Source organism: Trachypithecus francoisi, unplaced genomic scaffold (genome assembly GCF_009764315.1).
Source record: "Trachypithecus francoisi isolate TF-2019V2 unplaced genomic scaffold, Tfra_2.0 Lachesis_group10, whole genome shotgun sequence".
Lineage (NCBI taxonomy): Eukaryota > Metazoa > Chordata > Mammalia > Primates > Cercopithecidae > Trachypithecus > Trachypithecus francoisi.
In genome coordinates this window covers 42,394,357-42,682,714 of record NW_022681455.1, presented here as the reverse complement: position 1 = coordinate 42,682,714, position 288,358 = coordinate 42,394,357, and the positions used below count along the sequence as shown (strand labels likewise).

Sequence of the window (288,358 nt, the reverse complement as noted above, 5' to 3'; positions counted from 1 at the left end):
GCATATAGCAAATCCTTGCCCTTCTCGTACTGTGTCACTCTGTGGGGTTGGTGCTTGCCATACTTCTTACAGAAAGTTCACTGAGTTTTAGGAACATTCATAATGTTTGCAGGAGCATTATTGGCATGGAAAACTGAATGTTGATAAAAACAAATACATTGGGCCCTCAAGGTGGCTCATGCCTGTAATCCCAACACTATGGGAGGCCGAGGATCGCTTGAACCCAGGAGTTCAAGACTAGTCTGGGCAAAATAGTGAGACCCAGTTTTTAAGAAAATAAATAATAATAATAATAAACAAAAAGAAAGTTTATATAATTCACTACATGCACAAATTAAAGCATCTGATTATATCAATAAATGCTAAAAAAATTGAAAAATTTAACACCTGTTAAGATTTTTAAAAGACTTGCAGTAGCTTGCTATAGAAGAGAAATTTCCTATCTTAGTTAAAGGGACTACCAAAAACCTATGACTATCACCATACTTTGTGGTGAATTTAGAGGTAATCCTATTACCTCAGGAATGGGACAAGGATGCTTGCTTTCATGCTGCTGTACAACACCAAACTGGATGCTCTAGTCAATGCAATAAAACAAGAAAAATAAATAAGAAACCTATAAATGATATTTTCATCTACAAATAACAGAAAAAACAATTTGAAATAGTTTATACAATAAATACATTTTATTATCTCACATAATAAATTCTGGCCCTCTTCTTCCTTCTCTGGCCCTGTGAAGATATGCCTTGCTTCCCTTTTACCTTTCACCATGATTTGACTTTTGGTCTACCTGAACAGTAATGTGCACTTCCTGTAAGTGGTAGAGCCCACCTACATTAGGCTGATGATTTATTGTTGAAGTCAAAAAAACCAGTGAGGGAAGATGGCGGATAGGAGACAGGGCTGATGTGCAGCTCCCATTTGTTTGGATAGAACAGTGTGTGGAGACTCATGTCATGGGACTTTTGCTCCAGGAACCACCACAGGACTGTACTAGGAAAAATGAAAGAAATCACAGATCCTTTGAAAGCATTAGTAGGCTGCTGCAAATTCCATGAGACAAGCCAAAAGCTCTGGTGCTCTCTGGCTGGAGGTCAACCAGCTCAGGACCTTACAGCAATTCATGACAGAACAACCCTGCTGAAGTGGGGGACTTCAGTACTCCACTGACAGCAAAGACAGGTAACCAAGACAGGAAGTCAACAAAGGACCAATGGACTTAAATTATACCTTAGAACAAGTGAGCTTAAGAGATATTTACAGAACATTCTACCCAACAACTGCAGAATATATGTTCTTTTCATCAGCACATGGAACATTCTCCATGGTAGACAATATGATAGGCCACAAAACAAGTCTCAATAAATTTAAGAAGATTTAAATTATATCAAGTACCCTCTCAGAACACAGTAGAATAAATTTGGAAATTAACTCCAAAAGGAACCCTCAAAACTATACAAATACATGGAAACTAAATAATCTGCTCCTGAATGATCTTTGGGTCAATAATGAAATCAAGATGGAAATTTTAAAATTCTTTGAACTGAAAGATAATAGTGACACAACTTTATCAAAACCTCTGGGACACAGCAAAAGTGGTGCTAAGAGGCAAGTTCATAGCACTAAATGCTTACATCAAAAAGTCTGAAAGAGCACAAATAGACAATCTAAGGTCAGACCTCAAGGAACTAGAGAAACAATAACAAACCAAACCCAAACTCAGCAGAATAATATAAATAACAAAGATCAGAGCAGAACCAAATGAAATTGAAACAAAAAAATACAAAAGATAAACAAAAACCTGGTTCTTTGAAAAGATCAAAAAATTGATAGGGCATTAGTGAGATTAACCAAGAAAAGGAGACAAGATCCAAATAAGCTCAGTTAGGAACAAAACAAGAGATATTACAACCAATACCACAGAAATAAAAAAGATCATTCAAGGCTGCTATGAACACCTTTATGCACACAAACTGGAAAATTTAGTGAAGATGGATAAATTTCTGTAAATATACAACCCTCCTGGATTAAATCAGGAAGAAATAGAAACAGAAATAGAACAGACCAATAACAAGTAGCGAAACTGAAACAGTAATTTAAAAATTTCCAACAACAACAACAACAACAACAACAACAAAAGGCCAGGTCCTGATGGATTCACAGCTGAATTCTATCAGGCATTCAAGGAAGAATTGGTACCAATCTTACTGAAACTATTCCAAAAGACATAGAAACAGGGAATCCTCCCTAAATCATTCTATGAAACCAGTGTCACCTTAATACCAAAAGTGGGAAAGGACATAATAAAAGAAGAAAACCACAGACTAATATCCCTAATGAACATAGATGCAAACATCCTAAAAAAAATACTAGTTAACCAAATCCAACAGCATATCAAAAAGATAACACACCATGATCGAGTGGGTTTCATACTAGGGATGCAGGGATGATTTAACATATGCAAGTTAATAAATGTGGTGCATCACATAAACAGAATTAAAAGCAAAAGCCATATGATCATCTCAAGAGATGCAGAAAAGCATCTGACAAAATCCAGCATGCCTTTATCATTAAAACCCTCAGCAGCCGGGCGCGGTGGCTCAAGCCTGTAATCCCAGCACTTTGGGAGGCCGAGATGGGCGGATCACGAGGTCAGGAGATCGAGACCATCCTGGCTAACACGGTGAAACCCCATCTCTACTAAAAATACAAAAACGAGCCGGGCGAGGTGGCGGGCGCCTGTAGTTCCAGCTACTCAGGAGGCTGAGGCAGGAGAATGGCGTAAACCCGGGAGGCGGAGCTTGCAGTGAGCTGAGATCCGGCCACTGCACTCCAGTCCGGGCGACAGAGCGAGACTCCGCCTCAAAAAAAAAAAAAACAAACAAAAACCCTCAGCAAATTTGGCATACAAGGAACATACCTTAAAGTAATAAAAGCTGTCTGTGACAAACCCACAGCCAATATTATACTGAATGGGGAAAAGTTGAAAGCATTCCCCCTGAGAATTGGAATGAGACAAGGATGCCCACTTTCACCACTTCTATTTAACAAAGTACTAGAAGTCCTAGCCAGAGCAATCAGACAAGAGAAAGAAATAAAGGGCATCCAAATCAGTAAAGGGGAAGTCAAACTATCACTGTTTGCTGATGATATGACTGTATACCTAGAAAACCCTAAAGATTCATCCAAATATATATATATATAAATATAAATATATATCTATTTCTGAGCCATAGAAAGGAATGAAATAATGGCATTCACAGCAACCTGTGTAGTTGGAGACCATCATTCTAAGTGAAGTAACTTGGGAATGAAAAACCAAACATCACATGTTCTCACTTATAAGTGGGGGCTAAGCTATGAGGAACACAAAGGCATGAGACTGATATAATAGACTTTGGGGATTCGGGGGGAAGGGTGGGAGGGGGATGAGGGGTAAAAAATTACATATGGGGTACCGTATACACTGCTCAGGTGATGGGTGCACCAAAATCTCAATAATTACTACTGCAGAACTTTTCCATGCAACCAAACACCACCTGTTCCCTCAAAACTACTGAAATAAAATAAAATAAAAACACAAAGAAATCCTTAGGTAGGAATTGTCCAGAGTTGGTTAAGTCATAGGTTTACTGACATAATTAAAGACCCAAGGCTGGGCGCGGTGGCTCATGCCTGTAATCCGAGCGCTTTGAGAGGCCGAGGTGGGTGAATCACGAGGTCAGGAGTTTGAGACCAGCCTGGCCAACATGGTGAAACTCCATCTCTACTAAAAATACAAAAATAGGCTAGGTGTGATGGCGTGCTAGTCCCAGGGCTGAGGAGGCTGAGGCAGGAGAACCGCTTGAACCCGGGAGGTGGAGGTTGCAGTGAGCCGAGATCACTGTTGCCTGGGTGACAGAGACACTCAGTCTCAAAAAAAAAAAAAAACAAAACAAAAAAGACCCAGGTCCTTTCTATTTTTACCTGTACTATTACAGGAATGTTAGGTTTGTGGCTCTCCAGCTTGCCCCTCCCAAGGAAACAAGATGGCTCCCAAAGTTCCAGACATCCTATATAAGCATGTCAAGCGGAAGTGATGTCAACTTCTGTTTGTCTCTTTTCTTTTTTTTTTTTTTGAGACGACGGAGTCTCGCTCTGTCGCCCAGGCTTGGGGTGCAGTGGCCGGATCTCAGCTCACTGCAAGCTCCGCCTCCTGGGTTTACGCCATTCTCTCGCCTCAGCCTCCCGAGTAGCTAGGACTACAGGCGCCCGCCATCTCGCCCGGCTAATTTTTTGTATTTTTTTAGTAGAGACGGGGTTTCACCGTGTTAGCCAGGATGGTCTCGATCTCCTGACCTCGTGATCCGCCCGTCTCGGCCTCCCAAAGTGCTGGGATTACAGGCTTGAGCCACCGCGCCCGGCCCTGTTTGTCTCTTTTCAAGAGTGAGGAAATATTTCCCAGAAGTCCCTGGGATACTTTGTCACATCTCATTAGTCAGAACTAGGTCACACACGCATTCTAGAAGTATGGAATGGAGTTCCCAGTCCACCCAGGATGGACATTTTGTGGAGGAAAGAAAAAAAATCTAGGCGGTTAGACCTCTGATCTTTTCGTGTGTTTGTTACTGCAACATAACCTAGCCTATCCTAATTTAACAAAACCTAAAGTAAGGCCATAGCCGGGTGTGGTGGCACACGACTGTAATTCCAGCTACTGGGGAGGCTGAGGGAGGAGAATCGCTTGAACCTGGGAGGTAGTAGAGGTTGCAGTGGGCCAAAATCACACCACTGCACTCCAGCCTGAGCAACAAGAGCAAAGCTCCATCTCAAAAATAAATAAAATAAATAAATAAATAAAATTAGGCCAGCTGCAGTGTGACTCACTCCTGTAATCCCAGCACATTGGGAGTCTGAGGCCTGAGGATCACTTGAGCCCAGGAATTGGAGACCAGCCTGGGCAAAATAGCCGAGATCCTATCTCTTAACAAAACTTTTTTTTAATTAGCACATCTGTAGTCCCAGCTACTTGGGGGGCTGAGGTGGGAGGATCCATTGAGCCAGGGAGGGAGGTTGAGGCCGCGGTGAGCTATGGTCCTGCCATTGCACTCCAGTCTGGGTGACAGAGTGAGAGTCTGTCAGAAAAAAAAAAGAAAGAAGAAGAAGGAAAGAATATATCTTATTTTACCCTCTTGCTTACATAAAAGGTAGAAGATTATGTTACTATTCTGTACCTTCCTTTCGTTTCTTAAAATAGATCCTTTAGCTCTTCATATCAGTACAAAAAGGCTTCCTAATTCTCTCTCTTTCTCTGTCTTCATCCCACTCAGTGGCCAAGGCATCTTAATTTTTTTTGCTTTGTTTTACAGCTGTATTGTGTTCCATTATATGAATATAGCATAGTTTATTTAACCATTTCCTTATAGATGGTCACTTTGGTTGTTTCCAATCTTTTTCTATCAATGATGCAGTGATGAATTACCCTGTGCATACATCATTTTGTCAGTGTGCAGGGGAATATATAAAATATCCAGAAGTGAATATGCCAGGTCAAAGGGTAAATGCATTGAAGATTACAGAAATATTAAATTGCCTTGTATTATGGTTATACCATCTTTCAGTCCCACTGGCAATGTATGAGATTACCTTATTCCCCATATATTATTCCCCATTATTATTCCCCGTATATTCTGTTAACTATTCTAAAGCTGTTCAACTTTTGGATTTTTTTCTGATCTAATCACTTTCCCAGTTTAGCTTTAATTTGCATTTTTTATTATGAGTGAAGTTCACTTTCTTTTTATATGCATACAAGCCATTTGTATATCTTTTTCTGTGAACTTTTTGTTCACATACTTTGCTCATTTTTCTTTAAAAAATTATGAATCTTAATTATTCTTTTCATATTGATTTACTGTAATTATATATTTAGATAATTAGCCCTTTGTCTATGGTGTAAATTGCAAATATATTTGCCCATTTTGTCTTTGTCTTTCAGCATTGCTTATGGCATATCTTCCCATGCACTTATATGATTTTTGATTTAGAGATGGGGGACTCACTTTTTCATCCAGGCTGGAGTGCATTGGTGCTACCATACCTGTGGTCTCCAACTCCTGGGCTCAAGGGATCCTTCCACCTCAGTCTGGGATGACAGGCGTGCACCACCCCTCCCAGCTAATTTTTTATTTTTTGTGGAGACAGAGTCTCTATAGGCTGGTCTTGAACTCCTGGCCTCAAGCAACCCTCTCTCATCAGCCTCCCAAAGTGTTGGGATTATAGGTATCAGTTACCATACTGGCCAAAATTTTTTTTATATAGTAGAAATTTTATATAGTAGAAATTACTTTTTTGCATGCATCTTTTGTATTTTGAAGCACAGCTCATAAAGAAATTCATGTTTTCTTACAGCTTCATGGCTTTTTAAAAAAATTAAGATAAAAAATTGATTTGCCTTTATTCTGATATATGATGAGAGGTGTAGATTCAATTTTATTTTTTACAGGTGGCTATCCAGTTGTCAGACGCCATTTATTTGAAACTCATTCTTGCCACTTTGTTTTGAGTTGCCTCCTTTTTGCACATCAAATTTCTGTAATGTATTTTTGGAGATGGAGTCTCACTCTGTCACCTAGGCTGGAGCGCAGTGGCATGAGCTTGGCTCACTGAAAACTCCGCCTCTCAGGTTCAAGCAATTCTCCTGCCTCAGCCTCCCAAGTAGCTGGGACTACAGGTGCACGCCACCACACCTAGCTAATTTTTGTATTTTTAGCAGAGACGGGGTTTCGCCATGTTGACCAGGTTGGTCTTGAACTCCTGACCTTGTGATCCGCCCCCTCCTCGGCCTCCCAAAGTGCTGACATTACAGGGGTGAGCCACCGCACCTGGCCTCCTCTTTTAGCCCATCTAGTCATGCAGTGTTATCATATTAATACTTTTTAAATTGGTGGAAACTTATAGCATGTTTCAATATCTGATTGAGATAGTTCCACCACATTGTTCTTCATTTTCAGGGATTTTCTTCTTACTCTTGCTTTTTTTGTTGTTGTTTTGCATGAATTTAGAAACAACTTATCTATTTCCAGGAAAAATAAAATCATTGGTAACTTTATTAAGATAAAGTTAGCCCCAATGAGGTGGTACATGCCTGTAATCCTAGCACTTTGGGAGACTGAGACAGGAGGATCACTTAAGCCCAGGAGTTCAAAAGACCAACAACATGGTAAGACCCGTCTCAATAAAAAATACAAAAAATTAGCCAGGCATGGTGGCCCAAGCCTGTAGTCCCAACTACTTGGGAGGCTGAGGTGGGAGGATCACCTAAACCTGGGGAGTTCAAGGCTGCAGTGAGCTAAGATTACCCCACTGCACTTCAGCCTGGGCAATAGAATGAGACCCTGTCTAAAGCGGGGGAAAAAAAGATGAAGTTAAATTTATAAACTGATTCAAAGAGAAGAGACTTTGTGATGTTGAATTTTTTTAATTAAAAAAAAAAAAAAAGAAAGATCCACCTACCCATAGTAGTATTTTGGAATTTTCCTCATAAAGATGTTGTATATTTCTTGTTAAGCTTATTCTTAAATAGTTTACCTCTTTCTTCTCATTTTTGCTGTTGGAGACATAAGCTTCTTTTCCACTTGTTATTTATTTATTTTTTAAGAGAAGGGGGTTCTCACTATGTTACCTAGGCTGGTCTTGAACTCCTGGGCTCAAGTGATCTTCCCACCTCAGCCTTTTGAGTAGCTGGGATTACGGGCATATACCACTATGCTTAGACACTTTACTATTTAATTGGTGTTCATTTATGTAAGAGAGTTATTTGTTGCTATGTATTAATGTTATACCCTGTAATTTAATACAGGGGTCCAAACCCAGGGCCACTGACCTGTTAGGAACCAGGCTGGGTCTGTTAGGAACCAGGCTGCATAGCAGGAGGTGAACCGACAGTGATTGAAGCTGAGCTCTGCTTCCTGTCAAATCAGTGGAGGCATTAAATTCTCAAAGGAGCGCAAGCCCTACTGTGAACTGCACAGGTGAGGGATCTAGGTTGCGTGCTCCTTATGAAAATCTAACACCTGATGATCTGTCACTGTCTCCCACCACCCCCAGATAGGACCGTCTAGTTGAAGGAAAACAAGCTCAGGGCTCCCACTGATTCTACATTATGGTGAATACGTAATAATAATAGAAACAAAGTGCCCAATAGATGTAATGTGCTTGGATCATCCTGAAACCATCTCCCTCAACCCCAGTCCATGGAAAAACTGTCTTCCATGAAACAAGTCCCTGTTGCCAAAAAGGCTGGGGATTGCTGATTTACTGAGTTCCCTTGTTACTTATAGTATTTTTTCAGTCAGTTCTCCTAAATAGAAATCAGATCTTTTGAAATTAGTGACAGTTTTACCATCTTTTTTACAATTCTTATACTTTCTCTTGTATAGTTGCATCTGTTAATATCTTCAGAACAATGTTAAATATTAATGTTGATAGTGGGCATCTTTGTCTTATTTCTCACTTTGTGTGAATGCTTCCAGTGTTGTCCATTAAGACTGGTTCTGATCTCTGGACTAATAAATAGGTGTTAGGGAAAGTATCATTTTTTTATTTTTCAGGGGTGTTTTTAAAATCAAGAAGGAGTGTTTACTTTTTCCCAAATTCGTATTAGTATCCGTTGAGATCATATATATTTTTTCTCCTCAGATATATTAATATAGATAGACTCCTAATATTAAACCAATGTTTTATTCATGTAATAAATGACCCTTGGTTAGTATTTTAACTGTGCTACAGATTTTGCTTGTCACAACTTTATTTGGTGTTTTTGCATTGACATTTATAAGTGAGATTGGTCTGTAGTTTTCTTTCTTTGTAAAATCTTTGTCAGGTTTTGGAATCAATGTTATATTTACTCTAGAATAGTTTAAAAACGAAGTATCAAATCGAGGTCTTTCAGAAATCATGAGTTGGGTGAATTTAAGTCACAAACAATGTGAAGGGTGGCTTGCGGTTCTACATTCTTAGAGGATATTTTATTTCCCCTCCTACCCACCATGAAGGTTGAAGTGGCAAGTTTTCTTACGGTATGTTTCTGCAGGCTGGATTGTTCAAACTTGTTTCTTGGTATTTTAGCTTTGTTCATGGTTCTCCTACCCATCTTCCACATCTTGGAAGGACTTCTGTGCTCTAGACTTCATGAGAGTGTAAAAATGGAAACTTATGATCATAAAATATGACTATAAAAGCACCTGCCATTCCAACTGGCTTTCTCCTTTCACTCACCTGATTTCCATAACTTTTTGGGACTTTCTTACCAACTGGCTTAAAAAAGATCATTTTTAAAATTGAAAACAAATCTAATTTTTACTTGTTTTGCATAAGAAGGCTGTACAGGGCAACTGGTCTACTATACTGCTAGGAACAAATATCAGGACTTCTCATATCAAATATAAAAATATTTTATAATGCTAAAATGATTAAATCTGTGGCTTTGGCATAGAGACAATTTAATGGGGTAAAATGGAGACTATAGAAATAGATCTGTCTATATATGAGAACCAGTATAATATTAGCATACAATATTAGCATAATCTCAAGTTCAATAGTATTGGAAGAATTACTATTTACTAATAAATATAGTTGGTATTAATTAATTAAATATTTAGTATTATACATTTACTAATAAACACTATGCCATTAGGCAAAACAAAGCTACATCTGTGTCATATATCATCCTCAAAATTAAATTAAATTCCAGATGGATTAAAGGGATAAACTTAAAAAAAAAAACCCAGAACTACAAAATAATTCAATGAAAATACAGACAAAATATTTATAACCACTGAGAAGGACAGAGCCACTAAAGCAAGGACACACACACACACACGCACACACACGCACGCACATAATCGTATAGGAAAATTTAAGCAAATATTTATAACCCTTGGGGTAGGAAAGATTCTCTAAAGACACACACCTCAACATACAAAAAGCTTTACAAGAAAGATACATTTGATGACTTAAAAGCCTTATTCTTGTAAAACACACCAAAACTAAAATGAAAGAAAAAGCAAGAGGCTAGAAGAAAAGATTTACATCATATTTGTAGTAATGAAACATTAATTTCACAAATATGTAAGACAATCAATGAGAAAAAACTCCATATCAAAATTTTCAAAGGCTATAAAGAGGCAAAACAAAAAGCCAATAAAGATATTAAATGATACTCACCTTTTACAGTTAATCAGAGACATGCAAATCTTAACAACAATGATACACTATTTCTTAATGGTGATGTAGACAAGAATTTTACGTTGATTGTATCAAATGCAGGCAAACGTGTAGAAAGTTGATATCCCATGTTTAATTGTTGGAAATTTAAATTGATATAACCTTTTAAAAAGATAATTTAGTGATATCAAAATTTTTAAAAATGCATAGCTTTTATGTAAGAATGCGACTTGCATAATATATATCAGAAGAATGTATATGCTCACATGATAGAGATCTGTAATAATAGTAAAAATTTAGGAAAACCTTCCCATCAGTCGAGAAACAGCTAAATTATCCATGGGTTATACATGTACACAGAGACATGTACAATACTGTTCATTGCATCACTGTTTGTAATGACAAATAGTAAAAGGCAACCTAAATAACCATGATGGAGGAATGAATAGATAAAATATGATCTAGTCATTTGACTGATTACTACACAGAAATTAAAAGGAATAAACTAGACATAATTATCAACATAGATGAATCTCAAACATAATTTGCATGAAGTTGTAGATACATATGGTATGACACCATTTTTGTAAAATTTTTAAGCTCACAAAATAATGCTGTATGTTATGTAAGAAAAATGTGGCATGTGGGTTGAAAAGATACAAATTAAACATATGGGAGGAGTGGGGGTAATGGAACAAAAACCCAAACTGGCTATAACTGAGGAGTATGAATAATTAAATCATATCAATCCATTCATATAACTGAGGTCTAACACAACTAGAAAAACAAAAACAAACAAATGGACAAAACTGTGATGTAACCATATCAAGTACTTAGGAAAGAGTTAAAAGATGTGGAAAGAACTCCAAGATATATTGTTAAGTGAAAAAGCAAGTCAAAGAACCATATGTACAATGTGTAACATTTATGTAAAACAAAACCACAAAATAAAACTATATATTTACACACACCATACAACTAAATGCATAGAAAAAGTGTTAGAAAAGATAATGACGTAACAAATATAAATAGTGATATAGAAAATTTTCTTACATTGTTTATAAACATTTATAAATAGTGTGGAATAAAAATAAAGGCAGATAGAAATTCCAGGAAAGGCTGGTGTGGTGGCTCACGCCTGTAATCCCAGCACTTTGGAAGGCCTAGGAGGGCGGATCGTGAGGTCAGGAGTTCGAGACCAGCCTGACTAATATGATGAAACGCCTTCTCTACTAAAAATACAAAAATTAGCCGGTCGTGGTGGCATGTGCCTGTAATCCCGGCTACTCAAGAGGCTGAGGCAGGAGAATCGCCTGGACCCGGGAGGTAGAGGTTGCAGTGAGCCGAGACCACGCTACTGCACTCCAGCCTGGGTGACAGAGACAGACACTCCATCTCAAAAACAAACAAAAAGAAATCCCAGGAAAACAGAAAGAAGTAAGAAATGAAATGTAACCCTTATGATCATTGCTTCTGCAATAAACAATATTTATATAGTGTTATGAACTGAATGTTTGTGTCTACCCCAACCCCTTGCCAAATTCACCTGTTGAGTCCTAACTCCCAATGTAATGGCCTTAGGAGGTGGAGTCTTTGGGAGGTAATTAGGTTTGGATGACGTCATGAGAGCAGAGCACCCATGATGGCTTATAAGAAGAGAAAGAGACACCAGAGATTTCTTTCTCTGCCATGTGAGGATACAGCAAGAAGACAGCCATCTGTAAGCCAGGAAGATGACTCTCAGTGAGAACCAAATCTGCTGGCACCTCAATCTTGGACTTCTCAAATTCCTGTTGTTTAAGTCACCTCATCTATAGTATTTTGTTATAGGAGCCTGAGGTGACCAAGACACATAGTCACAACAATATCTGTACATTATTTTTTAGTTGTTTATAACCAACCTATAGACAAAGCATAGAAAATGTAGTTAATAGACAAAGCTTAGAAAATGTAGTTATATTATAAAAATTATCAACCTTGATAATGTGAATGACAGAAGGTGCAAATGACAAAAGGTGTAGAATTGCTGAGTGGACTGGTTGGGGAGCTATTATCTTCATTTTATAAAAAGCATTAAAAGATAGTTGATGAAACAAAGAAATAAAGGTATTAGGATGTTATTTATAGTATAAAGGCAACCAACAGAGAAGCTAAAAGGGGCAGTACAGGAAGTATTGAAAAATGAGCTGAAAACATCTATTGTATGACAGATTAAATAGATAATGCCTAAAATTATAAGGAAATGTATTAGCTCTCATCACTAAATTTCCAGAGGTAGGGCAGGTTTAAGAGTGATCCAATCCAGTGTCTTTTTTTTTTTTTTTTTGAGACGGAGTCTCACTCTGTCGCCCAGGCTGGAGTGCAGTGGTGCGATCTCGGCTCACTGCAAGCTCTGCCCTCCGGGTTCATGTCATTCTCCTGCCTCAGCCTCCCAAGTAGCTGGGACTACAGGTGCCCGCCACCACACCCGGCTAATTTTTTTGTATTTTTAGTAGAGATGGGGTTTCACCGTGTTAGCCAGGATGGTCTCGATCTCCTGACCTCGTGATCTGCCCGCCTCAGCCTCCCAAAGTGCTGGGATTACAGACGTGAGCCACTGCATCCGGCCTCCAATCCAGTGTCTTGAGCTCTATTTCACTAAACTTCTCTTGGCCCTGGATTTATTTATGAGTTGGCTTCATTCTCAGGTCGACATCAAGATGGCTTAAATTCTAGGTTTTTCTGTATTTCCAAATCCTGGAAAAACTGATTTCCAGTCCAGAAGGAAAATAAAATTTCCTCTTTCCCTCTCCCACTTACGATCCTTCTTATATTTTTATATCCTGACTGAAAATTAACCTATTCCCAGGATCATTGCTGGTGGGAACATCTATTCTTCATAGGAAGGAAAAACCTGGACCACTTTTATGTAGGCAGGCCATCACAATGGGCTCAGGAAGTAGCTATAAGTTCCTCTGGGAGTGGTCCACCCTGCCTGTTGCTCCCAACCTCCAGTAAGTGTTATTGTTATTAAAGTTACACCTCAGTTTCAATGCTGCTGGGAGAAAACAGGAAAGAACTGGGGGCCTAGGCATGGGGCAAAGAGTTGGAAAAGTGTCTTAAACTTGAGCAGAGGTGGTCAGCAATAGCCATCAGCAGAAGGGAGTTATGTCTAGGAGAATGGTGAGCAATGAGGAGTTTCTCAAACACTTTCCCTGAAGGTGAAGCAGAGCGTTATGCGGTCATTTACAGTAAGTAATGTGCTAGGGGCTTGAGCCATAATTATTTGGGTATAACTATTTGGGTATAAAAAGGAAGAATGACCTAATTTTACATATGGGTTTTACATAGATTGGATCTCAACCCAATAGCTCATCAATCTTTTGTTCCTTTTGGGAATATTTTCCTAGGAAATATGTTCCTTTATTATGTTAAAAAAAAGTCACTTCCCTCTATATGTGAGTTTCCAGGAGAGAATCCATGACCTGATGAGTGGAGAGAAGACATCCTATCTAAGACATACACACCTTCTTTCTCACTTACCATTGATCTGATTTTTTAAAACTCTCTCATTTGTATGTCCTGTATGTAGGTGGGTCTATTTATGTTCAATAAAAAATTATAGCAAGTTAAGGCCGGTCACAGTGGCTTGAGCCCATAATCCTATCATTTTGGGAGGCCGAGGCCTGTGAATCCTTTGAGTCCAGAAGTTCAAGAACAGCCTGGACAAGATGGCGAGACCTTGCCTCTACACAAAATACAAAAACTAGTTGGGCATGGTGGCACATGTCTATAGTCTCAGCTACTGGGGCAGCCAAGGTGGGAGGATTACTTAAGGCAGTAAGATCGAGGCTACAGTGATCTATGGTTGTACCACTGCACTGTCCATAAAAGATGCCGTGTGTTGGTGATGCCCTTCTAGGGGAAATATCTCTTTTTTTTTGAGAACGAGTCTTGCTCTTGTCTCCCAGACTGGAGTGCAATGGTGTGATCTTGGCTCACTGCAACCTCCGCCTCCCAGGTTTAAGAGATTCTCCTGCCCCAGCCTCCCGAATAGCTGGGATTACAGGCGCCCGCCACCATGCCGGGCTAATTTTTTTGTATTTTTAGTAGAGATGGGGTTTCACCATGTTGGTCAGGCTTGTCTCACACTCCTGACCTCAGGTGATCCACCCGCCTCAGCCTCCCAAAGTGCTGGGATTAAAGGCATGAGCCACCGCACCCAGCCAGAGAACTGTCTTAATAGGGTAGCTGTGGGGCTAGAGATGGAGGTATTTTGACTAAATATGCAAGAGAACTTGAAAATATTGGACAAGACTATCTGGGAAAGCAATAGATTTCCCAATTCCTAGACATCTTTATGAATGGAATGGACTGAAACTTGTCCTTAATAGGTTAGCTGTTCATCTATCTGAGAAAAAGAGCACACAATCACCTGTCCTTTCAAGGTCCTTTTCTAGTTCCGGATTATTGCACTTTTATTTTTTTATTTTATTTATTTATTTTTTTGAGACGGAGTTTCGCTCTTGTCGCCCAGGCTGGAGTGCAGTGGTGCGATCTCGGCTCACTGCAACCTCTGCCTCCTGGGTTCAGGCGATTCTCCTGCCTCAGTCTCCTGAGTAGGTGGGAGTAGCGCCCACCACCACGCCTAGCTAATTTTTTGTATTTTTAGTAGAGATGGGGTTTTGTCACATTGGGCAGACTGATCTGGAATTCCTGGCCTCAGGTGATCTGCCCACCTGGGCCTCCCAAAATGCTGGGATTACAGGCATGAGCCACTGCACCTGGCCTGCACTTTTAAAATTTAAGAGCACGGGTACAGTTTAAGCTTCCCAGGGTAGCTTACAATGGGCACATAAGTATGTAATATTGAGCATGGAGATGGTAAATGGAGAGAAAACATTAAATTTAAACTTGTTTTTCCTTAAGATGACAAAGTTTATGATTTGCTGCATATTCTACACAGCTTTGGAACAGAAGTGTTCTTCCATTTATTCTTATAGAATTGTCATATTCAGGAGAAAGGCAAAGGAAATAATATGCTTTTTAAAATAAGGTTTCATTCAAGGCTGGCAGCCATCAATGTTCTAGGAAATAATAATAGGGCAATAGTCGTTTATTCTGTCTGTAAAGTGCTTTTCCATGGGAGGAACTTGAAGAATATGTACCAATGATGATTTCATCAATCCCAGCCACATTTGTGTGGGAGAAACAGCACACATATGTGACAATGTTACAGACAGTCAAAGGGCTGCTACACAAAGTTAAGTGATTTGCCAAAGGTCAATTTACAGATCCCTGGGAACAGTCTGAGGAATATTTTCCTTCTCAATATTCTTACATAATATGTTAATCACTGACAATGGTTTGATAAGTTTCTTTTTCAAGAGTATGAGAACAATGTTTTTCTCTGGAATAATCTTTTTCTTTAAAATATAATTTATTTTACTTTCTCAGATTATGAAAGTAGTACATGTTCATTGTGGAAAATTTGGAAATCATAACACAATAAGAAGGTGGGAAAAAGTCACTACAACTCCACACTCTCAAAAAACAGTATCAAGGTCGGGTGCAGTGGCTCACACCTGTAATCTCAGCACTTTGGGAGGCCAAGGTGGATCACTGAGGTCAGGAGTTCAAGACCAGCCTGACCAACATGGTGAAACCCCGTCTCTACTAAAAATGCAAAAATTAGCTGGGCATGGTGGTGTGTGCCTGTAATCCCAGCTACTCAGGAGGCTGAGGCAGGAGAATCGCTTGAACCTGGGAGGCAGAGGTTGCAGTGAGCAGAGATTGCGCTACTGAACTCCAGCCTGGGTGACAGAGTGAGACTCCGTCTTAAAAAACAAACAAACCAACAACAACAACAACAAAAACCAGTATCAGTACACGGGTTCTTAATTTGGGGTCCATAGTCTCATGGTGGTCACGAGGTTCATGAAGCCCTGAATATTGGTACAAACCTGTAAAGATATGTGCATTTTTCTAAGGAAAAAATTTATAGCTGTACCAATTAAGGTTCTTGGTTGTAAAACACAGAGACCAATGCTGGCTAACTTAGACAAAAAACGTCTTTTGAAAAGCCATCAGAAGTGGCAGGAAAGCTGAAAAACCAGGCTAGAAAAGGCAGCAGATGATTGGTGGACCGGCAGTCCTAGGGAGAGTCTGGTGGGGAGGACGCCCCTGCCGTCACAGGACACTTAGTGCTGCCATCACTGAACTCTCAACCCAACGCTGCCACCACGGACAATCTCTAATTGTCCTTTCCCAAAGATTCAGATCCCTGAGCAGTAGGGTCTGACTGGCAGGGCATTGGACTGGGACTGCTCCTAGCTCTCTGGAGTTGGAGAGGTAGACATAGGATTCCTCACCTCCTTAGGTCTAGAAGGCAGGATCCAGCCCCCAGCAAAATTCACCTAGTGAAGGATTCCCCTAAAATAGGAAGAGTGGCTGGATGCTAGACAACCAAAAGGAAACAAAAAGCAAAAGTCACCTTAAGTGTTCTCATTAGATTCTCAAAGGGACCTGTAGCCAGAGAGCTAAAGTTAAGAACTACTGATAAAATTGATGCTATACTTCATGGTAACTGTAGTTAATAATAATGGATGTATCCCTAAAAATTGCTAAGAGAGTAGTAGATTTTATATGTTCTCACCACAAAACAAGTATGTGAGGTGAGAGATATGTTAATTAGCTGGATTTAATAATTTCAAAATGTACATATTTATCAAAATATCACAGTGCACGCTGTAAATATATATGATTTTTATTTGTCAGTTATGCCTTAATAAAGCTGGGAGAAAAATTATGCTATATTTGCTTTTAGACTTTTAGTATACATTTTGATATACATAACATGCACATTAAGATAAATATACATATTTTAAAATCAAAATATTGTAGTGAATAGAATATTTCATATTAAATAAATAATAAAATAAAAATACGGCCAGGCACAGTGGCTCACGCCTGTAATCCCAGCACTTTGGGAGGCTGAGGCAGGCGGATCACAAGATCAAGAGGTCGAGACCATCCTGGCCAACATGGTGAAACCCTGTCTCTACTAAAAATACAAAAATTAGCTGGGCATGGTGGCTGGTGTCTGTGATCCCAGCTACTCGGAGGCTGAGGCAGGAGAATCACTTGAACCCAGGAGACAGAGGTTGCAGTGAGCCAAGATCGAGTCACTGCACTCCAGTCTAGTGACAGAGTGAGACTGTGTGTCAAAAAATAAAAAATAAATAAAAATATTACATAGGTTTATATCATGGTTTTTTCCACATAATGTTATGACATAACTATTTTGCTATATTAGAACTCTTTCGCCCAGGCACGGTGGCTCAGTCCTGTAATCCCAGCACTTTAGGAGGCCCAGGCGGATGGATCATCTGAGGTCAGGAGTTCAAGACCAGCCTGGACAACGTGGAGAAACCCTGTCTCTACTAAAAATACAAAAAATTAGCTGGGTGTGGTGGCAGGCACCTGTAATCCCAGCTACTGGGGAGGCTGAGGCAGGAGAATCACTTGAACCCAGGAGGCAGAATCGTGTCGCTGCACTCCAACCTGGGGAACAAGAGCAAGACTCTGTCTCAAAAAAAAAAAAAAAAAGAAACTCTTCCATAAGTATAATTTAAAATAAATACATAAAGATTCAATTTTGTCAGTGTGCCATAGGGAACATAGGGAATGAATTGTTCTGAAAGTCTGCAATCCTTTATCTGAAACTTTTGGGAACCTGGTGTGTTTTGAAACTCAGAATTTTGGGGCCTTGAGCGGTGGCTCACACTTGTAATCCCAACACTTTGGGAGGCCTAGGTGGGAGAATTGGTTGAGCCTAGGAATCAGAGACCAGTCCTGGCAACATAGTGAGACCCGCATCTCTAGAAAATATCAGATGGTTAGCCTGGCGTGGTGGCACACACCTATAGTCCCAGCTACTCAAAAGGCTGAGGTGGGAGGATCACCTGAGCCTGGAAGGTTGGGGCTACAGTGAGCCATGTTTGTGCCACTGCACTCCAGCCTTGGCAACAGAGTGAGATTCTGACACACACACGCATAAACACACACACACACTCCCCACACACAGAGAATGTTTGGATATTAGAGAAATAATATTGTAATCTTACCATATATTACTCAATGCCCTCTTTGAGGTGTGGAGCAATACATTATAATCCAATGTGATTATTCTGTAAAGAAAACATGTAGATATTCATGGTAAATGGTATAAATACCTGAACTGAACTGAATAGTCGTATATCAGGTCAGTTTGTGCTGCCAATTGTGTTTGTACCAAACTTAAGAAAAAATTCATTTGGTGTTCAGTGTTTTGGATTTCTGGACTTACGGATGAATGATTGTGGACATGTAATAGAATTTGATACTTGTTAAGGAAGAGTGGTAGAAACAGATGGGCTGGACTGTCTGTTAGCAACCATTCTAGGGACTGTACATCAGCTTTTCCAGGGGTTGGAAATGTGGGAAGACCTAGAATGCTAGCCATCCTAACACCAACCTGAGGATGAAGACAGTATGCAAATAAGTTCAGGCCAATTGAAGTATAGGGAAACAGAGTTAGAGGTACTAGATCAGTCTTAAACTTGACTACCTCTGGAATTTTAGAGATGAGCGCCAATATATTTCCTTATAATTTAAACTAAATTGAGTTAGAGTCATTTTTATTGGGGAAAAAAGGCATCCTAACTGATAGGTTAGCTGGAAGCTTGGGAATGACATTTCTCCAAATTTCTTACCAGTAGATCCCAGGAAAGATTCTGCCAATGAGAAGCATTTATAGAAGATCTAAGGCAGAGGAGAGTCAGAAACCATTTTTCCTCCAGCGGTGAGGAGCAGATATGTGGCATTTGGCAGACAGGACGTTCAGCAGCACCCTCTGAGAATTACCCCTGTGGACACTGCAGGCATCAGTGGTGATTCCCTTCAGTTCCTCATTTAGATGACAGGAGAAAGTTTGAAATTCTTTGAAGTCAACCATGGCATGGTTATGAGAGCTCGTGGCACTTTTTCTAGACTTACAAAAGTTGAAAAATATGAACTTTTGAAATTGGAACATCAGATCAATGGACATAATTTTAAAGAGAGCAATTCTATTGTTGATCAGGATGAGAACTGTTTTAGGTCAGAAGGAAAATATTTTCAAGCTTTAACAAATAACTGTTTAGAATTTATCATGTACTGTATCTGACACTGCTGGAGACACCATGATTTAACAAGCTGATCTGCCCTTAAGAAGATGGACCATAGAAGAAGTGGGTTTGACTATATGAAACAACAATGGCTTAAACATAAAAGGCTTACTCATTTACAGAAAAGAAGTCTAGAGGAGATAGTCCAGGAATGTAAGAGTGGCTCTACAAAGTCAATGGATACTGGGCTCCTTCCATCTTTCTCTTCCATTGTCCTTAGTCAGTGGCTTCCATCCTGAAGTGTACCTGACGGTCTAAGACAGCTTTCTTAGCTCTTTTCTTCATCCCTCTTCACTTCAGGCAGCAGGAGTGTGAAAGCAGGAGAGGACAAAAAGTCCGGCCTTCCTGAAGAATCTGCTCCCCTTAAACAATCTTCCTGTAAGTTCTAATGTTTTTTAGAACTTATACTTTTTTTTTTTTTTTTGAGATGGAGTCTTGCTCTGCCGCCCAGGCTGGAGTGCAGTGGCATGATCTTGGCTCACTGCATCCTCCGCCTCCCGGGTTCCAGCAATTTTTCTGCCTCAGCCTCCCAAGTAGCTGGGATTACAGGTGGGCACCACCACACCCGGCTAATTTTTGTATTTTTAGTAGAGATGAGGTTTCACCGTGTTGGACAGGCTGGTCTTGAGCTCCTGACCTCAAGTGATCCACTCACCTCAGCCTCCCAAAGTGCTGGAATTACAGGCATGAGCCACAGCCACTGTGCCCCACCAATAACTTACATCTTATTGATCAGAATTTAGTGACATTACTGTACTTGGCAAGGGAGGTTAGAAAATGCAATTTTTATATGGCTGTTTGCCACCCTGAATAATTGGGATTCTGTTACTAAAAAGCAGGGAAGAATGGATTTTTGGATGGTAACTTACAATTTCTGCCTAAAGAAGTTAGAATTTACCTGGAGAAATAAGAACCTGTAGGCTTGAAAAGACAATTAATAATATATTCAAAAGGGCCAGGCAATGAGCGGCAGAAAAGTTTGGTAGAGGAAGAGAAGGTATCCAGGCCTCCCAAGAAAACTTCTTAGGAGAACCAGGATTTGATCTCCCTTTTGAGGATGTGTAGAATTCATAGCTACAAAAGACTAGGAGGCCATCTCAGCAGGAGGAGCTGACCTGAGCAGAAGCCCAGGGGCTGGGCAGTGCAGATCTGCTCTAGGCAGGATCATCAGCGATCACTTGGACCAGACATTGGGCTGGGACATAATAGAGTCTTAGGATAGATGGGAAAGAGTATTGACTGATTTTTAGAAATCACCCAAAGCAAAAGTTCCAAGACTTCTTTTCTAGGATAAAATGTGAGCACTGGATTTGTTTCCCTGTTCCTGGAATTGACACTCTTGTATTCTCTGTACAACTCATACCAGTAGAAATGATGAAAATATTTACTCCAACGAATTCCCCTAATTTTGGATTGTCCAAAATAGTACAAAGAGTGTAACCAGTGAATATATGACAACAGTAATAAAAATAAATGCATGAGAAGCCCACGACCACAGTCCAAGGCTATTATTCATTAAATGAGAGGAGAAAAAGTCTACAAATAAAGCGTTCTGGGTCCTTTTCCTAAATATTAATGGTTTATTTCACGATTCTTTTCCAATCTAAACAGACCTTAAGCTGCCCCTTCTTAATATGCTCCCATAAAGGACTATAAACCAGAGAGGAGCTTGGTTTAAACAAAGTAATCAGAAAGTAAGCAATCTTCTCTTTCTCTCTGGCTCGCAGCTTGTTTTGTCTGTTAGGAAACTTTTCTCTTTAGTGTGCAGATCTCAAGGTCAAACAGAGGTCACCCTTCTGCTTTTTGAAGTATGGGTGCTTTCACATTATTTGCTCATTTTTATTGCTGAGAATAACCATCCATTTGCCCAAATAACTGGGGCCTCCCCAACACAAAGACTTCAGGGTGGACACTGGCAGGGGATTTAATCTCATTCAATACAAATCAAACAAGTTCAAATCTCATTAAATGGTGGACAAATGCAGCAAGAATACAAACATTTCCAATTTAGAAAAGGAAGATAGAAATATGACATAGAAGTATTCTAATCGTTTAGTAGAATAAATCGTACCAACATGATACTAAAACTGTCAACTTGGTGGAAAAAAGGATAAAACTCCATTAATAATACAACAGCAATGCTTACTTTTTCACATGAGGAAAATTCCATTAAAACAAACAGCCTGGGGCTTTCAAATTGCTTTTGTTCGAGATCAGTGGAATATTGTTATAAAGACCATATTGCTAGTGATGACATTTTGGATCTGAAGATGAAACGTAGCTGATTTTTTAGGGTGAACCAGCAGAGATGGGGTAGTTGCACAAAGGACTATATGTGAATAACCTCCTTTATGCAAATTTTAAAATGTAGACCCAGCAAGATTCTGTGACTCATGTCTGTAATCTTAGCATTTTGGGAGGCTGAGGTGGGAGGATCGCTTAAGCCCAGGAGGTCGAGGCTGCAGTGAGTTGTGATTGTGTCACTGTATTCCAGCCTGGGTGACACAGTGAGATCCCATCTTAAGAGAAAAAAAAAAAAAAGAAGACGACGTAGATCCTTCACGTGGGTTCACAGCTTGGTTAGAATAGGGCAGGCTGGAATTCAATCCCACTTGTCCCTGCGGCCAGGAGATAAATTGTGCAGCCTTTGCAGAGGCCTTGGTTGCACACGATTGTCCTTTTAAGGCCTGTTTATAAATTAGCTTCCTGGGCCAGGTGCAGTGGCTTACGCCTATAATCCCAGCACTTTGGGAGGCCAAGGCAGGCGGATCATGAGGTCAGGAGATTGAGACTAGCCTGGCCAACATCACGAAACCCCGTCTCTACTAAAAATAGAAAAAATTAGCCGGGCATGGTGGCTCATGCTTGTAATCTCAGCTACTTGGGAGGCTGAGACAGGAGAATCACTTGAACCTGGGAGGCGGAGGTTGCAATTGCCACTGCACTCCAGCCTGGGCGACAGAGAGAGACTCCGCCTCAGAAAAGAAATAAAAAATAAAAATAAAATAAATTGGCTTTCTGGAATTTGTTTCTTGAGCCATTATAGTATAGGCCTCACTGTATGAAGCCTTTTAAATTGCACATAAAATTTCCCATTTCAGGATTTGGACTAATGCTTTCCCCCCTGGTTTTTGAAGTACTTCAGATTCATCCTACAAGGGTTTGAGCTCTCAACCCCTCCCCACCTACCCAGCTATTACATAATTATGGTGCATCTGGCAAGATACTGTACAAAGTCTGCCACAGGCCTTGTCTATATGCTCAGAATTCTCAACTGACATGTGCTCTCCAAAGGGGCTGTCTTAGCTTGGGTTCCCTTAAAAGCAGACCTAAAGAAAAGGGTTTTGATATAAGTAGTTTATTTCAGAGGTGGTCCCAGGAAGCACAGTGAGAAGTTGGGGAATTGCTGCAAGAAAACAGGAAATGTCGATAAAGGATGCATCAATGAGCAGGCTACTGCTGCAGACAACTGAGGCCCGATCCCACTGGGGACTCTGAAAGACAGTGCAAAACACAGCTCAGAATTTTCCAGCCAGGGTTGTGCGTGGTGGCTCATGCCTGTAATCCCAGCACTTCGGGAGGCTGGAGCGGGCAGACCACTTGAGGTCAGGACTTCAAGACCAACATGGCCAACATGGTGAAATCTCGTTTCTGCCAAAAAATACAAAAATTAGCTGGGCATGGTGGCATGTGCTTGTAGTCCCAACTACTTGGGAGGCTGAGGCAGGAGAATTGCTTGAATCCAGGAGGTAGAGGTTGCAGTGAGCTGAGATTGTACCACTGTACTCCAGCCTGGGCTACAGGGTGAGACCTTGTCTCTAAAAAGAATTGTCCAGCCAGGACAAGGAAGCTGAGATATTTATTCCCCAACTCCCACCCTTGTTGATTGATTATTGCTCCTGGGAGTAAGGATTGGCATAGTATTGAGCTAGAGAAGCTCAGAGGCGGAAGAAGCAGGTACTTGGGATGTGAAACCATTGGTGTGCACAAGAACTTCCACCAAAGCTGGTTGTTTCCCAGGTGAGCTGAGGGGCTATGGATGGCACACTGACAACGGCTCCCTCCCAAGTCGCCCCTTGCATATCACATCCTAATGTGGCTCCTGGTGGTCTCTGCCCTCTTTACCTCCCTAGATGTGTTGGGGCAGAAAAAGCTTGAGAGCCATTTGTGTACTGAGTGGCTCTTCAGACCTCACTCATGCTCTTAGGATATGTTCTTTCTCCCCATTTTCTTCCTACATCAGTGCCTTTTACTCTTTCACATATCATTGAATACACAGAAAAGGATCCTATTTGCACAGTATATCAATTTTCTCAGGGTTTGCTTTTGAGCAAACCAAAATGAAGAGGCTGCTCCTAGATGGAGACGCCAATAAGAATAAAGAGGCCCCAGCAGCCTTGAGAACAAAGGGAATTTCTATCCTAGCATTCAACCAGTTGCCATACTCCTGTGTTGAGTTGGGAAGTTCTGGGCTTAGATCTTCTTGGTCACCAAGTCCTGCTGATATGCCTTTTTACCAGTGGTTCTAACTTTTCTGTAGTTGGGAACCCCTTTGAGAATCCAATGAGAACCATGGATTTGCTCCCTAGAATCATGTGCAAATACACACACACATAGATACATGATTTTCCTACAGTTTCAGGGGATCATATAACCCCAGAAGCTCCTCTGGGATGTCCTGACACTCAAGCAATGGTTTGGTGTGTCCATTTCTCTTCATTTCTGCAGCCCAAATGCCTCACTTGGGTTTGCCTGGTGTCCTGAATCTGTCTTTGACATGACACAATGAACTGATGAAGAGCCAGACAGTTAGGGATCAGTCATCCCAACTGTGCTACACATTAGCTGCTTGCCTTCGGGCAAGTCTCTCAGCTTCTTGGTTTGTTGGTTTCCTCATCTGTACAATGAAGAGAGCAACAGTACTCACCATGTTATGAGGGTCAAAGTGTTAGTAAATGTAAAACTCATGACTGTATTAGTCTATTTTGTGCTGCTATAGCAAAATATCTGAGACTGGGTAATTTATGAACACTCAGAAATTATTTTCTGACAATTCTGGAAGCTGAGAAGTCAAAGATTAAGGCACTTGCAGATTCATGGTCTGGTGAGACTCTAGTCTCTGCTTCTAAAATGTTGCCTTGAATGCTGCAGCCTCTGGAGGGGAGGAATGCTCTGTTTTCACATGGACAAAGGCAGAAGGCAAGAGAGCTGAACATAGGCGAAGCCTCTCCTTACTCAATCTCATTCACAAGGAGCCCTCATGGCCTAATTACCTCTTAAATGCCTCACCTCGCAGTACTATTACATTGGCAACCTCTACACTTTGGAGGGGACACATTCAAACCGTAGCAAACAGTACCTGACACATATCAAGTGTCATGTACATATGAGCTATTGTTGTTGTTATTTAGTTGGAGGCCATTGCTTTGGAAAGTAGGGTGACATAATGGAAAGAGTCTAGATTTAATGTCAATCAACAATGGGTACAAATCTTTCCTCTCTCAATTACCAATTGTGTGATTTGGAGAAAAATAAGTTTTAAAAAAAAATTCTTTTGGCCTATATTTCTTTATCAAGGTCACTGGCTGTTTATAAATATTTTGTACTGCACCTTTTTCTACGCCAAAATGAAATTCATGGGGAATATGATCATTCTACACATGAAATTTAAAAATTAAGCATAGTATAATAAATATAAAAAAGAAATGACAGAAGAACAGTTTATCATTAAAATGCTCAGGCCTCACTGTAATAGAGATCATAATGCAATTGTCAGATGCTTGCATCTATAAGTAGAATTACTGTAAAGGGTATAATTCAATAGTAGATTGGTATCAGTGTGTGGCTTATATTGGTGATTTAAATATCATGATCAGTATCGTTGGGTGGTAGATTTTTTTTTTTTTTTTTTTTTGAAATCTGTCAAAGAGTTAACCACTCTTGGTAAAATTCTTAAAAAAAAAAAAAAAAAAAAAAGGCTAGAAATGTCCCTCAATTTAAATAGCAGTTTACATTCCTGAAAAAATCAGTGCAAACCTGTGACAAAACACTTTGTGATTATAGAGAAAACAGAGTTAGATTTTAGGTTTGATCATTATAAACAGGCTTTTCACTCACATAAATATCCAGCAGGATTTTTGAAAATTGTGTGCAATGGACAAGAGAAATTCTTTGTTCAGTAGGACTGTCCCATACATTGAAAGAAGTGTAGCACCCCATTCCCAGCCCACTCATGCCAGTAATGCCAACCCCCCAAATCATTGTGATCATCAAAAACTCACCCAAAATGTCCTAAGCACACTCAAGTAGGGATGTACATTTCTTGTTAATAACCACTGGGTTAACTAGTCTTGAATCAAAAAAGCCCAAAAACCCAGGACCAGAAAAAGCCTTCCTCAGTCAAGATTTTACTACAGCCTCCATTTTATTACAGCCTCGTCATGGGACTCCAGTTACATGGGAAGGAAACAGGGCTGATGAGACAATTGGGCTGGGCTGGCGCTGGAAAAAACCCCAAGGAAGGCAAATAGTACCTCCGTCTTCCCCTCACTCCATCTGCTCCCTTTGCGGGGCTATTTCCAATTTCTCCTTTCTCACAGGCTTTCTCCCTATCCAAATTCTCTTTCAGAAATGGAGATGAGGCCGGGCGCGGTGGCTCACGCCTGTAATCCCAGCACTTTGGGAGGCCGAGGCGGGCGGATCACAAGGTCAGGAGATCGAGACCACGGTGAAACCCCGTCTCTACTAAAAATACAAAAAAAAAAAAAAGTTAGCTGGGCGCCCTGGCGGGCGCCTGTAGTCCCAGCTACTCCGGAGGCTGAGGCAGGAGAATGGCGGGAACCCGGGAGGCGGAGCTTGCAGTGAGCCGAGATAGCGCCACTGCACTCCAGCCTGGTGGACAGAGCGAGACTCCGTCTCAAAAAAAAAAAAAAAAAGAAAAGAAAAATGGAGATGATACAGGGATTTATGTCTTGGTGCAAATATGTTAATTTTACATCTTTCAAAGCCAAATGGCCTATGAGAATGTAAAAAGATGCACAACGTCACTATAAATTAAGGTATTGAAAAATTTATAACAATGATGAGATACTATTTTGTACTCACCAAACTGGCAAAAAAAATTTTTAAAAATCTAACAATATCAAATCTCAGGAAAAGGTGTAAATATTGACGCAATCACTTTGGGGAGCGATTTGATTTCCTCTGTTAAGACTGGAAATGCTTGGCCGGGCGCGGTGGTTCAAGCCTGTAATCCCAGCACTTTGGGAGGCCGAGACGGGCGGATCACAAGGTCAGGAGATCGAGACCATCCTGGTTAACACGGTGAAACCCCGTCTCTACTAAAAATACAAAAACTAGCCGGGCGAGATGGCGGGCGCCTGTAGTCCCAGCTACTCGGGAGGCTGAGGCAGGAGAATGGCGTAAACCCGGGAGGCGGAGCTTGCAGTGAGCTGAGATCCGGCCACTGCACTCCAGTCCCGGCGACAGAGCGAGACTCCGCCTCAAAAAAAAAAAAAAAAAAAAAAAAGACTGGAAATGCTCATATCCCACAACCCTGGAAATCTACTCCTAGGTATATTAGAGAAACACTATTTGGTTGCATCAGAAGATTTGTGTGTTTGTGCCAGCACTGCTTTTAAAAGTGAAAAAAACTCAATTGGAAATATTTAAATGTCATCAATAGAAGAACAGATTCACATATAATCATATATTCATACACACGAATATTATACAGCAGTTATAATGATGAATCACAGCTTTGTGTCTGCACAATGATAAGTCTTAAAAACAAAACAGAAAAGTGAATTGCAGGGTATATAGAACATGATACCATTTAAATAGTTTAAAATCCTGTAAAACAATACCATATATTGTTTATAGATACATGAATAAAAGCATAAAACATGTGAAGAATAATTAACACCAACTTCATGATCTGGATTTTCTTTCTTTCTTTCTTTCTTTCTTTCTTTCTTTCTTTCTCTCTCTCTCTCTCTTTCTTTTCTTTCTCTCTCTCTTTCTTTCTTTCTTTTGATGGAGTCTCGTACTGTCACCTGGGCTGGAGTGCAATGGCACAGTCTTGGCTCACTGCAACCTCTGACTCCTAGGTTCAAGAGATTCTCCTGCCTCAGCCTCCCGAGTAGCTGGGATTACAGGCACCTGCCACCACGTCTGGCTAATTTTTTGTATTTTTAGTAGAGACGGGGTTTCACTATGTTGGTCAGGCTGGTCTTGAACTCCTGACCTCGTGATCTGCCCGCCTTGGCCTCCCAAAGTGCTGGGATTACAGGCATGAGCCACTGCGCCCGGCCTTTTTATTATTTAACAGATTCTTTTTTACCTTCTGGGCACCAGATGCTGAAACAGAGAGTTCAACACGGAACAGGATACAAGCCCAGACTTTAGACAGTGCTTCGCAAACTTTACTGTGTATTAGTGTCACTTGAAGGCTTGTTAAAACACAGAATGCTGGGCCCACTCCCGGAGTTTCTGATTCAGTAGATCCAGGATGGGGCTTGAGAATTTGCATTTCTAACAAGTTCCTAGTTGATGCTGATGCTGTTGCTGGTTGGGGGAACCATACATTTTTATTTTTTATTTTTATTTTGAAAGGGAGCCTCGCTCTATTGCCCAGGCTGTAGGGCAGTGGCACAATCTCGGCTCACTGCAACCTCCGCCTCCTGGGTTCAAGCAATTCTCCTGCCTCAGCCCGCTGAGTAGCTGGGATTACAGGCGCACAACACCACGCCCAGCTAGTTTTTGTATTTTGTGTAGAGACTGGGTTTCACCGTGTTGATCAGGCCGGTCTTGAACTCCTGACCTCAGGTAAACCTCCCACCTCGACCTCCCAGAGTGTTGGGATTACAGACGTGAGCCACGGAGCCCAGCCCATGGAACCACACTTCTTAAGTCAATTGACATTCCTGTGGAAGGACAGATTTCATTCATGCTATAAGGATCCCAAAAACTGATGAGGGGAAGTATTTTCTGACCAGAATGCTTGACCAGGTCTCTAAAGGCACCCTTATTTTGTTGCTTGCCCTAGGCCAAGATAAACATCAAGAAGTGTAACTCTTGCTTTTCTTTCTTGTGGTTGTGTATGTTTCAATTCATTCCATTAACATCTTAGCTCTCTTGGGCCAAATATCCTTACTGATTGGTATATATTGTATATAAAATGTTAACAGTAGTTATTCTTGGATGATGGAATTACGGATAATTAAAACTTTTTCTAGGCTTGGCACAGTGGTTCAGATCTGTAACCCCAGCATTCTGGGAGGCTGAGGCAGGCGAATTGCTTTAGCTAAGGGGTTCAAGACCAGCTGAGAAACAGAGTGAAACCCCATTTCTACAAAAAAAAAAAAAAAAAAAAAAAAAAAAAAATTAGCCAGATATGGAGGCATGCCCTTCTAGTTCTAGCTACTTGGGAGGCTGAGGCAGGAGAATCACCTGAGCTGGGAGGTCGAGGCTGCTGTGAGCCATGATCACACCACTGTACTCCAGCCTGGGTGACAGAGCCAGACCCTGCCAAAAAATAAATAAATAAAAATAAATAAAAAAGTTATTTTTGCTTGTCTGTATTATCTAACAGTTCCATAACAGAACAAATGTTAATTATATAAGGACAAATTATACTTGAAAGTAAAATACATATATATCAAGCTGTGCTACGCTCTGTGATGAGGACAGAGATGCTAAGGAGTAGAATACTAATATGAGTAAGTTCTTGTCTTTAGAAACTTTATGATCTAATTCAGAAGATAGAACATGCATTCGAAAAGTATTTATCGAATACTTTCTGGGTGTGGTGGTTCATGCCTGTAATCCCACCACTTCGGGAGGCCAAAGCAGGCAGACCACTTGAGGCCAGGAGTTCGAGACCAGCCTGGCCAACATGGCAAAACCTCATCTCAACTAAAATACAAAAATTAGCTGGGTGTGGTGGCACATGCCTGTAATGCCAGCTACTCAGGAGGCTGAGGCAGAGAATCGTTTGAACCTGGGAGGCAGAGGCTGCATACTGGACTCCAGCCTGGGAGCAAGCAATCCAGAGCAAGATTCCATCTCAAAAAAAAAAAAAAAGTATTTAGTGATAAAATAAGACAAGGTGTTCAGGAAACAATGTTCATTGAAATGTACAGTTGGCAGGTACTTCCAAATGAAAAAATGGGCTGAGTGGCCCTAGAAGGGGCATGTGAACCCAACCTTAGATGACAAACCAGCTTGGCATCTTCTAGAGCCTAGGCAGAGAGTGAGGGAGGATGTCAGGGCTTCTGTAAATTCCCACAGTGCCTCCACTACACACAGCAGGTGTTGAGTGAACACTGTTGACCGAGCAAAGTGAAGAAGTGAACAGTTATCTTATTCAGATAGAAACTTTACTTGGGCACAAGTACACACTCAGCATAATAGTGGCTCATACCCCTCTTAGACTGTGGCCAAAATCTACAAAAACTGAAACGAAAATTAATTCCATTGTGCATTTATGACAAGTCAAGTATGGAAAGAAAGTCTGTAATCTTCTCCTTTTGTGTGATTCCTACATTGACGACGACATCCCAAAAGTGTTTCTATGAGTTTGCAAAGAAAGACCCCTTTGAACTGGACACACCTTTAGCTGTGGTCTCCACTTTCGCCCTTAAGATGGGAAAGTTATGTGTGAGTTATAGGTCTTCTAGTCTCTCTGTTCAAAACCATACTTACCCTAAAGGAGTATCTCTTCCTTTCTTTTATGTTTGGGTTGTTAATAATATTTTTCTGTGTTTAAAAATAAAAAAAAAAAAAGCTCACGCCTGTTTTCCCCGCATTTTGGGAGGCCGAGGAGGGCGGATCACCAGGTCAGGAGATCGAGACCATCCTGGCTAACACAGTGAAACCCCATCTCTATTAAAAGTACAAAAAATTAGCTGGGCTTGGTGGCAGGCACCTGTAGTCCCAGCTACTTGGGAGGCTGAGGCAGGAGAATGGCATGAACCTGGGAGGCAGAGCTTGCAGTGAGCCGAGATGGACTCCAGCCTGGGCAACAGAGCAAGACTTAGTCTCAAAAAAAAAAAAAAAAAAAAAAAAATGCTCAGAGACTTCTACTTCTGGATAAGATGGAATAACAGCAACTGGATTTACCCTTCTGCCTTAAAATGCTAACAAAATAGATAAAAACATATGAAAAAATAGGGGCCGAGGTAGGAGGGAGGTACAGAGGGGACTGGATAGAGGAATTACAGAGGCGCATGAGAAAACTTTTGAGGGTGATGGAGGAAACTTTTGGGGATGATAGATATATCTTGGTGGTGGTGGTAATTTGCAGGTATATACTTATTTCAAAACTCATCAATATGAGCAGTTTATTATACCACAACAAAATGATTTAAAAAGTACTAGAGGGAAAAAATAATACCTCGGAAGCTAATAGCACAGATACCATTTAAAAAATATTCCATGCTATTCATGGAATTTTTTTTTTTCCTTTTAGCAGATTTTTAAAATCACTCTTAAGCAGGGGTGAATATACAGTGGAAAATACTCCCTGCTATTTAATGGGATAATTTCCCGTCCTTGCATCAGATGTGTTACTACTGTTAAGCACAAGTAGATATTCTGTGACACTAATGAAGTTTAAGCTTCTGGACCCTTGCAGAGTTCTTTCCAAAGTCCTGTGCCTAATTTATTTCTAGTTACATTTCCTTTTTTTTTTTTTTTTTTAAGAAGCCCAAATTTGTGTAAGATTCAAGCGCCACAAAACCTGGATCCAATCCTTGTGTTAAGTGAGCTAAAGAAGTGTTATGTGAGCAAATTGTTCCCATTGCTCATGGGTGTTCATTTCCTGCCTCCTTCAACAGCAATTCAGAATTGAGCAGGCAATGTAGTGGAGGAGAGTTTTGCCTTAGGTGCTCTCTGTGGCCAAGCCTTGTGGAATTTCAGTTCCAACCACCTTCAGAGAAGGGGCATTAAAAAGGTCATGGAAGTGGGATTTGTTTTTACTACATTTGGGTTGCATTTCATACTGTTTCTGGGTAAGATACCATTGTTCTTGTAAAATGTATCCTTGTTCTTCCTCTCTTCCGACTCAGATCCCACCAGCAGCTCCATTGCCTTCTCAGATCTACCCAGCGCAGAGTAAAATTTTCCTCCCCAAAACTCAGAGCACTTAAGTTGTGTACCATTCTTGAGGCTATTAGGAGTTTAGACTCCAATGCCTTTAAGTATGTGACCTTGGGTAAGTGACAACCTTTCTGAGCCTAGAGTTCTCCAACACAAATTCATTTTCCACACTGATCATGTGTGAATTTTATAAAGTGTTTTCTGATGGCAATAATAATCCCAACTGATGTCACAGAGTTAATGTGAAGCTTAAATAAGACAATATAGGTAAAAATCTTTTGTAAACTATAAAAGGCTGTAAAATACTGGCAGAGGTGACATTTCAAATATTTAATGACCAGTAGACACTGGCCTTGACCAATCCAAATAGTCTTCAACCACAGTACTGTTGCAGGGTCCAGGAGGCTCCCTACTCAGCCAGGCATTAACTCTTTAGTTCCTGGATTAAGGGAAGTTTGGGATTCTCCGAAGAAAAAGCTGAGATAGTGGGGGCCTAGTGGAGAGAGACCCAAGGGGCTAGGGCCACAGCTATCAAAAAATGTTTTCGTAACTGAGTAAGTAGTATGGCTCTAACTTGCATTACCACTATGTTATAGTATTGCTTAGAAAAATAAAAATTACTTGCTAAAAAGCAACAGAATTCAATATCAACCTTTACTTACATATGCAGTGCACACACTTTCAAAAGTATGCATACATAGTGCATACTTTTTCAAAAAGTATATCCAATTATCAACAATTTTCTTTCATTTTCCACTGGTTTGTAATGATATTAAACCTGAAAAACCTACTAACAAATTCTATTTTTTTTTAAGTGAAGACAAGTTTATTAAGAAAGTTAAGGAATAAAGAATGGCTACTCCATAGGATAAGCACAACTTGGGCTGCTAGACTAAGGATATTTACAGTAATTTCTTGATTATATGCTAAACAAGGGGTGAATTATTCATGAATTTTCCAGGACAGGGGTGCGCACTTCCCAGAACTGAAAGTTCCTCCCTTTTTGAGACCTTATAGGGTAAGTTTCTGATGTTGCCATGGCATTTGTAAACTGTCATGGTGCTGGTAGGAGTGTCTCTTAGCATGCTAATGCATTATAATTAGTGTACAGTGAACAGTGAGAACGACCAGAGGTCACTTTCGTTGCCATCTTGGTTTTGCTGGGTTTGGGCTAGCTTCTTTACTGCAAACTGTTTTATCAGCAAGGTCTTTATGACCTGTATCTTGTGCTGACCTCCTATCTCATCCTGTGACTTAGAATGCCTAACCTTCTGGGAATGCAGCCCAGTAGGTCTCAGCCCTATTTTACCCAGCCTCTACACAAGATGGAGTCACTCTGGTTTAAACACTTCTGACAATTCTCCCCCCCGCCCCACCGCCCACCTTTTACAAGGGAACCTTTCATCCTAAGGGTTGTAGAAGGACAAAGATCTATCTTCTGTAACTTCTTCAGGCTGAATTGGGGTGATGATATTCCTGCCTAACTATTACGGTCTCTTGTACTCAGGATAGAGAGCAGCTCAGTCAGAAAGCATTGATATGGTGAAGGCCCTTCGTAACACTTGAGTTCTGACAAAAGGTGTTATCTAGAAGATTAATAAGTATTCAATTTAAGAATACATTCAGTAAGCTTATGCTGCATTCCTACACAAAGAGTACAATACCAATATATTCCATAACAGTAAAGCAAAAAAAGCAAAATTATCCCAAATAAACTGAATAACAAGGCCTTCCATGAACAGGGCGACTGTTGGAACCAAGCTGATATGGGGTTGCTAGCTGATTCCAATATGTGTCCAGAATTAAAATATTGATCTAGAATAAATCCTAATTTTTGAGGCCTCCTATTTTTTACTCTTAGAGATGTCTAGAATACAATCCCAAATTACTTAGCATTCAAAGAACTAGGAAAATCTCAACTAACAAGTCAAAAAGCAATCAACAGACACCAACCTGAAAAAAATACAAATGTTGTAATTATGAGACAGACTTTTAAACAGCTATTATAGCCACACTCAAAGAAGTACAAATGAACACTCTTGAAACAAATGGAAAGATAGAAAATCTCATCAAAGAAATAGAAGATATAAAGAAGTGAGCAGTAACTTTTTTTTTTTTTTTTGAGATGGAGTCTCATTCTGTCACCGAGGCTGGAGTGCAGTGGCATGATCTCAGCTCACTGTAACCTCTGCCTCCCAGGTTCAAAAGATTCTCCTGCCTCAGCCTCCTGAGTAACTGGGACTACAGGCACACACCACCATGCCCAGCTAATTTTTTGTTGTATATATTTATAAGTAGGGACAGGGTTTCACCATATTGGCCAGGTTGGTCTCAAACTCCTGACCTTGTGATCCACCCACCTCAGCCTCACAAACTGCTGGGATTGCAGGCATGAGCCACTGTGCCTGGCCTAATTTATTAAATGAAAAATATAATAACTAAAGTAAAAAATGCACTGGAAGAGTTCAGCACCAAAGAGTTCAGAGATGACTGAAGAAAGAGTTCAGGACCTTGAAGATGGGTCAATAGAAATTACTCAGTCTTAATGGGGAGAAAAAAATTGTTTTAATGAGAAGAGCCTAAGGGATCCATGGGACCACACCTAAATGTCTAACATACATAACAGAAGATATTCAAATAGTCCAAGAGAAATTAGGAAAGGGGAAATAGAGAAACAAATACCAGGAAACAAATAGTAAAAATGGTAAATGCAAGTTCAAATATGCCAAAAATTACATTAAATGCCAATGGTCTAAACAAACAAATTAAAAAATAGGGATTGTCCAAAATTTTTTAAAAATAAAGACCCAAAGATATGCTGTGTACAAGAAACCAATTTTAAATATAATATCATATGTAACTTAAAAGTAAAAGAATGTAAAAAGATATACAATGCCAACAAAAGTTGGAATGCCCCCGTTAACATTAAGAAAAGTAGGCTGGGCTCAGTGGCTCAAGCCTGTAATCCCAGCACTTTGGGAGGCCGAGATGGGAGAATCACCAGGTCAGGAGATCGAGACCATCCTGGCTAACACGGTGAAACCCCGTCTCTACTAAAAAATACAAAAAAAAAAAAAACTAGCCGGGCGAGGTGGCGGGCGCCTGTAGTCCCAGCTACTCGGGAGGCTGAGGCAGGAGAATGGCGGGAACCCGGGAGGCGGAGCTTGCAGTGAGCTGAGATCCAGCCACTGCACTCCAGCCTGGGCGACAGAGCGAGACTCCGAGTCAAAAAAATAAAATAAAATAAAATAAAATAAAGTAAACATTAAGAAAAGTAAACTTTAAGGCAAGAAAAATGAACAGGAATAAAAAGAGACATTATGTAATAGAAAATAAGTCAATTTCTCAAGAAGCCATAATAATCCTAAATGTATATGCACTAAACCACTGAGCTTTAAGATACGTGAAGCAAAATCTGATAGGCAAATCCACGATTATAGTTGGAGATTGCAATACTCTTCTCTCATTAATAAATGAAACTAGACAGAAAATCAGCAAGAATATAGAAAAGATGAACAACATCACCAAACAACTGAATCTAATGTACATTTATAAAATACTCCACAAAATACACTCCAGAATACACTCCTATGTGTATTTTGAATACACATAGAACCTTCACCAAGACAGACTATATCCTGGACCATAGAACAAAGTTTAAAAGAATTGAAATTATATAAAGTATGTTCACCACTCATAATGGAGTTGAAGTAGAAATCAATAACAGAAAGATAACTGATAGATCACCACACCCTTGGAAATTAAACAACACATATCTCAATAACCTGTGGGTCAAAGAAAAAGTCCCAAGGGATATTAGAAAATATTTTTGACTCAGCAAAAGTGAAAACACTCACATAGAAATTTGTGGGATGAGGTTAAAGCAGTGCTGCTATGGTTCGAATGTATGTGTCTCTCCAGAATTCATACGTTGGAGCCTAAACCCCAAGGTGACAGTATTGAGAGTTGGGGCCTTTGGAAGTTGATTAAGCCAAGAGGATGGGACTAGTGTCCTTATAAAAGGTATTGAAGAAGTGAGTTCATCCCCTTTTTGCCCTTGTTGCTTTCCTCCACGAGGACACCGCAAGAAGGTGCCATCTTGGGAGCAGAGAGCAAGCCCTTACCAAACACCAAAGCTGCTGGTGCCCTGATCTTGGACTTCCCAGCCTCTAGAACTGTGAGAATACACATCTATTATTTATATATTATCTAGTCTGAGGTATTTTGTTATAGCAGCAGGCATGGACTAAGGAATTGGTACTATAACAAGTACCTGAAAATATGGAAGTGAGGTGGCTTTACAACTGGGTAATGGGTAGAGGCTTGAAGAACTTGGAGGTTCATGCTAGGAAAGGCCTGGATTGCCATGAACAGAGCATTAAGGGCAATTTGAACCATAGGGAGAACCTAAATTTTAGACATTATCTAAGTGGTTGTAAACAGAATATTGGTAAATGGCAAATGGCAATTCCACTGAGGTCTCAGACAGAAATAAGTTATTGAGAACTGGAGGAAAGGCCATCCTTGATACAAAATGACAAAAAACTTGGCTGAATTATGTCCATGTCCTAGTGCTTTGTGGAAGGCAGAACTTACAAGTGATGACCTAGGATATTTGGCAGAAGAAATCCCTAAGCAAAATGTTGAAGGGGTGGCATGGCTTCTTTTGTCTGCTTACAGCAAAATATGAGGATAGAGGAACAAATTAAAGATAAAATTTATAATGAGAAGAGAAGCAGAACTTAAAGAGTTGGAAAATTCTCAGCCTGGCCAGCTGAACAATAAGAAAGCATGCTCCAGAGAGAACACCAAGAGTATGGCCAAATGACCTTTGATAAGGGGATTAGTATGGGTAGAAGGAAGCCAGATGCTATTCTCAAGATAATGGAAGAATGAGCCAGGTATGGTGGCTCATGCCTATAATCCCAGCACTTTGGGAGGACAAGGCAGGTAGATAGCTTGAGTTCAGGAGTTCAAGACCAACCTGGACAACATGGTGAGACCTTGTCTCTACAATAAATATAAAAATCAGCCATGTGTGGCGGTGGCATGCACCTGTAGCTTCAACTACTCAGGAGCCTGAGGTGGGAGGATCACTTGAGCTCAGGAGGTTGAGTCTACAGTGAGCCATGATCATGCCACTGCACTCCAGCCTGGGTGACAGAGCAAGACCCTGTCTCAAAAACAAACAAACAAACAAACAAAACAATAATGGAAGAAGGACTCTGAAAGCATTTTGGAGTCCATCAGGGCTGCCACTCCCATCACAGGCCCGGAGTGTCAGGACCTGGAGAGCAGAATGGCTTCAAAGGAGAGGATCAGGGCACTCTCGGGAGCTTAGACTTGCTGCCCAAGGCCACTTTACATTTCTGCTCCAAGCATTCCAATGCAGTGTTCTTTAGTCACTACAGCTATGGCTCAAGCTATGGACAAAGACAGTCCAGGAAAACTATAGAACAATATCCCTTGTGAACAGTACACAAAAATTTTCATGAAAAATTAGGAAATTGAATCCAGCAATATATAAAAAGTATAATATTTGGCCAGGTGCAGTGGCTCACACCTGTAATTCCAGCACTGTAGGAGGGTGAGGTGGGCAGATCACAAGATCAGGAGTTCGAGACCAGCCTGAACAACATGGTGAAACCCTGTCTCTACTAAAAATACAAAAATTAGCCAGGCATGATGGTGTGTGCCTGTAATTCCAGCTACTCAGGAGGCTGAGGCAGGAGAATCGCTTGAACCCAGGAGGCAGAGGTTTCAGTGAGCCGAGACTGCACCACTGCACTCTAGCCTGGGCGACAGAGTGAGACTCCATCTCAAAAAAAGAAAAGAAAAGAAAAAAAAAAAAACATTTCATGACCACGTGGGGTTTATCCTAGATCCTAGGAATGCAAGGCTGGTTCCATATTCAAAAATCAATTATTATAATTCACCATATTAAAAAACCAGAGAGTAAAAATGACAAGAGCATATCAAACAATGCAAAAAGAAAGCATTTCAAAAAACCCAGCATCCCTTAATGGTAAAAACCCTCAGTGATCTAGAAATAAAAAAGAATTTTCTTTATTTGATAATTTACAAAATACCAAAGTGAACATCATACTTTATGGTAAAAGACTGAATAATTTCCCCTAGGATAGAAAACAAGGCAGGGATGTCCACTTTTACCTCTCCTATTCGACAGGGTACTGGAAGTCCTAGCCAGTACAGTAAGGCAGAGAAAAAAGTAAAAGGCATACAGATTAGAAAGAAAAATACTGTTCCTATTTGCAAGTGATATGATTTTCTATGTAGAAAATCCCAAGGAATATTCAAAGAAACTCCTACCCTAATTAATGAATTTATTACAGTCCCAGTATATAAAATCAACTCAAAAAACATCTATCATGCTTCTATATACTTTATTTTAAAATTTGGAAACCAATATTTTAAAAAATACTAATTAAAATTTTGAAATGAGAAATACTTAGGTATAAATCTAACAAAACTTGTGCAGGATATCTATATGCTGACAACTATGAACATTGATGAAAGAAACCAAAGAAGACATAATAAATGGAGAGACATACTGTGGGTTGGAAGATTTAATTTAGTTAAAATGTCAAGTTCTTCTCACATTAATCTATAGATTTAATGCAATTCCAATAAAAATTCCAATAGGACTTTTGCGAGTATATGCAAGCTGATTCTAAAATTTATTTGGAAAGGCAAAGGGTTCAAAAGAGCCAAAACAATTTTTAAAAAGAAGAATAAAGCAGGAAGAATCGGTCTACCCGATTTTAAGACTTGCTGTAAAGTAACAGTAATCTGGATAGTGTGCTATTGGCAGAGAATAGATGCACAGGCCAATTAATAAGGATAAAATGTCCAGAAATGAAGTCACAAATGTAGATTGCTGAAAAAGGTACAAAGGCAATTAAATGGAAAAGTGACAATCTTTTTAACATGTGGTATTGGAACAACTGAACATCTGTATACAAAAATATTCCACAAAAAAATTAAAAACAGGCTGGGAACAGTGACTTGCACTCATAATCCCAGCACTTAGGGAGGCTGAGGTGGGAGGATTGCTCAAGCCATGCGTTTGAGACCAGCCTGGGCAACATAGAGAGAGCTCATCTCTACTTAAAAAAAAAAAAAAAGGAATTAGCCAGGAGTGGTAGTGCATGTCTGTAGTCCCAGCTACTTGGGAGGCTGAGATGGGAGGATTACTTGAACCTGGGAGGTCAAGGCTTCAGTGAGCCAAGATTGTGCCAGTGCACTCCAGCCTGGGTGACAGAATAAGACCCTGTCTCAAAAACAAACAAATGAACACATAACAACAACAACAACAACAAAATTAAAAACAAAAAAATTTCATCTCAATCTCAACCTTATATAAAAATTAACTCAAAAAATGCATCATAGATGTAAAAATAAAATGTAAAACTATATAGCTTTTAGAAGAAAACAGTAGAAATGTGCATGATTTGGGATTAGGGAGTGTTCTTAAAGCTAACATCAAAAGTACAATCCACAAAATTGGAAAGTAATAAATTGGATTTTATTAAAATTAAAAGCTTTGGCTTTGTGAAAGATACTGTTAAGAGAATGAAACTGTAGACTAACGGAAAATATTTGCCAACTGCATATGCAAAGGAGTTGTATCTAGAAAAACACCTCAAAACTCAATAGCAGGAAAACAACCAAATTAAAAATCAGGAAAACATCTTGTTAGTTTAATTCCTCTCCTCTCCTCTCCTCTCCTCTCCTACCCCCTCCTTCTCTCTTTCTTTTTCTTTTCTCCCTCCTTCCTTCCTTCCTTCCTTCCTTCCTTCCTTCTTCCTTCCTTCCTTCCTTCCTTTCTCTCTCTCTCTCTCTTTTTCTTTCTTCTTTCTCCCTTTCTCTCTTTCTGTTTGTCTTTCATTTTTGGGGGGGGGGGCAGAGTCTCACTCTGTCGCCCAGGCTGGAGTACAGTGGCACGATCTCGGCTCACTGCAACCTCCGCCTCCCGGGTTCAAGAGATTCTCCTGCCTCAACCTCCAGGTAGCTGGGATTACAGCCGCCCACCACCATGCCTGACTAACTTTTGTATTTTTTTAGTAGAGATGGGGTTTCACCATGTTGGCCAGGCTGGTCTTGAACTCCTGACCTCAAGTGATCCGCTGCGCAGGGCCTAGTTGAATTCTTTTTGTTTTTTTTTTTTTTTTGAGATGGAGTGTCACTCTGTCACTCAGGCTGGAGTGCAGTGGTGCGATCTCGGCTCCCTGCAACCTCCACTTCCCAGGTTCACACCATTCTCCTGCCTCAGCCTCCCGAGTAGCTGGGACTACAGGCACCTGCCACCAAGCCCAGCTAATTTTTTTGTATTTTTAGTAGAGACGTGTTAGCCAGGATGGTCTCGATCTCCCGACCTCGTGATCTGCCTGCCTTGGCCTCCCAAAGTGCTGGGATGACAGGCGTGAGTCATCGCGCCCAGCCTAGTTTAATTCTTATAATCCTTAAAGCAAGGATTTTACATCTTGATATTAAACATCATGATAGAAAACCAATGACCAATGACTTTGTTTCCAGTGCCTTTGTAAAAAAATAGTACTTTAAAGATAATTTATGTCAGTGTACATGGGATATACAAGTAATTGAGATTTTAAATTTTACTCTGTTTAATATTATGGGAAACTTATAAGCTAGATATTTTATTCACTTTGGTTTAATGCAAGTGATTAGCTCTTCCAGAAAGTTTTCTGTGACTTTTTTTTTTTTTTTTGAGACCAAGTGTGGAGTTCGAGACTAGCCTGGCCAATATGTTGATACCCTGTCTCTGCTAAAAATACGAAAATTAGCCAGACATGATGGTGGTGGGTGCCTGTATTCCCAGCTACTTGGGAGGCTGAGGCAGGAGAATCACTTGAACCCGGGAGGCAGAGGTTGCAGTGAGCCAAGATCGTGCCATTGCACTCCAGCCTGGGGAATAACAACAACAACAACTACTATATATATATATATCCTGAATAGGTAAATCTAGAGACAGAGCAGATCAGTGGTTGCCAGGGGCTGAGAAGAAGAAATAAGGATTAACTGCTTTATGTGTAAAGGTTTCCTTTTAGGATGATGCAAATATTTTGGAACTAGACAGAGGTGACGGCTACATAGGGTTGTGAACGTACAAAATGCCACTTAATCATACACTTTAAAACGGCTAAGTTTGTGTTCTGTATGCTTTACCTCAATCTGAAAAAAAAGGTTGTGTCTCTGGAATCTTGTTTACGTTTGTAGAAAAATCTTTATTTTTCAGGCAAATTATAAAGAGTCAATCTAGCTGTGCCCATTTCTGAGTTAGGAACTATGAGTGGGATCCAAATGAATCAGTGCTATGCTGTTTTTTGAAAGTGAACTCGATAGCCTAATAATGTGCTGAGGAATTGAGTAGTCAGAATGGTTACAAGTTAGCATAATGTATTCCCATTACACCACCTTTTCAATGCTCTTCATACGTAAAAGGTACCAATACGTATATAATTAAACCAAAATCCTCTTTGTTGGAATATATTCTATTCAGCTGCTATTGCCCAAGTGGCTCTTGCAAATCTTGGGATGCTGTGCCTGTGAAAGCATTTTTTTATTGTGATGGTGGCCTCGGGGTGAGAGAAGTGAGGATCAAGGGGAGTGGGGTATTTGCAAAATGTGGCTCTGGGGCCTGGAATGTTTACAAAAATTTTGAAATCCCTGCCTTCTCTTTTCATTAGTGATGACTCCTTCGAACACCCAAGCCTCTTTTCTTGAAATTCTTAGATAATCTTGTTTTTCCTTTAAAAATGTGTAAAATCCCATGCATGATACACGCCAAACTACTGTCCTTTAAAAATCATTACAATGTACAGTTCTTCACTGAAATTTGTTTGTGATATTTGTATTTTATTTACTCTTTTTTTTCTTTTCTAATAGTAAATTTTTTTTATTATACTTTAAGTTCTAGGGTACATGTGCATAACGTTTATATCATGTATAACTCCCCAATGCAATCCCTCCCTCCTCCCCCCTCCCCATGATAGGCCCCTCTTTATTTACTCTTTATTTACTCTTAACCATGATCCTGAAATTTTTAGGTACAAGCTCTGGGCTGGATCTTCTCTGATTGCTCTTTACAGACCTACTTGCTACCTTTCTCTACTGTACCCTGTGCCCTGGAAGGCTGACCTCCATCGATTGCATCAATGGGCTCCCATACCCTCTGGCTTCCTGTTAGGTTCAGCCATGGGAGGCACAAATGGGAGATCAGAAGGTAGGAAGATAAATAATTTGGGATATGTTATTTACCCACCTCCCTCTCTGCAAGCTATGAATTGGCTGCGGTTGTGTTCTTCTACTGAAGATCACAGCTCCTTTTAGGTGGGCCTCTCTTATAGCTATACCTGTGGCCACAACTTCAGCAATCGTTCTCACTCCATTGCAGATATTTTTTTCTTGCCGTTTCTGAACTAGGAGTGGTAAAGGCTCCATATTTGTTTTGGTCCTTTGGTGCTATACTACCTCTTGCTGGTTTCCCTTAATACTGCACACACGTAATGTGTGGGGCCGGTGCAATGCAGGGTCCTTTACTGAAAAATTACAAAGGTCGGGCAGAGTCGTTCATGCTTGTAATCCCAGCACTTCAGGAGCCCGACACAGGAGGACTGCTTGAGGCCAGGAGCTCAAGACCAGCCAGGGCAACATAGCCGACTCTTCCATTTCCATATACATGTTTAAAATTCCAAAGAATTTCAAGATAGGGATTGCAAAGCATTAAACTAGTGTGTGGCCCCTCTAAGTTTGAGGTCCAGTTGCACAGGTTGCACACCCATGGAGCTTGGCTCTGCCTGCACTGTATTGTAAATACTACTTACCTTAAATGATCTGCAGTTATCTATTGAGAATACCACCTGTTTCCTGCCAGAATTCTTTCTGATACAAGTTCTCATGTGTTCTCTCTCCCACTTAAAAAGAATTGTGGCTCCATTAGGGAATCTGGAAAACTAGCGGTAATCTATACTCACTGTGCAATTTAAAACTTTAGTAGATTTGCATCTGCAGTAGGAAATTAACTAATTCTCTTTTTTCCTCACCCTCACAGCTAACAAAGCCACTCATTTGGGACTAGCTTGAAGCTGGGAACTATTGTGGGCCACCATAGCCCTTGCATGCCACCTGCTATTGCCATAGCTGAAATGTGTGACTCCCAAGCACGCCTCCTGGGCAGGTGCAGGAAGTTTTAGAGTTACCCAAATCAGTTGATCACTTTTAGTTTTTGTATTGGATACAGAATTTACTAAATAGCTTAATTTTTTAAAAATATGGCTTAAACTGAGAACCTTCTCATATCCTGGAACCTATTTTTCTCTCTGGCTAGAAACTTACCCTAGATAGCAATCTCTTAGTATTACTAAACAAGTATCAGTTAGGCCTCTGGTCTTGAGTAAGGCCAGCTCTCTCAATACCATCCTTAACAGAATTGAGGGTTGAAGTAATTACAATAAATTACGCTGCCTTGTTGGTTTCAAATGGGAGTTCCATAAACCCTCCTGTACCTCCATTTTCAGTTTTTGTTTTCATTGTTTTGGTTGTTGCAGATTCAAGGATGGCAAAGAAACAAGGGTTTGAGAAACACCCTACAACCCTATTGTTCCATTGCTTTCACTTGCCACTGAAAGTGAACGACTCACCTGCCTCTGGATCACTGGGACTGCTTCAACAACTGCATGAATTATATCCATCACTCATCCCTTTTAAAGCACACACTTGATTTGTGTTATCCCCTTTGGTCCTGTTGCCTCTCTGAGCCTTCATTCTGCAGCAGTGGGTAGAAACGCAACAGAGGTGGTATTTTCCCCTCCATGCTCTTGTCTATTTTTCCATGCCTGCAGTTTGTCCAGTTTTTAAGAAGCTCTCCCAAAGCTCCACCTTTAATATAAAGGGAAATATTTTATAGAAGGGTTCACTTATGCCGGGCGCGGTGGCTCACACCTGTAATCCCAGCACTTTGGGGGGCTGAGGCGGGCGGATCACGAAGTCAGGAGATCGAGACCATCCTGGCTAACACGGTGAAACCCCGTCTCTGCTAAAAATACAAAAAATTAGCCAGGCGTGGTGGCGGGCGCCTGTAGTCCCAGCTACTAAGGAGGCTGAGACAGGAGAATGGCGTGAACCCGGGAGGCGGAGCTTGCAGTGAGCTAAGATCGCACCACTGCACTCCAGCCTGGGAGATGAGCAAGACTCCATCTCAAAAAAAAAAAGAAGGGTTCACTTATTTGAAGAGTTACCAAATATATTGTCTTATCTTTTCCCCAAAATGCACACTTTCTCTTAAAGAGGACAAACTTTCATTTCAAAATGGGGTCATACGTAAAAATCATTCCAGCTGCTTAAATCCAGAGCATGGAAAAATTACTCCAAAAACAATACACAAATGCTCACTGGGCCTAAACGTTTCGTTTGATTATGAACTGGATACATTTCCATTCAGCTCTGATTTGTTCCTGAGATAGGCAAATAACAAGTGTAGCCTCAGAAATGATCCTTCTCTTGGGAAAGCCTGCAGCATTGTGGACAGTCTAGACAACTGGAAGGAGCCAGAGAGGTCTAGCATCCAAACTGCAAACGAGGGAAGTCAGTCACAGTTCTGGACTGGGTGGCAGAACTGTAAGCAGAGTTGAGAATTTCACCCAGTGCATCTGATTCCAAGTCCATGCATTCTTGAGGCGTCTCTGCAGCGATGTACATTTCCAGGGAAAACCAGCCCCTAACTTTAATTTGCCTGTTCCTGTCACCCAGTCCTTCCATTTGCCTTCCTGTATGCTGTCCTCTGTGGGATTAAATGAGTCCTTAACAATTACCTGTCTACTTTGCTCTTTTCAGGGCTCAGGTCTGACTTACATGCTACCCTGAATGGCTCATGGTGACAAAAAATGCCATTTCTGGATGCCTATTATGTACTAGCACTGCGTTTTGTTAATTTAAAAAATGTTAGGCTGGATGCAGTAACTCACGCCTATAATCCCAGCACTTTGAGAGGCTGAGGTGGGAGGATCACTTGAGCCCAGGACTTTAAGACCAGTGTGGGCAAAATCACAAAACCCATCTCTACAAAAAAGAAAAATTTAGCCAGGCATGGTGGTGCACACCTGTAGTCCCAGCTACTTGGAAGGCAGATGTGCAAGGATCACCTGAGCCTGGGAGGTCGAGGCCGCAGTGAGCTGTGATCGTGCCACTGCACCGCAGCCTGGGTGAAAGAGCAAGAGCATACCTATATTTCAAAAATATATGTATGTAATTATTTATAACAATAATAATTCAACAAGCCTCATAATTTTTAATTTTAATGCTTAAAAGGGTTATATTTATTTTACTTTTAAATTTATTTCATTATTTTTCAACCTGATCATCTCAGACAATAAATTTATTTCAAATGTATTCGAAACATGTCAAATATTCAACAGCAGTAGGGAAACTAGTATGAAAAGTTCCATATGGGAAATAGAATAATGAATAACTTCAACAATTTTCTGCATTTCACTAACCTTGTTTTATTTATTTAGTGTTTTGGTGAAGAGGGGATGGAGTATTGGAAAGCAAATCCTAGATATATTTTCACTCAAAATGCCTCATTATGTACCTGTAATAGATAAGAACTTAAAAAAACTGCAATGCCATTATGTCTGAAAAAATGATTAATTTCTTAATATCTGATAGTAAGTCCACGTTTTGTCTCAAAAATGTCTTTAAAAAATCGAATTTATTTATTCAAATCAAATCCACACAAGATCTAAATATTGTATTTACTTGTTACTAACATTTTAGAATGTTATTTATTTTAGAAGTCATTTATTTACATGCATTTAACCTTCGTATTAAACCAATGCAGAAGGTATGGTCCCAGCTCAGAGAGGTTAAGAACCCTTACCAAGGTCTCATTGCTGGCAGGCACCAGACACATAATTTGAATTAAATCTGCTTAACTCCAAAGCCTCCATGCCACTCCTTCTGATGCGGGCTACCAGAACTTTTCCTGTGTTGCAGAGAGGTAAAAAGGCCACTATTTAAGAGACAGGGTCCGGGTGTGGCGGCTCATGGGTGTAATCCCAGCACTTTTTGAGGCCGAGGCAGGCAGATCGCTTGAGTCCAGGAGTTTGAAACCAGTCTGGGCAAGATGGTGGAACTTCATTTCTACAAAAAAATACAAAAATTAGCTGGGGGTAGTGGTGCACACTTGTAGTCCCAGCTACTGGGGAGGCTGAGGTGGGAGGATCACTTGAGCCTGAGAGGTTGAGGCCGCAGTGAGCTGACTGCTAACCCTGATTGCCTCCATAGATTGTGCCACTGCACGCCATCTTGGGTGACAAGAGTGAGACCCTGCTTAAAAAAAAAAAAAAGGAAAGAAAAAATAAAAAGGGATAGGGTTTGGGTTCAGGTTGGCCTGGATGCAAATTGGTGCAAATTACACAGTCTCTCTGAACTTTCATTTCTGTCTGCATCTGTAAATAAGGATAATGATGAAGATTCGGGGCAGATTAAATAAGAATATGCATGTCTAGTATTTAGCACAGTGCGTGGCACATGGAAAGTACTCGATAAATGTTAGCAATTAATGTAGAGGAAGAGAAAGAACCACAAAGTATTTAATCATTTGCTTTTGTTAGTAGCTCAAGGAAATGGTGGCTCATTATTGTTAATAGAGCCTGCTCAGGATTGAGGCTGAAGAGGGGAAGGGTGGGAGTGGGGATAGGATAGGGGAGTGGCTCTACCTGGATTGGAGAAATGAGTCCTAGAAATAAAGATTTAAATTGGTGTCCCAGGAGTTCTCACGAGGCCTCAGCTGGAAAACAGTTAAACGTGTCCTCTGACCACTAACCCAGGTTGCCTCCAGAGAAGGAAAACCAAGTGGGTGGCAGACAGGGTGGGAGGGAGACTTCTTGCTGTTTATTTGAATTTGGAACCATGTGAATGCATTCAACCTATTCCAAAAGAATAAGTTACATTAAAAAATGATATTTTGCTATGGGGATAAGTGCTGAGAATGGTAAGACTAGGATCTAACGATAATAATAATAAGAATAGTAATTCCATTATACTTTGTGCAGCCCTAGGAGGGCTTCAGTCATGCAGGACAGGTTTTGAACTAAGATTGGGACTTTTTCAGCCTGACTCTGATTTCAAAGATCCAAGCTAATATTTTAATTTCAGTCACCATCCTTCTGACCCTGATTTTAGAAACAGTACAGACCCAGTGCTCACGGACTTGGTTTATTCAACCTGTGGATTGCCTTCAAGAATACGCATTGTTGGGAGTCAAGTCTATTGGTAAAATTAGGGATGCATTGTCTGTGCATCTGCTGGTGCTTTCCCAGTCCTTTAGGTGCTCTATCTATCTATCTATCTATCTATAATTTTATTTTTTGAGACAGAGTCTTGCTCTGTTACCCAGGCTGGAGTGCAGTGGGGCAATCTGATCACTGCAGCCTCAACCCCGTCATCCTCCTGTCTTAGCCTCCTCAGTAGCTGGGACTACAGGAATGCACCACCATGCCTGGCTAATTTTTTATTTTTTAATAATAAACGTGGAGAGGGTTTCTCCACGATGCTCAGGCTGGTCTCAAACTCCTCAACTCAAGCGATCTGCCTGCCTCATCCGCCCAAAGTGCTGGGATTACAGGTGTGAGCCACCCCGCCTGGCCCCATAGATTTTTTTTTTTTTTTTTTTTTTATGCTTCAATCAGCTAAGACTCTGGGACTCTGGGGATCTGTTTTTCCAGAGTCCTTTGGAAGGTGGGGGGAGGGTACACAACCCTATTCACAAATATTAGTAACTTGCTTTAAACTCTGTTCTAAGGCCTTACATAAAATAACTCATTTAAACCTCACAATAACACTATACTGTAGATATGAATACTGTCATTCCCATTTTACAGGCAAAGAAACTGAACCAAAATAATTTGCCTAAGGTCAGAGCCTGCAGAGCTAACCATCTGGCATTACCATCCCTCTGCTGGCAATGAACAGAGCGGGCCAAGAGTGTAGGGTGTAAGGGGTCGTTTGAAGGTGACAAAAATGTCCTTGGCTGTGTAGCCGCAAATTCCAAATCCCTCCTTCTCTGCAGCTTCTGGTTTAGGAGCTGGAAAGACAGGCTGTGAATTTCCACATTGACCTGGGGCAACTAACTTACTCTCCCGAATAGGTTCCTTATCTGCTTCGGGGAGGAGTTTTAGATTAAAAGGGTGTGTGCGTGTGTGTGTGTGTGTGTGTGTGTGCTGGGTGGGAGGTGGAGGGGCCGAGTTTTCTGGGCGGTGCGATTTTCCCAGGTCTCGTTTTGAGGTTTTGTCCTAGCCAGCTCCCGCTCAGGTCCCTGGGCGGTGATGGTGGTCAAGCTTAGCTTGGCTGTTCCTTCTCCGCTTGGAAAAAGACCACCACTGGGGCCATCTCCGGCCACAGCGCTGCAGCCAGGAGACCTATCGTAGGTCTTTTCGCCTGAGGTAGTTAGAGACCTGGGTGTACCCTCAGGAAGGCATCTTGAAGTTACTGACAGTTGAGTCAAATCTTGAGGGTCCAGAAGGAGTTAGTAAGAAGAGGTGGAAGGGGAAAGGTTAGACGCCCCTTCCTCTACCCCTCGAACAAAGAAAGCTCGACGGGGCTTAACAACATCCGAGGAAGAGCTGGGCGGATGGAGAGGTCTGTAGAGGCGAAATTACAACTTGGCTTTATTCTAAGGGCAATGGAGGAGGGTTTTGAAGGCTTTAAAAGAATGTCAATAGGAGTTTTAGGAAGACCCCCTCTAGTCGCTTGGGAGGAATGGGTCGAAGGGGGACAGGAAGCTATCGCAGAAAGCAGCCCACTTGGAAGATGACCGAGGACTGAGGAAAGAGGGCGGGGGACGTCGAGCATCTGAAGCGTTTCCCAGTCGCCGCCAACACTGTGTGCTGTCCCTCGGCTTTGCTTATGTGGAAGGGCTCCATAAAGGGCTGGGCACGCGCCAAACGCTCATTAAGCGAAATAACCCAGGTCCCCTCCTCTTTCAGGGACTCTCTGGTCCGCGTGCCCCAGAATTGGTAGGGTAGGCGGGAGGACTTTCCACTGTGAAGATGGAGAACGGTTACCCCTCAAAAAACACAAAAACCTCGGGTGCTTTTGGCAGCAGTCTCCTCCGCCCATGACCTCATGCTTTAAGCTCCCATATAGCCTCCCTCCGCCCAATCCACACCCAGCGCCCGGGTGGGGGTGGAGTGGGGGACACTGGCGAAAGTCTGGGTAGCGGGAGGTCATTCTTCATGCGCGAGATTTTGGGGGAAGGGGCGCAACGATTTCCCCCATGGAAAAAAATGGATGGTGTAACTTTCTGTAGTGCAAAAAATACTGTCTTGCCCTCGAGACAGATGTCTCGAACCCGGCTCGAGATGGTCTGTTTAGCTGAACTACCTTTGGTTCACGTTTCCTCTGACCAGGAAAGAAGCTTGGAAATGCAGGGATATCAGGCCAGGTTCCCTGGCACCTGGGCCGACCACTGCCACGCCTTCGCGGGACCTGGGGGCAGTCCTGATGTTGCCCTCCGCCCCCGCCCGCACCGCCGAGGTTTGAACCTTTGGCTCGCCTTTCAGCCCGCGCCCTGCCCCCTGCTCGCAGCTGCTCCCGGTTTGGGTGCAGCGGTTTCCCCCGCAGAGGAGGAGGAGACAGAGCGACGGAGCGACTCCGGGCTCGGGTTTCCGCACCAATGCCGAGCAGCCCCGGGCGGCCCCCGGCGGCCTTCCCTCCTCCCCGGCACCACGTTCCACAGTCATGGCGCGCGAGGAGGGGCGAACGCGCGCGGCGGCGGCGGCACCCGCGCCCCCTCTCCTCCCCTCCCCTCCGCCGCCCGGCCCCTCTCCTAGGCAACCTCCCTCCCCGGCCTGCTGCGCCCGCCGCGGCGATGGAGACCCCTCCCCAGAGAGCTGCTCTTCCAGCGCGGTCTACTGCACCCCTTCCCCGCCCCCATCGGGGCGGAGGGATGGAGACGCGCGCTTCGCGAACCTCCAGCCCCTTCTCTGGAGCCCCAGCCCTCTCCCAGCCCCACCGAAGCCAAGGTGCGGTGGGGGTAGGCGCGGACCGTCTCCTCGCAGCCCGCCTCGACCTCGGCATCTTTGCAGACCCTTAGAAAAATAAACAAACCCCCTCCCAAACCCCAGTCGTTAGCTTGCAAAGCGCGTTACAATAACCGGGACGGCTACGCAGGAAGCAATCCTGCACTGGTCTGGGTTTAAGGCGGCAGCTTCCCGGCCACGCTGCCTTCTCCCCGGCCTCGATTTTCCGGCCACGCCGGAAAGTCCGCTGCACCTCGGGGCTGACAGGTCCCGCTCGCGCAGGGCCGCAACCGGGCCCGTGTCCCCCGTCCCATCCTCGTCCAGAGACTAGCCAGCCTACAAAAGGTGCAACCTCACGCACACGCAAAGCGCACAAATAAACTCAGCAGCGCACCGCCGCGAAGGCTGCGAACAATGCGCCGGGCGGCCCGCGTCCGCCGGAGCGCTGCGCCCAGGGGGAAAGGGGACGCGGGCGGGGGCCGCGGCGGAGGACCAGCCGGCCGCGGCGCTGGACACCTTACTTCCTGCTTCCCCGCCCGCGGCCAGACCCAGCTCTGCGGAGGGATATCTCTCCCCTCCTCGGTCCCTCTCCCTCCCTTCCCCCGCCCTCCCCCCTTTTTGCTCCTGCTCCCCCCCCCACCCCGCCTTTCTCCTTTTGCAAGAAAATAATTTGACAGTCGATTTGCTGACAGAGGAGGAATTTGCATCCTGGATTTAAAAAAAAAAAAAAAAGGCCGAGAGGAGCTTGGGAACGGTTGCTAGGGGTGGGTAATGGGTGAAGAAAGGGGGGTACTGGGGAGCGGATAAGGAGGGTTAAGGGAGGGGGCGAGGATGGGGAGCAATGCAAAGGTAAGGCCAGGTTACAGCGGCTCGGCCCCGAGTGGGCTGCGGCCGGGGGAGGGGCGAGAGATACATATGTATTTCTGTCTCCCCAGCACACCCCCTTCCCTCTAAGCGATGGCTGAGAGGCGGTGCATGCAGATGGGGAGTAAGTTTCCTGAAGGGGAGGGTGGATGCACGCGCGCAGCCCGGCGCTGCAAATTTCCACCGGGGAGGGAGAACGGCTGGATGCGGAGAGTTTGGAGTTGCTTGCGGCGGAGGGCAGGAAGGGGAACAGGGCTGGGAAAGGGGGCTGGCGGGCGCTATATCTGGGAGTAAGTTTCCAGCATCAGGAGAGCCTGCACGCTTGCTCACTAGTAAGTTTCTGGCCGGGGAGGGCGCAAGGGGAGGAGGAGAGGGAGGGGTGCATGTATATAGAAGGGAGGAGGGGGGAGCAGATTTCCTGCGGGGAGGCTGAATGCATATGGAGAGTAGATTTCCTGAAGGGAGGGTGGAGGCGTAGACGGACCGAGTAAGTTTCTTGCTGGGGTGGTGGAGGAGGTGGTGGGTTGGTGCTTTGGAAACCCAAAGCTTCCTACCCCGGGTGGGGGAGCACACTCTTGCGGCGGGGCGAGGGGCCAGGTTCCCTGCTGGGGAGAGGGGCTTGCATCTGGGGAGTATGTTTCCTGGCGGAGCGATATTTGTTTACAGGCTGAAGGCAGTACTGTAAGTGAGTAGCGCTGAGAGAAGGCGGCTGACATAAATTAATATTGAAATTACTCCATCAGCTCTGCTCGCCCCCCATCTCACCCCCCAAGCGGAGACTGGTCTTCTCGTCGGATTGCCCATGCACTTGTTGCAGAAACAGCCAAGGTAGGCAAGAAGCTTATTAAGTTTCATTTTTTAAAAAATTAGTTTGGGGATGCTCCTCGAGAAGACGGGGGTGGGGCGGAGTGGGGAGGGAAGAGTGGGGAGACAGAGAAGGAGAAGTCTCCCCCCCTTTACTTTCACTATGCAAGCAGGGCCTTCTCCCTTCTTTCCTCTCCCCTCTCTGGGCTGCACAGCATCCCAGCAAAGGGGGAGGGATGAGATGGGCGCTATAACTGGCAACCCTGGCTTAAAGGTAGTGATGGTGGGCTTGCATTTGAGGTTGTGATGTTATAAAGGCTTCATTCTCCAGCTCAGAAACCGCAGGACTCTGCCTTTTGGGGTTTTTGACATGATGCATATGTGTATGTATACGCGCCTGCGGGCTCTGTGGGGGCTGGGTACTCCCCAGAAGTTAGTGTGGCCACCCAGATGGGAGCAGTGTGTAAGGGGTTCCTTCACTCCCCAACTTCAGTTTGGGAGACTGGGAAGTTACTGCCGGTGGTCTTAAGAAACAGATATTAAAAACCAAACCAAGCCACTCATTCACCGACGGAGGCCGAGAGCACCTGGCAGGCAGCCTCTGGCCAGCACTGGACTGGAGCATGTGCGCCTGCCATCCTTAGCTTACAAGAAAAGGCTTTCTGGTTTCTCCGTATGACTTCCACCGGCCTGTTAGAGCCAGCTTTGTGGAAACTCTTCCCCAGACTAGAGGCAGCTTTGGCAACTGCCCGTGCTGAAGGGGGTGTCTTCAAGTCAGCGTGGCCTGGGCTGTCTTGTGAAGTGCGTGGAAGTCGTGCTTAGGAATGACTGCCCGGGAGTGGCTAAAGAGTTCATTAAAAAATGTCTCCCGAAAACCCGTCCAGGTGCACTTTTCAGCAGGTCACGGAGGAGAGCTTTAAGAAGGGGAGTTTTAAGTTGTCCCAGTTAGCACCCACCTTCTGCATCACTGACCCTTTTAAGAAAGGAGTTTGGCTATAGGAAGTGTGGTGTTGATGCTCACTGACTGGAGAGAATAACAGCAGGAGTTCTCAGCGCTTAACTAGTTAACCATCAGCCTTTGCCTCTCCTTGCCTCTGTTTTCTTGGTCCTCAGCCTACTGGTGTCTGCAGAAGAGTTGTAGGTCTTGGCTGTCAGCTACCTTGATGATGCTGGGAGTTTTAACTTTGCTAGGATAATTTTAGCATCTGAGGTCCAACCCAGAGACGTTTAGTAGGGTTAGGGAGTAGCCACTAGGCAGTGGGGTTAACTAAGGTTGGTTAAGCTTTCTGCAATTCTGTAGACAGGCTCTGTTCTAGCAGGGTCGAGAAAAATGGGTTTTAAAAAACTCACTACACATTGCTGATGGAGAGTGCTTTTTTTCTTTCCTAACTGTAGTCAGATTTCCAGATTGAGGATTGATACTTGGCAGTTTGAGAGTTGAGTTAGTTGGGAATTAAATATTATTGCTGCTTATCAAATGTTCCTAACTAGGCATTAAACAAATTAGCTATTATTTTTACCTGATGAAAATCTGAGTCTGGTTGTTGTATTTGCTGGGAGGGTAAACAAAATCTTTATGTATGTTCATTCCAGGGTGGAATTATTTACATGCCTAGCCTCAGAGCCAAGAGCAGTCATTCAGGTTTTTTTCCTTATATTTATGAGATTTATTTTATTGTCTTGCTTTGGCCATTAGTCAAGTCACAGTAGGTTTTTTTTTTTTTCTCTTCTACAGAGAATGTTCTTGTGGTAATAAAGGTTTGAAGGCCCATGAATCATAATTCATTCTTTTTAAAATATTGTGGTGATTGTCAGGATCTGATTTATAGGAATTGATACCCAGAGTGACACACCTCTCTGGGCTCCGCCCTTTTAGGCATGTCCGTTTTCGCCAAAGGATTGTTTAGAAGCCAGCTTGACATCCCAAAAAGAGCGTTTCCCTTCTGCTGTATGAGAAGATTAATTTTGCAGGTTCCATAGTAAACATGGGTCTTTTCACAGCTTGGTAAGCAGGCTTCCACATAGCAGGCATGTGTTATTATCACATAGCATTTATGTGAGCTTGCTGTGAAAACAGTTGTTCTATGAACTGTGTGGAAAGTACTCAGTTTTGCCTCCTTTAACCGGCTTGGGCCTGTGGTTTTTGTTGAGTTAGGAACTTAAAGTATAAAAGAGGAGACAGACTATAGTGTTTTTTACTGCTTATATAATAAAATGTGTGGTCACAAAAAAATAAAGCTTGTTTATAATTTTCTTTTTCTCCTCCTTTAATGGGTGGGTTGGTCATAATAACCGAAAGCGGGTTTTTTTTGTTTGTTTTTTGTTTTTTGGCAAATGTAAGGATTCTCCTTGAAGTTGATTAGCCAGGAAGTGTTAAAATTGTCTTGTGTTCAATAGTTGGCTCAAGTTTACAGTATTTGTAAAGTGACAAAGAACTTAAACGTGGTTTGATGCTCAAGACTGGGGAAACATCACTGGAAAGAAAGGTGGGGAAAGTACCAATTTCTAGCCATTTCTGGGCTTTGGATTTTTTATCTTAAAAGTGCGTGGTTTGATCCGTGAGTTCCCTTCTGGCTCTGAAATTCTGTGTCTTGTAAGCGAGGTCTCCAGAGGTCTTGACAGTCTCTTCCTGAGCCAACGGCCAATTGCTTCATGGACTTGGGTGAGCTGACTAACTTCTGTTTTTGTCTTTTCATGGAGAAAGTGGATTTGATCCTTGGTATTCCAGAAAGGACTCTTGAGTGGCCTGGTAATCTTGACCATCAAACACAAGGAAATACTTATGAATAAAGTATTTTTGACAATGCCAGTCAAAAAAAAAAACAATGCCAGTGTCTTGTACAAAAAAAATCCCAATTCTGTGCACTAACAGAGAGTAGAGCATGTATATATCCTTGGCACCAAAAATAATTTCTGTTCATCTTAGAAGTTTCTTCTCCAGCCAGCTGGTTAACTTGTCTAAGGTCAAGTCTAAGGTTAACTGAGTTCTTACTCCTAGGCAGCAGGAGGAGGTAGCTTTGGGGATAAGCGGGAGACCAGAAAGCCCAGTGTGCCTTTGGCTGCTTTCTGTGGGTAATTGGGATTTGGCTGAATATTTGTGATAAGGTTCATAATAATGATATAATATCATTTTTTATCACCAGGATTCTCTGTATTTCACTGTGGGCATTTTTGGGAGAAGCTCTTGATGTTTTTATTGATTTTGGACATTGACATGGAAAGTAAGGATTTAGGGCTGGGAGTGGTGGCTCATGCCTGTAATCCCAGCACTTTGGGAGGCCGAGGCAGGCGGATCACCTAGCCAACGTGGTGAAACCCTGTCTGTACAAAAGTGCAAAAATTAGCCGGGCATGATGGTGGGTGTCTGTAATCCCAGCCACTTGGGAGACTGAGGCATGAGAAGCGCTTGAACGTGGGAGGCAGAGGTTGCAGTGAGCCGAGATCACGCCATTGCACTCCAGCCTGGGTGACAGAGTGAGACTCTGTCTCAAAAAAACAGAAACAAAAACAAACAACAAAAAAAGAAAAGTAAGGATCTAGGCAAGTGGCTCATACCCAGGTGGTATAAGTGGGTGCTCGTGGTCCTACTCTAAAGGCAGTTGAATTCAGCTTATTTTATTTCTGACCTCATAAAACTGTGTGGCTGAGGGAGGAGGGAGGATTAAAATCATCTGGGATCTTGTGGATTAACGATATTTCTGAATTTGCATGTTGGAGGGAAACCAATAAAATAAAGGAGAACTAACATATAGTTGATTTCTTTTGTGGAGAGAGGAGGACAAGAACAACTGGATTCTAGTTACTGGCGTGCGTTGCCACAAGGGTGCTGTGGGCATTTTTAAGGAATAGTATAGTCTCAGTAACATGAGTTTGACCCCAGGGCTCTCTTAATAAATCTTTTCTTCTGGGCTAAAGAAAGCACACAACAAAAAGCCTCTGTGGTATTTTCTAAGAATTTTAAGTTCTCAGAGTAGCTGCTTGTAGTAATTTGGTTTACTGAAGAAACAGATGATTCTTGGTTTTTCGTTATGGAAGACAATGAGTTGGCATGGGGTAGCGTATGCTGAGCTGTTGGGGTGTTGGTTTAGCAACATAAACATTTCTTTTTAAATGTTTGATAGAGCAGGAAGGGGACAAAGAACCCATGTGCCTAAATAACAGTGATAACTCTGGGCTCAAAGAACGAGGGTTTTATTCATTCGTTTGTTTGTTTGTTTGTTTGAGACAGCGTCTCACTCTTTCACTCAGGCTGGAGTGCAGTGCCTCAATCTCAGCTCACTGCAACCTCTGCCTCTCGGGTCCAAGTGAACCTCCTGCCTCAGCCTCCCAGGTAGCTGGGATTATAGGCGTGCACCACTATGCCCAGCTATTTTTTATTTTATTTTAGTAGAGACAGGGTTTCACCATGTTGGCCAGGCTGTCTTGAACTCCTAGCCTCAAGTGATCCACCCACCTTGGCCTCCCAAAGTGCTGGGATGACAGGCGTGAGGCACCACACGTGGCCATGGAACAAGGTTTTTTTTAATGCCATAAGCAGCCCTGGTTTCTTTCATACATGCGGCAGCTTCTTATTGAGGACTTACTATTTACCAGGCACTGTGTTAAAGCTCCAGAAGTATACTGATAATTAAAAGAGACATAATCATCTCCTTCTACCCATACCCCTACCCTTACCACCTCACTTACAGTCCAGAGGCAGCCATATAAAGAAATACAGCTTGCCAATTGTGATCAGTGCTCTGATGAAACCACTGGTCCAGTGACTTGGATGGATTTCATTAGAGTAGCCTGGAAAGGCCTCTCTGAGGTTTGGGGGTGGGGGGAGACAGCACATGAAGCAGAGGAGAGCCTGTGCAGAAGGACTTTGGTTTTGAGGAGAACTCAAAGAGGAACAGGTGGTCAAGGATGAAGGAGAGAGGGTGGCATGAGATGATTGTGCGGGACTCTCTGGGCTTTGAAAAGGTTTACATTTCATTTGAAGTGTAGTGGGAAGCCACTGAAAGTTTGGAGTGGGGTTGGGCACGGTGGCTCACACCTGTAATCCTAGCACTTTGGGAGGCCGAGGGGGCCAGATAGCCTGAGGTCAGGAGTTCCAGACCAGCCTGGCCAACATGGTGAAACCCTGTCTTTACTAAAAATACAAAAATTAGACTGTGTGGTGGCGGGCGCCTGTGATCCCAGCTACTTGGGAGGCTGAGGCAGGAGAATCACTTGAGCCCAGGAGGCAGAGGTTGCAGTGAGTGGAGATCACGCCACTGCACTCCAGCCTGGGTGACAGAATGAGACTTCATCTCAAAAACAACAACAACAAAAAACCAAACAAACAAAAGAAAGTTTACAGTGGGAAGCAACAGCCCCTAACTCATGTTAAAGAAGATTGCATTGGTGGAGAAGAAAGCAGAGAAAGGCAGAGCACAGTAAAGAGGCAGGTGGAGCACAGTAAAGAGGCAGGTTGAGGAGGAGGTGAAGGAGGTGCATAGAGAGGAGTGGGTGGGTGTGAGATGCTCATTAGGAGTAGAATGGGCAGGGCTGCTGTGGGGTGGGGAGAAGTATCAAGAACTCCGAGGTTTCTGACTTGTGCAGCTGAGTAGATGGTGCTGCTGTTCACTGATACGAAGAAAGATTGGGAGAAGGAGGTGGGCAGAATCAAGATGTTTTTGTTGGGGCACCACTAAGTTTGAGGTGCCTAATAGACTCAAAGTGGAGATGTTAAGTAGGGTAATCTGATCTACTACCTAGCCCGAGATAAAAATGTGGGAGCCATCAGCATGGAGAGAGCATTTAAATGCAGGAGAGTGGACAGAATGCACTAAGGAGCCCGTAGAGAGAGAAGGACAGGCATTGTGAAGGGGGTGTGTGCTGTGTGTGCGTGTGTGTGTGTGTGTGTGTGTGTAGTGTTTCATGAGGCTGACAAGGCCAGAAAAATCACCATTGGATTGGTTTCATGGTTTTTTTTTTTTTTTGAGATGGAGTCTTACTCTGTTGCCCAGGCTGGAGTGCAATGGTGCAATCTCAGCTCACTGCAACCTCTGCCTCCCAGGTTTAAGCGATTCTCTTGCCTCAGCCTCCTGAGTAGCTGGGACTACAGGCATGCGTCACCACGCCTGGCTGGTTTTTATATTTTTAGTAGAGATGGTGTTTCACCATGTTGGCCAGGCTAGTCTCAAACTCCTGACCTCAGGTGATCCACCCGCCTTGGCCTCCCCAAGTGCTGGATTACAAGCGTGAGCCACTGCACCAGGCCCTGTATTTGGCACAATGGAATCTGTCTGTGACTTGTGAAGAACAGTTTCAGTGGAGTGAAGGATTGGCTAGGACCACGATTGGAGAGGGTTGGGAGGGGATCATGAGTGAGGAGCTGCGGACAGCATGTGTAGTCAACTCTTTGGCAAAATTTGATGAAAGGCGAGGAGCAGAGAAATGGAGTGGGAGCTGGAAGGATGTGCACAAGGGAAAGAGGTTTTTTGGAAGGGTTGGTAATTTGTGTGCTGATGGGAAAGATCAGTGGAGAGGGAGTGATTGATCAAGAGAAACGAGTTGGGTCAGTTGAGCAAAAAGCCCGTGAGAAGGTCTGAGGGGAAGATCTGGCCTTTGTAAGGGGGTGGGGGATACTTCAGGGACTTGCTCCATCATGACAGGGGAGAAAAACTGATAAGGGGGCAGATGCTAAGGAGTGGGCAGGCAGGGGACTGTGTGGACGGCCGAGATGTTCTGCCTCCCCAGGCTGAGGCTGCCCTGTCCCTGGGAAGGAGTTTGGGCTTAGGACTTAACACCAGCCAGAGACTCAAGGGTTAAGACTGCATCAGAAATGGTACTGCATTTTTCTGAACATTTGACTGCGTTACTGAGCAGCACAGAGGAAAGAGTGAATTCTTTAGCTTGGAGAAAAGAGTCTTCAGTTAAAATAATTAGGGCCTCGCATTAAATGTATTTGAAAACTATGATTAGAAAAAAGACTTCTGTGATTTTCAGCCCTGTTCAGAATTGGTGGGTACTGTCATAGGTTTTGAGCAAGAAGCTCAAAAGAAAAAAAAAAAGGCAAAGGCTGCCTCTTATTTAGGTTGTCTTTTACAAAAAATATCCCATGGACTGCCAACCTCGGTGGCTCTCAGCTGTGGGGTCTGCAAGGGAGGTGGGTGAAAGAGTAGAGAGTCAGATCTGGATTGAGATCCAGCTCTACACCAAGGCTCTGAATGAGTCGACCTCTGAGCCTCTCTGTATCTGTAAAAAGAGGACTGGTACCATCTTCACCTTTCCTCTTCAAGTTGTGAGGGGGAATCAGATCATGTATGGAAAGTGCGATGTCAACGGTAAGAGGCATAGAACACAGGCAGCAGCAAGGCGGCTTGATCTTCAGCCAGGTCTCCTTTTCAGATAGAAAATCTGACAGCTAGCGAAACATTTCCCTTGTCCACTCCCACTGTTGTTCCCTACATGTAACTGCCTTCTATTAGGGGTTTTCAAGTTCTCTGTGATCCCTTTAGCGAAACTGCTCTTCTTGTTGGAAGGCTGGCCTCAGAAATGCTGGCTGTGCAGTGCCAGTCTATATAGGTTCAAATTCTGATTCCATATTCAGAATCTGGGACCTGCTTACCCAAAGGGCCAAATAAAATTGGTTTGCTCTGCAAAGAATCATGTGAACTGGGTGCAGGGGAACCTTGAACCTACTCCCAAGAAACCCGACTGAGGTTTTGCAGTCTTGGCCGTCTTCATTTGCATTCAGTGTTTGTTTTGCAAATAAGGATTGTGCTATAAAGCTGAATCTACCTAAAAGCAGTCATTAGCCCTTAGTCTTACTGTGTATGCTGGAAAGTCAATCCTCATTTTAAAAAGATATACAGTGCTTTTCACTAATCGGGCTTCTGGCCTCTGCCTAAGAAGGTGAAGTTTTATTTATTTATTTAAAAATTATCTTTATTATGAAAAAACTTTAAACATACACAAAAGCAGAAGGACTAGTATAATGAACTCCCTTCTACTCATCACCTAGATTTAGCAATTATTGAGATTTTGCTACACCCGTGGATAATGGGGCTTCTTCCTGTATTTGTATAATAAATATGTGTTGTGTATTTTGAAAAGCAGTAGAACTGATACCAATTTAGTTTCATAGAGAGAAGGAAGAAATCAACGAAAAATCAGAGAGAGAGGAAATGGAGGCCATCACTGAAATAACTCGCATTGTATAGTTCCAAAGCCTCTTTGACATGTCTTATTCGTGTCCTGCAACAACCAGAGAAGGTAGATATCTTCATTTTGCAGCTGAGGAAACTGAGGCTCGAGAAGTAAAATTGAAAAGTAAAAATAAATGATCAACTAAGAGTCACCTGTTCAGCCAGCATCCCAAGCCCTGATTTAATGCCACAATTTGAATGGTGTCCAAATTTTGTGCACTCTGAAACAGATAATGCTATACAGTGTTAAGTAGAAGAATGTGGTACAGAATATATGTAAAAGATTGTGGAAACCAGGAAGATCATCTGGGTGTTTTGGGCTTACAACTCCAATGAGCTTTTGGAAATACTCAGATGATTTAAGCATGTTTTTGGCATGACATTTTTGAAAACTTAAATTGTCTGCCTCCATTATTCTGGAGCACAAAGCTTTAAGGCTGCCTTATAATGAGGGCCAAGACTTGACTTTAACACATGGGGCAGCTATTTGCCATCAGTCTCCTACTGTCAGCTCTGTCCCTTCTGTGGGGCCCCTCACCAGAGGGATCTGGGTGGTCTAGTGGTCATTTCTAGATGGTGTGGCCTCTAGCCCCTGGGCTCTGACTTTGGAGATAACAGGGCCCTGGACAGCTTGCTCCCTCAGAAAGAATCCTTCCTGAGGGCCCCAGGGGTCTTTGTCATTATGGAGGCTGCTCCTAGGGTCTCTCTTGGTCTTTGGGAAACTGCCCCCAATCTAACTCCTTTGAAAGTTTTTTTTCTTAAAGGAAAAGAGAAAAAGCTGGAGTTGATGCCCAAAGAGTTTTAATAGGAGTGTCGTTTGAGTTCCCTCTGTTGTCATTACAATAGGAGATACCAAGCTCCCTTAAATTCAACTGAAGGACACAGTAATGAGGCTGATTCTGAAGTATTGGGGCTTGAGTTCGCTTTTCTTTGTTAATTGGGTGAATACATGCGAGTTGAGGGGTTTTCAGGGGGAGCCACAGTAGGTAAGGACATTTAGGGGCTCTTTCCTTTTGAAGAGTCTGAGCTTCTTTAGAAGGCAGTATGGAATTCAAACCTCGCAAACTCTCATTCCTTAAGTCTTTCTTGATGGCTCTGTGTGCCTGGGCCTGGCCAGGGCAGTGGGTGGGCCAGAAGGGGCCATTCCTGGGCTCCTGCTGCCCTTGGTTTATAAGGCTGCTGCTGTCATGCTTACGGTGGGACGTGTCTTTCACCTCTCCGGACTGGGAGCTTGGGGAAGGCAGAACTGGGTCATCACTCATTTCTGTACCCCCCAGCCTCTAGCACAGCGCCTGATACTAGTTAGCGCTGTAAAAACGCTTACTTAAGAATCAGCTGGGTTTTGGTTTTGTGTGTGTGTGTGTGTGTGTGTGTGTGTTTTAAACCTCTGGTTTTCTCCCCATTGCTTCTTGATGGAAGGAGAAATCCAGGCTTCTCTGCTACCAGGCCCAGTCCTTGCAGCCACTGAAGAAGACCAGACCTGAGAAATATTTTCTTCCTCCTTGCCTTGCCTTGGCCTTGCAGCCTTTAGCTGCGGTGGTTTAACTGAGCTCTCGAATGCAAATGCTGTCCCATCCCCCATTCCTTTTAATAAGTGACATTTTGTTAAATCAGTTATTCAAGGCCTTATCTATATTTCTGTCTGTGCTGGCTTAGTCAAAATAGGAAAGAGACTGAATATTAGATTTCTTCACCCACCCCCTCCTCCTTCCCCTTTGAGCAACTCTACGTAAGATATCTGATAGAGGCGGGGTGATGTGTCCTTGAAGAAGTAAATGCTGCGTGCAGAAAAAAATGTAGAGGGCTTTGACTTGTAGCAAATGCTGTTTTTCAGCAGCTGTGATTTTTCCATTTTTCTTTTTCTTTCTGTTTTGATTAGTGGAACTCATTGTGCTCCAGGGTTGGGATTGCGTTGGGGGAGGGTGCAGAGGGAACAGCATTTACTGGGAGAGCTCGGGTTGGGGAGGGGAAAGGAGAGAAGGGATTTATTGAAAATATATGTCTACTTCTGCTATGATAAAGCGGCAGGCATGTAAAAATGCAACCGGGAAATCATTATTGTGGTAATGTAGGCAGAGCTCGGCTTTCTCATTAACAGAGCTTAGCCCACGTGGAGGAGGGGGCAGCCAGGCTACTTTGAGAGTTGGGGTATTCAATAATAGCAGAAACTCAGGGGATTGTCTCCATCCCCCCTTCTCACCCCCTCCAGCTGCCTTCTCCTTTCTTTCTCCAATCAGTTCGTAACCTTTTAAAAGCTGCTTGTTGGATTTTGTGGTCTTCGTCCTCACCCCTGCCACCCCAAAATGCTGTAAGAACTGTTTAATTTTTAAAGTCAGAGGGAATTAAAATACGTTTTCTCTTGGGAATTCGAGGAGAATTTTGGCAACATATTGTGAGTCAGAGATTGGATGTCTTTTGCCGCCCAGAGCACACCAAAAAGAGCCTATTTAGGGGCTCAGGAATTTGCATAGGCCGCGGGGTATCAGAATTAGGGCTCCAGATCACTTTAGTAGTAGTAACTGCTATATATAGAAAGCTTACTATGTGCCTGGCCTTGTGTGGATATTTTAGTCATTTCATTCTCCTACAATTGCAAGAAGCAGATGTGATACCCACTTTACACTTGAGGAAACTGAGGCTCGGGGGGGTTTCAGCAACTTGTTTAAGGACAGGTGCTGTGTGGCGGAGCTGGTATCCAAAGTCAGGACTCGCTCCAAAGACTGGCTCCTGATCCTTAGACTATGCTGCCTTTAGAAATTGCCTAGTCACTGTATGCTTGCTATGTACAGACCTCTAGACTCTAAGAACCTCAGCAAAATATCTAGAGCTGCCAATGAGGCCTGCCGTTGACAGCTACGGGTAGAGGGCCCAGGATCTTTAAGAGAATCTTTCCTGAGTTCCTGGAGTGAGCTGTTATTCTAAGGAAGGTCAAGGGTCTCATAGCCTTGTTAGAAGAGATGAGTGCCCTGCCCCCATCCCCTGCCAGGCCACGGTGGGTGGCTTTGCTGACAACTTGTTCATCAAGCATTTATTGAGTGCCTGCCGTATATCAGGATTGTCCCAATGGCTGGAGATGCCAGGACAAATAAGAGGAGCTCAGAGTCTAGTGAAGGACGGTCATGTTAACATGGAAATATGACACACAGTGATGCCTACCAGAAAAAGGCAGAATTTCTGAAGAAGTTCACAGGATATACTGTCTGGAGCAGCTAGGCTTATCCCTCTGTCTTTGTTTGGGCTACTATAACAAAAATATAATAGACTGAATGGCTCAAACAACAAACTTTTATTTCTAACAGTTCAGAAGGCCAGGAGGTCTAAGAATAAGGCAGGGGCAGATTTGGTCTTAGATGGTCATCTTCTCACCGGGTCCTCACATGGCGGAATGGGCCAGGGCGCCCTCAGAGTCCCTTTGTTTGTTTGTTTTGGAGTCTTGTTTGTTTATTTATTTATGAGATGGAGTATTGCTCTGTCGCCCAGGCTGGAGTGCAGTGGTGTGATCTCAGCTCACTGCAACCTCTGCCTCCCAGGCTCAAGTGATTCTCCTGCCTCAGCCTCCCGAGTAGCTGGGACTACAGGCCCCCTCCCCACCCAATCCACGCCCAGCTAATTTTTGTATTTTTAGTAGAGACGGGGTTTTGTCATGTTGGCCAGGCTGGTTTCAAACTCCTGACCTCAGGTGATCCGCCCCACGTCTCTGCCTCCCAAAGTGCTAGGATTACAGGCGTGAGCCACCACGCCCAGCCAACTTCCAGCTTCTTAAGGGTATACCATGTCTTATTTATTGTGTCCTCAGCACCCATCCTGGGGCCTGGCATGTACTGTCTCACAGACAGTTGCCAGATGATGAGACTGGAGAGGTGAGCAGGGATTGGGCAGGGAGAACCCGATGTCATGTTAGGGAGTGTAGTCCTGACCCTGCAGGCAGTAGGGGAGTCACTGAAGGTTTTGGAGTTAGGAAGTATGTGTTGGGGAACGGGGTCCAGTCTGGCGGGGTTGAGTCTGCAGGCCAGGAGACCACTTAGGAAAGTGTTGGAAACACAGAGGCAAGTGGCAGTGATGTTGAAGGAGAAGCATTGCCATCTTTCTACGGCACGGCCTGCCATTTCTCTCTCCATCTTGCCTGCTCTTTTTCAGTTTCTAAGAGGCACTTTCACTTCTGTGTCTGTCCCCTTATCTTCCTTGAGGCCCCTGGCCATGTACTCTCTGACACTCCCTTTCCACTCTCCACTCTGTTGGTGGGCTGCTCTCCTTCCCCTCTCCTCCCATCCTGTGCTTACCTGTGTGATTCCCTTCAGGGCAGGCCGTATGCTGTGTCCTCCCCATATCTAAACCCTCTGATCTAATCTGCACAGAAGCACAGAACACAGAGCCTGGGGTCTCAGCCTTCTGTCCTCCTCAATTCATATCTGCTCCTTCTATGAGGGCACTTTTAGGGGCTTAAATTTAAAAGCTTGGAAAGAGTTTTAAAAAGGCAAGTAGCTGAGATGAATCTAGTCTTAACCAGGATGGCAGAATTTGGAAAAGCATACGGGGTTATTTTCTTTCTTTCTTTCTCTTTCTCTCTTTCTTTCTTTTCTTTCTGACACAGTCTTGCTCTCTTGCCCAGGCTGGAGTACAGTGGTGTAATCTCAGCTCACTACAACCTCCACGTCCCAGATTCAAGAAGTTCTCCTGCCTCAGCCTCCCAAGAAGCTGGTACTACAGGTGTATACCACCGCGCCTGGCTAATTTTTGTATTTTTAGTAGAGGCGGGGTTTTGCCATATTGCCCAGGCTGGTCTCGAACTCCTGACCTCAGGTGGTCCGCCTGCCTCGGCCTCCCAAAGTGCTGGGATTACAGGTGTGAGCCACCGCACCTGGCCAGGGGATTGTTTTCTTTAGGAAGGTGAGGCAATGTGCTCTGGCCATGGCGACCTCACCTTGTGTATGTTGGGGGACAGGATACATTTTAAAAAGTAACAGCTGCAGCTGCTCACCTGCTCACAGTGACTCACTCTTGTAATCCCAGCACTTTGGGAGGCCGAGGTGGGCAGATCCCTTGAGGTCAGGAGTTTGAGACCAGCCTGGCCAACATGATGAAACCCCGTCTCTACTAAAAATACAAAAATTATCCAGGTGTGGTGGTCGGCACCTGTAATCCCAACTGCTCGGGAGACTGGGGCAGGAGGATCGCTTGAATCTGGGAGGTGAAGGTTGCAGTGAGCCGAGATCATGCCATTACACTTGAACCTGGGTGACAGAGTAAGACTCCGTCTCAAAAATAAATAAACAAACAAACAAATAAATAAATAAATAACAGCTGCCTAGTGCAGATGCACACCATCATTTTAGGTCTGTTACCCCATTTAACCCTCAGAGCAACTGCATGAGGAAGGCATTCTCCTTATTATACAGGTAGGGAAACGGAGGCACAAAGAGATGCAGAAGCTCTTTCAAGGTTGTATGGCTAGTAAATTGCAGGGCAGGGATTCAGACTCAGGAACTCAGACCTGGGTGACTGTAAAACCAGATTCTTTTCCCACTTGCTTATCCTACCTCCCATTTCGCCTTACCAGACAGCATGGCCTGAGTTTCCTTCAAAAATATGACTATGATAATATGGTGGAAGGAACGCCAACCCTCTGGGGCTATTCGTGGATAGCAGTCTAACTCTTGGAGCCTCATTTTCCTTGTCCTCTCAGTACCTTTGTTTTACTGACTGAAAAGGTTTATTTTGAGAGTAAAATGAGATTTAAAAAAATGCAAAAGTGCTTTGAGAACTGTGAAGCCATATTCTTTACTCTTCTGCATAATCATTTTCTGAGGGGGTGAAACTGTGAGGGTGGGATCTCAATGCCGTCCCTGGGCTTTGGGCACGATGGGTGTGTGGTTCACACACGTTAGCTTCCAGAAGTGTTTGGGGCTGAATGTGCTCTCAGGTCTGCCCCAAACTGTTCCACATGATTTGGGGGAACCGTTGGTGGCTGGGCTGCAAGTGGGAGAACCTCCAGCCAGAGCTGGAGTGCCCTTGTGTGTCCTTAGGAGGATCACTTCACCTTCCTGAACTGTTTCCTGAGGTGGTCACATCTACTTGGTTATTAGGAAGATTAACTAGCAGAATGTGTGTAAAAATCCACACCTGCTAAGCAAGATGGTGACGACATATTTGTGGAACGGAAGTCATGGGCTCTGTAGTCTCTGGATCAGGCTCATCAGCCTTCCCCGGTCAGAATGTTCTGCCTCACATTTACACCATAGTCTCCTGCTTCTAAGGCCTGGAGCAGACATAATTGAAAGCTTTGTTAGCGTTAAGACTTTTTCACTGAAATTGTATAAATGGTAAGTGAAAGTAGTTCATATATATATATATATATATTTTTTTTTTTTTTGTAGAGGGAGATTGCAAATAATTCATAGTGATTATAGAGAATTTGGAAAATACTGATACAGATAAGGAATAAAATAAAAATGGGCTTTAATTCCTCCCTGTTAGCATTTTAATATATTTCCTTCCAGTATTTTTTCTAGGCAGTAAAGTCTAGTGATTAAGAATTTAAGCACTGGGCCGGGCGCTGTGGCTCATGCCTGTAATCCCAGCACTTCGGGAGGCCGAGGCGGGCGGATCACGAGGTCAGGAGATCGAGACCATCCTGGCTAACAAGGTGAAACCCCGTCTCTACTAAAAATACAAGAAAAAGTTAGCTGGGCGTGGTGGCGGGCGCCCGTAGTCCCAGCTACACGGGAGGCTGAGGCAGGAGAATGGCGTGAACCTGGGGGAGGACGGAGCTTGCAGTGAGCCGAGATCGCACCACTGCACTCCAGTCTGGGCGACAGAGCGAGACTCTGTCTCAAAAAAAAAAAAAAAAAAAAAGACAATTTAAGCACTGCAGTCAGACTGCCTGGGGCTGTGCCTAGCAGATAGTAAGTTCTTAATAAATATTAGCTATGATACTATGTTTTCAAAATCATATTAGGGTTCTTTTGAATGTGATTTAATACTTACTCATTAAATATTTCTTGGAAACTTAAAAAAAATTGCTTATTATCCTTTCATATGGACTCTATGTTCAACAGATACTTATGGAGCACCTACTGTGTACAGGGCACTGGGTCCCATAACTTATTTTATTTATTTATTTATTTATTTATTTATGAGACAGAGTCTCACACTGTTGCCTGGGCTGGAGTGCAGTGGTGCAATCTCAGCTCACTGCAACCTCCGCCTCCCAGGTTCAAACAATTCTCCTGCCTCAGCCTCCTGAGTAGTTGGGATTACAAGTGCCCCCCCACCGCCCCACGCCCAGCTAACTTTTGTAATTTTTTTTTTAGTAGAGATGGGGTTTCACCAGGTTGGCCAGGATGATCTCGATCTCTTGACCTCATGATCTGCCCGCCTCAGCCTTCCAAAGTGCTGGGATTACAGATGTGAGCCACCATGCCTGGCCTCCATAACTTATTTAGCTAATCCCTATTATTAGGATTTACCTTCTTTATCATTTTTTAACTATTATAAATAATGCTTTGATAAATATCCTTGTACATAAATCTTTGAGTACATCTTAGATTCTTTTTGGGGGGTAAATTCCTAGAAAGGAATATTACTCTGTCGCCCAGGCTGGAGTGCAGTGGTGTGATCACAGCTTACTATAGCTTTGACCTCCTGGGCTCAAGCAATCCTCCCACCTCAGCCTCCTGAGTAGCTGGTACTACAGGAATGTGCCACCATGCCTGGCTAAGTTTTTGTATTTTTTGAGGAGATGCACCCGGCTCTGCATACATGCCAGCCATGTCTCCTCAATTCAGGCCACTTACAACACTTAGGCTCTTTTTACCTCCCTTATGCCTTTTGAAGTCTTGTGTGTCTTACTTCTCTCTCTGTTAAACCCCAGAAGACATTATTTTCTTATTTGTTTGGTTGGTTTTCTTTCTTTCTTTTTTTTTTTTTTTTTGAGACAGAGTTTCACTCTTTTTGCCTAGGCTGGAGTGCAATGGCACAATCTCGGCTCACTGCAACCTCCACCTCCTGGGTTCAAGTGATTCTCCTGCCTCAGCCTCCTGAAGTAGCTGGGATTACAGGCACCCGCCACCATGCCCAGCTAACTTTTTTGTAGTTTTAGTTGAGACGGGGTTTCACCATGTTGTCCAGGCTGGTCTTGAACTCCTGACCTCAGGTGATCTGCCCACCTTGGCCTCCCAAAGTGCTGGGATTACAAGTGTGAGCTACCATGCTCAGCCCATTGTTTTATATAGACAATAATAATTTAGATTAATCCACATACGTACTCTTTTTGCTGTTCTTCATTTCTTTCCATATAAGCATGCTTCTCTTTCAGCTTAATTTCCTTCTACCTGAATAACTCCTATTAGATGTGTGTGTGTGTGTGTGTGTGTGTGTGTAATATGTGTGTGTGTGTGTGGTGGAGGGTGTCCAGTTCTCTCAGTTTTTGTTTGTCTGAAAATGCCTTTTATTCACCTTCATATATGGGAGATTTTTTCCCCCTGTATATAGACTTTGGGCTTATTTTATTTTCTTTCAGTCCTTTGGAAATGTCATTCCATTGTCTTCTGGCTTCCTTCATTTCTGTTAAAAAGTCATCTGTCAGTTTTATTGTAGTTCTTCTGAAAGTAACATATCTTTTTTTCCTCTTTGGCTTTGTTTTTTAGCAATTTTACTATGACGTGCATAGGTGTGATTCTCTTCGTATGGGTCCCCTGTGGAGTTTGGACTGCTTCTGTAAATCATGGCTCTGTGTTTTTGGTCAGCTTTAGAAAATTCTTGGAGCATTCTCTTCCAATATTGCTTTTGCCCTTTAATCCTGTCCTCCCCTTCTCAGACGCCTACACATATGTTAGACCCTTTCATGGTATCCTACTTGTCTCTGGAACTTTTTTTGTATTTTCTGTGCCTTTATATATTTTTTTCTGCTGACTCATCTTCCACAACATCAGCCATTTCTTCTACTATTCCTTTTTGTTGTCAAGCCCATCTATTCAGTTCTCTCTTTTTTGAAAAACAGAGACAGGGTCTTGCTCACTCTCTTGCCTAAGCTGGAGTACAGTGGCACAAACTTGGCTTACTGCACTCCCAAACTCGTGGGCCAAAGTGATCCTCCTGCCTCAGCCTCCCGTAGCTGGGACTATAGGTGCACTCCACCATGCTTGGCTAATTAAAAAAAATTTTTTTTTTTGTAGAGATGGGGTCTTGCTTTGTTACCCAGGCTGGTGTTGAACTCCTGACCTCAAGTGATCCTCCTGCTTTGGCCTCCCAAAGTGCTGGGATTATGAATGTGAGCCACCATGTCTGGCCCTTGTAATTTTAAAGTTCTGGCCAGCAACTTCAATATTTGGATACCTTCTGAGGTTTGTTTTTATTGACTGTATTTTTTTTCTTAGTTTGGTCCTATTTCCTGACATGCTTGGTGATTGTTGTTTGAGTGCTGGGCATTTTACCGTGGAAAATGTAGAGACTCAGTTAAGGCTGGTGTATTTGTTATTTGCCCTTACTTGTACAATGGTACAAGGAGGCCTTGGTAGGCCCTGATTTCAGAGTTTTGTCTGCCTGCCACTGTAAAACTACCAACATCTCTGCTTAATGCATTAGTGTTTTAATAGCTTTTTTTTTTTTTTTTTTCTGTTTGGATTCCTAGTTTTAGCTCTGTACACAGAAGACTTAGGTGTGTGTCAGTGCCTTGAGGAGAAATCGCTTACAGAACATTGTACTCATTTCTTTGGGGTTCACTTTTTTATCTGGTATCTTGGTCTCTTAAATCTTGGATATTTTCATAGCCCTGAACTCCAGTTTTTGTCTTTTCAGCCCAGGAAGAAAGCTGCAGAAAGCTTTCATTTACTGCTTTCTGTTCTACCTCTGTGTTCCTTGCACCAAATTAGCAAGTGTCCTGAGGGAAAACAGTAGCTACTAATACATAGCTCACCTCGCTGCATTTCCCTTTCCTCTAGGAGCCTGGTCCCTCAAGTTCTAACTGCCTTGTATTTCCACATCTTCAAAACGCTATTGTTATAATTATCTTGTATTTTATCTATCTTACGTAGCCATTCTGTACCAGAGGACTAGTTTAATATTCACTGCCCCATCATACCTGAAAGTGAAGTCTAATTTTGTATCCTTTATTATTTAACTTTAGAAGTATTTTCCATGTCTTTAAAAATTTTTCTTTAGGTGACTGTTTTTTTTTTTTTTTTTTTTTGAGACAGAGTCTCACTCTGTCTCCCAGACTGGAGTGCAGTGGTATGATCTCTGCTCACTGCAACCTCCACTTCCTGGGTTCAAGTGATTCTCCTGCTTCAGCCTCCTGAGTAGCTGGGACTACAGGCCCCCCCCACCATGCCTGGCTAATTTTTTTATTTTTAGTAGGGACAGGGTTTCACCATATTGGCCAGGCTGGTCTCGAACTCCTGACCTCAAGTGATCCACCCACCTTGGCCTCCCAAAGTGCTGGGATTACAGGTATGAGCCACTGTTCCTGGCCCATCATGTGATTTTTAATATTTGTACATAACTCCGTGTTATGGCTTTTATGATCTACTCACATTTTCTTCAATTGTCAGATACTTAGGTCATTTCCCACAGTTTGCTTTTATGAATAATACCACCACAAATGTCTTTGTATATTTTTGCCAAAGCATTTTATTCATATTTTAAAAGTGTGGAGTAGAAATGATCAGAGTTGAAAATACCAATCAGTAGTGATTGTTTTTATGCATATAGCATGTACAAAAATAAAACTATAGACCTTTTCTCTCTTGGATGGTTCAGAAAGAAGCTTTCCTTTTTAAAAACTATTTTTATTTCTTGAGAAATATTCATATAATGCTCACCACGTGCCAGACATTCTTTTCCATGCTGTATAATACTGACTTTAATTCTCCCAGGAGCCCTAGGACACAGGTATTATTACGGGTCCTCTTTTTCAAGAAGAGGAATCTGAAGCATGAGGGAATAGGTCGCTTGCCCACGGTACAGTTGTCAGTGGCAGAGCTGAGCCATGCATTCTGACCTTAGAGCCTGTACTGTTAACTGCTATAGTATACTACCATGAGCTCATCGTTCTAATTTATTATTACTTTCTTTCTAACCATTTTAGCTTATTTCAGGGCTTCCTCAGTCTTCTCTTAGTTGGGCTTTTTTTATTTCTCGGGTGGGGGGATGGGCATGAAGGTGGGGACAGTTTGGGACAGAAGGTTCCGTTGACAGAAGGCGCATTTGGGACCTGGTCTCAGACATGGCGGCTCACTTCATAGCTTGAGCAGGTAAGGTTGCCTAGTGGCTTATATTGTATCTGTTGTGGGGTGGGGGGCAGAGTGGGGGGTCCCTGGTGTGTATTTCGTGACAAGGGAATTTCTGCTGCCACCTCTGGCTTGACCGGCTAGTGTTGGCTGGGCCACTGCCTTTGCAGTTTAGACATGAAGAATAATTTAATCTGTCTCTTCCCTCCCTTCCTCGAGTTCTACTTAGCGTAAGGATAAAGAGGTGTAAATAGAGGGCCCACTAATTGGAGTATCAGGGCAGCCACAGGGCAGTAGGGAATGAAAGGATTAAGCGCTGGTGCTTTGGACCTAATAAACTGCAGGGAGTGAATGAAGAGTAAGAAACCTCAGACCCTATAATTTCAGTTCCTTTTTCTTTCTGCCTCTCTGTTTGGAGGCTTCTGTACTTTTCCACATATATCTCCGTGTTCCTCTCTGTATTTGTCATTCTATTTTCCACTCTTGTCTTTCTACCTACCCACCTTCCCTTTTTTTCTCCATCTCTCGCTTTCCTCCTTTCTATTAATTGCTAGTTATATATATGTTAAGTAGCCTGTATTTTAAAATGTCTTCTACTTATTGAAACTTTTTTCCATTTTTAGTCTAAAAACAAGCTTTTTAGCTTTTGCCCTCTCAAGAAAAAATTTGCTGAATGAGATTACTCTTCCCTTGTCTTTAGTTATTAATTAACATTTTCTTTTTTTTGGGCGGGGTGAGCGAGTGGAGTCTTGCTCTGTCACCAGGCTGGAGTGCAGTGGTGCAATCTCAGCTCAAAGCAACCTCCGCCTCCCAGGTTCAAGCCATTCTCCTGCCTCAGTCTCCCAAGTTTCTGGGATTCCGGCACCTGCCACAACACCCGGATAATTTTTTTTTTTTTTTTTTTTTTGAGATGGAGTCTTACTCTGTTGCCAGGCTGGAGTGCAGTGGTACAATCTTGGCTCACTGCAACCTTCACCTCCTGGGTTCAACCAATTCCCCTGCTTAGCCTACCAAGTAGCTGGAACTATAGGCATACACCACCACGCCTGGCTAATTTTTTGTATTTTAGTAGAGACGGGGTTTCACCATATTGGCCAGGATGGTCTCGATCTTCTGACCTCGTGATCCACCCACCTTGGCCTCCCAAAGTGCTGGGATTACAGGCATGAGCCACCACACCCAGCCAACACCCAGCTAATTTTTGTATTTTTAGTAGAAAGGGGGTTTCACCATGTTCTCCAGGCTAGTCTCAAACTCCTGACTTCAAGTGATCCGCCCGTCTTGGCCTCCCAAGATGCTGGGATTACAGGCATGAGCCATAGTGCCTGGCTTATTAATTAACAATTTCTATTTCTTCTCTGGGTCAGCAGCTCTTAATAGAAAAAAGATTCAACTCCTTGCTTTTTGGAATGAGGGAAGATGGTCTAATATTGATTTAGGGGAGCAGTAGGTGTGGGACTTGCCAGTTTTCTTAAGGTTGTTTGAGTTTATAACTCATCACGAGAAGTCAGAGAGGGCTTTGAGCCATATTTATTAAATGATATCAAGGGAGATTACCAGGAAGAATGATGGGATGGGGTGGCAGAGAATGACAAGGAAACCTGTCTCTCTCCTGCTTACAACTCATCAGCGGCCCCCGTCAGGCGGTACAAGCCAGAGTCCATACAGTGGTCCGGAGTCCCCCTGAGGCCCTGTCTTTCTACGGCTCTCCTCCTCCTTCCTCCTCTCTAGCTCCACACCTGGTATGCGCTTGCCTCAGGGCCTTTGCACAGCCGTCCTTTCTGCTGGGGTTGCTCTTCCAGAACCTAGATACCCATCTGCAATGCTCCCTCCCTGCCCTCTTTCAAGTCTTTGCGCAGAAGTCTGTCTCTTTCTCAACAGGGCTTTCCTCACCTCTCCAGTTAGCACTGCCCTGCGCCTTCACCCGAAGGCCCCATCCCCTTTACCTGCTCTGTTGTTCCTTTTCTCCCAAAATACTTCAGCCTGTTCGCATCCTCTGTAGTTTGCTTGTTCGTTTTCTTTGTTGCCTGTCCTCCCTCTCCTAGAATGGGTTTGTTCACTGCTGCATCCAAAGCCCTCGGAAGAGTGCCCAGCACACAATAGGCGCTCCGTAAATGTATGTCCAGTGCTATGTCCTTGGGGGCTGGGGAGGGCGCCTAGCTCAACAGACTTTTATCACATCTCAGGATCTGGATAATCTCTTTGCCTGTAGGAATTTTTTTTAATTAAGATTTTTATCATTGTCATCCCCTTCCCCCTTCCAGTTCATTTAAGACTGTTATGAAACAAAACTCATTATGCTTCAAAATCTGACAGAGCTAAGGCCCTGGGGAAAGTGAGAGGAGGCGGTAGCAGGGGGTGCTTCCTTCCATTTCCCCCCTCCGTGGTTTTCTGCTGTGGTTGGTTCACTTAGGACGGCCTGGAGCCTACTGGGTTGAGGTGAGTAGGGCTTCCCAGACCTTGCAGGGTCCATCCACAGGAAAGTCTGTTGTCAGCCAGAGAAGAGAATGCTACCTTCCCAGGGTAGGGGTTTCTCCAGACACCAGTGCTCAGGATGGAAGAAAAAAGGAAGCAGACTGGAGAGGAGAGGAGAGAGAAGTGAGGTGTGTTTTGCATGCCTCAGCTGGAGGAATAATGTCACTAGAGAAATTAGGACTGTGGTCTTCCTTGGGTGTGACTTAGTTTTCACTTAAAATAATGAGTGGCTTTCATTCATCTGTTCAATAACATTCACCCAGTGCCTGCTGGGCACAGAGGGGTTGAAGGGCCTGTGGGCCTGGGACCTGAGTCAAGTCTCCAACCACAGCTCAGCCTGCTGTGAGAAGGACAGTGCCAGGGGACCTTGGGTGTGACCCAGGGCTCAGAGCCAATGTATTGGACTTCTCTATCTGTGGGTTCCTGGGAAGTGGGAAGGCCTGCTGGGAATAATTAATGTGTGGAAAGGAGGGAGAGGAAGGCAGGGCTCCATGAGGAAGTGGCTTAGACTCCTCCCAGCATTCTTTTCTAAACATTTCCCTAAATGAATCCATCCTCAGGCTTTTCGGAGTCTGGGCGGACCTGTCTTCTGACTTCTACAGGCCAAGGGTTGGTTCTAGGCCTCAAGGCTTCAACTGTTAATCTCCTTTGGAGTTTTGGTTTTTCCATATGAACAAAGGAAGGGAGCTTAGTGATAGTCTTGGATCACTATAGGGATAGGCCAGTATCACAGAATTATTGACAGACTGTCAGTGTGCTGTGATGTAAGATTTGTGAGTCTGATAAAAGCTGCCTGAAGAGAGCCCCAGCTCTGGAAACCTGGGGTTTCACCCTTTAGCACCCCCTCCACCCCAATCTTGATGTCTCATCTGCTAATAAAGTAGCAACGCCCACTGATTTGAGTTTCACCTCTTTTCATTTCCTTTCTCCTGTCTTCGGGTACTCGGGCCATAATGAGCTTCAAAAAGCCAACAGCTGAATGATCAGCCTCTGAATAATCAAGTCTGCAGAACTAAAAATATTCAGTTACATTATAATGCAGATGGTACTGATAAATTAAGGGGAAAATCATTGAGCCTACAATTGTTTTCCGATGCATTGTCCCTACCAGAAGTTACATAGAAAATAAATGCAATGATTTCACCTTAGTCAGCCTGGGCCTGTACCTTAGTTGCTTAGAATATAAGGCTCAGGAGGCCAAAATCCTACTTTGAGCCCCACTTGGGGATTATTACAGCATTTTGATTGGTTACCCAGACTTGACTCCTATTTCTGGGCCTAGATGTCATGCCAAGGTCTTATCAGCTGTTTCCCATTGTAAGCAGTGGCTGCATGATACTTACCCTAGCTCTAGGGTGTACATGACTTGGTGTAATCTATCTCTGCCATGGAATAAACTGTTCAAGGCATACATACCTCCTAATGACGGTGTCAAGAGCCTGATTTTTTTTTTTTTTTAATATTAAAAAGAATGTGGCTGGGCGCGGTGGCTCAAGCCTGTAATCCCAGCACTTTGGGAGGCCGAGACGGGCGGATCACGAGGTCAGGAGATCGAGACCATCCTGGCTAACACGGTGAAACCCCCGTCTCTACTAAAAAAAAAAATACAAAAAACTAGCTGGGCGAGGTGGCGGGCTCCTGTAGTCTCAGCTACTCGGGAGGCTGAGGCAGGAGAATGGCGTAAACCCGGGAGGCAGAGCTTGCAGTGAGCCGAGATCCAGTCACTGCACTTCAGCCTGGGAGACAGAACAAGACTCCGTCTCAAAAAAAAAAAATGTGCTGGGTGTGGTGGCTCATGCCTATAATCCCAACATTTTGGGAGGCTGAAGCGGGAGGATCATTTGAGCCTAGGAGTTCAAGACCAGTCTGGGCAACATAGGGAGACCTTGTCTCTACAAAAAATACAAAGATTAGCTGAGTGTGGTGGCACACGCCTGTAGTCCCAGCTACTCAGGAGGCTGAGGTGGAAGGATCGCTTGAGCCTGGCAGGTGGAGGCTGTGGTGAACTGAAATGGTGCTATCGCACTCCAGCCTGGGTGACAGAATGAGATTTTGTCTCAAAAAAAAAAGAAAAGAAAAGAAAAAAAGTAAGGCAGAGCAAGGTGGCTCACACCTGTAATCCCAGTGCTTTTGAAGATGGAGGCAGGAGGATCACTTGAGCCCAGGAGTTCAAAACCAGCCTGGACAACATAGTGAGACCCTGTCTCTACAAAAAAGTTAGCTGGGCATGGTGGTGCACGTCTATAGTCGTAGCTACTTGGGAGGCTGAAGTGGGAGAATTTCTTGAGCCTAGCTGTTTGAGGCTGCAGTGAGCTATGATTGCATCGCTGCATTTCAGCTGGGTGGTAGGGTGAGACCTTGTCTCTATCAAAATTTAACAAACAATAAACAAAAGAACGTATTTCTCATTCGCTACACATATATGTGCCCTAGGTGAATAAACCTTAGTTTTTTTTTTTTTAAAAAAATGTATTTATTTATTTTTTATAGAGATGGGTTCTTGCTCTGTGGGTCAGGCTGGTCTCGAACTTCTGGCCTCAAGTGATCCTCCCATCTCAACCTCCCAAAGTGCTAGGATTATAGGCGTGAGTCACTGTGCCCAGCCCTTAGTTCTTATATATTACCTTGGTTTCGGTTAATTGAAGTCAATAAACCTAATAATAATTTCATATAAGGTTTTAAATTTAATACATTCATAAGTTAGTTTATTAATTCAATAAGTATTATTCCACTATATGCAGAATTCCAGGCTAAGCATTAGATCAAAGATTGGCAAACTTTCTATATAGGGCTAGAGAGTAGATATTTTTACTTTGTGGGCGGTATCTCTGTCCTAACTACTCAACTTTGCTGCTGTAGCACAAAAGTAGTCATAGATCACTCGTAAATGAATGAGCGTGTCTGTGTTCCGATCATACTTTATTCACAAAACCAGGTGTTTGGCCAGGTTTAGCAGCAGGCCATAGTTGCTGATCCCGCATCTGACGGCTTCATCCTCTGCATTAGAGAGACAGCTATGGACAAAATAGATGTGATCATGACCCACATGGAGTTTTCATTCTTTTTTTTTTGAGGCAGAGTCTCGCTCTGTCGCCCGGACTGGAGTGCAGTGGACAGATCTCAGCTCACTGCAAGCTCCGCCTCCCGGGTTTACGCCATTCTCCTGCCTCAGCCTCCCGAGTAGCTGGGACTACAGGCGCCCGCCACCTCGCCCAGCTAGTTTTTGTATTTTTAGTAGAGACGGGGTTTCACCGTGTTAGCCAGGATGGTCTCGATCTCCTGACCTCGTGATCCGCCCGTCTCGGCCTCCCAAAGTGCTGGGATTACAGGCTTGAGCCACTGCGCCCGGCCGAGTTTTCATTCTTGTTGGGAATAATTCTTTGTAGCATTGCTTTGAAACCACACCTGTTATAAATAGTTGACAAGTAGCTCCTGGGGAACATTGGAACTCTAGGTAACTTTACTGAAGAAAGATTGTCGTGAACACCCATTTCTATTTATATTATCCAGTGGTGTCTGGGTGGGGGTACTGTGTTTACTCACATCTGGCACGTAGGTACTATTTTTGAGTTGCTTTCTTTTCACTTCACAGAATTTCATGTATATTTACATGTGTTGGTCTGGATTATATAATTTTAGTGGCTACATACTATTTTTTGCTGAGTTAAGACATGTCGTGTGCCTGGTGTGTAGTAGGCATTTGCTAAATGTTTCCTTCCAGTTTGCAGTAAAAGCCTTTCAGAGTTGGAAAGGGATTGGTTTCTGCAGAACTGAAGGGGAAACCTTTGACTTGGGAGAACCCTAGGAGAGACAGGCCTGGACGATGTCCCCTTGCCAACTTGCTGGGTGACACCTAGCATCTTGCAGCCAGGGAACTGTCAGGTAAGTATGTCAGTGCAAATATTAGGGACAGACTGGAGGGTGAGCTCGTACTCCAGAACACTGCTCCCCATGTGCAGGGAAAGTCTTTGTGGGATGTGGAGCAAAACTTGGAGCCTGGGGAGGTTTGTGGGGGCAGGTGGGGAGGAAAAGCAGTCCCATGCAGAGAAGATAAAAAGCCCAGGGGGCCGGCGGGGCGCTGACTCACACCTGTAATCCCAGCACTTTGGGAGGTGGAGGTGGGTGGATCACGAGGTCAGGAGTTCAAGACCAGCCTGGCCAACATAGTGAAACCCCGTCCCTACTAAAAATACAATACATTATCTGGGTGTGGTGGCTGGTACCTGTAATCCCAGCTACTTGGGAGGCTGAAGCAGGAGAATTGCTTGAACCTGGGAGGTGGAGGTTGCAGTGAGCTGAGATCGCACCATTGCACTCCAGCCCTGACAACAGTGCATGACTACATCTCAAAAAAAAAAAAAAACACAAACAAAAACAAAAAGCCCGGGGGTCAAGTCGGTTTGTGTATGTGAAAGGGGCATGGACTCTGGGGCCAGACTGCACTTGATTTGACTCTGACTCTGGGTTTGCCCTTTATGTGCTCTGTGACTGGGCACTTTCTTCGCCTCTCTGACTTCCATTTTCTTTGCTGTAAAATGTGGGTGGGGGGGTGTCATATTCATTCCATAGAGATGTGAGGATCAGATGAATAATCCAGTAAGTGACAGCACGCTGTGTAAATGGTAGCTCTTATTAGTCAGTGTGAAGTATGTGACCCATGCTTAGCTTGCAATTCACAAAAGCAGTTGTTTTTTTACTATTACTGTTTTTGAGGAGGCATGGCTAATCACCCTGGTTCCAGAGTGGACTTTGCCCCCATCCTCTCTGGGCCCTTCCCTCTCTTCAGTTCGGGTTGGGAGGTACCTCGTCACTTTTACCTCCATGATAACTCAGCTGGGGAGGTCAGACCCTGAGTCATGAACCCGGGCTTTTAATAAAATCAGGTCAGAGCCTGAAGACTCTGAACTGAATAGCCTCATGTACTGGGTTACCCATGCATTCATTAATTCAACAGATACACAGAGGCTCTACTTTGTGCCACTTGTGCAGTATGCAGTGGTGAAGAAAACAGTGATGGGCTTTCATCAGTTAATCCCACAAATGTTTAATTATGGACAACGATATAAGCTATGAAAGAAAAGTATAGGGAGTTAGGTTGGGAGAATATCTCTTTTTATGATGAGACACTTAATTTCATTAGTAATCAGGGAATACAAATCACAGTGAGATTCCATTTCATCCCTGTTTGATGGGCAGACGTGAAGAAGCTGTGCAGCAGCAAGCCTTGAAAAGGAGTTAGGACATTATGGTCATTTAGGAGCTGCTCGTAGGAGTGTAACTTGATGCAGCTGCTTTGGAAAACAGTTTGGTAGTACAGATTGAGGATCCCTTATCCAAAATTCTTGGGACCGATTTTGGATTTTTTTTGGATTTTGGAATATTTGAGATACTATAATGCACTTATTATATATAAACAAATGCATAAAATGATTTTATGCATGAAACAGAGCTTTGATCGCATTTTGATGCAACATGTCATGAGATTGAGGTCAAGTGTGGAATTTTCCACTTGTGGTGTCATGTTGGCATTCAAGAAATTTAGGATTTTGGAACATTTCAAGTTTTCAGGTTTTCAGCTTAGGGATGTTCAACCTGTATCTTGTAATGTTGTACATTCACATGCAGCATGTCCTGGCATTTTCACTCCTAGGTATATAATCATCGTGAGAAACTTGCTTATGTGGGCAGCATGTAGACATAACGTATACTAAGAATATTCCTAGTAGCACTGTTCATGATGGCAAAACACTGGAAACCCAAATGCCCATCAGCTGGAGAATGGGTACATACATTATTGTCATGTGATAGATTGTTATACAGCAGCAAAATGAATGAACAACATCTATATGTAATGGTTTGAATGAATTTTAGTAATATAATTTTGAATTTAGAAAAACAAGACTTTGAATATTCCATACAGCATGATATCTTTTTATTACATTTTAAGGTCAATAAAAACATAAAACTATATTGTCTAGGGATACAGATTATCTAAGAAAGCCATAAATGTTGGGGGGCAGGTTGTCAAAGGTTCCTCTTGTGAGAACCACTCCCTTAAATGTGTTTGTGACAAACTCCTCAAGTACAGTGATACAAATGGGATCAAGGAGGAGTCAGCTTGGGTTTTGAAGGCAGAGTAGACATTTTTGTCATTGCTTTGGAAACTTTTTTTTAAAATAACCCAAATTACAAAATGTTAGCAATTGGAGTATGATATTAGGTGCATGTGTGTGCATTTTATTTTATTTTTTCTTACTACCACGAATGTATTTTTTGATCACTACAAATACAGATAGGATATGGGAAACTGTGGCTGCATCTGATATCTATGGTTTCCTGCCCATGCAAGGTGGTGCTGGGAGATCTCAGCTCTGAAAGGCTGCGTTTGCAGCCAGGTGTGCGATTCCTTGTCTCGGGGCCGCTTTCACCGTAAGGGGGACATAGATGTGGCTGGGTGGTGGGGCTTTCTCGGTTTGGTTCCAGGGTTAGCAGGCAGAGCTAGTTTAGAAATGAGTAAGAAGGGGGCACCTTCTGGTTGTAGGTTTTGGCTCAAATATGCGTACTAAAATTCTTCTTCACTTTCGCTTTTCTTATTTGATGAGCCCCAAAGGCATCCTAATTTGTGGAAGGACAAAGAAGGAACACATTTGTATGAGAGAATCAGCTTTCCAAGTTGAGTTACGGATGGGCTGGAAGAAACCAAGATGAGTTCCTCTGGAGATGGATAAAGCATCCTGCATGAAGTTTCAAAAAGTTGCCCATGGCCGAGCACTGTGGCTCATGCCTGTAATCCCAGCACTTTGGGAGGCAGAGGCAGGCGGATCACCTGAGGTCGGGAGTTCGAGACCAGCCTGACTAACATGGAGAAACCCTGTCTCTACTAAAAATACAAAATTAGCCAGGCATGGTGGCACACGCCTGTAATTCCAGCTACCCGGGAGGCTGAGGCAGGAGAATTGCTTGTACCTGGGAGGCGGAGGTTGTGGTGAGCCGAGACCATGCCATTGCACTCCAGCCTGGTCAACAAGAGCGAAACTCATTCTCAAAAAAAAAAAAAAAAAAAAAGATGCTCACGCCAGGCTGAGGCTGTGGAGAGGCCATGGAAGAAGCAGGGCAGCTGCTAGAAGATCACGGCCATCCTGGATGGCAGTGATGGAAGGGGCACAGAGTGCAGGGAAAGGAAGGAGTTGGGCAGAAAGGGATGGAGCGAAGGTGGATTGGGCAGCCCCATCTCATGAAATGACTGCTTGAGAGAATGAAGAATGTTTCATATGTGAAAGTCTGAGGTGGAAGATGGAGCAGAGTAGATCTGTGTGGTTCCAGAAGGTGGAAGGTATGGCAGGAGATTTTTTTTTTTTTGAGACAGGGTTTGGCTCTGTTGCCCAGGCGAGATCTTGACTCACTGCAACCTTCATCTCCTGGGCACCAGTGATTCTCCCACCTCAGCCTTCTGAATAGGTGGAGCTACAGACATATGCCACCATACTTGGCTAACTTTTGTATTTTTTTGTAGAGACAGGGTTTCGTCATGTTGGCCAGGCTGTTCTTGAACTCCTGAGCTCAAGCAATCTGCCTGTCTCGGCCTCCCAAAGTGCCACGGTGCCCAGCTAGGAGGAGAGATTTGGTCTTAGTATAAGGCAGTGTTTTTCTTTTCTTTTCTTTCTTTTTTTTTCTTTTCTTTTCATTTGTTTTCTTTTCTCCTTTTTTTTTTTTTTTTTTTTAAATGAGATGAAGTCTCTGTCGCCCAGGCTGGAGTGCAGCGGCACGATCTCGGCTCACTGCAACCTCCATCTCCTGGATTCAAGCAATTCTCCTGCCTCAGCCTCCCACATAGCTGGGACTACAGGTGCACGCCACCACGCCTGGCTAATTTTTTTTGTATTTTCAGTAGAGACAGGGTTTCACCATGTTGGTCAGGTTGGTCTCGAACTCTTGACCTCAAGTGATCTGCCTGCCTCAGCTTCCCAAAGTGCTGGGATTACAGGTGTGAGCCACCGCACTCAGCCAGTGTTTTTCAAACTGCGATTTGCAATCTGTTTGTCAGTTGTGCAATCAAGTTAGTGATCAAGACTAGCAGTTTTAATTAATTAATTAATTTTGAGACAGCATTGCTCTGTCGCCCAGGCTGGAGTGTAACTGCACCATCTCAGTTTACTGCAACCTCTGCCTCTGGGGTTCAAGTAATTCTTCTGCCTCAGCCTCCCGAGTAGGTGGGATTACAGGCCTGCGCCACCATGCCCGGCTAACTTTTTGTATTTTAGTAGAGACGGGGTCTTGCCATTTTGCCTAGGTTGGTCTTGAACTCCTGAGTTCAGGCAATCCGCCTGCCTAGGCCTCCCAAAGGAGGCCTAACAAAAGTGTTAGGATTACAGATGTGAGCCACTGTGCCCAGCCAAGACCAGCAGTTGTTTTTTTTTTTTTTTTTTGAGGCGGAGTCTCGCTCTGTCACCCAGGCTGGAGTGCGGTGGCGCGGTCTCGGCTCACTGCAAGCTCCACCTCCCGGGTTCCCGCCATTCTCCTACCTCAGCCTCCGGAGTAGCTGGGACTACAGGCGCTCGCCACCACGCCCGGCTAATTTTTTGTGTTTTTAGTAGAGACGGGGTTTCACCGTGAAGACCAGCAGTTTGTAAAAAGGAAGTGAATAGAAAGGAGAGGAAAGTAGGAAAAAAAAGTCTGAGTGGACCAAATGAACATGGGTCAGCATTTGTTTCTTGAAAATATTTGTCTAGTTTGATATATTTATGTGTATATAGAGATATTTTATGTGCTGGGTCATGATATAAAGTGTAATTAATTGGTGAGAGTAAGAATGGAAAAAGTTTGAAAGCCATTGTTCCAAGCTACCATTTAATAATAATACCTGCTGTTTATTGATCACTTAGACTACTGTGGAAGGCACTTTGCCAAGTGCACGCTAGACATTTTCTCATTGAAATCTCACAGCGACCCAATGAAGCAGGCATTATTGTTACCATTACAGAGATGAGGAAATTCAAGTTCAAAGAGGCTGAATGACTTTCCCAGGGTCATGGAGCATGTACGAGGCTGAACCTGGAATTGAACCTGAGCCCAGCTTTCTCAAAAGCCTGCGCTTGTTCACTACCTTCTGCTGTAGGAAGAACCGTGGATGGAGCTGTCCTCCAAGATGGCCTGGGCTGTCTGGAAAAGAGCTGAAAAAGCAGAAAGTGTTCAGGTAGAGGCTGGGTGGCCCCCTGTCAGGGACAGTGGAAACAGAATTCTTGCCTACCTTCTTCTACCTCAGTGGGAGATTGGATTGGATCATAGTAATCCCCCCATGACTTATATGACAGCGTCCAAGACTCATCCTGTACAGTCACTCTAAAGTCAATCCCAACTCCTGGGTTTCTTTGATTCTTGATTGAAATATGATTTAATTAAATATATTTAGATTTGTTTATAGGTAAGATTTTCTTTTAATAAGTTTCCTGATTTTTCTGTAACCAATGACATTTATTTTATGATTTTAAGTTATTAAAAATAAAATGTTTTCTGATTCTCTCTAATGAGCATGAACTAACTATAATTTCTATAATTTAAAAAAGTCATTGAAAAGAAAATACCGCAATGCAACAAAAAACCTCTAATTAAGAATTCTTCTTGACAAGTTTTTGAGAGGCTGCTGGCAGCATTGTGTTCCTCCTCTTGTGTGGGCTGGGGAAGCTCTGGGTGGACCATGGGAGGCGATTGGTGGACGGGTTCTTTGTGGACTGGAGCTTCTTATCAGGTGCCTAGACCAGCCCATCCTCCCTGCACAGACCAGGATGAAGCAGGGGCCATAGTTTAGGGAGCCTCTTTTCTGTTTTACCTGCAAAGTGAAGTGCCTATTGATTCTGCTTAAAGCTGGAAAGGATCGGGCGGGGCGCGGTGGCTTACTCCTGTAATCCCAGCACTTTGCGAGGCCGCGGCGGGCGGATCACGAGGTCGGGAGATCGAGACCATCCTGGCTAACACGGTGAAACCCCGTCTCTACTAAAAAATACAAAAAACTAGCCAGGCGAGGTGGCGGGCGCCTGTAGTCCCAGCTGCTCGGGAGGCTGAGGCAGGAGAATGGCGTAAACCCGGCAGGCGGAGCTTGCAGTGAGTGGAGATCGCGCCACTGCACTCTAGCCTGGGTGACACAGCGAGACTCTGACTCAAAAAAAAAAAAAAAAAAAAAAAGCTGGAAAGGATCTGAGAAAGTATCTCCACTAACCCCTTCATTTAGGGAAAAGGAAACGAAGCCCTGGGAAGGGAGGTGACTTTGCTTTGCTGTCCTCCCGTCTCATGGATAGCAGAACAGGAGCAACTCCTAGGTGGGTTAAATCACGTTGCTTCCGCAAGAGAAAGAGGGTGCTGGAGGTTGGTTGAAGTTGCAGGGAGAATAAAGAGCAACTAAAAGACAAATCTTCTAATGCTAATTTCATTGAGGAATTCCAAAATGGAGGAGAGGGGAGTGGGGGTGTGATTTAGTGGAAAGAACCTCTGCTTGGCAGTTGGGAGACCTGAACTGTGGTTTCAGCATTAATACCCAGCGTGTAATCTCAGGTGAGTTACCCACCTGTGGCCATTGTAGGATAGGTTAATTCTTGTTCCTCACATTCTGCCCAGTCAACACCACGGCAGGAGTGCTTACCCTGAGCAGGGCACATCCTCAGTCTTGTTTCCTTCCAGAGCCAATGACCCCACCATGGAGCTGTCACTAGTTATGTGTTGTAGAACTGTGGGCCCAATATAGGACATTCTCCACATCAGTGGGTACCAGCCACTGGGGACCTTAAGGTTTGGTTGCTGCATAAGCTTGGGGTGCTGTATCTCCTCTTGTAGCAGCCTCTCAAGTTCAGGGATTATGTCTTGTGAATCCCCCCAGTGTATAGTAAGGTGCTGAGGTTCTGCACACTTTAGAACCCTGATTTGTTGGCACGTGTGGGGGGATGGGTAGGGGGTTTCATTTTGTGGGTCACATGGAGGTGAGGTTCAGGTCTGCCTTCGGACATGCAGGCCACAGGCATGCGCTTGAAACACAGGCTACCTGATTTCAGAATCGAGCCATGATGGGGAGCACTGTGGTTTGTGAGGGGGGTTGATCTGAATGGGTCACTGTGCATAAGCAGGTGACCTGAGTGAGGAGAGGGGAAGATGGGGGCAGGAAGAAGGGGAAGGGGGGAGGGGGGAGGGGGGAGGGGGGAGGGGGGAGGGGGCGGGGCCTGGGAAGTAGAAGCTTCTTCCAGGTTTTGAATTATCTAAGGAGATGGAGACAGGAAAGAAGTCTCTGGGATTGTGGCAGGTCATATCAGTTTCCAGAATCTCCTCAAGTAGTTCATTTAAAAAGCTGCTATTTTTCTCTGGCATGGCCCATCCTGGATATGGGATTCTCACTGGTTAAGTGCATTTTCCCTTGACCTGGGTTGTACCGTAAACGTTAGCTTGACTGATGGCCTCAGCTGGGAGAAGTGAATGCATTGTTGTTCAGGTTTGTTTTACACTCTGTTATCAAGGCTAATAATATGATGCTTTAAGGCTTTACGACTTGATTAGTGGCATCAGTACTTGAAAGAGCTGGCTTAGGGCGCTGTGAGAGGTTACATGAAGGTAATTAGACAGCAGTTGTGAAATGCAGGGGGTGGTTTCCATTTACTAATGGCTTTAAGGCAGCCCTGCCTGTTACTGAACCCCCAGCGTGAATCTTTTGAATAGAAAATGAGTTGATTAGTTTGGGTGCTCTGCCACAGGCCACAGGCAGCCCCCAGTTCTCTCTCTGCCTGTGGTTTAATGCCCTTAATCAGCTGCTTTGAGCCCACTAGAGCCTTAGTATAATCTGGTACTCAAAGCATGGCCCCTGCACCAGCAGCATCACCTGCGAGCTGCCTAGAACTAAACGCAGGGCCAGGTGCGGTGGCTCACACCTGTAACCCCAGCACTTTGGGAGGCTGAGGTGGGTGGATCACCTGATGTCAGGAGTTCGAGACTAGCCTTGCCAACATGGTGAAACCCCATGTCTACTGAAAATACAAAAAATTAGCCGGGCATGGTGGCGTGTGCCTGTAATCCCAGCTACTCAGGAGGCTGAGGCAGGAGAATCGCTTGAACCCGGAAGGCAGAGGTTGCAGTGAGCTGAGATCGTGCCACTGCACTCCAACTGGGGCTACAAGAGCGAAACTCCATCAAAAAAAAAAAAAAAAAAAAGGAAAGAAAGGAAAGGAAAGAGAGAGAGAAAGAAAAGAAAGAAAGAGAGAAAGAGAAAGAAATGCAGAACCTCTGGTCCCATCCACAGTTGTGGAATCAGAATCTGCAGTTTTAACAAGACCTTCAGGTGATTGGGTGCACGTCAAGTTTGAGAAGTGCTAGGCTAGCACAGATGCCATCCCTGAGGTTAGAGATTTGTGGCAATGTGGTTTTTATTGTGTAGTGCAATAAATGATTTAAGCCCTAGTGCTGTGGTATGATTCCAGTCTGCTCTCTGTCATTAGAGCCTGGAATTGTGTGTGTGTGTTCATTGTCACTTGTGGCATCAGCGTAGGGTTGTGGTTTATTCACCCCCTGCAGCTCACCGAGTTCTTGGCACAGCTAGCCATTTCTTTGAATGCAAGTCTGGCATCATAGACTGTTGGGGGGTGTGACGAAAACACCACTTTCTTCCTGTTACTCCCTGGAGCCCACAAGGGCTCTGGTTGTCTGCTGCGTCATGTCCAAACCTCTTGCTGGGGCTCCAAGGCCCATGTGTTCCAGGTTAATCTGGCCCCTGCTCTGGCCAGGCAGATGCTGGTCTTCAGCCTTTCCCTCTGTCTCTTGCTGGATGTGGGTTTCCTGGTCAGCCAGTCGTTCCTCATCTTTACACCCCGGGATCACTCTCTACTGCACTGTTTAGTGCCTGGTCGTTCTGGGCTGCTTCCTGGAGGACTTATTGTTAATTGTGGACAGGTCCCCACCCTTCATTCAGGTAACACGCTCTTAGAGGGCAGGACCGGTGTATAGCAGGTACTCCAGCCTCTGCCGGGTGCCTGGTGGACAGGCATACACATGGATCCCTTCATACTGTGCATAGGAGGCAGAGGATTTGGAGTGAGTGGAGTGGGGTGGGCTGCTGGCTTCAGCCATGGGGTAGGGGCTGGTGAAAGCTCAGAAAAAGAAGCCCACACAAAATTGGAAGGACCTCTACTGAGAGGGGAATGGGCCATTTGACTACATGAGAGAAATTAAGGCGAGTTTCAGCAGTCCTTCCCTGATGGCACTGGAGGTGGGGTGGACAGGGGTAGCCCCCATGTTGCTTTGGAGTGTATTTCTGGTTTGTTGCAAACCTGTCTGTCCTCTTTTTTTGTGAATCTGTTGGTGAAAAAAGATGAGGCCTTAAAAAGGGCAGAGAGGAGGGGTGCAGCAGCTAGGAACTAGGCTGGTTGGGCGTTGTCCTGGTAAGGTTTGGGGTGGAGGCTATATTTACTTCTTATAGTGATGCTGGTAGGATCTTTTTCTATGTTTAGAAATAGTTTATATAACATGAAAGTATGTGTTCTTAAAAAAACACACACAAAAAACCCAGACACTAGAATAGAATAAAATTTAAGCAGACCAATTACCATAGAAGAAATGGAGAAAGTTATCAAAGAGCTATTTCTTAAAATAGTCCCAGAACCAGATGGTTTCACAGGTGAATGTTTTCAAATATTGAAGGTACAGGTGATTCTATTGCAATTTACATCATCCTAGAGCAGAGAAAGAGCGCTTAAATTCTTTTTATGAAGCTAGTGTAACAAAATGTGACAAAAAAACAGGTGTGCACACAGAGCCACAAAGTGGTCTCCGTTTTGAATACTGAAGATGCGACATTCTAATAACATAATTAGAACCCAGCAGCCCATTGAAAGAACTCCATGGTCACGGGAGTTCCAGAACAGGAAGATAAGGATAGGTTAACTTTAGGATTTCTGTTAATAAAAATTCATTGTATTAAAGGATCTAAGGAGAAAATAAGATGCTGAAAAGGTTTATGAAAAATTAGACATCTGTTTCTAATAAAAACTTCTATAGGAATAATTGGATACCTCCTCAACATGGGAAAATACATTTTTGTCAAGCAAGTAGCCAAAATTTTGCTTAGTATTAAAATGGTGAATGCTAGATGCATTCCCATTAAAATCTCGATTAAGCACCATAATTACATAACCTTGTTCTGGTGGGGATAAGCTGGTATAATTAGATAAGAGGTATAAAACCTAGAAGGAAAAGGCAAAACTAAAAGACAAACAAGAGAATTCAGTAAGGTAGTTTGGTGCATGATTAATGCACAAAAATGAGTAGTACTCCCCCATAAATATCCAGCTAGAAAATATGATGGAAGAAAAAAAAATCCCACTTGTATAAGCAACAAAAGAGATAAAATATCTAGTTATAAGCTTAATAAAATTATATTAATATATAACCTCAGCACTACCAAGGGGCATAAAAGACTTAAAGAGAAAGATAATGTAATCTTGGCTAGAAAGAGTCAGTGTTATAAAAATGTCACTTTTCCTATACATGTAAAGTGTGATCACAATAAAATTACCACTAGGATTATTTTCGGTGTAGAAAAGCTGGTTCTAAGTTCATATGGAAAAATTAGCATGCATGAAAAATATGAAAAAGAAAAAGAAAGTTCTAGCTCTGATACATAGTAAGCATTTTAAAAAACTACAGTAACTAAGATCACTTGGTACTAATTGGCTGAACAAGTGATGGGACAGAATAGCGAACCCGAAATAAATAAGGGCGTGTGTATGCGTGTGTGTATTTTGTGATAAAGGCAGTATTTCAAATGTATGGAGAAATATAGGATCTTCACAACCAGATAGCTATCTGGGAGATAAGAAAGAGCAGGATCCCTAATTTGTTCTTTAGACCAGAATAAGCCTATCAAACATAGGTCAAATGGTTAAAGAATGAAAGTATAAAAGCCATAGAAGAATTTTTCTGTTATCTTGGGAGTAGAGAGACCTTCCTAAGTTTGACACAAATTCCAGAAGCTATAACATAAAAGATTGATACATTTGACAACATCAAAATGAGAACCACTTCATGAGAGTAACACCATAAACAAAGTCAAAAGATACATGATAATCTGAGAAAAATAATTTGGAAAAAATATGATAAAAGGAGTTAATTTTCTTCATATACAAAGAGCCTTTAAAAATAAATAAAAAGTGTTATTAATTGAAAAATGGGCAAAAGGACATGGATAGAAATTCACAGAAAAGAAGTGTAAGTGGCTCTTAAATATATGAAAAGACCCATAACCCTCTTATAATAAAAAGTACAAATTAGAGCCACAATAAGAAGGCATTTGTAATCTATCAGATTGGAAGAGATCAAAATATTTAATCATACACTGATTTGGTGACAGTGTAAAGAAATATTACTTTCATACATTGCTGGTGAGAGTAAATGGATATAATTGCTTTGGAAGGCAATTTTGTGATATTTATCTAAATTATAAATGCCCATCTCTTAGAACCCAGCAGTTCCATTAATAGGTATCTGTCCTAGAGAAACACTCACATGTACAACGTTCATTGGACATTATAGTAATCATGGAAAATTGAAGACAACAATGTAAATATCCATCAGTGGGAGATGAGCTAAATAAAACCTGGGTTGTTCAGATCTTTAGTGGGTCAGTAAAATACCTTAGTGGGTTTTGACACTGTGAAACAAAAGAATAGAAGATAATGGAGTGCATTGCACATAATGTGGCTGAATATTTGGTGAACTTTTGTTTCAGTTTTGTGTATTCACAAATGCGAACTGGATTACAATGTAAAGTGTATTTCTTACTGTGTGATTCAGTCAAAAAAGTTGGAAAACACTGCAAGAGTAGTTAAAAGGAATACATTCAGTTAGTAACTAGTTGTAAGACTAGATCTCAGAAACGTAATTTTGAGTGAAAAAAGCAGGTTGCAGAGTGATAGGTACAGGGTGACACTATTTTTGAAAAAGAAAACACACAAAACGATACCGTATTTTTGACAGTATATTTTTAATGGAATCACTTATTCATACAAAAGAGGCCTGAAAGCTGTGAACCAGGCGTGTAACAGAGGTTTCCTCTGGGGACAGAGTGGTGTTCAGAGAGGCCTATGCTTTATGGCACATTTTTTAAAAGTGTGAATGTTTTGCCTGTATAAGTGGCTAAAAAATGTTTACACATTATTGAAAGACCCTCCAAGGATGCTTTAAGTCCAGGTGCTTTCCCCTTGGTTGTTTTTCACTTACTCTAATTTGTCTTCTGTTGCTGCTCAGTTTGTGTCTTTCCTTTTGCTTTCATTTGGGTGTCTTGTAAATTTGTAAGTACCACCCTGTTGATTTTGTCTTTCAAAGTTATTATCTGAAGATTGCACATAAAATTCTTTGTATCCGTGGCTTTTATTGGGTCTTTGTGTTTCTTTTTTAACTTTTCCAGTTTATTCCTTTGAAATAAATTGGGCCCATGGTTTATTAATTTCATGAAAAACTTTTTTCCCACAGTGCCCACTTTTGGCTTTCCTTCTCTTCCCTGACATTTGCTCACATTCTTGTTACTTGTATTTTCACTTGTAATTTTTCTTTTATCTTTCATTTTTTTCTTATGTAAATTTTGGCCAACGCAAGTGCAGCAGTATTTCTTAAACTTCAAGGTGCACATGAATCTCCTTGAGTCTAGAACTCTTGTTAAAACGCAGATTTTGGGCCAGCCGTGGTGGCCCACGCCTGTAATCCCAATACTTTGGGAGGCCGAGGCGGGCAGATCACGATATCAAGAGATCAAGACCATCGTGGACAACATGGTGAAACCCTGTCTCTACTAAAAATACAAAAACTAGCTGGGCGTGGTGGCACGCACCTGTAGTCCCAGCTACTCGGGAGGCTGAGGCAGAAGAATCACTTGAATCCGGGAGGCGGAGGTTGCAGTGAGCTGAGATTGCGCCGCTGCACTCCAGCCTGGGTGACAGAGGGAGACTCTGTCTCAAAAAAAAAAAAAAAAATGCAGATTCTGATCCAGCAAGTGTGAGTGAGGCCCCACATGCATTTCTAACCAGCTCCAGGTGGGGCCTACCTTTGGGGAGTGGGAAAGTAGCGGAAATGACACCTGTTCCTCCATTGATATTAGGGCACTAAGTACCCAAGTATCCAGTAACGAATGAGTCCACCAAACTGTTGTAAAGATGATCTTCTAACTGTTGCAATGAAATTCATCCTGTTTTCTATTGAAGTAGTGAGGATGAGATGCCCAGACCCACCCAATCACTTTTTTGGCTTCATTAGTGGCCATATCCTTTCTAGATGGTCCGAGAGGGTAGAAGAGGGTTTGTGGCTACACAATTTCTTTGGGCACATTTGGTCAGTTGAGCTGACTGCTATGGCGAAGCATTGCTGTCCTAGCCTCCACTGATTTAGCTGAGTTGTTTTTTCATTTTTTTTTTTTATTTTTGACACAGGGCCCCACCCTGTCGCCCAGATTGGAGTACAGTGGCACAGCCATAGGTCACTGACTCAGACTCCTCACAACTTCAAACTTCTGGGTTCAAGTGATCCTCCCACCTCAGCCTCCCTGGTAGCTGGGACGACAGACACATAGCTGTCATGTCCGGCTACTTTTTTTTTTTTTTTTTTTTGAGACGGAGTCTCGCTCTGTCGCCCGGGCTGGAGTGCAGTGGCTGGATCTCAGCTCACTGCAAGCTCCGCCTCCCTAGGTTCACGCCATTCTCCTGCCTCAGCCTCCCAAGTAGCTGGGACTACAGGCGCCCGCCATCTCGCCTGGCTAGTTTTTTTGTATTTTTTTTAGTAGAGACGGGGTTTCACCTTGTTAGTCAGGATGGTCTCGATCTCCTGATCTAGTGATCCGCCCGTCTCGGCCTCCCAAAGTGCTGGGATTCCGGCTACTTTTTTGTAATTAATTAATTAATTTTTTTTCTTTTTGGAGAGACAGGCATCTCACCATGTTTCCCAGGCTGATCTTGAACTCCTGGCCTCAAGTGATCCTCCTGCCTCCGCTTCCCAAAATGCTGGGATTGCAGACATGAGCCATCATGCCCCATCACTGAGCTGGCTTTGTAGGTCCATTTAGATCAGTTAGTTATTCTTACTATTTTTGGTGGCTGATAGACTTCTTTGGGAATATGATGGAAGCCATGGACTTCCTCTTCAGAAACATTCCCCACTTCTGTATTCATGCACACCAAACTCCTAGTTTTTATTTTGTCTGTGTGAGCTGCAAGCCTCCTAAAGCCTAGCTAGCTCTGACCATACATAGGACCCCTGATGTAAATGGTGCTGTTAAGACTGTACTTTCAGGAATCATTTCTATAGTTCACTACTAAAGAAATTTCTCTGAACATGTAGAGCACCAGAAAATATTTTAAAAGATTTTTTTAGGCGGGGCGCGGTGGCTCATGCCTGTAATCCCAGCACTTTGGGAGGCCGAAGTGGGCAGATCACCTGAGGTTGGGAGTTCAAGACCAGCCTGACTAACATGGAGAAACCCTATCTCTACTAAAAATACCAAAATTAGCTAGGCGTGGTGGTGCATGCCTGTAATCCCAGCTACTTGGGAGGCTGAGGCAGGAGAATCGTTTGAACCTGGGAGGTGGAGGTTGTGGTGAGCCAAGATCGCACCGTTGCACTCCAGCCTGGGCAACAAGAGCAAAACTTTGTCTCAAAAAAGAAAAAAAAGATTTTTTAAAAAATTCAAATAAATAATGTTGTTAAGACAAAGAATCCCCAAATGAGAAACAGAATCCATAGTGTCTGCAGAAGTCATCTGGTCCAGCCCTGTTTATTTACAGATATGGAAACCAAAGGCCAAGATTTTCAGACATTTATTCAAAGTCAGATTCTTCATGTTCCACAGCCTCCCTCCCATTCTGAGTGCAGCTGATGTTGTAGTGGGAAGCCTGTGTGACTACACGTTGGTTCTCTGTGGGGTCTGTTGGGCTGAGTGGTGTACACCCATCCAGACCTTGCCTGCCTCATCTTTGGTAAGGGCAGCTCCATGGGTTACTTCCTTCAGCCAAGCCCTGCCCTCAGCTCTTATAGTCATGTCTGGTCTGAGGAAATGGAGACTCAGATCCCTTCTGGTTAGGATTCTGGGCTCAGACACTATTCTGGCTTTGACACCGCAGGGCCTCCTGCCTCGTTACTGTGTCCCGTTTCCTTCTCTGAGTCTCAGTTCTTCTAAGAGGCTTCTGTGTTAGTTCCTGTTCTGCTAATGTGCCTGATATCCAGGTCCCAAATTGGAACCGAGACCCTGTCCTGTCCATTTGTTAGTGATAACCAGGTGTGGTGGGGAGACATGGGTTTGAATTCCAGCTCATCTCCTTACTGGCTGTGTAACTCTGGGTAAATTGCTTAACCCTCCCGGGCCTCAGTTTCTTTATGTATAAGACAGGAGTCTCATAGATATATACCTGACAGGGTGGTCATAGAACTGGTTTTTGATAACTAGTGTTAACACAGTGTTTATTGATAACTAGTAGCCAGCATCACTAGTCCTAGGGGTTGGAGTCTTGCCCAGTCCAGCCGGATGGATGGAACCTTAGTAACCTTCAGTAGACGTCCTGATGCCTGAGTTGCAAAGGCAACTGGAGCTTTGCCCCATCATAGAGCTTTGCCCACTTGTTGGGACTATTCATAATTTTATTCTAGGCTGTCCCCTTCTCCACAGCCCCTGTGAGCCCAGCCAGCTGGAGATTGCCAGCATCTCTCCAGACAGGAGGCCTGCCCACTGGACCACAACTTCTCTGTGTGTGCTTGGAACTGAGTGGACTTGTCCATTCCCTGCTCATCCCAAGAAGGAAATTACAGATCAATTTCATGTAAACACACAGCTGCAGAAGTCATCAGTGGAATAAATAAATAGGTGAATGACCTAACTAGGAAATGTCTATTGCACATCTACCATCCAGTAGCCACAGTAGTTAGCCCTGGTGATATACCATGTCTCTGTCTTCAGGGCACTGAGTCTTGAGGGGAATCAGACACGTGGCCATTGATTGATTGCATTATAGTCCCTGTGATAAATGAATGTGGTGATGGAGGGAGGGGGGACTGTGGAGCCTCCAACTCTACTTCAGAAAGGCAAGGGTAAAAAAATAAAGGTGAGGTGTGGGAAGGCTTCACACAGGAGGTGATGTTTGATTTGGATTTTGGAGGTTGATATCTCAGTATTCTTTATTAATTTTTCCAGATGAATTTTATGATCACTGAATGGGCTCTTTTAAAAAAGGAGTCTTGAGATTGGGTGCAGTGGCTCACGCCCATAATCCCAGCACTTTGGAAACCTGACAGGGGAGGATTGCTTGAGCCCAGGAGTTCTAGACCAGCCTGGGCAACATAGTGAGACCCCATCTCTACAGAAAGTTAAAACAAAAAAATTAGCCAGGCACTGTGGTGCATACCTGTGATCCCAGCTACTTGGGAGGGATTGCATGGTGGGAGGATTGCTTGAGCCCTGGAGGCTGAGACTCTGTGAGCCCTGATCGTGCCACAGCACTCCAGCTTGGGTGAGAGAGTGAGACCCTGTCTCAAAAAATGAGTCTTGAAAAATTACCAAGCAAGGCTCATCTCAGGAAGGTAAGTCTGATTCAACACAGAGAGACCAATATTAATAGAAAGAAATCATAAAAATCAGAATACCTATTATTTAGCACAGTGCCTAACATATAATCAGTCAACAAATATTTGATGGATGAATGAATTTGGTCTCAGTGGATGTAGAAAAATACTGGAAATAATTACATATGCATTATAAAGCATCAGAAGAGTAAAAAATAGGTGTGTTGGGGGATTTATCCCTATGCAGGATAAAGAGCCTGCTTGTGTATAACCATGTAGCAATCCTTACACAGGCGCTGCAGATACAGAGTGGGGAAATACTAGAAGTGTGCCCTAAAAAACAGGAACTAAACCAAAATGCCCCTTATCTCTACTCTTATTTAACATAGTTTAACAGATGCTTGTCATAACAATATAGGAACAAAGAGAAACTAGAGGGATTGGTATAGGGAAGGAAGAGATAAAAATACCGCTGTTTGCAAATGACACAATTTCTATTCAAAGAAAATTACAAAATCCTACATGGCTGCTTCTGATCAGAAATTAAAGCATTAAAGGGTCAGCATTCCAAAGTTTATGCCTAGATTTCATGCCCTTTTGGCAGTTAAAATTCCAGTGAAATACTTCATAATGCAGAAACATGATAACTATAATAATAGTCAGGAAAAATTGGTGGACATGCATAGCAAAGGATGTTTTGAATATCTTTTAGGAGCAGGATTTCTCTAAGCAAACAAGGCAGGCAAGCAGTAGTTATTAAAATAGTACAATAGTAGGATAAAGCAGGAAAATGGAAGATCAGTACAATAAACAGATCTAAATGAATGGAAGACATTTATTTATTTATTTTGAGACTGGGTCTCACTGCACCCAGGCTGGAGTGCAGTGGCGTGATCATGGCTCACTGTGGCCTCAACTTCCTGGGCTCAGGCAATCTTCCCACCTCAGCCTCTTGAGTAGCTGGGACTACAGGCGTGCACCACCATGCCCAGCTAATTTTTTGTATTTTTTTTGTAGAGACAGGGTTTTGTCATTTTGTTTTGTCATATTGTCTGGGATGGTCTTGAACTCCTGGGCTCAAGTGATCTTCTTGCTTCAGCCTCCCGAATTGTTGGGATTACAGGCATGAACCACCACGCCTGGCCTGGAAGACATTTATATATGACAAATTTGGAGAGGCAAACAATAGTGAAAGAAATAATTTTACAGTAAATGGCCCTTGGGAAAAACTAGATAACAATGTGGAGAAAATGAACTCAGATTTATATCTCACATCATATGTTATATATTTTAGATGTATTAAAAAGTTAGTTTTACAGACTCTTAAAACTCAGAGGAAGCAGATGGTATTTTTATCCTCGAGATCAAATGTGTTTGAAAATTCCACAAAAATGATCATTAATGGAATGAGATGTGTTCAACTATAATGGAATAAAATCTATAAGATAAAAATAATAAAATCATGTTAAAGGATGTCAGGGTGCGGTGGCTCATGCCTGTAATCCCAGAACTTTGGGAGGCCAAGGTGGGTGGATCACCTGAAATCAGGAGTTGGAGATCAGCCTGGCCAACATGGCAAAACCCCATCTCTACTAAAAATACAAAGTTAGTCAGGCGTGGTGGCACGCATCTATAAATCCCAGCTACTTGGGAGGCTGAGGCAGGAAAATCGCTTGAACCTGGGGAGCAGAGGTTGCAGTGAGCCAAGATCGCACCACTGCACTCCAGCCTGGGCAACAGAGTGAGACTCTCTCTCTCCAAAAAAAAAAAAAAAAAATATATATATATATATATATATGGCAAAGTTAATGGAAGAGGGAAACAGTTGTAATAAACCAATGGATAAGACATGTTATCAAGTTAAGCACAGAACTGATGAAGATCTTTAAGCAAATACTTAGACTATATTAGTGAAAAACCCAGGCATAGGAACACATCATTTTGTATGAAGCCTGGATCATAAACAGAGAGATACAAAGGTGTTTCACTTTCTTTTATTTTTATTTATTTGTTTATTTATTTTTGAGACAGTGTCTTGCTCTGTCACCCAGGCTGGAGTGCAGTGGTGTAATCATGGCTTACTGCAGCCTCGACCTCCTGGGCTCAAGCAATCCTCTGGCTTCAGCCTCCCAAGTAGCTGGAACTTACCATGGTGCCTGGATAATTTTTGACTTTTGCAGAGATAGGGGTCTTGATGTGTTGCCCAGGCTGGTCTTGAACTCCTGGACGCAAGTGATCCTCCTGCCTTGGCCTCCCAAGGTGCTGGAATTACAGGCATGAGAGACCACACCCAGCCAAAGTGTTTAGCTATCTCAACACAAAAGAAATGTAGGTGAAGCCGGCTCTGAGGTGGTACTTCATTTGCTTATCATGTTAGCCAGAAATAGATGACATTTATAAAACCCACTCTTGAGGCCTGTGAGAAGGAAAACAGAGTACCACTAACGTTGCTGCATGTGGAGCTGGTTTTCTGGAGAGCATTGTGACGCTGGACAAATGGGCCACAGGAGCCGTGGTCCTGTTCCTACCTTTTTACCAACGTTTTTACTTTAGGAATAAGTCCCATAGAAATAATCCCAAGAGGAAGGAAAGCCACTTATCTAAAGATGGCAAAAAAAAAAAAAACCCGGAAATAATCCAAATGCAGGTAATTAGGGAATAGTTAGGCAAATGCTGTGAAAACAATACAGTGGAGAACTTAAACACTTGATATGAGATAGACAGAGCAAGGTTAAGTGGGAGAAGAATATGGAATTGCTCACCTGTGCTGATGATGACCTGGTAAATATCTGTGCACACACGTCCATAAGAATCTGGACAGGTGTAGGGCTTATTTGATGTACTTTTGATTAGATTTTTTTCTCGTCAAATTCTTAGTATGTCATGGAATGCTGGTTTTTAAAAGAAGAAAGGAGGGGGGAGCCTCTGGTAGTAAAAAGAGGAAATGTGTTGCGGTGGAGAGACAGCACTGGGAAGTCATCCACATGGAGCTGGATTTGAGTCACTATGTTGCCATGTGGTTTTGGACAAGTCACATCTCTCTTCTCAAGCTCCCAGTCTCCACCCTGAGAGGAGGTAATGGTGACACCCACAAATTAGATCACAGGAGTTTTTGGCTTCTGAGCAAGCACTCTCTTTGTTGAGCTGGTTTTACGGAGTCCTGGAGCCCCTTGTCCACTCTCCCTTGTTTTGTCCCATCTCTGCAGAATGTCTGTAGTTTGGGGGCAGATCCAGGGCTAACGTGACAACAGAGATGGGCAGGCAGACAAACACAGCCCCAAACAGGGCAGCCAACAGAGTCATTGCGAATAACAGTGAAAAGAGAATGCAACCCCCAGCAAATGAATATGTGCTCTTTCCATTTTAGATCTGGAGATGTGGCCTAAGAGGAGAAGACAGAGACTTAAAGAGAACATTTTGTTGAGCAGACTTAGATTTACCATGCAGTTGAAACTTTTTGTAAGCCTGGTTTGTGGAAAAAGCAGAAAGGAAAGGAGGCCAGCCACTTATCTGGTGTGTTTAGGACACTTTGGGGCATAACTAATGAATTATAGTATTGAGCTCCTTTACTTGGGAGCAAGATGACCTTGAGTTTCTTAGTCCAAGCCCCAGTTTCCTCATGTTGAAATGGGAGTAACCTCTGTGTCTCCCTGGTTGGTTGTGAGAATGACCTAAGATGTCATGCTTAAATGTTCTTTGTGCTTTTCATTTACTATTTCTCAAGGTTTCCCCTGGATGCATGCCAAAACAGACACAATACAGGATCCCATAGGGGATGTGGATTATTGTCCCTGCCTTTGGGGAGCTTGTACATCCAGAGGGAGTGGTTACACAAATCCCTGCAGAGGCCGAGGAGTGGGGTGTATGGGAGGTAAGTGTCATGAGAAGGCAGCAAGGCCAGGGGTGCTGTTTTTAAGACAAGGGACATTGGGGCCACTCAGGGCAAGGGGCTAGTGACTGGGCAAGATGCAGTATGGGGGATGCCTGAGAGAGGCGGCATTTGTTGAGGAAGGTTCCAGAAGACATTAGGTAGATTTGAACAGTCGTCTAGGATATATTGGACATACCCAGGTCTGTTACCTCATTGGTGCCTGATTGCAACCTGTGAGCTGAGGGAACTGGAGTGTGCTGGGACTTGGGTGTGAGCTCCTTTCTGGACTGACTTGGGTCCAGGACAGAGGCCTCTGCCTGCTCTGCCTGTGATCCTTCCTCTGTACCAATGCCTTTTCAACAAGAGGAGTCATGGGCACTGGCCAGAGTTCATCTTCTGTGGAGTGAGGAGAAGGGCAGAAGAGAAGAGGGTGAAGGGCAAGATTCTGAGATGAAGAGGGAAGAGGCAGGTCAGGAACCAGGAAGGGGGCCTGCCTGATTTTCGGGAAGCAGTTGATAGGATGTGGGACCTGGAGTTAGTCATCTGGGGCCAGGTCCCAGCTTTACAGCTGCCAGCCTCCATAACTGTGACCAAGTCAGCCAACTTTTCTGAGCCTCAGTTTCTCCCTCTGTAAAATGAGGATGACTAACTTACCTCCTAGGGATATGGGGAGGACTAACTGAGTTGTATCTGGAAACTGCTTGGAGCTTTCCAAGTCTTCTATACACACTAGCTGTTGCTCTTGTTATTTTTGTGATCACAAGGGATTCATGCCCCTTGGAAATGACGGTGCTTCTGTGTCATGGGCTTTGTTGCATGCTGGGTCCGTAACACTTTCCCTGTACCCCACAGGGGCAGGGCACTGCTTCCCCCTCTGCCTGCTTCTCTCTGTCTTGATCTTATTCTGTCCCTTCCTTTTTTTTTTTTTTTTTTTTTGAGACAAGGTCTGGCTGTATCGCCCAGGCTGGAATGCAATGGTGTGATCTCAGCTCACTGCAACTTCCGCCTCCCAGGCTCAAGCAGTCCTCCCACCTCTACCTCCCTAGTAGCTGGGACTACAGGTGTGCACCACCACGCCTGGCTAATTTTTGTATTTGTTTGAGAGACAGGGTTTCATCATGTTGCCCAGGCTGGTCTTGAACTCCTGACCTCAGGTGATCTGCCCACCTCGGCCACCCAAAGTGCTGGAATTACAGGTGTGAGCCACCACGCAGGACCCGTCTATTTTCAATTTGAAACCGCTTACCTTTACTACACACCTTCTGTGTGCCAGGCATTTTGCTCTGTAATTTAACATACATCATCCCATTTAAATCCTCCCAATAACTCTTGTGGGTGGGGCTAATCATTCTTGTTTTTCAGATAAGGAAATGGAGGCCTGGAGAGTCCTACAGGAGGAGATTCAAGTTCTGTCTCCATCCCTGAGCACACATCAGTATAACCCTGTGTGCTGGGGCCTCACATCTTAAGGCTGTGTGAACCAAATTCCCCCCCTTCCTTGTAAGTGACCTCACTGGAACACAGCTGGGATGGTTCTTAATTGCTGCCTTTTCCCTTCCCAATTGTAAGACTTTGAGTCAGAGTACTTAACCCTTAATGCCTCACTTTTCTGTCTATAAAGTGGCAGTGATAACAGCACCTAGTTTGGTAGGGTTACCACGAAGATTAAATAATATCCAACGTTTTGGAGCACAGCTGTTAAGTGGTGGTTGCTGTTACATTGGTCTGCAACTTGGAGCACTATCCAGCCCCCTGAGAAACTGACCTATCTGCTGACTGTGGCCTGGGGGGTGGGTATATTAGCTTTGACTAAATATATAAAACTTTTAGTGACCCTCCAATCTTCCTGTCCCACCCTTGGGCAAGAGGAATTCTCTTAGTCCTGCAAATGAGAACTGTTCTCCACTTTGGATAAATACAAAGAAAACCCAAAGCGAGAGTTTCCTAGTAAGAGAAAGCAGCAGCCCTAAGGTATTAGCTCCTTAGGGCCTTAGATTCTGCACTTGTGCTTAGCTCTGATAGGAAGCAGGAATCAAAGCACACAGAGCAGTTAGAGGGTAGGATCAAGAGGTAGGAGGAGTGTATCCTGCCGGGGTGAGAGGATAAGGAAATGAGGTTGGGTGGGGCTGCTGACAGGGTTAAGGCCTGTGAATCACCAGAGGCCCTCAGGCTGGGTGCACTGGGGCTGGAGGTAGCTTTTCTGAAAGCTGTGCTTCTTGGAGTCAGCATTGGCTTCGCAATCAAGATGACTGGATTGGGGTGGGGGTAGGGGAGAAAAGGGGGAGTCTTAGAGGAATGAAAATGCATCATGTGGCCACAGCAAGAATCCAGAGAGGAAATGATGAGAATTGTACTATGGAATGGAAAAGGGGGACTAGAATGGAGAGAGAATTTTGTAGTTCCCTGGATGTGGAGGTGTGCAGGGGAGTCTACGCTGACCCCCAGCTTTTAGCATGTTACTGGATGCTTGGTGGTACCACTGACAAAGATGAGGAGGAACCCAAGAGATGTAAGGTGAAAGATGTTGAGCTGAGATTACCTTTTGACATGTTGAGCTTGAGAAACCCATGAGAACTACAGCTTAGAGGCATCTGCTCAGAAGAATGTCCTGGCTGGAGTCGGGCACCATCTGCAGACAGATTCTAGTCCTTGCGTCTAGTACTCAAAACTCCCAAGCACAACATGTTCCCTCTTGCAGGTGGGGTGGGGTCGCACAGAGTGGTGAGTGGCTGGAGAGGCACTCACGGAGTGTCCCATACATGCCTGGTGCTAAGTTGGGAGCTAGGTTCGCTGCAAGCGGGCTCTGTGGCAGGGCCTGGGAGGTCTCATGGAATTTCAAATCTGTCAGTGCGGATGAGCCCAGCAAGAAGAATGTGGGCAGGGAAGGCATGGACAGTGGACAATGGAGCCCTGGAGGACACTAACTGTTCTCCAACTGGAGGCCATAGATTTGAAGGATATAAGCTCCAGTTACAAAATGCGCCCTGGGATGTATCTCATTCTGCTGCTTATAATCTGCCCCACACCTGCAGGGTGGAGTGCAGACTCCTTCACACAGTGTGCATAGCCTGCCTGGAGCTTGTCTTGTCTTAGGTTTCTAGGGCTGCTGAAACAAAGTACTACAGACTGGATGACTCAAAGCAACAGAAATGTCTGCTGTTGCGGTTCTGGAAGTTTGAAATCAAGGTGTTGGCAAGGTCGGTTCCATCCAGGGGCTCTGAGGGAGAAACTGCTCCGTGCCTCTCTCCTGGCTCCTGGTGGCTGCTGGCGATTCTGGGTGTTTCTTGGCTTGTGGCAACATCACTGCAATCCCTGTCTCCATTGTCACATGGCATTCTCCATGAGTGAGTGTGTGTGCGTGCGTGTATCGCTATTTTCTCTTTTTATAAATAAGGGCACCAGTCATTGGATTAGGTGAGCTTAAGATGAGTATAACCTCATCTTAACTAATTATGTCTGCAAAGACCCTATTTCCAAATAAAATCACATTCTAAGGTTTCAGGTGGCCATGAATTTTTGGGAGACAGCCTAGCACCAGCCTCATTTTTACCTGCTTTTCTGGACCTTGTTTCCCTGCCACTTTCATGGCCTCTTTTGGGGAAGATATCCGGAATCCTACCCCAGCTGAGGTTTGCTGTCTCTGTCTCGTGAGCCTCTCCCTCTCTGCGAGCACCCCAGTACTTTCTTGTTTTCACCCCAATATTTTCTTCATTGTCCCTGTCCTAACTAGGCTCCAGCTTCCTCAGAACAGGGACTGGACTTTGCTCCTCTCTCTTTGTCAGTAACTTGGTGGCCGAGAGCCTCAGCTTCAGGGTGCCACAGAAGTGGGTGTGAGTCCAGGCTCTCCACTTAATTAATGTGTGACCCTGGGTGACTTCCCTGACCTCTCCTAGCCTCAGTTTTCCCATCTGTAAGATGGATCTATTCAATGAGAAAAGGTACGTAAAGCAGCTAGTCCGGACTTAGAATCTCTATGAGGCAGCATTCTAGCTTGTTTTGCACACCTTTGTGTATCTGGCACTTAGCGTAGTGTCTGATATAGTAGGTACTCCATTAATATTTGTTGAATCAGTGACCACATGGGGAGACTTAGCTTGATAAGAAATGACTTTATAAGAATTCAGAAGGGTAGACATTTGGTAATAACCAAATAAACAACAATAACAAAAGAAATGACTTATAAGAAGTGAGGTCTGTGTTTATGGATGTGACCCTTCCTTAGAAAACCCCCTTCCCCCTGCCTTTAGTCCCGAAGAGCTGGGTAATTACAGTTTGAATTGCAGCTAGATGCTGACGAGTAGCGGTGAACAGGGGTCTCAGTTTGAGTCAGACTCACAGCCCTGCACCCAGTGTTTCTCTTTCATGTGGATGGAACAAACTTCAGCTTATTACATTAGCAGTACGTATGGTGGCTGCAGTAGATGAGTCACCATTTACTGTAAAGCTTTCAGATGCCCGGCAGATGCATGCCAGTTGGGACTGACAGGGCCCTCTCTGCAATACAGGCAACCCAGCCTCAGGGGTCTAAAAAGACATAGAAAATCCTTTTTGTGGTTCCAAGTAGTATCGAGGTCTTGGGTGAGGGTCCATAGCCATCTTAACTTCTTCATTCCTAAATTTACTACTGGAAGTTCATTTAGGTCTCCAAACAGTGGAAGGCACATTTTGGAGCCAACTAAACAAGTCTGTGCAAATTGGTGTTTACTTGCTTCTAGACTGGAGGTTTATGTTGTGTCTGTTTTGTTTTTATGTAAAATATTAATTTTTAATAAAAGGACCCACCCTATTTCTTCATTATCGGCCACTGAGAGGAATGCTTCAAAGCCGGAGACCTTTTTCCTTAAGTAGAAATGTAGTTGGCTCCTCTCTGCCTGCAGGTGATTGTTTTCTTTTCAAGAAATGAATCTGTGAAATTCCATTTGGTCTCCAGTGGTACACAGGGCTTGGGGCATTTCAGTCTTTGGGGATGAACTCAGTTGTGAAGAACTGAAAAGACAAGACTCTCAGGCACAGCACGTTCCCTCTTGCAGGTGGGGCGGGGTCGGGCAGGGGGTAGAGAGTGGAGTGCCCCGTACACGCTGGCACCAAGCTGGGAGCTAGGTTCTCCACAAGCGGGCTCTGTGGCAGGGCCTGAGGGTCTCACGGAGTTTCAGATCTGGTGGGGTGGATAAAATCTTTTTGTGCATGTCTGTATGCTTATCTGTGCCTTGGAGCGCTGGTTAAGTTATGTGGCCTCTCAGCCTCAGTTAGCTCATCTGTAAAATGGGGAGAATCACAATTTTCCTCAACTGGGTGGTTTTAAGGATTTGGTGAGATATTTAAAGTACCTAGTGTAGGCCTACAGCATAGTAGGGCTGAAAAGGTGGTAGTTGTAATGATGAGAAGTGTTGTGAGTCTTTTATTCTGAGAGCACGGATGGTGGAGGGAGCCTTTGGTGAAAAGAAGGTTGTTGAGATATTCCTTCTGGGTAACTGGTAGTTGACAGCCTGTTTTTTTTATGGTAACTAATTCAGTATCTCAGATTGGCCTCTGTACTCATTTGGCTGGTTGCTGCCTCTCCACAGAGGTATTTGCTGCTGGCCCCCATGGAATATCTGCCCTTCCCACCCTCTGTGGCCTGTGCCCTCCTCTTGGGCTTCTCGAATGATTGGCCCCAGATGCTTTGACAGGGTGGTGCTTTTCTGGTGCATTGGGAGGATGGCCAGGGGCCCCTGCAGTTTACTTCACACCCCTCCACCTTTCTCTGGCCAGTGAAGCAGAGGAGGTGGTGAATTCTGTCCTTTCCAAGGCCCCAGTTGGGACTCGGGTCTCCTAGACAATCTTGTGTCTTCCTTGGGAGCAAGACCTGTCAAGAATATCTATCTTAGATTCTGAAGTGTCTGGGATACAGCCAGTGTTTATGGAAGTGGTGGTGACAGACTATTTGACATTGGGACTTTGGGGACATTCAGGATAATGGTTGCCATGGAAGGACACCCTTTAAGCCTGCCTTCTTCTTTATTGCTGGTGTCTTCTCCATGAATCCTCGTCTCTTCCTATCCCCAGCTTTGTGGGGAGGCGATTGTCCTAGAGTAGAGCCCCCTTGCTTCCGGAACCCACAGTCTCACAAGGGTGCTGCTGTTCCTCCAGCTAGTGTTTACTGCCCTTCTAAGGGCACAGGCCCTGGTGGTGGTGGGTGACTGGGGGGTGGGGAGAAGGTTGTGTTTTGTTTGCAGCTTCATCCCCAGGCATACCCCCAATAAGCAAGCCAGTGTCAAGCAATTGTGAATGAATGAAGTGCCAAAGGAAAGCCCCTCACAATGAGACAGGGTGAAACTGCAGCCCCTACCCCACCCCACAGGATAGTTATATTTGTTATTCGCTAGCTGCCTTACTCCTCCTTCTTGGCATGTGCTTGCGTGCTGGGCTGCACAGCTGTCATTTGGGTTGTATCACATGGAGCTGTATGAGACCCCTGTGCTTGGTTCTCCATTGTGTAGTAGTGGTGCTTCGTTTAGGGTGTAGCTGGCTGAGGTTAGGGTTATGGTCTGTGACTGGGACCAGGAGTATTTTTCTCCACCCAAAAGATGTAGGTCCTGTGACTCCTGTTTGGAGATGACTGGATCCAGTGAAAGCAGGCTTTCCTCAGGGGTGCGTTCCATTGAGTAACAATCAGGATTCTCACACAATTCTGATTCCAAAGAGTATGTTCTTCCCACAGCCTCACACTGACTCCTGGAATACCAGAATGCTCTACTACAATAATTCTATCTATTTGAGGTCCTGTGGGACCCTCTTGGAGGACAGAAAGAGTATGGATTAGTGGTGGGCCACAAAAGTGACTGTCTGCATTCATTACCACACCACAGAGGATCTGACCATGGAGGGTGGATGGGAATCAGAAACTAGGGTAGAGAAGCTGGCCTCTGTTCCCAGAGCATTCAGTTACCACCAGACATGTTAAGAATGCCACAGTTCTAGTCTCAATGACCCACTGGAGTTCTTCTCTCCTCCCTGCTTCCCCTCCGTCCCCATGGTCAAGTTCTGGTTACTTCAGATCAGCATTAGGCCTGGAACAGACAACAGCAATGCATGTGACTTTTCTAAAGCGTTAAAACTGGAAGAACTTGCATGCTCCAGTGTTTTAGATACAAAGCTACGCTAGGATTGCATTGACCAGGGACCCCAGCGCTGCGGCCACTCCACGGCCTGGGTTCTTTCCTGGTTGTGTGCTGGCATTCAGATATTGGCTTCCATTCAGGAGTGCGTCTTCCTTTCATGCAAGCAGATACCTGAAGAAACTCAGGTCCCTCGCTTGGTAGTCAGGAAAGATTAGACCTCACTTTCAGGGGAACTCTGGGGTGGAATTTAGTGTGGTGGGGCCTATACTTTCTCTTTGATCATTTTAGGTTTAATATGTTTTTGTCTGTAAAGGGAATGATAGCTCTAGCTCATTACTGTAATTTGAATACGGTATTGATTTAATGAGAAACTTACGAGAGGGCCCTACTTCCGATTTTTGTTTTATTTTTTTAAAAATTCTGTACATTCTGTTTCATTTCTCTTCCTCTAGAGTTTTCTTTTTAAAAGTCACCAAACAACAAAACCATTTAGAAAATAAAACTGGACCCTGGGTACCATGTAGCATTTTCTCTCCATGCTGCCTGCCTTCCTTCCATCTGGTTAAGTCTCTACCTCTGTTTTCCAGGCAGCAGGAAGTGAGATGAACAAACTGAGGCCCATAGAGGGGATGGGAATTTATTGAAGTACCCACTGGATCAGGGCTTGGATCAGGCCTACACAGCGTAGGTTCCAGGCCAGTATTTCTGCTACTCCCCAGAGTATTGGTGTTACATGTGGGATGGTCTCCCTAGCAGTGCATGACCTTCTTGTAGTTTCATTGGCTTACTTAAAATGAGCTCTCACTACAGAATTGCTTTGACCATGCATTTTATATGGTATCAGGACAATCTTGAATGGATTCCTTCCCCATACATTCGTCCATCCATCCACCCATCCATCTATCTATCCATTTATTCATCCATTCATCCAAAATCTTTCTTGATCTGCCAAGCACAAGGCAATGTGCCAGGCCCAGAAGGTTTGGGGGATGAGAGAGACAAGATCCCATTTCTGAAGAGTCTTTTCTTTGGAGTTGGAGGGGCAGAACCGTAATATAACTGTAATACCAAGGAGAACAAAGTAAGCACTGTAATAAGCATACAGGCAAAATGGAGCAGTGGAAGCGGGGGTTAATTTTTGTTGAGAGATGCAAATATGGCATTGGATCTGAGTTTTGAAGGATGAATGGAATTTTGGCACTGGGCAAATTATGGAAAGGTGCTTAGGAAAATAGGGACCAAGGGCATGTGATGGCCACACTCTGGATTCCTTATTACCATACTGCACAAACACAGAGGTGATTCTTTCCTGGGTTTAAATGGTACTTGCCCTATAATGGTTTTGCAAAATGTTCAGACCTGCTTCACTTTGGAGGTAGAGTTGGAGATAGAAGGAAGACATTAGGAGAGGGCTGGTATTTATTGAATATTTTGTGTACATTTATCCAGTCCGCATACATCATCTAATCAAGGGCACACAGCTAGCAAGTGCTGGAGCTGGGCTTTGAACTCAGGACTCTGAATTCAGGGCCCCTGCCCTTCCCATCCTGCTAGCCTTATCACCTCCCTGGGGATCACTGACACTAAACAGTCATTCCTGAATAATAATATAGGACTCAGGTTGCAAAGTGGAGTTGGCTTCTGACCAGCGGGAATGTTTGTTAAAATATTTTGCTATCTTAACTCACATCACTCAGACTTTCTGCGATGAGTGGAAGGAATATTCTGTTTTGGCCATGCTTTCTGGAGGACCCTCCACAGTGCCACTCCTCTGTAATATTGGTCTTTGGCTGGTTTATCAGACGATTGCTGTATATGTTATTTCTCTAAGAGCAGGTATCTTCTGACCTATGACCTGCCCAAACTAGCAAGTCATATGCTTTTTTTGTGTGGGTTGTTAATGCATTTCTGATGGAGACAAGCTTCTGAGCTGGCACAATTGGCTGGGTGTCCTTCTATTTAATGGAGTGGAGTTTTTATTGGTAAACAGATGCTGTCCATGAAACCTGAAAGGACAAACAACGAGGATGAATGAGGTGAAGAGTGGTGGCTGAATAGGAGGTGGCATTTCCTGGGGCAAAGGCATTGGGCATTTTGGATCTGTTTTCTCAGAAGATGTCTTGGGACATAGGGGATTTTGTCAGGCAGGTGAAAGCCATTCAGGGAGTAGGGTGAGTGTTTGAATCTTAATCAATAATTTAATATTAAATAATATCTTAGCATTAATCAATAATATCATATTGTCATTCTACAGTACATCCTGACAGTGCCTGTGTGCTGTCATTTGAACCCTCTATCCAGGGGTTTGTATAGAGAATACTTTCTGGGGGAAGTGCCTGAGGCTGCTGGTTTTGTCTCACAAATGAGATGTAATCCTCACGAGGTCCCAACCCAGTTACACATCAAATTTCTTGTCACCATACTCGGATGATGCCCTCTGTCTCCTTCCTCTCCTTTCTTTCTCCCCGTTCTCTGTTACAGTGTAATTTTAGTTTGTAAGTTTCTTCCAGGGCTGCAGATCAGTTAATCTTAGAATCCACTGCTCTGAGAGCATCTTGCCTTTTATCTCTGTTCTCTATATTGGGGTCTGTGATTCTGCTGCTAAAAAAAGTTTGAAAACCAAATGCCTGGATCATTTCTGCAGTGTTCCTTGTCTGCAAGGGTGGCCCAAGGGGATTTGTGGGTGAGGGCCGCAGCGCCTGCTGCAGTGTGTGTGCATGGGTGTGTACAGGGGCCTAGATATGGTAGGGGACTGATGTGTCTGTCTTGTTGTTCTTACTCTGCTTCTGAAATCTGGGTCCTTTTAGTTCTTGGGGTACTTGTAATTCTCCTCCTACCATCCCAGGCTGCTGAAGAAAACAGTTTGTGGGTTTCATTGTGGAAATGAATGAATAAATCCCAAGTTATATATGTTCTCTCTTATAATACACCCTGTACAGACAAGAAATCTCAAAGAGGTTGAGTAACTTGCCTGAGGTCACACAGCTACTAAGTGAGAGGGTCTGTGTTTGAATCCAGATCCTGATTTCAGAGTTCATGATCTTCACTACTATCTGCATCAGCCATACTTTTACAGTAAAATACTTTTATTTTAAAATAAAGTACTGTATTTACTTTTACAATAAAAATATTTATTATTCTCTATCATTTCCCCCTCTTGGGAAGATGGGCTGGGTAAATTTAGCACTGTGTAAATTAGTGTAATATGCATATGTCACTTTTATTTGCCTTCAAAGTACTACCTTTGGAGGATGGGGCATTCTGGACTTTGAGTTGGCCATGGTGGGAGGAGGGGTGGGGCCCAGATTTGGGGCTGTTGTTTCAGTCAGTCAGAGCAAGGGGAGAGGTCTGGGAGGTTGTTTCTCAGCTCCTGAAGCAGGATAGTAAAGTCACACATCTGAGAGCTTCCGGGCGCAGAAGCCGTCAGTTTCCCTCCACTTTCCTCTACATCTTTTTCTGACCCTTTCTGATTTTCTACTGGATTCTGATGGAGTCCTTAGAGGGTGGCTCAGAAGATGAGGAACTGGGAACAGACCTGTTTGGGACATTCCAGGTGTGAAGTGGGGCAGGACCTGGGGAAGACCAAAATTGTGTGTGTGCGCACACATACACGTGTGCATGGCCATTGATCAGATGGCAGTTGCTCATCCACTGATTGCAGGAATTGGAATCACATGTTGGTTGAACAGCGTGGTCAATCCACAGGTCTTGTGAGCATGAGGTAGTTTGATGGCGTCTGTAGTATGGAGATGTGAGCTATGCATTTGTTAAGGCTGTGCTTCTCCTTGAGTTGTGAATGGTAATTGTATTCCCCTTTTCCAGGGTGTCCCATTCCTCTGCTTGAGGGGTGATTATGGACCTGCTGGAAGGGCTTAGACACGTTCATGAAACACTGGAAGAGAACCTTGGAAAGAAATCCATGGACTGGGTTGCTGGAAGAAAAATCCAGCTAGCTTGTGGGCTCCGTAAGCCTCAGTTTCATCTAGAAAACTGGGGAGAGTGTTCATTAGCTAGTAGCTTCTCTCTTTGGTCTCTTCTCTGACCCGATCACACTTACAAAGCCAGATATGGCATCAGGGACTCCGAGTTTGTTGAGTCCCAGTGGGCAAAATCTCTCTGATCTTGCCTGAATGGGACCAAAGGGTGGCCACAGAGCCTTCATTGCCAAAGTCTTCCTGCGGGCTCAATCCTCTGTCCCCCTCCTGTTGCCAGACATTTCCTGAGAACTGAATACTGCAAGAGCCAGAGCTTAAGAATGACAGCAGCCCCAGGTCACACCACCGAATTTAGCCCTGCTCTACCCACATCTTGGGTTGCTGTTCATTCTCTGGGTGTTGGGAGGTGGGTGGGGCGCCTGGGCTTTAGCCATAGAGCTGTACATTTAGATGGGCCTTAGCGCTCCTTTTAGTTAGTCCACCCTGACTTCGTAGAGGGGAAGTTGGCTGTCACAAGGTCACACAGCCCCGTGTGGGCTGAGCCTGGTCACGGAACCAACTCTTTGCAAAGGGCTCTTCCGAGGCACAGCCCGGACTCCCCAGAAGGATGCCGGCCCTGTCTACCCCACCTGTCCTGTTTTCCTGGGAACAAGTGCCGGTGTTACAGATGAGAATTTTATGACTTCATTTCAGAGAATGCGGCTGGGTACAGTTTGCCTGGTGGGTGCCTAAATTTAAACGAAGTGGGTTGTGGTGGGCGGTAGTGAAGAAGATTGGCTTGGTGCTTTCATTAAAGCACAATGTGTTGAGGGGAGGTTGGGTTTTTATTTTTACTTCACTGAATGAGGGTTGAGCACAGAGCTAAGGTTACCCCCCCTTTCCTTTTCTTTCCTTTAAAACTATTAAATATCTGTATTTTTATATTCTCAAATCAGGACTGGTGGTGCACTTTCAGCCTGAGTGTAAATGAAAAGTTGAATTGAAATGTTTTTTGCATTGGTATTGCTATATTATTAGTATTTTGCATTTCCTAATGGCCAAGTGCAGTTGTTGGGCAAGCCTCTTAAGCATCTATAGACCAATTCTGGTTAGACTTGGTTTTTATACCCGATCCTGGGCACTCGCTGGCTGAATGAGCCTGGATATTGTTTCTGAACTTCAGTCTTCTCCCTGGAAAGTGTTGGAAGCAATGACAAGGTATTAGAATGAATGTGTACATCTACAGTCCCGTGTGTGAAGCCCCGGCATACTGCACAGCACATGGAAGGTGCTCATAAATTACTGGCTGTGCCTGGCTTCTCTGCTGTGCCTTCCAAGCCTTGCCCCCAACCGAGGTGGGCGTTGATCAGGGGAGGGTGTAAACAGGATAGCCTCTTGACAGAGGGGGCACGGAGATGGTATGGAGGGATGTGCTGTTGTTAGTGTAATGTGGGGGGAGAGTTGCAGTTTGGGGGTGACCTGGCTTGTCTCTTTGGGGTATACGGGGAAAGTATCAGAGGCCTGAACACCTGGACCTTCACCCTAGAGGGGTGTCTTCCTGGGCGTCACCTCACTGACTCTTTGTAGTTAGTCTTCTCAGGCTTTGAAAATCCAGATTTAAAAATCTAGTCTGTTTACTGTTTTATGGTCATAAAACCAACCTGTTATAGAAATAAGTTGGAACATATAGAAAATCATAGAGAAGAAAATAAAAACATCCATCCTTCTGGAAGAAACCAGTGTGAGGATTTGGAAGTTTACATCCCAGTCTTTTTTTTTTTTTCCTGCATATATACATTGGAGAGTTTGCCTGCTTGTTCATTTTTACAGAACTGGAATCATACTGCACATATTGTTATGTAATGTGCTTTAAAAACTCTATTGTAAGGATTTCCTAGTTGTACACTGCTCTTTTAAAACCTGACTTTCTGTGGTGGCACAGCATTCTATTATGCGGAAGTTCTATAACTTATTTAACCAGCCCCCCTATATTTAGTCATCTAAATTGCCTTCCATTTCTTTTGCTCGTTCACCTAACGCTGCAGTGGATTTGGGAATGCAGATTTTAATAGCTAGGTCACTGTTTCAGGAAAGAAATTCTCTGGTGAAGCACACTGAACTAAATGGTTGCATTAGTTTCAGGTTTTGCCAGGCCTTGCACACTCCCGTGACCTTTGCACTCTGCAGTGAATTCACCATCTGGGTAAGTGCTATACCTCTCCGGAATCTCCGTTCTTCCCTTTACTTAATTCTCATCATCCTTCAACCACTTCTCTGAGAAGCCCCCCTTCTCAGGGGCAGAGGGGATGACGAGAGGCCTTGGCTGCCCCAGAAGATACTGGTTCAAGTCCTGACAATGTCACTTGCAGAATGACAGTGAAAAATTTGTGGTACTTTTTTGAAACCCAGTTTATTTATCTGCAAGATGAGGGCAGGAATGCCTTTCTGGCCAGGTGGTGAGGATGAACTACAGTGATGACGTCTGATGTGCTTTGTAACCTGAAGTACTACAAAGATGCTGGTTGTTAGCACTGACCACTTGGCCCACAGCCCTTGGCCTCTTTGAGAGATGATTGACAATAGGACCTAGACCAGCAGTGTGTGTGGAAGCTGGCTCACACCAGCTTATGGGAGTTGACTGTGCACTTCTCTTCCCAACTCCATGTCCAGTGGCCCTCGCGTCGACATCTTGAAACGCCATAGTGGGAGTATTTATACCATGGAAATTGACAACCGCTTTGTGTGTGTATGTGGGTGTGTGGCTGTGTGTGAGAGAGAGAGAGCGCTGCTTGTTAAACATTCACCTTACCAGCATTTCTCAGGACTTGTCTCCAGTGTACTTATTTGACATTTGACGTGTGTTGTCTTAAGTTTGAATTTATAGTTCTCCTTTCATATGTTAATGTCTCATTTCCCCCAGCTGGACTGTAAGCTCTTGAGGGCAGGAATTAGGTATTTGAAGACTTCAATTGCTGGGATGATGGCTATCAGAGACCTATAAAGCAGCCTTTGCGCAAATGAGCTTATCACTTTCAGGGACATGAAAAGATTTTCTGCTAAGACTGATGCTCTGAGGGACCCATGGTATCTATGCAGTCCCATGGCTCAGGCCTCTCTTAATGATCCTTTCTAGGTAGGTCTTACACACACAGAATTTCAGTTAGCCTAAAAACTGCCCAGGGTATAATAAAGAGGCTTTATTTCTCGATGTTTCCATCAGTGACTATAATAATAATGGCTAACAAGTAATAGCTAACGTTTATCGATGGTTTGCTGTGTGCCAGGTACGTCCTAAATGCTCTTATGATCATTTTCTTGTTTAATGCTCACTCCAGTCACATAAAGAATACGTGATTATTACCTGTGTTTTGTAAATAAGGAAACTTAAAGATGTTAAGTGACTTGGTCGTGATTGAGGCACATCCAGGATTGACTCCTCATTCATTCACTCATTCATTTCTTCATTCATTTAGCAGGCATCACACCCCTGTCATGTGCCAGGCACTGCCTTGGCTGCCAGGATAGACAAAGCCAGCCCCTGCCCTCATGGAGCATTCCTTCCAAAGAGCAAGACAGATAATAAGTAAACGTGTACACATTTGCTACAATGTCAGGTGTCGAAGAGGTCTGCGAAGAAAATCAGTCATGGGAAGAAGATAGAGGCTGATGGGGTGACGCTGGACTTTGGCTGTTTGGATTCCAACTCTGGATGTCTTTCTCTCAGTCCTTGAGACACAGCCCAACCTGACCCTGGCCAAGCACCTTGCCCATACAGGCCTTCATCACATTTTAAGTTTTATTTTATTTTGGGAGCAAAGCTTTACTCTATGGGGAGGATTCCAGAAGACACTTTGAGAGCTCATGGTAAACTCAAAGTAGGTACAAATGTACATAGAACCCTCCAACCCACTGTTCCATGTTCTGAGGGCCCACTGATGTCCTAGGCAAGTAGAGTAGGCGGGAAGGCTGAGGGTGAAGGTAGGGGCAGAAGAATGAGCTCTGTGGTGGCCAGCAGATGGGAGAGTATAGGCTCTTAGGATCCGAGACCCATAGGACCAGCGGCTTTTTAGAGATCATGTTCAAAGGGTACACGTGGATGCAGGAAGGCATGGGAGAGGGTGGGGTGGGGTGCAGGAAGACTCCCTGAGGTCATCTGCTGAGACTGTGTTCATCAGAGGCTGGAGCCCAGCTTTTCATTCCCTGCCCTGTGCCTTGTACAACATCACCCTATCTCCCAGAATTATTCCCGCCGACTGGAAAATAATGGCAGATGGGTGCAGCAATGTAGCTTAGGGACCTGTTGAAGGACAGTCCTTAACCTTAGGCATTTAAGAGCCAGAGTAGATTACGAGAACAGGCTACTCTAACCCCCAAAATATCTTTTAGAAGATGGGACCTCCTGGTATCAAACAGACAAAAAGTATTTTAAGGTTGCCCTCTCTGCCCCCCATGCATTGCAGTCCAGTGTAGCTGAGCCAACATTTATTGAGCACCTGCCCCATGTAATTTGAGAAGATCTTGAAAAGCCCTGTCCTGGGAGAGGGGAGAACTGGGATCCAGTACCTGGTCTCCCGTGAGTAAATTAGCTTTGTGATAGCAGCTCTTGGTCCTGGTGTCCTCTGTAACAGGAAGTGGCTGGCCAAATGGTGTCCAGGTCCCCCTTTTGTTCTGACCTCTGTTCTAAGCTGGAGATAAGACAGGGTCCCACTCACAAAGCATTTCAGTCTTTCAGTTCCTTTTCCCAGTGGATCCGTCCCTGGAGTGTGGGGCTTAGGCAGGTGTTTGGAGAGGCCCGAGTAACCTGCAGAGCCAGCTCATGTCTGCTCCAGGGTATTTCTTGGTCTGTGGGTGTCAAATGTTTTTTCCCCTTGCTCCCAGCTGTAAGCCACTTGGTACTAACTAGTGGTTAAGTGACCATTGCCCACACAGTGCGCTCCCCACAAAGTAAAGCTTGCCCACAACTGTTTTCCTAGCACCCCCACGTTGACGGGAGCAGTGAAATTTTGGCTGTACTTTCCTGAGGGCCGGGCGGTGGTGATTTGTGTCTTTCGTACAGTCCTGTGTGTCTCAGAACAGTACAGAGCCTCCTCATCCTGGTCTCTCCGACGGCCTCCCACTGAAACCTTACAGTGATACCAGTGTGAACCCATAGGCTTCAAAAATAAAAAGTTACAAGGTGAGGAAGCAACAGGAAGTGGGGAAGCGAGTAGAACAAAGCTTGTGATATGTACTCAGAACGCTGTTGACCTTTTTTTTCTCTCTCTCTTTTTAAAATCACATAGCTCTCTCAAATGGTTGGGGTAGAAGTTCTTGTTTGTTTTAAATGGTTGTGCCTCTTACGAGGCCTGTGGAGAGAGTGAGTAGTGAGTGTGAAACAAGTGTAGGGAAGATGTAACTCCCCCTCCACACACACAGAACTTGGCAAAGGGTATGCAAATTCGTGTCAGAGGCTGTTGATCCTTTCACTCTACTTTGCTTAATTAAAGGCTGGGAAAGTTATTTAAATTGTCCCTCTTGTATACCTTCCTTTGTATGACTAGATTAGCTGCTGGACTTGAAGACGTGGGGAAAGTAGAATTCTCCCCCGACACTTTTTCTTTCTTTGCCTCTACCTCAGTTTTTCATTTCCACCTGATGACTTGAAAAAGGAGAGAGAGGTGATTCAATAATTAGTTTCAAAGATTGTAAAGAGCCCACGTATATTAACTTTAACAAAACCCCGTCAAACTTAAAATGCCTCTTGTCGGGGAAGGCACATTTCACACATACAAGGGACAAGTCACTGGCTGGCCAGACGGAGAGAGAGATTATTCTTTTAGACAACTAGCTTTTCATTTGAAGAGCAAACGTGGTCCTGAGAAGTGAAGCTTCTGATAGGCACTCCCTCTTGGTAGGACTCTTTGTAGGACTAGATTAGCTCTTGGACTTGAAGATGTGGGAAAGTAGAATTCTCCCCTGACACTTTTTCTTTCTCTGCCTCTACCTCCGTTTTTCATTTCCAGCTGATGACTTGAAAAAGGAGATCACTTAGCTCACTTAGCTCAGGTTGAGTTAGTTCTGTAGGGGCTTTGAGTGGGTTTGAGTTCACAATGATAGCTGTGCTAATGATAAGAGCTGTGTGTTTGTGTGGGCTTCACCTGGACTGCCTCGTTTTACCTTCCTATCTAGCATTTGGGAGGGAAGGCATTATAGGTACTTAATCAATGATGGCTGGATAATATTAATAATGAAAGAATGAAAACAGGAATGGTGAGCCCATGCTTGCTGGGCACATTCTTTGGGGTTCAGAGTCTCTGTGCTATGTCACTGGTCTGGTCTTATTTAACGCCAAGGGATGCCAATGGAGAGATGGGCAATGGAGACCTCCAGCAGTGACCTGAAGTGATGGAGCAGTGTTCTGCCCCTTAGTTCACTCGTATCACAGCCTACGTCTCCCTCGTTGCCTTCACTGGCATCAGTTTCTGAGAGGGCTGGGCTTGGGGTGTGGTCTGTAGCCTGGCAATAGAATGTCTCTCTAGGGCCAGCTTTCCCTTGTCCAGGACACATCCTGACCCGGAATCCTCCAGCTTTGCTGATGGATAGGCAGACTGGCCACTGACACACAGAGGTGCACCTCGCTTCCTGCCTGTGCCACAGCCTTGCAGATTTCAGTGTCAACTGTATTCTACTGGAAGTGCACCAGGGAGTGGGCTATTTTAAAGAAAAGCTAATGGTTTGTCTTGATTTTTTCTTTTTTAAGTACCTCCTCTCCCCATTTCTATCTTATGTCTATGGTATTTTGGCTTTGTCATTCTCAGATTGTGTTTAAGGCCTGCTCTGGGTGTCTAGGTTCCAGTCTTGGTGGAAGGATTCAGTAACAGAAGCTGTTTTCACCTGCAGGACCCTCTAGACACACAGTGAGTGCCTCCAGACTGATCCGCACTGGGGCCCATGACTTGGATACCTGCCTGCCTCCCTGTGGTTTCATTTCTGATTTTTTGGTTTTTTTTTTTCTCTAATCTTGTTTGGTGGAGGCATGGAAGCCATAAGCTGGACTGTCTGCTAATTCAGTGAAGTTGTACACAATGAATGGAACATGTAGGACATGAGACTGAAACCATTTTTAAAAACCAAGTGGATTGCCTCCAGTGGCTCTTTGACACTCCTGGGCTAGTTCTGGGAGTTCTAATCAACTTACTAACGGCATCCCCACCTTCTGAAAAACCCAAGCTTTACGTGTCTCTTACTCTGGCAGTGCCACCAAGCTGCTTAAAGGTGTGCTAGGTGATGGTAACTGGCATTTTTCAGGTGGATGAAACTTGGGGATATGCTTTCAGGCATATCTTGTGGCAGTCTGATTTTCAGCTTTTTATGGAAACTGTACCAACTTGACTGTGGTTGGTGGCCACTGTGCGGACTTGATGCCAGGCCAGCCAGCACTGAGTTGAGACTGTGTAGGTGTGCTGAGCTCCTATTTTTCCTGCTCTTCTGGTTTTGAAGGTTGGACATCTCTACCTGCATGATAGATGATTAAAAACAGATGAAAAATAATTCGAACCCAGCCTCACTTCAGTATTTCCCATCCTGTTCCAGTCCTGCCCGAATAAAGTTGCCTTAAAAAAAAAAAAAAACCCACAATGAAATCAAAACTGCATCTTTTAACAACATTTATTTGAGCTCAGCCCAGGTTCTCTTATCTCCAAATTGGTTTTGATGCCCTGATAGCCAGGCAGCTCCCTGGCTAGAATCTTTCGTGTTAAATGTAGTGTCTCGGGCTGGGTGCAGTGGCTTACGCCTGTAATCCCAGCACTTTGGGAGGTGGAGGTGGGAAGATCGTCAGTCTGGGCAACAGAGTGAGACCCTGTCTTTACTAAAAATGTAAAAATTAGCCACGCGTGGTGGCATGTACCTGTGATCCCAGCTACTTGGGAGGCTAGATGGGAGGATGGTTTGAGACTGGGAGGCAGAAGTTGCAGTGAGCTGAGATTGCGCCACTGCACTCTCGCCTATACCACAGAGCCAGACCCTGTCTCAAAAAATAAATACATAAATAAATAAAGGTAGCATCTTGGTTTACTGATGTAAAAATTCTTGTGGGAAATGTGGCCCCGAATGTGAACATATGAAATTGGCTTTTCCCCCCCAATTAAAAAGTGATTCACTATCTTTGTTTGATTATTGAAGTACTATAATGAATTCAGTGTTCAGCACTGGGGAGGCGTTGCCTCCCACACTCACCCATGAACAGAGCGAGTGCATTTGAACATAAAATTAATAGAGTTTGTGGCTTAGAAAACCACCTTGTCATTAACCACCAGTGCATGCCAGCCTGAAAGATGTTCTTGTGCCAGAGTAAACCACAAGGTTGTGGAAAAACGTAAAGGAAATGGGGGGTAACTTAGTAGTAAAAGGTAAAGGCTGGTAGGTAGGGGATATGTTGGAGGGGCTGCAGAATAGACAAGGAAGGAAAGCTAAGTCTGGCTGGAGCTTCTTGGCCCTTAGGCAGGCTTGGACTTCACTAGCGAGAGGTTTGCAGCATGTGAGCTAAATATTGATGTTCTAGTTTCTGCATTTCCTTAGATTTGTATTTTGAAACTTCTCAGAAAAGGCAGTGAAAAGGAAATAGATTACGTTTGTTGGGGCAGAGTGGGTTTACCCTCAGTGGCCCACCTTTGTTAAATTAGACTTAATTCTTAGATCCTGTGTATAAAACAACAAGAGAATTTTTTTTAAAGCCCCAAAATAAATAAAAATTTAGACTTAATTCATCTAGGACAGTAGTTCTGAAGTCGGGGTGGTTTTGCCTTCAGGGGACATTTGGCAATGTCTGGAGACATTTTTGGGTGTCATAATTGGTGATGGTGGTGATGATGGTAGGGAGTGCTGGCAAGTGATAGGTAAAGGCCAGGGATGCTGCTAAACATCCTACATGTGCAGGAACCCTCTCCCCAACAAAGAATGATCAGCCTGAATGTCAATAGTTGTGAAGTCTTGACCTAAGAGCTTACTTGCTGCCCATCTCATCCTCAGAGAGAGCAGTGTCTCAGCACTGGGCTGTGAGAGGAACATCCTTCTGCTGAAATGCAACCCCCGGCCCTGGAGAGCTTCCCACTCCGAAGATCTGGACGGCTCCCAGGAGTTGGCTTCTTGATCCATCTGTGATAATTTTGCAGCTTAGAGGTGTTTCCACCTTTTCCTTCTAACATTTCTCCATCATGTCTTGTTGCTATACAGACCTGTCCCCAGCATTAATTCTCTAATCCAGTGCTTTTTGTCCATGCTCCACGCCAAGTGCTACAATTTGTTTTTTTCTTGCTTTTCTATCTGTTCCACCCATTGGAGAAGTCTTTGGTCGTCTTTAGGGAATCTGCTTTTTTCTTTCTTTCTTTTCTTTTCTGTGTTTTGTTTTGTTTTGTTTTTTTGAAACAGGGTCTTGCTGTGTCACCCAGGCTGGAGTGCAGTGGCGTGATCTCAGCTCACTGCAACCTTTGGCTCTTGGGTTCAAGTGATTCTCCTGCCTCAGTCCCCTAGTAGCTAGGACTACAGGCAACTGCCATCAAGCACTTTACTAGTCTTTAGTAAAAATACAGTCACTGTATGTCAGAACCTGAGATATTTGAACTGGTAACATGGCAAAACCCTGTCTCTACTAAAAATACAGTGCCAGACACAGGGTTTCGCCACGTCGACCTCAAACTCCTGACCTCAGGTGATTTGCTCACCTCGGCCTCCCAAAATGCTGGGATTATAGGCCTGAGCCACCACACCTGGTCAGAATCTGCTTTTTTTCTATCCCAAAACAGAAGTTAATGAATCTCTGAATTGTTATTCTGCTTAGGACATGCTCTGTGTGCCATTTCCCCCCATATAGAGAATTAAAACTGTGAACTATTTAATAAACTATAGGCTTACCGCCAGTATGTGTAAAACACATACCTCTTTCAGGTCACTTTTTGACAAGTTTCAGGTAAGAATGATAGCATATTAAATTATTAGGCAGTTTTATATCTGTGCAGAGAAGATTTATCCTTTGATGAATAAATATTGCTGTAGCCCAATTTAGAACTTGACAAATGCTGATTTACAGCTTACAATATAAGGGTTATTTTATGATGAAGTGGCAGTGGTGGTGGGGTAGGTTTAAAAGTGATGTCAGTGGCACCTTTGAGTAATAGGCCATTAAAACACTGCCACAGGCAGAGCTGCAGGGAGGATTCTCAGGTGACTTCTAGGGGTGCCTGCCGCTCCTGATAGGTTTCGGGGTTCAGGTCACTTTGTGATGTATGGTCTCAGCTGATAGTACTTGGCGGCATTATTGAAAGCGTGAGTGCCCCTGCGTCCCTGGCAGTTGTTATTCAGTGTACCTTTTAAAGGGTTCTGCCTGCCTGTCCACGTAACTTCAGGGTGGTGGTGGCCCCAGTGTCAGTACATTTTTCAGATAATGGGAAGGTCATTTTGAGGAAGAACATTTTCAAAACCCTGTTAAGAAGAGAATCTGGTGAGCTCCTTGTGTGTGTTCTTGTTGTGTTGATCATCCTACTTTTGAATCAGAAAACCAGGACCAGGTCGGGTGCAGTGGCTCACACCTGTAACCTCAGCACTTTGGTAGGCCGAGGCAGGCAGATCACTTGAGGTCAGGAGTTTGAGACCGGCCTGGACAACATGGCAAAACCCTGTCTCTACTAAAAATACAAAAATTAGCCAGGTGTGGTGGCACACCCTGTAATCCCAGCTACTCAGGAGGCTAAGGCAGGAGAATCGCTTGAATCTGGGAGGCGGAGGTTGCAGTGAGCCAAGATCACACCACTGCACTCCTGCCTGGGCAACATGGACATGGTGAAACCCCGTCTTTACCAAAAATAGAAAAAACTAGCTAAGCATGGTACCAAATGTCTGTAGTCCCAGCTACTCAAGAAGCTGAAGTGGGAGAATTGCTTGAACCCAGGAGGTCTAGGCTGCAGTGAGCCAAGACTGCACCACTACACTCCAGCCTTGTTGACAGAGTGAGACCCTGTCTCAAAAAACAACAACAAAAACAAACAAACAAACAAAAAACTGAGACATTTGAACTGATGAGTATGGATACTTATAGAGGATTTAAAATTGTAGCTGACCGTAATACGTGTTGCATCCATGCACACATGGTGATGGTAGAACTACATCAGTTACTTAGAAACTTCTTCTTTGTGCTTGCTTCCTGTTGATTGATTTAATAGTTGAGGTGTGTGTATGATATAAAATTTGCAAATTATGAAGAGTCTAAAGTGGGTTAAATAATTCTTTCTGCTTCCAGCTACCCATTTCTCCTCTCTATAGGTAACCGCTTTTATTAGCTTTTGAGGTATCTTTTCAAAGATAATCTATGCATATAAATGTGTATATGGATACATACTATTTTTCAACAACTGTTGGCATACTGTTCATGTTATTCTGTGGCTTGCTTGTCTTACCTAGCAATATACATTGAAAATTGTTCCATGTTATGACATAGAGGATATAGAAGATGCCCTCATTCTTTGTTTTTTCTTTTTCTTTTTGAGACAGAGTCTCTGTCTCTGTCACCCAGGCTGGAGTGCAGTGGCGCAGTCTTGGCTCACTGCAAGCTCTGCCTCTGGGGTTCACGCCATTCTCCTGCTTCAGCCTCCCGAGTAGCTGGGACTACAGGTGCCTGCCACCATGCCCGGCTAATATTTTGTATTTTTAGTAGAGATGGAGTTTCACCATGTTAGCCAGGATGGTCTCAATCTCCTGACCTCATGATCCGCCTGCCTCAGCCTCCCAAAGTGCTGGGATTACAGGCGTGAGCCACCGCGCCCGGCTGCCCTCATTCTTTTAATTTTTTTTTCCTTTCTTCTTTTTTATAGCTGCATAACATTCCCTTTTACAGAAGAATCACAAGTTATTAAAGCAGCTCTCCAAACTGTGGATATTGTAGTTATTTCCAATCTTTTGTCATAAATCCTACTGCAGTGAGTATCCTTGTATATGCTTTATTTTGCATATATAGGAGTATGTCTATAGGATCAATTCCTAGAAATTGAATTGCTGGTAAAAGCATCTCTGCATTTGTGATATTGATAGACATACTAAGTATCCTTTCAAGGAGGTTGTAGCAATTTACACTGAAACCGTAACTGATGAGTTACCAGTAAGTTATCAGACTTTTTTTATCTTTGCCAATCTGATGGATGAAAATTGGTATCTCAGTTTTAATTTGCATTTCTTTTATGAGTATAGTTGAGCATCTCACAAGTTTAAGATTCATTTGTATTTTCTTTTGATTCATAGTCTGCCCATGTTTCTGTTGAGTTGTTGGTCTTTCCAAGTCTTTCAGATTTGGTATCTCTTTGACCCATTTCTGCATTTGGTGTAGCCCACTCTGGGGACTGAGGCAGGCTGTGCATTCGAATGAGGCTTTGGTGAGTGGGATGGATCAACTGTCTGGTGATGAAAAGGAGTCCATTTTCTTGGGTGTGGCCATTGCTGCATTGGAGGCTGCTGGCGGCTCCAAGCTTGGTGGTTTCTGGTCCTCACCCCTGCAGTGCTTGTCAGAGCGGGGAGCTGTCTGACTCACATGGAGAGCAAATGCCTCCTGGTGGGTTGAACACGTAAGGAAGGGTTGGTGAGAAGATGGACACAAATGAGACTAGGAAAGCCAGGGCTGGGAGGACGAAGGGGGTGTTGAGGGGTATCCAGAGCACGGAGTATTGGCATTTAGGCAGATTCATAGGAAAGAGGCATGATAGTGACACTGGAGATTTTCAAATACACAGTGTCCAAGAAGTCAGGAGAAATAGGATACATTTGGATTTAAACAGTATGTGAGTTACATTTTCAAAACTATGCTGGATATGTTGTTTTGTTTTGTTTTGTTTTCAAGACAAGGTCTCATTGGTCAACCAGGCTGGAGTGCAGTGGAGTGCAGTGACAGAATCTCAGCTCACTGTAGCCTTGACCTCCTAAGCTAAAGCGATCCTCCTACTTCAGCCTCCCTAGTAGCTGGGACTACAGGCGTGTACCACCACACTCAGCTAATTTTTTATTTTTTGGAGAGCCAGGGTCTTGCTATCAATATGTTTTTTTCTCCCCAACCTCCAGACAACTTTTCAGATGTTTAGCTAAACACAAAGCAGTGGTTCTCAACTGGGAGTGATTTTGCTCCATACCCACTCCACCCCCCAAGCCCCAAGAGGCATTTGGCAATGTCTGGAGACATTTCAGTTGTTGTGTTTTGAGAGAGATGGAGAGGAAGGAGAATGCTACTGGCATCTAGTGGGTGGTAGCCAAGGATGCTACTAAACATCCTGCAGTGCAGAGGACAGCTCCCCATTTTACCCCAAATCCCATGTTCAAAACATGAACGCCCTGATGTAAAGCAAATGGGGTCTGGTTGTTAATACAAAAAAAAAAAAAGCATCACAAATCCACTGTTTCCTTCTGTTTTCAGACATTTTGGACCCTCTTTTATGGCACAGTGGGACTCACTGATTTACATTCAGAAAAACCTCACCTGAAAAGGTGTGGAGGCATAGGAAAAATATGGAGAATTTTAGCTGAAAGTGCAACCAGCACACTGTTTTTAAAATAAGTCAGTACCCTGTGTCCTAACTTTTCAGACTGTGAGAGCTGAGACCTGTCAGTGACCACTGGCTCCACCCTACTGCCTTCTGCTTGGCAGCTCTTTTTTTTTTTTTTTTTTTTTGTCATGTCTTTGAGAAGGGTTTTGCTAAGAGGATCACTCTTTCTCTTAAGGATACTCTGGACACAGGAGATAAGATTTTTTAGCCTGAGGCTGAAAGGGTCTGAAAGCGTCATTGATGCATCAGGTGGCATTTTCAGTGTGTCCGTGCTCCCCACATGGTGAGACCCTGCTGTGCTGAGTCTCCTGTGCCCTCAGGATGCCCGTCTCTGGGTGGCCTTCCATGTTCAACCCTGGAGACTCAGAGGAACTGTAGAAATACCCAAGGGTTTGGGCACCACACTCGGGAACCACACTGCAGGGTTGAAATCTTCACTCCTCACTCCTCACCTGTTCATTATTTTGGGCAGGCCTCCGTTGCCTTGTCTGTAAAATGGGAATAGTATTAGTACTGTAATGAGGATTAACTGAGTGCTTAGAATGGCACCAGTAAGTGTTAGCTATTATAATTGTGATGATGATGATTATTGGTTTCAGCCACTGGCAGTTCCAGCCTTCTTGCCCCTCCTCTTCAGTCTTCTGGAAACCCTTTGCCAAGATCAGCCAGCACACTAGATTCCAGGGGAATTTCCGATGGCATCCCTGAGCCCTGCTGTGCTTGAATACTTCTCCCCAAGTCCGGGGTGGGCTCTGCTTCTCCCAGGATGAAGCTTGTGCTGAGCCAGTTCCCCTCCCTCCTCGTCCACCCTTCCCTCCTCCATTGAGGGAGGAGTGGCCCTGCCTCTCTGAGATGGGCTTCTTATCTCGAAACCTAAGAGGATGGTTGTAGAACCCAGCTGCAATCAGGGCTGGGCTGGCGGGCTCCTTGCTCTTGGTCCTCAAGGTGCATTTCAGCTCAGTCTCACCACAGTCACCAGAAAGGGCTATTTATAAAACGAGGACAGCCTTTGGTCGGACCCTATAAACAGTCTTGCTAGGAAGTCATTAGGTGAAGCTGATTTTTCATTTCTTTTCATTCAGCTTGGAGCTTCATATTCAGATAGGTTAATGGCTAGGGATCACAGGGTCTTATGCCTGGGTGGGTGGTCCAATCCCTGTATTTGGTGGTTTCTTAAAACAAGGCGCTGGTTCAACCAGCGCCTTGTTTTAAGAAACCACCAAATACCGAGACACCTTATGGGATGCAGCGAGGTGACAGAGGGAAAGAGGCAGATAAACCCTGTCTCCGGGGAGCTTGTAGTCCAATGGGGGCAGCACAGCCCCTGCCAACAGGGACTCCCAATCTGTTAGGGAGACACAGCCTCTGTCCTCAGGGAGCCCCCGTCTGAGGGGGAAGGCATAGGAGGAGGTGCAGGATGAATTCAGACTGATGGTGAAACAGTTCATGTTCTCCAGGAGCCCCAGGTCTGATGGGGGAGAGACAAACCCTGCTCATCCAGCCTGATGGAGGATACTTGAGTCTTGCTTTCTGACTCAATTTGATGATGTGTGATACAAAGAGAATCCTCATGGAAATGGATGTGTCCATTCTTAAACCCCTAACTTTCTTTCTCCCAGGACAGAAGTGGAGGAGGCAGGAGAGAGTGTGGCAGCCTGGGTAGAAGAGATGTAGTGGTGCCTGCTGATGTGGCCCCTCTGTGGGCCCAACCCTCCTCTGGAGCCTGTGCAGAGGCTGTGCTATCTTTAGTGGTTGCCCTTTGTAATCTTTAGAGGACATTGCTGACGTGGCTGTTTCCTGGGTTGGACCTTTTTCCCTAGAGAGCCATGCCCTTTGGGGACTGAGAAATTGCTATACAGTGGGGCGGGCGGTGGGGAATTGTTGCTATACAGTGGGGCGGGCAGTGGGGAATTGTTGGGGGCTTCTCGAACTTGGCTGCTGTTCCCTACTTTCTCTCAAGTCAGAGGGTGAGACTTTTAGACTCTTTGGGCAATCTGTCTTAGGGTCAGAAAATAAGACTTTTGAAGAAGAGATACAAAGTATCATTTAGCCTGACTTTCTCATGTCACAGAGGAGAATATGGAGGCCCAGAGAAGGGAAGGGTTTTTATCAGCATTACACATTGCTTAGAGGCTATGTCCTGGGCTTCAGCCTGGCTCCTGAGTCTATTGCTGTCATTGGCGTGCCTCACACAGGCTGCCTGGAAATAGCAGTGGTCGGGGAAGTCCTGTTGAGGCTTGGTCAGGTCAGTTATTCCCTGGCTCAGAGTCCTGCATGCTCCATCTCCCCCAGAGAAAAGGCCAAGGGCCTAACTGGCCTCAGGGCTAGTCTGCCCTGGCTCTCACCGCCCCTGCCCACCCCTCACATTTCTAACCTGCCCGCTTCTCCTCGCTCTTACCACACTGAACTCCTGGTTGTTCCTGAGATTCCCACCTCAAGGCCTTTGCACTTGCTGATCCTCTGCCTGGAATATCTCCCCCCAGGTATCTGCATGGCTGACTCTGCTCTTTCTCCAGAGACCCCTGCCCTGACCATCCTAGATAAAACACCCTCCTTCCTCACCATTCTCTATCCCTCTTCTCCTGTATTCCTTTTCTCTAGAGCCTTTATCACCATCTGGTGTGGCATATAGATATTTATTTAACTCTTTCTTTCTTTCCTCCCTGTGGAATGTAAACACCAAAACTTGTTCTGTTTTGTTCACTACTCTGTCCCCGGCACCTAGAATATGCCTGGCGCAGGCTGGGCATGGTGGCTCACACCTGTAATCCCATGCCATCCCAGCACTTTGGGAGGCCAAGGCAGGTGGATTGCTTAGGCTCAGGATTTCAAGACCAGCCTGGGCAACATGGCAAAACTCTGTCTCTACCAAAAATATAAAAATTTTCCAGGTGTGGTGGTGCACGTCTGTGGTCCCAGCTACTTGGGAGGCTGAGGTAGGAGGATCGCTGATGCCTGGAAAGTCAAGGCTGCAGTGAGCTGTGATTGCGCCACTGCACTCCAGCCTGGGTGACAGAGCGAAACCCTGTCAAATAAATAAATAAATAAATAAATAAAACATGCCTGACACATAATAAGTGTCCAGTATCTATCTGCTAAAAGAAGGAAGGGAGCAAAGGTTGGGGGGAGGGAGGAAAGATAAACACAAATGGAAATGAAAGGCCTCCAGGCACTTGGTGTTAAGGATGGTTTGATTTGGTTAGTCTCGTCTGTAGGAAAAGGACACAATGGGCTGGGGTGGTGGAGACTCCACTGCTTTCCAGTGGCCATCTGGATCCATCTCTTTGGCATAGTAGGCTGGCAGCATTTTCTGTCGACCCTGATCTCCATTCATCGTGCATGGTCCTTGTACCTACCATGCCTAGACTCCCTTTTCTGGCAAGGAAAAGGCATGTAGTAGAAGATGAGCTGAGGATCCAGGGAAAGACTAGGGGGTCAGTACACACAAAATATATTTTTAAAAAATGTTTTTTGAGATAGGCCCTTACTCTGTCACCCAGGCTGGAGTGCAGTGGTGCCATCACGGCTTACTGCAGACTCTACCTGCTGGGCTCAGTTGATCTCCCACCTCAGCCTCCCGAGTAGCTGGGACTGCAAGTGCATGCCACCATGCTTGCCTTTTTTTTTTTTTATTTTTAGTAGAGACAGTGTCTTACTATGTTGTCCAGGCTAGTCTCGAACTCCTGGACTCAAGCGATCTGCCTGCCTTGGCCTCTCAAAGTGCTGGGATTAGAGGTATGAGCCACGGGCCCAGCCTACAATATATAAATTTTGATTGTGTTCATAAAATTGGGAGGTTGGGAGGGGAAGCTGAAAGCTCCCAGGTTTAGGTCCTGCCCCTTTTTTGTGGGTGGCCTTGGACAGTTACTTCCCCTCTCTCAGCCCCAGCTTCCTCATGTATAAATGAGAATTGGACTAGGCATCGACTCTCCTAGGAATCCATGCAGATGGGCTTTGGGGGTCTTTGTCTCAGAAGGGCCAGTGATCTAGGTTGTTCCCGAGGTCCCTTCTAGTACTGACATCCGTGTAGACCTCTGCATTTGAAACTCTGCCCTCTTTGGATTGAATATCAGCTTTTTGATGAAACCAGAACTTTCTTGATAAGCTGAAAATAAAGGTGACAGTTAAAAAAATAAATGTTTAAAAAGTTTTCTCAGTGCCGATTACTTTAGTAAATGTGGGTTTTTTTTTCTTTTCTTTTTTTTCTTCTTGGTCTTAACCTATAAGCAATCACAAGATCAAACAAGTTTCAGTTTGAGTTCCCTCTGCTTGACAGTCTGAGCCTGTATCGCCTTGACTTATCAAGTTTGCTTTCAGCTAGTCTGGCTGTTTTGGGGAGGCCTTATCAGCCAAGTGTTCAGCCCTCAGAGTAGGAAGATGTGGTCTTGGGCTTTCTTTGGAAGCTGGTACCCCTCACCCACTTATCTCCACCTCCCCTCAACCCTTCACCTGCCCCTCAACCTGGCCAATGAGCTGCTATAACACAGTAGTAACAGTCCTACTAACTTTGGAAAGATCATCAAATTCTTCCCCCTTCCCAAACCCTTCCCCCTTACCCAGAACTAGATACGTAATTTACTGGGCCCAGTGCAAATGAAAATGTGAGGCCTCTTGATTAAAAATCATTAAGACTTTCAAGATGGTGACAACAGCACATTCAGCAAGCGTTGGGTCCTGTGAGACTGCACAGGCCACACATCCCTAAAGCCAGTGCTGCCCTTGCCACTTCCATCTTAGGTTACCAGGACCAACCATGGAAATGTATATAACACAATTTGAGAGGTACTGAACATTCCCTCAGAAGGAATTTGAGTTATTTCTGTCATGGCCTGTGTGATTCAGGGCTGCTATCCTGAGCCACTGTTTGTTTGGAAAATCCGTACAACTAGGTAGGGAGGGTTTGGATGGTGCCCATGAGTCCTGGTAGAAGGGGCAGAGAAGGATGATTTGTAAATGTTCATACTGCCCAAGCAGCCCCATGGGTGCTGAGAGCATCATTTGTTCTGTCCTTTAAAAAGATTTTCATGGATAAATAAAATGTGGTATATCCATACAATGGAATATTATTCATCCATAAAAGTGGTTGGAGTACAATACATGCTACAACATGCATGAACCTTGAAGACGTTATGCTGAGCGAAAGAAGCCAGACACAAAAGACCACCTATTATATGATTCCATTTGTATGAAATGTCCAGAATGGGCAAATCCACAGAGATAAAAAAGCAGCTGTCAGGAGAAGAGAGGAAAAGAGAGTGACTGCGAATGGGTATGGGGTTTCTTTGGGATGATAAGAATGTCCTGAAATTAAGTAGTCATAGTAATAGTTGTACCACCTTGTGACTATGCTAAAAATCAGTGAATTGTACACCTTAAAAGAGAGTTAAGCTTTTGGTATGCTAATTAAATTTTGATATTTAGTCCTGGCACAGTGGCTCATGCCTGTAATCCCAGCACTTTGGGAGGCTGAGACAGGTGGATCACCTGAGGTCAGGAGTTTGAGACCAGCCTGACTGATGTGACCCCGTCTCTACTAAAAATATGAAAATTAGCTGGTTGTGGTGGCTCACACCTGTAATCCCAGCTACTTGAGAGGCCGAGGAAGGAGAATCACTTGAACCTGGGAGGCAGATGTTGCAGTAAGCTCAGATCGTGCCACTGCACTCCAGCCTAGATGACAAGAGCAAAACTCCGTCTCAAAAAAAAAAAAAATTGTTTTTATTTTTAAAAAAGTACCTAGAGGAGGCCAGGTGCGGTGGCTCATGCCTGTAATCCCAGCACTTTGGGAGGCTGAGGTGGGCAGATCATGAGGTCAAGAGATCGAGACCATCCAGGCCAAAATGGTAAAACCTTGTCTCTACTAAAAATACAAAAATTAGCTGGGCATGATGGTGCATGCCTGTAATCCCAGCTACTCGGGAGACTGAGGAACGAGAATCACTTGAACCCGAGAGGCCGAGGTTGCAGTGAGCTGAGATCATGCCACTGTACTGCAGCCTGGTGACAGAACAAGACTCCGTCTCAAAAAAAAAAAAAAAATTAGCTAGACGAAAAGTCATGAACATTTAACCCTCTCCCCTCTGCCCTTCTGGGTGTTGATTCAGCACAGGAGCGGCCTTCTGCCTTCCATGTGTATCTCCCTCTTACTCCTGTCTCTCCCCTACCCCAGCCACAGATCATCTCTCAGACATCCCTCACGCAAAGCCTGTTTTCCAGGAAGATCCTCTGGAAGCTTTCATGCTAAGCGGATATGTGGCTGCTAAGACTTAGCTTCTCCAAGACATTTGCATATTAACTTGTAAAAGGAGAAACCTTTTAGGTGAGAGGAATGAACATTTAATTTTAGAATTCCAAGTAAGAGCAAGCATGTGTGAAAGGTTTTTATTTTGTTTGGGGTAGGAGTGCTCAGTGCCCTGGAACTGGGGGTGGCCAGGCCCCCTTCACACTGATTGGGCTGACCCCAAGCCCTGGGGAGCTTGGTGGTGAGCAGCAGGCTGAGAAATGTCCTCTTCAGGACAAGCAGTTTCCCCCAGACCCAGCCACACCGCCTTCACATTTTCCAAAGGGGGGACATTGTGACTTTTGAGGGGAGACAGCTTCTAATCAGGTTTCATTTCTTCCCTGTTTAGTGTGCTTGGTTTTTGAATCAAGGGGACCCTATTTGAGACAAGATAAGAACCCCTTGCTTGGTTCTTATCTGCTCTGGACCCTGTGGAGTTCACTTCTGCTTGCCCTTGCCCAGGGGTTCTCCAGGCTCCCACTTCCCTCTTTACACCTCCCATACCTTCCCCCTCCTTCCCAATAGTGATAGTGATCACAGCCCCCCATAGTAATCACAGCCACAGTCTTTAAGACTAGTTTAGTTCAGGCTTCTTCACCTGTCTTTGAGAATCCTCTTTAGTCAGTGTGTAACCTTCCTCCTTCGTGTTCTTTGTGGTCCCTGGACGCTGAGACTTTTGTCTTAATCACCTTTGGAACTTTGGTGCCTGGCATGGTGCTTGGACACAGTAGGCACTTAATAAACACTTTTGGACTGCACAAAACCCAGGCTGTGTTTGGCCCTGTGAGGGCTTGGGGAGCAGCGAAATCAGCAAGAGAGGTGGCGAGGCAGCTGTCAGCCTCGGGCATTTCTTGCTAAGAGAGGAGGAAATAGCGTTTACGTGGATAAAGAAGAGGCCCCTCAGAGCTTCATGTGTGTGGGATGATGAGCAAAGGGTGGCTCCAGAGCTGCCCCACAGAGCAGTGGCTTTCATGGAGTATCCTGTTCTGCAGGATCTCTTGGGTTTTGGGCTTGCATCTTCAGCCAGAAGGCATCTTCATGAACAGGTGTTTATGAAGTGCCTACCATATGCCAGGCACCCATCTAGAGCCTGTGACTTTGTTGGCACCCCATTGTGTGATGGACTTGGAGGAGCACAGAGGGCCCTGCCTGGGCTGGGACAGTTGCTTTCCCCTGAGCTTCCTGGGTTTCTTCCAGCTTCCGAGGGGTGTTAAGTTCCCATATGATTGCTTTTGGGCAAAACACATTGGTACTTATGTCTTTTTTTTTTTTCTTTTTCTTTTTTGACAGAATCTTGCTCTGTTGCCCAGGCTGGGGTTGTGCAATCTTGGCTCACTGCAACCTCCACCTTCCAGGTTCAAGCAATTCTCATGCTTCAGCCTCCTGAATAGCTGGGACCACAGGTGCGCACCACCACACCTGGCTAATTTTTTGTATTTTTTTAGTAGAGACAGGGTTTTACCACGTTGCCCAGAGTGGCCTCAAACTCCTTAGCTCAGGCAGTCCCCCCATGTCAGTCTCTCAAAGTGCTGGGATTGCAGGTGTGAGCCACCACAGCTGGCCAGGTGCTTATGTCTTAAACACTGCCATTCACATTTCTACCTCTGAGGAGATGCAGGGGGTGAGGGTAGGACCAGGCTGTCCTCTCAGCCCCATCTATCTGGTAGGTGGTTGTAGGTCTTGCTCTGTCAGTCAGAGCTCTGGCAGGAAATGACTGGTGCACACAGAGGGTTTAACTGGGAGGACTATTTACAGATGTGTGGGCATGGTGAGGGAAACCATCCAAGGCTGGTGAGGCTCCCCAGAGCTGACAACAGTGGGAAGCTGTTACATTCCCTAGGCCAGAAGGAAGGAGCCCCAGGGATGGGTAGAAAGGGCCTCGACAACAGCTGTGATGGTGGTGAGACACAACCACTGCCAAACTGTGGTAAAGAGGAGGAAGGGGGAATAAATGCTCTCACTTTAACTAAATCCAGCTGGAAGCCCAGGGAGCCCAGCTGATGTAGCCAGTGGTCCAGGAAGGGCAGAGAACAGAGTATATGGGGGCAAGCTGCACACACCCGCCCCGGCTGCCTGGGCATTCTAAGGCTTGGCAGCCTCTTCCCCTTCTTCTTCTTCTTCTTTTTTTTTTTTAAAGACAGAGTCTTGCTCCGTTGCCAGGCTGGAGTGCTGTGGCGCCATCTCGGCTCACTGCAGCCTCCGACTCCCGGGTTCAAGCAATTCTTCTGCCTCAGTCTCCTGAGTAGCTGGGACTACAGGCACGTGCTACCACACCCAGCTAATTTTTGTATTTTTAGTAGAGACAGGGTTTCACCATGTTGGCCAGGATGGTCTCGATCTCCTGACCTCGTAATCTGCCTGCCTCAGCCTCCCAAAGTGCTGGGATTACAGGTGTGAGCCACCGCATCCAGCTTTTTTTTTTTTTTTTTTTTTTTTTTTGGGACAGAGTTTTGCTCTAACTGTTGCCCAGGCTGGAATGCAATGGTGCGATCTCGGCTCACTGCAACCTCTGCCTCCCAGGTTCAAGCGATTCTCCTGACTCGGCCTCCCGAGTAGCTGGGATTATAGGCAGGTGCCACCATGCCCCACTAATTTTGTTTTGTTTTGTGTTTTGAGATGGAGTCTCACTCTGTCGCCCAGGCTGGAGTGCACTGGCGCAATCTTGGCTCACTGCAAGCTCTGCCTCTGGGGTTCACGCCATTCTCCTGCCTCAGCCTCCCGAGTAGCTGGGACTACAGGTGCCCGCCACCACGCCTGGCTAATTTGTTATATATATATATATATATATATATATATATTTTTTGAGGCGGAGTCTCACTCTGTTGCCCGGACTAGAGTGCAGTGGCCAGATCTCAGCTCACTTCAAGCTCCGCCTCCCGGGTTTACGCCATTCTCCTGCCTCAGCCTCCCGAGTAGCTGGGACTACAGGCGCCCGCCACCTCGCCTGGCTAGTTTTTGTATTTTTAGTAGAGACGGGGTTTCACCGTGTTAGCCAGGATGGTCTCGATCTCCTGACCTCGTGATCCGCTCGTCTCGGCATCCCAAAGTGCTGGGATTACAGGCTTGAGCCACCGCGCCCGGCCAATTTGTTATATTTTTAATAGAGATGGGGTTTCACCGTGTTAGCCAGGATGGTCTCGATCTCCTGACCTCATGATCCGCCCGCCTCGGCCTCCCAAAGTGTTGAGATTACAGGTGTGAGCCACTGTGCCCGGCCTAATTTTGTATTTTTAGTAGAGACGGGATTTCTCCATGTTGGTCAGGCTGATCTTGAACTCCCTACCTCAGGTGATCCTCCCGCCTGGGCCTCCCAAAGTGCTAGGATTACAGGCGTGAGCCACCGCGCCCGGCCTCTTCCCCTTCTTAGGTGACTCAGGATGTGCCCAGTCCACCAGTGCTCCCTTTTTCACAACACTGTGGCTATTAGAAAGAAGAAAGTGCCCCAGCCACACCAGCAGGATGACCACTGGTATTTTGACTATAGCAAGAATAACAAATTATGTTTATTGACGGCATTTTATGTGCATCCTCTCATTAAATCTTTACAACAACTGTAGCATGGGTACCCTGATTATCATTGTCTTCATCCTGTTACTAAGGAAGAATGCGGGGCTGAGAGAGGTTAGCAAGCTGCCCGGTCACTCAGCTAGCCAGAGGCAGAGTTGAGCTCAGACCAACTCCGACTGACTCCCGAACACACACTCTTACCCTTTGCCTGCCTCACAGTCTCATTCCTCTGTAGTGGGGCCCCACCTACCCTGTGGTCAGTGCCATGTGTGTGCTGGCCCACTGCTTGGGATGGTCTTCCTACTTCCTCTCCAGTTGACCCCATTGAACCCATTTCTTGAGACCCAACTCAGATCTCACTTCCTCCCTGAGACCTTCTCAGCCCTCTCCATCTCTCTATTAGGTATCAGTGGCAGGTGATTCTCAGCCATCCCTTGGAATGTTACCCGGCTGTTTTGAGTGTGCACGTCTCCAAAGTCTCCAATGAGAATCCAGCTTTCTTAGGTGCAAATCCTAGGTCCTGAGTTTTCTTTCACTCAAAAGGTTTAGTTGAAGAGACTTTTAAGTTAGTTAGGGGGAAGGGAACTAACTGGGAGGATATGGCACCCGGGGACTGTACTGTAAGTGGTCACAGGGGAATGGTCCTGTAGGGGGGAGCCATTGCCCCTCTGAGGCCTGAAGGAACTCCATTGGAGAGAACTGTCACCCCAGCCCAGTGAGAGCCATAGCTATTGGACAGAAGCCTCATGTAGGAGCTGATGGATTTGAGAACTGGCTTTCTACTCGGTTAGTAAGAACTCAATGAAAGCCAACGGGGAGGGCTTTCTTTAAGGCAAGTGAAGAAGCAGAAGCTAGAGCTGACTCTAGTAGGAGCTTACAGTCTAGTTGAGGGGTTTTTGTTTTTATTTTTGTTTTTGTTTTTTGGCACCGAGTCTTGCTCTATCACCCAGGCTGGAGTGCAGTGGCATGATCTTGGCTCACTGCAACCTCTGGCTCCCGGGTTCAAGTGATTCTTATGCCTCAGCCTCCTGAGTAGCTAGGATTACAGGCACCCACCACCATGCCTGGCTAATTTTTGTATTTTTAGTAGAGAGAGGGTTTCACTGTGTTGGCAAGGCTGGTCTGGACCTCCTGACCTCAAGTGATCAACCCTCCTCGGCCTCCCAAAATGCTGAGATTACAGGCATGAGCCACCGTGCCAGGCCTTAGTTGAGATTTTGAGGGAGGGAAGACAGGCACATACCACCTACTTAAACAGAACAGCTCTTCTACAGGGCAAGATTTCCCCCTGAACAGATGAGGTTGCCATATGCAGGCACAATAGAGGGGAACATTTAAGGAGAGAATTGCCAACGGCTTCCTTCTTATAGGATAGAGGCTGAATGCTAGTCCAGCTCTGTAGGGTTCCCCAGAAGGCCTCACACAGGTCACAGATGCATCTGGTTGAGCACGCCAATCCGTGTTTTGGCACTCTTGAAGTCTCACAGTTCTTTAAAAAGCTTCCTTGAGAGCCCCAGAAGTTTGGATACATTGCAAATGTCCTTCGCCTTTGGAGCTGATGCTAAGGAGGGAGTTGAGCATCAGGTCTCCTGGCCTTGGGAACCGCTGCACTGGGAGGACCTCAGTCTTCCTCCTGTGTGGAGCTGCTTAGTCTCATTTCTTTTTTCTGTATTCCTATTTTGCCACCCACTCCTGTTGGCCTAGATCCTCCTAGACACTGGAAGGGTAGATCAAGTGAGGAAGCATTTGGAAGGAGACACAACAGATGAAAGGTTGAGAACTCTTTGTTTAGGCCCTTCTTTGCTGGCCCTTGTGAATTTTGATAAGTTCCCTTGGAGTTTTCTCTCCGCTAGGCCTGGGACATGCTCAGAGACACTCCAGTTATCCTGAATGCCTTTTACTTCCCTAGACACATCACCTACCCTCTGACCTCCACGCCTTTGAACTCTCAGTTCTGTTCTTGCTACCTAGAGCACTCCGCCACCCCTCTTCTCTGCCTTGTAAAACATTAGGGAGCCATGGGGACTGTGGAGAATCCCACGGCTTGCACTCCATCTAAAGAGTTTCTGGGCTCCTGATTTACAGGTTGTGGGCCTGAGGGTTACTTGGATTGTCTGTGGCTGCTCCCCTTTGCAGAGACTCAGAAAGGCTTGGGGAGCATAGCCTGGGAAAAACATAGAGGAAAACAGAGAAAACTAGGGCTCAGAGGAGACACTCAGGAGAGGATAATGGATCCTCCTCAGGGACCAGGGAGAGCTGGTGGGGGTTGACCTGAGGAGGCCAGAGAGGCTCTGGAAGGGGCTTTACACCTATGCGAGGACATCTCTTCTACATCTGTTCTTGGGGGCTGGCAGGGCCAAGGGGTGGCTTGGGGTCAATGGCAGTGGTAGACTCAGGACCCAGGCTGGGCACAGAAGCCCGGAGGGCCTGGCTGGGAAAGACCCTTCATTTTACAGAAAAAAGATAATTCTCTATGCCAGTCTGTGACCTGCTCTGGTGCCTTTGCTTTTTAATACTATGTAGGTTTCAGACATCAGATAATGCCTTGGTTCATGGTTTTGGTTTTGTTTTAAGAGATGGGATCTTGCTATGTTGCCCAGGCTGGACTCAAACTCAGCTGATTCTCTTGCCTCAGCCTCCCAAGTAGCTGAGACTATAGGCGTGCATCACCATGCCCAGCTCTGGTTCAGATTTTAAACTATTATTTTTTCTTTATTTTGAAAATAAAACATAATAAAGATAACAAAGAGGAAAAGGAAGTGAAAGTAATGTCACTCATAATCCCACCACTCAGATATCATTTACATTTAGAACCTGGGCGTGTATACTTCCCAGACAGTTTTCTGTGTTTTTATAAATACAGAAGCAAATAAAAATGCATTTTGTAACCTGCTGTGTGTATGTGTGATTTGTGTCCATTGAAAAGAATACATCCTTGTCCCAAATTTGAATGGTAGGGTATAAAGAGACCCCCCACCTTCCCCTGCCTCCATCGTTTACCCCCTAATTCTACTCCTCAGAGGCAGCCTCTTCGAGTAGTTGCTGGTACATCATTGATAAGGGAGACATTTAGAAGGGATAATGTGTGTGGAATAGCAAAACTGTTAGTATGGCTTGTACAGATGTTGTCATGTGGAGGTTAAGAGGAGGTGAAGGGTAGGTTTAGAGGGGCTGGGAAGTAGTTTGTGATTAGAGAAGAGACTTTGAGAAACGAGTTAGAGAAGGAGGAGATGGAGAAGTTTTTAGGACTGGGTTTTGATTGATTTGTCATAAGGAGCAGGGTGAGTGAAGGTGAATGCAGCAGTGGGTGGGGCCAAATATTGTGAAATTTTACCTCCTGGGTGGAGACTGGACTAGAGGGGGCAGCAGATATGCAAATGGGCAAGAGACACATCAGGAAGTGGTGATAGTATGATAACTGGTAGATATTTGTAAAATACCTTTGCTTGACAAAACAAAAGTTGGCAGCCCTAGTTAGTCCCCCCCACTTTTTTTTGTTTGTTTGTTTTAAAAAAAAGTTTTAGCAAATCTGTGAATACCAAAAACCTGAGCAAAAGTGTAGAACTGGACTGGGTGAGGGGTGCAGATTTTAGATTCAGTTCTAGTGTTGGGTCTGACTGACTGTGCAGTTTTGGACTCCTTGGTTTGTTTGTTTGTTTGTTTATATTTTTGAATCGGAGTCTCGCTTTGTTGCCCAGGCTGGAGGGCGGTGGCTTGATCTTGGCTCATTGCAACCTCTGCCTCCCAGGTTCAAGCGATTCTCCTGCCTCAGCTTCCTGAGTAGCTGGGTGGTACCTGCCACCATGCTGGCTAACTTTTGTATTTTTAGTAGAGATGGGGTTTACCATTTGGCCAGGCTGGTCTGGAACTCTTGACCTCAAGTGATCCACCTGCCTTGGCCTCCCAAAGTGCTAGGATTATAGATGAGAGCCACAGTGCCTGGCCTCCTCAGTTCTTTTAGATCCCAGCCTTCTTATCTGCAGATAAGTGGTTCTCAACCCTGTAGGCACATTAAAATCACTGGGAAGCTTATAAAAGAAAACAGTTGATGTCAGAGCCCCACTTCAGACCGAATGTGTCAGAATCTGGGGGAGCCTGGGAATTTTTCAGAAATGCAGCTAACATTGGGGAACCCCTGGATTTGGGTCATCTTAATGGCTCATTTTAGCCCTGAAATGTTACGATTCTCTGTATTGTATCATATAATTTCATTCCTTTCAGATACTGTGCACAAATGTCATAAGCTTCTTACATACCAAGAAGTCATTTTTTAATGAAAAACTCCCCATAATTCTCATTAGGCCTGTGATATAATGCCTATGTCCTGCAATCAATAAATCAGACTCATAAACATAGTAAAACATCAAATAATTACTTTTTTGACCCAGAAGTTCAAAGCGTAGACTTTAATCTTTAATTTCTCATTCCCTCATTTTGCAAAAACTACTGCCTGGAGTCCTGGGGCCATCTTTATTTGTAAAGGAGACGCTGAAACATTGAGACATTACTGGAAGTGTCTTTGCTAGAAGAATTGTGTATACCGTAAGTTCCAAATTAGGAGGTCCAGTTTGGGGAAGCTGTATCGGATCTAAATTCTACATGGAGTGGGAGGTGTTTAGAGTCTTGGTGCTTGCCGTTTTATCTTTACCATTGAAGTTCTTGGTTTTGTCTCTTCCTAAATGAGTCATTTTTTTAAAAAAGGAACCTAACTGGGGGGGGGGGCGAGGAAACCACTGCGGGAGGTGCTGAATGTGGGGGCGCTGAGGAGCCAACCATCAGGAGACTGAGTTTACAGCTGGGCCCTCCACTCAGGAGGGGTGGAGGGACCCGTTCTTGCTGAGGGTGACTCAGAGACAAGTGGGACATAACCTGGTTGGGGAGGCGCAATAGGGAGGTATTGATGTTGTTTATTAATCTACCGAGTATTTACTGGAGCACAGCCACCAAATATACTGCCTGGACGAAGGGCCGATTCCACAGGTGCTTGGGAGATTATGAACAAAGGGGAAGGAGCTTCCTAGTTTGTCCTCTACTTGAGATGAGACACAGATTGTGTCCACATTTGCCTGCACTTTCAGATAAATGAACTGAAGTTATCGAGCCCCATCCTGGTGTGAACAATGCAAGTAAAAATGTTAGGGCCAGGCAGGATGTCACGGGGAAGGAGATGGCAGCTGAAGACCCCCTTGTGGAATGCTGAAGGGCCGGATGATACAGACGCTGGCCAGGCAGCCAGATGGAGATCAGATTGAGGACGGGAGCTCTGCGGGACCTCTGTGTGTCACTTCCCCTTTCTGTGCTAAGATCTCCCAGCTGAAAAAATGGTCCCCCCGCTACACACCTCAGTCACCACGCCCTGCCAGCTGTTGGGAGTGTTTGATGTCCTAGATGCCTGAGTGGGTAGGGGTGGGAGAGAGAGCAGGAGCGGGTGAGCAGAGCCTGGCTTTGGAAACCAGAGCGGCTCCGCACATTTTGGCCCAAATCCCTCCCGTGCTTGGGGTGAGGAGAAGCCCAGGGTAAGGGTGTCTCCCTAGAGCCAGGAAGATCTTGGTGCGGTGGGAGTGTCGGCTCCGCACGTTCCTCCTCCACACAGGGCTCCCAGCAGGGCCGGATTTCATCTTTTCTCAGTGGCGTGCAGCCTCTTGCCACTGTGCATGCGTGTTTTCTAAGTTTGTCACAAACTTCCTGTTTAGGTACGATAAGAGGCTCGGAGCTTTTTGTGTTTTGAAATCCGGGCATTCACCGAGGTCCGGCGCTTCTCTCTTACCAGCAGTGGGGTGACCTGTTTGTTCCTTTGCGGACTTCTGCCGTCCTTCTTTGAAAACCTTCTTACTGGGAAATGCTCTGTGGCCTCTGCTTGTTTCTGTTAGTAAGAGTAGAGAGAGCTGTGAGCTCTGAAGGCTGGAAATGGGGAGGGGAGCACCACTGAGTAAGCCCCTTATGTAAGGCCATGCACTGTGCTAGATATTATACTTCCATACACTTATTTATTTATTTATTTATTTAGTTTGTTTGTTTGAGACGGAGTCTCGCTCTGTCACCCAGGCTGCAGTGCAGTGGTGCGATCTCGGCTCACTGCAAGCTCCGCCTCCCAGGTTCACACCATTCTCCTGCCTTGGCCTCCCGAGGAGCTGGGGCTACAGGCGCCCGCCACCACGCCCAGCTAATTTTCTGTATTTTTACTAGAGACAGGGTTTCACCATTCACAGGATGGTCTCAATCTCCTGACCTCGTGATCTGCCCACCTCGACCTCCCAAAGTGCTGGGATTACAGGCATGAGCCACTGCGCCCAGCCTACACTTACTTTATTTAGGCATCACAGTCACTCATACAGAGCCAGACTCCAAGAGGTGAAGGCTGACCTGGCTGATGAGGTCAGGATTTGATCCCAGGCCTGACTCCAGTGCTCCTGTGACTTCAGCTAAGTCCTGAGGAGTACACTGCCCCTTTGGTTGCCCCTGGTTTGGGTAGATCCTGATTTCTTATGGGGCATCTTGATGACAGCATCCCCTTGAAACCTATGGTTTTCTCTCAGCCCCTTGTTACCCAGATCTGCCCATCTGTCTGCCTGGGGTGATTGGATGGCCTTTGAGTGCTTTGCTGATTTTCACCTTTCCCAGGCATCTTCCTCTTGTGGCTCTGGGAATCCCAGAATTGTTAGATGGTGGTCCACAGCCAGTGATTGAAGTGGATCAGTCCAGCTTCTCATTTCCCAGAAATAGAATATTCTTTTTCCTGCTTCTGGGCACCCAGCCCTGACTGTTCTGCCAGTCACCATGAGCTTCTCCATACAGCTGGATTTCTCACATTTCAAGCTCTCCCTTGAAGAAGGAAGAAGAGGGTATATCTATCTATGTCTACAAAAGCATGTGAAAGGGTGGCAAAGGAAGGACACCAAGACCTTGAATATGCAGGTGCAGGAAGAGGAGGGAAGAGCCAAATCCAGCCGTCCTCCTCCCCGTTAGAGTGGATGTTAGGAGGTGCTCCTAACTCCGGTGCCTCCTGCGCAGGAAGAATAGGTATGCCTCCCAGCTTCAAGAAGGCCTGTGTCCCTTCACTTGGCCATCCCGGTTCCCTTGTATTTTCTGAAAAACTTCTGGAATCATATTGCCTGAGCATCAGGATTGTTCGGTAGATCAAATAACTGAGACACTATGTTGAGCAGCGGGCAGTTGCAAGCATTTTCATTAGACGATTCATTGCCCTGAAGAGGCTTGCAGTCCACATGAGCACAGGAAACTCTTGCCCAGAGAAGCTAGATGCAGTGAGCTCAGAAGAGCCAGGAGAGCTTGGTAAGCTGGGTTGGTGCCACCCAGCAGACTGCAGGAGAGGGCTGGAGCTGGGTGGCCAGACGGCAGAGCTGCAGGGGAGGAATGTGCTGGGTGTTGGGACCTTGACGGGGTGCATGGACTGGGCAGGGGATTACAGAGGGGGTGAGCAGAGGTATGCATGGGAAGCAAGAACGAAGAAGGAGATGTGCACCGTTTATGTAGGATCCCAAGGGGTGGCTGTGGAGCTTGGAATGATCCTGTATTGAGGAGCCTCCAAAGCCAAAGCATGGGGCCGGGATTGGTAAATGCAGTGCTGTAAGAAGATCCGTCTCAATTTGTGAACTGTAAATGGGCAGTCCTGGGAGGTAACTTAGGAGACATTTGTCATGTCAAGTGTTAGGAATGAAATGTTGAGGACTTGGACTAGGGTGGTGGTAGTGTATGTAGAAAAGACGAGAGGGAAGTGGAAAGTTTCCAATCTCAGCTCTGCCACTTGCTACCTGTGTGACCTTGAGCAAATTACTTCATCTCTTTCAACGTGTTTTGTCGTCTATAAATAGTAGCTAAAAACACTTCACAGGACTCTTGTTTGAGGATTTTAACTTGTAACATATCCAGCACTTAGTAGGTACTCAAGGAATAATGAATCTTCTCATGCAGGAAGAGGCATCATTTTGTGACTGGGAGGATTTAAGGGAGTGGAGTATGAGGTTCTGGGTCTGGGAGCCCGGGAGAATGATGAACCCTTCATGGAAAGAGATGGACCTGCTTGGGGCTTTGAATTTAGCTTTAGGAACTTCTCCTCCTAAACCCTGGCTACTGAGGGCTGTCACAGAAAACCTCACATCCATGAAGATTGTGCCTCTATGAAACCACGGCCTCTGGTTAGAGCAGGGCCCTCCTGGATGCTGGCCAGCAGCTGGCTGTCTCAGTCAGGGTGTGGACTAGGGTGAAAGAGTGAGCCACCTAGGGCACAAACGTCAGGAGGTGCTGGGTTTCAGGGCCACGCCTGCACTTGATATCCACAGTAGGACATGCATCCCAGCCTCCTCTCCTATCTGCCCTTCTCCACTCAGGAGACAACCTGGCTTCTCTGTTCGCTGAAAATATTACTCCACGGCTAGCTCACTCAGGTTCCCGCCTGCCCTCCTGTGTGCTGACCTGCATCTGGGCTCATTCCCACCTGGTTTCCTTGCACTCAGAGAAAGAGACATCCTTCCTTCTGGCCAGAGAGAACCCTCTCCCTGTACAGGGGTCCCCCTGCTTCCTGCAGCCCCTGGGACCTCACGCCTCAGTCTTGCAACCCAACTTCCTCAGACCTTCACACCCCTCAGCCTCACCTTCTCTTTTCTCCACCCCTCACAGATGGATGTATGGAAATAAGCTGCCCTCGCTAACACAGCCCACGCAGGCTGGCCTCCACTGGTGGGGGCTTGTACCTGGTCCAGGGCAGGGAGCTGGTGGGTTTGCTGCAGAGGCCTCCCGCCTTCTGCAGGGGCTGCTCTCTCTAAGGTCACCCGCAGCCTCCATGTTGCCACACACAACGGACACTTCAGTCCTTATCTGTCTGGGCTCTTTGCTGCTTTGGACACTGTGGACAGCTTCCTTCTTCTTGCAACTTTCTTTTCTCTTGGCTTATTTGATTCCATCATACAAAGTCTTTCAACAGCTATTTCTTGAGCACCTACTATGTGCCAGGCTCTGGGCACACCATAATACGATGTCCCTGCTCTCAGGGAGTTTACAATTTAAGGGAAATGGGGAAAGGGGGTTGAAAAAAATAAATAAATGTCAGGTGGTGATAAGGGTTGCAAAGAGAAATACAACAGGGAAGGAGGCTAGGAAGGGGCCGGGGTTGGAGGTGGGCCTCACTGCAAAGGACGTGAGAGCAGAGACCTGTAGGAAGTGACAAATGCCTGAGGGATGAGTGCTCCAAGGATGGGGAAGAGCAAATGCAGAGGGTTGAGGCAGGAGCCTTCCTGAATGTTTGAGGAAGCCATTGTGGCTGGAGGAAATGGAGGAAGGGCAGAGTAGGAGGAGAAGAGGTCAGGTGTCTCAGTCCATCAGGGAAGAGGCCCAGCCAAGTCATTTGGACTGTGGCCATTTCAAGGACTTTGGCTTTTACTTTGATACAGATGAAATACTATAGGAGTGTTCTGAGCAGAAGAGTGATTTTTAAATGATCACTTAGGCTGCTCTGGGGAGCATGCTGTATTTGTTAGCTTGAGCTGCCATAACCAAGTACCACATACTGGGTGGCTTAAACCACAAATTTATTGTCTCACAGCTCTAGAGGCTGCGAGTCCAAGATCAAGGTGTTGGCTGGAGACTCCAGGGAAGGGTCTGTTTCGGGCCCTTCTCCAACTCTGGGTAGCTTCTTGGCTTGTGGCAGAAAACCTCCAATCTTCCAAATGTCCCCTTTTTATAAGGACACCAGAGTCATTTTGGATTAGGAACCCCCATTCTACTTCAGTAGGACCTCATCTTAACTTTTATATCATCAATGACCCTGTTTCCTAATATGACATCTTTAATGACCCTGTTTCCTAATATGCCACATTCTGAGATCCTAGGGATCAGAATTTCAACATAGGAATCTTGGAGAGACACTGTTCAACCTCCAAGACGTGGTTATAGAAAGGTAAGGGGAGGAGTGGGACAACTAATTAGGGGGTTATCACAGTAACCTAATGAGAGATGCTGCTCACTTGGACCAAAGTGGTACCAGTGGAGGTGTTGAGAAATGGTGAGGGTCTGGATATTACTTTACATTAAAGCTGGTGTCCTTTGCTGATGGATTAGACGTGGGGTGTGAGGGAAAGAGGAAAGCCATGATGACTTGGGTTTAGAGCCTGAATAACCAGAGTGAAGTTGGACGTCTTGGTCTCCTAAGTTCTCTTCTACCCCGGGGACCTTCCTCAGCAGCCTTTGCTGGGTCCTCCTCCTGGGTGGGCCCATCAGCTGCTGGGTTCTTCAGGGTTTTATCCCAGGTCAGTCCTCTTCCTGATCAATACCTACTGTGCCCGTGCTGAAGCCAGATGTCCTGACTGTGCCCTTTGGGTCACTCCTGCAGGCCCTGGCTGTGGAGGATGCTGAAGGAAGAAGACGCAGAAGCAGGACTACCCTGAAAGATTCAGCCTCTTCATCCTCAAACAGGTAGCTTCTCGGGTATTGTTGGTGTTGGAACATTTTACAGCAAAGCAGTTGTAAGACCATTTCTTGGACCCGCATGTTGTGGAGAACGCCCCAGGAAGCGGAGGAGGGCTGCTCTGGGCCTGGACATCCATTGATTTCTAGAAAATTTTCTTTGGGAAGTGGTCAGGGATTGTGGATTCACATAATGGTTTTTGGCGGCTTCTGGAATGGGGTGGAGGGCGTCTTGTCTCTCTTGATTTCGCAGAATTGTAAATAGTTGAGGATCCAATGAACGTCCACGGATGGTAGTTCTAGAACTGTTTAGAAGGACTTAAAAATGTCTGGGATGCATCTCTGGAGAGTGGTGGTGTAGAAGGCTGCTGTGGGAAGCTCCACAGAGAATGTCAGAGGCAGATTCCTGGACTCAGGAGCCTTAGCTGGCCCTGGGGCATTCCTCGTGTTTTTATCAGCTCTGGCCTCAAGATCCCTTCCATTCTCAGTTTGTCCCTCCATAAAATGGGCATACAGCTATGATTCCTCTGCCGGGCATCCCACAAGCTGTTTCAAGGGTCAGTAGTTTGTGCATAAATAGAATGTTAAGCTTTTATTTCAGGTGTAAACCCTGATCCAGCAGGAGATGGCTCCGTCCTCCACACATTCTTGGTGACAGTGGGGAAGGGGGTGGTGGTGTCTGATTTGATTATTTCAGTGTGTGTGGTTTTGTTTTCTTGGCATGTGCCAAACTTTCCATTCCTCCTATGTGAGGCTCAGAGTTGATTGCTTCGGTTTCTTTTTTATTGTTCCTAATTCTGATTTAATTTTAAAGCCATTGTGTCTTGGGGTTCCAGTCGGAAACATGTGGCTCGCGCAAATGGGGTAATTGAAGAGCCTCTACTGAAGGGACTGTTTATAAGGATGCAGGCAGAGTTAAGAGAAGCCAACAAGGGATGCTGAAGCACAGTGTCAGGGAGCTGTTACTGTGCCTAGGCCTGGAAGGAAGAGGGAGGCATTGGCTGTCAGGATGGGAAACAGGAGCTGGAGAGGTGTCCCTGGTAGAGGAATGCAATCAGCCTATAGCAGCATGGCCAGGAAAGAGCCAAGAGAATAAATACCCTCATTGAACCCCTGAGATCTCCCGTCTCCTGATGCCAGTGCCTCCCATTAGGTAGCCTCAGTCAGAGCCAGAAGGCAAGGGAACTGGGTGGGTGCTGTCCACGGAGGGCAGAGCCTCTGTGGGGCAGAGCTGTGTGGAGGGTGATGGAGGGTGGATCTGCGGAGCAAATGGGAGCAGTCTCACAGAGTCAAGAGTTGAAGGTCACTTGGATTATAAGGATATTTCTACTTTTGACCAAAAGAGGCTCTTGTGTATGTTTGAGTGAAACTTTGCATCGTGAGGTCAGCACAATGAACTGATTAATCAGCTCATGTACCTGCCATGTGCAGGGATAGGGTGGACTGCAGGGTGGGTGTGAACCAGCAGCTCAGCAGTATCCTAAACCATCCAAGTTGTTTTTTTTTGTTTTTGTTTTTGTTTTTGTTTTTTTTAATCTCTCTGCTCCTTCCTCCGTGGGTCAGTTCATCCTCAGGCTGGCTTCTGCACCAGACTGGCTTCTGCACCGGGCTGTGGGGAGACTGGGGGTGTGTAGAGTTCTGGACACTGTCAGGGGAGGAGGGAAATAGATCTTGGGAGCCACAGCTGACATCCATCATACTGTACCACCGGTAAAAGTAGAATAATAACCTTACTAACTTGGACCAGTCATTGAGGATAATAGTGAGAGGACACTCAACCTTAACTAGTAAAAGTTTGAATCTTCCAGTGTTTTAATGTGTATAGTGTCAGGCAGAACCTTACCAAACACATCCTGTTAGAAGCAGGTAGCATCTGTTCTTCAGTGTGTCTTAAAATGTAGGACCTTCTAGCAGGCTAAATATACCTTCTGAAATCCCGTTTAATTTCTCATTTGCTTATTCAACCTTTTAATAGCCAGAGTAAACACTGAACTCAAATTCTGGGTTGGTGAAGATTAAATTACAGTAATGAGGTTCTTCATTTATAACCTCATCTATAAAATGGAAATAAGAATAGCACCTACTTTATAGGTTTGCTGTAAGGATTAACTGAGGCGATCCGAGTCAAGTGCTTAGCCCAATAAATGCTACCTTTATTAGTGTCATATATTGCCAAATATTGTCACCTTTATGTTTTTATGCACATGTTTAATCTAGAAAATTAACTCTCTTCACAACAAATATTATTATCTGCTGCTGATTAGTTCTGTTAGAGAGGAGGTAAATAAAGGTATTAAAATATTTAGTGTTTGTGGATTCTTTTTTTTACTGAAGTGTTTTTTTTGTTTGTTTGTTTTTTTTTCTGTTAGAATTCATTTTGGGGGAAGCCTAAATAGAGAGAAGTTTAAGAAGCATACAATTAAAAATAGATATAACCTCTAGAATATAGAGATTTTAAAATTTTATGGCAATATGTTCTTATATTCTTAGTTGAAAAATCTCTTAAATAGTTGATGGCCTGTCATGACCTATCCCAGCTGAAATTTTTTTTTTTTTTTTTTTTTTCGAGACGGAATCTTGCTGTGTTGCCAGACTGAAGTGCTGAGGCACGATCTTGGCTCACTGCAATCTCCGCCTTCCAGATTCAAGCGATTCTCCTGCCTCAGCCTCCCGAGTAGCTGGGACTACAGGCACGCGCCATCACACCCGGCTAATTTTTGTATTTTTAGTAGAGACGGGCTTTCACCATGTTGGCCAGGATGGTCTCAATCTCCTGACCTCACAATTCACTCACCTTGGCGTCCCAAAGTGCTGGCATTACAGGTGTGAGCCACCGAGCCTGGCGATTTTTTTCCTTATTCTCAGTTTGGAGGCTCTGGAGGGATGAGTGACTCCCCTTGCCTTTGGTTTCCTGAACCAACTGTCCTGGGAGGATGGATGGATTTTCAGATCACTGGGATTGAGTGAGATGCCGCAGTACTGAGAAGCTAGTCTTGGGCATACACTTTAGTAGAATTTCAGCTGACGATATGGTGAATCATTCCTGAAAGCCTCTGGTGCCACAGGGCTGACCTCTCAGAATCCCAGGAGGGTCAAGCATCTTGATTTGGGTTTCCCAGATTAATGGTGGGGAGAGCACAGGTTGGCAAAGGGCCTCCAAAAGCTTTACCACCTGTTCCAGAACCAGGAGGAGGAGGCTTTGACGATAGAGGGCTGAGCATGTAGGGTGCAGCAGGAGAACAGTGTTCCAGAATGACCAGGAGCTTTGAAGACTACATTCTTCATCCCCACTTCCCTGAGTGTTGACTAAAGTTAGACTTCCGTTTTCTGTAGGTTGTTAGTTGCACTTGGGGCTTGCCACCATTTTGATACCTAGATGAGCACTGATTGACTCCAAATTCCTTGGCTCAGAGAGTGCTATAAACTAGTGGTTCTCAAATGAAGATTGCCTGGACCAAGAAAGCACTAGGAGAGAGAGAGAGAAAAAAAAAAAAAAAGGCTTTAGGGCATTGGCCTAGGGCTCCCAGTCTTTTTTATTTTGCCAAGTTAGGACATTTTAAAAACTCTTAACACTCATCACCAAGCTTTTATGATAAAACCATCTTAATGCCAAAGTAATAGGAAAAGATAATATAAGAACAAAACAAAAATCTTTAAATTGAAAACACTGAGCTTTAGGAATAATTTACTACATTGTTCTTATTTTTCTGACATCACCGGTGAAAAGTACACCAAGGGAGGGTGGGCACTGCCCTGCATTTGCCCTCCAGGTGTTGGGCGCTCACCTGGTGATGTGGAGTTAGCTCCTGAATGCGCAACTGTAGGGAAATACACCCTACTTTTTGAAGCCTCACTTGGAGCCTAAGGTTCTCTAGAGTCATACCTTGATTGGATTTATAAGTTAAAGTTGGGAGAAAATCCATTTTAATACAAGTTTTGATAAATCCAATTTATAAAATAAAGAAGGAACCGTTTACCCTCCAGTCATTAACTTAGAATTGTTAGTTTAATTTTCCACCAGCAGGAAGAAAATCTTGCAATACTTAAGTAGTTCAAATTATAAAGTGTGTCAACAGTTTTTCCTTTTCCACCATTTAACCCTAAAATTGATAAATGTCTTCAATTTGATCTGGCTTTCAATTGTATGGTATGCCTCTGTAGGTGGGAAAGGGTGTGTGCGCCAACCCCCCCAACCCCCCACAAATATGCAGAAAGCTTGGTTTGATCCCTGGAGCTCCAGAAAGGAAGGGGTGCTTGTGAAAAATGTTGCTGGTAAGTGCTAGTATTAATACTTGTAGCAGTCGCTTGCTGGTGTTAGTACTTGTAGCAAAAGTTGCATCTCAGAAGTGCCAAAATAGTGTGACTTTTTAAGACGCCTTTTGGAGTCATTAAAAATCCCCAAACATACACGCAACCACCCCTGCCATCCAGAAGCTTAACTAAACATTACTCATTCTGCTTTCATTACACGTCTGCCTGGCTTTGCCACAAACACACTTTGCCTTCCAGCCAGGATTAAGCTTCTGTGTTAGGCCATGACTGGTGTGAAGGCAACTCCTCTATCCTTGTTGACCGGGACAGAAAGACTGCTTGCTCGCCCGTGTGAAATTATGAATGGAATCGTGAAATCCTGGAGCCAAAGCAAGTTTGTTGCCTTCCTGCAGGACTATCCTAACACTCATCACCTTGACTGGCAAAAGGTGTCCTAATTCTAACATTTCATGGGTCTCCTGTAAACAAGGACGTGATCTCAGATGTGTCTTTCTCAATAAAAGGAAGACCATTCTGTGGCACTCTAACACCTACAGTTATTGCCTGTTAACCGCATTCCTGGGCAAAGCGTTACCGTTTGAGTCCTTCTAGTATCCTCATCTTTGCTCATATGCTTTTATGGCACAGTTCTTGCACGTTCTGGCAAACACTGGATCTTTTTTTTTTTTTTGAGACAGAGTCTTACTTTGTCACCCAGGCTGGAGTGCAGTGGCACAGTCCTGGCTCACTCCAACGTCTTCCTCCTGGGATCAAGCAATTCTCCTGCCTCAGCCTCCTGAGTAGCTGGGATTACAGGCACACACCACCAAGCCTGGCTAATTTTTGTATTTTTAGTAGAAACGGGGTTTCACTATGTTGGTCAGGCTGGTCTCGAGCTCCTGACCTCGTGATCCACCTGCCTTGGCCTCCCAAAGTGCTGGGATTACAGGCGTGAGCCACCGCACTCGGCTGACATTGGATCTTAATTTGTTCAGACCCCTTACCACTGGTTTCTCTTAAGGCATATCTTACTCCATGGCAGATGACATTGTACTTTTTGACAGCTATTACCACAACATTTTTGTCTTAGCTCAGGCTGCCATAACAAAATACCATAAAGTGCGTTGCTTAAACAATAGAAATTTATGGGCCGGGCGCAGTGGCTCACACCTGTAATCCCAGCACTTTGGGAGGCTGAGGTGAGTGGATCATGAGGTCAGGAGTTTGAGACCAGCCTGGCCAACATGGCAAAACGATGTCTCTAAAAATACAGAAAAATTAGCCGGGTGTGGTGGCGGGCACCTGTAATCCCATCTACTCGGGGGGCTGAGGCAGGAGAATCATTGAACCTGGCAGACAAAGGTTGCAGTGAGCCAAGCTTGTGCCACTGCACTCCAGCCTGGGTGACAAAAGAGCAAGACTCCATCTCAAAAAAAAAAAAGGAAAAAAAAAAGAAATTTATTTTTCATAGCTCTAAAGGCTGGGAAGCCCAAGATCAAGGTGCTCAGCAAGGTAAGGTTTATTCTGAAGCCTCTTCTCTTGGCTTGTGAGTGAGAGCCATCTTGCTGTGTACTCACCTGATCTCTTCCTTGTGCACCCAGAGACAGGAATCTCCTCTTTCTCTTCTTATAAAATCACCCATCCCATCGTGAGAGCTTCACTCTCATCACCTTACCTAAACCTAATTATCTTTCAAAGACCTCATCTCCGAATGGCATCCCATTGGGGTTTAGGGCTTCAACATAGGAGTTTGGGGGAAGAAAAATATTCAGTCCAAAACAACTCTGAGCATTTCTTTGTGGTGCCTGTGAAGTGCTTGTAGGGTCACTGGTCCAGGGGCCCTGCAGTACAGAAAGCCTCAGAGTGACAAGTGTTCATTGCGGTGGAAGAGGGGAAGCATCCTAGGCTGGAGATGACACAATAAAATGGGAAGTTGGAAGACCTTTACCACAGAACTGGAGGTGACCTGGGGCTAGACAGAGGTTCTCCTCGTCTCTCCAGGTCTTAGCTTTTCTAGTGGTCAGAAATGTCAGTGGTCCGAATGCCAGGTCCGAATGTCAGTGGTCAAGTTGTGGTTGCCAAACTTGGTCAGCCTCAATGAAATTTGAATGGTTCAACACATCCAATATACCATGATCACCTTCTATAACCTTCATGTGCCTCTTAAAAGGAGGCCCTTGGAACCAAAGCCTGGGAAAATGTGTTTTTTTCTCAACACTTTATCATCTTGGGCATTTACTCCCTTTTCATGGGGGAAAGAACGGCCATAAATTATAATAGAGCTGTTCCATTTGAAATCAGTATCTTACATGTCATTCTAAATGTATACTAACGTGGTAATGTCCACATGGACACACACACGCTCATACACCCCTGTGCCAGGTGGAATATTTTAAGATATAAAAAGGCCTTTGAAAATCCTTTTAAACTCTCAAGGAACAGATAATTCCTATGTTATATAAACTGTTCTGGGATTGAGAAAAAAGATGGAAAACTTCCAGATCCTTCTTTCAAGCAAGCGTGGCCCTGATATCGAAACAGGCAAGTTCCCAAAGGGAGGATCTATACCAGTCTCACTTAGGAATGTAAAAGTTTTAGACAAAATTCTAGTGAGTAGATTTCAACAATAGAGAATATGAATGTTCTACCATAACCAAATAGATTATATTCCTGGAATGCAGAAATGGCTTCATATACATGTATTTCCCCATGGTTCACATAAGTTGTTTAAATAAAAATATGTAATAACCTCATTAATTCCAAAAGTGTATTCAATCAGTTTTTAAGTTTTTACATACCACTTTAAGAGTGATATGTAAAGTGACCAATCTTTAACATTATAAGAAAGATCAGGTTCATGCAGCCCACTGCCACTGTACTTACTGGTGAAACACTAAAGGCATCACCTCTTCAAGTTTTAGTCAATGCAGAGAGTCATAAAATAGTAACTTGGAGAATAAATATTATAGAGAAACATGATAACGTTATTATTAACTACAGATTGCCTAGTTGTAGATGAAGAAGACTTAAAAGAGTTTAACTAAAACCCTATTTCTAGATGATGAACTTGAAATTAAGGATTTGGATTCTTCTGAAATTAGTTCATGAGTCTAATACCATTCCTCTGAAAGTCCCATCAGGATGTTTTAAATTTCACAAGATGTTTCTATGTCTGCTTGGAAAAATAAATAGATAAGAATATCGGGGGAATTCTGAAAGTGGTTTTGGGGGAAGGGAGTCAGATCTATTGGATATTAAAATATATAGCACTACCAGGTATTAAGATGCAATATAAAGCCTTTGTAATTAAAATACTATGGTGCTGTCATAAAAGGAGGAAGTAGATTAGTGAACTAGGATAGTTCAGAAATAGACCCTTGCATAAATAATTTAATAAATCATAAAGCAGTCATCACAAATCAGTGGGGAAGGGAAAATTATTCAATAAATAATTCTGATGCCTCATTAGCAATTTGGGAAAAATCATTTTGGCTTCACCAAAATGAATTACAGATGGATTAAACGATTAAAGTACAAAATGTAGAGGCATAGGAAATCTGTAGCATTGAATATTGCTTAGAAACAAAGGAAAGCATTCAAAAAGGAAAAGAATAGTCAATCAAACTACAGGAAAATGAAGCGTTTATGTTAAAGAAAAAAACAGGGAAACAACAGACGGAGGAAAGACTGGCAATAATATGACAGCATTAATCTTTATACTGTGAAGTGCTCAAATTAAAAAGAAAAGTACTAAACCTTGTTAGAACACTCGAATAGATAACTAAATACAACACTAAACAAATATGTAGAAAATGTACACATTCAGTAGTAATAAGAAATATGCCCTCTCGTGGCTCTGCAGGCTGCATCTGGACCCTTCCCCCAAGCACTGACACAAGCACCCTCCAAGGCAGCTGGATCCAAACCCCAATCCCATCCATGCCTCACAAAGGGCCACATTCCAGCTCTTACACCAAGACCCCTGAAGATCTTCATCCAAGCTGTTGATAGGTACATACATTCTAGCTACTTTTGTGCACATTTGAAATTTTTCACAATAAAACATAAAAAAAATTAAAGTAATACATGCCCATTGTTGAAAGCTTATAAAATATAGCAAATATGTAATTCCACAACTACCATCACCATTTTGATTAAAATCCTCCCATAATCTTTTCTTATGCATTTATAACGTGTTTATATATATATGTATATACATACACATTTTTTTAAACAATAAAGAAATCATACTACTTGAATTGCTTTATATCCTGCTTTTTTACCTTATGAGCGTTTTTATGCTTTGTTCATTCAGATATTCAGCATAATTTTAATGGCTATACATTGTTTCAATACATGAATACGCATATACACATGTATCATAATGTATTTAACCAGCTCCTTACAGATAGAGTTTGTTTGTTTGTTTGTTTTTTGAGGTGGAGTTTCGCTCTTGTTGCCCAGGCTGGAGTGCAATGGCGTGACCTTGGCTCACTGCAACCTCCACCTCCCGAGTTCAAGCCATTCTCCTGCCTCAACCTCTTAAGTAGCTGGGATTACAGGCGCCCGCCACCACGCCTGGCTAAGTTTTTGTATTTTTGCTAGAGACAGGTTTCACCATGTTGGCCAGGCTGGTCTCAAACTCCTGACCTTAGATGATCCACCCTCCTTGGCCTTAGTGCTGGGATTACAGGAGTGAGCCACCACACCCAGCCCTGAGTTGTTTTTTTTTTTTTTTTCATCTTCCTATTCAAACAACTCTGATGCATAGTTTGCATATTGTTTAATTATTTCTTTCAACAAATATCTAGAAAGTCAAACGGGTTGTGGTTGTTTTTTGTGTTTTTTGAAAGGGAGTCGAGTCTCACTCTGTCGCCCAGGCTGAGGTGCAGTGGTGTGATCACAGCTCACTGCAGCCTCGAACTCCTGGGCTCAAGCCCAGCCTCCTGATTAGCTAGGACTACAAAGTGATGAGTTTACAGGTGTGAATCACTGCACCCGGCCTGGGAAAGCTAAGGCATTTTTTTCCTGTTGTCATGCCAAATTACTCATTGAAATTATGATACAATTTTCAACTCCTTTTTTCAGTGTATATGATTACCCATTTCATGATAATCTTAGCAGTGTTGGATCCTGTGTTCACAATATTTTAAATGTATAAATCTGATAGATAAAGACTATTTCATTTTCATTTGCATGTATTTGATTATTAGTGAGTGTGAAAATCTTTTTATATGTGTATGTCATTTACATTTCATATTTTGTAACTAAGTGGTTATGTCTTTTCCCCCAGTTATTATATTTAACTCTCACTTAACTGGCTCACAAGGGCTCTTTACATATTAAAGGATTCTAACCTTGGTTCATTTTTGGACAATTCATTTGTCCAGAATTGTTTAAGTAGATCTTGCTAAAAGGTCGTACGTCTAGATTTTTTTCCCTTTGAGCTCTTGTAATTTTCTGCATTTTTTTTTGTTGTTTTTTTTTGTTTTTTGTTTTTTTTGGAGACGGAGTCTCACTCTGGCTCCCAGGCTGGAGAGCAGTGGCGTGATCTCAGCTCACTGCAAGCTCCGTCTCCCGGGTTCCCGCCATTTTCCTGCCTTAGTTTCCCGAGCAGCTGGGACTCCGGCCCCCGCCACCGCGCCCGGCTAATTTTTTTGTATTTTTTTAGTAGAGATGGGGTTTCACCGTGTTAGCCAGGATGATATCGATCTCCTAACCTCGTGATCCGCCCGCCTTGGCCTCCCAAATGGCTGGAATTACAGGCGTGAGCCACCGCGCCTGGCCATAATTTTCTACATTTTAATGTTTGTAACCACATTCACTATTTTAAGATTTCACCATATAACACTGCTACCTAAAGTCTGCTTTTTTATTTCGGTAACTTTTTGGTTATCAAATGAGACATATTTGTGGTCAAATCAAATAAATTTTTAAAATATACCTATAATTTGACTAACATACAGTGCATCAGATAAAATTTGGTAGATTTCCTTTTAGTAGTTTTTGTGTGTGTGCATATTAAGGTAACACTAGCTGAAGAAACCATTAAAGCACCAAGTTATGAGACTGGATGCAGTGGCTCACGCCTGTAATCCGAGCACTTTGGGAGGTCGAGGCTAGAGGATGGCTTGAGCCCAAGAGTTCAAGACCAGCCTGGGCGACAGGGCAAAACCCTATCTCCATAAAAAATTAGCCAGGCACGGTTGTGTGCCTGTGGTCCCAGCTACCCAGGAGGCTGAGGTGGGAGGATCACCTGAGCCTGGGAGGTTGAGGCTGCAGGGAGCCATGATCATGCCACTGTATTCCAGCCTGGGTGACAGAGTTGGGACCCTGTCTCAAAAACACCACCACCACCACCCACACCAAATTATGGCTTAACACAATAGAATTTATTTCTCACTCAGTCCAACATGGGTGTTTCGGATTGGTGGTCACTCCACCGGTGGAGCCCTCCCCTGAGCGATTCAGCAGCCCAGGCCCCTTCCATTGGTTGCTTTTCCATTCCCTAGGGTCTTGGAGTCCCCTGTGTCCGTTTGGCAAATGGAGGAAGAGAGCACGGAGAAGGCACATCACTTTCCACCTCCCTCAGCCTAGAAGTGCTCAAATCACTTTCCATTCCATTGGTGGGAGTAGTTACATGGCACCACCTAGATACAGGGGGTGCTGGGGCACGTAGCCCCTGGCTGAGCAGCTGCTTCTCGCCGAAAATCCCACACTCTGGAAAGAGAAGCATAAATATTTGTTGGACATTTAGCTGAATCTGCCACAAGATACTATATTTATAATGCACATGATATATATAATGTATATGCTGTATGTTTTTTCTTCACAAAATAGGACTATCCTATTAATAGCTTTGAGTTTTAGCATAATTTTGTGAGCATTTCCCTGTGTCTTTAAATCTTTTTCAAAAACATGAGTTTTAAAGCCGACATAGCATTCCTTGTATTGATGTATCATTTATTTAACTATTTTTCTATTATGGTACCATTGGATTTTTCTAGATTTTTATTAGTATGAATATTGCTGCTATAAATGTCTCTGCACATAAATCTTGGAGTATTCCTCTGATTATTTCATCAGGGAATATTCTTGGGAGTGAACTCAGTATTAAGGCTAGTGATCCATATCACCAGATGGCCCTTCAGAAATGTGGACTAATTTACAGTCATCAGTAGCATCTGAGGATTTCTATTTCAGAGCATCCTTGACTATCGTGAACAGTATAGTTGTTTCAGTTTTTGCCAATTTGATCGTTGAAAATAGTATCGCGTTCTTTCAGTTTGCAAACTTTGCTTACTAATGGATTTGAACATTTTTCATGAGGCCATCAGTAATCTGCGTGTGTGTGTGTGTGTGTGTGTGTGTGTGTGTGAGAGAGAGAGAGAGAGAGAGAGAGAGAGAGAAAATTGCCTCTTTGGGTCTTTTTTCATTTTTATTTTGCAGTGTTCCATCTTTTGAGAAATCATTTACAGGGGATTTTTATGCAGTGTGTATATTCACTTGTCACATGTTGCAAGTGTTCTTATCTAGCTTCTTATTTTCATGTTTTTGCTTCATAACCTCATTTTCTTAGGTTAAACTCTGCAGTCGGAACCCCGATGTGTGGTATTATACCCATTGAGTCTTGCCCAGTTAACAGTACTCCTGAGATTAAGAACATTTTAAAAAGCAAACCAGACTCTTTTTCCTGACCTGTCATAGGGTTTGAATGTCCTTAATGTGAATGTTTGTTATCTGAGAGTGAGGAGTTTTAAACTCTTCATCAAGAAAATGGACTTGACAGGAAGGATTTGGGGCACTGGTCTAAGTTATCCATGGAGATAGTGAGATCAGCTTCTCCATGTTCCTTCCCTTCCCTGGGAACTTCAGAGAGGCAGAGAGGCAGGCTGAGAGGTGGCATCTGATGACTCCATGCTTTAACCAAGTGAATAACAGTGGGGACTCAGGGTCCATCTGGCCATTTTTTGTGTTAGAGCTTATAAGGAACACATGTGTTAGAGCATCAGGGACACAAACTGTAGCGCAGGGAAGTTAAATGTAGTTTTAGCTCTGTCGCTAACTAACAGACTATGTGACCCAGAGCAAGTCGCTTGTCCACTCTGGACCTCGTTTACTCATCTGCAAAACATGAGGGTTTGTTCTAGGTGGATGTGTTGGGTTAGTGAATTCCAGAGCTGTGTGGTGGGCTTCTCAGTGAGGCCTTTCTTGCATTCACTGGCTACACTGACCTGTGTCAGGTGATTGGTCAAGGAGCAGGGAGAAGTCTAGTCCCTTTGGTATCCCAAATGATTTATGAAGGAAATCAATCTAGTATGTATCTGTTCCAGATAGAATGTGATCTAAATATGATAGTCCACTAATAAGATTAGATGAATCTAATACGATTTTCCTCTAAAACACAAATACTGTACCACTTTTAATTGTAGTGGCCAAATTAAATTACTCATCCCAAATTAGATTTTCAGCAAACTTAATTTGAACATGAGCTCAGTACTGCAGGCCCTGAGTAATTTTTTAAGATATAAAATAAGTCAGTGGGATACTGGTATTGTTCCTCTGGGCTCTTCGGTGGTTACCATGAAAGGGAATAGGTAAACATCTGGAGAAAACAGGCAGAAGTAGAGCTGAGATAGACACTAATTCTTTGGCTTACCATTGAAGGGTTTTACCCCCGTCCATCACTGTGACCCTCCCTGGTCTTAGAAGACAGGAAGCAAATAAAGGCAGACCCAGTAATCACTTTGGTTTTATTGTTTATGATTGTCTTTCTTCTTTTTGTTCCTTGAATGATCTTTTTCACCTCTTCACCCACTTCAGGACACCAGGTAGGAAACGGTTCACTGGGTAGCTTATGGAGCCACAGGTTTAGTGAGGAGTTAGAAGGGTTTATAACATTACTTTAACCATATTTTCGTTCATTCCCTATCAGTTAGTTGACTACCTGAAAACCAACCCAGACTGGTTCAAGCAAAAGAAGAAAATGTATTGGCCTATGTGGTTGAACAATCTAGGGGTAGATTCCAGCATCAGGTGAGGCTTTACCCAGGGCTCAGCTGAGATGCCCCAAAACCAGTTTTTCCAGTGGAAAAAAAAAACAAGACAGCTTCCTTGATGGGCTACCCAAAGGTCTGGAATTGAGTTTAGTTGCCCCTGACTGGGTTCCCTTGGCTCCTGTGTTCCCCTAAAACAGATACTGTCTGAGAGGATTGGACAAATTGAGAGATTCAGAAGACTCTTGGGAAAGTAGACAGGGTAGTTAGTGAAGCTGGGGAAGTAGGTCCCTCCAAACCCTCATGGTGCATTATACAGAGCCTTCTGCAGTTCCAAGCACTTAGGCTTACACTGTCTCTTTTCAACTCTAAATGACCCTGAGAGATAGATAGGACATGTTCATGGATACGGAAGTAAAGATGGGATCAACTTACCCAAGACCTTGCAGTGGTGGAACTGGGACCAGACTCACTATCTCGTGAGTCTTCCGTTTCTTTTCACTGTATCCTGCCTTCCTTCTTTTTTTTTTTTTTTTTTTTTTTGAGGCGGAGTCTCACTCTGTCGCCCGGACTGGAGTGCAGTGGCCAGATCTCAGCTCACTGCAAGCTCCGCCTCCTGGGTTTCCGCCATTCTCCTGCCTCAGCCTCCCAAGTAGCTGGGACTACAGGCGCCCGCCACCTCGCCCGGCTAGTTTTTGTATTTTTAGTAGAGACGGGGTTTCACCGTATTAGCCAGGATGGTCTCGATCTCCTGACCTCGTGATCCGCCCGTCTCGGCCTCCCAAAGTGCTGGGATTACAGGCTTGAGCCACCGCGCCCGGCCCCTGCCTTCCTTCTAACTTATCTTTCCCACTGCCCCCTCCCTTCTATTCCTTTAGCACCATCGCAGTGTTCTTCATTAAATAGATAGTCAGTCAATGGTTGTTAACTTGTTATTGAGTGACCAGTGTACCATTAGACCAAAGGTGGCCTTTTTGCTCATACTTAGTGAATATCATTATAGCAAAAACCAATGTAGTCGATTCCCAGTTATTAATCTGTAGATTGTCCCCGGTAATTCAGTTTCTCTTTCTCTGAATTATGGAATGTTCTTCTAACAGAAGGATGAAATTTGTTTAGCTTGAGGGTAGACCTGTAAAGAGGAGCCAGGGAGGCCGGGCGTGGTGGCCCACGCCTGTCATCGCAGCACTTTGGGAGGCAGAGGCAGGTGTATCACCTGAGGTCAAGAGTTCGGGACCAGCCTGGCCAACATGGTGAAACCCTGTCTCTACTAAAAATAAAAAATTAGCTTGGCATGGTGGTGCATGGCTGTAATCCCAGCTACTCGGGAGGCTGAGGCAGAAGAATCGCTTGAACCCGAGAGATAAAGGTTGCAGTGAGCCGAGATCGCCACTGCGCTCCAGCCTGGGCGACAGAGTGAGACTCCATCTCAAAAAAAAAAAAAGAAAAGAAAAAAAAAACACCAGGGAAATGTGGGTGTGTGTTGATACAGACACGCACACTGACTTGCATTACAGGGTTAAGTATGTTTCAATTCCCCACCTTCATAGTGTGGACAGCTGAAGTCAGATTTGATGCCCATCTTTCTATTCCAGTGTAACTCACATTTGTGAAGGTCACTGTTGGCAAGTTTCCTATTTACTTAAGCCAAAGACATGTGGATAGGTGTGCCATTTAGAAACACTTTCAGTAAGGCCGGGCGCGGTGGCTCAAGCCTGTAATCCCAGCACTTTGGGAGGCCGAGGTCAGGAGATCGAGACCATCCCGGCTAACACGGTGAAACCCCGTCTCTACTAAAAAAATACAAAAAACTAGCCAGGCGAGGTGGCGGGTGACTGTAGTCCCAGCTACTCGGGAGGCTGAGGCAGGAGCATGGCATGAACCCGGGAGGCAGAGCTTGCAGTGAGCTGAGATCTGGCCACTGCACTCCAGCCTGGGCGATAGAGCAAGACTCCGTCTCAAAAAAAAAAAAAAAAAAAAAGACTTTCAGTAATAACTATACATTCATCTTTGATTTTTGAGAAGAATCACAGATACCTGCTATGTTCTTCCTGCCCGGAAAATGCTCCCTGTGTGGCATTACTTCTCAGGTTTTATTTCTGCTCCCTCTGGGAAACTCTACGGACTTTGTCCAGCTCTGTTGCTCCTTGTGCTGAAATTCCGTGTTCCACAGTTAGCTCTTCCCCATACCTGGTGGTTCGCAGATTGGTTTATTTGTGAGGGTTTTATCTCCTTGATCATTTGGCTCACTCTTTGAGGTCAGGGCTTGGTCTTACCACTTTTCTTTTGTTTTTAGTCCTCCACAGCACATACTGCCAATGTGAAGGAGAAGCGGTGATCCGTTGGTATTTGCCTCGGTGGCTGGGGCGGTTGCTGTCCTGAGGTCTCCCGCATGACCAGCATTTATACATGATTTTGCAGTTGTTCCGTTACTTGTCTACATTCTCCCAGTACAGTTCTTGGCACATCTTAAGGGGAAAGTAAATATGTGTTGAATAATTGAACAATTCTCACCTCTACACCATCCCTGCCTGCACATCCACTCCCTCTCCCTGACTGAACCATCAGTTCTCAGAAGGCACAGACTGTGTCTTACTGTGCTTTGTGTTCTGCATCTTGCCTAACAAACTTTCTGCCACATAGTAAATGCTCAGTAAATCCTTGTTGAATGAACAGATTATGTGGGTGGAGTAATCTCTTAGAACCTGCCTTTGGGAGAGGTGGGTGGGAACTGAAGCTCTAAGAGGGAAGAGGGAGATGGAGAATGAATGGGGATAGCTTCAAGACTGAGTGCGCCAACCTCTCCAGCTTCTTCTGATTTCCAAGTTTGTTACAGATAAGTTGCTTATTTCTCCAAGAGGGATACATGGGGTCCTCTCCCAACTGGTCGGCTGATAAGCTCGTGTCTGTGAAACAGTGGAATAAAGGATAGTGGCTGTGATTCTAGGTTTTATTTTAAGAACAATAAAGAATTTTATTCTACCTCAGCCCATTTGGAAACCTTTATGGTTGAGATGCGAGGATACAAGCCAGAAGGACCAGCAGGAAGGACACAGTAGTCACCTCCCTGGGTTGACCATTGGCCCCAGGGGTGCTAACGAGCAGTGACGGTTCCACAAAGGATGGGACCAAGAGCACCCAGTTATCAGGCAACTTCTTAGCATCCCTGAGGATGGTATGGCTGGGTTGACCAACTCGTCCTGGTTTGCTTGGGGCTGTCCTGGTTTTAGTACTGGAAGTCCTGAGTTGTAGGATGGCTGGTCTCTTCAGATGCCACTTGCTCTCTTCCCTGCCCCCTGCAAAGCTGTCTTTTGACATTCCTTTTCCCTTTGCAGTATCCTTGACTTGGCCTCTTTCCTCCTCTTTCTGCCTTCTCCACTGCTTCTACCCGAGCCTTGCTTGCATTTCTAATAGAGGCTTTTCTAGAGCAGTGCTCTGGATCACTGTGGATTGACCAGAGTTCTTGGAGCTGGACATAGATGCACATGCTTCTCTCTTCATCTCTGGCTCTGGTTGGCTCCTGAAATCAACTGAGATGTGAAAGCTTCTGTCACAGAGAGTTAGAATTCATCTGCCTTCCGGGGGAGTCGGCCCTCTGTGCAGGAGGCTGTTTGTGCACACGTGGTGCTCAGTAAGTGTGCAGCCGATTAACTGGTCAAAGCAGCACCCCCTGCCTGGAAGGCAGGGGCAGGGGAATCGGCAGTGACTGGGGTGGCTCTGCCCACAGTCCTGAGGTGACAGGCGCTGAGATCCACCTCCTGTCTCCAGCCTCAGCACCCTGGTCTGCTGCTGGCTCAGCCTGAGCATGAGCCCGCCCTCTTCCTCGCAGCCTTCTTGCCCACACGTACCTCATTTTTCTTAGAACTCCCATTACACATATAGTAAGCGCCGTGCCGTTAAGGGAGTGCAATTGTTTTCTTCCTCGTTTCTTGTGTGTTAGTCCTTCTCTGAAGGCTGACTTTATCTTTTGTTTCCTTTTCTTCCGCCTGATAGCACCTGCTGGGCCCAGAGTTGGCCCTCACTGGATGCATATTATTGGTTAATGGTACCTCAGTGATTTATGGGTGACAGGGGATGTGTAAGTCACTGGGTTGGTTTCCTATGGGCACCTGTATACAGAATATGCTGTCAGAATGGAGAAGGAGGGCAGGAATCAAGACGGTGCTCCAAGCCAGGCCCAGGATCTTGGATGGAATTCAGTTATCCTGACTTCCGGTTTAATACTGGCATGGGAGAATGAGGCTTTAATGCAAAGTGGATTTTTAGTTGCAAAAGACTGCACTTTATATATTAGTTTAGCTTTACATTTTCTGAAACATTCTAATATAATTTAAAAACAATCACAGAGGATTAAATAATTCTGAGACTACTCTGGAGAGGCAGTGAAATAGTTTTTGGGTTTTAGAGTTTTCCTTTCTTGGAGGAGTTCTGAAGGAGGTGCTGCTGAGTCCTAGGCCCTCGTTCTGCTATTTCTCTCAGTATTGCTGGTCTGTGAGTGAAGAAGCTGCACCAGCCCGCTGTCAGGAAGGTGAGTAAGCTGTCACTGGGCCTCACCTCTTGCTTGGGTCCTCTGTAACCAACGTATGCTTCTCCCGTGTGTGTGTGTGTGTGTGCGCGCGCACATGCATAAATGTGTTTGCTTTCCAGTGTAATTGCTTTACAAACTTATAGGAATAATACATGGTCTTCGTAAAACATTTAGAAAGAAGTTAAAATTGTCTTTGCTCCTACCTTTTAGAAAGAACCACAATGAACGTTTTCATATGTAGCTTTCTAGACTTTTTTTTCTGTCCACTCACACATGCTCAGACACACAGTAATGCTTTTACACAGATGAGATCATCATATATAGAATTTAGAGGCAGGCCTGCCTTCTTTTGCCTAACAATATATTATGGACATTTTCTCCATGACGATATAGGTTCACTTGCTCGTTCATTCAGCAGATACCACATGCCTACCACATGTCCAGCACTGTCCTGGGTGCTGAAGATATAGCAATGAACAAAATAGAGAAGATTCCCTGCCCTCATGGAACCTATAATCTAGTTGGGCTAGACATGCGGTAACACATAAGTACAATATGTAGAAGGTTAGAAGGTAATAAGTGCTGTGTGGAAAAAATGAGACAAAGAAGGTGGGTAGGGTGCACTTTGCAGTTTTCATCCAGGAGGTCAGGTGAAGTGGCAGCCTTTGAGCAAGCATCTGGTGGGGGGCTGTGACATTTAGCGAGCAGCCAAGGTGGCTGCTTGGGTTGATCTGCAGTTGGGACTGGAGGAGATATCCTATCAGAGCCTTAGTAGCACTGGGCAGGAACCACCCAGATGCCTTGTGGTAGAAAAGATGGCCCAGGCTTGAGCACTCAAGCATTTTCTTGTGTTAGTCATTAACAATAATGATGACCACCATTTATATACCATTATACAGTTTCCAAAGCAGCTTTTTACCTATCCTCCTGGCCCTGTTGCTTACTAGCTACATGGTTTTGGGTAAATAACTCATCTTCTCTGGGCCTCAGTTTCCTCATTTACAAAATAATAGGATTTTTGTACAGCTGAAATGAGTTAATGAAAGTGATATGCATAGAGCAGTGCTGGTCAGAGCTCAGAAAGTTCAGCTGTTATTATGACTGCCTTTCCGGTACTGCTGGCACCTGACCTGCGAAGAGGACATTCTGCTCAGTTTAGAGATGAGGAAGCTGAGGCTTGGGGAGTTTAACAGCGCTAGTTAACAAGTTTGAAACAATAGTGGAGGCGTGGAGCAGGGTCTCCAGTCTGGCCTTGAGGTTCCAGGCAGCTCGGTCTTTGGGAGCACCTGCCTTTCTCTAGGTGAATGCAGCTCCTTCTCCCTCAGGTGGGATGCCCAGGAAGAGTTGGCCTCCAATTCTATGCAGTGCCTTCTTGCCTGCTCTGTCGGCCTGGGTCCAAGGGACGGTTGGGGCAGGAATAAGGAAGGATATGGCTGGAGCTTCCACAGGCAAGAACTGAGGCTCAGCAGCTCTGCTGGCATCCCCACACAGTCAGTTATGCCTCAGTCCGTCTTCCTCCCCCTACCCTCTTAGCACTGTAGGCGCCAGCTTATAAAGATTCTGCTTACAGGCTCAGAGAAGAACAAGACAATTCATGACTTTTCTAGTTTTACATTTCTGACTTTGAGAAATACCCATGTCCTCATGTCTGTAGTAGATTGTTGGAAAAACAGCACCACCACAAACACACACAACCAAACCCCGTACCCATTATCACTTGCCTCCTTCCAGAAGTTCTCTTGTCTGCAGCCTCACAGCTCACTCAGGCTTGTGCACATAGGCTTTGTCCTTAGGATAACACACTTCAAAGGACCTGTGCCCTGAAGGGGGTTGGGAGGACTAGTGTCTAGCGTCAGTTCTCTTGCGAGGTCAGCAGGCACCCCCTACAACCTCATAGAGCAGTACAACACCAGGTATACCTTTTGTGTAGTTCCCTGAAATGAATCGCAGAGTGCATGTCACCGTGGAAACCATCTTATAAATGGTGGCTACATTGAGTTAAAATAGCACTATTAGTTTTATGCGGCAGGCACATTATGAGTTCAGAAGGCTTTTGTGGGCTGACCTGGGAGTCTAACCCTTATTTTAAATATGGTTTCTTGTGGCTACATGCTGTCAGCATTTTAAAGAAATTACTTTTAAGCAAATCTTTAGAGCAAGTTGTTTGTAACTGGGAAATTGGCACTCTGTAATTTATATTATGTTTTCTTACCATCTTGTGGGTTTCTCATATCCCAGGACTCTCCAGATGGAGTGTAAGCTCCTGGAAGGCCCAGTGACAGATGGATGGAGTTGTGGCTCAACAGTAACAGGCTCAGAAATGGCGTCAGGGTGTTGATATGAGTCAATGTGGAGTGGGGCAGCCAGATACTATAGCAGAGTAGAGAATCCACCAGGAACAAGGTGACTGGTGTGGGAGCCATGTCTGAGTACCTGGCCCCAAGAGAGGCCTTGGATGGGTCATTAGATTAGGATGGCATGCCAACTTTAAATCAAATCATGTGAGTAACAGTTGGAGAAATTGGGCCTAGAAAAGAGAAGACTTGGGAACAATTTAATAACTGTGCTTCGTCACATGAGGGGCCACCATGTGGTTTCCAAAAAAGAGACTGACGAGAGACATGTTAGTAACTTCACGGAAAGGGTTTTATAGCTAAGACTGTTGAAGACAGGAGGAACTGCTTTATGAGATAGTGAGTCCCCTATTATTAGAAGTATACGAGGAGAGCTGGCTAGCCACTTGTGGAGAACACTGTAGAAGGGATTTAAGCACTGTGTGGATGATTAGACTAGACTTTGACAGCCTTTTCTAGCCTAGAGCATCTGTGATTCTCAGGCATGGGTAGAAAATAGATTTGATTTCCCAGGCCTCCTGTTCAGGGTGATTAATAGTGGCTGCCTGGAACAGAGGTGAGAAGGATGCAGGATTCTTGGGTCTACTAGCAATGTCTGCCATGAGTAGGGGCTGGAGTTGCAGGGTACCCATTATTTGCCATCTCCTTTACAGTAGAGATTGTCCAATGGTGACCTTTGACCTCAGGTCAAGCCAAAGTATAGGTGACCAACCACCCTAGTTTGCCTAGGGCTGAGGGAGTTCCTGGGACATGGTCTTTCAACTTTAAAACCACGACAATCCCAGGAAAGCTAGGATGAACTGAACGCCCTGAGCGGAAGGGACAGTCATCAGCAACTGTATGTGTTGGGCTTCCATTTCTGCTCAGGACAGTGGGAATCTTTACCTCCTCAGAGCACTGGCATGGGCCTCTGCCCTCAGGGGGAGCCCAGTAGACACATGCAGAATAAATGAGTTGGATGCAGTTCCTGGAAAATGGTTGCAGTATTCTTGCAATTAATTAATTTGTTTAATTAATTAAAATGATTTCACTAATTATATGTACAGGAGATTGCACATTTCATTAAGCCGAGCAGATGGCTCTACTAATAATTACCAAAGCCTGGGATTGCGGGAGGGGAATATCTATGTATTACTTGATATTGAACATTCATTATGCCATCCTTCCCACAAAGAAAGTTGAAACTCCTACCCCATCACATCCAACACGAACTGATGAAGAAATGTTTATGTTCTTGTAGTAGTGTCAATGGATTATGGTAACTTGCCCTTTTTGACTGCTGATCGTTTTTTTTCATGAAACAACTGACAAGTAAAGGCCGTAAGCTCCATGGCTTTGGAAGAGGGAGCCATGCTAGGGGTAGACCTGGGGCCTTGGCATTATTCAGACCTTTGCTAACCCATTGAATTGTGATAGCAGGCCAAGTCTCCCAGAAAAAGAACAGGCACCCCATCTCTGAGGGAAACATACCTTGCTGGGTTGCACTGTGCAAAACCTTGTTCTGTGCCTACTCCATCCTGTTCCCGGGTCTTAGACTCCAAGGCAGACCCATGGACAGACCCACGGCAGAATGAAAATCCTGAGCAGACATACACACAGACCACCCAGTGCCTGTACTTAGGTGTGATTCAGCTGTCACAGCGTTGAATGTGATTCTTGAGTATTTTCACTATGGTGATAAGAATGATGCTTATTGATAATCGGCCAGTACTGAGCATCTTGTTTGGACCAGAAACTTCCTACAGTTATTTGTAATCCTTGAAACACCCCTGCGTGGCAGGTATTAATCTACAGATGAGATGACCAAGGCTTGGAGGAGTTAAGTAATATGATTAACATCATGCAGAATGGGGTTCAATCCTAGAGCTTTCTGTCTGTCAGTCCTCTTGTTTCTTCCACTCCTTGCTCTGCTGGTAAATGATTTGAGGTCATGAAAATCCTGCATCCAAATCCGGAAGGATGTAGGGGGAACCCAGACTGTATTCTCCACTGTACATGGGGGACTATTTTGGAACCCAAGCAGAACTGATGGGCCCTTGACCCCTTAGAACTGGCAGGCGCCTTGGAGTAACTAGTTCTAAACAATTACGCAGCACCCATAGGCATGAAGATTACCCCTTAAAATCCAATCAGCTTGGGGTGTTATGGAGGAGGGAGGTACTGATCAGAGAAAGTTCTAGAGAGAAATTGATCATTTCAGGAGAATCCTCTGAGAATGTTAATTTACTGCGATCTGAGAAGAGTTTTCTTTTTTGCCACCGGGTGTGGTGGCACACGTCTGTAGTCCCAGCTACTCAGGAGGCTGAGGTGGGAGGATCACTTGAGACTAGGAATTCAAAGTTGCAATGAGCCATGATTGCACCACTGCACTCCAGCCTGGTGGACAGAGCAACACTCTGTCTCAAAATAAATAAATAAAATAAAATGAGGAGTTTTATTTTTGCCCATATTTATCACTCGGGAAAGGTGACCTTTCTGAAGCTTCTTATGTGGTGTGTGAAGAAGAAACAAAGCTAATACAGGGGGAAAATGCTACTTGTAAAAGAATAAATAGATTAATATATAGGCTGATAAGTAGACGTTGAACATGGCAGCAATATTCATGTTTTGACAAATTGCCCATTGCCAGCAGAAAGAACCCTCAACTGTCTGTGGAGGGGCCTGGTGAACCCTCATCCCTCTCTCTGCCTGCCCTCCCTCCAAGGTAGGCTTGGGGGTACTTACGCATCCCTTAAAGCTGTCACTCCACACTCCTTATGAGCTAGAGCAGGAATGGGGTGGTGTGTCTGAGTCACAAAAAAAAATGTGAATCATTCTTGAAATGAGGGAGCCCTGAAAATATGAGTAATTTCTGTAGCATGTACAGGTAAAAAATGGCTGTTTGGTTGTGACTGGCAACTGCTATGCAATTTCTGATTTTGACTTGATAGCTGTTGTTTTGAGGATAGGACCAGACTTGGCCCTCGGTTGGGTGCAGAGTGGAAGGACATGGTGCCATTTGGACACAGTTCTTGCCTTTGAGCACTTCATACCCTAAAAGAGGTCAAGACATGTTGATGGTTGCAGAAAACATGTTGGTTTGAATATATATTAAGTAGTAAACTGAAAGATAGAAATCTTAAACTTACTCAGCATTAAAATAGATTTTTCTTAATCATATATCTGATTAAATTCTGGCGGCTCCAGGGCTCAGCCACAGGTAGTGTCCAGATTCTCTCAGTCTGCCTGGGGAAGAGCACTGGGCTAATTCATACATTGTGTTTCTGTTTACACATCTGTTCTCAGGAGGAGCTGCTTGTTCGGGGCCTGTTGTCTTTGTTGATCTGTCAGTCTGCATGGGTTTGGCTGAGCCTTGATACCTGCTATGAAATTCAAGGTTTGTTAAATAGAAACATAAACACACTTGTGAAATATTCTTATGATGTGCTTTTATTAGCTCATAAAAGTAATCCAAGAAGTAAAGAAACAACATAATAGAATTCGCTTATTGTTTTTTGCAACTTTGGGTACAATTTGTAGCTATCGAGTTTCCTGGGCTCAGAAGAAGTTGCTGCCTGAGGACTGATTGGACGTTAAGACTTGATGTTTCGGCCGGGCGCGGTGGCTCAAGCCTGTAATCCCAGCACTTTGGGAGGCCGAGATGGGCGGATCACGAGGTCAGGAGATCGAGACCATCCTGGCTAACACGGTGAAACCCCGTCTCTACTAAAAATACAAAAACTAGCCGGGCGAGGTGGCGGCGCCTGTAGTCCCAGCTACTCGGGAGGCTGAGGCAGGAGAATGGCGGGAACCCGGGAGGCGGAGCTTGCAGTGAGCTGAGATCCGGCCACTGCACTCCAGCCCGGGCGACAGAGCGAGACTCCGCCTCAAAAAAAAAAAAAATAAAATAAAGACTTGATGTTTCAAAAGTGGGTTGGTTGTCCGACCCACTTATATTGTGAGTTGGGGATGGAGGAGATGAATAGGAAAAGATGAAGGAAAAAAGGAGCAGAGGGTGGGACAAAAACTGATGGAAACAGTAAATAGGCAAAGAGGTGAAGCAGATGGAAGGAGAGACATGGAGGACAGGAAAGACCATAGGCATGCTTTTGGCTGTAAGTAGCAGAAAAACAAAGGAATGGTGATGTGAGAAATGCATTTTCCCATAAACCAGAAGTTTGGATAGAGGCAATGGTTATGTGGTATTGACCTGCAGTTCAGCAGTGACCTCAAGGATAGATAAGAGTTTTCAGTCTTTCCGCTTTGCCCTTCTTCGTGTTTTGGCTTTTCGGCTGAGTGCTGCTTCTTTCGTCAGTCCTGGCAGTAGTATGTGTTCACCCCTAGTTGCAAGAAAGGCTGGGAAAAAGATGATTTAGCTTTTCCAGCCTCTGTAGTGGAGGTGGGCAGGAGAGGTTAGGGATTACTGGTGGGTTAGTCGGCCAACTGTCTGGCACAGACCAGTTGTGAAAAAAATATGAAGATAAACAAATATACGTTGAATCACCACCACAAAAAGCTCATGCTCCTGGGAAGTTCCTGAGTGTGGGCTGTGCAGAGAGTCGCATGTGGGAACCCTGGTGTTACGGTGCGGAAGGGCCTCTGGTAAGTCCCATTCTAGCCACGTGGTTGATTACTACCAAGATCTGGATGTGGGATGGGAGGCTGGGTGCAGGGAGAGCCGTCATAAATCCTGAAGGACTCCTAGGAATGGTGTGTGTGGAAGGGAGGTGGCAGAGGGAGCACCACGTGGGTCTACCTTTGATCTGGTTTCCAGCTCATAATTCTCAGATATAACACTGCTGCTTTCCAGAGGTGAACAGGAGAGTGCTTGTTAATTTCTTTAAAAATTCCATTCTAATGAGCATATGCATTTAATTTAGTACTCACCTTCTGGTAGTAGTTCTTAGAGCCTGACACTTCTTTAGCACCATTTTGAATTTCATGCCTCTGTGCGCATGCGTGTGTGTGCAGGCGTGCATCCCCTACCCACGTTCTGTGACCCAGGTCTCCTTCTCTTCTCTGTGCCTTAGAATCCCAGTCTTGTTCAGAACACTGCTTGGCCATTTCCCTACCCCCAAGTCTCTTCCTTCCCTCTCTCCTGTGCCTGAGCCATATGGTGACCCTCCTTTCCCCACGGTGCCCAGCAGAGGCCAGCTCTGACATGTGGCCAGTGCTGCTTTTGGTCATTTGGTGTTGTTTTGGGTCCTGCCACTTCCTCACAGCAGTGATCCAGGTGTCTTTGATCAGAAAAATGTAAGCCGGCTGATTTAAATGTAACTCCTCTGGAGCAGGACTTCCTAGACCTGCACGTGCCCACAATCACCTGGGGGCTCTGGTTAAAATCTAGACTCTGTTTCAGGAGGTCTAGGGTAGGGCCTGAGACTCTGCATCCCTAACACACACCTTGGTGCTGCTGCTGCTGGTGCTGCTGCTGCTGCTGCTGCTGCTGCTGCTGCTGCTGCTGCTGCTGCAGGTCCAGGTAGCAAGGGTCTCAACCCTCAGCCCTGGGGAACTTTTAATAAATATCAATGTTTGGACCTTATCCCAGATCAGTTGCCTGAGAATCTCTGGTTGATGGGGCCTGGGCATCAGCCTGTGAAAGCTCCTCGGGTCGTTTTCGTATCCCAAGGTTGAGAACCATTGACCTGCGGCTTTCCCACCTCCATGCCTTTGCTTATGCTATCCCTCCTGCTTAAGCTCCTCCCCTGCTTCCCCGTTAGAAGGCTGTGTGTCCTTCAAGGCTCTGCTCAGAGGCCATGTCTCCTTGAAGCCATCTTGATGCCCACTGTTGATGTCACTCCCCCTCCTCTGAGCTCTCACGTCACGTGGGCCTGTCTGTGGCTCATTTTGCCTCCAGATAGGTTTGAGCATGGCTGCCTCTCCCAGTAGATTTGGTGGGCCTTGAAGATGGGGATCACGCCTGCTCATCTGCAGGGGGGACTCAATAAATAGGAGCAGAGCAGATTGTCCCTGAACCCAGAGACAAACCGCAGGGACCTCAGACCTGCTCCAGCTAATCTCCTTGAGGATCAGGAGCGGAATTAGAACTTGAACCTGGCTTTTCCAAGAGTATTAGGCCAAGTGGAAAGAGATGCTTCAGCTGTTGGAGAAGATGGAGAGTGTTACAGTTCCTGCTCCCTGGCCCTTGGGCTGCACACAACTGGTCCAGCCCCACTCTGAGAGGGGTCTTCTGGCCCCTACCCATTGCCCTTCCCTGACCAGCTGCCTCCCTGCTGGGTCTTGGGCAGTGTGTAGGGTGTGTCCAGCTCCTTCCTGCTCCCACTGCCACCAAGCAGCTCAGGGTGCCCATGGACATTCCTCAGTGACCAGAGTCTCTCTGCATCCTCCTGCCTCCTTTGCTTCCCACCCCATTCCAAATGCCCACTCTCCTGCACGCACCCCCCCCGCCCCCTGCAGCTCCTATCATGAGCTGTTCTCTCCGGCGCTTGCTAAAGCCAGGGCTCCACTGAGCCGGAGCCACAATCACCCCGTCCTCCGCTGCAGCCCCAGTGCCCCACACACAGCCTGGACATGGCTGGAGCTTAATAAATATGAGCTGAACAAACACTGAGCAGCAGCCATGAGACAGGCCTGTAAGGCTTCACCAGGTTCCCTGATGTGTTAGTGGCAGAACTAGAATTTGACCCAAGGCTGCTGACTCCCCAGTCCAAGGGGCTGTGAGTTTTCCTTGAGCCACCGTTTCCTTATTTAGTTCATGCTCCTCCACCAAGTTGGGAGGTGAGCAGTCTGATAGGATCAATCTACATTTGCTGGTTAAGTTATGTGCAGAGCTTAGAGTGGGGAAAGAGGGATGATCCCTCTCTTGGGACATATAATCTCTTAAGATTATTTAAACAGGGGATGATAGCTTGTTTACCCCGATGCATCTTCAATAGGTGAAATAAGGCAGTCTGCAGAAGACATAACTCCTGACCAAGGTGGAGAGGTAGAAATGGGCATTTATGGCTCCTGGCTCTATGATGATCTCAGAAGCTGTAAAGGTAGAGCAGCAGGGAGCTCCTCCAGGGAACCTCTCAAGACCCAGGGGATGAGGCGTGATGGTCGGGGATGGTGGTGCATGGCAGGTTAGTGGGGCAGTGCAGAAAGAACAGGAAAGAAGAGCGGGTGCTCCTGTATCCTGCTTCTTACTTCATCATCAACTTCCCTCTCATGTGTTCTTCCATTCATTCATCCATTCATTCCGCATTCATTCATTTCATAAATGTTTATTGCATTCTGACCTTGCTAGTCCCTGGGGATATTGCAGCACAAGACAGGCCCTCGTGGGGATTAGGCCTGCGCTGTCCCATGTGGTAGCCACATGTGGCTATTTAAATTTAAATTCGCTACAATGAAATACAACTTGAAATTCAGTTTCTCAGTCACACCAGCCAGACTGCAAGTACTCAACAGCGGCAAGTGGCTAGTGGCTACCAAGTTGAACAGCACAAATGTAAAATATCCCCATTGTTGTGGAAAGTTCTGCTGGTCAGCACTGGCTTAGAGTCTTCGAGTCAGGCTTAGGCTTAGAGTCAGGGAGAGAAGCGTTTATCAGATAAACAGGCAAGCAAATAATGTCAAGCCATGAGAAGCAACAGGAAGATGGAGTAGAGGAAGCAATGTCAGCACGTAATGGAAGTTAGACCTTGTTTTGGGGAGTCAGAGAAGGTGCCCCTGAGGAAGGGATGGTTGAGCTAGAGTTGGACCAGGTGCTGACCAGGTTGGCAAGACAGTTGAGGAGGAGGGTAGAAGAGAGAGAATCCCAAAGTTAATGCACGTGAATAAGTGCCTAGACTTGGTGCCATCAGTGGCATTCAATAAATGGCATGCCCCATCTGCACTCACGTTGACTAATCCAGAACTATGTGGAAGTACAGGCCCTGGCTAACCCTGCCAAGCACAGACGCTAGATCCAGATGGCCTGGGTTCAAAACCGGCTTCTTAAACCTTTAGTGCCTCAGTTTCCTCATCTGTAAAATGGGCATTAAAATATGTACATGGCAGAATTGTCTTGTGGCATTACTAAATGAGTTGATATATGTAAGGGACCTGGGAGTGCCTGGCGCGCTGTGAGCACTAGTAAGTGTGGTTGGCTGCTGCTGTTATTGTTGCCGTGCCCCTGCCTTGTCAGCAGAGGGGATGCCCTACCTCGAGCTATTAGTAGAATTAAGGAATACCTCGTGCTAGCCCCCAGCATCTGGGAGCAAGGCTTTCAGGCTCTTGGCTGTCATTTCCAGGTGAGCCAAGAGTTCTGGCTCGCTGGTATCCCCTTCTCACTCTGCCCAGTTCCTTTTTCTCTGCTTTACTCTCCATAGTTGATCCCATAAATACTTAGTTTTGCTGTGCAGAAGGCACAGCACTCAAAGCCACTTCTGTGGCCTGTGTGCCACGTAGCCTGATAACAATCCAGCAGGGTCATTTCTGGGGCTAATATGCCGATTCATGTTGGTATGGATGTTAGGACTCTAGAGATGGAAGGGACCGTCTGGGCCAACTCCCATCACCTCACCAAAGATAAAGCTGAGTGAGCCAGGAAGGAACCATCAGGTTGGAACCCCAGTGCTGATTCCTGTCCCCCAGTGCCTCACTCAAGCACACATGGAGCTCCTTGGTGCTCTGCTGCTCACTCAGAGCTTTGAAACATCAGAGGGAGCGTCCTCCCTTCCCTGTTTCACCTTTATGGCTCCTGGGGCTGTGGCTGTGACCTCCCTTGCCTGGGTGGGGCCTTGGAGTTTAATTCTCTTACCCATGAGGGAGTTGGGGCCATAAGCAGAGCCATACCATGTTCCACTCAGCCCCTGTCACAGGTCCACCCCGTTCCCTGCTCAGAACCAGCTATTTCCATCACAGAGTAACCACTCTAAGGGACAGGCCTAGACAGAGGATTTGCTGTATAGAATTAGGCCCAGACACACTTTTTTTGCTAACCAAATCAAAATATCACCACGACTTGGCCCATACAAGCAATTCTTTATTGTAATGAGATTTGATCAGTGACATTGGCCTGTGTAATACTGTTAGGTAATACAATTATTGAGACTATTAGAGTTGGGACTTCAGTTGCTTTACAACTTTGGAACAGGGCAGTAATGGTGGAAGTTGTTGCAGAGCCTGAGATGTCAGCTGTTCTGGAAGGAGGAGTCTCTCAGTGGCTGCTGCAGGCAGATCTCCTGGGGTTCCTGTCTTAAGCTTTCCATAACCCTGACATAACTCAGCTACCTTTAGGTCACTGGGTGCCAGGTCCCACTTGCCTTCCCAAAGTTTTCTTTGTTTTATTTTTAGATTTCCACGTTTATCCCACCAGGGTGGCTTATGTATAAGATACACACACACACATATATATTCATGTGTATGTGTATGTGTACATGTACATATATTATATATTTTATATATATAGTATGTGTGTGGTCTTTTTTTCCCTAATGGCCTCAGCTGAAAGCTCACCTAGGACTACCAGTCTAAGAGAAAAAATATCGTGGCTGCATCCTTGAAATTTTCCATTTCTTGATGACCAGGAGGTGGTCGGATGTGGCCGTTGGGATTCGTCACTGCCCTGGGCCTCAGTGTCTTTGTATCCGTTGGTGGAGTCTGTGGGGCAATTTCCTCCTCAAGTTAAGTAAGCACTCGAGGGGCCCATGTGGCCCTCGGAGGCTCCTGTATTTTCCTCCCGTAGAGGCTGAAGTTAGTCACGGGGCCCCTTTTGGATCTTACAGTTATTTCCCACCCCTGTGCCTGTTAGAACGGGGGGCAGTCCCTTTACCTACCAGTGGTGGGAACCCTGCATCCTTGTCCAGAGACCAGAGGTCAGTTTTCAGGCCAAGCAGAAGCCTTTCTCCAGCTGCACAGGGTGCAGGGCAGCCTCTGACAGATGCGGCCACTGCAGGTTCATGTCAGGCGCAGTGAGCAGCCACAGGGAAGAGGTCCAGGGAGTCAGGTGCCTGATAGGACAACGTTCCAGGTCCTTTGGATAACAAAGGGAAACATCCCCTGGGACGTCCAACTCACGTCTCACGAAGAGGCTTGTAGCTTACTCTTTCAAGTAAACTCGTAAGCATTGAAAACAGTTGTGAGCACCCTAAAACATCACTTGACCCAAGCTCTCCAATTTATTTGAAATCCCAGAAAAGCGAAAGTGATTCATATGAAATGAACTTCTGAAAATTGAGATACATTTTCATTTACTGATGATTTTAATCAGGAACCATCTCAGTTAACACCAACCAGCAACCGATTCATCTCTATTAAGGAACAAGACCTTAAGCGATGAGTGTGTGCTTTTGCCCTGAGCTATTGATTGCTGACTCACACACTCAACTTCTGTATTAACCTCCAACCCATCACTTAGTAGGCTCTTCTTACGGGTAAGGATTGGTTCTTTTACCTTCCAGCAGTCCCTGGAATAGCATGGGAGCTCCCTATATAATTCTTTGGGAAAATGACCCGTAAAAGTAGGCCATTTTCCTCTCCTTTCCTCTCAGCTCAGTAGGGCGTCGCATTTCTGCTCTGTAGAAGACCCTCCTCTGTAGAAGACCCTCCTCATACCCAGCTGAAAACATTGGCCCTTCATCACCTCGATCTTAATGGCCAGAATGCAGCCTGCTGGAATTCTTAGAAAAAGTAAGCACCATGACAGGAAAATACTGACTGTCCCAAAGAAACCAGTGGAAGAAGTCTTCTTTAAACAGGCCCTAAGTAACCATGAGTGTCTTTTGGGCGCATTTACAGAGGTGAAGGTTACGGTGGCGGGAAGAGAGGTCCTATTACAGAAAAGGAGCAAGGGCTGTCTCTTTCCTTTAGAGGGGACCATCCCTTCCATCAAGGAGTAGAGACTGCTGCCCAAGGAAGCCGCTCCCCAGCCCCAGCCATGGAAGGCTGCTCTCCCTTTCATTGCAGCCCAGGAAGGTGAGTTGGCTTTGCCCCCAGCTCCATCTCCGAGAGAGCCTTGACTGTCCAAGGGACCTTTGTAATGGTTAGTCTGCTTTCTCAGTTGTTTTCTGTCTATAGGGATCTAAGGAAATGTTGGAGTGGGCACCACGTCCTTGGGCTTGGCCCCGCGTGATACACCTCACCTTGTCTCTCTCAGGGCCTCTTGTTTGCAAGGCTGTCACGGCTGGTTTAGGATGTTTGCCCACTGGGCGCGGTGGCTTATGCCTATAATACCAGCACTTTGGGAGACCAAGGTGGGCAGATCACCTGAGGTCAGCAGTTTGAGATCAGCCTGGCCAACATGGCGAAACCCTGTCTCTACTAGAAATACAAAAAGTAGCCAGGCGTGGTGGCACATGACTATAATCTCAGCTACTCAGGAGGCTGAGGCAGGAGAATCGCTTGAACCCAGAAGGCAGAGGTTACAGTGAGCCGAGATCACGCCACTGCACTCTAACCTGGGCGACAGAGTGAGACTCCATCTCAAAAAGAAAAAAAGAATATTTCCTGATTTTTCAGGGCAAGAATGGCCAGTGACACATATTTTACAAACTCCTCATTCCTAACTCTTTGGGGGCAGAGCTCAAGGGAAAGAGAGGCTGGGGGTGGAGGGGCCGGCCACATGGCCTGTGTGGGCCTGGGGTGTGTGTGGCCCAGGCAGCGCTGCTAGGCCAACTTCACCTGGAACTCAGTGGCTCAGAATGTCAGAGCTAGAAGGAACAGCACCCGGCACCCAGCCCTGTGGCTCACGGGGTGCCCTCCCCTCGCTAATTAATGTCTGATTTTGCCCCAGCCACTGAATCCCAGCCTCTCCCCTGCTTAGGGATCTGCAGCACCCAGTGGCCCTTTGTTCTGTGGGATATGTACCTCCAAACCCTCTGACTTAGTGGTTATCAGGTGGGTGATCCCCAGGGAACGGGGCTGATACTCGGGGTGACCTAGTTGCCAGTCAGTTAATCCTGAGAAGGAACCTCCACTCACACATCTGCAAAGTGCAAGCAGGTGGAGGGAGGGAGCGTCTCTGCAGGTCTCAGTCTCCTGCCTTCTGACTTTCAGTTAGTCCCATCTCTAGCCTCATCTCAGTCCCCACCCTGCACTCCCCTGGCTTCCTTGCTGCTTCTCTTACTCTCTGGACTTCACCAAGCAGATCACATTCTTCTTATGCACATCCTTCTCTGTGAGTGTCCTGTCCTGCTGCCTCAGTTACTGCTCCCATCCATTCGTGGTCTCCCTATAATTTGTTGCTAATTGCCTCTCTCCTGTAAACCATCATTTTAGTGGAATCTGAGAAAGGAAAGGAGATAAAGACATGCTTTCAATCTACTGTCTTTGCATCAGAAGTCCTGCAGCATACTTTGGAGGAGCTTTGTCATGTTCCATTCTATTCCTGTGCCTTCTATTTACCCAGTCTCGTACTTTGCACACTTAGATTGTTCCTCCCTACAGCTTCCCCATTAAAAAAACATTTGGTGGGTGCAGTGGCTCACACCTGTAATCCCAGCACTTTGGGAGGCCGAGGTGGGAGGATCTCTTGAGCCCAGGAGTTAGAGACCAACCTGGCCAACATGGTGAAACCCCGTTTCTACTAAAAATACAAAAATAAATAAATAAATTAGCTGGGCACCTTGGCATGCACCAGCAGTCCCAGCCACTCAGGAGGCTGAGGTGGGAGGATCACTTGAGCCCAGGAGGTTGAAGCTGCAGTCAGCCAAGATTATGCCACTGCACTCCAGCCTAGGCAAAGAATGAGACTTGTCTCAAAAAAAACAAAAACTAAAACAATGTTTGCATAAGTATCCTTGCAGTTACATCTTTAGGCATATTCCTACAGGTGAATTTCTGTAAGAATTTCTGGGTCAAAGGATATGCAAAACTTTAAGATGTTTCTGGTGTATATTGCTAAAATTCTCTTTATAAATATGATACTATTTTGCATTCCCATTAGCAATAAATGTGTCCACTTCTTTACACCTTTGTCAATACTGAATATCTTTGAACATATGCTTTTGTGTATATAATGTGAACATTCAGCAGTCTTGACTCTGGGGTCAGAGGGCATGCATGTTGAAATTTTGATAGATACTGGTGAGTTTACCAGGTTTTTCCCCCCAGCCAGTGTATTAGCATACATGTTTCCTCCACATTCTTGCCAATGCTGCAGTATGATTTTAAATTCTTTTCCAATTTGACAGGCTATTTTAATCTGCATTTTATTGATGTCTCCTGAGGTTGACTGTTTCTTGTGTGTTCATGCCATTTGTGTTTCTTCTCTTGTGGGTTGCCTATAACCCATTTTTTTCCCTCGTGTGGTTATTGTTTTCTTATTGATTTTAAAGCTCTCTTTATATATTAAGGATATTAATATGCAGAGGGAAATTTATTTTTTCATTTTGTTGACATTGAATTTATTTACCCCTTTTTGTTTGTTCATACATAGAATCAATACTCTTCCACCCCCCCCGCCCCGAGACGGAGTCTTGCTCTGTCACCCAGGCTGGAGTGCAATGGCGCAATCTCGGGTCACTGCAACCTCCACCTCCCGAGTTGAAGCAATTCTCCTGCCTCAGCCTCCTGAGTAGCTGGGATTACAGGCACCCCACCACCATGCCCAGCTAATTTTTTGCATTTTTAGGAGAGATGGGGTTTCACCATGTTGGCTAGGCTGGTCTTGAACTCCTGACCTCATGATCCGCCCACCTCAGCCTCCCAAACTGCTGGGATTACAGCCGTGAGCCACCACGCCCAGCTGAATCAATACATTTTCAATTGTAAAATGTCTCAGTCTTTTTCCTGTGTAGTGTGCCTCCAGAATTACCTGTTCCCGAACTTCCTTTATATCTTCATTCACTGGGCCTGAGGGATGGGCTGGCCGCAAATGCATCTGTGACTGAGTTCCAGGTTGTGATCCTCAGTTCCTTCAGAAGACAGTGGATAGTTCCTCTGGGGGCTGCTTAGGCACGGTGGCAGCTGGAGGTGGGAGGTTGTTCCCGGGGAAGAGGCAGTCCCCACCTGAGCCTTCACGTTATTGACCTGGGAGCTGCTGGCTGAAGTGTTCCAAGACCCACCTTGAACTGGGGCGATTCAGAGGCAGAGAGTGAACGTCAGGAGGGACATGATGGGGATGAGCATGGCTGTCATCTCAGCAAGCCCCCCACCCCACCCTGGCCACTGACATCTCGCCTCAGGGAGCAGTGTTGGCCACTAGGGCCATGGGAACCAAGCTGGTGTCAGGAGGAGGGGTATTCCTGCCCAAGTCCATTCTGACCGATTGAGCCTAAGTGGAAGTGAGGACAAGACAAGTTGGACCGCCTGACTTGACTCAATGCTGATTTGGATAAAGCACTGAATCAAGTCAGGTGGTCCAACTTGTCTTGTCCTCACTGTGATAACAGCACAAAATAACCTCAAATGGCACAGGACAGTGTTATTTCAGGGCAGGGCCTTACCTTCCAATGTGTGTTTCTCCCAGTGCTTGCTGTATAGATTCGCCTCTTTACCCACCCCCCCTCCACTTATCATAGTGACTTCCCGGAGACCTGGTCAGGGAGGACGCTGACTGGGGTGGATGCTGGGAAATGTCTCTCAGCTGCTGTTGCTGAGCATGAGCTGGGGCCTTCCAGGATCAGGGTGGATTGGAGCCTCATTTTCCCCAGCCGGTTGCCCATGGCCTAGAAAGTAAACTCAGTTTTAGAAATGTGTGAACAGTACTGTAGGGATTTTTTTTAACTTTCAGCAGAGCAGATTCTTCAGCCCTATTTAAGATGCTCTGAACAAACCTTCAGAGTGGCCCTTAGACTCTGCTTAGTATGGCGTTGCTGTTCAGAGAGACAACTCCACATTTCCTCCCAAAAATTAGGGATGGGAACCAAATACCGCATGTTCTCACATGAAAGTGAGAGCTAAGTGATGAGAACTCATGGACACAAAGAGAGGAGCAACAGACACTGGGGCCTGCTTGAGGGTGGAGGCTGGGAGGAGGGAGAGGAGCAGAAAAAATAACTGTTGCCTCCTAGGCTTAGTGCCTGGGTGATGAAATAATCTGCACAACAAACCCCCGTGACACCAGTTTACCCATATAACAAACCTGCAGAGGTACCCCTGAGCCTAAAATAAAAGGTTTTTTTGGTGGTTTTTTTTTTTTTTGAGATGGAGTTTCACTCTTGTTGCCCAGGCTGGAGTGCAGTGGCATGGTCTCGGCTCACTGTAACCTCCGCCTCCCAGATTCAAGCGATTCTCCTTCTTCAGCCTCCCAAGTAGCTGGGATTACAGGCATGAGCCACCACGCCTGGCTAATTTTATATTTAGTAGAGACTGGATTTCTCCATATTGGTCAGGCTGGTCTTGAACTCCCAACCTCAGGTGATCCGCCAGCCTCGGCCCCCACAAAGTGCTGGGATTACAGGCGTGAGCCACTGCGCCCGGCAAATTTTTTTTTTTTTTTTTTTTTTAATTAGGCATAGTTGGCTGGGCACAGTGGCTCATGCCTGTAATCTTAGCACTCTGTAAGGCGGAGGTGGGCAGATCACTTGAGGCAAGGAGTTCGAGACCAGCCTGGCCAACACAGTGAAACCCCATCTTTACCAAAAAATACAAAAATTAGCCGGGCATGGTAGCATGCACCTGTAGTCTGAGCTACTCGGGAGGCTGAAGTACATGAGAATCACTTGAACCCGGGAGGTGGAGGTTGCAGTGAGCCAAGATTGTACCACTGCCCTCCAGCCTGAACGACAGAGAGAAAGAGGTGCATCCTCAGAAGAGTCTTCCAAAACAACCGTTCTGTCTCATCTTACTCTGTTTTCTTAGCAGTTACAACCTCAGCAATAATAGTACCAGCTGTGTTCCAGACAGTGTTGTTAAAGCTTTTTGTGTGTGAATGCATTTGATCCTCATGTTAACCTTATAAAAGAAGACTGTTACCCCACAAAGAAACCGAGTCCTAAGGGAGGCTAATGGGATAGCTGGGCACTGGGAGTTTTCTATTCAGTAAACGTTTATTGGGCCCTCATTATGGACTAGGCTCTGTGCTAGGATCTGGGGATACAGAAGTCATCATCTTTGCATTCCAGTCATCAGCAGACCAACGTTCCAAGACCAGATTGGGTCAGTGACTCCTCTCTGAGACCCTGGACAAGTTGCCTACACAGATACCTGCGCTTTATTTTACCCATCTGTAAAAGGGAGTTAAAGGGACGACCCCCAGCTCCTCTGGGTTGGTTCTTGTGAGATATATGGGTGAAACCACTTTGAGACATGCACAGTGGGGCACAGATGCAGGATGTCACTGGGTATACTTATTCTGGGACCAGGAAACAACAAGCACATCCCCTCCTCCTACCTGGATGAAGGAATGGTGGAGAATCAGCCACTATTGATCTCTATCCTGGTGGTACTAAGTTTATCAGATTCCCCCATCTCCCGCCCTTACTCGTGGACATTGTATAACATCAGAGGATTCTTAAATGTCTCAAGGATTCCGGCTAGAATCTCAAAATCATTTTTTGGCCTGCTGCTGGAAGAGATGCTGTGCTTCTATACCTGGCCAGTAGGATTATGGCATTTGAGGCTGCAGTCCCATATGATTGGAAGTGGTTGGTTATATTGTTTGGAAGAGGTGACCACTGAAGAGTCCCTTGCCTGTTGATGGCACCTTTTGAGGAAACTGTTCTGATTCATTATTAGGCTGCCAGTCTGGCTGTTTAATTCCAACAGTTCCAACAGCTGTTGTTATTCTGGAACCTAATACAAGAGCACTGTTTTGCTTTCTATCATTTTTGCCAAAATCATTAGTTAAAAACAAGCTTGTGGTAATAGATGATACATGGGTGCATGGTGGAGAAACAGCCCCATGAAAAGGGAGTCTCACTCCTTGTCACCCTCCTGAGATGGGCTATAAAGAATGGGATGATCAAACCTTAGAGCAAAGCAACACAGGGTGTCTGGCCTCATCCTCCTGGATTGTATGTCAGGGGAGGCTTTGGTCTCCAGTTCTCGCCCTGGGCCCCACCCGCCTTTCTGTCATTCTGTTTTGTTTCCTGTGTCTAATTTGTTGCATGATCTGTTAATAACCAAACATGCCCTCACAAGTTGGGAAATATTTGCAGAGTGATAAAGCAATTGTGCTATAATCTCCCACTTTCCAAGAGAGACAGGCGTCAGACCTGCGCACTCTGAGAACCATCCAGGCTTTGGAACCTACTGATTCTGCATTTAATTTGATTCATTTGCATTGCTACCACCCTCATACAGGCCCCTGTCACCCCTTCCATCCAGCCGGTTGCCTGGCCGGTGTTGTACTGAATTTATTTTTTATTTTAATTTTTCCTCTAGATTTGAGAGTACATGGCCAGGTTTGTTACAAGGGTATATTGTGTGATGCTGAGGTTTGGGTTTCAATTGAACTCATTACCCAAGTAGTGAACATAGTACCCAATAGGAAGTTTTTCAACCTTTGCCACCCTCCTCCATTCTGGGGTCCCCTGCGTCTGTTCTCATCCATGTGTACCCCTGTGTTTAGCTCCCACTCATAAGTGAGAACATGTGGTATTTGTTTTTCTACTTCTGTGTTCATTCATTTAAGATAATGGCCTCCAGCTGCATCCCTGTTGTTCCATGTTGCTGTGAAGGACGTGATTTCATTGCTCTGTGGCACCAGGCTGGAGTGCAGTGGTGCTATCACAGCTCACAGCAGCCTCGAACTTCTAGATTCAATCCATCTTCCCACCTCAGCCTCCTTAGTATCAGGGACTGGGACTACAGGTGCACACCACCACACCCAGCTAATATTTGTTTTTTGTTTTTGTTTTTGTTTTTTTTTTGGAGAGGCAGGGTTTCATCATGTTCTCCTGCCTGGTCTCAAGCTCCTGAGTTCAAATGATCCTCCTGCTTCAGCCTCCCAAAGTTCTGGGATTACAGGTGTGAGTCACCAAATCCAGCTTTTTTTTTTTTTTTTTTTTTTTTTTTTTTTTTATTATTTGTGGAGACAGGTTCTCAATATGTTGCCTAAGCTGGTCTTGAACTCCTGGGCTCAAATAATTCTCCCACCTTGGCCTCCCAAATGCTGGGATTACAGACATGAGCCACCACACCCAGCCAGTTTCTTTTTTGTTTGTTTGTTTGTTTGTTTGTTTGAGATGGAGTCTCGCTGTGTTGCCCAGGCTGGAGTGCAGTGGCGCGATCTCGGTTCACCGTAAGCGCTGCCTCCCAGTTTCACGCCATTCTTCTGCCTCAGCCTCTCTAGTAGCTGGGACTACAGGCACCCACCACCACGCCTGGCTAATTTTTTTTTTTTTTTTTTTTTTTTTTTTTTTTTAGTAGAGACGGGATTTCACCGTGTTAGCCAGGATGGTCTCAATCTCCTGACCCTGTGATCCACTTGCCTCGGCCTCCCAAAGTGCTGGGATTACAGGCGTGAGCCACTGCGCCTGGCCCAATTTCCTTCTTTTTTATGGCTGCATAGCATTCCATGGCATATATGTGCCACATTTTCTTTATCCAGTCCACTGTTGATGGGCATCTAGGTTGATTCCATGTCTTTGCTATTGTGAATAGTGCTGCAGTGAACATATGAGTGCATGTGTCTTTTGGTGGAATGATTTATTTTCTTTTGGGTATATATCCAGTAATGGGATTGCTGAGTTGAATGGTAGTTCTATTTTTAGTTCTTTGAGAAGTCTCCAAACTGCTTTCCACGGTGGCTGAAATAATTTACACTCCCACCAACAGTATATAAGCATTCCCTTTTCCCCACAGCCTCACTAACATCTGTTATTTTTTGACTTTTTAATAATAGCCATTTGGACTGGTGTGGCATGGTATCTCATTATAGCTTTGATTTGCATTTCTCTGGTAATTAGTGATGTTGAACATTTTTTCCATATGCTTCTTGACCACTTGTATGTCTTCTTTTGAGAAGTGTTTGTTCATGTCCTTTGCCCACTTTTTAATGGGTTTTTTTTTTCTTATTGATTTATTTAAGCTCCTTATAGATTCTGGATATGAGACCTTTGTCAGATGCAGAGTTTGCAAACATTTTAACCTGTTCTGTAGGTTGTCTGTTCACTCTGTTGATAGTTTCTTTTGTTGTGCAGAAGATCTTTAGTTTAATTAGGTCCCACTTGTCGATTTTCATTTTTGTTGCAATTGCTGTTGAGGACTTAGTCATAAATTTTTTTCCAAGGCTGATGTCCAGGTGACTATTTCCTAGGTTTTCTTCTAGGATTTTTATAGTTTTAGGTCTTACATTTAAGCCTTTAATCCGTCTTGAGTTAATTTTTATGTATAGTGATAAATAGGGGTCCAGTTTTTATCTTCTGCATATGGTTAGCTAGTTTTCCGAGCACTGTTTATTGAATAGGGAGTTCTTTCCCCATTGTTATTTTTGTCGACTTTGTTGAAGATCAGTTGGTTGTAGGTATGTGGCTTTATTTATGGGTTTTCTCTTCTCTTCCATTGATCTACGTATCTATTTTTGTACCAGTACCACGTTGTTTTGGTTACTATAGCCTTGTAGTATAGTTTGAAGTAAGGTAATGTGATACCTTCAGCTTTGTTCTTTTTGCTTACGATTGCTTTGGCTCTTTGGGCTCATTTTGGTTCCATATGAATTTTACAGTAATTTTTTCAAATTCTGTGAAAAATGATGTTGGCCATTTGATAAGAGTAACATTGAGTCTATAGATTGCCTTAGGTAGTATGGACATTTTAAGGATATTGATTCTTCTGATCCAAGAGCATGGAATGTTTTTCATTTGTTTGTGTCATCTATAATTTTGTTCAGCAGTGTTTTGTAGTTCTTGTAGAGATATTTCACCTCCTTTGTTAGATATATTCCTGGGTATTTGGGCGGATAGACTGTTGTAAATGGGATTGCATTCTTGATTTGGCTCTTTCTGAGCACTAATTATGGACCAGACCCTATGCTAGGCTGTGGGAATACCAAGATTAGCAAGTCTTCCACTTTATGTCTCCACCTTCTCTTTGATGTTGGTTCAACAAATGCCAAGCACATCCCATCCATGTAATGTCCCTGTTGCCTCAGACATGTCACTTGATCAGAACACTTTGGCAACAATCTGTTCTGAAATAAAGTTCCAACTCCTGAGCCTGGCATTTAGATCTCCCCATTGCACTGCCCTGGCCTGGCAAACAGCCCATCTCTCACTCCTCCTGTGACCAGGTAGACCTGCTCACTGTCCCTAAACATGTCTCACTGGCTGCCTTCTCCTGTCTAGTTCCACTCAACCTTTGGGGCCGACCAAGGCTCACCTGCTTAGGAAAACCTGGCAAGACATGTTGCCTCCTGGTTTGGGACTTGGAGGCACCTATGATTGCACTTTTCACTGGGTGCTCATCATGCCACCTTGTATCCTGGTCTTTCTCCATGGTTGTCTCACCTTCCCTATTGTCAAATTGCTGGGATTCTTGCTTCATTGGTATCTTTCCTCTTCCATGACAGAATGAAGGGCTGACCTGTGGAAGTTATCCCATCAATATCCCTAATGAAAACCAGGGGAGGCCAGGCGCGGTGGCTCACACCTGTAATCCCAGCACTTTGGGAGGCTGAGGCGGGGGGAATCACAAGGTCAGGAGACCAGCCTGGCCAGTATGGTTAAACCCCGTCTCTACTAAAAGTACAAAAATTAGCCGGGCGTGGTGGTGCATGCCTGTATTCCCAGCTACTTGGGAGGCTGAGGCAGAAGAATCAGTTGAACCCGGGAGGCAGAGGTTGCAGTGAGCCGAGATCACGCCACCGCACTCCAGCCTGGGTGACAGAGTCAGATTCCATCTCAAAAAAAAAAAAACCTGGGGGAAAGTTGCACCTCCTTTATCACCTCTTCCTGACGGTTCCTTAGTTCTGCTGCTGAACTAGAGAAGGTCAGAATTTACCACTCTTAGACAAATACCTGTTTTGTTGAATCCATATTTTTTCATTCAGATAGGCCATGGAGAGGGCAGGGTAATGGAGAGTGTGAGAACAGGTGCTCCTTATCCTCTGCTTGTCCCCCTCCTCCCAGTGCCATTCTCTGCCCTGCTGTGGCCTGGGAGACCAACCCCAGTGGATTGTGTCAACTAGGCTCCTTTACTTTACCTTCCAGGTGTGGTTGGGTTTGGCCAGTAGGAGGCACCAGTAGGCGATCCAAGAACAAGAGGAAAGCAGGGAGCATTAATCCCCCTGCTTCCTCTCAGCCTCATCAGCTTTCTGGCAATGGCTATCTTTTACAGCTACAGCCCCCTTCCAGTCCTCCAGATGCACTGGGCTACAGTAACACTGTTCTGCCTTCTTGCCCTTCACATTTAGCATTTAGCATCTGCGTGCTGCACCGTATATTGCTGGTTGCCTTAATCCTCCCCACACCTCTCTAACTTGTTCATTTATTAAATTATTTTTATTTAAATTCTTTTGATCATTATCAATAGTATCTGAGAGTCAAACTTACAGGCTTAGTTATCTGTCCCAATATACAACCCCATGAACTGATCTATGTTATTTTCTTGAAAAGGGCATTTTGCTTTATTTGGGGCGGGGGGTTTGCATTCAGAAGAATTTATAATAAAAATTAGTCTCCTGGTCCCTTCCCTTCCTAACCCAGACCCACTCCTTGAAGGCACTTTTAACTCAATTTTATTTTATTTGACATTTGCCTCCATACTTTCAATAATGTGCTTTAATTTTACTCCTATTTTAGAAATTACCTGTTGACTTTCTGTTATGATAGATAACAATTTAACTCCCTTATACTATCCCTCTACCTCTCCTCCCCACATCCTCACAACAAAGTTATATTATTATTTATAGTTCCTCTGCTTAGTTACCTTTGTAAGTAAGATCCTTACTATCATATTTCTTGTTTCTTAACAACGGTACTTCCTGCCTCCCTGTGCAGTAAAATGGCAGTATTTGCGTTCTTACCTAATTTACCTTCTACTTTCCAACTTCTGTCATCTCTGCTTTTACTTTTACATTGTTAAGATTGATAACATTTACATTTTTATCTTGTAGCTGCCATTCAGTCTTTTATGCTTTATCTACAGGTTGATCTTAAAGGCTGAAAAACTAGGAGATAGGGCTTATGTTATTGTGATTGCATAAATGACAAGTTGCACATTGACAATCCACCGTTGGACATACTTGTTTGATGTGCCCGGTGATTTTTTTTTAGGCTTACAGCCAACATTTAAAAGTTGGTAGAGTTTTTTATAAAAGATCTAGAGTTTGGGGTTTTGTTTTAAAAATTGGAAGTTCTGGCACATATGGTCTGACTTCCCACATATAGTAACACTCTGCTGGAGTCTGTCCCCTTTGGAATAGGCATTCCTACTCTAGTTTGCCACAGTTCCTACCACTCACAGCATATGCAAGTGTTCCAATACCTGACTTGCTCATTTATTTGCCCCTGAAGGCATTTAAGTGTGTGACCCTGATGCTTGATGTGTTATTCTCTTTGGAGCCAAGTAATATACTATGGATACTTTCTTTAACAGCTTTAATTTTTCTAAGAGTTTCTCATTGCCTTTTTAAAAAAACTATTTGCTGTTATTATATCCTCATTATTTTCTCTCAAACTCTCTAGCCAGTTGGGTATTTTATGTATTCCCCTTTCTCCCAGAGTCTTCTATTCTTCTCAAATTTGATTTCATTCTAGGTCTGCTACAGAGCTGTCACCTGAGATTTCTTCGACTACTTTATTAGATTGGTTCTACTGCTTCCTGGATCTCAAATTTTTTTTCAGGGTGGGGTTTGAGAGGGTCTCAGGGTTGGGGGTGGTCAGTTCAGTTTCTCCAGAGAAGGAGATTCCCTTTTTTTTTTTTTTTTTTTTTTTGACTTGGAAGAATAGATAACCTGGCTGCCTCATGAGCTACCTATGAAGGGTGCAAATCTTCTGACTTCAGATTTTTTTTAAATTCCCCCCTTTTCAGCCTCCTATCTGATTCCTGCCCTCCATTGTTCTGGCATCTCTGAGTCATGAGCCTCTGGCCATTTTGCCAAGCTAATGGAATCTCATAATATTTGAATGCTGAAGCTCAGGCTTCCTGTGCTTGCATCATTAGTTTCTAATCTTCCATATTCTGTCTGTTTTCCACAAAGTTGTCCCAATCTCTGTCCTAGGTAGCCTTCACCTGTTCCCTTTATTGTTGAAGTTATGCCTTTTTAAAAACATTCTTAGGCCGGGTGCAGTGGCTCACACCTGTAATCGCAGCACTTTGGGAGGCCGAGGCGGGTGGATCACCTGAGGTCAGGAGTTTAAGACCAGCCTGGCCAACATGGTGAAATCCCATCTCTACTAAAACATACAAAAGTTAGCCAGACGTTGTGGCGGGCACCTGTAATCCCAGCTACTCAGGAGGCTGAGGCAGGGAGAATTGCTTGAACCTGGGAGGAGGAGGTTGCAGTGAATCAAGATCACGCCACTGCACTCCAGCCTGGGCGAAAGAGCGAGACTCTGTCTCAAAAAAAAAAAAAACTTTCACTTTTGTTTTGGTGGTCATGTATTCACATGGAGAGGATATAAATGAATGCAGTTAATGTATTCGTCTTTAATAGGTTGTGCTCAGAATTGATCTCGACCCTTCTTGAATCTGTTTAAATTGTTGGCCTATCTCAGTGTAAGAGCCAATAGGCTAAACGCTCCACCACCTAAAGTAGGAACTTTTAATCCTAAATTTACCCCTTTAGGATTTAGGATAGGTTTCATAAATCCTAAAGGGGTAAATTTAGGATTAAAAGTTGGATTGAATAGGCCGGGCGCGGTGGCTCAAGCCTGTAATCCCAGCACTTTGGGAGGCCGAGACGGGCGGATCACGAGGTCAGGAGATCGAGACCATCCTGGCTAACATGGTGAAACCCCGTCTCTACTAAAAATACAAAAAACTAGCCGGGCGAGGTGGCGGGCGCCTGTAGTCCCAGCTACTCGGGAGGCTGAGGCAGGAGAATGGCGTGAACCCGGGAGGCGGAGCTTGCAGTGAGCCGAGATTGCGCCACTGCACTCCAGTCTGGGCGACAGAGCGAGACTCTGCCTCAAAAAAAAAAAAAAAAAAAAAAAAAAGTTGGATTGAATAGACATATAATAATATAATTTAGTTATGGCCGGGCACGGTGGCTCATGCCTGTAATCACAGTACTTTGGGAGGCCAAGGCAGGTGGATCTTTTGAGGTCCGGAGTTCGAGACCAGCCTGGCCAACATGGTGAAACTCCATCTCTATTAAAATATAAAAAGTAGTTGGGCGTGGTGGTGGGTGTCTGTAATCCCAGCCACTCTGGAGGCTGAAGCAGAATTGCTTGAACCCAGGAGGCAGAGGTTGCAGTGAGCTGAGATCATGCCATTGCACTCCAGCCTGGGAGAGAGAGTGAGACTCCATCTCAAAACAAAAACAAACAAATAATAATATAATGTATTTAATATATATATTATTATATGTCTATTGAATCCACCTTTTTTTTTTTTTTTTTTTTTTGGAGACACGGTCTCACTCTGTCACCCAGGCTGCAGTGCAGTGGCACGATCATGGCCTCAACCTCCCAGGCTCAAGCGGTCCTTCCACCTCAGCCTCCCAGGTAGCTGGGACCACAGGCACACACCATCACACCCAGTTAATTTTTAAATTTTTTTGTAGACATGGGGTTTCCCTATGTTGTCGAGGCTGGTTTCGAACTCCTGGGCTCAAGTGATCCTCCTGCCTCAGCCTCCCAAAATGCTAGGATCACAGGCATGAGCCAGTGTGCCCAGCTCATACTCTTTTTTTTAACAATCAAATTAAGAGCTTGTATTGGTTAGGGCAACATTAGCTGCTGTAATCATCTCCCACGTTTCAGGAGTTTAACATGAAGGCAGTTTATTTCTTGCCCTTGTAACAGTCAATGCAAGTGTTTCTGGTTGTAACTGGCTTTCCTTTACAAGGTAATTTAGGGATCTACATGCCTTGTCTCTGTCACTCTGCTATACTCTGGAGCATGCATCTTCAAATGGGGGCAGTATCACACCCAAGGGGGCAAAGATCTTGGAGGCTGAAAAGTCTTTCATTTTGATGCGTAAATCACAGACATCTACATGGTACATAAGCAAATATAGAGTATATCTATGGTGTGAAAATGTCATGGAGGAAAGTGATTAGGAAAATAAAAAGTCTAAAAAGGCCCCTTAGGAGGGCAACAATGAAGAAAAGGTGGAGAAACACTGCCACAGGCCTATGAGGACTCTTCATTCAGGTGGAAGGGAAACAGAGGATGGAGAAGGCTCACCCGCTTCTTAACCACCTTGACCCAAAAGCGACACAGGTTACTTGGCCCACATTTCATTGGAGAGAACTAGTCAGGGAGTTCCAGCTTGCTGCAGGAGGAGCTGGGAAATGTAGTCTCTGGCTGGCCACACTTCAGAGTACCTCTAAGTGAGGACTCTTAACCAAAGAAGGGAGAGCACCAATTTTGGAGGATGGTTGGCCTCCCAATACAGGAATCAACCAATGTTGTCTTAAAGGACCAGGTACTACACATTTTGGGCTTGCAGCCGTGGTCTCTATTGTAACTACTAAACTCTGCTCGTTGCAGCTAAAAGCAGCTGTAGATAATACTGAAATGAATGGGTGTGGCTATGTTCTAATAAAGCTTTATTTACATAAACAGGCAGCTGATTGGCCTGCAGGCTGTAGTTGTCCAGCCCCTGAGTATCCATTCTGGAGCCTTTCAGTTGTCCCCATTACCTCTGCTTCTTGGGACCTAACCCGCATTTCCTTTATTCCAGTGCCTAACTGGAGCCTAGAGCTTCCTCTCAACTGAATAAAGGGTTTGTCTTGGCTGTTTCACTGAAAACAGTGGAATATGACCCTGTACCAAGTGAAGTGACCCTTTCCCAAGACTGCGGAAAAGAAAGAAATTTTGTCTGTGTCAGTCCAGTGTTAGCTGTCCCCACAGCCACCCAACATGGTAGGGGTAGAGTGCCTGGCACTCAGTAGTAAGTGCTCAGAAATTTCCTGTATTCAGTGTTGGAGGTGGGCTTAAAACTACCTGCATTCAGTGAAATAAGACTTGGAGAATATGGACCTCTATTTCTTGTAGCATTAGAGTGGATTATTATTCAATGGTTAACACTAGTATTTACAAAGAACTTTTTTTTTTTTTTTTTTTTTTGCAGACAGAGTCTCGCCCTATCACTCAGGCTAGAGTGTAGTGGTGCGATCTCGGCTCACTGCAACTTCCAAGTGATTCTCCTGCCTCAGCCTCCCGAGTAGCTGGGATTACAGGCACCTGCCACCACGCCCAGCTAATTTTTGTGTTTTTAGTAGAGACAGGGTTTCGCCATGTTGGCCAGGCTGGTCTTGAAACTCCTGACCTCAGGTGATCTACCTGCCTCGGCCTCCTGACGTTCTGGGATTACAGGCGTGAGCCACTGCGCCTAGCCTAGAACTTTTAATAACATGACAAAATGCTTATTTTATAAGCAGGATTCAAAATTATGTATACAATATAATCTCAACTATATCTTAAAAAGTTCAGAAAACAAATTCTCAACAAGTGGAGTTTTTCTTCTTTTTATTTTGTATCTGTTTTCTAAAATTTTTACAGTGAACATGTTTTATATGTAGAGAAGAATGTTATTTTAAAAATTATTGAGGTCTGGGAGCTAACGTTTGTAATCCTAGCACTTCAGGAGGCCAAAGCAGGAGGCTTGCTTGAGCCCAGGAGTTCAAGAGCAGCCTGGGCAACAAAATGAGACCCTGTCTCTATGAATTTTTTTTTAATTAGCCAGGGATTATGGTGCGCACCTCTAGTCCCAGCTTCTTGGGAGGTTGAGGTGGGAGGATTGCTTGAGCCTGGGAGGTTGAGGCTGCAGCAAGCCATGGTCATGCCACTGCACTCCAGCCTGGACAACAGAGCAAGACTCTGCCTCAAAACAAACAAACAAAAACTATTGAGGAGGAAATTAGTGCTGAGTAAGGGTATAATTACCCAACAGGTTCTTCCTTCCTGCTTCACAGAAAAAACTAATTCACTGAGACCACAGTTTTGCAGTAGACAAAGAGTTTAAGGCAGAGCCAGCCAAGCAGAAAGACTGGAGTTATTACTCAAATTGGTCTCCCAGAGAACTCAGAGGCTAGGGTGTTCTATGGATAATTTTGTGGACAGGGGAATGGGTGCTGCTGATTGGTGAGGGTTGAAATCATAGGGCTGTGGAAAATGGTACTTGTGCGCTGAGTCAGCCTCGACATTAGGGGGCCACAGGACAGGTTGTCATGAGTCCCAGGTCCCGGTAGAGTCAGTTGGTTGCCAGAATGCAAAAGTCTGAAAAGCATCTCAAAAGACCCATCTTAGGTTCTACAGTAGTGATGTTATCTATAGGAGCAACTGGGGAAGTCCCAAATCTTGTGACCTCTGGCCACATGACTGCTGAGTAGCAAGGGATTACAAAAAGGCAAGCTGGGGGGAGATGGCTGGTTATCCTTTAGCTACACCTACATGTTAGCAGAATTCAGGTCCCTCCCATAATCCTAATCTTGTGACCTTTGATTACTATTACAAACGCCATTTTGGTCCCTGAGCAAGGAGGGGGTTCATTTCAGGGAGGGACTGTTATCATCCTTGCTTCAAAGTTAGAACAATAAACTAAATTCCTCCCATGGTTAGCTTGGTCTACACCCAGGAATGAGGGAGGACAGCTGGCTTGCAGGGATAGAGGCAAGATGGAGTCAGCCATGCTAGACTCCTCTCACTGTCATAATCTTTGCAAAGGTATTTTCAAGAGTATTAATGAAGGTGTCTGCCTGCTTGTGCACACATAAGCATGCACCTGAAAATGCCATCCAAAATTTTGTTAGAACAAAGTCACTATGAGGCAACCCCCTTCATCTATCCTCCCCAAGTTAGAAAAGCTTCTTTGGATAGTGACCAGGAAGGGTTCTGAACTGCTTCTGCACTGAGGCATTCTTCTCATTTCTTAGTAATGAGACCCTCACCTAGATTTTCTTTCCACTGAGGCAGACCGGCCTCTCTGGATGAATCATCAAGATTAGCAATGCGGGGAGGAGGAGGTGCATGCTTGGGGTTAACTGCATGCCAGAGTCGTTGGTCATCACAGCCACTTCCCCAGACCCATAGACTTTCTTGACTTTGGGAGAGAAATGAAATAGCTTGTGACTTGAAATGCCATTTGTGTAGACCCATTAGCGAGGCAGCCTGACGTCCAGGTTCCCCCACCCCCAGTGGAGCAGAGAACAACTGATTCTACAGGAGGAACCAAATCTGAGATCATCCCAAAACAGCCTTATTTTCTAGGCCTCCCTTGGGTCCTCATGTGTATCTTCCAGGTACCGTGAGGATAGGTGTGGGCGTCCTCTCTCCTGAAAGGAGAGCACCCCCACCCAAGTCCCTCCTGTTCAGCCTCTGCCTGTGTTTCTGCTGATGATGTCCTTCTTGAGCCTTGAGCTGTCTGCACACTCGTCCCAACCTGTGCCTTCCACACTGCTCAGACCTGCAGCGTTCTCCAGCCCTCAGCTACTTTGCTATGACATCTCCCCAACCCTGACCCAGGGGCCCCACCTGGTCTCTTGAAGGACATCAGCTGCTGGAAGACAGCCCGATGGCCCCCTTTCATTTGACCTCCTTTGTCTCTACTCCAGGAGCTCCCTCTTAGCTCCAAGTTAGGTTAGGGTGACTTCGTCGCCGCCTCTTTGCCTCTACCCCTGCTTCTGTGTTCTGAGCGCCGATCCTAGAGCCCTTCTCTTTCATCCAACGTGCATATTCTAGACCTGGATGTGCCACGTGTAAGGATCACACTCCAGCAGGCACGAGGCATTAGAAAGTCCTTGGTGTGTGCTTCTGTAAGCACCCAGACTTCTTAGTGTGACTTGTGAGGCCCTGCATCAAGGTTTGTCAACCTTAGTGCTATTGATATGTGGAACTAGAGAATTCTGTCTTGAAAGGGACTGTCCTGCACATTGTAAGATGTTTAGCAGCATCCCTGCCCACCAGATGCCAATAGCACTTCCCTAGTCGTGCAACAGAAATGTCTCTAGACACTGCCAAATGTCCTCTGGAAGGCAAAATCACTCCAGGTGGAAACCACTACCCTCCATAATGGAGACCCCCTCCTACCACACTGCCTCATCCCACCCACTGCACACCTGCCACACACACGCTTATCCCTACCAGGGTCACTGCACTCACTGTCCCCACTGCTGTGAACGTTCTCTCCTCACATCTTCATGCTCTGCTCATTTAGGTCTCAGTTCAACTGACACCTCCTTACCTTGGCCTTTCTTAAGCTCCCTATGCAACCAACCCATTCACTCCATCAAGTGCATACTTCTGTTTTGTTTTAAAATCACATTTAGAATCTCTGACCTTGTTCCTACCGCTTTCCTCCTGGTTTTCACTGTCCCAGCCACACCCTTCTAATTCCTCAGTCACATCCGGCATGTACCCACCAACAGGGTTCTTGCTGTTCCTCCTTCTAGAATGCTCTTTCCCCAGATCTCATTGTTCTTGTTCCCTCAGGCCTTTACTCAGATGTCACTTTCTCAGAGAGGGCTTCCCTGGCTATTTCCTATTTCATTTTTTCCCGTAGCACCTACAGCCATCTAATACACTATACACTTTAATTATAATTATTTTTATTTTCTGTTTCTCCCTATTAAAATGAAATCTCCATGAGGGCAGGGAATTTTGTCTTCTTTGTTCACTGTTGCATGCCAGTCACGGAGAACAATGCCTAGCGTTGAGGCACTCGGCCAGTATTTTTTTAGATGCATGAGCTTAATTTTGCAAGGCTTGCTGGGACCTCTGCCCTAGTTTAACTGTGCACATTTGAACGCATCGGGTGAGCTTGGCTTCTTGTTGTAAAACCAGGGATTTATGTTGATGAAGAGTTCTGTCAGGGTAGACTCATACTCTAAAGCATGTTTTCTTGTGAATAGAGATGTTTACAAAGCACAAAGCAGTGAATTTGCTAATAGTTCTTTTTACTGGCATCAGCTAGAGTTCTGAATTTAGCTGAAGCTTATACTTACCATGCCATGGTAGAGGTTTTCATTTCCTAATATGTACATGCACTTGTCTAAAAGTAATTAGTCTTCAATTATGAGCCACAAGAGGTCAGGACCACCACTATGGCACCTCTCCAGAAGGGGCCCTGCCTGATAAGCGCAAAAAAAAACCCTTTAGGGCCGCACCTCCGGCTGTTCCCTGTTTCCCGGGATCTTGCTTATTTCTCATCTCTCCTGGCTCCCAGCTTATTCCTTTGCTTTTTGTCTTACTAGGCTCTCATCCTTGTCTCAAAATCCCCGTCCTTACCTCCATGATCCGTGAAGACCATGGCTGTCAGAAGGCAGCGTAGAAGTGAATCTGCAGCACCTCCCGGCTTGGAGCCTGGGAAGTCCTGAATATGACCAGAAGAGTTCCCAAGGCCCACATCTCCTAACATGCTGAAATCCAAGGTCTTTCAAGGAAGCCCCACCACATATGCCTTCAGGGACCTGGCCAACCCTGCCAGCCTCTCCCACAGATTCTCCCTCATATGGTCACAGTGCCAGAAATCCCAACCCCTGGGGCTCAGTGAAGGCCCTTGGGTCTTCAAGGGAATTCCCTGTTCTGGGGCCCACATCCCAGGAGAGGGCACAACTTGAGCATGTTTGCATCCTGGTAAGGGTTACTGGGAAGGCTCAGATTTACAGGCGACAGGAGAGGGGCTGGCGGGAGAGTTAGGATGTTGCAGAGAAGACCCCTTTTCCAGCTTATGTAATCGCTCCAAGGAAAGAGAGAGAAACAGAGAGAGAGAGATGGAGCTTAGCAAGTGAGTTCCTGGCTGCTTGTCATATGAAGAAAACTGATGTGAACGACACTTTCCTCCTCTGCTTCCTGCCCTGCTTTTTTGTTCTTTGTATTGTGAATAATATGAATACAGGAGCCTCATACTTAGAGTTATTTTTACAAGGTCTCCTCTCTGCTTCAGATGACTCAGAGCCAGAGCCTTCTCTTGAAGACGTTCCTTGGGAAGCACCAGAGAGATGCTGAACCCTAGGCAATCTCAGGGTCGCAAGTGGGTGTCCTGGAAGTGTGGTCTGGAAGGAAAGCCTTATTGAAGGCAAGCCTTCTGCTGGTTCCCCTCTCTGCCCAGCCGGCCCTGCCTTTCTCTCACCATCTTTTCCTGCTTCAGCAGAAACAATCAGGCCCGCTTGCCAGTCTGGAGATGAGCAGAGGGCACTGCCCAGGGTCGAGGCTGCAAGCTGTGGGTAGATGAGGGGAATCTGTAGGCCCCAAAGGGCTGGGTGGCTCTAGTCTGAAGGCAAGAAAACTATTCGGGCAACCAGGCACTGAAGGAGAAGGAAGATTGGGAGAACCTATTTCGTGTCTGTCTCCCACACTGCCCTCTGTCTCCCACACTGCCCTTGTGTTCCTGGAGAGTGGGGACTGCCTCTGACTGTTCTTCCAAACATGACACCCAGCACTAAGACCCAGTGCATGTGTGTGGAGTTGATGAATTAATGAAAGGGAAGCCCCTTTCCATGGGTAAAGCCAAATTACCTGGATGCGAGTACAATGCAAACCCGCGTGCCCGAGGAGGATGGAGCATCTGTATCTGCTCCCGAAGGTGCGGATGCCCAGACCTCGGCACACCCAGCACCAGCACTGTCTGCTTCGACCCATCATAACCACACTGAGAGGCCAAGGAGGTTGTTTCCATTTTACAGAGGGGAATGCTGAGGATCAGAGAGATTGGGTGACGTGCCTGTTGTGCGTTTTGTAAGCGGCACAAGGGGATTCTTCTGCCCCACTTCTACTGACTCCATGATCCAGTGCTGCCTTGAATCCTCGGAAACTCCAAAGTAGGGGCTTCCTGTTTCTGAGAAAGACTCCATAGCTCTCTTTTGGACACAGCTGCAGTGCTATCCTTCTGGGAGAGCCAGCCTGGAGCAAGACAGCTGGGACTCATCTATCTGCTGCCCAACAAACCTTGGAAGGAGTATGATAGGAAGGTTCCATTCAGACTGCTGTTCTCTGTGGCTCTGGGGAAAAGGCATGATAGGGGAGATGCCCTTTTTCCTCCTGTTAATCTGCCCTCATCCCTGACTCCCTTTCCTGCTGTCTTCTATCCGACCACACAGTCCCAAGCTTAAAACCAAGGTGGATGGAAAAGGCTTCAAGTTGATCATGAAACTCAGAATGCATTTTCCTGTAGAAGTAGCTGGAATGCGATGCTTGGTCTCCCCATGATATATCTGAAATAGAAGAGTAATAGCATTGGCCCAGTAGAGAATTAGTATTAATGTTGATGATTTAATTAATGAATTAATAATAAGCCAGCACCCTCTCTTACTTGGAAGGCGACAACAGCTCTCTCCACTCTTGTCCTCTTATAGTTTGTTCTCCACGTGAAAAGTGAATCAGACCCCATCTCTCCTCTGCTCATAGCCCTCCATGATCTCTTACGCCTGCAGCCTGGCCTCCTGCCTTACTGACCGCACCTGCGGGCTCCCTCCACCAAGCTCATTCCACCAAAGAGTGGAAGGACACAGCTGCTGTGTCCTCTGCCTGGGACTCTCTTCCTTCCCTGATTCACCTGGTTCAGTCAGTTCATTCAGGCCTGTGCCCAGATGTCACCTCTTCAGGTAACCATGGATAGGCCCCACCCATGCTCATCATTCCTCTGACCCTTACCCGGCTTTATTTCCCTTCATAACACTCATCATATCTGCCATGACATTGCACACGTGCCTGCTTACTTGTATATTGTTATTCTCCTCCACTAGAATATCAGCTCCACAAGGGCAGGGACCTTTTATTTGTTTCCTGCTGTGTTTCGAACACTAAAAGAGTACCCAACATATAGTAGGTGCTCAATAAATATTTATAAATAAATAGATGAATGGACAGCTGAATGAGTGATATATCTCTACACCTAACCAACAGCAGATTGTGGTTTCCATGCAGAATTTATCACACATTCCAAACATCGGTGCCATAAAGGAATTTCTTCCTTTCCTTGCCCTCGGGATTGGAAGTACAGGGACTTCATTTTAGTAATGAGTTATAGATTTTTCTGGAAACCAGAACTTCTTATTCTGCATTTTTGGCAAAAATAGACACCTGCTTTCTTGGAGAGTATCTTCTCAGAGTTCTGAAGGCTTCTTGGGGTTTGGCAAATGGCTGGGGGTAGGTACTCTTTGGTCTCCTTAGCCTCCTGCCACCAGTTCTGCTGAGACTGGCAGTGTTCTCTTGATTACTCTAGAGCAGGGTTTCTCCTACTAACATTTAGACCAGATCGTTCTTTGTTGGGGACTGTCCTGTGCCTTCCAGGATGTTTAATAGCATCCCTGGCCTCTACCCGTTAGATATTAGTAGAACTCCCCCAACTGTGACAACCAACAATGTCTCTGGACATTGCCAAGTATCCCTTGAGGAGTAAAATCACTCCCTGTTGAGAACTACTGCTCTGCCACGTTCAGAAAGCCCCACCCACAACAAAGAATTATCCAACCCACAGTGTCACAAATGCCAAGATTTAGCTATGCTGCTCTGAGAGCTCTGTCTGATAGGACTCTCTGCATTGAGGGAAATCTATTTGGTGCTGTCTAATATGGTAGCCACTAGCCACATGTGGCTGTTGAGCATCTTAAAATGTATAGGCCGGGGCATGGTGGCTCATGCCTGTACTCTTAGCACTTTGGGAGGCCGAGGCAGGAGGATCGCCTGAGCCCAGAAGTTAGAGGCTGCAGTGAGCTGTGAGCAAGCCACTGCACTCCAGCCTGGGTGACAGAGTGAGGCCCTGTTTCTTAAAAAAGAAAAAAAAAAAGTAGTGCAACTGAAAAGCTGAGTTAAGTTTAATTTTAGGCTGGGTGTGATGGCTTATGCTTGTAATCCCAGCACTTTGGGAGGCAAGGCAGGCAGATTGCTTGAGCCTAGGAGTTGGAGACTAGCCTGGGCAACATGGCAAAAACCTGTCTCTGCTAAAGGAGACCCCTGGTGGTGCATGTTTGTAGTCCCAGGTACTTGGAAGGTTGAGGTGGGAGGATCACTCGCGCCCAGGAGGTTGAGGCTGCCGTGAGCCCTGATGGTGCGACTGTACTCCAGCCTGGGTGACAGAGTGAGACCCTGTCTCAATAAATAAAACAATAATAAAATAAAGTAAATTTTTAAGTTTATTTTATTTTAATTAATAATCATTTAAATATCCACTTACAGCTAGTAGTAGCTGCCATATTGGACAGCACAGCTGTAGAAAGGCCAGTGCTGCTCACACCTCAATGTACATATGAATTATCTGAGGATAGCAAAGTCCAATTCAGCAAACTTGAGGTGAGGACTGAGAGTCTATAAATTCCCAGGGATGCTAAGGCTTCAGGTCTAAAGACCACACCTTAGAGTAAAATGATCTAAATCTGGGACATAAAGAGCATTTTGCACATATAACACAGAGATGATATTCCTGCTGCCTGAAAGAGCTTGTTGAAGAACACAGTGGCATAGAGTAAGGAGAGAGAAAAAATATGGTCTGTAGAGTCAGACAGTTACCAATTTGAATCCATTGTTAGCTCTGTGCCCTTAGTCTCCTGAGCCTCCATCTTCTTATCTACAAAATAAAAGAGATCATTTCTCCCTTGCAGTGTGATTCTGAGATAGTACATTTAAAAGCACCAAACCCAGTGCCTGGCAGATACTTGGCACTCAGTAGGTAAATAGTATCAGTCATTATGGATTCATCCAAAGAAAAGGCATTGTTTATACAAATCGGCCCTGCATTGTAGACTGTGTTTGGGGACCACCCATCTCAGAGTCACCCAGGATGTTCTTTTAAAAAATAGGTCCCTGGGCCCAGCCCAGACCTAATGAGTTAAAGTCTCTAATGGTAGGGCTCAGGAAGCTTCTTTTAAAAAAAGAAAAAAAATGTGTGAGGTAAAATTCACCTAACATAAAATTAACCATCGGTCATTTTTTTTTTCACGTAAAAAATTTTAGCTTTTAATTTATGTTCGGGGATACATGTGAAGGTTTGTTACAGAGGTAAACTTATGTCACGGGAGTTTGTTATACAGATTATTTCATCACCCAGGAATTAAGCCCGGTACCCAATTGTAATTTTTCTGCTCCTCTCCCTCCTCCCACCCTCCCCACTCAAGTAGACCTCAGTGTCTGTTGTGTTTCCTTCTTTGTGTTCCTAAGTTCTCATCATTTAGCTCCCACTTATACGTAAGAACATGGGATATTTGGTCTTCTGTTCCTGCATTAGTTTGCTGAGGACAGTGGTCTCCAGCTCCACCCATGTTCCCACAAAAGACATGATCTTGTTTTTCTTTATGGCAGCACAGCCATTTTAAAGTATACAAGTCATTGGCATTTCCTGCATTCACAATGTTGGGCAACCTCACCTCTGTCTAGTTCCAAGGCATTTTTGTCATCCCAGAAGGAAACCCTGTACCCACTCACCATTCTCCCCTCCCCAGCCCCTTGCAACCACTAACCTGCTTTCTGTTTCCATGCATTGGCTTATTCTGGATGTTCCAGATAAAAGGAACCATATAGTATGTGACCTTTTGTGTTTGACATCTTTCACTTAACACCCTGTTTTTGAGGTTCATCCATGCCATTGCATGTATTAGTGTTTAATTCCGTTTTATTGGTGAATAATATTCCATTGTATGAATATAATGGATGACTTTGGAATATAATGGATAAACACGTTTGTTTATCCACTCATCAGTTGATGGACATTTGGGTTCTTTCCATCTTTTTGGCTCTGTGAATAATGTTTCTGGGAACATTTGTGTGCAAGTTTCTGTTGGAGTACCCGTTTTCAGTGATGTGGGTTATATACCTAGAAGCAGAATTCCTGGGTCACATGGTAATTCCATGTTTAAATGTGTTGAGAAACCGCCTGAACTGCCCTCCACAGTGGCTACACCATTTTCCATCACTACTGGCAATGCATAGGGTGCCAGTTTCTCCACTTCCAGGTCAACACTTGTGATTTTGTTTTTTTGGTTATGGCCAACCTGGTGCGTGTGAAGGGAAGCTTCATTCTTCACAAGTTCCCAGGATAGTTCGTGTGGACCCAAATGTTGGAGAACCATCGCTTTGATGAGAGCTCCTCTTTCAGTGAGTTCAGTCAGAGTCTGCTGCTCCCGTGTCCTGGGACTCTCTGCAGCAGTGCCTTTGTTGGGCTGGGGAAGCTCATCAGGGAATTGGACTTGTTACTTCGTGTGCTGTTGTAATAGCGATTGGATCTTTATATATATATATATATATATATACACACACACATCTTACCCTCTCCCCTTTGGTCAGCACAACTGAGTAGAGAAGAACAGTTTGCCATTGACTTGTCCTGGGAAAGCCAGATTAGCACAGATGACCCACCCCCTGGTGTCCCCTGGGTGAGTTTCTGCAAACACCTCTACCTGTCCACCTGAGGCTGGCCTGGAGGGCCCGTTCCAACATGAAATGGCCTTGAACTCTCCTGTTTTAATAACATTTAATGTGGAATTTTATATTCTACTGTGTAATATAGCTGGACCTGTTTTAATTAAAAATTAAAAGATTTTACTCCAAATATTTAAGTGTGTTTCAGAAACACATCAAGTTAATCCTGTGGCCCTTAGGATGAAGGTGATAAACCCTGGTAAGGGGACAGAGGAGTGTCGGGGAGGAAGCCGTGTAGGGGAGCACTTAATGAAAGGAATAGTATTCCTCTTTAACAATGAGGGTTTTGTTTTCTTCTTCTGGAATGTCCTCAAAATTAATCTCTAGGGTGGAACACATTTAAGTGATACATTGTATACACAAGCAAAGGGAGCAAGGTCCTACCATTAGTATAACTGCCTGCACCGCTTCAAAATTGTTCTAGGACATAAGCCAAGGTCCTCTTCTTCAAGTCGTCGGTCTCAGCCTTGGCCACATATCACAGCCACCTGGCAGGCTTTACACACTCTTGTTTAACAGGGTGTTCAACAGGAGCCCACGTGGAACCCAGGCATCCCTGGTTTCTAAAGCTCCAGGTGATTCTGATGTGCAATCAGGGTTGACTGCTGTGCCAGGCCATTAGACACAACCCATGCCCTAATAGAGCTAACGGTCTGACTGGGGAGACCAACTCGTTAATCACATAATTGATTAATTACAACTCTGATAAATGCTGTTGCCCCATTAAATTTTAAAGGGTTGGAGACATCTTCCCGAAGCTATAGCCTGACAGACGATTAGATGCTAATGAGGGGAGAGCTGGGAAAATGGCATCCCAGGCAGAGGGACTGGCATGTGCAAAGGCCCGGGGGGAGAAAAGAGCTTGGTGTGTCTGAGGACTTGAAAGACACGCTGGTTGGAGCTGTGAGCAAGAGGGGTGGGCAACCTGAGGTTGGGGAGCAGATGGTAGCCTGTCACCCATGTTGGCCTGTGGTGAGTCCACCTTACATGCTGTCAGTGTTTGAGCTGCTCTGATATTGGTGTGAAAGGCCCAAGCTTCTGTGCTCTGGAATGAGCAGATACACGAGGGCCTGATTAAGTGATCATGGTCTGGGCAGGATCACTTTCCTCCAGTGCGTGAAAATTATTTACTCAGCCTCCATGGAGAGAGAGGAAGGGCATCAAAAGAAGGGAGAGATTGGCCAGGCGTGGTGGCTCACACCTGTAATCCCAGCACTTTGGGAGGCTGAGGCAAGTGGATCATTTGAGGTCAGGAGTTCGAGATCAGCCTGACCAATATCGCAAAACCTCCTCTCTACTAAAAATACAAAAATTCGCCGGGCATGGTGGCGCACACTGTAATCCCAGCTACTCAAGAGGCTAGGGCAGGAGAATTGCTTGAACCTGGGAGACAGAGGTTGCAGTGAACCGAGATCGTGCCACTGCACTCCATCCGGGCAACAGAGTGAGACTCTGTCAAAAAAAAAAAAAAGGAGAGATGTTTGGAGAGAGAATGGGAGTTTTCCTCATATCTGGGAAGTTGCTGGGCCTCACTTGAAAATTACATCTCCTAGCATCTCCACATAGAACTCATTTGACAGAACCGTGGGTCCCTAGATGACTGGAGCCTGGGATCTCATTGCAGTGATTCCTCTTTGTGCTGTTTCTCAGATGCCCTGTGGAGCCTGTCTCACGTTTGATTCCTCCTCCTCCCCATTTTCCTCCATCCTCCTCCCCCTGCTCCTTTTTCTTCTTTTTAAAATCTGCGCCAATTTCTAATGAATTGTGGGTGGCATGGAGGGAATTCTTCACACTTCATTTGGTCCTGCTTCATAGTTTGTATCCTGTGTCCCTCCCTTCCCCTGGCTGAACCCCCCATCCCCGGTCTGGTAGGCGTGAGCTGTTCTTTTCTTTTCAACGGCCTTGTGGCTGCAGAGAACCCCTCTTTGATTTGGGCTTTTAGATACTCATTTAAAGTGTTTGTTTCTGCATATTAATTTCTTCCTTCCCTAAGACTCCTAATCTTCACTCTCCCTTAACTCCAACAGTAGCGTGGCGTGTGACGCGGCATTTGTCACCCCCATTGCACAGAAGGGAAACTGAGGTTCTGATAGCAGTGTGGGGCTGTGGGAAGATTCTGGCCTTGCTTGGTGGCATGATGAATGTGACAGGTCCTTGGAAAGTCACACAACCCTCCAGGGCTGCCTCTTTACTGGTCATATGGGAAGGAGATAAGATTTCTACCCCTGTAAGGAGGTAGGGTGATGGGGTAAAGAGGATGGGATTTGACCCTTAAAGCTCTGGCTCCACCACTCAGTTCTGTGACCTTGGGTAAGGCATCAGACCTTGGCTTCCTCCCTTGTAGAATGGTGATCCCTACAGCACCTCAGCAGGATGGTTGTAAATACTAGAGGCACTGTCTGGGAAGTCCTAGCAACATGCCTGGTCTGAATGGGATATAGTAGCTGTTCTTTGGCCTTTTTGGCCTTTGGGATATAGTAGCTGTTCCACCTCCCCTGCCATCTGGGATTCAGCTGTTTGTCCAAGAGAACCCCGATCATTATGGTGGAGCTGGAATTAGAACTAGAACCCAGGTATGCTGGCTTCAGGCCCTGAGCTGCTGGGAGGAGCTATCTATCTGTAAGCACCCTGGTTTTGTGAGCTGGATAATCCTTGCTATCCAGGATATTCTGGATACTGTGTAGGCCTTTCTGTACACAGTAGAGTGGTAGTTCTCAACTGGGAGTGATTTTGCAAGAGACACTTGGCAATGTCTGGAGAGTTTTTTCATTGTCTCAGCTTGGGAGGTTCTACTGACTTCTAAGGGGTAGGGGCCAGGTATCTGGATTGTTCTGGGATCGCTCAGCACAGTGATTGGGGACTTTGAAGGCACACACCAAGAAACAGCAAGTCATCAAGACCCCTGGTCAGTGACAGCTGACTCTCAGCCCTTGCAAAGCTGCCCTGCAGCGTCAGCACCGGCTGGGAAATCCTTGTGGATTCTTGTGGATATTCACATAGAGGGAGGGGCATGACTATCCCCACTCACTGGGCATAGTGCTAGCAACAGCTGCCACTTATCCAGGGCCTATTGGGAGCAGGGGCAGCATGCTCAGTGAGGGACCTATGCTCTCACTGATCTCCCTGATCAGCCAGGAAGACACTGCTAACCTCATTTCACAGAAGTGGAACAAGGCCATACGGCTCGTGAGGGGCAGGGGCAGGGCCAGACCTAGGGCAGAGCCTAGGTCTCTTTAGCTCCAAAGCTCACACGCTATGCATGAAATTGCATGACCTTCCTTAGAAAGTAACACCCCACCGCGAGGCTTCTCCAGCAATAATTTTAATAGAATGCTTATCCACATCCCTATGTCAGCATTGGCCACCTAATTTTGCCGCCGGCCAGACTGAATTTACCACTGTTGCAGAAAACAAGTAGATAAGAATCTTAAAACTTATCACACATTGGGAGGGAGGGTAAGGGTGCCCCTATTTTGGATGTCTCATGCCAGTTTGGGAAGAGGGAGAATTTAGCAATTAGGCACAATATGTTCCGAATTTGCCCTAGAAAACTTCTTGGGTGCTTTTGGTAAAAACCTGTACAACTTTTTTTTTCTTTGGTTGAGACAGAGTCTCGCTCTGTCAGCCAGGCTGGAGTGCAGTGGCATGATCTCAGCTCACTGCAGCCTCCACCTCCCAAGTTCAAGTGGTCCTCCCACCTCAGCCTCCCAAGTAGCTGGGACTACAAACACAAGCCACCACACCTGGCTAATTTTTGTATTTTTTTTGTAGAGACGGGGTTTCGCCATGTTGCCCAGGTTTTGTCTCAAACTCCTGGGCTCAAGTGATCCACCCGTCTTGGCCTTCCAAAATGCTGGGATTACAGGTGTGACCCACTGTACGCAGCCAAATCTGTACATCTTTAATGCCTGTCTTGAATGCCACAGTGGTTGGAGCACAGTGTGAAGTTAAGAAACAGTGCAATCCTGATTAAGAGCCTTCTCTCCTAGTTAGAATACACCATGCTCTGTCGTGTCACAGGACCTTTGCACAGGCTACTCGGGGGACCAGCAGCGCCCTTCCTCTCTCTCTTTCCCCTGCTTCCCTCTCTACTTTGCTTCAGTAATTTATTCTTAGGGTTCATATTAAAGACTAATTCCTTAAGAAAGCGCTTCTGCCCCACGTCCATGCTAGTCCACCTTCTGGCATATGCTATTATGCATTAGCTATGCTTCTTTAGGGGACCACTATTATAGTTATATCTAATTTGTTAATGTTGGTTTCCTTCTTCCACTTGATTGTAAGCTCCATGAAGGTAGGGAACACATTGGTCTCACTCAGCTCTTGTATGCCGAGTGCCTTGCATTTGCCTAGTACATGCTAGGCACCAGCCAACATTAGATGGGTGAATGGACAGTTGGACGAATGGATTGAGCTAGTTAATTTCATTTCCTTTCCCTTAACTCCAGTCAATAATCTCTTCTTAGGGAATTGTAATTATCTGTTTATATGTCTCTCTTGAGCCTCTTTGAAGAAGAACCTATCTTCAGAAGCTCTGAGTCTAGCTCCATGCCTGACATATAGTAGATGGCTAATAAAAGTTGACCATATGGTTGTCTAAGACAAACTCTTGCCCATAAGACAAGCAGTTCCAAGAGCTCATGCTGCTGCAGAGAGGACCCTAGAGAGTTTTTTTCACACACAGAGGATAAGGATGGTGAATTTATTCATAGAAACAGAATGAAGTGCATTCCTGCTTCCCACCCGTGCCATCCTTAGCTCCTCGGTAAGGTCTGCTATTCAGGTTGCCAGTTACTGTACTGACTTATTTGTACATAAACAGTTATTCCCCATAACCTTCCCTTCGCCAACATTCAGAGATAATGATATACAATCTTTGTAACATTACAGATGTTGCTTCAAAAACACTCTGTTGCTATAGGAATGTTTGTGATGTGCTTATCGCTAGAATTTCATAAGCAACAAACTCCAAAATTGCAGATGATTTAACATTTGAAGCAGGGAGTGAGAGTGTATGTGTGTTTGCATTTAAAAAAAAAAAAGGCTTTGAAAAAGGAAGTTTTCTTCTGCAGAGTTATCTTCTTCTAAAGCTTAAAATAAGAACTACTTAAAAGCAGTGAATTTAGAAGAATGAGCACTTTCTCTTAAACATTCAAATGGGTGAAAATGACTTGTAATGCCTCCCTCAAGTATTAAGGAAATAGGCAGTTAAAGGTTTTTTTTGGAGCTGGCTGTCACAGACAAAGGATTTCTCATTAAAAAAAAAAAATCATTTTATAGCATTAAATACTAGGAATGCATACCAGCAGCCCTTTTGACATTTTGAAAATGATTTATTTTCTGAAATGTCCCAGTCCATTTTAATAGATGACTCTTTGTTCTTCTCATTCAGAGAGGGAGCTTCGGGTGGGGTTGCCATAGTTAGGGTTGGGAAGTTCAGGGTGGAGGCAGACAGGGCTCCAGGAACAGCTTTCTGTGAGCCTCACACTTTGTTACCTGAACACAGCAGGTGGATGCCACCCCCTATCTCCAGACAGCATGGAGCCACACTTTCCCAAAGCTCCTGCTGTGGTTCTCCTTCCCAAAGAGAGACTCTCTGAACTAACTTTTTATAGTCCAGAGAGTGAATTTGAAATCATTTCTCTTTCTAGCCTCCCTCTCTGAACCAAGATATCAGCTAGACATCTTAGGAAAGGTGTGCAATGTGGAAGTCTCTACTATCGCAATGCTACTACTCAGCTGTGGCTCAGGAGTGGTGCTCTCTGCAAACTCTTTAGCAGTCCATGAGATAAGTTCAGAAACTGAGAGTTGGTGCTTAGTAACTTTCATGCCGATTTGACAGAATAATCTGTTGAATCAAAGAACTTAAAAGTGAGCTTGCACTTTGTATCAGTATTTTTTTTTTCTAGCAGTTCATTTTTACTATATTTTATTAAAGTAGTCATCTATAATGGTGTGGAAATTTTTTAAAAAACTGGTCCTTCGGCTGGACGCGGTGGCTCACCCCTGTAGTCTCAGCACTTTGGAAGGCCGAGGTGGGCAGATCATGAGGTCAGGAGTTCAAGACCAGCCTGGCCAACATGGTGAAGCCCCGTCTCTACTAAAAATACAAAAATTAGCCAGGTTTGGTGGTGGGCGCCTGTAATCCCAGCTACTTGGGAGGCTGAGGCATGAGAATTGCTTGAACCTGGGAGGCGGAGGTTGCAGTGAGCTGAGATCGCGCCATTGCACTCCAGCCTGGGCGACAGAGTGAGACTCTGTCTCGGGGGAAAAAAAAAAGAAAAAACTGGTTCTTCATGACAAATAACTTGAAAAACTCTATGCCAAGGCACGTATAAGCTGCTGTCGCTCCCCCATAAGGAAAGTCAGCTGTTGAATGGATTTGGGGAATCGCAGCACTTAGCAAATGATGTTATAATGAGACTCAGGTCTCTCTCTGTCTCTCTCTCTTTCTTTGTCTCTCTCTCTCTCTCTCTCTGTCTCTGCCTCTCTCTGTCTCTCTCTGTCTCTCTGTCTCTCTCTGTCTCTCTTTCTGACTGTTTCCTAAATGCAGAGACTGCATGCAGTTCGTCTCCGTGGCCTCATTCCTCAGTGCCCTGCCTGGCACATTGTAGACTTTTGGAAATGTTTGTTGAATGCATGCCTGTCTGCTTTCCTGTTACCTAAGAGTGGGTGAGGACAGCCTCAGAAATTTCCGTGGGATTTCTGGTAGTGTCTTCTGCAGGATGGTGATGGAGAGCTAGGAGCAAATGATGAGGAAATTACCTTTCCTTCTTCCTTTCCCCATAGGACCAGGCCTCCTCTTCCCGCCTGTCCAGCAGCATGAAAGCAGCATGACTGGCCGACCGCAGGAGAAGCCCCCAGAACCAGGCCCCCAACTCAGCCATCTGCGGAGGTCAAGGTAAGCTCGCTTTCCTTCTTCTGGAAGGCTGAGGAATTTTCATTTTAGTACATTCTGTATGCGTTTGTAATCCCTTGCTGTGTGCTAGAAGAATGAGGTTTCCTGGGATGAGGGTAGACTTAGAAAGTGCGTGTCAGCCTTACAGGTTAAAGCGTGCTCATTTTGGTTAAAGTAGAGGCCAATATGGAGCAGAAAGGACTGAGCTGAGTGTCTAGAATACAGCTCTTCTTATTCTCCCACCACCTCCTGAATCTGGGACCTTGGGCAGGGTCTTTCAGGATGGGGTATCCAGGGAATTTTGAATGAAAAAATCTCTGAGACAGGATAAAATGAGAAAGACTACTCAGTCCACAACCTGAGAGTCCCAGTACCTGCCAGACGGACTTCCGTCCCACACAGAGTCGTAAGGGGCCTTAGACGATCAGTCAGGCCAGTTTCCAGCCAGTGTTGGACAGTTAGTTGTTAGAAAGTTCTGTCTTCTGGCCTCTGCTCTGCCATTAGGAACCACAAAGACTTGGCTTTCAAAGACTCTTCCACATGCCTCTCTCATTCGGTTTGAAGATTTGAAGATTTGGCTGTCATGACTCTGTCTTTCTTTTTTTTGGTATAAATTCTCCCTAGGGACTGGTGCCAGTCACCTTGTCCTCTCATCCCCTCCATCCTGGAAAGGGCTTTAGTTATCTCCAGTGTCTGCCTTGCTGGTTGCTCATGCAACCTGTACCATCTTAGTAGAGAATCATTCATTCACCATTCATTCTTCAGTGGCTATTTACAGCCTCTGACAGACAGGCACTGTGCTAGACTCTGGAGACATCTCAGTGAAGAAGAAAGACAGGGTCTCTGTCTTTAAAGACAAAATAGGTTTAGATTCTTAGAGAGAGTTTGAAATATGCATCAAACTACTTCTGTGCGCTCCTTGTTTGCATTTTTCTCTCTCCAACTTTTTTCTTTTTTTTTTTTTGAGGCGGAGTCTCGCTCTGTCTCCCAGGCTGGAGTGCAGTGGCGCGATCTCGGCTCACTGCAAGCTCCGCCTCTCGGGTTCACGCCATTCTCCTGCCTCAACCTCCTGAGTAGCTGGGACTACAGGCGCCCGCCACCGCGCCCAGCTAATTTTTTGTATTTTTAGTAGAGATGGGGTTTCACCATGGTCTCGATCTCCTGACCTTGTGATCCGCCCGCCTCGGCCTCCCAAAGTGCTGGGATGACAGGCGTGAGCCACCGCGCCCGGCTCAACTTTTTTCTTAAATGTCCCATGAGTGCTTGAAAAAAATCTTAAAATATTGGATATAGTTTTCTGTATACCATCATTGAAAAATAAGTTAGCTTATTGTGCAGCTCAAATCATCTATAGTATATCCTTTTCTGATTTTGTCTGATTATCAATTATTGAGAGAGGTGTTTTAGTTAAAGCTTCCCACTGGATTTGTCGGTTGCTCCTTGGCAATGCTGAAATTTTTGCTTTATATGTTTTGAGGCAATGCTGTTTGGTGCATAGATGTTTAGAACTGGTGTATTTTATTGATGAATTGGGATTTATTTCTACCATCTTTATATGCATTTAATTTTTTCTGCTCTTCCTTTTAGGTTGAGGTATTTTCCCCCCTCATTCCATTTTCCATCTTCTTATTTGGAATTTACACACTCTATGTCTGGTATTTCTGGGGTTACCCAGCTAGCTACCTGGATAGATGATAGATAGATAGATAGATAGATAGATAGATAGATAGATAGATAGATAGAAAAAACACTCTATGTGTGTTTTTTCAGGGGTTATCCAGCTAGCTAGATATGTATATGTAGATAGATAGATAGATAGATAGATAGATAGATAGATAGATAGCTGGATATGTATATGTAGATAGATAGATAGATAGATAGATAGATAGATAGATAGATAGATAGCTGGATATGTATAGTAGATAGATAGATAGATAGATAGATAGATAGCTGGATATGTATATGTAGATAGATAGATAGATAGATAGATAGATAGATAGATAGATAGATAGACAGACAGATAGATAGTTTTGGAGACAGGGTCTTGCTCTGTTGCCCAGGCTAGCTTCAAACTCCTGGGCTCAAGTGATACTCTCACCTCAGCCTCCCAAGTAGCTACCTTAACTTTTTTTGTTTGTTTGCTTGCTTGCTTTGTTTTGTTTTGTTTTTGAGACAGAATCTCTCTCTCTCCCAGTCTGAGGTACAGTGGCATGGTCTCGGCTTACTGCAACCTGCACCTCCTGGGCTCAAGCAATTCTCCTGCCTCAGCCTCCCGAGTAACTGGAACTACAGGCGTTCACTATCATGCCTGGCTAGTTTTTGTATTTTTAGTAGAGATGGGATTTTACCATGTTGGCCAGGCTGGTCTCAAATTCCTGACCTCACATGATCCGCCCATCTCGGCCTCCCAAAGTGCTGGAATTACAGGCATGAGCCACTGTGCCCAACCAATTTTTGTATTTTAAGTAGAAATGGGGTTTTACCCTGTTGGCCAGGCTGGTCTCAAACTCCTGACCTCCAGTGATCCACCCACTTTAGCCTCCCAAAGTGCTGGCATTACAGGTGTGAGCCACCACCCTCAAACCTATTTCACACTTTTCATCTCTTTGTCTCTCTGTGCTGAACTCTGAATAATTTATTCAAATCTATCTTCTGGCTCGGGGAATGGGTCATGCCTGTAATCCCAGCACTTTGGGAAGCTGAGGTGGGTGGATCACCTGAAATCAGAAGTTCAAGACCAGCCTGGCCAACATGGTGAAACCCCATCTCTACTAAAATTACAAAAATTAGCCTGGTGTGGTGGCGCGCACCTGTAATCCCAGCTACTCTGGAGGCTGAGGCACGAGAATCACTTGAACCCTGGAGGTGGAGGTTGCTGTGAGCTGAGATCACACCACTGCACTCCAGCACTCCAGCCTGGGCGACAGAGCCAGATTTTGTCTCAAAAAACAAAAAAAACTATCTTCTATTTAACTAGTATATTATGTGTGTTAAAGGCTGTTTAACCCATTCATTGGATTTTTTTCTTTTTGCTTTCTTTATTTGTCATTTCTAGAAGTTCTGCTTGGTGATTTTTCTGGTCTCTCATTTCTTGCTCATATTTGAAGATGTTTATTTCTTTAAAATATTAAATTTGCTATTTAGAAATTTTATAATTTTGTGTCTTGTAATTCCCAAATCTGAAGTCTTTGTAGGTCCGGTTCTGCCACTTGCCGTTTCTGCTGGCTGGTGTCCATAGTGCCTTATTTCCTGTGAATTGCTCATTTTTTCTTGGCACTTTATCTTTGGGAATTATCTGAGGTGTGGGTTGAGTTGTCTTTTCCAGAGAGGATTTGCGTTAACTTCTGCTAGTTGTCTGGTGGGCACTACCAACAAAAATCACTTTGAATTAATTTTCTAGTTAAGGCTTTTCTGGCTACCCAAGTAATATAATTCAGGCTACAAACCTGTGTGAAGTCCAACTATGGTTACACATTTTCAGGAGAGAATTCCCCCCCCTCCATTCCCTGCTCTGCCCAAGGTCCAGTTTTCTTGCAGTCTCTTTCTGTGTTGTGCATTTATTTCTCATTCACCAAGTCGAATGAATTTTGTGGAGTGGAGCCATTTGAAGTCCCAGCTTTGTGGAGGGGTCTCCCTAGGCTGTTAACCCTGTGCTGCTGTCACTGGGAAACTTAGAATCTCCAGGTTTCAGCAGAAACCTTCAGGGCAAAAGCCAGCTTTGATGCCAGCTCACCTCCCAAGGTTCCTGCTTTGGGTTTGTTTTGGTCTTTTCATTTGTACTATCTCAGCAATGTGTATTCAGTCTTCATATCTAAAATTGTATCCAACATATTAGTTCTTTCCATTAGGAGGGGCAGGTAAGGTATCTGGTCTGCCATCTTGCCAAAACTATATCTTTTTCTTCTCCACAATAGTCCTGCTGGGCAGGAATTTCTATTTCTTCACAGAAGAGTGACCTGAAGCTCAGAGAGGGTATAGCCATAGGCCTAGCAGGTGAAAGGCTGGGAGAGAGTATGTCCCTCTCCTCTCCTCTCTCCCCACCTTCCCTCTCCCCAAGATAACTGTTGACCATTGGTGAGGACAAACTTTAGTCTCACAAAGAATATGAGTTGCTATCAAAATGTTTTAACTAGCTGAACAGCTTTGTATACTTTGTTTATGAATCTATTGTTTATCTTCCTTGAGGGAGGAAATGGCTTCTGCATATTTTGTGGTTTGTCTGGCAGTCACCAGCAGCTTTCCTGCTTCATTCCCATTCTTCAAAAAGTCTTCTGAACCTGAAGCCAGATCCCATGGGCTTCTCATCCAGACCCTGGCTTGCTTTCCTCCTTATGCTACTCTCTCCTTCTTCTCACCTTCTTTGCTTCCCTCTGCCTCTTCTTCCTTTTCCCCTCTCCCCATCCTTCCTGCAACTGGTTTTTCTTTTTCATGGTGGTGTGCCTTTCATTGGAGGGGAGTCTACAGAGCCAGTGGTTTGGCTTTTGGGCTTTGAGGGGCAGGGAGAAAGAGCTGAGTTTGAACGTAGCTCTGCCACTTAATAACTGAATCTCTCTAAGCTTCCGTTTCTTCATTGGTCACGTGGGGACAGTGGATAGAGCTGTTCAAGGACTTAATGAAACGATGCCTGTAGAGCTTGTAACACAGAGCTTGGACATCATCAGCACTTGGTCAGTGGTGGTTCATATAACTATGACTGAGAACAGACCACTTCAAGGCCAGTGCTCTTGCTGGTGATGCTTTTAAATTGACAAAGCCGGTTTATAAAATAGGATGAAAATGGAGGCAGAAATCTAATATAAATATGGGAATCCTAGCCTCGCTATGATGTTCTTTGAACTGGGGTGTTTTTTATTTTTATTTTTATTTTTATTTTTATTTTTTATATTTTATTTTTTGAGGCAGAGTCTTGCTCTGTCACCCAGGCTGGAGTGCAGTGGCCGGATCTCAGCTCACTGCAAGCTCCGCCTCCCGGGTTTATGCCATTCTCCTGCCTCAGCCTCCCGAGTAGCTGGGACTACAGGCACCCGCCACCTCGCCCGGCTAGTTTTTTTTTTTTTGTATTTTTTAGTAGAGACAGGGTTTCACCATGTTAGCCAGGATGGTCTCGATCTCCTGACCTCGTGATCCACCCATCTTAGCCTCCCAAAGTGCTGGGATTACAGGCTTGAGCCACCGCGCCCGGCCAAACTGGGGTGTTTTTAAAAATAATCTGAGGGAAGATAGAACGCACTGGTCTGGCCAGTGTTTGTGGAAGATGTAAACCAGGGGTTCTGAAAATGGGGCCTAGACCTCCAGACTCCAGATCTTGGCCCTCCTGCTGAGCTGTGCCCTGTGTCCTGATACCACGGTGGGGCTGGGGCTGGGGCTGTGTAGACTCACTGTGGAGGTTCCCCTTGCAAGGGCCCCCAGATCAAGGGATTGCATTACTACTCTGAGGACGCATTTTCAGCAGTGGTGGGGCTGGAGGAGAAGGGTCGTCAGTGTCCTTTAGCTCTATTCTTATAGCTGGCATGAGACTTCACTTTTCACGCCCTCTTCTAATAAATGGCTTTATATTACACCTAGACATGTGTTGTTTCCTGATTCGATATCTATCAGGCAACAAGTCTTTTTTCAAAGCCTGCTATTTATAGTGACTCTGGGCTTTGTATAGTGGGCAAGTAGTATAAAAGAATGCATAAAGTTGCTGTGAATCTAAAACTACTCTAAAATTAAAGTCCGTTAATCACAAGAGGACTTTATAACCAAAAAAATGCATAAAGTCTAAAACATCTTCATAGGATCGTTAGGTACTCAGAGTGGATATCCAAGAGGGAAAAGCACAGTGCCCTGGAATGGTCAGGGAGGGCTTCCTGGATGAGGCTGGATAATGATTTGAGCTGGTCTTATGGGGCAGCCAAGGTGAGCTGCTGGAGAAGGAGCCCCGTGCATCCTGGGTGTAGAAGTGGTAGGAACTGGTGTTTAGAAAGCCCCACAGATGGCCTTGTGGTCCCTCTTGGAGCGCATCTCCCATTATCAAAAGCGCTCCGAAGTCCTGCAGCTAACGTTTGACACCAGGTTTCCCAAGTGTGTTTGGCCACTCGTAGCTGATGAGCATGGAGGTCTTGAATGGGTTTCCACATGGCTTCTGTCTCTCTGACTAATGCTTCAGCTCATCTGGGCTACCACCTCACTTCCGTAAAACAGGGATTGGCAACTTTAAAGGTTCAGCCTCTTGGGAGAACCAAAAAATTATTTGAAGTTCATCTCTTATCTTTTTCCAAGCATTGCTCAAATATTTAGAAGGGTGAAGGTTTCTAGGGGGACTAAGCAGGGACATTGTTAGAGTTAGGGAGGGGGCTTCTTCGTTATCCCAGTCTCCCAAGATGATTGAGCATTTCCAACCCAGCCGAGTGGCCAAGCCTGTTTGCCTGGAGTTAAATGCCCGGCCCTACCCCACCCCTCGTCTCCCGCAGCAAACCTCAAAGTCTGTTAACAGCCTCTGTCTGATCATGATTCATCCTTCCTGCCCCTTCTGTATTCTGGTTACTCAGAGCTGTGAACCAAGATTGATTACTAACGCCATCTAACTGACCTTGCCCATGGAGAGCTTACCTGGTAGATTAAACATTCTTCATCAGATGACACCTCAGGTTGAGTTCTGTTGTTGGCTAGCTCTGTACAGTGCAACAAGGGATTGTCCTAGATGCAGATGGAGACCCTTTTCAGGGCCAGGAAGCCAGGGGACACATTATCTGAGGAGTTTGGGGTGCCAGGGTTATTGTGAGTATAGAGGCAGGAGGTGCCCCAGGCCAAGAGCTCTGTGCTTAAAGAGCCACATAAAAGCGTGGAAATGTGCTCTACATCAAATCTTCACATGCTGCCCTGGAGACTGGCTATCAGCCCCTTCTCATTGTTGGGTGGAACCCTTCTGAAAATATTTCAATATTTATTATGCCAGTCATATCCATTATTCTATTTTTTAAAATTACAACATTAAGACCGGGCGCGGTGGCTCACGCCTGTAATCCCAGCACTTTGGGAGTCTGAGGTGGGCAGATCATGAGATCAGGAGTTTGAGACCAGCCTGGCCAATATGGCAAAACCGTGTCTCTACTAAAATACAAAAAAAAATTAACCGGGCATGGTGGTATATACCTATAATCCCAGCTACTCAGAAAGCTGAGGCAGGAGAATTGCTTGAACCCAGGAGGCGGAGGTCGCAGTGAGCTGAGATTGCACCACTGCACTCCAGCCTAGGAGACAGAGCGAGACTCTGTCTTACAAAAAAAAAAAAATATATGTATATATAGCTAGAGCTTGAGTTCACTCTAATTCCTACCCCTGCTCACTCTCTTCCCTTTCCCAAAAGATAGCAGAACTGAGACTGAAATCCATATATCCTGACTTCTAGCACTGTTTCCCCGAAAGGCTCAGATCCTTAGGGATCAGGTGTCATTGGTGGGAAACCCTACTATCTTAATATCCTGGCCCAAGATTGTTCAGTGTCCTGGACAGGCCAGGCAGGGTCTCAGGAGGTTCGTCCAACAGAGGCTTGGGGCTCCTCAGGTCCAACTTTATTCTGCAGAAGCTGAGTCTGAGGTGCAGGGAGGGGAAGTCATTTGCTCAACCAGGTCACAGGGCACGTCTCTTTTTCTGTTTGGTCCGGGTTATCTTTATATTGGGTTTGCATTTCCTGAATACACAGCAACAGGGTGGGGGGTGGGTGGAGGACAAGGGAAGTGGGCTTAAAAGAACCCCATCTGAAAATGTTTAGATTTCCTGTGACTGTCCCGTGAAGAGGGAGATAATCTGTGTTCACGGAACTAAGAGGAGAGGGAGAGATTTGGTTCAGGTCCAGGAGGCCAAGAGTGCAGAGGAAAGGAGGACAACATGAGAGCTATTCAGAGAAAGCTGTGACATTTTTATGGATGAAATAGAAACAAATAGGAGTTTGTTTCTTTGCACTTCAGTGATGCCTTCTTGTTTGTATTTTTGGACAACACTCAAGCCATGTGGAGGCTCTGGCCTCGTTCTAGTAACAGTAGTTTGTGGTCTTCGGAGGCTCTTTGGCCTGGGACTGGGAGCCTTTGGTTCTCATCTCCCTTGAGTTGGCTTCTACCAGGATGTGTGATCCTTTGGAAATCTCTCTTCCTCCCTCGGAGCTTCCATAGTTTATCTCAAGATGGAGATAAAACCTCCTGCTGGGCCTGCCTCACAGAGAAATAATGGGTACAAGAGTGTCCCCCACAAACTGTCAGGGTTAGATTGGCCTCATTTTTTTCTTTTTCCATGTCTGTGAGGCTGGCATGAGCTCTGAGGGAGTCAGGAGCTTCCACCAGGGAAGGCCCATGTGCCCATCAGATCAGGTGGCACGTGTGGCCACAGAGGTCACTCCAGACCCGATTTCCTGGGACAGCCCTTCCAGGCAGTGTGTTCCCAGTTCCTTAAAGGGGGATGTCATTTAAGCAGGAAAGGCTGTAACTAAAAATAAGAAAATGGTAAATATGGACAGAGTTACTGCCAATTTTCTGGAATTGGAGAGCTGGGTACCCCCTTGAAACAGAAAAAGAAGTAGAATATCACTTTATCTGGTATTATAGAGGAACTGAAATGACTCTAGCTAACAGAGGCCATCTTTTCTAACTCTTTTAGATGGTGATACCAGGTGAAGTGATTTTCTACTGCATACAATTAAGCTTTGGATTGCCACTAAATAATTACGTCTCATTTCCTCTTCTGGGGTCTTGAACTGCTTGAGAACCATATCCCAGAAAGTAGAACACCACCTTCGTTACCAGTAACGCCTAGTTGGAGAACTCAGCCTGACCCGTGGCCACACCAATTCCCTCTTTTGCACCCCTTGAATTGCACTGACCAGTGTAGACTTGTGGGCCTCTCTCTCCTGGACTTCCTGCAAGGATGTGCCAGTCATGTGCATGTTTGCATTCTGTTTCCTGCTGTCAGTGAACAATTCTACTGAATGAACTATGGCCTTTCCTTGATGTCTCTGGATCATCATTGTGGATAAAACGAATGTGCCCTGGACACAGGCGCTTTCAGGGGATGTTAGAGTAAGCAAGGTCATTGGTCCCTATCCCAAAGGGCCCAGGCTGCCCTTCTGTCTTCCCTCCTGCGTCCACTCCTGGCAGTTTCTGCCCCTGAGCACCATTCTGCTGATTAAAACAAAAGGAGGGCTGAAGGTTGCCCAGGAAACAAATAACCAAACCAACTCAATCAAGCCTCAGTCTTTGAGCCTGGTATAAACTGTAACCCACATCTAAACAAAACAACAGAAACCCCACCCCAGGCAATGAGACTGCTCGAGTCCTCCCTGGGAGCACATGTGTCCTGTACCTTCTCTTGTTTAATCTTCTCAGAAACCCAGAACAGCAGGTATTACTGTTTTACAGATGTCAGAATTGAGGCTCAAAAGCAAAGTTAGATAGGCCTGCTGGAGGGACTCACTTTGCCAGTGGAACATTGAGATTTGAACCCCAATCTTTGACCCCAGGAGCAGTGTTCTTGGTGCTTCCGTGAGGAAAATACCTGTCATATAATCCGTTTGTTTCTCTCCAATGAGATATTTCTGATGAGTAAAATCTTGTCAGATAGGACCAGGCGTGGTGGCTCACACCTGTAATCCCAGCACTTTGGGAGGCCGAGGCGGGCAGATCACAAGGTCAGGAGATCAAGATCATCCTGGCTAACATGGTGAAACCCCGTCTCTACTAAAAAATATTTTAAAAAATTAGCCGGGCCTAGTGGCGGGCACCTGTAGTCCCAGCTACTCGGGAGACTGAGGTAGGAGAATGGCGTGAACTCAGGAGGCGGAGCTTGCAGTGAGTTGAGATCGCGCCACTGCACTCCAGCCTGGGTGACAGAGGAGACTCTGTCTCAAAAACAAACAAACAAAAAAAAAAGAAGAAGAAGAAGAAGAAAAAAAAGAAAAACCAAACCAAACAAACAAAAAAACTTGTCCAGATAACTGGAGCTTTTAAGCGTAGAACTATTTTTTTAGTGTAAAGTGCATCAGCTTCTTTTTCAGACTTCCAAGTTCATGGCTAAACACTAGAGCATTGAAGTTTGCTGACAGCCAGATTCATGGGACATGCCTGTACTATGGCATAAACTTTCTCTCCTTGGCCCTTCAAAAACCAATGATAAAAGCTGGAAGGATCCAGCAAGGAGGAAGTAGCTTCATGCTGAACAGATTTGCAATGGGAGGACAAGAGGCACCGCAGAATATCAGAGGAAGCCTCGTCGTTTGGCAGGAGAGGATTGGGGGCTTAGCCCTTCATCACTAATCGTGCAACCTGGGGAAGCTCATCCCCTGCATGTTAATTTCCTCCTTTCAAATAGAGAAGACAGTTCTGACCTCACAGGTTTGTTGTGACCTCACAGAACACAATAGTATCTGTCCATTCTTTTTGCAATATTTTCAAGAATGTTATTATGAAATATTTTCTAGAATGTTATTATTGGCCATGAGGACATGCACACCCTTTCACAAATTCTTTGGTGTCCTTCTCAGAGACTTTACACCGAGCCAGAGGGTTCGTGACTGTGGCCCAGAGAGACTGGTCTCCAAGCCGGGGGCTCCACGGGTGTTAAGCGAACACACCATGTGGTCACTGGAGCAGGCCACCCCACATCCCAGCACTGACTTCCCCATCCCAGGGCTGTTACAGAGATGCAATTATGAGTCTTTTACTCTTCTGTTCAAAAACAAAAAAGGAAAGAAATGGAAAAAAGGATAAATTAATTTTCTTTAACCTGTGGCTTTTTTTTTTCCTTCCTCTCTCCTTGCTGTGAGATTGCCACTTAACTTATTTTAATTAAAAAAAATGATGTTCTGGGTGATGGGACATCATATTTAGACATGTTGAGCTGACAGTTGATGAGTGTGTTGTCAATACACCATCACCACAAATCATGTTCCCAGGGTTGATCGGAAGGAGATTTGTGTGCAAATGTGTGTGTGCTCACACACTTGGATGATTTAGAGTGACTGGGGAAGGGTCCAGTGACCCTTCTCAAAAGCAGTTGTAGGGAGGGCTGGCCACAGGCGAGGGGCAGCTGACCAGGGCAAGAGGAGGAAATCGGCTTCTATTGTGAATTGAGGTGATTGGCTCTGAGTTTGCTGTGGAAGCAAAAGTTGCCACTTCCTCCTCCCTCCCTGCCTTCCTCTGTCATGTCCTTAGCACCCAGTGGGTGCAAGGTATTCTACTGACCATGAGACACTCCTTAGAAGCAGTCTCAGTTTGATGGAGGAGACAGAAGAAACAGTTTGAAGCAGTGTGCTGAGTGGTGTGAGGAAGACGTGCCCCCCGAGCACTGGGCTTGTGCTCGCTGGCGCGCTGGCTGCCCTTCCTCGTGTTCCTGCCTTCAGTGACTGCCCGTTCTCAGGGGCCTCACAAACCTCTCTGGGCCTTGGAACCTCAGTCCAGCTGCCTCAGTGACAGCTCCTGTTGAGGTCTCCATGTGAAACAGCTCTCCCAGTGCTCCAAGCTTCATAGATGTGAACCTGACATCTAGGTCACATCTGACTCCCCCTGCTGTACCTCCATAGGTCCCTTCTATCACTAAGCCTATCAGGTTCACCCCACAACACCCCTCCATCACCCTCATCCAAGCTATCTGGCCTGGACCATGGCAAACCTAAGTTGCCCCATGTCCTCATTCACCTTCCTCCAGTCCATTGTCTGCATTGTCAGCAAACTACAGTCCAGGGGCCAAATCTAGCCATTGCCTGGTCGATTTCACGCAGTCTGTGAGCTGTTTTTACAGATGAGCATTTGATGATACGGGAATACTGACTTTCCTTCTCTTTGAAGGGGAAGTGTTATCTCTCCAAAAAACAATTCTATTCTTCTCATTAGAGGATCGGTATTATAAAAATTTACACTCACTCAATTATCATTATATTTTCAGTGTTCTCAAAAATGTGTAGAATTTTCTTTCTTATTATGTAAGTACTACATAATAGCCTGTATTTGCCTCTCGGTGGCAAAGCCCGGAATATGTATCCTCTGGCCTTGAACAGAAAAACTTAGCTGACCCCTTGTCTCTACTGTGGCCAGAGCAAGATTTTTTTGTTGTGATGTTTTTGTTTTTTGAGACAGAGTCTCACTCTGTAACCCAGGCTGGAGTGCAGTGGCATGATGTCGGCTCACTGCAACCTCCGCCTTCTGGGTTCAAGCAATTCTTGTACCTCAGCCTCCCAAGTAGCTGGGATTACAGGTATGTGCCACCACACCCAGCTCATTGTTTTGTATTTTTAGTGGAGATGGGGTTGTACCATGTTGGCCAGGCTGATCTTGAACTCCTGACCTCAAATGATCCACCTGCCTTGGCCTCCCAAAGTGCTGGGATTATAGGCATGAGCCCCCATTCCAGGCCCAGAGCAAACTTTTCAAAATAGAAATATGATCAGTTACATGTGCTTGGTCACACACACACACACACACACACACACACACACACAGTTCAAGATACTTTAATGGTTCCCCATGCTCTGCAGGGGAGCCATTAAGATGAGGATCCTTAGCCTCAAGAGCCTTGGATGGTCTTGCCCTTGCCCCCTGTCCAGTTTCATCACAGTGTTCCTTTGTCCTCCACGCTGGCCTTCTTTTAGTTCTTTACATCCACCTTGTTCCCACCTGCAACAGGGCCTTTGCCCATACTGTCCTTGATGCTGTCTGGAATACAGCTTTCTGCACCCTATTTCCCCTCCCTATGTCCTTCTCATCTTTAGATCACAGCATCACCGTGACTTTCTCAGAGGATCCTTCCCTGACTTTTCTGCCAAGGTCACAGCCCTATCTCTTTTTTTTTTTTTTGGTTTTAAGATGGAGTTTCGCTCTTGTTGCCCAGGCTGGAGTGCAGTGGCACCATCTTGGCTCACTGTAACCTCCGCCTCCTGGATTCAAGCGATTCTCCTGCCTCAGCCTCCCGAGTAGCTGAGATTACAGGTAAGTGCCACCACGCCTGGCTAATTATGTATCTTTTTTTTTTTTTTTTTTTTTTTTTTGAGACGAAGTCTCGCTCTGTCACCCAGGCTGGAGTGCTGTGGCCGGATCTCAGCTCACTGCAAGCTCCGCCTCCCGGGTTCATGCCATTCTCCTGCCTCAGCCTCCCGGGTAGCTGGGACTACAGGCGCCCGCCACCTCGCCCGGCTAGTTTTTTGTAGCTTTTAGTAGAGACGGGGTTTCACCGTGTTAGCCAGGATGGTCTCGATCTCCTGACCTCGTGATCCGCCCGTCTCGGCCTCCCAAAGTGCTGGGATTACAGGCTTGAGCCACCGCGCCCAGCCTAATTATGTATCTTTAGTAGAGATGAGGTTTCACCATGTTGGCCAGGCTGGTCTCAAACTCCTGACCTCAGGTGACCTGCCCACCTCAGCCTCCCAAAGTGCTGGGATTACAGGAGTGAGCCACGGTGCCCGGCCCTCGGCCCTGTCTTATTTCTCCTCATGACACGTGTAAAATTGCACTTGTCTCTGGCTGACATGCACACCCCCAGAGGGCAAGCCCCATAGAACTGACACCATCTCTGTTCCCACCTCCATTATATCCACTGTACCTGGTATATAGTGAGCATGCAATAAATGTTTTGTTATGATGAGGGGCTGAGGATCAGGGAAGACTTCCTGAAAGACATTAGGTTTGAAAAGGAACTTGTAGGCTGAGAAGGTGAAGAATGGGAGAAAGAGCTTTCAAGCAGAAGGACCAGCATTCTGGAAACCTTGTGTGGCTTCATAGGATAGGTGCTCAGGCTGTGTCTGAGTGGGTGGGGAAATCACTGGAAAGGTGAGTGAGGCCAGATCATGGGGGCCTTCTGTGCCCAGCTGAGCTGTTTGGACACTTACCTGTTGGCAGAGGGAGCACTGGAGGTTTTAAGGAGAGGGGTGCTGTGGCAGGGCTGGAGCGGGTGAGACCCGACCAGAGGAGCATGGATTAGGGAATGAGAGAAGATGGCCAGGGAAAAGCTGTGCAGGAGAAGTGGGCAGGAATTGATCATCTCTTGGAAGTGAGTGGGAATGGGGAGGTGGTGGGCCCTTGGGGTCCCAGTTTCTGATTCAGGATCCTGGGTAAAGGGTCACCAGTTGTTTCAGATAAGTGAAGAGGAAGGAGTTAGGGCAGGGAGGAGGTGTGAAAATTTGTTTGGCGGGAGGAGGTGGAGAGAGCAAAGGCTGGCAGCTCCCATTCTCTGTGAAGCAGGGATCAGGGTCATCTGCCGAGACAGAGGCCTTTTGGCTTCAGGTCATGGACTTGGGCCTCTTCCCCCTTTACAAGCAGAGGGTTCCACATTGTCTCTAAACAGCTGAGGGATTCGCCTCAGCCTAGGGCACTGGGGACCGACAGGGGATTTAATCCCAGACACTTTAGGAGATCTTACAGACTTGCCAACTTCCCCATCCCTTTCCTAAACCGTGAAGTCTAAATGTCAGCTTTGTCAGAAATCTTACCTTGAAGACCTTTGAAAAAAGAAAAAAGGTCTGCTCACTTCAGAAAATGTTTTCAGAGTGGCTGCCCCATGACAGCTTGGCTCTGATCACCACAGGGACCCCAGCACTCTGCCTCAGGAGCGTGTGCCTGACCTGTACATACTTACTTGACATTTGAATGCATGAATCACAATGTCAAAAGGCATAGTTCAGAGACATCTAGCATGCTGCTCATGTTAAGGTTAGCAAGTCACACTCACATGCAGGTGGAACTGTCTTTAACCAGCCTCTACGTAACTGAGTGGCAGCTGGCCTTCTCCACAACTTGCTAGAGCTCCCCCAAACAGAGTACCCACTCCCACAAATGTAGTCAAGGGCTGTGTTGGTCCCCAAACCTGCTTGTGCTAGTTGTCCTCGTAATTGTAATTATGTAAATTAGTTAAATGTGATATAAGCTGATGAACTATAAATGCAAAAAAGAAAGAGAAGTGCTATTTCAGTGAAAAGTAAGAGTCACCTTGTTCTACCTCAGCTGAGAATGTGTGACCGGCGACACATTTTTCACTGTTGAATGCTTTGGAAAGAAGTGATAAAAGCAAGCCACCAAAAGAGAATTGCTGCCAAATTAGGTGTGAGCAAGACAACTATTAAAGACTGGCACTGCAGTGCCGTGGCTCACATCTGTGATCCCAGCAGTTTGGGAGGCCAAGGCATGAGGATTGCTTGAGGCCAAGAGTTCAAGACCAGCCTGGGAAACAGCAGCACCCTGTCTCTACAAAAAAAAAAAATTAAAAATTATAAAGATTGGCACTAGAGGGAGAGGAAAATAAAAGCATGTCAGAGGATGCAGCACTACAGTTCCTTTACCAGGCTTCTCTACTTCTGGCTCCTTTTTAAAGAAACCAAACTGAAAAAGTATAGATTATGCATCATCAGTGGTTTATGCATAAAAGATAAATACAGAGCTCTATTCCACAGATCTATGAGCAAAGAAAAGTCCTGGACCCTGCCTCAAAAGACCAGTAAGATATTTGTGTTTTAAGTTAAAATAAATTCATAAGGCATTAATGTACTGCAAATTTAAGTGCACATAAAGGTCTTTGCGGCTGGGGCACAGTGACTCACACCTATAATCCCAGCACTTTGGGACACTGAGGCAGGGAGATCACCTGAGGTTGGGAGTTCGAGACCAGCCTGACCAACATGGAGAAATGGTGGTGCATGCCTGTAATCGCAGCTACTCGGGAGGCTGAGGCAGGAGAATCACTTGAACCCGGGAGGCGGAGGTTGTGGTGAACCAAGATCACACCATTTCACTCCAGCCTAGGCAGCAAGAGCAAAACTCCATCTCAAAAAAAAAAAAAAAAAAGGTTTTTTTCATGTTTTATTACATCTGGGTTTTTTTGTAAGTAATATATTCACATGGTTCAAAAACACAGAAAAATATAAAAAGTTATAAAATGAATAATCTCCCTCCTGCTCTTTTCCCCAGTTAGCCCAGTTTCCACCACCTCCCTGCAGACAACTATTATTAGTTTCTTGAATCCTTCCAGATTTTCTTTATGAATATATATCAATTATAAATACATAGTTGACCCTTATTATTCACAGATTCCATATTTGCAGATTCCCTACTCTCTAAACTTATTTGCAACCACAGAACCAATGCTCGGTACTTTCTTGATCATTTGAGGACATGCACAGAGCAGTGAAAGTTTTGAGTCGCCCGATGCACGTTCCCAAGCTAACTTTGAACAAGGCAACTCTGCCTTCTTATTTCAGCTCTCCTGCTGGACACAAGTGTCCTTTTTGTGGTGTATTTAGTGTGGCATTTTTCATATTTTTGTGGTTTTTGTTGTTGGTTTCACTGTTTAAAATGGCTCCCAAGTGTAATGCTGAAGTGTTGCCTGCTGTTCTCAGCACAAGAAGGCTGTGATTTGCCTTACAGAGAAAATGGGTGAATTAGATAAGCTCCTTTCAGGCATTAGTTGTAGTACTGTTGGCTGTGAGGTCCATGTTAATGAATGAAAAAAATAGATGTTAAATAAGATATCCTTTAAGCAGACACATATAAAACAAGGTTATGTATACTGATCAGCTGACAAAAATCTTGCAACCAGGGGCTTGCAGGAACCTAACCCTGTATTTCTCTTAGGAGCAGTGGCTCAGTATTCACTAATTCAGTGATCATAGAGACTTTATAGGATGTAACTACCACAACTAACAAAAATCAACTATCTATATTCCTACATACATATATGTTCTATTTTAACCATTTCTTTACACAAAAGAGAGCATATTGAACATACTGTCCTGCATCTTTCTTTTTCATTTAACCTTGGACATCTTTCCATATCGCTTCATAGAGAGTTTCCTTGTTGTTCTTTTGGAATTTTTGTTTTGGTTTGGTTTGTTTGTTTGGGACAGGGTCTCACTCTGTCACCCAGGCTGGAATGCAATGGTGCCATCATGGCTCACTGTAGCCTCAACCCTCTGGGCTCAATTGATCCTCCCACTTCAGCTTCCCAAGTAGCTGGGACTACAAGCGTGCACCACCACACCTGGCTGATTTTTGTTATTTTTTGTAAAGACAGGGTTTCACCATGTTGCCCAGACTGGTCTTAACTCCTTGGCTGAAACAGTCCTCCTGCCTCATCCTCCCAAAGTGCTGGGATTACAGGCATGAGCCACTGCACCAAGTCTCCGTGTTAGTTTTAACAACTGCATAGTATCCCATCCTGCGGTTATTCCATGATTTCCTTCAGTTGATCCCTTATGGTTAGGCATTTGGGTTGTTTTCAGTCTTTGGCTTTTCTAGCAATACCGCAGCATACACACTTGACTACATGTCATTTTCTATGAGTCTCTGCTTTAACCAACTACCTAGAAAGGGAATTCTGAGGGCAGTAGTTCAGCCTGGCCAAATTGACACATAAAAAGCATCACACCTTCCTCTACTCCTGGTATGTATCCTAAAGAAATTCTCACAGATGTTCCTAAGGGGATGCATCTGAGAATGTTCATTGCAAGGTGTCATTGGGAGGTTGGTAAGGTAGTTAAGGTGATGGATGCACTTACCACCTTGTGGGATTATTGGGAGGGGCTTCTAAGGGACTTGGCACTGTGCCCAGCCCGGGGTTAGCGCCCAGTGCACGTTAGCCATCGTTGCTGTTCTTCCTTCCTGTTTGTGTAGCAGCATCTTAGTCCAGCTCATCGGCGCCAGGCTCGGTGTCCCTCCTACGGCCATCCCTCTGTGACCCGCCTCCACACAGGGCTGGAGGATGCTGGCAGAGTCCGGGCACTCTTAAGCAGGCATCCTAGATGTAACTCTGGACCACCTCAGCTGGTCTGGAGAAGGGGATTGGCTCCTTCACTCTCTAATAGTTTACCATGCACACACCATTGATGTTTGACAAATTTGTTTGCTGTGTTCCATAAACATTGAGTGAATCTGCTTTGGTCAAACACTGCTCGTGGCACAGTGGATAGAGAAGGAGAGATTTTAAAAAACAGAGCTATTAAACACAATTTTGTTTCTGTGGAACTGGAAGTCTAGTATTGTTTGAAAAATAAAGTACCTGAGGTGACTGAGCTTAGTGGGGTAATGTTTCCAACAAACAGAAGTATGCGTGTCTGGGCCTGTAAAACCTTTAGCTAGGATTTGGTCCTCACACTCTCCCTCCAGCCCAGGCTCCGGGGCCGCATTTCTATCTTCTTGGTTCAGCTGCAGGGGTCCCCTAGCAGCAAAGGGAAGTTGTTTTGGCAAGAAATTGGGACTGTGAGATCATGGGGGCCAGTGACCAACAGGTTATCTGCCTTGAGCAGGTCCAGACAGGTCTGGGGGCTTTCCAAGGGAGCGTGAAGATTACCAGAGGAGAAGCAAACCCAGAAAGGTTTGCTCTTTATCCCCTGAGGCCTCTCAGTAACCAGAAGCCAACCTTCATCATCCCTGCCACCATCCACATACAACCACTAGACAGTGGGAATCTCAGGTGAGGGGGATTTCACTTCCAGCTTTATTCCATAACACTGAATTCTTAGAAGCATTTGTGAATTAAAACATACTGCTTTTCTTCATTGTGGCATGCTGTGATTTGGAACAAATTTGGAACCAGATCCTCCTGACAGACTTTCTCTACAGCTCCCATGGACTTGCCTCTCAAGGACATCTTCCCGATTGGCTTCCAGGCCACCTCCCTCACTCCTTCCTTTCCCCTCCCTCAGCAAGCCACCAAAAGAGAATTGCTGCCAAATTAGGTGTGAGCAAGACAACTATTAAAAGACTGGCACTGCGGTCTTTAGTGCACTGGCACTGGCCCGCAAGAGCCTGCATCTGGGTGCCATGAGAGTGAGGCTCCCCCTAGACCCTCAAAGGAGGAGGCCCACTCATCTGCCTGGGAAGGCCAACCTCCCATAGCACCATGAAGAACAGGGGAGGCGTCGCCAGGCACAGCCAAGTGGCTGGGCTGGACCCCAAGGGCTGCAGGGCATAGAGGCTTCTCCCTGGCTGCCCTGGGTCAGTGCCTGCTGAGCACTCACTCACACTGTCAGGCGGGGGCATGGGCTGAGTCCTGGAGACGAGCGAGCAAGCGAACCAGGGCTCCCCCTGCCCTCCCTCAGAGCCCAAGCCTGCTGGGAGATGGGTGCCTGAGTGAGGCTCACCATCCCCCAGGGCTTCTAGAAGGAGGCCAGAACCGGATCCTCGGAGGCCTGGAGGAGGGAGCGACTCAGGAAGTCCCACTGGAAGGCCTCCAGCCCCAGTCACCAGAGGTCCCCTCGGATTTGTTTGTTGACTCCCAGAATTCCCCAAAAGACCTTAGAACTCTGAGCCAAAGGGACTGTGGAGATTGCTTGCCCGAGCCCCCTTATCTTAAAAGTGAAAAGCTTGGGACCGTGGCACTGCCCAGGATGTAGTTCAGTGTCGCCGCCGGTGTTTACAGAATGCTCCCGTGTGGCACCGATGTCATAACCTGGGATACCCTGGGCTTCCACGAGGGCTTTTTGTCTGAAACGCAGGCAGGAGACCCAGAGGGGACCCACGACAACCCAAACACAAGAACACTATTGCACGGTTATTTTACATACTGACTTTGTACATCACTGACATTTACTGTGTGAGCTGTTTTCCAGACGAAAGGGAAGTGGTTGTCACCCAAGATGATCCCCCCATTTCTGGAGCCCTGGGTGACCCTTTGGTTTTTTTATACAGTCTGATGTCTTGGAAGGCCACACACCAAAGCCACACCAGCTGATCCGCTTGGGAGTATAGCTCACACACACACAGGCCTGGAGAGTCTGTGGGTCTAGTACCATCTCAATGTGCGTGGCCAGGATGTGGTGACAGCACCAGCCACCTCCCTCCCTATCGTCCCTTGCAGAGGAAGCTGGTCTGTGGTGCCCACCTGCCGAAGGCTGTTCTGGCCACTTGGCCCCATGACGCTAGGTGTGGAGCTTAAGTGATAGCAACAGAGCCTGCAGGTGCTTGACTTGTGTTTTCTTCTATTAATAATTCACTCTGCGGCTGTAGGTAGGGCCAAGGGGGTCAGATCTCCCTGCCAGCCCACTTCCCCTCTATCTTTATCCCCACTCTTGCCAGGGCCTCATCAGAGCAGCCGGAGGGAAGTCTCCTCCCATTCTCCCAGCCCTGCCCTGCCCTGCCCAGGACAGCTGCAGGGCCGGGGATCCTTTGTTTGGCTGAAGTCCCAGGTGCTGATTCAGAAGGCCCCACGCCCCAAGTCCTCAGGGGCAGGAGTGGAGGATCCTTCCTGTGGGCCCTGGGCCCAGACCCCTTCAGCCGAGTGCCCTGCAGAGACCTTCCCGGAGTCCCCCACAGCAAGGGTCTGCCCACTGCATCTCCTGGGCCCTGGCTGGAGTGACCTTATCCTTATGTGAGGCCCAAGCCGCATATTGTGGCTCCCACCCTGCGAGGGCTGGGGTAACCAGTTGTTCTTCTCTGCCTTCCCCTTGTGACATTCCTTGGGGTCCTTTGGAAGCCTCTTCCTCCCCAGATTGCAATCTTAAAGACACAGGTTTGTCCCATAGTGGCCCTGCCATAGAGGGTCCTCAGTGTGAGTTGGTATAAAGACTGTAAAGGATGACAGAGCACAGATGCTGGTCTGAGCCATGAGGGCTGCAGTTCATATGACTGTAAACCTCATGAGGCCAGAGGCGCTCCTGACCTCTCATCTCTCCTGGCACATAGCAGGTCTTCAATCTGATTGATGATTAATTCTGAAATTCTCTTAGCAGCTCCTCCTTAGGGGACACATGTGATCATGAAAGCATTTGGGTCACTCAGGGAATCACGTGTGGATTGTTTTGGTGCTCCTCTGTCCCATCTTCTTTCTGTAGACCTTTCAGCTGGATCATCTGTCAACCTCACCACCATCAGGTGATGGGGGATGGTGTCAACTGTGGGTTGGGAGGAAGCTTCCTGGGGAGCCAGGCAAGCTGGAGTGGTCCTCGTCCCTGGCATGCCCCGCTCAGAGCCTATTGCACCTCTCCCTTTAGGCTGAAAGGTGCAGTAAGTGTGGGTTGTAAGTTTGCTAAGGATGTCTGCATTTGTATCTGCTACTTTCTCCTTGGAACCGTAGACTGTAGCTGACTTGACAGTGCTGATGTTAGAGTTGTTAATCCCAGGTAACTGTGTTGGAGCTTGTCCCATTCTAGTCTCCCAGAGCAGTTTGTCATACAGGAAGTGCTCAGCCATGTCAGTTACATCAATTTAACATCTCCTCCCCTCCCTAGCTTCTGTGTGTCATAAAAGGAGAGGTGGAGACCACATTGGCCTCTACACTGCATGCATTTGCCCCCTAAACAGTTGTCAGATCTATACAGTGAATACCAGCTGGATCCAGAACCCTGAATTCGTCTCTACAAGTGAGGTTAAGATGAGGGAGAGATTGTGTGGATTTTATTCAGGCTCTCTCTCGAGAAAAACTTTGCTTCAATTATCTGGATATAGAGAAAGCCAGGGCTGAAGTCCAGAGAGGGCAAATGACTTGCCCAGGGTCACATGGACTCAGTAGAGCAAAGCCCAGGGCTCCTATCTTCTATTGCAGTGTTCTTCTTCTTCTTCTTTTTCCTTCTTTCTTCTTCTTCTTTTTATTTATTTTTTTATTTTTATGTATTTATTTATTTATTTATTTTTGAGACGGAGTCTCTCTCTGTCTGCAATCTCGGGAAAGCTCCACCTCCCAGGTTTAGGCAATTCTCCTGCCTCAGCCTCCCAAGTAGCTGGGACTACAGGCGCCCAGCACCACACCTGGCTAATTTCGGGTTTGTTTGTTTGTTTGTTTTTGTATTTTTAGTAGAGATGGGGTTTCACCATGTTAGCCAGGATGGTCTCAATCTCCTGACCTCGTGATCCGCCCGCCTTGGCCTCCCAAAGTGCTGGGATTATAGGCATGAGCCACCACACCAGGTCAATTTTTTTTTTTTTTTTTTTGAGATAGGGCTCGTGTGCAGTGGTACAGTCACCACTCACTGCAGCCTCAACTTCCTAGGCTCAGGTGATTCTCCCACCTCAGCCTCCCAAGTAGCTGGGACTACAGGTGCACGCCACTACACCTAGCTAATTGTTTGTAGAAATGGGGTCTCACTATGTTGCCTAGACTTATCTTAAATTCCTGGGTTCAAGTGATCTGTGGGCCTTGGCCTCCCAAAGTGCTGAGATTACAGGTATGAGCCACTGCTCCCAGCTTTTTCCAGTGCTTTTCTAACTACACCATATTCACAGAGCCAATGCCCATGTTCCTAATCTCCCTGCAATCCTAGCCATGTCGGGACTGCTGCAGGACAAACCTGTATCTTTAAGCTCACAATCTGAAGGAGGAGGCTTCAAAAAGACCCCAAAGAATGTCACAAGCAGAAGGCAGAAAAAGACAACTGGCAACCCCAGGCCTCACAGGGTGGGAGCCACAATATGGGGCTCAAGCCACACAGGAGGGTGAGGTCATCCCAGCCAGGGCCCTGGAGGTGGAGCAGGCAGACCCCTGCTGTTGGATACTTACGGAAGGTAGTATGAGACAAATGTGTCCAGGAATACAACAACAAGGCCCACTCAGACCATGGCTGCCTCCTCCAGGAAGTTACCCTAGACTCCTGCAGCTCCCCCTTCTCTCCCCATGTCCTTAGTTTCCATACCACTCCATGGCAGCTAGGAAGAGAAAGAAGTGGCATATGGTAATCACAGGGGAGAGACGATGTTCAAGTCCCTGGTAAAGAACTACAGCCAGCCCAGAAGAAAGATGGCAGTGACAGTGACAACCAAAAAGTGAAATGGCTCCAATCTCTATTTCCTAATGAGGAGCCACCTGCAGGAAGCACAATCCCAACCCTCCATTCTGCAGGTTCCTGGGCTACGCGTCCGGCTTCTTACTGATCCCCAGGGCTTGGAGGGAGCAATTGATGCTACAGGGTGAGATCTGAGGGTGGAGAAATGAATGTTTCTTGCTGCCCAAAGAGAGCCTTGAAAATCCTCCCACAGCCCAGAGTCAGCAGGAAAGCCAGGGCTGTGAGGGAGTAAGAGCGAACCATTCACTGCGCAGAGGAAGATTTAGGTGCTAACCACCGTCTTTGGCAGCACATGTCCACGATAATCGGGTAACTGGATTATAAAATACCCACTGGAATTATTTAGAAGACTAATCAGAAAGCATTTAGAACAACAATGGTGCTAAAAAGAAGACGGCAAACTGCGGCCCACATCCTGGAGAGCCGCCCTTGGCTCCTGCCTGCTTGGGGGAGCTGGAAGTGAGCTGGAGTAAGAGGAGCCCCCAGGGGAGTCAAGTGAAGCTTCCTTGACAGAGCCCAGAGGAAGGCTGGACTAAAACACAAGCCAAAGCATTTGGAGAATTGTGTATACAGTCTCTAACTGACGGCCCAGGGTCAGAAAAATGAAAATCTTTTTGGTTTTTCTTCCTCAAACAAGCAATGGTGGTCTGGCCGGAGCAGGGTGTTACCCCTTCTGAATTGTAAGCAAACAAGTTCTGCAGAGACCTTGGCCAAAGTCAACTTCCTCTCCTGATGTATCTCTCTGTCTGTCTCTCTGGTTCAAAGGGTGGTCCTTAGGACAGATATCCTCCTTGCAGACTGCGGCCTTGTCTCCTGGTGCCCCAGGCCAGGGGGTGGGGTGTAGAGAGACTTTGATGCTCTAGAACAGGGGTCAAGCAAACCATGGGTCAGGCCAGATCCAGCCCACACCTATTCTTGTACTGCCTATGAGTGAAGAAGGATTTTTACATTTTTAATTGGTTGAAGAAAAATCAAAAGAAGAACAGCATTTGGCATGTGAAAATTATATAAAATTCAAGTTTCAGTGTCCATAAATAAAGTTGTATTGGAACACAGCCACGCCCATTCATTTATATATGGTCTGTGGCCGCTTTCACGCTACTGTGGCAGCGTTGTGACAGAAACCATATGTATTGGCCCCAAAGCTGAAAATATTTACTAGTTGGCCCTGTATAGAAAAAGTGTGCTGGGAGGTCTCTGTAGAGTCTTGTTATTTTCTACAGCACTCCATAAATTTGGTGCTTTAGGGCACTATGCCCTCAACAAAAACGAGTAAATTCTGTCCCTCAGTCCATGTCAGAGGCATGGTACCTGCAGAGGGGAACAGGCCACTCTAGGTCTCCTTTGCCTGGCGCAGTGTTGCAGTTCAGTGAGCGTTTGTTGAGCATCTGCTATGTCCCAGTCCCTGAGGACACCACATGGGCAGGCTGCTGTCCCTGCGTCACAGTGACTGGGCAGCCAGTCTGGAGACAGGCACGGAAGAGGGTCGCCTGACTGCGACCTGGTCAGTGCAGAGGAAAGGCGGTCACAGGCTCTGTGGGAGCGTAGAACCTTAGGTTCCGAGTGGGCATTTATTTGTTGAGCCCACCCTGGAGTCCTGCTCTAAGGAAGAAACTGACTGAAGAAATGGGAAAGTAGCAGTTCTTTTAATTAGTTCATGAATGAAAAAGCTCCTGGTACAAATTACCCAGTAGGAATTGTTACACATAATGAGCAAAACAGTTACCTTGTTAGAAAAATAATAGAGACTTGAATCCTGAGTTGGTATTATAAGAATTCTGGGAGATTGACTAATCCACCAAGAACAACAGTTTCCAGGTTTTAAATGATATGTTTAAAATAGCCTTTTGGCAAGATGCTAAACCACGGCCTAGCACGCTACCATCTGTATAAGAGGGGCTGTGCACCAGGGTTCTTATATGAGCATGAAGTGTCTCTAGGAGGATATATAAGAACTTAATTCACTGTCCCAGAAGGGGTGCTGGGTGGCTAGGGATGGGGGTGGAGGGTGGAGGGAGACTTTTCACATATGCTCCTATTTTTACAATTTGCATGATTTTCACTTTATTTGCAAGCATTTATTTGGGATAATTTTTGCTGTTTTGCATATCCATTTTAACCTTTTGAATTTTGAACCATGTGAATCTAGTACCTATTCAAAAAATATTACATTAATGTAAAATAAATAGCACATGGTTTTGCCATTATCTCCCTATGGTGTTTTAGGAAAAATCATTTTCTCTCTTTTTTTTATTTTATTTATTTATTTATTTTTATTTGTTTGTGTTTTTTTTTTGAGACAGGGTCTCACTCTGTTGTACAATGGCTTGATCTCAGCTTACTGCAGCCTTCACCTCCAGGGTTCAAGCAATTCTTGTGCCTTAGCCTCCCAAGAAGCTGGGACTACAGGCATGCACCACCACGCCTGGCTAATTTTTGTATTTTTTTTTTTAGTATAGACAGGGTTTTGCCATGTTGGCCAGGCTGGTATTGAACTCCTGGCCTCAAGTAATCCGCCTGCCTTGGCCTCCCAAAGTGCTAGGATTACAGGCTTGAGCCCAGCCATTTTCCCCTTCTTTCATTGAACAAATGAGGCTTGATTGCCTACCATTAGCAAGGCACTGCTCTGGGCCCAGAAATTACATCTCTGGGCCTCTGTTTCTTCATCTGTAAAGTAGAGAGACCATATCATCTCTGGGGCAGTGGTCTTCAACTTGAGCGTGCATCAGACTCAACAAGAGGGCTCATTAAAACACAGACTGCTGAGCCCCAGTCTGTTTCTAATTTAGTGGGTCTGGATGGGGCCTAAGAATTAGTATTTATTATTTCCCAGGTGATGATGGGGCTGCTAGCCCAAGAACCACACTTTGGGAACCCACCTAGGGTTCCATCTAGGGTTCTGTGCTTGTAAACAAACTACATTCCAGTTCTGGAAATGTCAACAAATAAAAAATAACCTCCTGCAACTGAGAATGGAAAGTCATTCCTTTCCCTAGCAGTTTGGGAAGACTTAACAAAGCAAACATGTCAACAGAAGTTCAATTATCTAGCTTCCATTCTACCCACAGGGCCATAGGAGAGAGACATGAAATCAATAGTGCTCAAAGTCGGGTGAGTTTCAACAAGTAATTCTTTCTGGGTGTGGTGACTTTGTGTAAGCCTTTTAAGGAAGGTTGAGTGGAGGGGTTTAAGCCTGGTAGAGCATTCTGAAATAGCCAGGCCTAATGCCCAAAGGATAATACTGTCGGATGGCACTTTAAGGCCCACTACAACTTATCCCTTTCTTATAAATTTAGCCTGATCATTGGTGAGTTCTGGACAAGGACATGATGTCCCAGTGTGAACTCCTGAACCTGACTCCATGCCTTTGTTCATGCTGTTCCCTGTCCAGAATACCCTTCCTGGTCCTCTCCACCTCTGTAAGCCCTATTTGCCTATCAGGACCAAGGTGCTGACTATTCTTCATGAGAACTTAAGAACTTCTTGATCTATACTGAGTATCTTTTTCTGCCTGTCTCAGCTCACTGGGATATTTGATCATTGTTTTCTAATTTTTTCTCATTTGTTGATCTATTCATTCAATAAATGCTGCCCTTCCTTCAGCAAATCTTTATTGGAGTCCTGCAATGTGCTGGGCATTATGGCAGGTTTGAGGAAGAGACTCCTAGGTAAAAATAGACCTGGTTCCTGCTCTAATAGAGAAAGATCCATTAATGAAATAATTGCACTGGTGGAAGTACAATTACAAGCGGAGGAGAGTAGTCTAAAGGAAAGAAATATGGTTTTATGTGAACATATAAGAAAGGAATCTGATGTAGACTTGGGGATTGGGGTCAGAATCAACTTTCTGAGAATGTGTAATTTGAGCTGAGATCTGAAGGATACTGTGTTAGGGAAGAGGGGAAGAGCTCTCCAAATGGTGAGGGGGCATCATGTACAAAGGCCCTGCAGTGGAAGAGAGCATGGCAGGTTCAAGGAAAGAGCTCCTTGAAAACAGCATCCAGTTTGGGAGAGATGATGTTGAACTGCCTTTGAATGTGGACGTGGTGACGTAGAGTAGGCAGCTGATCAGGATCTCAGACCATCTGAGCTGGGAGCAGTCATGATATTGCTTAAAATCAATAAGGGATCAGAAAGGATGGGTGGTGGATGCGGCTGTCAAAGGAGAGAATATGTATGAGGAAAGGAGTGGGTGTCTCAGACTGGGTCCTAAGCCCCATAGGGCCAGAGTATTTCAAGGAAAGAGAGTGGCTTCCCACTGGCAAGACAGGGAATGTTTCTCTTATTCCTCGCTCCCTGCTCACTGTCTTCTGAGTTCTGGTCTTAGTTATGCCTCACCTGGATGCAGCGAGAGTCTGCTAATTCAGTGCTTCTCCAGTTTTAATGTGCACATGACTCACTTGGGGGTGGGGATTATCTCAATAAAATACGGATTCTGACTCAATAGATCTCAACTGGAGCCTGAGATTCTGCATTTCTAAACAGCTCCCAGGTGACCTGGAACAACGTTTGAGCAGCGAGGTTCATTAGTCTCCTTGCCTCTGAAGCTCAGCATCCTCATGCCCAGCATCCTTTCACTGTTGCAGCCACCTTTGGCCAGCCTCTCCTTCCACCCACGGCTGGCATTCCTCCATCCTTCCCTCCACCAAATGCAACCCTTCATCTGAAGTTTTCTGTCTCTTTCTCTCGTAATTCAGAAAGGGACAGACCAACTCAGCTCACTCACAGGTAGAGGGGGACGACTGCAGTGGTCTTCAAACTTTTCTGTTTAAAATCCTCTCTAAAAGAAACTTTTAAAACTCTTTGCCCCTTCATACAGTTTTAAGTTTACACCCACATTTTTAATCATACATTTGCTGAAGATACAATTTCCAGTATGTTGTAAACATTGATATTTTTAAGCAAAACTATTACATCACTGTTTTAAATTTATCCAGTGGAATCTAAACACCATAGCAATTTAATACCTCCCATCATCCATTTTAAAAATGCATGAACACCCTCTTTAATAGTCAGTGTTCCTTTTTCTTCTGGAAATTGTATTTTCATTTCACTTGCTCTGTGGAATTTTATCCTAATGTGATATGTGTAATATATTTTTATGCTTGGAACTTTTTCACTTGTTTCCCTACCATATTTTTCTGTAACAATTTTATAGAAAGTTGAAACTCTTTTAATTTCCTAAAATCAAAAGATCTAAGTATTAAAATGTTCTTCTGGTTTGAGTTATCACAATTATTAATAGTATACAGTTAATCAAAACAACATTAAATGTGTTACTAATTTGGATAAATAGTAAACATAAATAGTTAAATTATGTTGAAAATGCATCTGTAAATGAAATGGTGGTACTGGGTAACTTTTTTGGGGGGGTGACTTTTCAAAATAAACTTTTTTAAATTGACATACAGCATATACACCTTTATGTATATGACCAGGTCATAGTGTATAGCTTGAATTACAGCAGAGTGAGAATGACCATGCAGTTCCCACCCAGGTCTAGAAATAAAACATTGCTGGTGCTGAGCTGTATTTTCAATTTCATTATCCATGGAAGAATATTGGTTATTGCTAGCATGAGACAAGGATCAGCATTTATTATGTTTCCATTTTTCATTCTTCCTGATGCAGTACATGAGAAGTTTGCCCTTCTTTTTGTAAAGGAGGGTGATTAGGAAAGAGAAGGCCTAAAAGGACAGCTTGTACCTCTGCCACCCATGAGTTATAGAAAGAATTTCTGTAGAAGTTGAGGGTCTAGGAATTGAACCTTTTTTTTTTTTTAATTATACTTTAAGTTCTAGGGTACATGTGCATAACGTGCAGGTTTGTTACATATGTATACTTGTGCCATGTTGGTGTGCTGCACCCATCAACTCGTCAGCACCCATCAACTCGTCATTTACATCAGGTATAACTCCCAATGCAATCCCTCCCCCCTCCCCCCTGAACCTTTTTTTTTTTTTTTTTGAGATGGAGTTTGCTCTTGTCACCGAGGCTAGAGTGCAGTGGCACAATCTCGGCTCACTGCAACCTCTGCCTCCCGGGTTCAAGCGAATCTCCTGCCTCAGCCTCCCAAGTAGCTGGGATTACAAGTGCCTGCCACCACGCCCAGATAATTTTTGTATTTTTGGTAGAGACAGGCGGATCACGAGGTCAGGAGATCGAGACCGTCCTGGCCAACATGGTGAAATCCCGTCTCTACTAAAAATACAAAAATTAGTTGGGTGTGGTGGCAGGCACCTATAGTCCCATCAACTCGGGAGGCTGAGGCAGGAGAATCACTTGAACTCCGGAGGCGGAGGTTGCAGTGAGCCAAGATCACACCATTGCCCTCCAGCCTGGGCAACAGAGTGAGACTCCATCTCAAAAAAAAAAAAAAAAGAGATGAGGTCTTGCTTACTATGTTGCCCAGGCTAGTCTTGAACTCCTTAGCTCAAGCAATCTTCACCTCAGTCTCCTGATAGGTGGGGGTACAGGTGCATGCCATCACACCCTGCTTCTCTTATTTTTACCTTTTCATTACATGTATCTTTTCCCCCTTTGTAATTATTCATGCAACTCATCACCTTTTCTAACTACATGCTTGAGAGCAGGCCTATGTCTTAGTCATTTCTCAGCATTGTGCCTTAACAGTTAATAGGTGTCTAATAAATATGTGTTGAACAGATAACTTGATTAATGCATATCTTAAACCTCTTTATATTTCCCACAGGTCCTAGAATAGTGTTGGGCTTTCAATAGCAGGGTCTCAGAAGAATGGATGAATTAATCAATGAACAAAACAATGAATTAACAAATCAATGAACTACTGAGCCATTGAACAATGGCTCAAAAGTAAGAGTTTGCATCTCATGTGAGAATTAAGATCTGCGGACTCGGTGAAAAGGGTGTGGAGTGCAGTGCATGACACTGGCTATTTCTAATTGAGTCTCCTGTTTCATATATATATATATGAATACATATATACATATATATATGTATGTATATATTTTAGAGATAGCGTTTCACTCTGTCATCTAAGCTACAGTGCAGTGGTGCAGTCGTAACTCAGTGCAGCCTTAAACTTCTGGTCCCAAGTGATCCTCTTTCTTCAGCCTCCTGAGCAGCTGGGACTACAAGCGCGTGCCACCACACCCAGCTAATTTAAAAACATTTTTGAGACGGGATCTCCCTGTGTTGCCCAGGCTGGTCTCAAACGAACCTCATGTCTCAGCCTCCCAGGTAGCTGGGATTATATATTTATTTTTATCACTGGTCATGGTAGATATCAATTGCTCATCAGAAAACATCCAAATAAATCCTTTCCTGTCTTTTGCCTCTTGCCTTGCAGGTGTGAGCGCCGTCTCCTCACCACAGGCTGTGTGGTCCGTACCTCAGCCAGGGAGAGGATGTGAAACCCCCCGCCCTGCACATGAGTGGTACAGGCCAACAGGAACACCTGGCTCCAGCCACGTTCACAGACATGTCAGCCGTGGAGTAGTGCCGACACTTTCTCTCAGCTTCTCAGGGTTTCAGTCCTTTTGGGTTTGTTTTATTTACCTTTTTTATGGTTTTGTGGCTGGACGTTCACAACCAAGGCAGACAGCATGGGTGACCAGCAACTGTACAAGACCAACCATATGGCCCACGGTAGTGAGAACCTTTTCTACCAACAGCCACCACTTGGCGTCCACAGCGGGCTGAACCACAACTATGGGAATGCAGTAACAGGGGGCGGAATGGATGCCCCTCAGGCCTCGCCCATCTCCCCCCACTTCCCTCAAGAAACGCGGGATGGTCTGGGCTTGCCTGTTGGCTCCAAAAACCTTGGCCAAATGGATACCTCGAGGCAGGGAGGGTGGGGAAGTCATGCAGGGCCTGGAAACCATGTCCAGCTACGTGGAAACCTGGCCAACTCAAACATGATGTGGGGGGCACCGGCCCAGGCTGAGCCCACTGATGGCTACCAATATACCTACTCCCAGGCCAGCGAGATCCGGACCCAGAAGCTTACCAGCGGTGTCTTACACAAGCTGGACTCTTTCACCCAGGTGTTTGCCAACCAAAACCTGCGAATTCAGGTCAACAATATGGCCCAGGTGCTGCACACTCAGTCAGCAGTGATGGATGGAGCCCCTGACAGTGCCCTCCGCCAGCTGCTGTCTCAGAAGTCCATGGAGCCCCCAGCACCGGCTATCCCTTCCCGCTACCAGCAGGTGTCCCAGCAGCCTCACCCTGGTTTCACTGGTGGGCTGTCCAAACCAGCCCTTCAGGTCGGGCAGCACCCTACCCAAGGGCACCTGTATTATGACTACCAGCAGCCACTGGCTCAGGTGCCAGTGCAGGGAGGACAGACACTGCAGGCCCCACAGATGCTGTCACAGCACATGCAACAGATGCAGCAGCACCAGTATTACCCACCGCAGCAACAGCAGCAAGCTGGGCAACAGCGTATCTCCATGCAAGAAATACAGACGCAGCCGCAACAAATTCGCCCATCACAACCACAACCGCCGCCACCGCCGCCGCCGCCGCCGCAGCAGCAGCTACAGCTGCAGCAGCGGCAGGGTTCAATGCAGATACCTCAGTATTATCAGCCCCAACCCATGATGCAGCACTTGCAAGAGCAGCAGCAGCAACAGATGCACCTGCAGCCCCCTTCTTATCACAGGGACCCTCACCAGTATACCCCAGAGCAGGCACACACTGTCCAGCTGATTCCCCTGGGCTCCATGTCCCAGTACTACTACCAGGAGCCCCAGCAGCCCTACAGCCACCCCCTCTACCAGCAGAGCCACCTGCCCCAGCACCAGCAGCGTGAGGACAGTCAGCTGAAGACCTACTCTAGCGACAGACAGGCCCAGGCCATGCTGAGCTCCCATGGGGACCTGGGGCCTCCTGACGCAGGAATGGGAGACCTAGCGAGCTCGGATCTGACCCGGGTCAGCAGCGCCCTCCCCCATCGCCCCCTCCTGTCCCCCAGTGGGATCCACCTCAACAACATGGGGCCTCAGCATCAGCAGCTGTCTCCTAGTGCCATGTGGCCCCAGGTATTCTCCCACTGGAAGTTTCTTTCTATACCCAGTGTGCTACAGGGTCAGCCAGAGCTGAGTCTGCAGTGCTCAATCCTCTCTCCAAGCCTCCTCAACGCTTTTGTTCTTTATTCATTCCCCAAACATTAACCTACATGTGTCGCACACTGTCTGTGCCAAGCACTTGGAATACAAAATCAATCTGTTAAGTCCTTTGGCCATGGAGCTTATAATCTACTAAAGAGATGGCCAGAGTACCATATCGTGCCCTAAATGATTCACGTAATGGTCAAGACCTTGAGTGGGGTGCCAGGGGACCACACAGTGGTGGTGTCTCAGTTCCCTTGGATCTGTGTGCTCAGGATATGCTCTGTGACATTGGTCCCCCTTTGGGAGGGAGACCACATTATGACAGCATTTCTCAAAGTATATTGCTCAGAACAGTCGTTCCACAGTGTTTAATGGATATTGCTGGGGAAACAGTGGGTTCTCTGGATAAACTAGGGGTTTTTTTTGTTGTTTTTTTTTTTTTGAGACGGAGTCTCGCCCCATCACCCAGGTTGGAGTGCAATGGCACAATCTTGGCTCACTGCAACTTCCGTCTCCTGGGTTCAAGCGATTCTCCTGCCTCAGCCTCCCAAGTAGCTGGAATTCCAGGTGCACACCACCACACCTGGTAAGTTTTTGTATTTTTAGTAGAGACAGGGTTTCACCATGTTGGTCAGGCTGGTCTCGAACTCCTGACCTCGTGATGCGCCTGCCTCACCCTCCCAAAGTGCTGGGATTACAGGTGTGAGCCACTGTGCCCGGCCCATTTTTAGAGACAGGGTCTTCCTCTGTCACCCAGGCTGGAGTGCAGTGATGCAATCGTAGCTCACTGCAGCCTTGAACTCCTGGGCTCAAATGATCCTCCCACTTCACCCTCCCACATAGCTAGGACTACAGGTGCATGCCACCATGCCTGGGTACTTTCTTTGGTTTGGTTTCGTTTTGTAGAGACAGGTCTCCCTATGTTGCCCAGGCTGCTCTTGAACTCCTGGCCTCAGATGATCCTCCTGCTATAGCCTCCCAAAGTGAAACAGGTTGCTGTACTGCAGGACTTTTTGTGGCCTTTAATATGGTAATGCATTATAAGTCTCCCACACACCATGTGTGATTGCGGAGATGAAAACCTTAGCTGCCCACATGATCCAGGCTGGGAAAGTAAATAAGCAAAACTGTCTGGTATGAGATATTAGGGAGTGGTGGTGACTGGGGACTAGAGAGCAGATGCCCCATCCCATAGCATTCTCATTAAGGATTTTTAAAAAACAGTCTAGCCAAACAAACATGTCTGCAAGCCAGTTCAGCCTATGCACCATGATTAACCCTTGATTAGTTCCCAAAAGTATTTGACCAGAAAACAACCTACTATGTGCTGGGCACTTTTCATGCCTTCGCTTATTCCAAGTGCTGCAGTCAGATGACAGCCGTGTCTGAGGAGAAGGCGACCCCAAATGGGAACTGGTTGGGTAGAGAGAAGGTTCTGATGGAGGTTGAAGGCCAGAGATGAACTTCCCCTTGAGTTTGCTTTGTCTGGGGCTCAGAAACAGTAGTAACTGAGAGCCTTTGTAAATGTAGGAATGAGATGATTTAGATGATCTGGCTAAGGCTTTTTAAGAAGAATTCCAGGGCCGGGTATGGTGGCTCACACCTATTATCCAAGCACTTTGGAAGGCCAAGACAGGAGGATCGCTTGAGCCCAGGAGTTCAAGACCAGCCTAAGCAACAGAGCAAGACCTTGCCTCTACAAAAAATCAAAAATTTAGCTGGGTGTTGTGGCACACACCTGTAGTCCCAGCTACTTGGGAGGCTGAGGCAGGAGGATTGCTTAAGCCCAGGTGGTGGAGGCTGCAGTAAGCCATGATCATGCTACTACACTATAGCCTGGGTGACAGAGCAAGACCCTGTCTCAAAAAAAAAAAAAAGAAATTCCATCAGGAGGTCTCCTGGCATAATGCTGTGTCTTCCAACTCTCTTCTGTGTCCTTTATGGGAATGGAGCCTATCTGTGCACAGAGCGGGTGCCCTGGGAGAACAGGAAAGAACACAGTGGGAGGTTGCATCCTGGTGGGCTTGTTGTGGCTGGCAGCAGCTCCAGGAGTGGGAGCGGTGGTCCCAAGTCAAGGAGCAATTCAGGGACAGAAGTCAAATGCAGAAGAGCGAGGGCGTGAGTGGACATGAATGGGGTCAGCACAAGGCAGATGGCAGAAAGAGTCCTGGAAGAGTACCTGGTGTTCCCACTGCTCGAGGACTTCTCCCTTCAGAACACGTTTTTTTCTCTTCTTTTTTTCGGTATCCTGTTTGGCTCAAAATTAGATGCACCTACCTGATGGGAGAGCCCAGCCAGGGTCCCCTGAGTCAAGGTAGGATGAGTGGAGACTTGTTGGTATTTTGGGAGACTGGGAGGATTTTCTGGGGTGTCTCTTATGATTCATTTCTAAATTCCATGTCATTCCTTAAAGAAGTGTGTAGAAATAATAATAGCAGCTGCTGTGTTTGAGTGCATACTATGTGCTAAGCACTAGGCATTGTGTGTAGTAAAGTAATGCATGAGAGTGGGTATGATGATGATGTGCCTATACTCAGTAAGCACTCAATAATTGTTAGCTAGTATGATTGTTACTTTACAAATGAGAAAACTGAGGCTCAAAGAGCTTAAGGTTACACATCAAGTAACAGTGCTGGGATTGACTGCAAAGCCCATGTTCTGTCCACTGTGCATTCATTCAGTAGTTATTGAGTGTCTGCTGTGTGCCAAGCATAGAGCTAGGCTTTGAGAATACAGCAGTGAACAGTACAGACTGGCTTCCTCATCTCATGGGCATGGTCAATAAAGATTTAGCCAAACCTGATAAACTGCTGAAGTGTGCAATACAGAGGCTGCCCCAGGAACTTGCACAAGTGTCTCTAAGTGGGGAGGCTTTTGGAAGAGCTGGGCTCAGGCCGACCCTTAAAGGGTAATAAGCTATTGTTCCCAAGTCAAGATCCATTGCCTGAAGTCCTGACGTGAAGAAGGACGTTTTGTTCAATTCTTGCATGAGTTTGAGAAGGCCTTTTCCCATTCTGAGCCTCAGCTTTTCATCTGTAAATTGGACTTTGTTCTCTAAAGGCCATTGGGCTGATACAAGCAGTGCCATGGACAATGGGATCACTGGATGAATGAGATGGGTTTGTGGTGGGTATGAGGTCTTGTGGCAAGTCACTGTTTCCCCTTCCTCAATGTATGTGTCCTCTCCATTTGGCTCTACCCTTGAGCAGTGGCCAACCCAAAGGAGTGTTTGGGGAGCAGTCTGATGCCAAGAACAAGCTGACATGCTCCATCTGCCTGAAGGAGTTCAAGAACCTGCCTGCCCTGAATGGCCACATGCGGTCCCACGGGGGAATGAGGGCCTCCCCCAACCTCAAACAGGTTAGCAGGAGCCAGTTCCCGGTCCTTTCTAGGCCGTGTGCTGCTTGCTTTGCTTTGCTGCCATCAGACAGAGAGTGATGTGAGCCCCATGCGGGACCTGGCGAGGCACAGTCCTCCCTTGACAGGAATGCTTAGGCTTTGACGCTGGGAGCCAGCCAGGTCAAGCAGCCCCACTTCCCCAGCTTTATGATGAGCAAGGGTCAAAAACAGAGGCTCTAGAAAGCCTTTTAGGGCATCCCAGCCTCTCTCTGCCTCCTGGAGAAGACAGCAAAGGAAAACATGTAAATGCAATATTATTTTTAAACTTCTGCTGCTTGACACACCCAAGACCAGGCCCACTGGGGCCTTCCCGATTAGTGGTCAATGGCAAGAGAAAGCTAATATAATCATCAGGCTCTCAGCCAGAATTTTCTGTTTACTGATGCAGTGTTGTTTGGCTCAACATCCAAAGATCCTTAAATACCCTCTGGATTATCCAGGTAGGATATCCAGATAGTAAACTATCCACAAATTTTAGAGTTAGATTAAAATCAAAAAGTTTTCTCAGAATTATTTTAATATTGTTACTCTTAATTTAAATCTATGAGATTAAATCTCTGTTGACCAGAATTTTTGATTACCCAGATCACTCCATCTCCTGGCCATGCCAGATTATGTTTTTTAAAAAAGCTTTTGTCTTTACTTGTTAAAAGTACATGTTTTGTATCTCCAGTGTGCTTTCCTGACCTGAATAAAATATAGGATGGAATGCCTATTTCCATTTTGACAAATGAGTAAACCAAGGCCCATAGAATTAAAAACTCCTACACAAGATCATACCTTTTTTTGGACTGATTACAAGTCTGTGTCCTTTTCTTTAAAAGCTGACACAATTTTTAAAAAATAGTTTAATATACAAGTAATGCATGGTCAAGATTTTTTCACTATAGAAAATGGAGTCCATGGCCTCCTCTACCATCAGCTGACATCACTCCAGCCAAGGGACTCAGGATTGCAGGAAGGAAATCACCCTGCAGTGGTTCTCTATCACCCATACCTGATGTCCTGGAGCCTTTCAGGAAAAGCAAAGTGCATCCCCCTTGTGAGAGCTACTCTCAGCCCAGGATCAAAGCCTTTATTGTCTGTGTAGGAGGAAGGAGAGAAGGTCCTGCCGCCTCAGCCCCAGCCGCCACTGCCGCCTCCGCCTCCGCCTCCGCCTCCGCCGCCGCCACAGCTCCCTCCCGAGGCAGAAAGCCTCACGCCTATGGTCATGCCCGTGTCTGTCCCTGTCAAGCTTCTCCCACCCAAGCCCAGCTCTCAGGGGTTCACCAACAGCACCGTTGCCGCCCCCTCCGCCAGAGACAAGCCAGCCAGCTCGATGTCGGACGACGAGATGCCTGTGCTCGTGAGGATGACCCTCTCTCCCCCACACTCACCCCAAGGGGCTGCCCCCCGCACGCCTGCTGTGAGTTGCTGCTCTGCCCCACCTGCCTGGGTGGGGACTTCCCTTTGCTTTCTTGGAGGTGGGGCAGCCCTTCCAGAGTCACTGACCTGAGCTCAGACATGGCTTGGTCTCTCAGGGCTGAACCCCCATGGCCACATTGGGAACCCCATCCTTGTTCACACTGCCTGCTGCCCATTAAATGCCAGACTAATGGCCTGGGTTAGATTCTGAGAGACCCGAAAGTGCTCCCAGGTTTAAACAGAGATGATCATTCAGCTGGGAATCACTGGGACAATCATAGCCATTATTGAAATATGGAAGTACTCTATCCCAGAAAGTAAGCAGCTGTTGCCCCAGGCCCTGGCCCCTTCCCCAGGATCTCCAGATCTCCCAAATCCACAACCAAAGAGGTAAACACTGTCGCAGCAGGCTTCCAGGCAATAGCCCTGGCATCCATGCTGACAATCAGCCTTACCAGATGCTTAATATTTTGTCTGCTTAAATACCCTGGAAAACCTAATTCATTAAAGTTCCCAAAGTAGTTCCACTGAGAGCCTAATCTCAGGAAAGCAAAGAGATTTGTTTTTCTCACTCACTGTTCTCCTTTCTCCAATTCTAAGTGCTTCACTCAAACAGCTTAACTTGGCTCTGGGAAGGGTTTGTCTCTCTGTCTGTCTCTCTCTCTGTCTCTCTCTCAGCCCCTAGGGAAGTTGTGACCTGTGTGGTTGGGAATATCAAACCTACCCCCTCCCCACAAAGTGGCGTGTTGGGTCATATTTGTGCTTAGGAATAGGCAGCTGCTGAGAATCCAGGAGGCATAAGGGTAGGCTGGGCCAGGATAGAGGGAGAGAGGATAATGAAAAGAACTAGAAGAGTCCAGAAAAAAGCCTTTATGGTTATCTATGTAACATCAAGTCCTCAAAAGAAAAGAAACTGATGGAGAACTGAGGGGAAGATTCTCATAAGCTGTCAGGGCTTGGGGGTCAGCAACAGGCAGAGATGAAATGACACATCCAAGCTCCCTCTTTGCCCAGGGAAGTTCCTGATTTGGTGGGAGAAACAGTGTCTCCTTGGGGAACTCTGAATTAAGGGTTCATAGTCACATGGGGGTCAGAGTCTCAGGCACACACGCCACCCACCCACCCATTCAAGATGGTAAGAGAAAGACAGGGGCAGACAAGAAATGGATGCCTCAGGTGTGACTGGATGAGAATACACCAGGGTAGCCAAAGTCATTAGGGACTGAGGAGGGGCAAGGGAGTTTGCTCAGGAGATCATCATTAGAGTTCTGAGCAGGGTTTTGAAGGAAGGGATGAACTTGGCTTAATGGAAGGGTGAGAGAGACCTCGTTGGTGGGGGCGATAGGCTGAAGTGGAAGCATGTAGGTGAGACTGAATACATGTAAACAAGGCCCTGGCACTTGATGTAAAGCAATTAAAACATCCAGGAAGGAGCCCCGAGTGCCCATCTCAGCTTGGCTCCTAGCCAGCTGGGATGAAGACAGCTGAGACCTGCCCCCACTCAGAGCCTCAGTTTACTCCCCTGACCTTGGTGGGGTTGGACTCATCAGTGGTTCTCAGCCTTCTCTGTGGGCAGCTTTTTAAAGTTTTCAGTGGTTGGCCTCACTCCCAAAGTGTCCAAATAGCTTGGTGGGATGGAACACTGTAAGTGCTTCCTCTCAATTGACAACCAGACTTGACATCCTGGGTGGCTTCTCTGGCCCAGTGGCTCAGAGCCTTGCCTGGAGGAAAATCCAGGTTTAGAGCTGGAGTAACAGGACAAGAAGCTGGAGGAGAAGGAGCCCAAAAGGGACCTCTGGCCCTGTTATCAGGTCTGGATTACAGTGCCGTGTTGAGATGGTATGAGGTCTGCATGTTCTTGGATGACTTTATCTGCTACCTGGGAACAGGGTGTATCTTCAGGGCTGCTCCCCTTGTCGGGGGCACAAGTCTCCTTCCCCCATTCTCCCCAGCCCCTCTCTCGCCTCAGCCTCAGGCGCTGAGGAGCCCTCTGGTGGAGAGAGGAGGCAGTTGAGCGCGCTGGCCTAAGGAGGGCCCCCTGGGGGTGAGCCGGGGTGGGGACGGGGGTTAGGAACCTCACTGTGGAGCCGGGAGCCTAGGACCGTCTGCCCGCTCCTCCTTTCCCCACTCTCTGCCTCCCTAGACTCCCCTCCTAGAGGCCAGGATGGCACCATGGAAGGCAGAGAAGCTGAGGGAGAAACGTTAAGGGGGCAGAGCCTGAAGCTCTGGAGGGAGAGGAGTCCAGAGCAGAGGAGCCCATGGGGCAGGTCACATGACCATGGTCAGCCCTTCCCATCACCCCCTGCTGCTTCCTACCCAGGCGCCACCCTGGGCTCAGGAGTCTCTAGGACCTGCAGCTGTGACTGGCCTCTGGCCTGCAGGGCCTGAGAGGGCACCCCAGACTGCCCAGAACCTTCCCTCAGGTATCCCCGTGGCCCCTCCCAACCACACCGCCTCTGCAGCCACACCCAGCTCTCGACTTTTCTGGGCTGATGCTACCACACAACCCGAGTCTGTTTCTGTTTGGCTTTGGCATGCCCTGCTCATCTGTTTACGTGCCTATGTTTACTTATTAGTATATATGTATCCATGTGGCAGATCCTCCTTCCAGACTATGCTTGGTTCCGCTGCCATTAAAATAAACTAACTCTCCTGACAGGAAGCCAACCTCAGAGAAGAGTTTGCTACAAATAAGCTACGAGTTCTGGGAGCAATAGTGAGGGTGGTGACGGGGGAGGTTAACCAGATCCGTTTTTAGGTGAGCACATGGAAGGGCCCTTAGAGGTGGGTCATCAAGGGCGCTCCCCCGCGCTGAAAGTGACCCAGGAGAGCCCGGTGTGGGTCGCTGGCCTTGGGAACCTTGGCTAGGCTTGAACCCCTACTTCCTGCCTCACAGGTCTCGGTCCCAGCTTCCCTGAAGAAATTATTCAGTCCCCTTCTCGGAACATGTGGTATCTGTTCCTGATGTCCATCCCTGGGGAGCAGTGGGGTAATTAAAGAGCCCACTCAGCTGGATTCCACTCAAACAGATGGGAATGTAGTGATAAGCAATAAAGAATTTGAATTTATTATTTCTTGCCCACCCACTATTCCTACCACCCCCAGCTCTTTCAGAAATTGGGGATTTCTTCCAAAACCTTAGTTTTCTCCCAAGTCTAGCAACCAGAACTCGCTTTCCCCGAAATGGATGTGGTCAGTGTGGGGGCGTGGGGGGGGTGTGGTCAAGCAGAAAGGCTCTCTGCTTAGACAGTAGAAGGCCCTCTTCCCTGAACCTGGGGAAATGACCTGCAGGGGAAGCTGAAGTATTCGAATCAGATCGTTGTTCCCGTTTTAGGAAATCCCCAGGAAGCATCAGCCCAGCGTGCCCAAAGCCGAGGAGCCCCTCAAGACCGTGCAGGAGAAGAAAAAGTTCCGGCACCGGCCGGAACCACTCTTCATCCCGCCGCCGCCCTCCTACAACCCGAACCCCGCCGCCTCCTACTCGGGCGCCACCCTGTACCAGAGCCAGCTGCGCTCCCCGCGCGTCCTCGGGGATCACCTGCTCTTGGACCCCACCCACGAGCTGCCCCCTTACACGCCCCCACCCATGCTGAGCCCGGTGCGCCAGGGCTCGGGGCTCTTCAGCAATGTCATCTCCGGCCACGGCCCTGGCGCCCACCCGCAGCTGCCCCTGACGCCCCTGACGCCCACGCCACGGGTGCTCCTGTGTCGCTCCAGTGAGTCACCCCTTTAGCGTCCTCCTGGGCTCTGGGTGCTGGGTAGAGTCCTGGGAGACCTCGTTTTCTTTAGCTTTCCCATTTATCCCACAGACTTTTGCGGAGTATTGACTGTATGTAGCACACACTGCTGGGTGTTAAGAAAGACTTGGAATGCATAGCCTTTATCCTCAAGGGAATCTCAGTCTAATTGGGAGACAGATGCATAAACTGATCACTACAGTCTCTGGGATAAGGAAACAGTTGAAATGTTCACCCACTTTATAAGACTGCCAGCAATGATCGTGCAAGAGAGAAAAAATGAGGCCGGGCGCGGTGATTCACGCCTGTGATTCCAGTGCTTTCGGAGGCCAAAGCGCGTGGATCACTTTAGGCCAGGAGTTGGACACCAGCCTAGCCAACATGGTGAAACCCCGTCTCTACTAAAAATACAAAAATTAGCCGGGAATGGTGGCGCGCGCCTGTAATCCCAGCTACTTGGGAAGCTGAGGCAGGAGAATCGCTTAAACCTGGGAGGCAGAGGTTGCAGTGAGCCGAGATCAAGCTACTGCGCTCTAGCCTGGGGGACGAGAGCAAAACTCCCTCTCAAAAAAAAAGAAAAACGGGATGTGGTGGCAGGCACCTCTAGTTCCAGCTCCTCAGGAGGCTAAGGCAGGAGAATCTCTTGAACCTGGGAAGCGGAGGCTGCAGTGAGCCGATATAGCGCCACGGCACTCCCGCCTGGGCAAAGAAGCGAGACATCTCAAAAAAAAAAAAGAAAGAAAGAAAATGTACTCAGTAGATGTACAAATAAGATTAGGTATTACATGCAAGATCAGGCCTTGACGTTTTAGCATGCTTTATGAAAATCAAGCATAGAGAGGCTAGGCTGTCTTTCTGAAGAAAGAATAATTGCATAGAAATCGTACTGCTTGGGTACCCATTGTGGGACAGCTGGATTCTCCTCACCCTGTGTGAGCAATGGGTAACCCTAAGTTATTTAGCACCATACTCCACCCAGCTCCCTGGAAACTGTCAGGGTAACTCTGGCAGGAGTTGGGTAGGAGAGGAGCTCTGTTATGGCTGGTTAGGTAACTGCTCATTTGCTTTAGTCTTTTTCAATGTTCCTTCCCTCTTGACCTCTGATTTTTGTGTTTTAGACAGCATCGATGGCAGCAACGTGACGGTCACCCCAGGGCCTGGAGAGCAGACTGTAGATGTTGAACCGTAAGGAAAAGTCAATCACTCTTTAGAACAGAAGCTTCAGCTTCTTGAGAAGTGTAGTTAATACTTTTGTAGTCAGAGGATTACACTGAGAGAGCAGTTGTAGAAATTGTAGGATTGTGGTTATTTCTTGAGTACTGTTGTTTCCCTACACAGTGGTTGCCAGTATTTTAAGGCCTTTGCCAAAGACTAGATACATGGTCAAAGCATGAAGCCCTGTATTCAGAGAGCCTAGCATCCCTATGTCTGGCTCCATAGGCAGTGCTTTTTCATCCCCCGTGATACAGGCATCTCCCTCATTCTTTAAGAGGCACCTTCTGAATGTCCTCACTTCCCCCTCCCCAATCCTTGGCCCAATTATTGGCCCGTCCTCCAAATGGGCTTGTTAAGTACTTTAATTTTGCATAGGCAGTGGATGGTATTAGGAGAGGCAAAGGTGATTATCTTCATGGATAGGCACAGAAAAGAGGCCAGGTGGTAGAGTGATGAGTAGACTGAGTCAGGAATCAGAACACCTGAGTTCCAACACCATTTTGTAATTTGATCTTGATCCAGTTAACCTTTCTAGGCTTTACTTGACTCATCAAATGGGAGTAATTATTACAGCTTGCTTACGTCACAGATCCCGGTGAGGTTCGGATGGGATAATGTCTGTGAAAGTGATCTGAAAGAGACAAAAAATGAAATGAATGCTTTGTATTTGTCCCCTTTTTTCTGTGGTTAAATGGCACCATTGGCCATGCTCTGGGAAACTGTTCTCTTGGAATTAATCACCCTCCTTCTCCCAGTTACAGGGAGCCGTAAAAGCCCCAGGCCAACTGCCCCCTTGCTCCTAAAATATTTCTCCCTAATCTTAAAGCTGTTCCTTATCCCAGCGTAAAAGCCATGTGTGGAATCTTAGGGTCACACTCTGAGGAAATGCCCCTACATTCTTGTAGAAAGAACTAGTTTCTTTCTTTTTCAAGTTCCTGACAGTTGCCCTTGGCCTGAGCCATCAACTTGAAGACCACATTGTTGTTTTTCTTCTTGTCATTTAAAGACGCATCAACATTGGCTTGAGATTCCAAGCAGAAATCCCTGAACTCCAAGATATCTCTGCCCTGGCCCAGGACACACACAAGGCCACACTGGTATGGAAGCCCTGGCCAGAACTAGAAAACCATGACCTCCAGCAAAGAGGTATTGGCATATGGGAAGAGCTGGGTGGGAGAGGTTTGATTCTCTCACTGGCATCACTGGCTCTGGGATTGGTGTGTTTTCCATTACACTTAGCTCTCTCTGATGCACTGGCTTCTCTTTATTCCCAACAGTGGAGAATCTTCTGCATTTGTGCTGTTCCAGTGCATTGCCAGGTGGAGGAACCAATTCTGAATTTGCTTTGCACTCTCTGTTTGAGGCCAAAGGTGATGTAATGGTAAGGAACCATGAAAAAGAGGCTTTACAAATTCCTGAAGAGTATTTTCTCAAGTTTCAATATTGTCTCAGGTACCATACAACCAATTTGTAATGGCCAATCAGCGTGTGATGACCAATCAGCATGCCTCCCTATTCCTTCTCTCAGTGAGTAGGTCAGGATGTTAAAGCCTATAGAAAAAAATCTCCAACTGGACTTCTGTTTCCACATCTGTTCCTAAAGTTAGAACTGTGGGTATATCTGTCCTAGGACATTAGAATTTCTTTTCCTCGTCTTGTATTTCACTTCAGAAAACTGAGTCTCTCCAGTGGTGGAGGTAGAAGGCTTTACTGAAGCAGAAGTTGGTCTAAAATAGCCTATCGTACTCTGCTGATTCTTCTTCCCTACTATGGAAATCAGCCAAAGTTTGATGTTTATAGAACTCTTTTCTCATCTAACCAAAATGAAGTGTTTACTGTTCACCAACTGGTTCCATTCTTCCACTTTTAACACAGTTCTGCAGATGTTCCCAAAGCCAGGCCTTAGTGCTGTCTTCCCAAAATCAGAGCTAACAGTTGACCTGCTCAATCTGGACTTCCTTTTTTTTTTGAGACAGAGTTTCACTCTTGTTGCCCAGGCTGGGGTGCAATGGCACGATCTCGGCTCACCGCAACCTCCGCCTCCCAGGTTCAAGCAATTCTCCTGCCTTAGCCTCCCAAGTAGCTGGGATTACAGGCATGCACCACCACGCCCAGCTAATTTTGTACTTTTAGTAGAGACGGGGTTTCTCATGTTGAGGCTGGTCTCGAACTCCTGACCTCAGGTGATCCACCCACCTCGGCCTCCCAGAGTGCTGGGATTACAGGTGTGAGCCACTGCGCCCGGCCTTTTTTTAAAGATGGAGTCTCGCTCTAACACCCAGGCTGGAGTGCAGTGGCACGATTTCAACTCACCACAACGTCTGCCTCCCAGGTTCAAGAGATTCTTCCTCAGTCTTGCTAGTAGCTGGGATTACTGGTGCGTGCCACCATGCCTGGCTAGTTTTTGTATTTTCAGTAGAGATGGGGTTTCATCATGTTGGCCAGGCTGGTCTCGAACTCCTGACCTCAGGTGATCCTCCCACCTTGGCCTCCCAAAGTGCTGGGATTACAGGCATGGACCAACGCACCCAGCCTCAACCTGGACTTCTGACCAGATCACTCAATCACTAACCTCTGTTTCCCCTTTATATAAATACATGGTAGTAGATCTAGCTTCCTGCATTTTGATTTTATGAAAATGTGAAAGTAAATGTCCCAATACTATGATACCCTTCAAGTATTTCCTAGAATGCTGGAGAACTGTCCTTAACCCTTTGAGATCAGTGTGGCAGAGCAGCACTTCTCAAACTTTTAATGTGCGTATGCGTCACCTGGGGAATCTTGTTAAAAATACAGATTCTGATTCAGAGGCTTGGGAGTAGGGCCCAGTTCTGCCTTTCTGACTAGCTCCCAGGTGAGGGAGGTACTCCTGTTCTATGGACCACACTTGGAGTAGCAAGATTCTAGGCCCTGCTCTGCTCGGAAACTATCTGCTGTTCAACTCTGCCTGTGGCATCTTTTAAAAAGCTACTGAGGCTGAAGAAGGCTGATTTGAAACAGTTTATCTAACTAGGCTCTCTGGACGGATGGTGTGTGTGTAGTACAGTTGTTACTGATGTAGCTGTTTATGTTCAGCTGGAATGAAACATGATTTTTCTGTAAAACAGTTACAGATCACCCACTCATTTCCTGGGAACTCTTGCCCAAAGACTCAGCCTCCAGTCAGAGGAGGCCCCACTCATCTCTGGGGCTGGTGGGATTTTACCAAGCAGGAGTCAGGTCTTTCTGTTTTCCTGTGACATGAACAACTGGCTTCAGGCATGGATGGGGAGGGTGTTAGAATGAGAGTCTTACTGGGTGCTGAACAGACATGAAACCCTAGTTAGGGTAGTCTCCCTCTGGGTTTCCTTCCAGTGCCCCCACCCCTGGCCTCCACAGTGCTAACTCCATTTCCCCTTTGAGTGGATGGTCTCTGTAAGACACACAGACCTATTACTGACTCTTGACTTTTCTCTCCCCTGGGTCTGCAGGTTGCTCTGGAAATGCTGCTGCTGCGGAAGCCGGTCAGGTTAAAATGTCATCCTTTAGCAAATTACCACTATGCCGGTAGGTTGCCAGGAGCCCTGTGCCCTGTTGCCTCCTGACAGTGGGTTGCTTGCATGTGTGGTTGTGTCACTTTCTGGTCATGGATAACACCGGTTCTGTCCTAATCACCACTTGTGATCTCAAGGCCTCCTAAGGCAGAGCTGTGTCTGTTGCTTTGGCACTGTTGGCATTTTGTCTGTTGGCATAAGCTCCTGCCCCTTGTGGGTGTGCCAAGACCTGGGTGATAGTGGACAGTGCCTGCACATGTGGCAAGGAGACTAGTGCATGAGACCAGAGAGAGCCACAGAAGGTACAATCAGCAGCCCCCTGGTTTTGGAATCAGTAGCCATGGGTTCAGATTCTACGGTACCCCTTGGCCAAGTACCGTGGTCTTCTGCAGCCTTGGTTTTCTCACCTGTAAAATGAGACTTGTATTCCATCCCTTATAGTGTTTTTGTGAGATTAGAGATGGTATATGTAGCCCAATGCCTGGTACATCCTAATAGCATTTATTGCTCATTTATCCAATAATTATTTTTGGAACACTTACTGTGTACAAGGGACTTGCTAAACACTGAGATGCATCAGTGACTATGACAGACATGGACAGAGTCCTATGTTGTACAGCTCAGAGGCTCTGAGGAGGAGGCAGTTATTACATAATGGATCACATTGACAGGAAAGACTTCATACACACCGGGTTTTGTACGTGAATTAATGACAGTACCACAAAAAGAGGGAAGTAGAAGACACCTTCAAGATTTAAATGGACTGAGAATTGTGAAGAGTGAAGGAAATAGGTTGGAGAGCCTAAGAAGTGACCAGTGACACTGAGGTCAACATTTTCATTTCCATGTACTAACTGTTCCTTCTGAGGGTCTCCACGAACCTACACTGGTTCTTTATTTTGGAGGGGGCTGAATTTTCAGTGCCTCTTGATTTTTAATGAGGGTTTCTTTGGTGCTCTGGGCAGACCCTGCCTAGGCAGGTGCCAAATATGTGGGCTTGGGGACCTAGCTATACCTTTTCCAGTCTTTGGTCCGGGCAGCCCAGGGAGGGCTTCTGTACAAATACTAGCTTGCTTTCTCCACCAATATTTGCCTCACCTACTATGCTCCTCCTCTTTCATGAATGAGCCTTCCTGCCTGTCATCACAAGGTAAACCTCAAAGCCCTTCTTCCGAGGACGGTAAGCCCAAGATGTCTGCCTGGAGGTCACTCCTGGAACTAGGCCAGTACAGAGTAGATGCATGGAATTAGAAATTCATCGCTTCTCTGGTGGCCTAAAGGAGCCAGCTTCTTAATATTGTCTCCATCATTTCCTGCTTGGTGTCTGTCCCAAGTGTGGGTAGAAAGATTTAGGAGTTCTCCCTAATCTGCCATGGAAACAGTTCAGTCCTCTCTCTTAATTTCCAGCATCATCTGCTGCCCATTGAACCCTGAGAGGCTGTCCAGCCTCCTGGAGCCTGTCTCAAGCTTCTTTGCATGATGGTGGGCCAGTGGATTGGCTAAAAGAAGTTTCCCAACCATGTGCTGTGAGATGCTGCTGCCCTCAGCCCTCAGAGTGGCTGGGGTCACCGGAGCCTCTGGGCTGGTTAGCTCCAGCTGTGAGCAGCTTCATCTGGGATACAGTTCTCCTCTGGTTCTTCCAAGTGTACCAAACAAGTATTTTATGTGTATCGTGACATTAAAAAGGTCAGAAAGCTGTGTACTAGGAGCACCACACACCCCAGTCAAAACAAAATAAAAACACTAAAATGTTACCAAAAACTTTGAAACAAGAAGGCCCTAAACTCTGCGACAATTAGTTGATCTCTTGAGGTTAGGGGATTCTAGCTAATTCCTTGCCTGTCCCTTGCCCCCTTCCCCAGCCGGCAAGACCAGGAAGGACTCTGCTGTTTTCTGCAATTATTTCAATCCTTGGAGGCAAAAGAGGTAGAGCTAAGTTGAGAAGGGTTGACGTCTCCAAGAGAAGTGTACTCATCTATGTTTGCCAGTCACTTGCCTTCTCCGGGAAGTGATGATAGACTGGGACACAGAGAATTTTCTATAAGTATGAGCAAAAAGGGCAGAGGTCACTGGTCTCTAAAGTCTGACCCAAAACAATCTCCTTAACAGTTTCCTTCTAAGCCACAGGGGAGGCAGCAGAGTCTTCCCCATCACATGCCCCAGCCACCACCTCCTTCCCCCGCTGCTGAACCCCCTCATTTGCTTCCTAGGTGTCAGCGAATCCCATCTCTATGGCCACATTCTGCTTTGGCCTTTGTGCTGAGCCCTGTTGGGTTGCTCCCCAGTAGTGACTGCCTGTTGGCTTAATTGCCACCTTGCTGGGACCCTATCTTCTGGATCTCCTTTGGCTCCTGACTCTGTGGCTGTGGCCAGTGTCACCCATCCTGAGTCCCAGCCCCAGATTTTCTGTCCAGGCTCCTAGTTATCTGGAGAGGGAGTTCGGGTTTCCCGAGCCTGCCTGAGCCTGTCCATGTCAGGGAGGGAGGCTGTAAGTTTGGAGAGAAAGACAAAGACACAGGCCTATAAAAATCACTTCCTTACTTTACTCATTATCTTCCCTTTCCCACCCATTCCAAGCCATTCATTAAGAAAAGGAAGAAGTGACCAGTGCTGGGACCCAGGAGAGATGTGCTATAGGGAAAGGACCGATGTGGTGGGCAACTCGCCCAAATCTAAGGGCTGCTTGCCAAGGCCACATGAACCCTGCACAGGATCCTCAGAGGAAGGTGCTGTTGCAGTGGCTCCTGGCGCTCAACCCACACCACAATGCACAGTCCAGCCGTCTGTTGCTCTCAGCACCCTCCCACCCATGTGTGGTTAGCAGTTGTGTGTAGTGATTCCCAGTTAGCACTTGGGTTGGGAAGGGCCAAGCATGGGGGAGTCAGGGTGGAGAGGAAGCCTGGTTGTGATTCGATGGATTGCAGCATGCTTGACTTTTTTCATTGAACTGGTCATTCCTGCAGATGGGTGAAGAGTGGAGGGTGTTAGAACTGACCGTGGCTTCTTGGCAAGTGTTCGGCAGAGTCTACTTATTGGCCCTGAGCATAGCCCAAACACCTATTGAGTCCTGAAAGCCTGACCTGACTTGTGGAGATGGAGGAGACCTGGAGGAAATACTCATTCCGTTGGAGAGGACTGGTCTCTTCTGCCTTGGAAGCTGCTCCAGTTAGATGAGGAGACAGAATTACATGCTCAAAAGAGTCATTTGCAAGAAGCACAGCTGTGATTTCATTTCCTAGGCATCCTTAGCCTGTGTCTGTAGCTAGACATTGGTCCCCTCAAGGGTAGGACTGAGTTAATACTCTTTTACCTTGCCTAACACAGCACTAGTTTAAATTAAAAAAAAAAAAAAAAAATCGCCTAGTGGACAAGCTCAAATTCTGGATTCAGATTGAGGCTTCCCCCTTTTTACCCACAGAGAAAACTTTGGTAGCAGCCTTCTTCACCTTGCACCCCTCAAAAAATTACTCAACCTTCACCCACTATTGAAAACCCTGTGTGGAAATGAAAATCTGGTGTAAAAACAGTCCTCCTTTTTCTACAATGAATATGTCTGTCTTGTGTAACTACAAAACATTATCAATGGGGCCAGGAATGGTGGCTCATGCCTGTAGTCCCAGCACTTTGGGAGGCCAGGGCGGGCAGATCACTTAAGTTCAGGAGTTCGAGACCAGCCTGGCAAACATGGTGAAACCCCATCTCTACTAAAAATACAAAAATTAGCCGGGCATAGTGGTGCATGCTTGTAATCCCAGCTACTTGGGTGGATGAGCAAGAGAGTTACCTGAACCCGAGAGGCATAGGCTATAGTGAACGGCGATCACACCACTGCTCTCCAGCCTGGGTGACAGAGTGAGACCCTGTCTCAAAAAAAAAAAGAGAAGAAAAAAATTATTAATGGAAGTTTTAAGAAAGAAAGTCCCTCTAAAAGATACTGTGTCCAAACTTTCTGTCACCCCTCCATGTCTCTTTTTAATTGCCCGGGTTCACTGTAGATTGCCCCCAAATTAACCACAGTCCAGAGCCTGTTTCCCAGCAACCGAAGGTCAGAACAGTTTTCCTCTGGATACTGTTCCAGCACCATTTCATCCAGTTAATTAGGTTCTTTGTAATTAGCCTTAATCGTCTTGTTAGGGGCCCCTGCTGGTAATAGCCCAATAGCCAGGAATCCCCAGGTAGAACAAATGAGTGCAGGGGGACTCTCAACCCACGAACCCTGTGTGCATGCTGAGTGGGCAGCAGGGATCCTAGAGAGAAGGGAGGGTGTGGGTGGGTAGTTGAAAGGATAGGGGAGGATTTGAGGCAACCCCCTACCTCGGTTTTGTATTTTATCCTGGACTTTGTCCAAGATGCAAGATCTAAGAAGGGCTGGCTTAGAACCTTGTCTAAGAATAAGGAACTTGTCCCTGTCAGACTCCAGGAAAGAGAGACATCTGAGCCTTTCCTTAACTTCAGATTACAGAGGGATTTTGGAGGCAGGAAGGAGAAGACTATGGATATAATAAGCAGCCAGGAGTGAGACTGTGGATAAGAAATACACAGAACAAGAAACAGGTGGTCTTGGATGTCACTGTCCACATATCAGCAGGGGCGGCATATGTCTCATAGCCCTGGGCTGATTTGGAATCTGCTCTCCAAGTGCCCAGTGAAGGTTCAAAACATGTATCGGACACTTAGGACCAAATCTGTCAGTCACAGAGTGACTGCCACCCTCCCCATGTCACGTGGGGAAACTGAGACTCAGAGAAGTTAAGTAGGCTTGCCTGGGATCACAGAAGGAGTAAGTAGCAGAACCAGGTTCACAACCTAAGGTGACTAAAATCACCCTTTTTATCACAGTTCAGTGATACTATTTGGGGAAAACACATTCATATGTTACTTATCTATCCGAGGCTTTAGCCTGGGAATTCAATCCAAGAGCCCAGGGATGGACTCTCAGCCTCAGTGGGCAATCCTGTGACCAGGAAGCCAGCTCTAGTGTGAGAATGGATTTGTTGCCCGGCCAAGCCTCTGTCCCTCAATTTGTGAACACCCTGTTGAGCAGACACAAACACATGCACACACAGAGCACTGTCATTTGCACCAAAGCACAGACCCTAGGACTATGCAGAAGAGCCACCTCTTACTCTCTTAAGAGAGAACTCCCTGACCCAGCCCTGTATCCCTTGGAATGGGAGAGTCACATAGAGGGGGCAGGGAGAACATGCAGCCCACTCCAGCTCAGTACGAGTTGTACAGAATGCACATTCCAGAATCAGGAAGCCACCAAATCCAGTGTCAGAGCAACAGTCTTAAAAACCACCAGGAGTCAACAGGGAGAAGGTCTCCTTCCCCCACGAGGTTTGGGGATCCCTCCTAACAGATGGGCAGGAAGTTACTTCACCTGTGGAGTTGCATCTGGCAAGCAATTTGGAAACATGAAGGGACATGCTGCTCAGAAATCGATAGGCCTGGGAACGGGACACTGCTTTTGGGGCCAGAAATCAGGTAATGAGCCTGGCAGGTAGAAAAAAGTATATCCACTGCAGAGACTGGCTGAGAAGGCTAGATGGCCTTGTTAGTGTCTTGTCATGTCTTAGAGCTACACTCTAACTTAGGAAACTGATGATGTGGCTGCGGTTGGAAAGGATTTCATTGATCTAGTTGAGGGTTTCATCAGCAAAATGTCTGCTGATTCCCCATCGGAGATGCAACTGAGGGCCACACAGATTCTGGACCTGCAGCAGGGCAGCAGAGCAACCTCTGTGTAAGCTTGCATGAGTCAGCTGGTATGACAGACTGCCATTGTGGTCTTTCTTCCATCATTCTCTTTCTGACTCCTCTTACCCGTTTGCTCTTTTGGTGGATACCTAAAAGGAACCATGATTGTTGTTTGGTTGTTGAGCTGAATTGTTGGTTATTCCTTTCTGTGTCCCTCTTTCTGCCTTTGTTCCTGGGTAAGGGGACCCCAAGGCTTTGAATGTTGGACAGAATTTGAAGAATGGTGATGGAAGTGCTATAAAGCCTCAAATCCCACCAACCCCCTGTGCTCACATGCACTCCGGCAAGGATTCTCCAAACCCGCAGCCCCCCTGAGGCTCTCTGTTACTGTGGTCTGCACAGCCAGAGCTGTCCAGTCCTCTGGAACCCATGGAAGATGACTCCCTTCTGCTGAGGATTCATGAGAAAGCTGCTTTCCTTCTAGAACTAAAGAGATAAGTTTGCAGCTGGGCACAGTGGCGCACATCTGTAATCCCAGCACTTTGGGAGGCCGAGGCAGGCGGATCACTTGAGGTCAGGAGCTCAAGACCAGCCTGGCCAACTTGGTGAATCCCCGTCTTTGCTAAAAATACAAAAATTAGCCAGGTGTGGTGGCACGTGCCTGTAATCTCAGCTACTCAGGAGGCTGAGGCAAGAGAATCACCTGAACCCAAGAGGCAGAGGTTGCAGTGAGCTGAGATTTTTTCACTGCACTCCAACCTGGGTGACAGAGCAAGACTCCATCTCAAAAAAAAAGATAAGTTTGCAAACCAATTAAATTGGGTGGTCGCCCTGCTTTTGTAGACATCTGACCCCGCCCAGCTGTGGAAAGCATATTCTGAGTCTGGAGCCAAAGCTCCTGGCTTGAGGACCTATCAAAGAGCTGCACAAGGAAGTTGTTTATTTCAGAAATGTGAGTTTATGTCACTGAGCCATATATTTTCCTAAGGACCCTAGGCTCCCCACCTGTGGTCTAAGGAGGCCGCTGCCTACACAGAGCGTTTTCGCCTGATTCACTTATTTTGGCCAAACCCTACAAGGGAAGAAGTGATTAGGGTTTCCTGTACTGCAGCCCCATCAGTTGACCATAGCAAAATGGAAGCCTTGGACTTGCCCGGAAAGGGAGGAAAGATATTATGGTTTGGGGTACTAGTGTACCCCACTAATGAAGTATAGTGAGATGGGGTACTAGTGTACCCCACTGATGAAGTGTAATGAAAGATATGGTTTGGGGTACTAGTGTACGCCACTAATGAAGTCTAGAGAAGTGTAGTGAGATCAGAGCCTTGGTCAAATACCATCCAAAGAACCAGAGATGTGGAGAATTCAGCAGGCCAGAAGAACAAGACTGAGTTTTCTCTGAACCAGCCGCAGTGGTGGAACCTTCCCTAGAGCCTCCAGAAATAGCAGTCCCCTTAGAAGTAGACCTTATTTCTTGCCCCAAACAAGCCAGTACCATTTTATATTATTATCTGCATATCCCGCTTTCTTTCGTGGAGGAAAAAGACATAAATATCAGGTTTAGCCAGTAAGGCAGATGCACCAGCCCAGCAGTGAAGCCTCTCCCTCGTCGGTCAGCAGATCTATCAAGAACTGGCTCCACTCACCTCTCCAGCCTCATCTGCTTCTGCTGGAACAGTATACTTGAACCAGATTAGATTACTAGTCGTTCTTTGGAAACCTCCATTTCCTCATCTGTCAAATGGGCTCATCATCATAACAATCTTACAGGTTTGTTAGTAGAACCTGATGATGAATAACTGAAGTACTTAGAACCTGCCACATAGTGAGCACTTAGAAATGTTAAGCTATTTTTCCTAGCACAGCATCTTGCTTGTAATATACACCTAATAAATATCTGTTGAATGAATGACTGAAGTGCATGACTTCACTCTTGCCTCTGACTTTGCATATCCTGCTTCCTCTCACCAGAATACTCTTCCATCTCCTTATTGCCTGACTTGCTTCTATATGACCTTTAAAACTCAACTCAGATGTTTTCTCTACCTGGAAGCCCTCCTGGCTGCCCTGGCCCTAACCTGAGTGTGGTGTTTCTCCTTTGTGCCCCAATGACACCTCACCTTTACCTGAATAGTTAGTTACCACTTTGAACGTCATGACCTACTTGTTGGTCTCCCCAGTAGATTGTGCGCATCTCGAGGGTGGAGGGTGAATCGAGCCACACCCTGAAGGGTACTTGCTGCATGAATGCTTGCCCTTGTGAATATGATCATTACATTAACACTGTCCCTAAAATGTGTTGAATGCTCTTTGTTTCCCAGTGATGATGCTGGGCACTTTTTGTGCATTATCTTCTTTAAGTTTCACAAAAATCCTAATCAGTGGAGGCAATTATAATTATTCCCAATTGTAGGTAATAAAACAGACTTAGGATGAGTAACTTGCCAAGGTCAAGGCCATAGTTGAGACTTGAACCCAGGTGTCAGAGCTCCTAACCATTATATCACACTATCTTTTTGTTCAAATGGGAATTTGATATGTATTATATCACTTGCTCTGTAGTTGTATTTTGTAACTTAAGTAAATGAACCAGCAACTAAAAGCAAGGGGAACTGCGAGCTGTTCTTATGAGGTTTGTGTTTTGTTGTAGGTTCGGACAAGTGGACCTCCCTAGAAAGAAAACTGTTTAACAAAGCACTAGCCACTTACAGCAAAGACTTTATTTTTGTACAGAAGATGGTAAGCGTGATTTTTCCCATTGCCCTGTTGAAATTAAACTTGGGAAATGGTACACAAAAATATTTAGAAATATTTGGATACTGGTTTAAGATACTTACAAAACGGATGTCTTCCACACTCGCTGGTGAGGATGGTAGTGGATATAGGGGTGGTATGGCCCCAGTGTTAGGACTGTGGCAGGGAGAGGACAGGGGAAAGAAGGCATAGATTATCTGGACACTGCAGTGGTGCGGTGTTATTTTTTATCTTAATAAAAATGTGTAATTCATAATTCTGTCAGAATAACGAGAATCAGGCTCCTGGTTCATAATTTACATAATTTATTTTATTTTATTTTATTTTTTTTATTTTTCAAGACAATTTCACTCTGTCGCCCAGGCTGGAGTGCAGTGGCATAATCTTGACTCACTGCAGCTTCCATCTCCCAGGTTCAAGCGATTCTCCTGCCTCAGCTTCTAGAGTAACTGGGATTACAGGCACGCACCACCACTCCTGGCTAATTTTTGTATTTTTAGTAGAGACGGAGTTTTACCATGTTGGCCAGGCTGGTCTCGAACTCCTGACCTCAAGTGATCCACCTCCCTCAGCCTCCCAAAGCATTGGGATTACCAGCGTGAGCCACTGTGCCTGGTCATACATAATTTATGTATATTTGACAGATCTACCACATTTCTGACAGAATTTTTTTCTGGGTAACTGGGGAGAGGAGAACATGTGGCCTCCCTCTACCCAGTAGCATGGTTTCTGGTGTTGAACTCCTATTTTTAATGACAGTAATAATAAAAATACCTTGCATATACAGCATTCTAAAGCAAAATAAACCTTTCCATAGATGAAATAGCACTTTATACAACAGATACATTTATTGATTTTATTGGCTAAGAGATGGTTTAGCATAAAAAATTAAAACCATTCAAAGAGTGTTTCAACAAACTGATGAATGATGGAGCCATATTGTGTTAAAGCCATTTAAGACTGTTCGGGTACACAGCGAACAGGGCCACAGGTGACAGCACCCACTGGCCCATGGCTGAGACAGATGGTCCTCAGAGGTGTCCTAGCATGGCATGTCTCCTGTCGTCAGTCTAGGGCCTTGCCTGGGCAAGTGTGAGAAGCAGGAGGACTTTGTCTCTAACTTGCCTCCACCTCCATGTCTGCATTTGCTCCTGCCTTGCCCTTGACGGCCGCCATGCCCTTGCTGCCCCGTGTGCCCAGCAGCCCTCATGCTGCATCTTTCTTGAGTCACCCTCCCCCCCAGGACTGACCTGGCATAGACTTCAATCCTTTAGGCCCCACACTTTCAACTGATGATGGACTCGTGTATTGAGCTTACCAGGCAACATGAGTTTTAACCCAGGGCTCTGTGGGACGGACACTATCCTCACTCCCTCAGGTAATTCTAGTGTGGAAATTCCAGGTGTCAGGGGGATGAGAAGGAGGCAACTTTGAGGAGACAGGACTTCATCTCACCATGTAGGTGGCCTTGTTCCAGTCGTCAGGGGTAAGGCCAGCCTTTAATCTGCCGCCAGCAAACCGACATTATTACACCTCATCTGATCGTAGAGCATATGAACTAAAGAAAGGAATGTTTTTGCCTTAAGATGCATAGACCTGGCCAGGCGCGGTGGCTCATGCCTGTAATCCCAGCACTTTGGGAGGCCGAGGTGGGCGTATCACGAGGCCAGGAGATCGAGACCATCCTGGCTAACACAGTGAAACCCCGTCTCTACTAAAAATACAAAAAATTAGCCAGGCGTGGTGGTAGGCGCCTATAGTCTGAGCTACTCGGGAGGCTGAGGCAGGAGAATGGCGTGAACCCGGGAGGCGGAGCTTGCAGCGAGCCGCGATTGTGCCACTGCACTCCAGCCTGGGCGACAGAGCGAGACTCCATCTCAAAAAAAAAAAAAAAAATCTGGAATGATACCCAAAGAAAGTAATGCAAGGGGCTACCTGTGTTGCAGGGTGAGGGGTAAGGACAGGTGTGGGAAGGAAGCCTTTCACTGCGTACATTTTTTTCTTGAACTAAACAAACTTGTTTATTACCTATTACAAAATTAAATATTCAAAAATACTTGCTGCCTTTGCTGTCTGCGCATTGCTGGAGCTAACCTTGATCTCGCTTTCCCGGCAGGTGAAGTCCAAGACGGTGGCTCAGTGCGTGGAGTACTACTACACATGGAAAAAGATCATGCGGCTGGGGCGGAAACACCGGACACGCCTGGCAGAAATCATCGACGATTGTGTGGTGAGTGAAGTTGCTAGGTTGTTGCTTGTGCCGGCACAGCTCCCACCCCAGGCCCAGGTTAGTAAGTAGCTGCTGTTCGGTTGGGCTTTGCTGCCAAGATAGCAGGAGGAAGGAGGTGACAACAGCCCAGCTCCTCTGCAGGATTCAGGACCTGCCCTCCAGAGTAGATAGAGGAAAGACGTCCATAGGTTTGGCCTGTAGCTCAGTGTTCAGATACAGAGGTGAGGGCTACTGCCCACTTCAAGGCAGCTAGGAGCCAGAAGAGTTAAACCAAGGATGGTCCCAGTCCTGGGTTTGTTGGTTTATGATTGGCTGGTGTCCTGACCCCCTGGAATATTCTTTTCTGATCTTTCCATGTCACAGATGCTACTGAACTGAGCCCATAACGTGCCTCAGAAAGGGTCCCTGGGATTTTGCCACAGTCTGTAAAGCATGAGCAAGAGGAGCTTTGACCTCTAGGTAGTGCCAGGAACCCTCCATCACTGAGGAACTAATTCGCTGCATGTAGATGATTCTAATCCTTACATCACCATTTATCCCTGGTATTGATTTCCTTCATTAGCAGACAGTCCACAGTCAACTGCACATTAAGCATGTACCAAAGACACAACAAGACCTAAATAGTCTCTGAACCCTGTATGTGTTGCTTTGTTGATTACTATCACTTGTGATCCTTGCAATTAACTCTCCACCCTGCATCCATAGCCACGGGAAAGCTCCTTTTCACACTCTGTGAGAAACATTACCTACAGTGTATGTGTATATAAAAATTATGTATTACATTACTGAACTCTAGCTTGTGTCACCGTCAGTGAAAGTACTGGGAATTCATGAATTATGTAAATATTTGAAATTATATTTTGGTTCCCAATTGTGCCCCAGTTGTAAGGGCTAGCACATGTATGTGTGTTATTTTCTTTAACAGACAATGAAATAGCAGTTTTCTTGTGCTAAGCATTGTGTTAGGGACTTTATAAATATTGACTCATTTAATCCAATGTAATTCATTTAATACCAATTCTGTGTGGTAGGAAACTGAGGCACAGAGCTTAAGTAAATTGGCCATAGTCACACAGCTGCTGAGTGTGTTGTTGATCCTGATTCCCTTGTGTAGTTAAGAGCAGTGATATGCAAATTTTCTTTTGTTTGTTTGAGACAGGGTCTCACTTTGTCGCCCAGGCTAGTGTGCAGTGGCACAATCATAGCTCACTACAGCCTCAACTTCCTGGACTCAAGTAGTCCTCCCACCTCGTCCACCGGAGTAGCTGGGACTACAGGCACACACCACAACGCTCCACTCATTTTTTAATTTTTTGTAGAGGCAACGTCTCATTGTGTTGTCCAGGCTGGTCTCGGACTCCTGAGCTTAAGCAATCCTCCTGCCTTGGCCTCCCAAAGTGCTGGGATTACAGGCTCACCCCTGTAATCTCAGGCCACTGCACCTGGCCACACATTTCCTTAAAGAAGTATAAAAAATTTGGACTTGGCCAGGCACAGTGGCTCAAGCCTGTAATCCCAGCAGTTTGGGAGGCCAAGGTGGGCAAATTACCTGAGGTCAGGAGTTCGAGACCAGCCTGGCCAACATGGTGAAACCTATTTCTAATAAAAATACAAAAAATTAGCCAGGCGTGATGGCACACACCTGTAATCCCAGCTACTTGGGAGGCTGAGGCAGGAGAATTGGTTGAACCCGGGAAGCAGAAGTTGCGGTGAGCTGAGATCACACCATTGCACTCCAGCTTAGGCAACAAGAGCAAAGCTCCATCTAAAAAAAATGTAAGCCAGGCGTGGTGGCTCACGCCTGTAATCCCAGCACTTTGGGAGGCCGAGACAGGCGGATCATGAGGTCAGGAGATCAAGACCATCCTGGCTAACACAGTGAAACCCTGTCTCTAATAAAAATACAAAAATTAGCCAAGCATGATGGCGGGCACCTGTAGTCCCAGCTACTCGGGAGGCTGAGGCAGGAGGATGGTGTAAACCTGGGAGGCGGAGCTTGCAGTGAGCTGAGATCCGGCCACGGCACTCCAGCCTGGGCGACAGAGCGAGAATCCGTCTCAAAAAAAAAAAAAAAAAAATTTTGGACTCATTAATGCTTCAAAGCCTATGCTTCTAACTAATAATTGATCCTCGCTATGAAATATACATACATATATACATTTATGTTAGAGCCCAAATATCAGAGAAAATAGAAATCTGTAGAATAGAATGGTATTGCCATTTTTTCAATCAGAGATGGCAGTATTTTATATTCAGGATTTCTTGTGACCAGGGCTTTTGTTTGACTCATTTAAGTAGTGATGTATGATATCAGAATAAGTAGTGATGTATGATATCAAAATAGTCTTTTGCTCGTCTGTGGCCTAATGTTTAAAAAAACAGTGTGATCACCCAGGCACTGTGGCTCACACCTGTAATCCCAGCACTTTGGGAGGCCAAGGCGGGCGGATCACGAGGTCAGGAGATCAAGACCACCCTGGCCAACGTGGTGAAACCCCTTCTGTACTAAAATACAAAAAATTAACTGGACATGGTGGTGCATGCCTGTAGTCCCCGCTACTCGGGAGGCTGAGGCAGGAGAATTGCCTGAACCCGGGAGGTGGAGGTTGCAGTGAGCAGAGATTGCACCACTGCACCCCAGCCTGGGCAACAGAGTGAGACTACATCTAAATTAAAAAAACAAAAAAAAACAAAAAACAATATGATCTCCTCCAGTTCAGTCAACTAAAAGCAGTTGAACTCCCACAATGTAAACAGCAATGTGTATGTCGTGCTGTGGGCAACTCGAGGATGTTAAATGACCCCCCCTCCTCTCCCCCCACCACACAGAACATATGTCCTTATTGGGAGGATACAACATATGTAAGTGGAAATACACCATGAACCCCAAGAGTGTTTAAAAGCAGTATGCAATGAGAACCAGAAAGTCTTAGATAGAGCCTTAAGGACTCTTTCACCCAATTTCACCATTTTACAGGCAGAAAGTTGAGACCCAGAGAGAGGAAGAGGCTTGCCCCAGGTCACACAGAGCATTGCTTTCCAAATGAGTAGATGAGACAGTAAACAAGGAAGCACAAAGATTCCTAGCCTTGAAGACCTAGGCTTGCTAGCCTGTAAAATGGCCAGATGATTTAAATGATTTAGAAAGTCCCTTCCAATTCTGGAATGTTCTGGGCTCTGTCAGTGCCATGTTTTGGAAGAGGGGCAAAATCAGAGAATATGGTCTTCTGAGGTAAATTGGTGCATCTTAGGCTTGGGCGTTATCAAGTGCCTAGGACAGAGCCTGGCATAATACAGTCACTCAACAAATGTTCGTTAAATGAATGGGTGAATATTTTTCGAAGATAGGAGTTGCTCTGATTCATAAACATTCCTTCTGTGAATTCACTGGAGGGAGATGGAATGAACAAGGGGATGCTGAGCAGAGGAGTGACGCTAACAAAGATGTTTCCACACAAGGCAGAGGCACTGTCTTGGACTGCCTGGGCTTTGAAGATGGATAGGAAGGCCCAGGCCAGCATGAAGCTTCAGATGAAGGAGGAGAGGGTAAGAGGGTGCCCGAGGGGCCACACCCTCTTGGGTTTATTCACCAGGAGCCAGTATTAGGCTGGGCCAGGAGTGTCCACACCCTGGTTACTTGTGAGCTTAGGGAGAGCAAAAGGCTTACGTGCAGAGATGACTCAGGCCCACAAAAAACAAGAAAATCTTGATTAAAGGCCAGTATGGCAGCTCACAGCAGCTTTGTGGGCACTGTGTGCACAGTCAGCCTTCTAAGCATAGTTTGCCAAGTGGAGATGAAAAACTGGGATCATAGGGATACCGGGGAGGGAGCACCTGGGGAGGGTGTGCAAGGCACAGTCCTAGGATGTGGTCCTACTCTTTGTCCTTGGGGCCTGTCTGGGACACCTGGGATAGCTCTCCTGATCCTGTGTTTTCAATGTTTTATGAAAGGGCAGGTGACCATTTCCCTCCAGATGGAACATGAAGGAATATGCTCAGGTGGTTCAGGGATTATTGAGGACTTGAGAGTGGGGGAAAGAAGGAGGTTTGAAAGGAATGATTGCCCTTTAGCTAAGTAACCTGGAGGTCAACAGAGCACAGCTGCTCACTCAGCAGGGGCAGGGTGACTGGAAGCAGAGGAAGAGAGCCAAGATGGGTTCTGTTAATGAGGTGAAAGGAAAAGGTGCTGGCCACACCTTCCTGTCCCCTGCCTGTGCTCATGCTCCCCAACTCAGGACAAATATATAGGGCTGGCTGTGACCAAAAATTAGCACAATTCAAGAAACCAACTGAGGCAATTAACTGACTGTGGAAAACAGCAATCGGGGCTCCAAGGGCAAAGGTAGAACTCACAATGATGTCAGCACAGTTACCTACAGCACAGTCCATTGACAAGGGCCTTGGGAAACATCCTCCTTCCCTTTGACATTTCAAAGCAGCTGGTTCCAATGATATTGAGAGGTTTAGGATCTCTAAGCTATTTCCAGATGGACAAACATGCACCTGTGGACATTTGCAGCCAGACCAAGGAGTGAAGAAGGTTGAAGTTTTGGAATAAGATAAGGCCAGGTTTTGAATCTCAGTTAAACTTTTTTACCAGCTGTGTGACCTTGAGAAACTTATTTCTTGGGTCAATTTCCTCATTTGTTTAAAAATGAAAAAATTTTACAGTGTTATGAGAACTAGAAATTGTGTGTGTGTGTGGGTGGGTGTATGTTTGTGTGTGTGAAATGCATGATTCTCAGCAGGCATTCAATAGTGTCATCGTCATCATTATTATTAGCAACTGTTACACACAAATTGGTGTCTTTGAGCAGATTTGGGTTGTTGAGCATTTGTATTCTGACTTACCAGTTTCTCATAATATGAATTCCATTTGCATGCCTGAGAAATAAAAATATCATCCTGCTCAAGAAACTCTTATGGTGGACACTCGAGGTTCTGAGCACCATGTTAAATGTATAGCCTCCTCCCCACCTCCATATTTGCCCGCCTTCTGATTTTGGAACATACTAAATGTTTTGTTTCACAATATATCATAAAATGACCAACTTGTTGATACAAAGTTCTACATGTGAAGATTTTTGTTCGTGTATCTTTGTATCTCTTAGTCACTTTGGTGAGCCATATGGCTTGATGATAAATCATGTTGTGATTTACAGATTGCCAGTTGAAATAAAACCTATCTAAATTCCAGAGACATACATAATCATGGTACAGTGTAATTTATAATGTTGTGGCTGTATGGAACATTTCTTCTAAGAATGTTTAAGCCAAACAATGGCATTTTGAGAAAATTGTCATTATAACAAATACAAATACTATGAAACAAATGGCATTGTCATTTGTTGTGTGTAATTATTTTTAAATGCCAAACTGTAGACCATGGGCTACTTAATGTTTGAGACCACAAAGTCCCAGTTTGACATAACAAGGTTTTGCCTGAAACTCTTTGGGACAGAAAGATGGTTGGAGTCCTACAGGAATAAGACCACCTAAGTGAAATCAACCTGTATGTTCTATATTAGTAAGAGGCTGGCTGCTTAGATCATAAACCACTTTGTCAAATGTACTAGGCCTACATCAGTGTTCACTGAGGTCTTCTAACAAATGTGATCATTACTAATTAATCCTGTTTACCAATGGAAACTGGAGCCATTTCTTAAATACACCCTGTTCATACTGCATCTCAAGTATACATGTATGTGATATTAAATAAGGACAATACTGAAACAGTGAGGGGCTACTAAATGCCACGCACATACTGGCATTGTCTCTCTCTCTCTCTCTCTCACACACACACCCCAAATCTAAACTGCAGAGAGGAAGCTTGTGTTTTCTGGGTCCTAGGGTATCATCACTTTCAGAAATCTGTATCTTTCTTGGAAAGTCTTGCTTCTGGGCTTTAAGAATCATAGACTCCCCAAAGTTCCATCACTGTCGGGGTAGAGTAGACTGGAGTCCACGTGCATTAAGTGATGAGTTATGCAGAGAGCCTGGCAGAGACAAATGACTTGCCAGGTCAGGGGCAGCTGGACATGCCTTTTCCTTCCTCGTTTATAAAATGAGAGGACTGTTTGCAGCCTATTCGGTGGCATGGTAAATGTGAAAGCACTTTGTAAACTGTAAAATGAAAGCTGAAATGAGGCTGATTGGTCCTCAGCCCTTTCGGGGCCTGCAGGAGCCAGCAACCCTCACCCCTACCCTGGGAAGGATGGAAAGAGCAGAATATAGTTAAGCAAGGGGAGAATGAGAGCCTCCTGGATCCCCGCCCTTCCATCCCAGCACACCCAGGTCACCCACTCCAAGCTATTCCAGTAACTTACTATTCTGTTAACCTTGAGGAGAGCGGGGACCTTCTGCTTAATTCTCCCCATGGCTGCTGTTCTGAAGTGGGGAGAGGGGCCATAGAAGCAGAGGAGATCATTATTCATAGGAAATGTTTTTCTTGTTCTTTTTCATTAAATGCCTCTAGCAGGGGAAAATGAATAAATAGAAACATTGAATACACTGCTTTTTCTAAGCCCATGGTCAGAGACAAAAGGAAAAGCACATGATATATAAAAGGGAATTTCCCCTTCCATATTCTCTCCTTTCATTCTATTTTCTGACAAGACCAGAGTGGAGCGCCCCTTCTGTCACGTGCTTTCTGCCCGCCACAGGTCAAATCCAGCGTCTTGCATAGTGGTGTTATAAAGCCTCTAAAACACATCAGCACAGGTCCTTCTTTAGTCTCTCTCCAAGGGGGATTCTATGGTGTTGTATTGCTGGAAAACCCTCTTCACCGCTGTGAGGAGGCAGAGCTACTCACAGGCAGGGTGCAGCCTGAGTTTTAGTCATTTTAAGATCTAATGGTCTTGAACAAGGCGGGGAATCCTTGCATGTAGAAATTGCTCCTTTCTGCCTCACCGTATCTTTGTATAAGTGATGAGGGTCCCAAAATGGGGCAGGGGACTTACTTCCTTGACCTCAAAGTCCTAAGCATCCTGAGACCAACCTTTCTGGGATCACGCCTAGCAGGCTCTGTCCGCCATTCCTTATGCAGAAAGAAAGGAACACAGTGCCAGCATCCAGCCCCTCTCTCTTCTGTTGATCTGTGAGTTCTGTTCATCACTAAGAATGCCATTTGGGGATTTTCCCTCTTGCTTTTATTACCTTAACACTAGACAAGTGAAGAAGAAGAAGAGTTAGAGGAGGAGGAGGAGGACCCGGAAGAAGATAGGAAATCCACAAAAGAAGAAGAGAGTGAGGTGCCGAAGTCCCCGGAGCCGCCACCCGTCCCCGTCCTGGCTCCCACGGAGGGGCCGCCCCTGCAAGCCCTGGGCCAGCCCTCAGGCTCCTTCATCTGTGAAATGCCCAACTGTGGGGCTGTAAGTATGTCTGTGTCGTCTGGGGATCTGGGACGAGCAAGGGCCATATAGCTGTGCCTGGCTTTAAGAGATGATGTATTTTCGAGAGTGCTCTTCCAACAATCACAGTTTGGCAGAGGGTGTTCCATGTTGCCACTGTTTTCTTCTTCATTTGGCCAACAGGTATTTACAGAGTGTGTGTTGTGTGTCAAGCACAATGCTGCGTGTTGCAGAACACAGAGAAGGCCCCCGTGCCCAGAAGTGTGTCATTCCAAGCTCTGCAACGAGTGTTGGCCTCCAGAACATAATTCCACATTTCCTGGAGCCTCTGCGCTCCCCTGGGCTGTGTGTCACACAAGCTTGTGCCCTGTCAACATGCATTTAAATGTACTAGGAGAGCCTGCTGACAAAGATCATCCTTTTATGACATAAGTACTTGACCCACCTCCTGCAATTTCTATTAGAAGGTTTTGCATTTCACATTTCATGAAGTGTTACTAATTGAAATGTCACTAATTTAAAATTGAGAATATTGTTACAAAGATTTAACTAAAGTTTATGTTTGTACTCTGTAGTGGAGAAAAAAGGATTTACTAAGAGTAAATTAATCATAAAAACAGGCTGAAAGGGAGTGTGTGTTAAGCACTGAGGCCAGTACTTTTCAAGAATATTGGAAGCATAATTTAGCTAAAATAAAACAAGTTCACCATTTGGTCATTCTTAGTACTAAAGAAAGACCTTATGGTATCTGTGCTGGCCTTGTCTAAGGCTCCATGTGTCTTTTAAAGGATATTTTTAAAGGTTATTTCTCAATCTCCCACTGGTCCCCCACTAGTCTGAATTGGTGAGCTTTTTCCAAATCAGATTTCTTAAGGCCAGGCACACCTGTATAGGCAAGTTCTAGAGGGATTACCCCTCAAAATAATGTTGCCCCTTCCACAGGAAGCCCATTTTCTTCAAGTCAGTGTGCTTTTCTTTGTTCGTACATGATATAGGACAGTGCTGTTCTCCAGAGTGTACTGAATTAAGCCTGTCACTTAGATGGAGAAAGCAACAGTCTTTAAGATATTTAGATCCTAAAGCAGAAATTCATTTGATTTGCATTTAAGAAAAAATGAAATTTTTTAAAAAAAAAACAAAGATATATACATTTCACATTCACTTTGGAGACAACAGAAGAGATTGCTGACTTGTTCTCCATCTTTGATGTTTAATGACCTGGCCGTTTTGTATAGAGTGTTCAGTGCAGCATGATTACAATAATGACTTTAAGTGATGGTATTTCTTGGTGAATTTGTTCAGAAATTAGATGCCTCCTCAAATCATAGCTCTATGTACAGTAAGTTGTGTACCAAATGGGAAGTTATCTTTTACTTTTTCCAATCAAATGCTCAGCAAGGTAGATATTTTTCTGTTCTAATTTTTCTTTACGTAAAAAAAGAAGATATTTTTTAATGACTTTTTAAAATCACAGTGGAAAAAGCATGCTGGTTCTATTTTATTCCTTGCCTAACGATGGAGACTTTGGTTGCTAAGTCAGCAATAGTTTTTTTCCTATGTAAGAAAATAAACAGAGCTTGACCGGGCGTGGTGGCTCACGCCTATAATCCTAGCACTTTGGGAGGCCAAGGTGGGCAGATCACAAGGTCAAGATATCAAGACCATCCTGGCAAACATGGTGAAACCCCGTCTCTACTAAAAATACAAAAATTAGCTGGGCGTGGTGGCACGCATCTATAGTCCCAACTACTCGGGAGGCTGAGGCAGGAGAATCGCTTGAACCCAGGAGGCGTAGGTTGCGGTGAACTGAGATCATGACACTGCACTCCAGCCTGGAGACAGAGTGAGACTCCATCTGAAAGCAAAAACAAAAAAGCAAACAAACAAAACAGAGAGCTCATAAACTTAACACAGCAACTACTACAGCTAGACAGCCCAGTAGGTACTCCCTTTAGCTGATGAGTTTAACAGGCTGGGAGCCAGGACTCTTGGGATTCAGGGATATGGATTTACATCCCGTTATAGCGGTGATTCTGAACTGGGCATGATTTATTCCCCAAGAACATTTGGCAAGCAGTGTCTGACCAAAGATGTTGCTAAACATCCTGTACAACAGAGCCCCCCACCCATCACACCAAATAATTATCCAACCCAAAATGATAATAGTGCTGATGTTAAGAAACCCAGCTTTATGGCAGGATTTTAAAATTCTGCCCAGATCCTGCCTCTTTTTTTTTTTTTATCATTCTGTTTTAAAATGTGGGGGTCTTAAACATTGATTCAACAATGGGCTACTGATTATATATAACGTAGAATATGTCAGAAAACCTAATCATTGTCTTTCAAACCGAGTTCCTTAGGGTACTCGGGCTTCCTGGGGTAGATAGAGCTGAGCAAACAGGCCCAATTCTGGGGCGCAGTCTCCATTCTAGCCAGAGCACCTCTGCTTTTAACTTGAGCCTGAGTTTTTTGAGTAAGACTTGATTTCTTAAAAAAGAAGGAGGGAAGGAAAGAGGAAGGAAGGAAGAAAAATGGGAGGGAGAGAAGGAGGTAGTTACTGGCTCTAAAAAAGTTTGAAAACTGGTCCAGCCCCGTCATTTTTCAGATGGAAAAAAATAAAGTATACAGAAGGGAAATGGCCCAGCAGCTTTAGTTACAGTAGAGCTGGGTCCAAATCCCTGACGTCTTGACTTCTAGACAGTAGCTTTGTTCTTTATCCCGTGCCACATCGCTTCTTCTCTTCTGATTGTAGCAGTGATGAGGTTTTGATTGGCACAGCATTTGTGGTTGTGGTATTTGATCTTTACCTTTTGTAGCATATGCCCAAAGTTTGCTTATATAAAACCCTTGTGCCCTGTCATTTGACAGTTTCAAGTATTCCATGTTTACCACTGAGTAACTAATAACCCTAATTTCCTTTTCAGGACTGTAGATGTCATGTCACTCCCTTTCTTCCCCAGGTGTTCAGCTCCCGACAGGCACTGAATGGCCATGCCCGCATCCACGGGGGCACCAACCAGGTGACCAAGGCCCGAGGTGCCGTCCCCTCTGGGAAGCAGAAGCCTGGTGGCACCCAGAGTGGGTACTGTTCGGTGAAGAGCTCACCCTCTCACAGCACCACCAGCGGCGAGACAGACCCCACCACCATCTTCCCTTGCAAGGAGTGTGGCAAGTAGGTGCAGGGGACCAGGGACTGGATCTGAATTCATGAGGATAGTCACTGTATGGGGACTGGGCCAGGATGGCCTGAGGTTTCTTCAATCAGAAAAAAGAACTTAGACCTCAAAATTCTTCTTCATACCATCTTTGGGATGGGTATGTAGGCCTTGTGGCAGACTCAGAATATGGCCATTCTGTTATCTTAGAGCCTTGTAAGGATGCATATCTTCAGAGAGTGAACCTCTAAGTTACAAAACTTCCCTCTTTCCCAGGAATAGCAGGTGGGACTCTGGTTCCCACTCCTTCCCTTCACACCCAATCTATGTTCACTAGCATTACTCTGTTTGCATCCCCACTGAATGATTTGAGAATGGCTCTAGAACACCTAATCAGGAACTCTCTATAACACAGATGGCTCATACAGGGTATTCCTACCACCTTCGCTTACTTCTGTGCCTAGGGCAGACATCACTAATCAATCACCACACTCTTTGCAATCACTTTTAAGACAAAGCCTCAAATACTTTCCATTGTCATGGTTCAAGCTGCACAACCAATTAATCAAGAGTTGATACATGAAATAAAACCTGTTTGTTATCCTCCCCTTTTAGGTATAATTTAAAAAAACAACAACAACTGAAGAAAAGTAACCTGAGATAGTAATTATAATAGCTAACATTTACTAAGCACTTATTTTGGTACATGCTTTATGTGTATGAGCTCATTTAATCCTCACATAGAAACTCCATGTGATACAGATACTGTTTTTTTATACTTGTTTTACAAATAAGAGTTTAAAAATTAAGTAAAATGACTTGCCCTAAGTCACACTGCCAGTAAAGAGCAGAACTGAGATTTGAACCCAGTTTTGTCCGAGTGCAGACCTGGGCTCCTGACCACTGCTCTGTCCTTTTGGTTTACTTTGTTTTTTGCTTTAGGTAGAAAATGCCATTGATTGTAAGATGGGTGATTCCCTCCCACAGCTTCCAGTAGAGAATTCCAGTGTACTTCTCAATAAGTCCACCTGACTGGAAGGGTACTACATTGTTATGAATTACATCCTTTAGGAGCCTTGCTGAGTTCCTCTTCCCATAATTCCTAGTGCCTCAAGCATGAAGAGGAGTGTTACCTGGGAGAGATGCTGCCCAGGCGGTTTCTGAAACTCTACCAGGAAAACATCCCCAGTTACATAAGCAAGGCCAGGTGGGACCTCATAGAGTAGAGCAGGCAACTTAATAGTAACTGCTGTTTATCAGGTACTCACTACGTGCCTGGCACTGTTTTAAAGGATTTTTTACATGTTTTAGTCTGTTTTGTGTTGCTACAACAGAATATCACTGACTAGATAATTTATAAAGAAAATAAATTTATTTCTTATTGCTCTGGAGGCTGGGAAGTTCAAGGTCAAGGGGCCTGCATCCAGCAAGGGCCTTCTTGCTAAGTCATCCCATTGTGGAAGGGCAAAGAGAGGGGAGAGAGAGCAAAAGGTTGAACTTGCAGCCTCATACCGTATGATAATTGGCATGAATCCACTCACGAGGGTGAGGCCCTCATCACTGAAACGCCTCCCATTAGTCCACACCTTCTAACACAGCTGCATTAGGGATTCAGTTTTCAACGTGTGCTGTTTGGGGGACACATTCAACCCTTAGCACATGTACTGATTCATCTTTAGCCCTGTGAGGCGGGTACTTTTAGGAGCTTCTTTTTTTACAGGCAGAAACTGAGGCACAGTAAGGTGAAGCCCCTGTTGCAGTTCACAGCGAGCAGCCTAGTAGGGATTTAAATCATGCAGGCTGGCCTGGCCTTGTGCTCCTGGCTCTATGCCATGCTGCCTCTGATTAAGCCCAGCTTGGCGGCACCCACCAAAGTGAACTGGAACTAGCAGATCACTTCCTCCTGTGAAGCACAGGGATGGGAGAGGTGGGATTCGGTGTGGGTCTCCTCCACACCCTGCTGTCCTTCCAAGCTGGCCATGATGTCATTTCCACATCACCACCCACCACATACTGGTGCATCATGGGAGAAATGGGCCCTGGGTTGATCTTAAGGCTTTTTTAATAGAAATAATGATGGAACCACCCTCAGCTGACTCTCAGTGATCTCTCAGTTATTTGTCCTGGAGTGGCAGCATCAGGGTATCAGGGTCTTACCAGTTTTCCCCAAGAGGAGCCAGCACCTCCCACTCATTAGGCTCAAACAGGCTACAACTCTACATTCCACCAGGTGGAGACAGAGGATGATTTAACTAACAAAAGTCAGTATTTCGTGTTTCCCGGCCATGTCTCAGTGGCATCTATTAAATGGTTTTTTGGAGTCTTAGGTTGCTTGGGAACTTTTTTCCACCAGAAATCCAGTTATGATTTTATGGAAAATACAAATGGTTTTTGTGACTTTTCCTAACTCAGAATAACATTAGGCAAATGTTCACAAAATACCTCTTAGAGCTGCTGAAATTATGTTTGTTACATTGAACCATTTTCAGTGTGTCCAGGTAGAATTGTGATTTATCAGCCCTGTTGGACTCAGGCCTTAGAAACCAGGTGTTTTGTGATTTTTTTTTTTCCTTCATGAGCTCAGGAGTGACTAAAGAGTATTATGTCACCCCCTCTCCATAAACAGTCTCACTCCTGGACACACTTCTTCTGAAAAAGGTCCAGATAGTTAATATTTGAGGCTTTGTGGGCCATTTACTGTCTTTCTCATAACTGCTCAGCTTTGCCACTGCAACACAGAAGCGGCCATCAACATTACATAGACATGGCTATGTGCCAATAAAACTGATTCCCAAAAACCGTCAGGATTTGGCCCACTGACCATAGTTTGCAGACCTCTCATCTGAAGAATTAACCCCAGCAATATATCCTTTTATCCCAGGGCTTGTCAACCTCGGCACTACTGGCATTTCGAGTCTGCTAATTCCTTGCTTGGGGAAGAGGGGGTGTCCTCTGTGTTGTAGGATATGTAGCCATTATGGTAATATCTTGGCCACAAAGCAGGGGCCTTAAGTGAAAGGGAGTAGTAGATGTAGCTCAGAAGTCAAGCACAGTAAAGACAGGGGCCACTGAATTTGGCCACACAGAGTTACCGATGACCTCAAGAAGAGCAATTGGGTTTACAGGGAGGGGACAACAGTCCACTTGGAGAGGAAGGAGGAGAGAAAAAAGAGATCCACCAAGTGCATGCGGGCAGATCCTTCGAGAATTTTGACCGTAGGTCGGGTGCAGTGGTTCACACGTGTAATCACAACACTTTGGGAGGCCAAGGTAGAAGGATCACTTGAGGCCAGGAGTTCGAGGCCAGTGTGGGCAACATAGCAAGACTCCGTCTCTACAAAATATTTAAAAATTAACCAGGCGTGGTGGTGTGTGCCTGTAGTCCTAGCTAATCAAGAGGCTGAAGTGGGAGCCTTGGAGTCCCACCTCACTTGAGCCCAGGAGTTCAAGGTTATGGTGAGCTGTGATCACACCACTGCACTCCAGCCTGGGCAACAGAGAGACGCCCTGTGTCTATTTTAAAAAAAACAACTTTCTACTGTGGAGGAACAGGGACAGAGGCAGAGGCAGATGGTGGGTTTTTTCATGATGGGGACTATCAGGGCTTGTTAGCATGATTTAGAAGATTCTCCAGTGGAGAGGGCATGGTCAGTGATGAGGAGAAGGGGGAGGCTGAAGGCGGAGAAAGGGCCTGTGCTCCAGACTCCAGGTGGACAGGAGGCCTTTGAGAATTCCTCCTCCATTGTCACAGGAAGGAAGCCTGAGGCACAGTCAGTGTGTTCTGCCCCATCCCTTTCCTTGTAATGCTTGGAGAGGAAGGAAGAGAGGTGACAGGTCACAGGGGAAGGAGATCCTAGAAGCTGAGCAGCCAGGGACTCTGTCAGACCACGCACCCCTATTCCCCCTAGGACACCCGGATTTCCAAGAACTCAGATCTCCTTCTAAATTCTACACACCTCTCTTTCTTTATTTTTAGAGTCTTCTTCAAGATCAAAAGCCGAAATGCGCACATGAAAACTCACAGGCAGCAGGAGGAACAGCAGAGGCAAAAGGCTCAGAAGGCGGCTTTTGCAGCTGAGATGGCAGCCACGATCGAGAGGACTACGGGGCCCGTGGGGGCGCCAGGGCTGCTGCCCCTGGACCAGCTGAGTCTGATAAAACCCATCAAGGACGTGGACATCCTCGACGACGACGTTGTCCAGCAGTTGGGAGGTGTCATGGAAGAGGCTGAAGTCGTGGACACCGATCTTCTCTTGGATGATCAAGATTCAGTCTTGCTTCAGGGTGACGCAGAACTATAAAGCCCTGTGTGTCACTTAAAGACAGTGAAAACCCACGGCCTCCGTCTTCATTAATCAGGAAACCTGGACTGTCTGCTTGTTTTGTAACCCTTTTAAACTACGTGTTTTAAAAGTGGTCATTTTATTCAGGTTTAGAAAAAAAAATCCCATTTCTTTTCCTTTTATTTAAAAAAAAATTGTTTTTGTGGGGGGTTGGGGGAATAAATAATTGGCACAACTATCTTTAAGAGGTGTTTCATCTGGGCTACCTTCTCATGAAATCATGCCTGGTAGGGACTGAAGCTGACCTTCCTGTTCCATTGCTTTCAGATGTCAACCATCCTGGTTGCCTTTTATCCCAAAGCTTGCTGTGAGTGTGTGTGTGTGAGGCAGGCGACCCTCTTAGTACTGGGGTCTTGGGGCCAACTTTTCCCATCAAGCGTTACTTTGATTCTGTTCTGACCTCATTCCATAGTTTGCAGTAAGCATGGCATCTTCGCCTGGAGATACTATGCTAGGGGCAGCTTTCCAGGGGCAAAGCAAGCCCTGGTGTTACACAGCTCTTCTCCAGCACACGCGACGTGAGGAGATGATCAAATGTGAAAATAGGTTTCCCCTGTGTTGCCTGTCATCCTTTGGGCCGTTTGCAGGAATGGAGTACTGTATAATTTTAGGCTTTCATTCCCAGCAGTGTTTACTGAGGATCTGGTTTTCTACAGCAGGTGAGTCCTGTCCTGTGTTCCCTGGGGGCTGGTCAGCTCCAAGTTGTGGGTCACAGAACTGTGTTTCAGCATGAACTGACTAGAGACCCATCTGGAGGCAAATATTAAGTTGCCAGGACTGTTTTCACTTTAGGGTGATTGAAGGACACATATTGAAGTACCTAGAATACCAGAAAGTGTTCTATTGCCCAAAAAACAAATCAGAAAAGCCTATTATTTTTTACAACACTGTTAATGATTAGTGGAGTTCTGAAATTACTTTGTGCCACTTGGAAGTACTGTGAAACCGCATTCACTGGGATTTTGCTGTAATTCACATCCGCTGGACTGAAGTTTACCTTGATGTTAGCTATAAGAAATAGTTTTCTAACACATATGATAGCAAATACAAGACAAATAGCATTGAAGGCCAACGAAAATGGCTTCAGATACACCTTAGCTATAATGTTTGCATTCACACAATGAATGTATTCATTACAAGTCACTTACCAAAGTACTTCTAGACTTCTCCAACCTTCATGACTTTGCTCTGCTTCCTCCTGTCCCTGTCAGCAGGGTTGCTGTTTGTACTTGAAGGTAATAAACCTGTAATCCTTCAAAAATGCCATTTAGCCCCAGGCTTCTGAACTGAGTCAGACTGACCCATCCCACCGTTAGGGCAAAAGTCAGGCTGGGACACAGCCCCAGTACAGAGAGGATCCTGCTTCACACAACTCCCCTTTCGGAGTTAATGCAGCGTGATTTCCTGGGCCAGTGTTTTCAGGCATCGCCCACCCCAGGTATGCTGGTTCCCAGCTCCACATAAATGTGCCTATCACGCTGGGCCACTTTGCTGACACATTCATAGCTTGACGTGAGAGAGAATATCAGCAGAAGCATGAGAGTAGGATCTGACGTCTTTGACTCTGCAAAAGCATGTAGCACACACTCATGGTGGGGAACCAGCTGTGAGCCACAGCAGCCCCACACAGGCAGTGGTCTCAACTTCAGGAAAGTCATGAACAGAAGAAAAACTAAAATTCTTTTCCATCATTCTATTTTCAAAGAGGTCTTGGCGTTTTCCTACATCTTTTGTTTAGAGGGAAAAAAAAAAAAAGTTTCCTTTGCTGCCATTTCAGAAAGGTTATGCTGTCTTGTTTTATCCAAGCAGTCATGAGTCAAGAACTGCCTGGGCAGTGTGCATCAACTTTGTGGCCGAACCATTAGAGCTGTCATATCCTTGGCTGATCGTCTCTCCCGGGGACTACTGCCCTCCACTTAGTGTCTGAGGGTGAGCCTAGAAGGGTGCTGCTATTGGGTCTGTGGAAACTTACCTATCAAAGGAGCAAACATCCAGAAAAGTGTTTATAAAGCAAATGTATTGCCTCTGTTTAGAGATTTGCCCAGCTGTTCCAGTTTTAAACATTAAAAAATAAACTCAGTAGCCATGGCAAAAATAGAATGCACAGCTTACTTTTAATTTTCCGTGCAGTATAGCATAAGGATTTTTGACTTGAAACAACCAAAGAACTCCTCCATAACGAGACAGTTCAAATTCCTGAATTAGTATTTCTTGACTATCAACTTAAAGAATGGACTTCCTAGGACAATGTTGCACTTTTTTTTTTTCCTGAAATAATTCTGCCTGCATGTATGTGTTGTGTTTTAGCTTCTCCCCTTACCCCACCCCAAAGAACTTTTCTTCCTAATGGTTAATGTCTCAACTCGGTTACTGTTTACTATCAGATGGTTTTTCATTAGTGAATTTAGACCTCTTTGAGAAAGCTTGTATATAAAAAGTTAACAGATATATTTTATGGAAAAACCCATCTTATTTTCAAATATATTTAACTGCTGTTATATTTTATTAGAGGAAGGTTGTAAATATTTTCTAGGAGTTCTATTGTAAAGAAAAGTATTTTTGAAAAAAATTAATGTAATAAAAAGGAAAACATTTTTAAATAGTGGTTGTGATTGCTTCCTGTTCTGGCTTCGTTATGTTCTATTCTCAGCAGATGAATTGCATGCCTTCCATATCAGGATGTAATTTATTCAGGTTTGCACTATTATAAGTTGACATCATAATATCTAGTGTGCTTAACTGTATTTTCCTGGAATGCAAGTCCCTTGGTCCATATTAAAGCACTATGTATAGCATATTCATAATTTTTCTTTTGTAATGTGTGTATTTTTAATAAGGATTTTATGTAACATTTTGGCAAAAAGAGGACAGTATTTTCTAGTGAATTTTATAATAACATTTTGCTAAAAATGTTTCTTCCTAGGTCAGTTTTTGTTAAGGTGAACCAAAAGTCTTATTTTACCAGGGGTTTAAAAAAAGTTTGAAGCTTGAAAGCAAAGTTATATTTAAACATCATATGTAACAAATAAATAAAGATGTTTTATAGACTTGTCCTAAAAAGGTGCATTCCTTAAAAAAAAAAGAGAGAGAGAGAGAAAGAAAGAAAGAAAGAAACTGGGGCATTCTAGGTTGTTTCCCCTCCAAGTGATAAGCTTTTTTTTGTTTTTTTTTTTAATTGTCACAATGCTTCTTCAGAAAGGGAACCAGGGAAATTTTATTTAACACATTCTAATCATTAGCCTTCTCAGAAAGTTATTACAGTTCTGATAGATGGGCATTCATCAAATGGAGATGTAACCAAATAGACACTGTCATATTTATTTGTGAAAACCTGATTCAATATTGCATCAGCTGCTCTGAAAATAAAATATTATCTTTTTGCGTTTCGTTTGGCTTAAATATTTCTTCTTTCTAGCCACTGCTATGACTTCTCAATGCTGGATAAATGCTAGTTTATCTGTTAATTGGTTTCTGTAGACAACAAGTTTAACTCTGCTGATCAAATTTAATGCTCATTATTAAATTTGAGACTCCGGAGACCAGGACATACATTTCTGCTATTCAAGCAGTGGATAAACCACTTGGGGACTTGGTGGTCTCCAAACCTTATGACTCAAACTGCGATTCAAGGGAGCGCACTGTGACACACAGGTGTCTTACACTAAATCCTCCACAAAGTCTAAGTCCACCCCGATTTATTTGCATTTTAAATCTGCATTTCCAAATTTGAGTAAGTATGTATACTTTTTTTTTTTTTTTTTTTTTTTTGAGACAGAGTCTTGCTTTGTTCCCCAGTCTGGAGTGCAGTGGCATGATCTCAGCTCACTGAAGCCTCCACTCCTAGGTTCAAGCAATTCTCACGGGTCAGCCTCCTCTAAGTCCACCTTGATTTATTTGCATTTTAAATCTGCATTTTCAAATTTGAGTAAGTATGTTTACTTTTTTTTTGAGACAGAGTCTTGCTTTGTTCCCCAGCCTGGAGTGCAGTGGCACGATCTTGGCTCACTGAAGCCTCCACTCCTGGGTTCAAGCAATTCTCACGGGTCAGCCTCCCAAGTAGTTGGGATTACACAGGTCATGCATCACCACACCTGGCTAATTTTCGTATTTTTAGTAGAGTTGAGGTTTTGCCATGTTAGCCAGGCTGGTCTCGAACTCCTGGCCTCCAGCAATCTGTCCAAGGCCTGCCTCGGCCTCCCAAAGTGCTGGGATTACAGGTGTGAGCCACTGCACCTGGCTGTATGTTTAATTTTTTTTTTTTTTTTTTTTTTTTTCCGAGACGGAGTCTCTCACTGTCACCCAGGCTAGAGTGCAGTGGCGCAATCTTGGCTCACTGCAAGCTCTGCCTCCCGGGTTCACGCCATTCTTCTGTCTCAGCCTCCCAAGTAGCTGGGACTACAGGCACCCGCCACCACGCCCGGCTAATTTTTTGTATTTTTAGTAGAGTCGGGGTTTCACCTTGTTAGCCAAGATGGTCTTGATCTCCTGACCTTGGGATTCACCCGCCTCGGCCTCCCAAAGTGCTGGTATTACAGGTGTGATGTATGTTTACTTTTTCGTGGTCAACTGAAAACTATAGAAGAACTGAAATTCTGGATTTCATACAGAAGTTTACAGAATTTTACAAAAATAAATTTGCTTTAAGTGGGGAATGCCTATTCAAGACCTTGATCTAGATTCTTTTGGAGGGTGGGAGGGTCGAGGGGGGTTGTTGTTGTTGTTTTTAAATTCATAGAGACAGGGTCTCACTATGTTGGCCAGGCCGATGTTGATCTCCTGGCTTCAAACAATCCTTCTGCCTTGACCTCCTGAAGTGCTAGGATTACAGGCATGAGCCACTGCACCCAGCCTCTTTTGGATTTTTTTTTCTTTTTGAAACAGAGTCTCACTATTGCCCAGGCTGGAGTGCAGTGGCACCATCTCGGCTGACTGCAACCTCTACCTCCCGAGTTCAAGGGATTCTCCTGCCTCAACGTCCCAAGTAGCTGGGACTATAGGCACATGCCACCACGCTCAGCTAATCTTTTTTTCTTTTTTTTGTATTTTTACTAGAGATGGGTTTCACCATGTTAGCCAGGGTGGTCTTGATCTCCTGACCTCGTGATCCACCCTCCTCGGCCTCCCAAAGTGCTGGGATTACAGGTGTGAGCCACTGCACCTGGCCTCTTTTAGTTTTTGACTTTAATTTTAGCTGTTTACTTTAGACAACCTATACCAAATAAAATAGTTATTCCTCTAGAAACTGTGTGACTTAGCCAGTGTTGTAAATTCAAAGTCTATTTCAGGAAGCCTAATCGGAAGATGTTTTTCTACTTTTATTCAGTCAATCCTCATAAGCCACCATGTACCAAGCATTATTCCATACTGTATTATACATGGCAGAGGAGAGTGTATAAAGATGGCTGCACATGATTCCTTCCAGCCAAGGAATGTAATACCTAGAAAGACATACAGGGGCCTTGGAACAGATTCAATTCCAGCACTGAGAAGAGCCCTATCAATATTGGGAATCCTCTCACCATCGCCCACACGCACACAGCAATTTATAGCAAGTAACTGTGTGTTCAATGAGTTACCTCGCCAGTCCTCCAGGTATGCTTATCCATGTGTGCATTCGGCAGAGACAGAACATGTGTGTAAATCTGAATTCCATTTACTCCCTATCTACCATCCTCAGCCACCGTCAGCGAGCTGAGATGTGCTCTAGGAATGTGAATGAGAGTTCATGTTGACATAGCAAAGCATAATTAGGAAGACATTTTAAGAAATTGAATAATATATTCCTAAGAGAACCATAAGTGATCTATGAATTGCAGATATCCCTGTGTAAAGGAGCCACAGGGCCGGGTGCGGTGGCTCACTCCTGCAATCCCAGCACTTCGGGAGGCCAAGGTGGGCAGATCACCTGAGGTCAGGAGTTTGAGACCAGCCTGACCAACATGGAGAAACCCTGTCTCTACTAAAAATACAAAAAAATTAGACTGGTGTGGTGGCACACACCTGTAATCCCAGCTACTCGGGAGGCTGAGGCAGGAGAATCGCTTGAACCCAGGAGTCAGAGGTTGCAGTGAACTGAGATTGTGCCATTGCACTCCAGCCTGGGCAACAAGAGTGAAACTGTCTCCAAAAAACAATAATAATACAAACAAAAATAAAAAAGGAGCCAAAGGGCTGATTATTTCCTTTACGTAAGAGAGGATCTTTTGGAAAGGGCTATCTTTAAAAACAGAACAACTGGCACAATCAAAATATGATTAACTGTAAAATATTTGATGTATCTATGTTTATTTTTTCTGGACATAAAGCAAGGTTTACCTGCATAAACTCTCTAGAATCACTGGACTCCTGCTCATCTACATGAGGTCGGGTGTCTGGAAGTTTAGGCTGTAGGAAAGAGATGCTTAATGGATAGGCCAAGCTTCAGAATGCTGTCCATGCCCACACCTCATGCCAAAGAGCACTGTTCTCAGCCCTACTCTTGGCAAAACCTGACGTTGCTCCTTACAATGACTTCTACTTAGGCCCTAGCAAGTTGGCAATTGACCCCAAACCATTAGGCCCATAGGCCATTTGGTGACACATTTGGCTCAGCCCAGGAAGATGAGAGGACCAAACCAAATTCCCACATTTGAGAGTATGAATGGAGAAACTTGATGAGCCAAAGCAGCAAGCAGTGGCCACGCAGAGTCCTGAGGAAGCAGAAACTATTGGTAAGCAGTGAAAGCCCATCACTAAAAAGAACACATTTGGCCTCAGGAGTGAAGAGGGTATCCCAGTCCCTAAGACTGTTTAAAGCATACCTTTCCAGTTCCAGGAGCCGTCTGGACCACACAGGTCTTTAAACATAAGCCCCTATTTCTTTTGGAGTGGTGCTAGGGTGGTGGGTGGGTATTTCTAGTCCTATTATCGAAAAGATTTAAATAGAACTGAACCTCATAATAGAATCAGCACCAGCCCACTGCAGAGGTAGAAAAGGCACTGCTTTTAAGATGGCTATTGGTTTAGCTGTAACTAACTTACCATATGACCTTGAGTGAGTCATTTCACCTTGGTTTCCTCATCTATTAAATGAGGACAAAATCCGTGTCTTCTGGTGAGGATCAGAGTAGGTAACTTAGGTGAAAGTCGTTTGCAAGCACTATGGTTGCAGAACACTCACCCAACTGAGGCTACTCAAAGGCGACAGAGGCAGGCTGAAAGGCCTCACAGAAGTGCCATTTGGACAGACTGATGCAAACTTTGGAAGCAGCCACAGAGTTGGGAGTGGGGAGGCTGTTGGAAAACCCCATTGGCTGAGGGAAATCCCCTTAAATGTCACAATTCAGAGAGACTGATTCTGAGAAAGGCACTGGGCAGCCTGCCAACATGGGGCATCACTGAGTCCAGCAGAAGTGCACACAGGTGAGGCCGGGTGTGGTGGCTCAAGCCTGTAATCCCAGCACTTCAGGAGGCCAAGGTGGGTGGATCATGAAGTCAAGAGATTGAGACCAGCCTGGCCAACATGGAGAAACCCCATCTCTACTAAAAATACAAAAATTAGCTGGGCATGGTGGCGCATGCCTGTAATCACAGCTACTCAGAAGCTGAGGTAGGAGAATCACTTGAACCTGGGATGCGGAGGTTGCAGTGAGCCGGGATCGCACCATTGCACTCCTGGCTGGGCAACAAGAGTGAAACTCCGTCTCAAAAATAAATAAATAAGAAGTGCACACAGGTGAAGTGTGCTGTTTCCACACCCTGGTGCAAGGCCGCACTGGAATCTCTGCCACACCTCAACATGAACTGAGTTCTAGTAAACAGAGGCCAGTCTGAGGGGCAGGAAAACTGGTTTCTGCTCCTAGACCTTTCCTATCTCCTAGATAGGTGTGATGTTGGGCAAATCATTTTACCACTTCTTTGGTTCTCTTGCCTACAAAATAGGGTAGTAATAACTATTTGTGGGGAGAAAAAAAAAACAACTTTGTATGTGTACGGTTCTTTAGTTGGATGCTACAAAATATTCTCATAAACTTGATCTTTTTATTTTTAATCTCTCAACAACCTTGTGAGGCAGGTGAGGTAGAAACATAATGGCACAGATAGTGGATAACATCTATAGTGTATCAGTACATGGCAGTATTGTACTAAACACCATACATTGGTATTGCATCGAATTCCCAAGCAACTATTGGAAGCAGGAACTACTGTTATCTTTTTTTTTTTTTTTGACATATGAGAAAACTGAGGCTCAGGGTAGGGAAGTAACTTGCTCAAAGTCACTCAACTAACTGGTAAACCTGGGATTAGAAACCAGATCTGATGATAAGGCTACAGTTTTCCATTAGGCTAAAATGCATATGTGAAAGCACTCTGGGAAAATAAAGCTTAGAAATGTGCACAAATGGGCCAGGTGCAGTGGCTCATACCTGTAAAACCAGCACTTTGGGAGGCCAAGGTGAGAGGACTGCTGGAAGCCAGGAGTTTGAGACCAGCCTGGGCAACATAGCAAGTCTCTGTCTCTACAAACAATAAAAATAAAATAAAAAATGGTTGCAAACACCTGTAGTTCTAGATACTCCAGAGGCTGTGGTGTGAGGATCACTTAACCCCAGGAGTTTGAGCCTGCAGTGGGCTGTGATCAAGCCAGTGCTCTCCAGCCTGGACAACAGAGTGAGACACTGTCTCACAAAAAAATAAAATAAAATAAGACAATATGGTATTATAGAAGCAGACTTTAAGATGAGAAGAAAATAAAAGGAAAAATAAAAATAAATTTTTAAAGATTTACGCAAATGGAAGAAGTTTTTTTTGGAGACAGAGTCTTGCTCTGTTCCCCAGACTGGAGTGCAGTGGTGCCATCTCAATCTCGACTCACTGCACCCTCTGCCTCCCAGGTTCAAGTGATTCTCCTGCCTCAGCCTCCCAAATAGCTGGGATTATAGGTGCACACCACCACAGCTGACTAATTTTTGTATTTTTAGTAGAGGCCGGCTTTTGCCATGTTGGCCAGGCTGGTCTTGAACTCTTGACGTCAGGTGATCCACCCGCCTTGGCCTCTCAAAGTGCTGAGTGCTGGAATTACAGGTGTGAGCCACTGCACCTGGCCTTTTCTTTCTTTCTTTTTTTTTTTAGACAGTCTCATTGTGTCTCCCAGGCTGGAGTGCAGTGGCACGATCTTGGCTCACTGCAACCTCCACCTCCCAGGTTCAAGCAATTCTCATGCCTCTGCCTCCTGAGTAGCTGGAACTACACGCACACGACAATGATATTCCACTAATTTTTTGTATTTTTAGTAGAGATGAGGTTTCACCATGTTAGCCAGGCTGGTCTCAAACTCCTGACCTCAGGTGATCTGCCTGCCTCAGTCTCCCAAAGTGCTGGGATTACAGGCGTGAGCCACTGCGCCCAGCCTGAAGAAGTTTTTATTATAGCAAATCCCAGCTATACACTTTTTTACTTGGAAAAAATTATGGTGGACATTAATAACTAGACAAAAACAATTTGGCTTGTTGTAGGTGAAGCTAGTTATTGTAAATTCCTAAATACAAGAGTAACATAAAGAAATAAATAATTTAGAAAGATCAGTATGACAGTGGTATACAAAATGGATGGAGCATAAGAATTCCAATTCGTGTGGGGAAGGAAGAAAGGATTAAGAACCATAATTAGAAAGCCATTGCAATAAGGTAATTGAGTGGCAACTGGACCCAATGGTAGTGGCCGACTTTTCTTTTTCTTATTATATATAGATTTTGTTAAAAATTTGAAAAATGCAAAAAAAAAATTGAAAAATGCAAACATAGAAAAATAAATCACCCATTACTGAAGTAAATGGTGTCAATACATTAGTTTCAGTCTGGGCTTGGTGGCTCACACCTGTAATCTCAGTCCTTTGGGAGGCCAAGGCCGGAAGATCACTTGAGGACATGAGTTTGAGACCAGCCCAAAAAATAACACGGGCAATATAACGAGACCCTGTCTCTACAAGAAAATTAAAAAACAAAAAATTAGTTGCCTGTGGTGGCACGCACTTGTAGTTCAGCTACTTGGGAGGCTGAGGCAGGAGGATCACTTGAGCCAGGAGGATCACTTGAGCCAGGAGTTTGAGGCTGCAGTGAGCTATGACTGTACCACTGCACTCCAGCCTGGGCAGCCGAGTGAGACCCAGTCTCTAAAAGGAAAAAATAAGTAAATAAATAAGAGAGAGAGAGAGAGTGTGTGTGTGTGTGTGTGTGTGTGCGCAATTTAAAGGTGAAAACATTAATGGGGCTTGGTAACTATCCAGACACTGCCCAGAGCAAGGCTGGCTTCCTCCAGACAACTGTCCCGCCCTCTAAAAGCATAGGATCGTGTCTCTATGGTTGTTCCAGCGTCGGAACACTAGAATGTACCCTCTCCTTTTGCAGAACTCTATGGTCTGAGGACGCCGCTGTAACCCCGGAAGCAATCCTGAGAGGTCGGGACCGACAAGATGGCGGTGCGGACAGCGTTCTGGGCCGTGTGCCGGCGCCTCTGGCAGGTACTGGATGGGCTAGGGAGACTAGGAGGGCTGACCGGGATAGTTGTTTTTAAGTTTCCCAGCCACCAGCCGCTCTGCCTATCAGAATTTTTCCTGATATTTATCCCTCACCTCGCGCCGTTTACAGGAAAGTGACGAGAAAGGGGGTGGTTTTATCAGAATTCTCTCATGGAATTAAACATAAGTTAATGAGTCCAGGCAAAGATAGGAACAAGAATAATCGTAGAATGTCAGAGCTGGAAAAGATTTTGAACTTTCTATGTTCCAAAACCCTTCTTTTACGTTTGCAAAATAAACTGAGGCTCAGAGAAGACAGGAAATTTGCCTCGCGAAAATTAAGAGGCTGAGCTGGTGCGAGATCTCAAACTTCCCTTGGAACTAAATTGAGATGCTTTCCTGGCATCCAGGTTTAGAGGAAGGTCTCAAGCCAGAGGAGTGGGTTAGATATCCTCTGCGCAGTTATTTGGAGGAGGAGCAAAAACTTTTCAGCAGCGGTTCTCATGCTTTTTGGCCTTGGGACCGCTTTACACTTTTGGAGTTGAGGACTCCAAAGAGCTTTTGCTTTTGTGGATTTTAGCTATCTATATTTAGCTTTTTGGAAAATAAAACTGAAGAATATGTATTGATTTAAAAGTAACACTCATTACATGTTACAACACTTTATGAAAAATATATTTTCTGAACAAACTGAGTAAGGAGCAGCAATGTTTTACATTTTTGCAGCTCTCTTTAATTTCTGGCTTAATAAAAGCTAGATTCAAATCTGCTTCTGTATTTAATCTTTTTCTATGTCACACCTCAGGCTGTCACGGGAAAACTTCACTGTACACTAGTAAGAGAATGAGTGTAAAAGTTGTAAATAACATCTTAGTTTTATGAAAATAGTTTTGCCGGGCGCGGTGGCTCAAGCCTGTAATCCCAGCACTTTGGGAGGCCGAGACGGGTGGATCACGAGGTCAGGAGATCGAGACCATCCTGGCTAACACCGTGAAACCCCGTCTCTACTAAAAAATACAAAAAAAAAAAAAACTAGCCGGGCGAGGTGGCGGGCCCCTGTAGTCCCAGCTACTCGGGAGGCTGAGGCAGGAGAATGGCCTAAACCCGGGAGGCGAAGCTTGCAGTGAGCTGAGATCCGGCCACTGCACTCCAGCCTGGGCGGTAGAGCAAGACTCCATCTCAAAAAAAAAAAAAAAAAAGAAAATAGTTTTGATTTCCCGGACCCCCTGAAAGCGTCTCAGAGACCCCACAGACGTCCTCAGACTACAGTTTGAGAACGACTGTTTTTTGTTTTGTTTTGTTTTGTTTTGGAGACGGAGTTTCGCTCTAGTCGCCCAAACTGGAGTGCAATGACACGATCTCGGCTCACTGTAACCTCCGCCTCCCAGGTTCAAGTGATTCTCCTGCCTGAGCCTCCCGAGCAGCTGGGATTACAGGCATGCGCCACCATGCCCAGCTAATATTTGTATTTTTTTTTTTTTTTTTTTTTTTTTTTTTGAGGCGGAGTCTTGCTCTGTCGCCCGGACTGGAGCGCAGTGGCCGGATCTCAGCTCACTGCAAGCTCCGCCTCTCGGGTTTACGC

At 45.2% G+C, this 288,358-nt stretch overlaps 2 protein-coding genes, 1 long non-coding RNA gene and 2 pseudogenes across 20 annotated transcripts in view; 3 read left to right on the top strand and 2 right to left on the bottom strand.

Moving 5' to 3' along the window:
- LOC117088532 overlaps window positions 1-101 on the bottom strand; it is a 358-nt pseudogene extending 257 nt beyond the window's left edge.
- Window positions 102-50,121: 50,020 nt separating this feature from the next.
- TRERF1 (transcriptional regulating factor 1) lies at window positions 50,122-279,363 on the top strand. 17 transcript variants are annotated; one of them, XM_033217171.1, is made up of 19 exons: window positions 50,122-50,319; window positions 51,163-51,247; window positions 110,678-110,744; window positions 142,230-142,312; window positions 205,530-205,641; window positions 235,692-237,390; window positions 239,730-239,776; window positions 240,672-240,822; window positions 241,952-242,206; window positions 245,600-245,981; window positions 247,121-247,187; window positions 248,224-248,363; window positions 248,495-248,598; window positions 250,688-250,763; window positions 259,101-259,189; window positions 261,321-261,434; window positions 268,601-268,804; window positions 271,708-271,955; window positions 275,915-279,363. In XM_033217171.1, exons 6-19 carry the CDS (start codon window positions 235,948-235,950, stop codon window positions 276,237-276,239), a joined length of 3,645 nt encoding a protein of 1,214 aa, XP_033073062.1. In that variant the 5' UTR covers window positions 50,122-50,319; window positions 51,163-51,247; window positions 110,678-110,744; window positions 142,230-142,312; window positions 205,530-205,641; window positions 235,692-235,947; the 3' UTR covers window positions 276,240-279,363. The 17 variants fall into 17 exon arrangements, with proteins under 17 accessions (XP_033073062.1, XP_033073059.1, XP_033073068.1 ...); XM_033217170.1 differs by lacking the exon at window positions 50,122-50,319 and adding an exon at window positions 50,431-50,543; XM_033217168.1 differs by lacking the exon at window positions 110,678-110,744.
- Window positions 91,382-91,461, top strand: LOC117088955 (annotated as a pseudogene).
- On the bottom strand, window positions 208,544-220,720 carry LOC117087222. The gene is made up of 3 exons (XR_004438728.1): window positions 220,709-220,720; window positions 212,247-212,249; window positions 208,544-210,040 (listed from the first exon to the last, which is right to left on the bottom strand). It is a non-coding gene; the product is annotated as an uncharacterized LOC117087222 (long non-coding RNA).
- Window positions 279,364-286,670: 7,307 nt separating the features above from the next.
- The window catches only part of MRPS10 (mitochondrial ribosomal protein S10), a 13,588-nt gene continuing 11,900 nt past the window's right edge, over window positions 286,671-288,358 (top strand). Inside the window, exon 1 of one of the 2 annotated variants that reach the window (XM_033217160.1) lies at window positions 286,671-286,779. In XM_033217160.1, coding sequence (XP_033073051.1) covers window positions 286,732-286,779 — 48 coding nt within the window. In that variant the 5' untranslated portion in view covers window positions 286,671-286,731. The remainder of the gene's footprint in view (window positions 286,780-288,358) is intronic. The other variant, XM_033217161.1, reaches the window with a different exon arrangement.

Coding starts and splice junctions, on each gene's coding strand:
- TRERF1 (XM_033217168.1), top strand. CDS start 235,948: ATGGGTGACCAGCAACTGTACAAGACCAACCATATGGCCCACGGTAGT. Junction 240,823..241,951: donor CCTCCCCCAACCTCAAACAG/GTTAGCAGGAGC, acceptor TTGTCTGTGTAG/GAGGAAGGAGAGAAGGTCCT. Junction 242,207..245,599: donor ACGACGAGATGCCTGTGCTC/GTGAGGATGACC, acceptor TTCCCGTTTTAG/GAAATCCCCAGGAAGCATCA.